The 288,358-nt window shown below is 45.6% G+C and overlaps 4 protein-coding genes across 4 annotated transcripts in view; 3 read left to right on the forward strand and 1 right to left on the reverse strand.

Annotated features, from left to right (window-relative positions):
- The window catches only part of LOC144153309 (uncharacterized), a 10,428-nt gene extending 8,298 nt beyond the window's left edge, over window positions 1–2,130 (forward strand). The window contains exons 5-6 of the mRNA XM_077684959.1: window positions 1,333–1,395; window positions 2,063–2,130. Coding sequence (XP_077541085.1) covers window positions 1,333–1,395; window positions 2,063–2,130 — 131 coding nt within the window. The remainder of the gene's footprint in view (window positions 1–1,332; window positions 1,396–2,062) is intronic.
- A 14,241-nt stretch (window positions 2,131–16,371) lies between these two features.
- Window positions 16,372–228,599, forward strand: LOC144153310 (uncharacterized). Its single transcript, XM_077684961.1, has 84 exons — window positions 16,372–16,471; window positions 17,200–17,311; window positions 20,934–21,062; window positions 23,345–23,443; window positions 23,847–23,988; window positions 29,113–29,169; window positions 33,022–33,084; window positions 34,417–34,455; window positions 34,642–34,671; window positions 37,549–37,599; window positions 42,036–42,092; window positions 43,940–43,999; window positions 47,788–47,826; window positions 47,975–48,004; window positions 51,677–51,736; window positions 57,145–57,183; window positions 57,433–57,570; window positions 61,935–62,155; window positions 68,440–68,540; window positions 69,958–70,069; window positions 71,513–71,641; window positions 74,187–74,285; window positions 77,475–77,619; window positions 79,883–79,939; window positions 90,040–90,099; window positions 96,631–96,669; window positions 96,816–96,854; window positions 101,621–101,680; window positions 105,504–105,560; window positions 117,199–117,246; window positions 118,135–118,158; window positions 120,066–120,125; window positions 120,249–120,344; window positions 125,185–125,310; window positions 131,307–131,521; window positions 133,130–133,236; window positions 137,306–137,411; window positions 138,256–138,396; window positions 138,877–138,984; window positions 142,192–142,333; window positions 144,420–144,452; window positions 144,539–144,580; window positions 145,495–145,620; window positions 149,107–149,324; window positions 152,258–152,361; window positions 152,441–152,546; window positions 153,645–153,779; window positions 156,221–156,337; window positions 157,505–157,658; window positions 158,720–158,806; window positions 161,393–161,518; window positions 161,785–161,999; window positions 163,739–163,842; window positions 166,373–166,478; window positions 166,573–166,710; window positions 167,144–167,251; window positions 168,036–168,180; window positions 168,807–168,863; window positions 169,701–169,787; window positions 169,851–169,976; window positions 172,335–172,561; window positions 180,997–181,100; window positions 181,184–181,289; window positions 183,067–183,204; window positions 187,091–187,198; window positions 189,983–190,127; window positions 190,214–190,249; window positions 190,331–190,357; window positions 191,879–191,998; window positions 194,062–194,285; window positions 195,764–195,867; window positions 198,327–198,435; window positions 200,446–200,586; window positions 201,553–201,666; window positions 203,775–203,925; window positions 205,174–205,200; window positions 205,266–205,295; window positions 205,383–205,511; window positions 208,065–208,288; window positions 210,875–211,087; window positions 214,026–214,163; window positions 215,400–215,525; window positions 228,295–228,433; window positions 228,513–228,599. The coding sequence occupies exons 2-84, from the start codon at window positions 17,213–17,215 to the stop codon at window positions 228,530–228,532; spliced, it is 8,658 nt and encodes a 2,885-aa protein (XP_077541087.1). The 5' UTR covers window positions 16,372–16,471; window positions 17,200–17,212; the 3' UTR covers window positions 228,533–228,599.
- A 23,803-nt stretch (window positions 228,600–252,402) lies between these two features.
- Window positions 252,403–255,805, forward strand: LOC144153997 (uncharacterized). The gene has a single exon (XM_077685800.1). The coding sequence runs from the start codon at window positions 252,438–252,440 to the stop codon at window positions 254,019–254,021; it is 1,584 nt and encodes a 527-aa protein (XP_077541926.1). The 5' UTR covers window positions 252,403–252,437; the 3' UTR covers window positions 254,022–255,805.
- A 14,654-nt stretch (window positions 255,806–270,459) lies between these two features.
- On the reverse strand, window positions 270,460–278,406 carry LOC144151512 (uncharacterized). Its single transcript, XM_077682585.1, has 4 exons — window positions 277,136–278,406; window positions 274,984–275,175; window positions 272,510–272,899; window positions 270,460–270,748 (listed from the first exon to the last, which is right to left on the reverse strand). The coding sequence occupies exons 1-4, from the start codon at window positions 277,235–277,237 to the stop codon at window positions 270,551–270,553; spliced, it is 882 nt and encodes a 293-aa protein (XP_077538711.1). The 5' UTR covers window positions 277,238–278,406; the 3' UTR covers window positions 270,460–270,550.
- Window positions 278,407–288,358: the final 9,952 nt, after the last annotated feature.

Below are 288,358 nucleotides of genomic sequence, written 5' to 3' on the forward strand. Positions count from 1 at the left end.
TATAATGGGGCATATGCACTGAGTATCGGCTATACTCCCATTTGCCAAGCTACACTCTATGGTCAAGTTCACCCGTCGAAAACTCCTGCCTGCATTGTGCCACACGCCGTTCATGCAAATTTATGAATGCCTAACTCCCACCACACAGTTACACCAGCACTGCTTCAACCCCAAGTAGAAATAAAACTCCACGCATCTTTATACAAGGCGCTTCAGAAGCAACCTTTAAAGTATCATATTCTGCTTACTTGGCCCAGTTTAACTGGAACACTGAACACAAAATAGTTTTTAAAAGCGAAGCCCAATGTTATATGTTGGATGTTGAGTATTAAGAACGAAACAATCCGAGGACTCCTGTGCATATTTTCTGTTGTTTACTAGGGAAGTCCGGGGTATTATGTCAGATATTGAGTATTTAGAGCTAAACAACAATCCGAGGGCACGTATGCACATCTTCTTGGGTTTGAATGCCAAAGCTTAAATGTCGGACTGAAAGCCTGAGAAAGCCTGAGCACCGTGTAACGGGGCAGTTAATGACTATGGTGAGTTTCCTGATCTATCTTCCCCTTTATTGATCTGCCGTTTGGACGAGCACCTTTCGGTACTGCTGTATTTAAGCCGCTGCTGTGGTTAAGGGGCACCTTAACCACAGCACAGGGGCCGTTTTTATTTTAGAGACGCCGGCGCCTGGTTGTGGATTTTTAGCTCAATCTCGTGCCGTGGACGCCATCATGTTACGGAACGTCTGCGAAAGACTCCTTGTTTCGTTGGGGACGCCGAGTGGCCGTTTTGTGCTCCTAATGGCTCAGTGATCACTGCTATGTTACCAAAAATATTGAGACTCCAAAATCGCAATCGTTTGTTTATAAGCAATCGGAACGCAGACAGTAAATGGGCTGCAGTCGGAACATCACCCCTCTTGCCTGAGCTTGACCTTCATGCTTGGATGCGCTTATGTTGCGTATTTGTTAGGAGCAATAATCCGTTTAGGTTTCGTAAACGTACCTCTCAATAATGTAAAACGTGAAAATCCAGCACAACGTATATGGCGCTTCTGATATATCGTTGCCTTTCTCCATGACACACCATTATACGTCTTTTATATTTAAAACTAATTGTCTTCTGCGTACAGTCACCATTAATAGTGCACTTGCTCGCTTCATGGCCTCTAAATTCGACCTTTTTGCTTCGGCATTCACAATTCATACAAGTGCTTGGGTTTCTTCGGACGTTAAGCCATTTGAGCTTACCTGCCACGCACATACACACTGGCATCTTTGACTCCTTCTGACATCTTCTTGACGTCTTGACATCTTCTGCTTCTCTTTTCAGCACCTGAAGAGGAAATAACCACTACTGCAAAAGCTACGGATGTGCCAACACTGAAGCCATCAGGTTGGAGATTGTTTTCTGCGTCGGTAGTAAGGGTTCCGTTTCCCGGTTGACTTTAGAGAATAACCTGAACGACGGCGTAATATCTGAGTGTGCGGAACCACGGCAACTCGGAGACTGTATGTAGCATACTGAGGGAAGATGTTTGTGGCGTTCGGACATAGCGCCAACGCATCGGCCACCGAAGGCACCCAGCACAATGGCCTTTTAACTGCTTTTTAACGTGTGATACTACCTACTCTATAATGGCGTTAAAAAACATGCACTCTATGAAGTTCTTGTTATTGAGGACACCTACCATCTTACGTGGTATACACGCCCAGTTTCTTCTGTAGAGGGGAAAGGAGGTTCGCCTAGGCTAGTTATCGCATAACCATAACGTGGGCAGCGTGAAGGTTGAAAGCATGCGTCTGAATGCCAGTGGTGCAAAACTTCCCTCTCGCTCATTATATTTTGAGAGATAAAATGGTCGCCCGAGGTGAAACACCAGTAGCTTACCGATTGTGATTGATTTGCATGACATCTAGCGCTTCTAAAAGCGCCTTTTTTCAAATACATTACACCAGCGTCAATTTTTTGCGCATTCATCAGCTACATTCTTAAAGACACACGTAATGAGGTATCCAGAATGACATGTATAATTGTTCACTCAAAATGTTCTCGATTGCAGGCACGAACACAGCACTGCAGTTCCCGGTTGGTGGACTAGTTTCTATGTCAGTCACAGCCTACCTTTGAAGTCCTAAGAGATAGGAAGCACCCAGGGTTTCCTCTTTGGAAACATTGGAGACGCTACAAGGATTACTGTTAGAGGGATAATTAGTGTAATCGATGACAAAGATAACTAGAATAAACGGTATAAACGACCTATAAGGAAAGCACGGGATCCCCGGGAGTTCAACAGAAAATGCTCGCTAACAGCGTTTTCGGGCTTGCTAGTCTGAACGCTCTTAATTCAGCACTGTGCACCATTTCTTCATTCATTTTGTATCTAACGCTTACGAGCTGCACCAACTGTTACTTCTTCGTGGTTGAATTTTTTTGTAACACCGATACATCACGTATTTATATACGTAACAAACATTTAATTTTTCCATTAATATTTCTTGCTTATTCCTTGAAATCATTGTTCAAACACGTCAACCTTTTGATGTGGCCCATAACCTGTCCGCCTCTTCGCAAGCTGTAAAAGACTGAGTTCGTACAGAGTAAAAAAACAGAATCACGTTAATTCTTGTGCGATTGTCCTGATATAAGTCCCGGATAATGCCACCACTTGTAGTGGCACTGGTACTGTTTTCCGTTGGCAGTGGGGCGAAGATATTGTTTTGGAGTTTTCACCTGTACGTAAAGGATCCTAGTCTAATCCAGAAACGACGTCTTACCGCTTTGCTATGATAGTGTCTGAATCACCCCCCACTGGGCGTCAAAACGCGGTAGGCAATCGCATTAAAATGGACTTCTCCTAGCGGTTCTGATCTGACTATCTGCATTGTGCAATTTTGTGGGAAACGCAGTTTTGGTACTGTTTCTGTTATAAATTGGAAAAACGTTTACCGACGCAAGCGTTTTGCTGGAATTCTTTGATGTAGCCAAAATGAGACGTAGCGTGATATGTAGGCTTTGCAGTGATGCTTCAGCGCCCTTTTGCACACACTGCGGCACGTGGATCCGCCTTCACTGCAGTCCACTTGCAAAAAAAATACGTTTCCATACGCTAGAAGTAAGGTTCAATTTAACATAAGGATCCTAGCTCTCTACAGTGGCCTAAAATGTTCCAATAACGTAACTTGCAAGTTTGGTTCATTTGAACGATATCCTCGTTAGACTAGACCTCAAACCACTTCTCACGCAACTTAATGGAAATTGTGCTTCTAAGCAGAAAACGGAACATGAGCACGCGACTCCCCAGCTCCATTTCGTCCGTAATGGTGGATGAGGCCCGTTCGTGCTATTGACTGAGGCCGGCACAATGAAACGCTAATAAGCAGGGATTCCCACATTGCAAAACGAGATCTTCGTGCTCAATGTTCGTGAGTATTGGTGTAGCGCAGCGAAGGATTTTGTAAACAATACAAGTTTCTAGCGAACAGGAAAATTTACACGTTGCTGCACAGATACACTCCTACCGCTGGTTGACGCCGAGAAAGCACGCTGTTCGTCGTGCGTACAATATTATCTCCCGACACCGGCCTGGAGATTGCGACTGAGCTATGTACGTGAACCTATTTTTCGAGTCATGGTTATGCTTAACAAAACTATTATTATGGACTGCAAAAAGTACAGCACGCACAGGTCTGACCAGTGCATAACTAGGCGATCCCCATGTTGATAGAATGTTGCGCAATCGTAATAAAACCGACGGTGATTTTCAGGGATTTAGCATGCTGTCCTGGTAGACTTTCGGATGCTGTTGGGTTGCAGAATATTGATGTTGCATCTATACAACGTACAGACTCACCTTTGCTAACACTTTCACTAAAGCGATGAAATTTGCGCTCAACGTAATACATTTCTCAGTGAATAAAGCACCATTTGATGCCACTCAGAGCTAAAAGGAACTATAAGCACTGTATCATTTTAATAAATCAATGTTTTATAGTTTACTCGAGGCACCCTTTGGAGACTTGTTATAGACCATGGCCGATTTAATCTACGCGGTCATTTTACTAAGAAGATCACATGTCTTTGCTAACTGTGACCAACTTCGCAGTTCACTAATTATTTACTACCTCCATATCACAAATCACAGGTGCTCAAGAAACCACACCACCTCCAGGGGTACAAACAGGTATGGAGACATGTTTTCTGATCTATTCGCTTCACAAAATGTGACAGAAGCATGATAAAATCACAACAGCTTATTCAGATAGAGCAGATTTGGGGGAGCCAGTGTTTAAGCACCATTTCACAGCCAATTTGATATTAAAAATACGGGCCAACAAGTTAGAAACAACAACTTAAAAATATAGTGAGTAGCGCCAGTCGATCATGTGTCACATGTCCCAGAACAACCTGGTGTTGGAACAAAATAATGGTCATTCTTGCGCAAGATGTAAGTAGCACCGGTTTGCTGAGCATGAATTACGCTGTCGCAGTACAACTGTTGAGAGCTCAGGAAACTCTTGTGGTTGTTGCGACGTTAGACGCATGACAGCCATCCACGCAATTAGCAAACGGCAAATTCGAACACCCATATTCCACTGACAACTGACCACGGTGAACTGAAAATTCGCCACCTGCAAAATATCAGAAAATTAACTAAGACTAATCATTTTGCCTGAACCTGTGGTTTTTAATTCATGGAATCATTACAGCCTCAAAAACGTTGATGCTTATCGAAAGTTCTCACATCAGGAAGTCACATCCGAATGACAAAGGGAAATTCCCGGATAAGACATGGGCCAACATTCAGATGCTGTCGCCTATTTTCAGCTACTTAGTCATGATGATTACCATGTATGATACAGTGGGTCGAAGCTGGTGTTCAGTTGGTCGCAGCTAGTTTCTACCAACGGTCGGTTGGAGCCACCCTGCTATTACTATAATTAAGCTGGGAGACTGACCCAACTAGGACGTAGCGCTCCCAACTTAGCTCGGTTCTGGCATGAAAGGATTCCCGCTGACAACATACGGTCACTCAGGAGGAAGGGTTTGCGTGCGTTGCTTGCTGCAAGGATTATACTTCACAATTCACTTGCTTGCGAACGTAGGCCTATAGCTCATAGTATTTTAAATTATCTCGTCAAGTTCTGTATCAGCCAATTGGTACGTGAAAAAAAGAGGCTAAGAAGCGAGAAATTTGGAGCTGAATCTGGGTGTGCTGGCATTCTTACGCTAGGTAAAACATCCGAGTCTGGTTGCAGCAGTTGTGAAATGCGTTCTATTTTACAACCAACGAAGAAGTTCACATAAACTAATACGGCCTTCTACGTTTACGACTGCCTCCAAAAACACCAAAAATTTTCCATGGCTTCCATTTTTTATACTAGGTCTTCTGTGATGACATCGGAGTAGAACTTTTTTAAATAATTATCCAAGAACAACTCTTGTTTCGTCATTGAGCAGTCAGCACTTTTGCGTTAACTTCGGTGGAAGCAGAATGTTTGATCTGCCAAATTTATGCAATATTAAAAGGTAGGGGAACCTTTAATACTGTACGGCGGTGAAAGTTGTACCTGTACGTTGAGGATTTGCAGTCATTAGCAGACCAGTTTACCTTATTACCGTGCTGCCAAATTAAAGAGCGCATCACAAACTACTATCACTGTTGATTCAAATGTCCGTAAGAAACAGATCTAGTTGATATTTACTGGTGTGTTTAGGAACTGATCACGACCAGATTCCCTACTTGGATAATTTCTACCTAACAGTGGCTGAAATCAGTGACTACGTGGTTAGGCCGATGTGAGCGACGTATGCCCCTTAAATGGCAGTACGAAAGAGACATGGTGCTCTCAAGGTTTCTAATTTTCTAATAAATGTTTCAGGCCAAGCGCTTTCCCTGTTTCTTTACCGAATTCCAAATGTCTTGTAGGCCCTAAAAATGCTTACGTAGTGGCCATTTGCACAAAGCGTTCCATATTTTTTTCGAGCGCCGTCCGGTTGCGAACCATGGCCACAAGTGGCATCTTTTTCTTAAGGCACTGATCGTGTTAGGCACTAATTGCATATAAAGGAACACGTTTTGCCAAGGCTTAGGTTCGCCGCGCTTAATATCTGCTTTCGCAAGCTCCTAGAGATGTTTATTAACAGGCGCCTCATGCATATTACTAATATAATGAAAGCTTGCATTACTCCGGGGCAGTTTTTTTTTAATGGGCCTGCCCGTATTGACAGACTAATGCGCATTCGAACCTTTCGAGTACAAGCAACCCTGCATGTCTGTATTGTTCAACTTCGTAACAACTCATGACACACTATAGCGTCTTGGTATTCAGCTTTGTCTTTACATTTGGTGTCAATAGCAGCATGCTCAACACCATTCAGAACTAACTCTCCATCAGCTCATTCAAAATAAAGTTAGGCAACGTTTTATGCAAAACATACAAAGAGACGGCATATAGCTTACAGAGGTTTAGCTACTGACCGGTCATATTTTCAACGAATGTGAGCTACGCAGTGCTCTGAAGTCATGAATGTACCAAAAAAGACATTCTTTACCATTCATTCTTAAGAATGGCTTAAAAATGTCGTCCTCCTGTATGCTTCAAGACACAGTGCAAACATGAGCTACTACAATTTCGCAACTTCTTTTAATTTTTTGGCACAAAAATAAATTAGTTATGTACTCATGGAACACAAATCAGGGACTCGGAGTGACTTTTAGAAGCGAAGATTTTAATATAAATCCAATCCTACTCGACCCCTGAAAAGTGCGGTTCCGGACACACCACTTCCGCTTGTTGCAGACTTGTTGGTGGCAGCTGCATGCCTTTATGCCGAAGCCTGGTCACCAATCACATATCGCTACTTCCATGTTGAGTCCTAGTTGGTACCAACAGCTAGTATCATTAGTCTGCTACCAGCTTGCTGGCTCCAGCACCACATCAGCAGAGATTTCCTAGGACCAAATGATCCCCAACCTGCGCTCACCACATCCCATTTGGTACAAACTAAAGCTCCGTGGCGAACAAGCAAGAACAAGTACAGACAACCTGAAATATTAAGAGAGTTCTCTTTGAAGTTTGTAAAGCATCTCATGCAATGGACTAGCACGTGTCAGTTATGTGGTGGAACGTAGCTTACCGTACGAGGAAGTTCTAAAGCTCCATGAAAACACTGACACAACCCCATAATTATAATAATCCTACAGCCAGGGTTTAAGAAACCACCATAAAGCCAGAAAGAAGTTTTTTAGCCATAAAACGCATACACTGGGTTCGCTTGATTGCATTCCGGTGCTTCATTGGAACAGTGCCGCACAGACCACCCGGTCATTTATGAAGGCATTACATGAGCTGCCTAAATCATTCGCAGCTCCATACAATAAATTCGGCTAGAAAAATGTTCTTATTTGGTTAGCCCTTCTTCGCCATAATAAAATTAGTAGCGGAAGCTCGCTATAAACTAATCTTAATTCTGCACAAAAACTCACCAACCATACAGAATCGGCCAGATCTTTAACTAGCGTACACGGACGGCGATTTTTGTGTCTCATGACCATGAAGGAAAGAAAAGGTTAGGAGAGGCCCTGACGTCACATTTGTGAAGCCGCGCCCGCAATGTCAGAGTCCACTGAGCCCAGCATTCTTTCCCATTCTTCTTTATTGTTTAACATTTCATAACAGCTTCGCGGTACGGCCGACTTCCGAAAGCCAAAGGAGACGAAGGCAGCAGTGTTTGGATTCGTACAGAATGGTGGTCTTTGTGTGCTACGTCTCATCTGCGATGAATTTCACTCACGTGGATAAGCGGATGGAGTGGTTTCCAAGATTCCTCACTGCTGCGTGCCGGGTTGCCGGGCGCACCCGGAAAAACTTGTTGAAGCTACCAACGCGCACCTCTTCACCTGCGGACGGATAAGACAGAAAACGACTGCGCGGAATCGACGAGATATCGCCTTAAGAGAACGGAAACTAGGCTCACCGATGACGCCAATTAAACATGGGACGTTGCATTTAAAGGAACATTATACAACACAGGTAACGGCAGCAGAAGAAACGCTGCGAAATACGCTGTAGTGCACAGTCTGCAGACGTCGACGACGCCGTAGTGTTTGCGCTGTGTTGCCAGCTTAGCGAGGTAGCCACAGTCAAAGCGCCGTAAAAACTTGACCCAGGCATTTCGCCAGATTAAACCTTGCCAAAAGTAAAAAACACTGTCTATGGGCTTATTAAGAAAGACGTCACTTACTACACTTTTTTCAATGCATTGGCAAACTAGGGGCCTCTCTTGAGTATTCATTCCTCCATACTCATGACACCCTTAAGAAGGAACAGCCAAGCAAACGATGTTCCTAAGCTGTGAGCGGTTTCTGAGCGTGCACCTAATCTCGACATGTTTGCAACTTGGCGTCCGTTATTCGGCGCTGACGCATAAAATGTCGCCGCTCGCGCACGCTAGTGAACGTGCTTTTGAAGGCAAGTTGCGCTTGTAGTGAACACAGAGACAAAACGTACGCTTTCACGAGAAGACGGCGTCATTCCCGAAGCGCCCTTCCCCGTTTATCCGGAATTTGTTGTTGCATTCTGTGCTGTTCTATACATGTTTTTGTCTTGTTCAGAAGAAATCAGTTGTTAGTGTGCCATCTTCTCGTAAAAGCGTACGTTTTTCCCCCTGTCCGTCTGTGTTCACAACAAGCGCAACTTGCCTTCAAAAGCATGTTACACCAACTAGCCCGACATCACGCTTTACTGAGCTAGTGAATGATTTGGCCAACGGTACCCGTACGAATGCCCATCCTGTTAAACCCCCAACATCACATACTGCCTATCCTTTGGGCTTGCCCCTGCCAGCCAAACCCCATTCCTTCCTCCACCTTGGAGCAGTGGGAGTACGAGCTGACCAGCGCCCTTGTAGGGATGCAAGTCAACCTTTGTCTTGTGGAAAAGTGCTGCCATTACTCCCTGCTATCCGGACTAGGAAGGCCATCGGCAACAGCATTTTCCGTTCCAATAAACGTTTCTCCCCTTCTTTTCTACGCGAGAGGGCGTCAGTACGCTCCAATTTCAGATCGTTCACTTGCTTTTTAGAAAATAAATCTACGGTGCGATCCTGACTATCAAAAACAATCTAGTTTAAAAACGGCTAATATTTTCAGCATGAAAAGCTGAACTGTGTCTGTGTCATATTAATTCCAAGGTTTCTTACATTCTTGCTGATGTGTTCAGGCATAAGGCAGCGAACCTCAGTCCATACATCCGCTGAAATTCTTGACTAAGAAAAGCTAAGAGGACCACACTTGAGTCAGCTTGTACCAGCGAAATATTTGCAGCAAATACTTTCTTTGCAGAACTTTTCTGAGATCGAACGAAATACGATGTGTCCAATAATCCAAATACTTCACTGATGTGTGTTTTCCACCCGTCTTCTCGGCGCAGGTGTCTTGGTGTGCGTCGTGGACAGTGTCCTGGTAATCCAAACACTGCCGGAAAATTTGTGCACTCATATGGTGTATTCCAGAGTATCCTTCGGGCTGAGGAGGGGGAACAAGCAGCTTTACTACTCGGCTGAGAATGGTAAGGAACTTGCATCATTGTTTCTTGAAGAACCATATTGCCGATGGTCGCATGGTTTTTAGTAGTGTCCATAGCTTGACCAAGAATGCAACAGACGTCGTTGTCACAAAAAAATAACGTACGAGTAGCGAGCGATACTTGAATCGGGTGATAAGATGCACTACGGTTTGTTGAAAACATTTCCAGTTATCTCACTTGTAAGCAATATCAATGAACACATCTGCAGGTCGTTACTGAATAATGACAAGGCTTGTTTTCCTTCAGGTAGTTTAATCACCTTTCTGAAGTTGCTTCAACTAAAATCACGGAGGGCCTACGTAATGGCCACCTGAAAAGGTATTATTCATTTATTGATTGTTAAAATTGGGTGAGACATTTGTTCTGCTGTTCAGCGGAACAGCACAACACGCGTTTTTTTGCGGCCACTCTGCCCTGCAGCAATGGCACACCGTATTTTACAAAGCGCTAAAACGGGAAGGAAGGGTGACGAGACGTGTTACCCACGCGCGAACGCCGCGTCCTCGTCATGGCGCCGACTTAAATACGGGCATCGGCTCATTTCGTTTTTTCAAGTACTGGAGCACTTCCCTTGGCAACCAAGCTGAGAGAACGCGGTAGTTTTAGCGGATAGGAAATGGCAAGAGGAGACGTGCTTCCAATGGCGTCTCCTGGGCAACGTCGCGCTCTAAGCTTTCCTAGGAAACTTTCCCCGCCCTTTCTCGAATATGGTTTAGGTCTCTGCTCTTGAGCCGCCTGCTGTGGTGACAGGGAGAAAATGAAATTTTGCCGAAACGCTGAATCTATTGCTCACGCAGTATTAATTGCAATATGCAAGTTTCAAATTTTCAAGTTTCAAGTTTCAAGTTTCAAAGTTTCAAATTCAAATGCAGTTGCAACAAAAGTACCCTCCACTGTTTACATAGACGCCGAAAGTCTGCTTCTGCTGCCCAACGGTGGACTGCAGATTGTGACAACATATCTAGAACGAAGGAACTGAACATGCACTCGGATTATGACATCATAAGATTCAACAATTTTTATCACAGTAGAGAGCAAAAACGCTACACTATAAACAATATACATATGTCGGGCTTGTACGCTTTATACTGGATGGCAGTTGGCTGCGCGAAAGTAGATTAGATCCGAGAGAGAAGACAACAAATCGATGTGCGGGCCTTTTGTGACGACGATCGCTCATCAAAAAGCTAAACTAGTTCGCTCATTTGGTCAAAATTTTCTGTCATTTCAGTTTCACTTGCGATCAACTTTCACGGAGTGGAGCGGCTCATAATTTATTAGCACAACATTTAAGTTTATATAACCGCGGATAATCTTTGTTGGTATGCCTGCTACGAAGAGGTGGCCCAGGTTACATTGACACCTTTTTATATGCCTAAGCTGTATGTAAATAACACCCCCCCCCCTCTCTAGGTTAGTCGTCTCTTCCTCGTAGCTCCAAGCGTGGCTGTAATGGTAAGAAACACGTTCCTCCATTTATGTACGCCACTCAGACAATACATGGCTAGCTTAGGGTTTACAGCCGACGGTGGGATGGAGCCTAGTAGGAAACTTTGGAAAATTCAGAAGAGGCTACACTCTGAATGGCTGCAATATGAGCAGTGGGGAAAGTGGTAGGTATAAAATTTACATGCACGATTTTGATGCGGTAATATAGACCAGTTTTTAGAAAAGTGCTGCGCGTAAACTTCTAGAGTATCGCTCACCTAGGTAATTGAAATCCCAATGGGGCAAATCCATTTAATAAAATTTACAAACGCCAAACAGGGTTGGCACTTGGCCAGGCCTAGATTTGTTCACCGAGCTTGAGAAAAAGAATTCAGGCTTGAGGAAGCGAGGCTTTGGGTCTCATGCCACCATCATAATTTCCAAAAGGAAATACGAAATTGTCAACAAAGTACGACGGAAAACGTCTCTTAACAACGTCTCTTAACGGCAAGCCCAGATATCCATTTAATGGTTTGCGGCACTGCTTACGGCAGCTTTGCGCCAAACATCTGCGAAAGGTCGCCCTGAATTGGCCACTTATAGGGTGTATTCTTGACGCCTTTTGGGCCAAGCCACAACAGACTGGGATTCTATATCCTGCCGCATTCACTGTCCGAGCCCTTATTGAGCTTCCCCTAAGTTTATTGTTTATTGTTTATTGGGTGGTGCCCACCAACAGCACTAGGCCTTCTTGGGTGGTGCACACAAAAGGGACAGGGCGGCACACAGATCAACAAACGGTAAAACATGGAGACTGGTTATGAAGTGCAGGGGTCACAAAGTACATAGTACCACCGCACACGCGCGTGATCGCAGGCACGCACACGCACTCACACACACATAAGCACGCACGCATGCGCGCACGCACACACACACACACACACACACACACACACACACACACACACACACACACACACGCACACACACACACACACACACACACACACACTCAATTTATACATTTAAGGAATTAAGATTACAGTCGGGTACATTAGCACGCGCTGAGACAGGGCTTGTGACAGGGTATACTACAAAGTACATTGGCATACACGCAAGTTCAGTACAATCCACCGTCGTAACTTACTGGGGAACATTTGTACTGGAAATAAGTACATATAAAGCAAAATTTATATGTATGCACGGCCTATACGCTCGTGAGTGCAAACAAAACATACATACACGCATGCCCACGCGGGTGCATGTGAAGGTAAACAAGTGCAGGCAAATGCGCACGTGCATGCATGCACACACCGTGCGGACACACATACATAGGTACACGGGAGTATGTGTACGGCAAACGGTGCAAGTGTAGAAAATGGGAAGGGAACGGAAAACACGAACACAAGATAACTTCTATACCATACTGAATGGGCAACAGCGGCTTCAAATACATGCATTCTTCAGGGCGCGTTTAAAAGAGTTAACATTGCCGGAAAAGACGTCCAAAGATGCACGAAAGTCATCATTATACACGCGTTGCACACGGCACACTGGAGACAGCATCTCTGAGGTGGTCACATCAAAGCAAAGGTGGGGGCGGAGAGCTCGAATTGGTGCTCTTAGCTGAACAGAGCTCACTAATTTCGGGGTGTCGAATCTGGAGTGGATACACTTGAACAAAAACACTAAATCGCGGTTTGTGCGTCTAGTTTGAAGTTCTTCGAGGTTCAGCCGCTTGATGACATCCCTGTAAGCGCATTTCTCGTGTAGGGTGTAGCGGCGAGAGAAGATGCGCGTGAACCTTTTCTGAACCCTTTCCAAGCGCAAAGACGACGACGCACTCATGCAGTTCCAGACTGTCCATGCAAACTCCAGCTTTGGGAGTACAAGGGCTTTGTACAGAGCAAGGAAACACGAACCTCCTGAGAAGTCCCTTGTTGCACGAGAGATAGCGCCCAAAGTCCGAAGAGATGAGCGTGCGAGGTAGTTGACATGCGGTGTGAATCGTAGTTTCGAATCCATCAGAACGCCCAAATCACGTGTTTAGCTTACTCTTCTTATCGTCAGAGAGTCGAGGTGGTATGGGAAGGTTAAAGGAGAGGTTTTTCGAGTGTATGTAATTGTAACGGTCTTCAATGGATTCAAATCTAAGTAGTTAGTTTTGCACCAGAGGGAGATTGCTTGTACGTCGCGTTGAAGCTGGGCGCAGTCCGCCTGTGATCCCACTGCGCGATAGAGTTTCATGTCGTCTGCAAACTGCAATAGAGATTAATGCTTTATAATTAACTGCACATCATTCACAAATAAGTTAAACAATAAAGGACCGAGAATAGAGCCCTGGGGAACCCCGGACGGTACAGTGAAGCTGCGAGACTTAGCACCAGCGTACTGAACAAAGTTTGTTCTCTGTTTGAGGTAGGTTGCAAACCACTCGCAGAAAGCAGGAGCCAAGCCATAAGCAGACAGTTTGCGAAGGAGCAAATCATGCTCGTGCTAGAACTCTACTCAGACAGCTTATTCGCATCTCTTGCAGGGGAAGCTTTTGATGCAGCTCTAAATCACACGTCTCAGAGGGGCATACCGTTCCTCAGTGAAATTGAAATGAGCGGGTTCTCTAAACTGGACAAAGAAAATTTTCTTCAAGAGTTCTTTACCGCAACCACGGAGTGGATGATGGAAACTCAACAGGATGGCCTGGCTTACATCCACGTTCCAGAAGTTATTCCGGGCGGCACGTTTCAGCAAATCGTAAAGGCAAGTTGTTTTCCGGATGCACAATGATGATGACAAACGACACTAATGTGCTGAACGTGATTGAAATAATGCAATAGGAAGATTTGTTTTGTTGCCTCGAGCGCTAGTATCGTGTGCTGCTTACGGAAAAAATTTTCCAGGATTGAAAGCAGGATAACCTGACACACATCTATCTCCGTAATAAGCACACTGTGTCACGTTTAGTGGTAAACAAATAATAAAAAAATATCATGTGAAAGAGCAGTATGCCCATACTGTGTCTGTGTTTAAACCGTGAAACCTATCAGCAATCGGAACAGAAATCCAGTTTTTTGAATAGTTGTTCCTGCGCACTTTGCGTTTGCTGGCCTTGCGCCAATAAAGAGTCAATAATGGATCGACCAGACAACCAGTTTTTATCTCGCTCATCAATTACGTAATGCCTACGTAAGTGTTTGGTCTGAAAGTTATTGGCTGGGTTTCTAGTCGTTGTGGTTTCATAGCGAGTAAAATATCAGGTACCATTATGCCTGCGTAAGTGCTTGGTCTCAGTCTTCGGCTGGATTTGGGGTCGTTGTGGTTCATAGGAAAAAAATTCAGTAGGAAGGCTTTTTCGTCTGCCGTCCGAAACTCTGGACCTAACTTGCATTTTCTATGGCAATCTCAAATTAAAAAAAAGTACGTAAGCAGCGGAAGCATGAATGGGACACGCGTTGAAGACAAGCTTCATGCTGCAAAACCGAAATTTGCAAACCGAAAACCGAAAACCCATTGAAGTAGGTCGACGTTATTCCATAGACTGAGAGCACGGTACAGTAGTAATTCAAACACACCAAGCAGCGTGAGGTGTGGAGGGTGGCTTTCTTTCTTCCTTTCTTTAACGTACTGTTCCAATTCGTAGAACAAAATTCAACCAGACACTCACTTTTCCCAGAATTCACGCACACATTTCACTAAACACAACGCTTTCTCAAAAGTGCGTTTCCGACATGATTCCTGGTAGTGGCATTTTGAGGACTGTCGCAGCAGCACTGTTATGCTTGGAAGCTTCCAGAATCCTCGTTGTGATCTGCGATAATGACCGTCACATTGGATCCGTAGCGTTCTTTCTCGGGTATCCCCGCAGGCCCAACTGTGCTTATTGACAGAGTTAACAAATTAATCCCTCATAATAGCATGGAGATAATTCGTCAAAGCGAATTTTAAATAACCGCAAAATACAAAATCAAAATTGTAATAAACTAATAAAATCGACCCACTTTCTTTAGCCGTACATCTCATGCTGCTGAAACCCGCACACCTCCTTTCAGATGACGCTATGTATCCACAGAAACACCTTTCTTAATGTACCATGTTAGCTTATTGCAGACTGATTATCACGCATAGCTGGTTTCCATCTTTTAGTAACGCCGTTATCGTCTATGACGGCCACCGTCCTTTTTACATCAGAAGGACCCCAAGTGTTACAGTGTGCGATACTTTAGTATTTCTTACGTCTCCTCGTCATTTCAATATACAAATGCTGACACATTTTTTGTCAGCCGGTACGATTGAGATGAAGCCTTGCCGCAATAAACGTCTTGCCTAATGGGACGAGTTTTTTGTTGCTTTACCTATTTACCTGGAGTTCGTTAATACCCACGAACCTCTTTTTTTGTAGCCACGTTACCAAATTTTGTTGTTTTGCAGTCATTGTATTTATGTGGTGATATTTGTGACTTGTAAATAAATCAATGGAAGCTGACAATATTACCTGCACAGTACCTCACGGCCCCTGTACAAAAAAAAACCCAACGTATTTAAAATCATTCACCAAACAATTGTGGAGGTCGTCCAGTTCCTTGGAAATATATTTAAAAGAATCGCGTCAATGTTACACCTTATAAAGTCCCAGAATAATGCTCATCTTCGTCTGCCCTGTGTTCCTATCCTTCACTGCCTGCAGGCCTTGTATGCAAAGTCCATCGGCTGTTTTGTGGCATTCCCACCATGCCTCCCAGTGGGCCCGTGACTTCCAATTAGAGTGGATAGCAGAACCGTTCCCTCTTCTTTCAATGCTTCTCCTAATGCAGTTGCTTCGCCCAATGCAACTGCAAACACGCAGTCCCGCATCACGCACGCCACTTAAGCTATCACACGTCAGAACTGGCTGGCATACAGCGACGGTGTTTGAGTCGTATATTGCAAAAACTGTTATCGCGACCTCTACTCTGGTGGTGTCACTTTCTACGGTGAGAAACATTGGCTAAACCGATTGGCGAAACTGTGAATTCTATCAAATTTTCTTCTTTGGCGCTCATATTATGGGAGAAACAAATGCAAAACCTGCGTTGGGGGTCACTTAACATATTGATGCAAGTGTGCAGCCTAAAAAACATATGCACATTATAAAAAAGACTGTCTTTTTCTCTGCAGCTGCAGTATAATAAATTATTCTGTTGCTGTGAATAAGACTACCATCGGTAAAATATACTTGACCTGAAAAGAAGAAACGGTATAACGAAACTCATAGTAGCAATCAAAGAATTAATCTGCAGTGGGCACGGAAAGCACACTCCTTATTTTTGAAAAAAAGGATCAATTTATTTAAAGTATGGTGTTTTTATTTTGCAGGCAACATGGGAGTATCTTTCAAGCCTTGAACTAAAACCAGGGCTTATTGTGGGCTTCAACTACGAAATCGAACAAAGTGCAGAGCTGGTGAAAGAATTGACAGGGTAGGTTGATAAAAGTTGTGGAGCGAACGGAATAACGTTTTTGTTTCCACGAAACATGTTTGTCTCGAACATTGCTGCAGTTACCTCTTGCTTCGTTTTAAACGCGATGATTTTATTATAAACTTTTATATGTTATAATAAAAACGGGCTTGAGATATCAAAAAGCGGAGTTTTACATTGGTAGAAAAAACAACAAAGTAAGTTTTTCTTCAATATTTTTAATTACTCTACTTTCGACGGTGAGGTTGCAATGAGTCTAACCCATTTATATTTTTAAGTTAGAACGTCTAGTTTTATAGAAAACTATACTTCAGCGTACAGGATAGTTTAACTGAGATATCGCCACCTGCAGCGTTCATTATAGCTGTGCAATAAAAGTCTTGCCTAATCTGACGAGTTTTTTCTTGCTTTACCTATTTACCTGGAGTTCATTGATACCCACGAACCCGCTGCTGATTCCTCTTAAACCCCAACTCTTCTGTGCCAATATTTCGGGTTCACAATTTTTATGCACGGCTCTATTCATCTCACGTTTACTAGATATTAAAGGTTGAAATGATTAGGCAGTGCGCTGCAACGTGCTGCCTCCTACTCAATATTTTTGCTGCGTGCGGCCGTGTTTTAACCCTACTCGAACCGAGATCTTTAGGCATGCCTACATAGTGACTGTTACGACAAGCTTACAAGGTGGTGTGGTAATAGGTATTCCGCCAAAACACTCTCTGCAGGAAGTGTTCCCTGATGGTATTTATTACACATCCGAGAAGGTCGTGTTGCCAGCAGCCCTGCCGAGTATTGCCATCTTCAAGACTCATAACCGAAGAAGATGTGGCTCTTATGGTATGATTATTATCTCACATCTCTCTATGCAGTATACTTCGCACGTTTTGGCGGGGATTTTTTCGGCAGCATAATCAGGGCTGTGGACTTAGTAAGGGCAATGTTAGCGTATTTAGGAAATTATTCAGTTGTTGAGGCGTCGTGCATCTTCAAGATCCGAAGTCACTCTAGCGAAGATTGAAGCCCGGCAGAAAGCAGGGGACGACGCAGGTACGCGGCGTTCCCACAATATGCCATGGTTGTCAAGTACTCACACCGAGCATATAGCTGCAAATTTAACGTCAGCACAGCACTATAGGAGTAATATCAGGCTTTGAGTTCTAACGTCGTTACCCATACCGACTGAAAACAGTGCACATTGCACTCACCATACGTCAATAGGCACTCGCCGTACGTTGCACCATACGTCACCATACGTTGCACTCACCATACGTTGTAAGACCTCAAATTGCAATGCCTAATCGCCTAATCTCCTAATGCCTGATTGCCTAATCCCCGGCGCATATCCAAACCTTGCTCCTCTCTCCCCGCGCGTACCGCCCATGCTGTATTGGACAACACTTTCAGGGTAGTGGCGTTTCTAGCTTCACGGAGCATAGCCGCAGACGCCGATGTCGAATGAACATGCGTCGGCGTGCGCTAAGGAACCTCTGAATGAACCACTGACAGTGCACGAACTACGAAGGTCGACCCCAATACTTGTGTGTCTCTACTTTGAAGCGGAGAAGATGTTCCAGAACTGGGCGGCACACACACGCATTGGGGTATTGAACAACACTTTATAAGCGGCAATCTACGATGCTTTCGCGCGATGTTTACTGTTTGGCGCCGACAACCGTCTCCGTATGTTTCTTCATGCGACCTTCGCACAGAATGCTAGCGATGAATGTACGGACGGTGCTCTGCGAAGTTAGCCCATTCGGTAGCCGCCTTCTGCGGGTTTAGCCCCGTTGGTATCTTCAAAAACTGTGAAATTATGTGCACAAGCCTTCAAAGAGCGTGACATCTGGTGATTTGCCTATATATTGCTGTAACAAATTTCCTAATATCTCGCTTGCCCTTTGAGACATCTACCTGGTTTTTCTGATATTTGATCTGTGTTTAAAAAGTAGCTTTGTGGTTTCACGACAGCAAAACTCTATGGGGATAATCTGGGTTTGAGAGTACATTGGGCGTTTTCCGGCTTCTTCGATATCTTTGCCCGTTCAATGTACCACTTTGGCTTTTGGCTGAAAAATATGACTGGCAACAATGGGGAAGAGAAAGCTCAATGATTACGCTCTAAGCGACCGCTAACGAATGGGAGATATTTTAAGGCTGAATTTCTCAGTCCAGCCACACCGCTAAATCCAGAGGCCCATCATTTGCGGATTACATTGCTAGCATGCTTTATAGCTTAACATGGCTGGGTTAAAAGAGTTGAAAGGCGCAAAATGTTTAGCATTTTTTATTATATTTCATCGGTGTTCCAGCCGTTATTGCTGATACTAGTAACCCGCACGAATGCCCGAATGGTGATTGACAGGGTTTTTCCGTAACTACTCCCCGAGGCGTGATTGATTGAGGGTTGTGTAAATTACCTCTTCTTACGGATTTATTATATTTGTACAGCTTGTTGATATATCCGATTGGTTTTTGCTAATTCAAGTCACCTTGCGAATGGCCAAAAATGCTCATAAGTATTTACTCCTGTAGTAGATTTGTCAATTTTGGTTTCGAAATTACACACCCCTAAACAGTAAATATGTGTAAGATGTCACATCAGCGTTAAACCCTGAATAGTGCGCCAGGATTTCCAAATTTTGTAACCGCACTTTTTTGTGATGTAAGACATTAACAACGCCATATTTTTAAATTCACAAAGTGAAAAAATGAGCGCCTGAAATTGAGACATACACAGTATTTGCATAATCGGTGGTTTTGCCACGAAGCACATTGTGGACGCCGTGCTTTTTTGAACTGGAGGGGTATTGGTGCAGTTTCTCTGTAAATGGGCGAAATGTTTTTTTTTTATTTTGGGGGGGGGGGCAGTTTTTGTGTGCAGCCGCTCACATGAAACTAGTATTTGCTCGTCAGTGTAGCGCTTTCAGTTGTCTGCACAGTAATTTCAGAGCTTATCTTATAAGCGTTATGAAATTGGAAGGATCTGAATTGGCGGCAGAATTCAGCGTTTGTTATGGATGGCGCAATATCCGTTGTACCTGCTGTTGTACTGGCCAGCCCGTAACTGCCGTGCAATACCGCTAGATTTCACGTAGTAACTAAACATTCTGCAGAAATGCAAGAGAATTATTTACTAATGCATAGCATTCTTATGCCACTTGTCTTGAATTTGAGTTTGTTCCAGACAAAACTTCTCGTTTTCTAAATCTTGTCCGGCTTACGCGAAATCTACAGTATTGTGGAGATGCAGGGAGTTACGCGGTTCGCATTCTTCCGTAATTTTTTTATATTCAGTTTTTTTAGTATTTCAAAATTTCTTTCTACCAATTCTCATTTCCGCTAATACAACGATTATAGGTGGAACTTCCGCAAAATCTGCAATATTGTGGAAATTCAGGTTTTCCATTTTTCCATTTTCTATTTTTCGTTTTTATATTTTTGTTTATTTTTCAAAATTTTGTTCGACCAATTATCTCCATTTACGTTATTATAACGAATTTATTTGGAACTTTCGCGAAAGCTGCAATATTGTCAAAATGCAGGCCATTGGTTCACCATTTTCCGTAATTATTTTACTTTTCTCATTTTTTTCGTCTTTTAAAATTTCATGCGTGCAGATGTCTCCATTTAAACCATGAGGGCGAGTACAGGTGGAACTTCCGCGGTATATTCATTTTTGTGGAAATGCAGTGCATTACAAGTTACTGGCTGAGCGGATGCTCGCCAAAGAATGCTACGCATTATTAAACATCGTGCTTGTTCGGGCTTAGGTTGCCCTGGTTAAAGATGCGAGCTACACACTTGCTTCTCTTCACCTTGAGGGCTTGCTTATTTTAACTCGTTAAAACTCTTAACCATAAAAAAAGCAATAATAAAAAAACAGTAGTAACTTTTTAGAAGACGGAAGCGCAGTGTCCGCTGGAAACAGGAAGACAATACACTGGCCCGAGTAGAAGTTACCGAGTATTTCGTATGTAGTGCCCTCGGTAAATTTTATGACCTGTAAAATCAAAGAAACGTTCATTTCCCCTATTTATGGCGCGTGAACAGGTAATACACCTCCGTAATTGCAATGGCACTTTTTTTTATTGAGCGCCCCGGTTCAACAAAGGTTAACCGTTTGGCAGCCAGTTAATCTAATCTAATCTAATGTGCTGCTACTAAACCGACACCTTATACGGCAAATATTAGATAACATTGCTAAACATATTGCTTTAAAATATGTACAATGGCCGCAAATAACTCCTAGCAGGAAGCAAAAATGAACACTGGTGGACAAAATGAACAAAAATGAACATTGAACAAGACAAATGAACAAAAATGAACACTGGATCACCATGTTTCATTAGAGGGTTTTGTAGAGGGTGCAAGCGAGATTTTTTCACATTTGACAGCCTGTGCATTTGACAGCCTGCTCGTCCACTGTGCAAGTAAACTTGTGGTGGTCGCGTCCTTTCAGGCGATGGTCGAGATGGACTCCCGAGAAAAAACAATGGCCTGTCTTTCGTTCAGCATGGCTGTGAGAGTCTTCCACGGTGCAGAGCGTGACGGCACTTGCAAGAAAGAAGGTTCATCGATGTACACTGAGGTGATCTCTCAAACAAGAACGGCATTTGTTTTGGCCGCGTTCGCTGATCGGCGGTATGGTGCGCCCAAACACTCTGTGGAATTTTTGATCCCGATCCGGAAACAATTTTCGTCGCCAGTAAGGCAGTGATAGTTTCATGAGTACAGCCCATGTACTAGTTATTCAAGAGGTGTTTAATGCAGTTAGCACTCATGGACTCATTTTTTCACGAAAGTTATTTTGTTGTTATATCTTAACTATGTCATTCATATCGTGCTAAGGAGACAAGCAATCTGGGTCCCAGCACGCGACTTAAGGCATTGCGTATAACTTTTAAGCTCGCGTGGTGCGGTTCTCGAATGGGAGATTAATTGGAGGCCTAATTCACGAATGGGAGAATTGGAGGCCTAATTAATGTTTGTCTCCAGGGCAGCTACAACAAACGAAAGGTCCGGCGGCTACGAACAGCAGTTTCATCTGTGACTTCGTCATACATTGCTGCAGCCACCTTCATCTACGGTTATGACTACCGTCATTGTTTAGATTTGGGCCCTTAATATCCATAGTTTTAGCTGAGCTATACGACTAATAGTACCGTACTCGTACCATACCCGTATTAACCACGAAACCGATACTGATACGCCACTGCATCATACCCAGCTTTCTAGCTCAAAATTACAACCTCTCGGGAACCTAGAAAAACCACTTTAGGAAAATTATATTTGGCATAAAGCTAGAAGTCAACGTGAAGAATAAAATGCTAAACGAACATTTCAGGTTTCTGAATATTTTTTTGTGTAATTCGCTGTCAAATCTAACTCCCCATGCATTTCTATGGGATAGTTGCCATGGCTCAGAAACCCAGTCGCGCAACGTGCGCTACTTGAAACTGTGCACGAAGCAAGTATTCACCCCAAATATTAGCTGTGCAAAAGAACGTTTCATTTCGCTAATAAAATGCAGAGTAACCACTATTGAAAGGACTGCCATGAGCGGGAAAGCTGCACATGTAGAATTTTCCTGCTATTTGGCCTTGGTTGTCTTAGGGTCACAAACGCACGTATATATATATATATATATATATATATAGATAGATATGAATCAGTTTGGGAAATGAGAAACTGGTTGATTTAGGACAGAAATAACGGTTTCCAGTCATTAATGCCAAAGAAAGCAAAGGGGTGAATGCGGTAGGTCATTTATTACCTTTGAAGCAAACGGATCAAGGCAGCGAAAGCTGCTGTCATGGTGCGTTGTCTTAGAGCACGCTGTCGTTCCCAGCCACGCTATACTGATCGTGCTTCTTCTTCTCGCGCCCAGCACCTTGCGCCTACCATCACCCGCCGCATACCAACCACATGGCATCTCATCTTGTCGGTGACTATTAGCTCCAGTACAATATAGTATATATACATAAGGAGATGGCCGACTCCTAGGTAGCCGGTTTAAGACGGGTTTATTAATGGTCAAGGGGTAAACACTCAGGTGCCGAGCACAGGGTAAGCGACCTCACGCACCAAGCATCCTTCTGGCTCTTTAGACACCGATGCACTGCATGTCTGCATGGGCGGATAGCGCTGCGTTATATCTACTTCTTCTGAGGTGACCGCTCGTACTCTTCGCTAAAATCATCCCCCTCACCACTCCCCGTCAAAGAGGAGCCATCCTTTCTTCTCACGGGGACGACACAAGGGCTTCAACGTAGGCTGGGAGACGCTGAATGTGAACGAATTCACGGCCCCGACTGCGCCGGTCGGCAGAAATGTTTACCGGCTCGAGAGCGCAGTTTACCAGAGACGTGTGTTCAACAAAGGTCTATAAAGCAGAACCTTGTGTGCAGCTGCGTTATGGGTGCAGTTATGCAGCGTCAGAAAAGAACTAATCTGGAGCTTGAAAGCGTTCTGTATACTCCACCTGAAAAAGATTACCAGTGGGGAATCATTTTAGTTTGTCTTTCACTTTTATGTTGTAGGCTAGAAAGCACTACTTTCGCACATGTTATGTTAACGAATCTGGGGTCAGCGAAAAAAAATCACAGCTGTACAAGAGGTAACATTCTTCTTTTAGGGCTGGCAGCAAATATCGTTCTGCAGGTTTCCTTTAGCAATGTTGCAAAGAAGGAAAGTGTGCCAATGAAAAGAAATGTTGCATTTTATGCAATCAATCTTCTGCACAAAAAACGAGTTATCACTCAACATAAACTGTCAATTTGTGCGTTTTGTAAACAAAGCAGTTATGCAGTTGAGTTTATATGCATCCTATTCATGTTTTCTGTTTTTGACACTATTCTTTACCCCTGGCAGATCTGTGACTTGATTCAACGAACATATATACAGAAGCCAGGTCATTACGAAGAAGAGGTTCTGTACAAATTTGAAGACAAGACCACCATCCAAAAACGGGTACGTCGTTACATTGTTTCTTCTTGTATTTCATAGATGGATCGTGCTGTTTAGGTACTCTGCGTGTCTCACTCAGGGAATAAGCAGTGCAGAGCTATGTGTGAAAGCATGACTAGCCTCGCTTCCAAAATAATAAAAAAGGAAATATGCGTGCAATAATTATATTTAAAACATATTACACCCATTCATAAAAGTGATATTTGTGGTAGCCCTCATACGGGAATCATGCCGGTTAGCTGAAGCTCATTGGGTCCAAGCACAACATAAAGAAACGGCTGGAGGATCTGCTGCGTGTTGATTTCTTTAAAACCTCTCGCGAGGCTTTGCGCTATAGTTGAATACAGTGTCTGTGATGATTGGTTATTAACCATCACCTTAACTGGCCATGCTGTCTCCCATACAGATATTCCAGCTCTATGGCAAAGTGAAGACACTGTGTGCTGTTGCGTTCGACCTTGACAGGGAGGACTTGTACGGCAACTGTGGATCACAAGGACCATACCCAAGGGTTTGGGCCATTCGGAATGCAATTAATGAACGTTCAGGTGAGAATGATGCTGATTACTAAAACCTACTCTCGCTCTCCAACTGTGCAAATGTGCTGAAGCCGGAGCTGCACATTTTCGTGTCTGTTTACTCGTCCGGCGTAAGAAATGTCGTTTTGTTCTGCTTCCAAGAGCCGTCCCAGCTGGGTGAAGTGTGAGACTTGTCAGGCATTCTTCAAACCCAACGCACATTAAATCGTCTATATACTAGTATTCTGTTTTTTTTTCAGTGGATCAAAGAGGAAGCTGAGGAAAACGGATGCCTCAAATGTCGTATATTTCCCGCAGATGCACATGCTAGTTAATTACAGTTGAACACATAACACAACAACAAGACAACGCTTTGGCAAAAAAAAAAAAACTAGCGGTTGAACCAGTTCATTGAGACGATAATTTCAGCGTATGCTTTAAAACATACCATAGTAGTATGCTGGATGCCTGGACACCGCTGAAGCGCTGGCAACGAACTCGCTCATCAGAGCGCCACTGCGGACACACTCCGCGGAGGAATCAGTGTTCCACAGTTCCCCAATCCTTACTTGAAACCGCTCATTCTAAAGGCACCGCAAAAACGCTGGCAGCAGCAGTGGGATACATAAATCGAACACAAACTTAACACTATAAAACCATAAATAGGCACCTGCTACACAGAAAAACACAACACAACAACCGAAGTATGCACGTCTAGAGTACGGATAGGCCATACAAATGCTACAGATCACGCCTTCTAAATGGAGCACTACCGCCACGATGGGACAATTGTGACCATCACCTTTGAGTCATGCATGTATTAATTTAATGCCGCTGCGTCCACACTGCAAGAAAGAAACACTTAAAGGGAACAGTATACACACATTACACCACTTCACCCTTTGTTGTGCTGAAGTCATGTATCCGTAAACACAAGTAGCGTCTTCTAGCTTACATTGAATACACCGGAGTTTTAAGAAGAATTTCATACAGTACATGAGCTCAGAGACCCTCAGGAAGCAGGGTAGCTTTGAGTGAACTTTCATTCTTTACTTCGCCCATAATCAGTCTCTAACTTTTGCGTTCCTGATTTAAATTAAAGGCCCTCTACAACCCCACACTTCCTAGTTTTAGGCTCACTTCATAACAATTTGTTATTAGAAATACCCCACAGAAATTGCAGCCATTCTCTTCGCGCTGTTTGGCCTTCGTTGCCCTTCGGCCACAAAACAAACCTAATTCATGGGAACACGGTTTTTCTTTATAGTAAGAGAAGTACTATCGCAGCCTACGTTGCCCCTCAGGGGCTGTACCCAACGAAATAAACTTTTTGACACCTTTTTTGGCCAAAAAGGCTGCAAAAATCTTGTACCATGGCATACACCGTCAAAAGGTGTTTTGGCTATAAAAGCGTGTAAGGAAGAGAAATGGGTGTGCTTGTGAACACAATAAATTAACGGTGTAGTGTTGCTCAACACCCTAAATAAGGGTGTGGGTAGCGCAGCTACGCGTTGTAATGGGGATGTGCTGAGTGCGCAGCCCGACATACACATTCACACGCACAAGTCACACTTGGGCCACAAATAAATTAAGAATTCCAACGGGATGCTCGGGCAGAGTGAGTACACACATACTTCCGTTAGAAATACATGTGCCCGTGTTGCTTTTAGAGCCAGAAGAGGAAATTCCTGTGATACATTCGGTGGGCTTGTCGCGGAAGTCAGATATTCTACTGCTAGTTTTTTAATTATTCATTTTATGTCAACATTTACACCTAAGTATGTGGGTTTGCAAATACTTTTTCATCGTGATGTAGTTGTTATAATCAACTAGTCATGAAATCTTATCAATACCAAACACCTATTCCACACCTTTTCAACACCCACAAAGAAGGCCGCTGATTACTTCACCCCCCTTTTTTGACACGTGTGTAAAGCTACACATTAGGGAATTCGAAACTACGAAGGGTGTAAAATAACTCCAACTGGGAAAAAGGGCGTAAAATACCTCCAACCTTGGAGGTAATTTGTACCCCTTTACAGGGGGGGGGGTTAAAACATTTACTGCGAGCGGAGGGTGTTTAAAACAATATTAATTAGCATAATTTAGTACCAGCGGAGCTCTTAAAGCTTGCGCTTGGTTCGGTGGCGTTAACAAAAATTGCCAAAAAGCTGCGCCGCCTGCAAAGGGTGCATCACCGAAGATAGGGTACCATAAGAGCGAAGCCGGTTTTTGCGCCTGTGCGAGTGTGAGCACAAGGGGCGCATGCGTATGCGCATCTCTTACTATACCATTTAAAGGTTGTGGTAGCTTTGGGCTACTAAAACGCTAAAAATGGCGCAGCTTGAACTAGAGGTGCAAGGCTGGAGGAACAGCAAAGCTGGGGGTCTGCCTAGCTTGTTTGCCCCTTGGATCCGCAGTAAGTAGAGATGACACACTAGAACAGTCATGTAAAATCCGCCTGAGCTTATTTTTACCCCCCAGCACTTAGCCTAGCCTAGCAAGAACGTCGCAAGACCAAACGAAGCTTATCATAGCCTAGCAAAACCTAGCAACACTTAGCGACACCGGAAAAAGGTAGGTAGACCACCAGCTTCCCTGTTTTTTTGGAGCTGAACACCTATTTCTCACCCTTTCAATACCCTATAGAAAACCGAGGGTGGTGGACTCGGTCAACACTCTTTTCGCCGCTCAAAAATGGTGTAAAGGTACAAATTACGGTGTTCAAACCTAGGAAAACGGCGTAGTGACTGCCCAACACACCTTTTCAGGCACCTAGGGTGTAAAAACGTTTATTGGGAATGCCTGTGGCATGCCTGTGTGAGCAATTTATGAAAGCGAAGCACCAAGAAAATTTTATACGTACGACGCTGATATGCTTTGGCGCAACTTCCACTGCCTCCTCCAAACCAACGTGTTTTCGACTTTGTGTCGCGTATTAGCTCATAGGATCATATCCCCCATAATTATTTTTACAGTTTTTATCGTCGTTGTCATCTACCATCCCCACCTTCACTTTTGAAAGGGGCTTATACATCCACAAATCCATTTTATGTGCACCACATCCATCTCGTTATATGTAGCAGAATTACCTTCAAATAAAGTTACCTACCCTAATCAAAACGATGCCCTTTGTACTTGTCTTCCTGTGTGGCACACAACATATAACACACACTCATCAGCGTCGCTTGTGATCTGAAAGCAGCTCGTGGTTATATTCGTTAATCACATCTTGATTTATTTCTCTCGCATCCGGTTTCTACACAAATTGTCTGTACTTAAGCGGCGCATGCCTACAATTTCTTCGGGATGGTTTGCGCACACTTCATAATTTGGCTAGACGTTATTTAAACATTCACACCGAGTCTTACCTTCTCGTCTCCATCATAAAGGCGGCTGGCGACGCTGGAAATCGAACCCGCGTTTTTGGGCTCAGCAGCGCTACTCCATAAGGACTGAGCCACCGCGACGGGAAATTTCAACTCTCTTTAAATCGCCCGTCTTTTTCTGTGCTCTTCCCTCTCCGGATGAAAGCCCAAGCTAAGGAACACGAGATCTATTTAAAGGGCAGAATCAAAATTGTATTACACTTTTTAGCCCCGCGAGATTTGTCTCCTATTCCCTGTCACAGACCAACCAATAGTCAAGAACAAAATTCTCCTAGCCCACCTCGTCATAGCCAATATTTGAGTGTCATCTTCGTCTGCACATATCATTAGAATTCGTTAGTATTGAGGCATGTACAGATTGTTATGCACCCATCCCTCTCAATCAGTATGATCATGTTAAGAGCTTTTTTAGTTATGTCATACCAATACCATGCATGTTTTAGCCACTATAATGACACTGAGCAAACACTAAGCACTGGTTTGGCGCTCTTTAGCCTCCGCTACGCTTCCGCAACACAAACGCACAAACACAGATACAGACAGACACGCACACAGACAAACACACACATACACACAAACAGGCACATACACACACAGACGCAGACACAAGCACACGCACACGCACGCACCCGCCGCAACGGCTCAGTGGCTAAAGTGTTGTGCTGCTGAGCACGAAATCGCGGGTGCGATTCCCGGCCGCGGCGGCCGCTTTTCTGATGGAGGCGAAAAACAAAGACCCCCGTGTGTACGAGATTTCGGCGCACGTTAAAGATCCCCAGGTGGTCACAATTAATCCGGAGCCCTCCACTACAGCGCGCCTCATCGCCTGCGTTACGTCGGCGCGTTAAACCCTACAATCAACGCACACACACGCACACACCATTTTCGAAAAACAGTAGCATTTGAAATCGAGGCTTCGACGGATGCCCGTGTCGTCGGTAATCACATTATAATACATAATAAATAAGACGCTGACCACAAGAAAAAACTAAAACAGTAAGTGAAACTTTGGAGTGATTGAGACTTTGGCCCGTGTCCTGCGCACTTATGACGTGCACGTTGCCCACGTACCTACCCAGAAGCTAAAGAACGCTTTTGTGACAGTGAAAGATAGATTTACAAAAGTGCGATTTTCCGGTGTCGTGTATGAAGTGTCATGCGCGAACTGCGATAGAGCACACATGGGAGAATATGGAAATTTCAAAAGACGGTAAAAAGAGCACTGTAATGATGTAAACAAAGGAAAAGTGTCCACTAATGCCTTCACAGTACGTGCACAATAATCTAACCATGAGATAGACTGAGGCAAGGCAAGTGTTGTCGCCACCAAAAAGGACTTCGCCTCTAGGCTGTACAGTGAATCTGTAATGATACAAACGAACAGAAACACTCTGAACCGCACAGACCGCAAACATCCCCCTGCCTCCGCAAGGTGTTTAGGGCAAGTTCTTCGGCCTACTTAAACTTTTAGCTTTCTTTCTTTGCTTTTAGTGTGAACAAGGCTCCCGTTCGGGAGGCCGAAGCGTCATTGTTTTGTTTCTCTTGTGGTTGGCGTCTTCTTTATTATGTATTCCGAGTAGTATTTGCTATAGTGCAGGTACCTAAAATAAAGCATCCCACCATAGAACTAAATTGGCAGAGACTTGGCGCAGGGATCAGAAACAGCTCGTCATTGTTGAGTGTTCTCGTCAATCCTTGGGGTTTGTTTTACAGAATGGGTCCTTATTACTCTTCTGTGCTATAACGCTGTTTGGGTTTTTTTCAGGGCCTTCGGTGGCACCAACTATTACAGAGCCGGAGGCAACAACGAAAATGTCCGAGAGTAAGTAATACCACTCGATGCCAAGTACTCGTGATCCGTGTTAATTTTCACAGTGTTTTGACAAAAGTACGCCAAAGTTATAATACTTTCGCTGATAACACCTACTTTCTATCATTTGGATCAATCATTATTCTCTGGTAACGAATACAATAGAAACAACGAACGCCTTATTAAATCTCAAGGAAACATTCTAATCTGCGGCACTGAATAATGTTCCGCAAAATATTGGTGCTGCATGGGGAATGTTGAGTTGAGGGAATTAGGTGAGGCATTCAACGCCACGTTTTTCAGTAAAAGCGTACGTTAAACTGTGAAATATTGGCGAACACTCAAAAATCGTTTTAAGATAAAAAATACTCAAAGTGTCGCAGTAATATTCCGTTATAAAGAACAAAACCAAGAAATTGAGGAAAATGCATAAAACAAATTGGCGCCGCCGTATGGCACTACTGCAAATGTTTATTGATTAACTTCTGGCAACCCTCCTTTGACGGTTGCGAAACCACGACGCTACTGTTCACAAAAGGTCTGCTCACATTGCTGCGTGTTTTTACCAACTCTATATATAGTGTGCTGGTTTGGCTACGTGAATGTTGTCTTTGAGTCAGTAACTAAAGGCTTCACCCAGGGATCAAACATAACTCCTCGCCTTCCGTCTGATGATTTCTGTACTAGCCCAATCGAAAGCCTACATGCCAGATGTCACCAAATCATGCCTAGAGAGTAAGCATTCGAACGTCGAAGATGTTCCTTGGAAATTACGTCAATGGCAAACCATACGTTTCCTTTTCAAATTAACGACACATCCAGATTAATACTCTGTTAATATCGTCCTTTTTTTGTAATTGTCTTCCCGGAATGAAAGCGCAAGCTAAGAAACGCGAGATTTCTTTAGGTGACCCCTTTAAAATTACTATTACAGACTTTGTTGCTCCTTGAGAGTTGCCTCCTGATGCCTCACGTATCAGCAATGGTCACGAAAAAACGACCCTTAGCCTGCCTTGCTGAAACAAATATTTTGGATCTCATCCACTACCGCATGTAACAGCAGAAATGTTCTGTTAAGAGATGTATAGGGTTATGTTCCAGTGACTGTAAATAATTGTGATGTCTCATACGTTCGATAGGTTAACACCCTTTGCAATTACGTGCGAAGATTTTTAACCAGTCTTATGCATTCCATGCTTATTTTAGCCACTATCATGACCCTGAATGGCCACTGAACAGAGCTTTTGCATTCTTAGCATTCCCTGCCCTTCTGACCAAAATACATGCATACATACATACATACATAAATACATACATACATACATACATACACATACATGCATGCATACATACATACATGCATACATGCATGCATGCATGCATACATGCATACATTCATACATACATACATACATACATACATACATACATACATACATACATACATACATACATACATACATACATACATACATACATACATACATACATACATACATACATACATACGTACATGCATGCATGCATGCACGCATACATACATACATACATGCATACATGCATGCATGCATACATATATGCATACATACATGCATACATACATACATACATACATGCATGCAGGCATACATACATACATACATACATGCATACATACATGCATACATACATACATACATACATACATACATACATACATACATACATACATACATACATACATACATACATACATACATACATACATACATACATACATACGTGCATACAAGCAGAAACACACGCACTCACACACTCACACCCATGCAATGCATTTCTTTTTATACTGAATTGCTGAAATCTGTTCAGACTCCAATTCTCATCATTCCTTTTTCTTTTCCTTGTTTTTCTTCGTCTTTTCCTTCTTGCTGTTTTTCGTTTCTTGGTTTCTTTTTTCTCGCTCGTTTCATTTTTCACCTGACGTAGAATGTCAGGCTCTTTGCTGACAAACCTCGTCAGTATCATTAAACTACATTCTCTCTCTCGCATACATACATGCGTACAAACATGCAGGCATGCACACAAATACATACCTACACACACATCTCGTCTGCGTCGCCAGAGAAGACTGATGCGGTATATTGATCCCGGTGTCAGCCTTTCGACTCCTCTTACTAAGCAGTCGTGCTAGCCCGCCGTACAGAATAAGCACGTGGAACATTTAACTGCCGTAATCCGCCGCGGTATATTTAAGCGTTGCCTCCGAAAGCCGAGAAGCAGTCACTGCAGACGGGCGCCCATTGCGCACCCGAGTTAGGGCCGCATTCCGGACTCAGCTTCGGGGCCAGAGAACACAGATGCAGTATGTTGACGCTGCACCCTTTATACTCTTTTTACTCAGCAGCCGTGCTCACCCACCGCGAAGAATAAGCCCGTAGAACTGGCTTGAACTGCCGTAATCCGCAGCTGTGTATTTAAGTGCGCGCTGTATGTGAGTAGATGATATCCTCTTCTGCGGCTTAATGTTCGTCCTTTTCTCGTATGCGCACTGCTAAGAGAGTGTGTTGTTTCATTCACAGCACCATTGCTGTATACTCTGGGTTCTCAGCCACTATTTCGAACACGTCCAACTCAGGAGCTCAGAATTGCGAGGACTCCTATAACGCATTTGGGGCGGCGGATAGCAGAGTTCTAATAATAGTGTCACGGTACCTGTGCCGTTCTTATAAGCGCTCTCTCCAGCAGCAGGTATGCCACTGCTTACTTTACTCAGCCTCTGTTTGTGTCTATGCAGGGTTATAATTCTGTACGGGATTTTAACATGCTGACTCCCTCTATGTTGCGGCCCTCCTCTCTATTTTTCCGCGTTTGCGCCTTAGTGAAGGCAGCCCCGTCCAAAGTGCGACTGTGGCACTAAGGGTAAGGACGGAATGCTTTGAGAGACCGCGGCTGCCATCCAGTGCAGCTTCCTAGGCGCTTTTTATGCCTGTTCAAGTACAACTGCAAACACTATTTTTTAGAACTCCGTCTGCAATGTTAAACGTTACCAGTAATTCATTATTTTTCTTCAGCCCCGACAACGCGCTCATGCAATATAGGCTTACCAAAGTGCTCCGTCGTGATTATCTAACGCGGAAGGAACACGCCTCGCTGCTTCTATCCCGGATAACAGTCCTGGCCGCTCTTATTTGCTCACTAGCTCAGAGTTTCTTCGTCCCGGCAACCTGTAACACCGTAAAAATTGCAGCGACCAAACAAGTGCAATTTTTTTCTTAGATTGACGCGCAATGTTTCCGTAGCCCCATCGGAGATTTTAACGGGCCGATTAAGAACACATTTATTATGAAAACACACTGCGACGGTTCCCGCTTTTTCTTTTTCCCTTTTTTGTTCTTCTTGCTTTTCCTCTTTTCTCTTTTCTGTTTTCCTTCTTTTCTGTTTTTCTTCTTTTTTTTTGCAAAAATATCCCAGGTATTGGAGTGCTTCCTGATCCTCAAGTAAACACCATATCGGATTCCTTGGAGGCTAAACTAGATAAGTGCAACCATGTTACGAAGGCTGTTTGGCACACAAACAGCACTGCCTTTTGGTCACGACCCAGTGTAGTAGTTAAGTGACCCGACGATTTCCCACCCTACTCTTAGTCTGCAAAGCTGGTGTAGAGATCTCAAGTGCTAAGCTAGTGCAATAATAGGAATTGTAGTCTTCAAACGCTAAGCATTTTTATTCATTCGAATTTTTAAAGCACGTTGTTTCTAGTTCGAAGCGACAAAAGTGGCCACGAGAATCTTAAGAAAACACAAACGAACTATATCACGCCAATGGGCAAACATTTCGTTACATTAAAACTGTCAAGCCACAATGACACTCGCTCAATTTTTTCAGCAACTCCGGGAAAAACAACCCTCTCTAAAACACCAGAGGGCAAGAAAACGACGAAGACCAAAGGTACGTTTTCAGACAATAATTTAACCTTTTATCGTTTTTTTCCTTTTCCCAGACAAATGTCTGACGCATACTGTATACAGTAATGCTTGTAGTATTTTATATCACTAGGAGGTTTACAAGTCTTATAGTTGTTTTCGGGAACCCAATCGCCTTCATTGCTGAATTATACAGTTTCTTTGTTAAAGGATCTCTTGATTTACTCGAACCCACTCAACTGTAAACCATTCCTCATGCTCACGGTCGTAATGGTTGCAAAGTTACCCCTTTCTGAACGACGTATGCAGTTAGAATTTATTTAAAAGTTCGTTTCTAAGAATAAATAAAAGAAATGCTATCCAGCTCGGAAACATCAACCGCCTCCAAGCTTTACTGAGCCCAGGGGTATCTGGATGCAAGTATCTTCCCTTAGTCCACGTTTTGCATAAACTACGTCGAATCCGTCACACTCAGTGCACTATCAGTCAAATTTCGCCAAGAGTACCTGCAAAAATTCTGGTACTAATCGCTAGTGGGTCCATTTTTGCAAAGCGTGGGAAAGCCTGCAATCGCACACGGTAAAAGCACTTCGATGATATCGCATTTAATATGTGAAGGGGTGACGCTCGGTCGGAACCTTCAAAAGTTAGTTATCTCGCATTGATGATGATTGGAGCCATGCTGTGTCAAGGAGGGCTCCCCTTACAAAAGTGAAAGCAAGCGTTTATGTTACCGCCACTACATTGGCCTTGCTTGTTTGCTCCTCCGAACTAAGAAGCTGCAATACTCCGTGGTGCCTCAGCGGCTAATACGTTCTGTTGAGACCAACGACGCGGGTTCACTCCCTGCCGCAGTGGCTGCCTTTCTGATAGAAAGGAAAACAATACGCTCATCTGTCCACATTTTGGCCCGGCGAGATTTGTGGTCGACATTGTTGCGGATCCGTCTACTACTGCAGACCACATAGCCGACGTGCAGCTTCGGTGAATTAAACGCCAGAGTAAATCAATCAAATCAAGTGAGAAGTTGCGGAAATGGGTTGAATCGGCCACGCGAAAAGTAAAACAAAACAAATCAGGGTGTTCAAGAGAAACTTAACCACAGTAACCACCTATCCTAAGATGAGAGAAAACGCGGTATTTCCAGGATAGTGTTAGAACCTATCCAAGAAAATAGGCATGCAGTGAGTCACATTCGGGAGCCGGCACCCTGGCGCATGGTTTTTGCCTTCAACAAAAATAGGAATGGCAAGGAATAGCTCGAAGAGTAGGACTTGTTCCCCGATTCACATTTTCTACTGCTACGCTTACTAGTTTACAAGAATTAAGATGTTTCTTTACAACTGCCCCCTTTCAGGAACATATTGGTATGATGAACCAACAAAATCACATACTGGTAGGTAGCACTCCCATCACCAATTCTATCAGCAGCCCTTAACGGGCATTCGCGCTTATTTCGCTGTGTCGATGTGATTTTACAACAAAAATGTATTGTTTTCAAATAAACACTATCACAAATTGCAGAACGCGCACACTCGACTGCAGGTTAACCAAGTCACTTGTTTCCTTTTTGTTTTATTAGGTGAAAAGCCCTGGCATGAAAGAGAAGATGGTACGTAATACAGCTTCGTGCTGTATAGTGAATGCGCATCGTTATTCTGGCGCGGTGCCTATTCAACCTAGACGGCGGTGGTTTATTTTTATTTCTTTATTTTTTTTTTCAAATTCTCCAGGCAGTACTGCTGCCCAAGCAGTAGAAGGGTTGTCGTATTTTTTTTAGTGGCTATTTTTCAAATTAGGTAACATCATTACAGTGAACAATGCATTCAGGTAGCGCGTTCTATTCTTCAGTTGCTTTTCACAAAAATGGAAAAGCGAAAACACCCGTGCGTTGAGAATTCGGGCCCCATTAGAGACCACGATCTGAAAAAGTCTGGAGCACTGCACAGCGGTGGGCATCATACCTCATATGTACGTTTGGTGTCTTAAACCTTATATTTCGAATTTATTCAGGTATGGCTGGCCGAATGTTAACGGTTAACATTTCATATGGAGTTTGCTATGAAGGCGGTAGTGTTCCTCGTTCCGCGATTATGAAAAAACTTACATTTTATTACGGCGTTGTTTTGTGTGTGTCTGTGGCTGAGGGTACATTCGGCGGCTCACGCGTAGCGCGTACGTGGTCGCCACAGTCAGCTGAATCCATTGGAGAATAAAAATAACAGCAGACAAACTGCCGTCCTGACAAAATATTAAAGCGAAATATATGCGGTACCTTAAAAAAGCACCTGAAAAAAATACTTCGAGCTTTTGTCATTGGGTCGAGAAGTCATGGGGTGAGGTCTCAGGCCCAGTCCCTCGGTATCAGTGTTTACACTGCCCTCACTAAAAATCTATTATAACATTTTTACTTTCTTTATATTCTACGCAAGTGAATATGAAAGTTTTCTTTGCAAAGCAAGAAATGCAGTCATAATACTTTGTGAAGATGAAACTATGGATGTTTGTAGGAGTTCGTTTCATTTTGCAAAGGAAAAAAAGTTCTTTTCAAGCGCACAGAAAAACGCCCATGATGGCGTGGGTGGCTGTATGGCCACATAATTTCGATTGGCTGCGACGCAGCATCACAAGGGTCATCAAGCAGACGCTGCTCGCGGTCAAAGATGACGCACATGAAATAACAATGACATAATAATGAGATGTATACGGTCAAACCCGATTATGGCGAACTTCAATATGCGCCATGATTAGTTCGTATTATCCAATAGTTCGAGATAGCCGAACCCGACTATAACGAAATTATTGTTACGAGTTCGCTATACGCGGGAATATCCTTGCCATCCCCGAATGCAGAAACTACCAAAATTAGGTTTGTCATTGTCATACACAAAGCAATCGACTTATTTCAAATAATAAAGCCACTTTCCGCTTTAAAGCCTTAACTGCCTACTTCCAAAAAAGCGGCGATTTTTCTTTTGTTTTTCGTTTTGGTAGCGTCAACTAGCACAGCATTCTTTACGCGAGGCATTGTTTGCACCAGTTCGAGTCCATGTCCTTCAATCTGAAAGAAATATTGGCGGAGGACATCGACTGCCGAAAGCACTTTATTAAGCGTCGGACGGACTGTACTCGTGACATCCTCTGCATCCTTGCTGCTTTTCATCAACATTACGATGGTGCTGCTGACGGCGCAGCTTCCGAGGGGCTCACAGTGACGGCAACGTCGTCGTCGACACTCAGGAAATCTTCGAAGAACACTCCTTTCGACACAGCATCGGGAAGGTTGGCGAGCTGCTATCTTGGTTCGGACTCACTAACTGTGCGCGTTCAGTCGCGAGTTCCGCGCGTCGGAAACAGTTGCTGAAAGTGTTGGGCGTCATGTCATTCCATACGTGGCGCAATGTCTCAGTCGCGGCCTTTGCTCGGTGGTCGTGGCCAATCATCTCAATCGCCGCTGCCAGACCATGCATTTTGGCGGACATTGTAGGCACGCCGAGTTCGATATATCAGATGTGAAGTTCGTTATAAGGAATATGTTTCGCGTGTGTTTTCGTAACTGATTTATTTTTGTTCGATATATAGCATAATTCGCTCTATCCGGGTTTGTTATAGTCGGGTTTGACTGTAGTATCAAAAACAGCTAAGCCGGAGATAAGCGCCGGCAAGATAGTGGGACACGGTTGTGCGCTGCTTTCAGCCCGTGGTCAAACATTCGGCGGCAAGCCTAGACATAGGGCCACACACTGCACACCCAATGCTCGAACTGCGTTTGGTTCTCTTTCATGGTGGCGCCCAATATACCAGTGTCACGACAGGTTGCTTTCGTGAGGCTAATCTTACCCGAAGGAAAACAAAGGCATGATTGCGGCGCACGAATTATATTTTACAACGCACAAAAAATAATGCAATGATTTCAGATACAGTACACTTCAATACATTTGGCGAAAATTCCAGCAAAGCTGTTAATAGCGTCTGTATGAATGGCGTGGGCTTTGCCTGACGGAAGGTTCACTCGCTTATTGCAGATAGCCGTGAGTTGCCAAAGGGAAGTTAAAACCAGAATTGAAGGACAGTGAAGTAATGTCCTCGGTAATGAGTTCTTTCAAACGTTTGTTCAGCAGCCACCTAGCACCGCGTTGCTGATAGCGCTACCATTGCAACGTCTCTAGGCACTTTCACCTCAGGTTTTCCAACCGCTATACGTTTCTTCCTTTGAGGCCTCCAATGCTCCGTCGTAGCTCTGCGCTTATTCGCTTCTCCTCCACCGTGACAATTTACCTTCTATACCTACAGAGCATCCGTTCACATGCGCATTGTGCGTTCCGAGCCACATCTACCCCAGCTTGTCGAATCTGACATTTTTGCCCTAGTAATCCAAACTCGCCGAATTACGTAGCTGCCCTCCGACATTGTTAAAACGATTTCGGCTGGTATGACATTATGATGCATTGGCGTGCTTTCAAAAGAACGTATTTCGTTTTGTTTTTAGAACCAGAACGACGAACTCGTGGCCAAGGTGACAAGAAGACAACGCCGAAGGGTAGGAGATTGGTTTTCTTTTGTATTACTGAAAGCTGCTTTCTGTCAGTTGACTTTTAGGAAACAGGATTTCACAAGGTCTAGGGTATTAGCGACAGCCATCTACTTGTAATAGAGAGAACGAATACTGTAGAATTCGTCTCGTTGGCTATGTTCAGTACTCGTTTGCCGTGTATGTTCTTATGGGTAACGCATGTGAGGTATTTTTGCTGGGAAGCATACCAGACTATAAAACACATAACTCCGAACTGAATAGAGGCGCATACAGCGCAAGGCCTGAAATAGCACTTGCAAGCAAGAACCCTAAACGGAACGACCATCGTTTTTACCCGCCACCACCAAGGGTGCATTGAGTAACCCTCGTCACGTTAAAGGGCGGCGCGTGGACTCCTACGCCCAAACTATCGCTGTGATCTTCCATGCTAAGAAATTTAATGATGACGGGCCATAAACCACGAACGGTAGCCATCGGAAACTTTATTTTGAACAAGCACTGGGGGTCGGGCTCTGTCTACGCGAAAAGGGGCTTAAGCCTTACTAAGTGGGGGGTAGTCGCAGTGGACTAAATACCTGCTACCGCTGTGTTTGTTGCGTCGCATGTTTTTTTTTTTTTTTTTTTTTGCCACTTCAAACTGATCCGGGCCGGAAAAGACCACGCTCCCAAGGTATTATCAAACAAATATTCGAAATTGCTTTCCCTATCTCTAACTTTCCCCGTTTTTCAAATATGCAACCATTTCATACAAACACCTCTGCCACCTGAAAATCGGTTCTCCTAATTACTTCCCCTATTCGAAACGCTCCGGCAAAAAAACTGCCCAGACAAAATGTTGCCCTAAACAAGCAAACCACATTTACATCTAAATTGCTACTGCACCGTTGAGCCAACGCATTTCCACCGCTATCCTGTGATTCCGTGAAGCAGGCTGCAAGTGCCAACAAAAAAAGAGAAAATGAAGAAAGATTGGTGTTTTACGCTGCCTAATCAAAGTAACCAAGAAAATACAGTATGAGAAGTTATAATAAAAAAGAGGTGAAGCCGGCGGTGCCTTTCACTGCAACAACGCATACACAAGGCATTCTGTTTGGGACCATTGTTTCGGAGCACGGATGGTAGTGGGGGCTTGTTGCAGGGTTTCGAACGTGCTGAACGTGCTGACAGTAGTTGTGGCGTATCACATGACCCTCCACACAGCGTGTAGCGACGGCATCACGCAAGCAAATGAGGAGGTTGCGTTCCGAAATATTTCTGGAGTGTGAGTAGAGTCCTTTGTAGAGTTGGTCATTTCTACAATAACACTCACAGTGAATTGTGTGATAAGACACCCTTGCAAACAATACGCGTATATAACAAAAATGCGGCGGCTCCTGTAATCAGTACTATTTTTTCTAAGTAGTTTAGACAGAGAGCTGTCCTGGGATGGTGTAGAGCCCAAGGTGTTCAGACACGGGGGCTAATACTTTGTTTTCGGTTTCTATGGTGACGCAGTTTTTTTTAAGATAACGATGCTAGATTCTAGCTGCCAGTGTTTTAGGACGAAAAGGCCTAAACTTCACTTTGTAGGTACCCGTGGACGAAAAGATGCAGTTCGTAGATGTCCGCTTGAAGTTTGAGCCTAATCACGCGGGATGGTTGCATTCGCCAAGGGCTGCCAACCGTATGATTATTGTAGGCTCATTAAACATGCCATAATGATTGCATGCTGTGAGTCAGTATTGTTTAAATTTTTTTTCCTTCAGCAGTTGAGGCACGCGGTCCAATGGTTTTGCGTTTGCGGGGGGCTTGTGTCTCTTCCCTCTAAGGCAAAAAGGACTGAAATAGAGACAAAAAAACAGCCGTTAGTCTTCGCGGGCAACCGCTCATCTTCAAGGGGAGGGTGTGCGGTGTGCATTAATGGGGACTAATTGTTCGTCCCCGCCAATCTATAAGGAGTAATGGGAAGACAAAGCGCATGCATTTAGTCTCTTTGCTGCGTCGTTAATCCCCTGTAATGGCGTTGTCGTTGCCATTTCGCGCATATGTATGTGGACAATTTTAGATTTCCAAAACCAAAGTCGTTGCAGTCAATGGGTCCTTTACATGGTGCCACAGGAGAAAATATCGATGTTAATTAAACGAAAAGCGTCGAGGGTTTAGAGCGGCGGGTAATGGCAAGGAGCGGCGAAGCGCGATGGACAAACGTTCCTCGCTGAGGTTATGTTGATACGCTGTGTTGCATGCAATTCGCGCGATGTAATAACAACCAACGAAATATCTCAAGCAGGTCAACAGTAACAAAAATGTTATTGACAATCAATAGAAAACGTTGATCCCCAAGTGTAATGAATATGTATGTTTAACAGACGAGAAAAATGCATTAGTTGCTAATGACAACTGGAAATTATTAATGCTCGCTGCAGCTAAGCGCCACCAAGATATCTTTTACACTCGGTATATAATTGCCTTGTGCACCAAAGCTGCGGGAATGCTGCAACTGCTTTGAAACCTGGTTTCATTTCCCAGTCCCGACCGTCTAGCAACGCTAACTTGAATAATTCAGGCTACGCAACACCGAATTTGGTTTCGCAGATGCAGCAAAACATGGTCTGTCTCCCTATAATGACACTCACACAGTCGACCGCTTTACATACGATACCAAGGGGCGTTAACATATGTAACGAACGCTAAGAATACACTTATTTCGCGGTAATTTGTGTGGAAACAAATGAGCCCTCCTATCACCCAGCCACCTATCGCAACTAAGCAACGATTTGGTTGTCTTTACTCTGAGGCTGTACTTAGAATCGAACTCAGAACAGTCCCTACAGTTACCGAAGCGCTAAACGCTAATCCCAAATCCCAGTCACGTTCGCTTTCACAGATACAAATTCAGACACCAGGTGCAATAAATCTGCCGCGTTGTGCACACCACTACACGCTGTACACTTCAATATTATGTGCAACACTTTCCGTCCGGCGGTGTGGCCTAGTGGTAGCGTGTTGGGTTCCTTGTGTATGGCTGCGGGAGTCGGTGGTTCGATCTATGCTGGTGCCGTTTTTTTTTTTTTTTTTTTTTTGTTCTGCGACTTCCTTTCAGCAGTTAGTCCTTGGAGAGTATCGGAACGGAGCAACGGGGTGGCGGCATAACCGTTCGTCCCCTTACATTTAGTCGCCAAAGGAAGTAATGATTGTGGCAAAGGCCGTTACTCCCCCAGAGGACGAACTTTTAGTCGTTTTCGCCTAAGAATGTTTGAAGTGCTGCGAATTTGGTGTGATAGTCTACTAAACAGCTTAGCGATAAAATGAACGAAGAACGGAAGAAGGCAAGAGCAAAAGGCATTCCAAGGTGTCGGTAATTCTGTATGTACATGTCCTCTCTCAACGACTAAAAAGTGGCAGCGAACACATAAAACCGGCTTTTTCAAGGAAACGCAAAATAGGTAGTTTGTGTTCCGAGATTAAACACAAATTTGAGAGCAAACTTTAGGGTAACCACGACTACGCAGTTAGACACATGTTTACTAGTTTATTGCTAAATAATGTGGTACACAAGATACCGATGGCGTGCGGGCACGTGCGCATCGCAGAAACCAGCAGATGTTTTAGATTAGTTTAAGGGACCATGTGTCTACTTTGAAAGGACGCTCGTTCATGCACTTGGCCATGCAGTGTAACCCGTCTTAGCGCAAACCAATCTTTAAAACCACGGTTTTGTTTACACTTCACAATGATACTTAGGCAGATTCCGTAAGCGTTTAACATCTCCCCGTACTACAACGAGCGTGTTCGACACGCATCCGTGGCTTTGTTTCATAAGGAAATAAATTTCGCGTGTTTTCTGTGTGCTCAGCTTTGTTGGTAATTGGGGTATGTTTAAAACCAATAATATCAGTTATCATGCGCTCTTCCGTACGTTTCTTAGTGTGCTTCAGTTTTCTTGGAGGAATTTTTATGATGTATCTAGCCTAATATAATACAAAAAATCTAGTTCTTACTGAGGTTCACTTACGTATCTTGGCATGAGTAGATATAGAAGAGTGAATAATTAGATTTATATAACGTCAAGGTATTTCGCATTTCTAATAGACTCTCGCATTCAAAGATGATTCCTATATAGTTTCTATCTTTGAACAAGAATGTCGAAAGCCATTAGAAAAAAACTCCGCTTACTTTCGGATCCGGATAAAAGAATTAAAAGTACTTCGCAAGCATACTAACGTATTCTGCATTGTATTGGGCTAGGGGTATTTAAAAATACTCTGGGCAAAAAGAGTGGCGTCATGTTTAGGCTGAAATTTTAAAGCCAAATTATTACCAATGGGACCAATGGGACCGGTAAAATCAACCACCTGTATGTCAACAGGTGGCAAAACAACAACGACCAAACGTACCTGTTCAGCCTAATGTTCTATTTGCCGTTACCAAGCAAAACTATTTCCCCCGCCATCTGTTTTCAGCCACTCCGGAGGAACTAACCACGTCCGAGTCACCAGAAGAAACCACACCGACCAAAGGTGCCTTTTCATCTTGGGTGATAATCATTCCTTTATTCGTAGTTTCAAGCGCACACACCCGTGCTAGTAGCATTCTACATCTATATGGTATAAACTCTACTGTACACGCTGGCGGAACCAGTACGTCTTTGTCGTATATCTTCCGCAGCTCGATAGGAATGAGACAACGAACGGACGGATAACATAAAGCGAGTTCTGCGACACAGGTACGACAGAAGCGACGCGCGAGTTACGTATACGCCTGTCGTCTTATACCTTTGGGACTGAGTGAAAAACTGCATCAGGAGGATTTCCCATATAACCTTGCTCACCGTGAGCTCGTATCTATAGTTTAGACAACCAAGTGAAGACAACTAAATTCGCTCCCTATGGCTTTTGTGTTCCTTATTGTAAATTGCTGGCGTTACCGTACACCCGCTATTCTGTCCAATACGCCCGTACAGTGAAGGATCTAAGCAGAGGGGAATCCGGCAGGGGCAATTGTTCCACCTTCCTAGAAACCTATTTCTCTTTACACTGCCAGGGTGCAGGGTATAGCATACTCCACTATTGGAATACTACCATCTTATCCCTTCTATTCGAACGATCTAGCCCAAAAAGGGCTGTATCTTGGGCCCAGAGCCCGAGGGCTTGCCTCTTTTATGCTGACAATGTGATAACGCTTAACGCGCTCGTATTCATTCTCACATCGTTGAGAGAAAACGAACCACCAGAGGAAAACAATCTAGTTTTCTTTCAAAAACCGCCACTTGGCCCAATTCACCATCCACCTTTAATTTTTTATTTATTCCGCTTTTATATTTCTAATTTGGCACCTTTTGCCTAAGGTAGCCTTCTACTACTAAACGAAATAATCGCCATCGATATTCCAAGTTCTATCTGATAGCATACCACGCAATCCAAACAATAAACACAAATCCGGGAACACTTGAAACACATACAAAATATCCAGAAAAGTACCCACGAGCAGACTTCGATTAGCGCACGCACACGGCACGTGTTCATATCTATTAACCTCTACACTACCTCTTTTGTAGCAGAGCAGGAGAGTGGCGCTATGTCCTACATATATTTTTAAAATGAACAGCGTTGAAACTTTTGATATGGCAAAACTTCCCTGACGTATGCATATTAAGAATTGTACTTCGCTCTTTATTATTTTTAAAACTCCAACCAATGGGCACGAACAAACGCATTCTCGCCTCACTCCCTAAAGCCAGTTTGAAAATCTCAATCACTCATAGCCCGTAACTTGTGGCTCTCCGTGTTGAGAAAGATACGAAGCGATACCTACTCATCACTATCACGTTCATCTACCATAAGATATTCATGATTTAGATTAGGCCTTTACATAGTAAAATCCCTTAGAAATAATATACTTATACCGTGCATGTTTTAGCGGTGCCCGGTTTCGATTCAACGACTCTCTGGCCGCAACGGGAGGTACGCGGCGCTTTTCCCACTACGCTACAAAACCGAACTTTTTTTCAACAAAAACAGGTTTATTTACATAATAAATATGCAATGTACAGGGCATGCTGCTACATTTTGTTACATTGTTGACGACACATTCCAGACTGGCGTGTTACTCTGTTCAAGAGAAATCACACTCAAACAATATAGAGAGCGCATTTACGGGTAGAAAAAAAAGGGGGTTGTGTTCCGTTGCAACCTGGCCCGTTGCTGGCTTCATATCCACTTAAAGCGTTCCAGCTCCTTTGATGTTTTAGCCACTAACATGACACTCAAAAATCAGTGAACAGCTCTGGCTCTCCTTAAAACAAACCTTACTCATGTTTATTCAAAACAACCGAGCGTGTTTATTTGGTGCTCAATTTTTTTTTCAGCCCCTCCAGAAAAGTCAACAACTTCTAGTTCAACAGGAGGCAAAACGAGGAAAAGGAAAGGTACTTTTATATATGTCATATTCACCTTTTTCTTTGTTGTTCCTTTTTTCCAGACACCTTCCTTGCACCGCATACGGTAACGGTGCTAGTATTTCACTTCAAATAATGATGTTACAAAGTTAAGTTTTAGATGCAAAGCATTTCTTACTCGGGGCTATGTCCGGCACCCGTCCGTTGTCCGCACCTCTCCCCCTACACTATAAAAAAATAAAGAAATTGTTAGCGGTGCCCGGTTTCGATTCCACGACTCTCTGGCCGCAACGGGAGGTACGCGGTGCTTTTCCCACTACGCTACAAAACCGAACTTTTTTTCAACAAAAACAGGTTTATTTACATATTAAATATGCAATGTACAGGGCAAGACACACTACTATACATGCTGCTACATTTTGTTACATTGTTGACGACACATTCCAGACTGGCGTGTTACTCTGTTCAAGAGAAATCACACTCAAACAATATAGACAGCGCATTTACGGGTAGAAAAAAAAAGGGTTGTGTTCCGTTGCAACCTGGCCCGTTGCTGGCTTCATATCCACTTAAAGCGTTCCAGCTCCTTTGATTTAAAGGCTACCTTCGCACGGCAGCAGCGCGCAAGGGCCTGTCCTAGTTCTGAGTCTGAGTCGGGTGCCCCGAGCGCACTGATGGTCCACTCCATCTTCTGGACGAAATGCCTCCACACTGGCTTCGGGGTGGGAGTACACTCCACCGCATCCACTCGCGCACGCCATAGCGAGTGTAGGCCCAGTGTAATGACGCATTCGCACAGCTCCGAGTGTTCTGTCGGAACGTCCAGGTAATGGAGACCTGCCCAGTCAATGTCCCAGTGGACGCCCAGAAAACCTTGTACCTCATCCCAGAAATAACGTGCGGTGTTGCATTCTAGGAACACGTGCTCCGCCGTCTCCAGCCTCCCGCACAGGAAGCAGCCCGCACCGCGTTGCAGAAAGAAGCCACGTTCTTCCTGTCGTGATCCCACCGGTAGCACACCGAAGAGGAAACGGCAGAAAAAGTTTTTCGTCCCAGTCGGAATCGGCAGGCACATGATTCGCTTTAGTACGCCCCGCTTAGCGCCTCCACTGGTGGTTGTCGGTACAGGGGTGGGGCAAGGAGCTTTGCGAGAAGGTCGCGGTATAGCCGACGGGGCTTAACTGCTAGAAGATAGTCCCATGAGAATTGCTGTTCCAGTAGGGTGATGGCGCCAACGATTTCTCTAGAGAAAGGGGCAGCTCGCGCGCCATGGTGCAGTTGGACAGTTGTGACCAGCCACTTTGATATGTGGGCAAAGCCGATGGACTGGAGTGCTCCACGGAGAAAAGGGTCGGACTGGTCTCGGAAATATAGAAAACGTTGGACTGTCAGCTTAATCTCCACGTGGACCAGACCCAGGCTACCGGCATCAAGTCCCCAAAAGAGATTTGTGCGTCTCACAGGCTTGTACGAGGAGCGCCAGACGAATACCGCCCACTGTCGGTGCAATTGGTTCACCAATTTCTGGTCGATGGAGGTGACTCGCGCCGAGTATAGGGTAGCGGGGTACACTACGACGTTGCAGATGTGTGCTCTGGCGACCAAGGCGATGTGGCGTGTTCTCCATGGTTGCAACTTGGCCTCCGCTGCCGTTACCCTAGGTCACCATCTGGCTGCGTTGGCTTCCCCTATGGCCATGTTCACGCCCAGGTAGCGGTGTATTGTATCCTTCCAGTGGGCGCCGCAGAAGCTGGGGGGCTTGAGTTCCCATTCACCCAGCCAATAGCCCTCCGACTTTGAGAGGTTTAGCTCCGCTCCAGAGAAGCGGCAGAAGCGACGTGCGAGCTCCACCACCCCGCTCATCTGGGTTCGTGATGTGCAGACGACGGCGATGTCGTCCGCATACGCTAGCACGCGGAGTTGTTCATTCCCGAGGACCAGTCCTCTCATCGAATTAGAAGTAGCGATCATTCGACAGAGCGGTTCCAGATAGAGCGCGAACAAGACAGGTGACATTGGACATCCCTGACGGACCAACCTGCTGACCTCTATGGATGGTCCGAGTGCTCCCCCCAACATCACACTTGTTGTGATGTCTGCGTAACGCGTCTCGAGCCATTCCATCATTGTTTCCCCTGTCCCACAGTGCCGAAGTAGAGTGAAGAGAAATGTGCGATCGACAGGAGCAAGTGCTACGAACGCGCCTTATGTCCTTGATTCATTCAAACTACGTCAAGAAGCTAATGATACAACGAAGGCACGCGAAGCTGAACGTCAATAGAAACGACGAGCTGAAAACTTTAGAGGAGGATGTTAGCGTCTCTTGCTCGGGGGGATGTCCCGCGTCCGTGCCCCGTCCGCAGCGCCTCTGATGATGGCTGTGGCAGGATGCCCCTAGGGACTGGCCAACCACCGTCGTCATCTTCCCGTAGGGGAACCGCTGAAGACGAAGAACGATAAGAAGACAAAGCTGCGAAGAGAAGGGCATGTACGTTGCTCTCGCCCCGTTCGCAGCGCTTCTGGTGATGATTTTGGCAGGATGGCCCTAGGGATTTGCCAACTGAAGAATTCATCACGAGATAGCTTCGCGTTCAACCACCGTCGTCATCTTCCCGTAGGGGAACCGCTGAAGAAGAAGACAAAGCTGCGAAGACGAGAGCGTGTACGTTGCTCTAAGCCGGTGCACCAACGTCAACAACCTTTACCTCACCAACGCTGACGGAGACTACCGATTCTACCACGGAGACAACATCGACAAGAACAGGATGGACGAGTTTCGGCGCCTCGAGCACTACCGCCTATTCACAGTAAAACATCAGTACTTGCGTGCCTTTGCCACCGGTGTGGACCCGGACGTGGAATTCCCTCTGGCGCTACTGAACACCACATCACTCAACCTAACGGCAACACGCCAGCTGCGCGATAAGTGCGCATGCGCGTCTCCTCTCTCATCTCCTCTTCTCCACTCCATCTGCTCTATATAATAAGCCCAGTCCGCGCGCCGCTTCCTCAGTTGCTGCTTCGGTTGAAACACGCTGCACCGTCCGATGAGCTGAATGGACGCCAACAATTCTGCTTTGCATCACCACATAGTTCCCTTCGGGGAGATGGTGTAATTTTTTGATAAACCTGCCATATGGTTGCCGAATCAATCTATTATTAAAACATATCTTGCTTCGCTCCTACACACTCGACTGTTAATCCCTCATTCACACGGCAATATTGTTACAAAGGAGCCAGTTTGTGTACAAAATTTCTAGCTATCTCGAGAAACTGCTTTGCTAGAAATAAAACAAAAGCAATGGTGTCTACTGCGGGAACATCAGACATCTCCAAGTCGTAAAAACACTACAGGTAACTGTATACAGCCGTCTCTTTTCAGAAAATCTTTCACAGAGAATTCTCCTAATCAACCACACTCCACCCACCTTCATCATCGAGTATAAATTCCCCAAAGGTGCCTGGGGAAGGCCTGGTAATGATTGCTAGAACGTATTTCGCATTGCAAGGCAATCGAAAGCCTACAATGCTATCTACGCAGCTTAACAGTTCCTTTGCGCTAGCCTTTCTATTTATGAGGCCATAGCTCTCTACGAAAGCCTCAAAATCGCTGCCGTCCTGCTGCGATGCTAATTGGAAACAAGATAATTGGCGAAAAGGCGCTACCATTCTATGATGGTGGCAGCACAGAATTGCTTACACTGCAGGTCCTGTTCCCCACTTTTACGTGTTCCCATGGAGCGCCTACTGTGTTCACATAACTTTCAATATAAATTTTGGCCAGCCCTCATGTGTTTTTTTGAAACGTTTTCTTATAGGAACACCATGGTATGAGGAGCCAACAAAATCGCTTACTGGTAGGTTGCACCTAACATCACCCACAATTTGTGCATGTATTCGCGCTTCTTGATATTTTTGTGTTATTTGGTACAATTTAATTTGTTTCTCAACGCGCATACGTGACTGCGGAATAAACAAATGAGCCATTTTTTTTGTTCTTTTTAGGAGAAAATCCCTGGTGGGAAAGAGATGATGGTACGTATTACAAGCTCGCCTTTTGTAGTTAATCCGCACTGTTATTCTAGTGCAAATGAAGTTGCTGTGCCGAATGCTGGCGATGACGGCTTTATTTTGGGCTAATAAATTAAGGCTCCAATGCTCTTTGTTCTTGGACATACTTGCATATTACGTAATTACGGATATGTTTCGTACAATGTCAATGTGGCGTACCTTTCTACCTTAGACTACTTTTTTGGAACCATGCTCCAGGTTGACATTTTCTACATGCCTACTACAGGTATTACTAATTTATTAGACAAAAACCTGAAGCAAAAAAGTTATGGTAGCTTAGAAAAGACCCCGGGTGAAAAAAATGCTCCGGGCGTTCGTCACCCCTTACGGAAGCCTGTTTCTCGGTAAACCGACCTTGGGCGATGACTCTTAAAACAACAGTTCCCGGGTATAAATTTTACGCCACGTGTCTTTTCTGGGCAAATAATAACATTCATTCCCAATGTCTCGGTCTGGGGGAATGTTTACTCGCTAGAGCCGACAGCTGTCCGGGAGCGCGCACGTAAGAATGGCTTCTAGTTTATAGTTGCAGTATCAAGACCGTAGAAAAATTGCAGGTTCGTAACAGTTTACAAAACACAGCAGTCGACGGTCAGCTGTGTGGAGAAATGTGGTCACAGAATATTTTGTACAGCTGAAAGTAATTTTTACACTGTGTGTGTGGGAGATCAAAACCCCGTTGCTCAAATTGATTTAAGGCTGGTTTTATACGCTACGGGAATGACAATTTATAAAGTAAGCCGAATCATCACCAGCCCACTCAGGTCCACTGCAGGACCAAGGTCTCTCCCATTGACCTCCCACTGCTCCTGTTTATAATGGGTAATATAAAAGCAGTAAGGCTCTAGGCTTCACTAAATATATAAAATTCTGTTGTGCTGTGTGACAATGCAATTGCAACTAGAAAAAAATCTGACGTAGTCAGTGTGGCTAGTCCTGTAGCTTTTTCAATAAGCATGCCTGTATTTCGGTTGAGAGAACAGTCACGCCTTTGTATTTTTAAAGACGATAGGCTACTTGAACGTGAAAATTTTTGCCTGTCTATGTCCGTCTGTCTTTGTTTTTACCTCGATTCAGCCTCCCCATCCAAAGTTAAACAGGTGCTGCACTATCAGTTTATATACCCACAGCCAAACAAAATGGCTAAGTCCGATGTCAATGTTCATACTTGTCAACATTGTTGAGCTAGAACAAAATAGTATGCTTATTTTGGCAAGACATCAATACATAAGTGGTATTCTCAGTGATATCTTTATTACAAATGCAGGGGTGGTTGATTTAATGCAGGATACGTCGAGAAAAATACAAAAGCTGTTGCCCGCAGCTTTCCTAGAGGCATTTTAAAAATCCAATGGCAACAGTAACGAAAGGTTCCACTAGACAGTTTTAGCGTTCTGCTTTGAACGGACGTGGCGGGAGTAGGTGCTTCGATTCACGCGCGTCTCGAACGTACGGCCGCGCTGGCATCGATCCATTTGGTGAGGAGAGGAGGAGGGGAACGCGGTAACATTAAAACTGATTTTAGCAAACAGCTAGCGTGTTATCTTGGGAGGAGCGACATGGGAGAGAGGGATCATAAGGTGAGAGGGAAAGAGAAGGAAGACATTTACTTCGCAGGGGCGCCGTTCCACTATCGTCTTTCGTCGACATTTGCAACGAAGTGAGCAGATATGCGGCGACGTTTTCTTCATGAATTTCCCAACAGTGACTCGTGCAAGCAAAATCGACTATTTGTTATTATACAAAAGCGGCCGGAGGTATTTCCTCGTTCATACATATCACTCCAATATCCTATTTGATGTACTGTTCTTTAGGTACCAAATCTTACCACAAGAGAGCGTATTTTTCGAAGGGCATTGCGCTTCCTGGGCGCTCGTTATAAATCTTGAGGACAGAAAAATTAGTTCGTGCCATCATCTGCGCAGTCACCATTTTGCCATTCCTTCAGTACCTCAGCCCTTAGTTTATTTCTACTACTCCTTATAGGTGCCTGTGCCATTACTTTGGCCTTCATCCTGACCCTAGCCAAATCGTTCGCCTGCTACTCATCTCTTCACCTTTCTCCACGCCAAGGCCAGGGACCTTTTCGAGATACGCACTTGTTTGATCTCAATAACGGTTTCCTGCCAAAGTACGGTTAAAACTGCACATAAATGCGCTATGAATTGTTGGTAAATTTTTCAGGTATTTTTACGCTTGCACTATAAATTTATATATCGCTGCCTGCTTTAGATTCGATGACTACTATTGATATATAATTTCATGAATGAAATTTATGTGAGATTGAGATCTCTACAAGCGTAGGTCTTTATATGTCCACATCTTTCAGTCAAACAATTGCGAAAATGGCAGTCCAAGAAAGAAAGAAAAGATGGTGGGGTACATGCTGCACCAGTGTAAATTAAAGAGGCAAGGAATGTGAACGGTATCCCTGGAAACAAAAGAACTATAGTTAGACTTGGTCGCATGCACTCGTTAGTAATGTTTACATATTTTTTCTGGAAAATGCAGTAATTCGAGCACAAAAATCCAACAAAGGGTGGTGTGGTACAATGGTGCATCAATATGGCAATGGATATTAAAATTTGACAACGAATATAAAATTTCTCCTTGAGAAGAATGAAACTGGAAAAATAGGGGGTCATCTCGTTCATTTCATCGAAAATATTGAACTGTGCTGTTTTCGCGGCATTGGGGTAACACTATATAAAAAAGTTTCCAAAAACAGTTTTATTTTGAACGCTGCATTGAGGCTTCGTCAGCCTAGACCTTGTTCAGGTTATCGCTACTGTTTACACATTTTCATATAGGTAACGAGTTGAATATCATGTGTATTGTCGACTTACGAATAATTGAAAAGCGTGAAATCTCTAGCCCCTATTCTTACTTACACTAAAAAAAGCCACCAGTTAGCAACAAACCAATCCACCCTCTTTCACTACTTGAGTAATAACTTGCCCATTGAGTGAAACATGCACCCATGCAATCCGTAGACAGCGAAGCTATAGACATGCAGGTGTGGTGTCGTTAATCGTAAGCTGCTTGCTCCTTGGCAAAACGTATGACGCATGGTTTACCAATTTCGAAGTAACGTGCAGCCGGTGTTTGCCATTGTCACAATAATGCTGCTCCATCAGCACCGCCACCGCCCTTGTCCGCCGTTGTAGCTTGAACTGTACTTAACGCAGCACCTCGCTGCGTTCCCTCTCCTGCGAAAGAAACTATATAACGTTATATAAGTTGCGAGAGTGCAGCTGCGTCATCTCAAAATCCAGCCAATCTTTCGTTAAAGCAATTTCCTAACTGCTTTTTCGCTCGTGCGGATAGGATTGCACCGCGGTTTCTTGCGTATACTAAACGGCGAATTTTCCTTTCACCTATCTATGTAACGCTTCACCTTAAAAAGACGCCGCCAGGGTGCGGGTTTGTACAGACTCAGAATTCCAGCTGGCTCCGGTGAGTCCTATGTCCCATCAAGCAGGCGCCGCCCGTGGTAAAAGATGATCACCACTAGCTTGCTCAATGGAAGTTTTGCAGAGGTCATACAAGTGTTCGCGTGCCATTAGTAAACCATTTTTTGCTCATGTGCCAGTATATACCTTATTGCTTTTCAAAGAACGTGTTTTCTGTTTTTAGAACCAGAACGACGAACACGTCCTGGCAAAGGTGGGAAGAGCACAACGTCTAAGCCAACGGGTAAGAGATTCGTTTTTTATAAGTACTAAAAGCAACTTCCGTATGGTTATCAAGGACACCTATAATCTTTTTGTATCAGATTTTGTGGCATTGCGGTAACACCGCAGCATGTACTTACCCCAACGGGAGGAAATGTTCGTGCCGCTGAACGCGGCTTGTATGCTTCGGCACCCAGCTGCACGAACCACAGTGGACTTTGACGAGCTCTGTGGCATGCGACACTAATTCGTACCAGCCTCAGCTATCTATTCGTAATAAAGTGCGCGTATACTAGGTAATTCTTTTCGTTGACTATTTAAGAGACAGCGACAAGTTCTGCAGTGTCAATTCAGACCATGTTCTCACCTTTTTCTGTAGAAAAACCCTAAACCGTAGCCACTCAGCCGTTTTCACAGGAGAAGTATGTGATGTATTTCTTGCTGCGAAACATGCAACAGAACATAAAATACAGAACTGCACGTGGCATCTTGAGTAATCTTGGTGACAATGAGCGGCGACCCGGAAACTCGAAACCCCTGTACCCCAGCTGCTACTTTCTGTAGTGACACGTCGGAATGTTAGAAACCGTGAACGGTTGCCGCAGAGCCTTCTGAAGCTCCGGTGGACGGGCTTTCATTAAGCAGAAAAGAGGCCCCTCAATCCTACTTAGCATATTTGTAAAAAGGTAACGTTACTGTACTTAATACCGCCTACATTCTTTATATTACGCGGCATGGTATTTTTAATCACGCTGCGAAACGATCGCGCCCCGAGGATGGCATGAACCGACGCTATATTCAAACCTGTATTGAACATTGCTTCCTCAACTTTGTCCGTTCCGTGACGAAAGCAAGAGGCCATGGAAGGAAACTTCGTGGTGCTCTTATCATCTGGATACACTAATTAGAGAACAGTCCGCAACCGTCTCAACCTACAAAACTGCATCTGATCTTCTTGAGGGCTCGCGTGAACAAGGAGTGAGTGCCGTAAAACATAAAACAATCTGGCGTGGATAAAAAAAATCAACACCACGCAGCCTATTATGGCACTTCACCGAAGCACACTTCCAAATCAGCAAAAGCAGGCTTCATCCTCGGACACATGAGGTCCTACATCCAAAACACACTTTCTTGTTTTTGGTGTGGTTGAAACTCCTGTCGCGGTAAAGTGACGTCGGTAAAACGCTCAGATGATGCGAATCCTACCACAAACTGTCAGAGCACGCTGTTCAGGTTCTTCAATTGTGATTTTGTTTCATCTGCCCAATCGCGGTCATGCAAGAAAGTCAAAAAGGAAAGAAAACGTAGCTCTATGCTGCACAAAACTGTTTATCTTCTCTGTAACAATATAAAAAATCGAGATAAAATCCACTCAAATAATCCCATTTCACAAAGGGCCTTGGCGACATACGATGCTTCATTACGACGCGCCAAGCATGACGATGAGATGACTAGCTGTCTCACATGCGATGCTATGTAATTTGCACTGACATTATTCTCTATACTATAGAATTCTTGCCATTTATTTGAGACAAACCTTAAAACAATTTGCATTGTATCAGCTACCGTGCAACCAAAATATGCGAGTTCTTGGTGTACATTCCGCAAGGGTAAAACTTCCTTGGACATCACCTACAATTCAAACGACACGGTACTCGGGGGGCCAGGAGCAGGGATGTGATTGTATTAGACACTCAATATATAACTAACCGAAACACAAACTCAGCGCCGTAGTGCTACGTTTATGCCTGAGATTCTTTGTCAGTCACGGCCAGTGTTTTAATATAAGAACACATAGGCCTCCTTTTTGTCGCCACTCGAGACGTCTGCGGGTCTTTGGAAGATAGCCATTTGCAAGAAGAGAACAGATACGTCCCTGCAGTATGACTAGATGCAACGCAGAAGATGAATGATTATACGCTATAAACAAGTTATACAGGAATAGCGTGGCGATCCCTGGGAACTCCAGGCAATAAACTGACAAAGAGCCCGTTCTGGTTCTTTTACGTATAAAGCGGTCTAAACTAAGCACTCAACACTTTTCAGCATTCACGTTGGGTTTAACGCTTTAGATGCCGCTGGTAACTGGTGTGTTACGTGAAACTAGCAGTATGACCTACTGATTTTCTCTAAAATGCTTAGGGCGTATAAAGCTACGGATTATCCCACCCCGTTTACCTTTTACATGCGACTGCATCTCATTCGCTCGCCTTGTCCATGCAGCGTCGTCGGCGTTGTTGTCGTCCGCCCCTCCCCCTACACTATAAAAAAATAATAGTTAGCGGCGCCGGTTTCGATCCCACGACCCTGTGGGAGGAACTCGAGGTACATGGTGCTCTTCCCATTGCGCCACAAAACCGACACAGAATCAAATGCTACGAACGTGCCTTATATCCTCGACTCATTCAAACTACGTCAAGATGCTACTGATACAACACATGATGGGGCAAGGATTAACACTTGCAATAAAAGAAAAGAAGCTCCCACTTACAGCAACAATGATGGAGTAAAGGTCGTTGCTACAGCGAAGCCCCAAGCATATATTAGAGAGATTGACCAAGATTGGCCAATAAAACATAATAATAATCATAAAACATAATAATCATATGCGTTGCTGACACGTTTCACGCGATTTCAGAATCAATCCAACGGAAACACCAAGTGAACCCCTCGATGCGTCGCATCTACACAGGGTTGCCCTCACGGGGAGGTTGGCGCAATTTTTCTTTTGTCTCATTATCCAAGCATCTACGTCTTCGCACGCTTTTACCAGAATGTCTTCATTACAGCGGATAAACAGAATGACGCCAATACTTCTACAATTTCTTGCCAACAAGTCATGCATTTCAACGGCACAGGTTTTTGTATTCGAACATCGCATGACTGGAACGTGGGTCTAAAATATACTCTACAAGCTTTCATCTGTTCGTGAAGCATCATATTCAAATACAGAAAAGATTTTTGCCGCATTGCTATAATCAGACTTCTTTTGCTGTCGTTCGAAACACTTAAATTCAAATAAGCAATTTATCAACACCACGCCAAACAGCGGAAGGCATTTAGAAAACCCAGTGAATTTGTTAATACAGAGCCCTTGACGTACTGTTACCCTGTTTCAGTTACCGTCTACGTTCCTGCAGGAGTCGACTGCGCATACGCGAAAAGTTGTCGCAAGCGCTAACTTATCGGGTCAGGCTTTGCCATGGCCAGCGAACTTCCTGTGCACAAAAAGTGTACCCTCGCGTCTTGATTAGAGTAAATGCAGCCTCGTCGGCGCCTGATGCTTGGTAGAGTTGATAAAAGTCATCTTAGTTAAAGTTGATTACGTTATTCTTGCTAAATGATGCCCAGGAGCATGACAAACGACTATTGTTTCAGATGGATAGGCCGCCCCTACTCGTGCTAAGCCTCGGCCGCCTCAAACATTTGAGATTAGTTTCTGAGTCAGCGAAGTGCTTGTGCGCCTCGAAAACTGCGCTAGGCAAAGTAGTGTAGGTGAGCAAGTACAACAAATTCTATTACTCATTTCTTGTCTAAATATTTAGCGAGGGCATAACTTCTACTTTACCTTGATTCCAACTCTACTCAGGAGATCGTGCCACCGACATGTTATTTTAAAGCTGTACAGGTGATCGCTGCAGTTTTCTCAAAATAACTAATGTTATTGTGAACGCTTCATCCGAAAAGTGAAACATTCAAGCTACTTAAACGAAAGCAAATAGGTGTCAACAAAGTTATTGGTGATTTGCTTTGAGAATATTTCTACAGATGTCGCTACCTGCACGATAGTGGCCGTAATACCCAAACCGGAAACGGTGGGCTATAACGTGTCCTATCGTTTTCAGCACTATTCGGAAACTCCGGCTTCTGGTAACATGGTAAACGGTAACGCAAACGCGGTAACACTATACTACATCTCGCTAATAGAGAGTTATATTAGAGTGCATAACCGGTCCCGGCACGGCAACTGTTCAGCTTCACATGCACACAACCAGTTTTCTGCCTCTGCGAACACGCAGTAGCGCCGGTCGCCTACCGGGCTCGGTAATGGTACCGGTTCCCGCACTAGTATAACTCTCTGTTGTGTGGTAACCCCGAAAAGGCATTTTTTGCGCTTATAAAGATCATGTGTTTTGTGGGAAGCGTAGTTTGTGAGCTCTTATGTGATAAAAAGGGAAAAAAACATCCGGTGCAAATGTATCACGGAAACGTATGGAAAATATACGCAAAATGAGCAAATGTGAGAGGTGTTATCAATCGTAAGCTTTGTAGAGGCCCATGAAGGCCTTTTTGCAGACTGCGGCCATCGAATTTGCCCCCCCGCACTATATGCGTTTCAAGACAAGTAGGTCTTCTAGACTGTTCTTACGGTTCATGAAGCCAAAGTACCAGTGTGGATAATTTCAAAGATTGCCTCGTTAGTCGTACAACACCGGACTTGAAGCATTGGTAAAGACAAAGTACAAGTTTGTTTTATTTAAAAGATTCCCTCGTTGGATTAACTCTACCCCACCTTTACGTAAATCAACAGGGAATAGGGCCTTCAACGAAGAAAAAGGAGCACGGGCATGCGACTCACAAGCAACTTTGTCTCACTAGTCGTGACGCATTTGAGCCGTTTGTGCAATTTACGGCGTCCGACAAAATCAAGTGCAAGTAAATTGGGATTGTATCGTTAAAAACGAGTCATTTGTGCTTGAACTTTATCAAAAAAAGCGCAGAAAACCTCTGGCGTGAACAGGAATTTGACACGCGAAAACGTGTACGCTGCTCTACTCTTCCAGTAACTGACGCTACTAAAGCACGCCGTCCGCCGTGCGCATTATATACTCCCGCACGACCGGCCAAGCGCAAGCCACACAGCCACATCAGAAACCCTCTTCGTTGAGGTGCAGCAAATTTTTTTACGAAATGCTTACTATATTCTTAAACCCCACAAATCGCACAACCATATTCTTAAACCCCACAAATCGCACAGGTGTGATCAGACGATCGCCACGTGGCATCGTTAAGCCTTCTAATAAGACCGACGGTAACCTAGGGGGTTTGGCATGGCCTCGTAGTAGCCTCCAGGTCCCGAAAGAATTGCTGCATGTGTCTTTCCGTGTATTGTACGCAAAAAATCTTCCTTTTATATTCTGGCTCCTACTAAATTATTGCTGACGCACTTAAAGAAGCGATGCAAGAGGGTAAATGAAATTAATTTGTCAGTGAAAAATTCATATTTTCCTCCAACCCAGACAAAAGGCACCACAAAACACGAAACGTTTTAGATAAAACGAAGTTGTATAGTTGCTTCCTTTGTATAGCGCGTGACAAATATGCACACCCTTGTCATGTGACCGATGTGGTCCGGTCTCCGTCATTGCTTCCCGTGCCCGACATCCCAGTGTCCTAGTATATACAGTACCTCTGTGTTTCTCATTACAGATACTCAACAACCAAAGTCAACTCCAGGGGAGGAAACAGGTAGGAACACGTGGCTCTTCGTTAAGTGACCTTCACGAAAATAGGAAGATTAGCATGCCAAATGGACGTCTGGATCAACAGAACAAATGTTTAGAACTGCTGGGGCAGGCTTGTGTGTATACACCACGTCACATTAAAGTAGGGCGCAAAGCAGCCAGTAGGAGTCCTGGATTGCTTCGTTACCAGGAATTGTTGGCGACTATACAATTGTTCAGAAGTGCGGAACTTTAGGCCCGTTTTCTGACGCAGGTGTCCTCGTGTGCGTCGTGGAAAGTGTCCTGGTCGTCAATAGGTTGCCCGAAAAGCTGTGCACCCATCTGGTGTATTCCAGAGTAGCCTACAAGAAGAGTAAGGAGGGAGACACCTCTATGTTCACTGCCGAGAACGGTAAGTGCGTTCACTAGTTTAAAAAAACAGGCCAGTTGAACACGTTTTTTGTCGTTCACGTTTGGTGAATTTAGCTGAGGAAAGCACCAAACAAATGCAGTCTTAGTAAATTTTTATTCCGAGCAGTGTTTTCAATGTTACACATATACAGTGGTAATCTACCCGCCCAACGTCGTACCTTTTTACAACTTTTTGACTTTTCGAAGCTAAGAAAATATTTTACCCGCACTGCGTTAGTGTGAACTCATCGATAGGAACTTCCCAGAGCAGACATTTACACTTGAACACACTTCACTCTGAACGATTTGTTGTCTTCGGGTATACTCGCCCCGCTTCTCAATTTAATGCGGTATGAACTCACTGAGTGTGTAAATAAAAAGATAAATTATGCAACCCCTAAATCGGCGAGACGCACATCTCTACAAGCATTATCATTGAAATCGAACTGTACTCAAAACTTCACCCTCTTGAAAACCAAATTTCTGTATAGTCTGCGTGAAAAGATTGCGAGATACAAAATACGGCATACGAAATACGTGCGTGCGCGGCGCAAACGACCAGCGAAAATCGGCGACTTTTAAACCAAAATTGAAAAGAGCGCAGCCGTTACGACCAGGCTGAAGTGATGTTGAAGCCGGCGAGCGAGCTGTCGGTGCGGCCAGGTGGCCGGCCGGCGGGAACAAATCTGTGTATGTAATTTTTGGGAGAGTGTGGTAACCCCGAAAAGGCATTTTTTGCGCTTATAAAGATCATGTGTTTTGTGGGAAGCGCAGTTCGGAGAAGAGCACCTGCGGCACCCGACCGGTTTTCCTGACCAGCCAGAAAAGAGAGAGAAAAAAACTTTTATTCCTGGCGAGGCTTAGTCCTAGCGAGTGTCCCTTATGTGGGGAAGGCGAGCCAGGTAATCTTGAGCCCTAGTGGTGGTCAGGAGCTGTAGCTCGGGTGAGGAGCTCCCGGTCACCTGCAGCCAGGTAGTGGGAGGGTTGGGTAAGCCGGAGGAGAGAGCAAGCGGCCGGTCGGCATGTCGTTTCCGCTTCATGGCTGGTTCGCGATCTGCCGGCAGGTGCAGTGTCGTCTGCGAAACAGCTATTTTAAACATTTCTGATTAACAATGTATTTCCCGGGGTTACCAGTCATGTCCTTTACGAATTTGGGGTACGCAATGTCTGTTCAAATAAAATTAAGCCGAGGCAAAATTTGACGGCATATGGCCTCAGTTTTCTAAGTGGGCCATAAATTTTCTTTGAACAAATACGCTAATATTGGTCAAGGCTTCTATGAGACGGAATGTGGTAACGCGTTTGCAGCGATGTGGAGAGGCGATGGCCTGATGAGAAGGAGAGCATGTGCCAAGCTCACGTGCAGAAAGTTAGAATAATGCTTGAACGAGACACTTATATTCGCAAAGCTTTCCTAGACTAGTAATGCTTTCACTCGTCCACGTTGTTGAGCACAGAAAACATTAAGCATATTTGAGGCAAGGCATCAATCCAGAATTGTATGTCCATTGTTACTTCAATTAAAATATGGCTGCATGATTTTTGCCTATGAATTGCACATTTTGTGCCTAATGGGGCCTTCTATGGCGGACAAACTCACGACAACGGGTCGCCCAGAAAAACGTCTTAAAAATAATCAACCCAGTGCTACGTACTGCACCTTGCACTTTCCGTACGAACGCCTCCAACCCCGTCTGCAGCTCCTAGTTCGCACTGACCAATAGTGATTGGACCATGGGGCATGTTTACAACGTCACGTTTGCTATAAATATATATTCATACACGAATAGCTCATGTAAGGCCATTAAAAGGAACAGATAGAATATCAATCTGTTTGTGAATGATTGGTATACTTCTGCTCGTTTTTCTTTGTGAAAGCCCGAACGTATGAACTCAGCATATCTTTCAACAAAAACAAACGGAGTATAACCACTCCTAATGAGCTCTAGGATTCATTAGTCGTTTTCTATTGCTCACTACAGGTACGTATAACCATTTTGAAAGCCGAAGCACAGAATTCTGACAACAGTACAACACACTACAGAACCGACCACATGGCAATCAGTATTGTGACCCTCGTTAAGCGCCGCCACAAGCTTGGGTAAAACATTGTCCTGTGCACAATCATGCGAGGATTGATTAGAGCGTATGCCTTAGGGGTGAACACTAACTCTTTTCATGAAGAGCTGGTTAATTTTTTCATAATAAAAAGCAATATTAATTACATAATATAAAGTATTTCTATACTCTGGTTTACGAACTGGGCGTTCTGTTAACTATCTCTTCTTCTGGGTCATATCGAAAAGACAAGTTCGTGCGTAACCCACACCACATGTTCATTTTTTCTCAATGGAGAAAGCTGATGTCCCAGCAAGGTGTCATTGTATTTAGCCTCACCTACGTACATTTAGTATTTGTGGAAACATGCTAAGCGCTCTTCATATTTCGATTTTTTTTGTTCTTTAAAACTAAGGATGTTCATTCCGGGTACGCACAAAAGAAAACGGGTCGTCCTAGGACGAGGTGTTTAGTGTTGCAGACGTTTGAGTGTTAAGATAGAGCGTTAAACACTTTTCAGTGGTAAGGTAAATTCTCTAAAAATTTCGGGCCTCCCTCAAGTTTATGGTTAACGGCGCTGAAATTTATAAAAGCCTCAAGTCGTCTAATTTATCCATTTACGAGGCATATGTTCAACTTGGTGTCAACAGGCTTTCAAATGAGAAGAAACAAAGGTTTTTGTTTCTTCTCATTCCTTCAATAGCCAAAAAGTACTTATATAGGTTTGATCACCCAACAAGGCATTGGACCAGATTCCGACTGCGTAACGCAAGTCCCCGCGTGGAGTCCTGCACATCCTCTACAAGCACTGAAGTCATTCTTATAAAGGAGACTTTGGGAACATGGGCAAAAAAAATGGAACACGCAAACAGCCAACAAACCGCGCAGTAAAAACCACGTAACAGCAGGTACCACTCAAATAAAACACCATTCAAGATTGTTTTAGCCAAGTTATGGATAGGCCAGACACACCCAGCCCACTCGCACCTGCTCACTTCTGTAGCCGGTGTGGGCAGCACCTATCTCTAATAAGCATTCTAATTCAATCTAAGACAATCGACACAACACTACGAAAACACTTCCCAGAAGTCTACAGTCAGATTCCACTCCACCAAATATTTTTGCCGGAAGTATCAGTTTCTTCTTAACCGCATTCGTAAGACTACCGAGGAAACATTATTACACGTCTTTTCAGCATAGTGCCAAGGGGCACCAGCCATCTTGCCTTTTAAATAATTTTAGTTTTGCTCTACAGCCAGACTGTATGTCCCAACATTTTTATTTGTCTTTCAAACAATATTTTATAGCTTCTTGCAATTAAAATATTACTCGCAAAATACTCTAACGATGGCTGCTTCAACGTATCGTTGGCAAACTTTATCAGAGAAACTACAAAAGCTTGGAATTACACAAGCGAGAAGAAAAATTGCCAATCTTTGAACTAAAAAATCGTGATGCAATAGTTATTAATCACAAAGGCATTGCCCATCATTTCAATGGCTACTTTTACAGAGTATACCCCTGTTCCCACACTGTACCACAAGAGCTGCAAATACTCATTTTCTTATCACGGCATCGGTTCTATGCTATTGAACTTGAAAACAAATACGTCGTCAGGTACCGATGACATTCTAGATGTATTCGTCCGCAGATATGACGCGCCTTTACCTACATTTCTTGTAAATTTCATGTTTTTGTTTCACATGTTTTTTCTTTGCGTGTTCTCGTCGTAAAGAACCTGCCCTGCTCAGACCTTTGAAAGGTCTAGGTCTGCAGTACGTACCAAATGAAATCATTAAAAATTAGCTTCCACTACAAGCCATCTCTAAAGGAGGTAATTTCCTTTACCTCTTTTCTTTGGGTAATCTAAAAGGTAATCTTTAACCCTTAAAGTCAATATTCATCGCAAAAACAACATTACAATAGGTAAACAGAGCCAGGTGCATAGTTCCTCAGTGGGGATTTGAGGCCCTGAAGTATAAGAATAAGCACAATAAAGCTATAACGAGAAAGAAGTCTATATAAAGCTTTCCACTCCACGCGCACTCCACTCCTGGCCTTACTGGTGTTTTGCTGGCAGCAAAATTTGCTGGGAAACGTCTCTGTATATGGATCCGAAATAGGGGAGGTATGAATGCATCTGCATGGTGCGGCTTCTGCGTGATGTCGGTTTGAGTGGTGGGAATAGCACCCATAATTTACCGATATTATATTTTCTCCCATTCACTGCGACACGCGTTACCGAGCTTCCCTTAAGCTCACTGTCACCAACGCTTTATCAAAATTGCTGCTTCGCTTCTGTTTCAGGTGATGCGTTTAATGCAGCCTTAACGCGCACGTCTGAGAATAGTATACCACTGCTCAGTGAAATAGAGATGAGCGGCTTCTCTAAAATGGAGAACGAAGAAGACCTTCAGAACTTTCTCACTTCAAGCACGGAATGGACGAGGGAAACTCAGCTCGACGGATTGGCTTTCATACACGTTCCAGAAGTTCTTCCTGATACTATGTTTCAACGAATTGTGGAGGCAAGTCATTCCTGTCTGCACCGAAATAAGGACAACGAGCGAGAATATTGCGCAGAATATCATCTATTTTGATTGTTACGATTGTTTGAAACCTAATAACACTTAACGCATTCATGTTATTCCTATGGGCTGATTACTTTTTCAGCGATTTGCCGACCGGCACTTCGACTTTACCTTTACAAGTTGCACGCGATAGCCTTTCACTCCCTTGCTCACATCGACATCTGCAGCGACATATGCAGCACTTTTGGTCATGTCACTCTCACAACCCATATTTTACCCACAAACAACACACACAGATTGACCAAATAGTATGAACTGGCGCTATTTCGCCCATGCTCCCTCGTGATTAACGACTCAACTCTCCTTTATTTATTCGCGATACATCGCTTCCTGGCATTATTCGCACAAGTGCCCTGTCCTGGCATCTAGTGGTGACCTTGCGGTGGAGCGTGCCTTGCGCTCACCTGAACTATGGCACCATTTTACACGCAGCCGCGCCATTTGTGGCAGACCGTAGCTGATCAAAACATTCCTTTCTAAGAAACGGACGACCTTTATTGCAAAAGAATTGCTCTGCAACTTTCCTGCACACTCGAAGGCTTTGCGGCGCGCTCGTACACCTCAGATTCCTTTCTCAACCAGTGTTGTTAGCGATGTCTGTAAAAACACCAGGAGCCATCACACAACGCGACCAACTGACTCCCATATGTAGTGAACCTATCACTCCATAATATTTGCATCATTACCACCCATGCTATTTCCTCAGCCAAGCGAACTTTTTAGCACAAGTTTCGTAAAAATCAGCAGCACAATACTTTCTATGCAGGAGAGACAGCCTCGCTTCCTTTCATTCAAGATACCGTGTTCTGAAGGCAGTAATTATTTTCAAATAAAGCTGACCATTTAAAACTTCGTGCAATGTTCAACCAAACCATTACTGGCAAAATTTTCCCTCGTGTCACAACAACGACTGAAATTAGGCCGTACGTACGGTACATCTTACGCCATATTAAGAGCACATTTGTCATTTCAAGTCAGTTCAACACGCAGGGCAACAGCTCCTACACGCAACACATAATACCCACATCAAGAGACCCTTAATATAACATAGTCTGCAACAAGATACACGAAACAGAGCATTGTACAATGGCACTGTAGGGGCCTAATAAAAAGCTAGATGTCTACGAAATTTATCATGAAAATTAATGTAGTCCTTTTGTGTACAAGAAACACATCTCAACTTCAAACAAATTTGCTGACCTAATTCTCTGTTTATAGTAGGGACAGAGACAGCTGCACTCACTCCTCCGGTACAGTGGCGATAATCACAAAGAAATGTCTTGCGTGCCAGCCAGTTCGCCTACTCACTGCCATTGAGGCCGTCGCAATAAGGGCAGTCACTTGTAATAAGTTAATAACTTTCTCTTCACCGTACATTCCACCTAACTATCGACTGTCTAGCTCACAATTTCAGTCACCAATAGATCAGCTATCGGAACCCTTTATACCAGTAAGACATTTTAATCCTCACTCTCAACTGTGGGGATCTAAGCGCAGAGACGCCAGAGGCCGTTTAATTGAGATATTTAGTGTCGTCCGGAGCCTGTTTCTTTTATAAAAACAGCCAACCCACTACAATACAGCACACATGACATACTCACATATCGACTTGGTTATTGGCTCTTCAGATCTTTTCCCACTCATTTACTGGGAGGTGGACTCAAACCTATATGGAAGTGACCATTTCCCAGTCGCATTTAAATGTCGGGATGTAGGACCTGATTTCTATATCCCATAAAACGTTTTAACGAAGCCGTTTCAGACTGGACAAAATTCACACAAGAATCGAAGCTTTCACACGCAACAATAACACATCTAGACACTGACGAAACATCAGTCTTTACTGCACATATTTTAAATGCTGCAGAACAGTCATTACCGGAAACCTCTGGTATAATCCGAAATTGTAGAATGCCTTGGTGGAACGAAGAATGTAGGCAGGCAGGGCAAACTCAAAATAAATCTTCGGGCGGTCTTTCTAGATACCCAACTGCCCAAAACCTCATAGTTTTTAAGCGTGCCAAAGCCATGGGAAAGCGTATTCACCTACAGGCAAAAACCAGCAGCTGGACTTCCTCCATATTATCAATTAATTCCTGCACAAGAACAAAGTATGGAATCGAATAAGAAAACGTAACGGATAAAAAACAATCTATCCCTTGTCAGCACCACTTGTGACACGCTTGAGCACCAGGCAAATAAACTTGCAAAACACTTTAAACACATATCAAGTTCGTCAGACTACACAAGTACATTTGTACAGTATGAAAAGTCGGCTGGGCGCAAGCCTATGCGGGGCAACAATCAATCGAACGACTCCTACAACTCCCAATTTTTTCTCCAGGTGCTTCAGACTGCTCTGGCCACACGTAATATTTCAGCCCCTCGCATCGACCACATCTTACACGAAATGTTCCGGCACCTCCGTGCAGACACAGTGGACACTCTACTCTACCTTTTTAACAAAATATGGTCCCTCGGACACTTTCCACGGGCGTGGAGAGAATCGTTTGTCGTTCCAATTATGAAAGATACATGCTCTCCCTGTAGTTACAGCCCCTATGCCCTGAGCAGCTGCCAAAGCAAGGTGCTTGAAAAGAGTGTATTTGAATATTATGGCACCCTTCATAGTTTCCAGGCAGGATTTACGTCGGGAAGATCCATGACTGATCAGATGGGGGCATTGGGGTCATAGGTCAAAGTTGCTTTTTTTCGCAGACAGTACTGCATGTCTATTTTCTTAGATTTCGGAAGGGAGTATGCAACTGCTGAGCGTTACGGTATCTTGCGCGACCTAAAATCTGATGGTATATTAGGAAACACGCCGAACACAGTAGAAAGCTACCTGACTGAACGCACCTGTCGAGTAAGAGTAGCTCTGGCACCTCCCGAATTGCACACACAAAAAAACGGGGTTCCACAGGGTGGCGTACTCAGCTGTACACTTTTTATCACGAAGATGAATCCCCTAAAGATTCACTTTCACCAACAATTTCTTACTCTGTATATGTCGATGATATTCATATCAGTTACAAATCTTCTAACCTCTCCATTTGTGAGCGGCACGTACAACTAAGTGTGAACAAACTTGCCAAGTAGGCTGATGAGACAGGGTTTAAGGTAAATCCTGAAAAGAGCACTTGTGTTCAGTTCTCCAGGCAGGGTGGCATCAGGCCAGATCCTGATATTATTCTGAATGTTGTGGCCGTTCCGGTTAAAATACAGCATGTATTTCTTGGTGTTGTGCTAGATCATAAGCTAACGTTTATTCCACGCATTAAACAACTAAAGAATAAGAGCATTAGGAGAATGAATATATTAACTCTTGACACACCAATCATACTTAGTAGATAAAACATGCCGTCTGTGTCTCTTCAATAACTTCTTGAGGTCGGGCCTGGACTATAGGAGTGTAATATATGGATCTGCCTCTAAAAACATCCTTAAAACTGTTGGATCCAGTTTTGCACTTAGGGCTCCGCCTTACGTCTGGAGCCTTTTAAACGAGGCCCATTTAAATTTTATAGGTTAAATGTGACCAGTGGCGCCTAGAGCACCAGCGTACGCATAAAGCTATAACGTATGCTCTCAAAGTTGCATCATTGACTACTCATCCATGCATTTCTATCAGTACGGAACCGCTGGCCACCAAACTTTCTTAATTTAAGCGTTCATCCATCACTACTTGCGTATGGGCTTCCAGGCACAGGAACTGGTTATCACGATTAAGTATTCATGCAAAGCTGCTCCCACAGACCTAGTTGCTCCTTGTGATATTCCTCCTGCGTCCTGTGATATCTCTTTTAGACGAATCGACAAAATAAACTCATCTAGAGAACTTATTTTACAGCATTTTCTACACTTACTACACATATACCCATACACCACTTTTCACACAGACGCCTCGAAGTTTGTTTCTGCTATCTCATGTGCTGCACATGCTCCCCACTTCACTAGTACAAAGGCGCTCAACACACTAATATTTTTGTAGCAGAAGCACAGAAAATTTTGATTACGGTAGAACACATCATTGAAACGAACATACAACAGTCTATTACCTTTCCAGATTCTCATAATGTCGTGACAGCATTACACGTGGAAAAAACAATTAAAAATCCTGTCATCAACGAACTCATTAAGAAGATAATGTCGGTGTATGCATCAAGTATGACAATAATAACATCCTGGATGCTGGGGCACGGTAGCATTCGAGGAATCGCTGACCAGTATACTGCGGTGGCCGCTGTTCGCACTAGCGTGGATGAACCTCTGGTGCCGTATTTAGATATGGAACCTGCTATACAACGGAGACTCCGTGAACTGAGGCAGCAGGAATCGAGCAAAGAATCGCAAAAGAAGCTGCATACAATAAAACCATACCCAGGTAAATACGTCACAGTTAAACACGATACGTTCACAGAAGAGTTCATTTGTAGATTGCGAATCGGCCGGACTCACGCCACACACGCATATCTTTTGAATTGCACGTGCACGGGTTTGTGACAAGTGTGGGGAACGGCTTTCCGTGTTCCACGTATTGAGGGCACATCCTGCAATGCCGCGAGAAAGCGACGCTTTCCTAAAATCTAGACATACAACATTTCACTACACAAATCACTTTTCCTAGGAGATGAACCAATGTTCACTTAAAAATGTATTGTAACCTACCTTGCCGATATCAACTCCTTGAAACTCATATCGTACTGGGCGTGAGTTAAGATCCTGGTATGCTTGAGAAAGGTCCGGATGATGTTTTGGTGTGCACTGGGAGCCCTGCTACAGCACCACCCTCTGAGGCCCCAGGCGATGTCAAATCTCAATGAGAATCCTCTTCTATCCATCATTAAGGGCATCTTCATGTTTTAGTCCCCGGGCCCTCGACACCCCTATATATACATTTTTTAGGCAGTACCATACTCATGTCATACACATTTGATGCCTGAAACGGACATTGAAAAACCATTTTATAGCGTCTGGCGCTCTTTTGTGTTAGATACCCTTGCGCCAACAAACACATACTACTACTGCTACTTCCTCACCTATTGAGTGTAAAGCATTTTAGGGTGCAGGGTGCCGGTAATTTCCTTACATTTTCGCCTGTGTAGTTGCTCTACACGATCCCTGTCGTTAGCAGACAACACTCTTTCAGGGGACGCCTTTTTAGTTTTCCTTGGCGATGTAGGATTTTTAACTGGAATTTACTTACCGTGCCCAACGTCAGACACCCTGGTAACAATGGTTGCTCATGGTTTCTTGGCGGGCACCAGAACCTGGCGCGTTTAGCAACTTGACATCGTCATTTTCAAGCTTAGTTTTGGCCATGTTTAGGTTTCACATAACGGTTCCTTTACAATTATACCTTGACATCTTTCGCACGTCACGATCATCCCGTGACCATTTTAGCCACATAAGCATGTCGTAAACGTATGCAAGACGAACCTGATAATTTTGAACCTCATACACACTTTTGCCATTATAACACACATATATCAAAACAACATTAACAGAGTTAGGGCATCTCATATGAGTTGGGAGTTGTGCCATCTCTTAAAGATGTCAAGAAGCCGCAAACATTGCGTTCTTTATACCATGCAAACCAGAGGGCTGGGATGCTTCTGTCTACAGCGGACAATGTACGCGATGCTCATATTCGTTCCCCATCCGTTCGTCCTCAATATGTCTCAACTCGTGCACTCCTGTGACCCCATCCTCATTTGCTGGATTGTGAATGTTAAGCTAAACTATGCATATATGCAACGTAGGTGCAGAATAAACTAATAGAAGCTACACTTTTCACGCAAAAAAAGATATCTTCGCTTTAGGAATGGAGACAAAAATTATTGCTAAGTTGAGCTGTGCCGGGCTTATCGCCCACACGTCCGCTGGCTGACGTGGTGCAGACAAATGAAATGAATACCTGTACACACACCCCAAACCGCTGCATAGAGCACCCTTTTAGTACAATATCGTACATTTCATGGCGCAACACGCTGAAGCTTTTTGCCGCAAGGATAGAATTTTCATCCGTAAAATATCCTGTTAACTATGGGAATAATATATCAACTAAAGTACTTTGGAGAGTGCCTCATACATATAAATTTAGGCTTGTATTACAAACGAATGTAAAATTGCGTACCAAGTCGACAGGTTTCTCTCCGCGATATTTTTTGTGTAGCAAGAATGTGTTTGTAGCATTTCTGTACGGTGCTTCTTTTTCGCAGGAAACATGGGCGTACCTTGCAAGTCGTGACACAAAAATGCTTCTGGTGGGCTTGGACTATGAAATTGAACGCAGTGGAGAACTGGTAAAATCATTGACAAGGTAAATCTGTTCTCCGGTGTTATTGGCAAAATTTTCCATTACGTGCGCTTGCTTTTTCATTCAGTTTTTTTTTGTGTTAAAGGTTAGTTTCGATCACAAATTACGTGGTTGAATGCCGGTAGTTTTTAATCGGCAAATATTTTGTGGCATATATTCTCATTGTTCGTTCCTAGTGTATGTTTTAATTATATCGATCTTCTTATGTATGCTTGCATATCTACATTTCTGAAAAAAGCGTATATATTTAAACATACATTACACGCCACCAAATTTACACTAAAAGAAGTCGAAAAAACCTGCATTATTTTATTTATTTTCTAGGCACTCATCTGATCTTTGAAGTAAGGTTTATTGATGTGGATCAGTTTTATTATTTTAGTAAGGTAAAACAGACTGAAGTCATAGAAGTTACTGTCACGAATAAAACTTTTGCGTATTGAATATTCCCATTTCCTCTCACCCGGTGTGGCTTGGCACCTGTTTCCACCTTCCAGGTAATCAAGTCAAATCAAATGTTTTGTTGGAAATGCATACATAAGCCCGCGATTCTGGGCAAACGGAGATCCAAATGTCACCTGGCGGGGCCAATGCCTCGCGTTTACACATAGGAAAGCACTGTACAAAATGGTTTCGAATACACAGATATATAGTAGTTCTTTTGATACATAAAAAATTGCCATTTTGGGGAAGTATACGTAGAACCACACCGTTCATAATAACAATAACGCCCTTGCAGTTTGAATCACCATTGGTTAGAAGCATTATAAGTGAGCAGTTTTTCTATTACATTTCGAAATGCTACGCTATTTTGGTTAAGTGGGCTCATTCAATCACACAGGGATATGCGTAATGAATACGTTTTCTAATTTTTTATCATCTCAATCCATACATTCTTCGAGGTCTCGGTCCCACTGAAATAATAGGTCACCTCTCGGCGCGAGTATTTTTGCGTAAACAGCATAAATACAGATTTAATGTTACTACATTCCATAATTGCCTAGGAAAAGTTGTAGACCTAAGAAAAAGGTAATACATGAATAAATTTCCACATAAATGTGGGCACTGTGTTCGGGGTAGAGCACTGTTCTAAAGCTTTCTTTTAAGTTCAAACTGTGAATAGAAGTTAATCTTCTCTCCTGAATGGTTTCAATATGATGTTTCACTAATTTTGCCTTCGATTTAAAATTATTTGAAAAGATTAATTTATTTCAATTTCCTGATTATTAATAGCCAAATTAATTCTCTTGCAGTCTTTTTAAGGCTCTAACCTGCCCGTGATAGCTTTTTCTGTGTCGGTGTTTCACAACTAAGTGTTTTTGCTTGTAATGGGCCCTACGGTGAAGTAAATAGGCCAAATTTGTAGCAACAATTTAAAGCTATACAATTGTTTTGAACAAGCTGTGTCTCGCTTTTGCAGGAAATGTTCACTTATGGTATTCATAACGCACCCGAGAAGGTCCTGTTGCCAGCCTCCCTGCATAATAATGCCTTCTTCAAGACGCTTAGCCACAGATGATGTGTCTCTTATGGTATATCCCTCTCTCATATATCTCTCTCTCACTATATATATATATATAGGTATATATATATATATATTTATTTATTTATTTATTTATGCCGCAAACGTTTAATTTTTTGCTATGCATCTTCGTAGCCCAATGAAAGCTACAGCGACCCTCACAAGTCAATCCCCTTTGCCTGAGTTTAAGCGTTATAGCACCCGCAAGTGGGGTGCATCATCTATTTCTTGAACAATAATATGGCTGTCAGCGGCACTGATAGTGGTATTTCTAAAGTATAACAAGCTTGCATACTGGCCTACAAGCTATCGTTCTATCGCACCCAAAAGCTAACTCTTCAAGGCTCATGACAAGCTCAGAAAAATGAGGTTCGTATAATTTTTAGAATAACATTTATTTCGGAAGAGCTGACAGGCAGGCCTTTGTGGAGATGTAATGAAGGACTCCTACTTGCTTTAAAATCAAAAACTTTGAAGATGCCTTCAATCATAATCAGTCCTTTATTACAGTATTTTGTGATGTTGAAAAGTCCTATGACACTGCTTGGCACTGCAACGTGTTTAATGGCCTGAAATGTTTTCGCATATCACAGAACACGTTACATGTTAAACACTTGTAAGCTACGTGTTAAACAGAACAGGTATCCTCAAACGTTTTTTCACATCATAGCATCCGCGAGAAAAGGCTGTGCCCCAGGGCGCTGTTTTACTACACGTTGCATTTACTTTATATTTTCTTCCCTCAGTAAAAACAAAACTTCGTCATGGAGTTCCTCATAGAAACAGTAGTGCTGCTCTGTAGTAAAGGGCTAACAATAATCGTGTGTTAGCACAGGGGCCTTTGGGCAACACAATTAGACCAGGAAGCCGCTGTGGTGCCTGTCCGCACTGATATGGATGTGTTGCAAGTCCCGGGTACGGACGCGCAATAGATATTTTACAAAGAGTCGTTCAAACAGACGAAACATTCTGCGTAATAAAGTTGCACTTTGCACAATTCATGACTGATAGTTATGTTATGGATAGGCCAGTTGCATGCAACACGCGCCCCTGCTCACTGAATATTAGGACCCCAACCACACCTGGCGCTTCTTGGCTTCTACGCCTTTATGCCATAAACACCACCACACAAACATACGTTTATTTACGCTACTTTCACCGCTTTTACAACCACTAAACCTCTTAAATGATTGTGTAGGTCTTTTGCTTAAGCTTGTAGTTCTTTGAAGGTTACTTAGACGGACAGCAGATTACCTCATCCAAAGTGTTGCCACTGTCGGCAAATTATTAATACAAGGATCGAAGCTCGTTTGATTTGCGTTTTGATTACGCGTGTACTTTTTGGTTCACTAAATTTTCGAGGCATATTTAGGAGAGAATAGTGGACGCGAAGCAAATGCATGAGACAGCGCGTGCACTTTGGAAAATAAATTAAGCTGGTCCCATTTTTCAGACGACGCTCGAGGCCGACTCTAAGGAGGCAACAGTGCCCTGTCTATCGTTCAGCATGGCTGTGAGGACCTTCTATGGTGCGAAGACTGACAACACATGCAGCAAAGAAGAGTCATCGGAGTACACCAAGGTGATTTATCATACGAACGCGGTATTCTTCAGCGTATTTGAAGCGCACACACGGCGGAGAATTTTGATAACAGGGCCATTTACCAACTTTCGCTGCTGCTATGCCCTCCATACCGCTTCGTATACACAGTCTAAGTAGCATGCTTACTCCCTGTAGACTGCTCATAGGCCATACCCATGCTACACATGCGTACCTATTGAAAGGAACAGAACAGCCACGCTGCTTGAGGTGTGTATGGTCGCTATCAGTCATTCACGTACAAGTAGAATGCAAACTACTTGAACCGCAAAGAAGGCTTCATTTTCCAGAATATTACACACGCATGATCCATCAACACCTATTGCTGTTTTTATCAGACGAGCCATTTTTCTCTGTTCACCGTGTTTTTAAGTACCTCTCAGATGTAGAGTTTTTAAGGTATGTGTCATATCACCCGTGAGCCGAGCCACCATCGCACGCTAGAACCCGGTAGGGTCTCTCATTGCTAGTAAACAAGCTGCCTACCATAGGTTCGACGCATGCGGCAGGACTGATATTAATTTACGCGCAGTAAAATAAGGACTAGAAAAATACAGTACCAAGAAACAAAACGCGTCGATGGAAGTAGCTGCGTCGACCACCAGTTGGGTGCATCCTCCATGCGTCGTCGCCTGTATGTAGAAACCGATCAGTGGCGCTTAGCACCAGCGTACGTACATGCCGTTTTTCTACTGTGGGATGGCGACATCGGTAAAAAATCATCCATTCTTATATCACATCCTCTGAAATCCTGTTTTGAAGCCGTCGGTCGCTTCCGATCTGTTTTTTCTTTCCGAGTGAGGGCGGGTGCACAGGAACTCGGTGCCCCCTAAATAATACCTACCAAACTAACATCACAACACATCTGTCAAGGAAACTGGTTAAAAACACGCACTCAAGAAGCTCACTCTACCACACCTACGAGTACAAGGTACACTCACAATTACAAGTACCCATTCGCTGCTTAAATGCGTTACCACTGCTGTAGCATGCGCGGTGCATGGTCCCCACTTTACCAGCACAAGAACGCTAAATAGGAACACAATTATATATACGGCTTAGGCACATGCTAGTTTAATTACAGAAGAACTCACAACACGAACAACGCTACAACTATATTTGCAGGCTTCTTAAGCGTTGTAACAGCGTTGTGTTCAGCGAAAAATTAAAACGCAACGTTGAACAGGGTAAGGGGATGCTGTTCGCGTATGCTTTAAAACCTATGTTGGGTGCCTGAACAAAGCGGAATTCTTGGCAATAACCTCGCTATCCAGAGCGCCTCTACGGCGGCACTCAGATGTGGCGTCGATGTTCCAGAGCTTCCCTATCTTGGCTTCAAACCGCGCATACAAAAAGAACTACGCAAATGCTGGCAGCAACACTGGTACACCCAGACAACAAACTCCACATTATAAAACCCCAAATATGCTGCTAGTACACACAAAAATATAACAGAACAACAAAAACACATGTGGATTTTACGTATAGGCCACATATATGCTTTGTAAATAGAGCACTACTGCCACGATGCAAAATTTGCGGACGCCTTTGCATGTTCTGGTTAAATGCATGTTCTGGTTAAATGTGGGTTCTTTCACAGCGTGCGACAAAAGCACTTCCGGGAGCTCTACACTCACATGATTCCGCGTCGTCGTTTTTCAGTGATCAACTTTTCATTCCAAGTAAACGTGTTTCGGCTCAACCTGGGGCTTTGGATTTTAAAAATGCATGTCATACCGCACATAACACAGCCCATCAGAGAGGAGGGCAGCTTTGATTGAACCTTCATTCCCTACTCTAACCTATTAATCATTTGTCTAACTTCAACGTCTCTGTTTTAAATTAAGAGCTGTATACACCCTGACTCACCGATCACATGTCTATTTTTACAAAAAATACTATACCAGAAACAACTTAACCATTGTGTGGGCGCCCTTTCGCTTTGGTTTTTCTTGCTCCAGAAAACAAAAACATGAGTGCATACAAAATGTTTGCTTCTAAATGTTCAATGTTTAGTATAAAATTAAGCATCACCCCCGTAACATTTACTTGCATAGCCAAGTGATTTTTGAGTATTGCCGAATTTGTTATAGTATGTTTCTGCCAAATTTCTGCAATAAACCTTCCAAAAAAATTTGTTTTCTTTATTAAACGAAAGGGCTATGCTAAACACACGGCTTTTGTTGGAGGTTTGGCAAAGAGTTCTTAAATAGGGCATTGGAGCTTTATAAAAAGATACCGCAGCTGCCGGTGAGTACGCTTCGTCTGGGGCGGGCGGCAGGCAGCGTCCTCACAGAAGTCTCCTTGATCAAAGTACCAAAATGTATATCAGTGCCAATCAAAGAGGAACATTCCGAGCACGATATAAATCACTTCCCTAAAAAAACCTAACGGTGTCGTGCCCAAAAAACCTTACCCTTAAACAATATGAATGTCGCTTCTAATATGAAACTACTGTTATAAAAAATCTATGCTCTTCACCTCATCCAATATTTGTTTCTAAAATGCTACTCTTTACTCATGGCAGATCTGCGACGGGCTCCAAAGTGCACATCTAAAGCAACCAGGTACTTACGAAGAAACAAATATGTACAAATTTGAAGACAACACCACCATCAAGGAAAGGGTACGTAAGTGCAGTGCATTCGTAATATTTTTGAGAAGGATCTAACCTTTCGAGCATAATGCTGGTGTTCTGCATTGTAATCAGCAGTGCAATCATTTTACGCAACTAGTGAACTGGCTCCCGTTGAACGCTAATTTTTACGGGCAAAAGCAAAGACAATGCACACAGTTTTGGAAGACATATGTCTTTGCTTAATATTTTGCGGTCTGCCATCTCGCTACACCTACTCGATTAGATTCGTGGTGCTTGCGCTGAATTGAACCCACTTTAAGCTCAGCCGGCACGCCATCGATGGCGAGAAAAAGTTTCCGAATGAAGTCAACGCGGCCGTTGAGCCCTCTCCTAATGACAGGTTTCCTTCTGATGAAGCACACTTCCGCTAGATAGCGCCGCGTTGAGCGATCAAACTCAGGCGAAGCAACCATTTTACCGACGCGGCGAGGCTGCGAGCGAGCGAAGCAATAAGAAAGAGTAGAACTTCACCGCCGGCGACTAAAGGTCTTTTGTGATGCGATAGATGACCTTTAAAACGTAGTGGAGTGGAGTGTTCGTTCAAAAAAATTACCATCCACACGGACACCGCGACACACTTTTACTTACCTTAAAATTCAGGAAGGTCTGAGAATATGCTGCCCAGTTTCTTTGGATTCTCAACGTTTGATTTAAATTTTTTACGCTTTCGGCATACTCCCAGGCATTATACAAGCCATGGCAGTCAAGTTACTGACGCCTTAGAACTAAAAGGTGCTTTCGTCCATAGATTGCAGTGTAAATCAGTATTTTTGACACGCAGCTACAGTATTTAGTAAATTTTACCCGATTTGCAGTCTGTGAAACAAGCTACTAGAATAAGATATCTTCCTCGCTGTTCTTTCGGCTCACTAGTGGGCACTGGTTATCTTCCGTAATAACGCAGGAAAACGGTGTCCCTCACAAAGATGCCCTGAGTTGCACGGTTTCTATTGTCAAAAAGCAAACCCGAAAAGATATTTAGCTTCCGTTACTTTTTTTTCGTCCTTTACCTTGTAATTTGTCGACTTATGAGAGACAAGAACTTTAACGTCTAAAATGTTTCAAAATAGGCAAGTGACGATGGTTTTAAATTTACGCTGAAAAGAGCACATAACTTTCATTTTCTAGCCAATGTGGCGTTTGGCCAATTGACCAAACGCTTGCGTTTGGCTTGCTGTAAAGGGTACTGCAGTGAAAACGAAACATAATTTTTTTGCTGCTTCACTAACGACTACATTCTAAAATTGGTATCTGTTTTAATGGCACGAAATTACGCATTTGTAGCATTGCAACTGCATCCTCGCCTTGCGAATTGTCTTGAATACACTTTGAACAAAAAAACGCCCTCAGCCCTCATGCGTTAGTACATTTTGCTGTTCAGGGTTAGTACCAAAGTGCAGAGTTTGCAGATGTTCAGCAGCATCATGCACAGTTTATGTACCTTCATATTTATGCACGACAACCTAAACAAATACCGGCTTGAGTACTGGTTAAACATCAGGTATATTTCTGGCTGTGAAACACGCAACAGAAATCACACACAACGCAGTTTTTATACAAAATTCCTAAGCGTAGTGACTGCATTAGCATCGTGCAAACTTTCCAAAAATGCTGTTTTCGAATATATTTCAAGAACTGCCCGGTCAACCCGCGCATTCGGATTTCACTTTATTTTGTAGATCACTTTGCAGATGTCACCGTGCAGTTGCAAATCCGAATGCCTGTAAACAAGCTGCCCACCGTAGGTCCGACGCATGTGGCAGGACTGATATCAATTTACACGCAGTAAAATAACTAATAGGAAACTACAGCACCAAGAAACAAAACGCGTCGATGGAATTAGCTGCGTCGACCATCAACAGGGTGCGCCCTTGATACTTGCAGGAAACAGCTGTTCGTTTTTTATTGTTGTTATAATGTGCATCTTACGATGCAAAAAGGTCGTGTGCAGAACTGTACACACGCTTGATTCCGCAATGCACCGCACACTATTTATTAGCTTGCCCAGTGTCCACTTTAAACAGTTTTGTATTACCTGTGTAAAGTTGGATTTTTACGGAGAACCTCTCATCGCACTTATTCTAGAATCGTCTTTTAGACCTCACACCGAGTTTGTATGCTTTTATGAAAAACATAAGAGCGTCGCGGCTCTTGCCTCAGCAGGTGCTGTGCTCTGGTGCGTGTGCATTGCATAGTTAGTCCAAAGCAATAAACAAATTGGGTTTTGTGCCCTCGTACACGGGAACAGTTAATGATATGAAGTTCATCATCATCATCATCACCGTCCTATCTACGCCCACTTCAGGGCAAAGGCCTCTCCACCATTCTCCAATAACCCCGGTCCTGTGCCAACTGTGACCAATTTAACCACACAATATGAAGACACATGCCCCTTCTGTCGCCAAGAAAAAGACACCTTGCGACACGTCATTGCAGAGTGTACGTCACTCAAAGCCCCCATCCCACAAATCCCATCCCCAACCAACACCCCCCTACCTCCTTCCCCCAAAGAGCGATGGGAGATCCTCCGGTCCAGCCCCGCTGCAACGACCCATGCGACCCTTGTGCCCCGGGGCCTGGAGGTGCTGGCCGTTTGTGGGCCCTGTGAATAAGAGACCACCCCGTCGGAGGCCGCCTCAACGGTGACCTCAATGGCTCAAATAAAGTTGTATCTATCTATCCATCTATCCCCGCAAACTTCTTGATCTCATCAGTGAACTTAGTACCCGTACCTACATGTTTTATGCCACATGGCATTTTCGAACTTTCTGCCGCCCCCTGCAGCGCTTGCCTTTTCTAGGCATCCACTCTATTACCCTTAATGCCCAACGGTTATCGTGCCTTCGCTTTACATGACCTGCCCACGTTCACTTCTTCTTCCTAATTTCTACTACTATGTCCTTAACACGCGTTTTTTCCCTGAACCACTCCGCTGTCTTCTTGTCCCTTAGTGTTACACCTATCATTTTCCGCTCCATTGCCAGCTGAGTCATTCTCAATTTAAGTTGAACTCTCTTAGTGAGTCTCCAAGTTCACACCCAGAAAAATAAGTGCCGCCCTCTTTGGGCAGGGCCCCCTTGCTCCAGAAAACATCACCATCATGTTGGGAATATCTATCTATTGGAACATTTTCGTAGTAATATCACCCTCAAAAGGACCATGATGTCTCGCGTGCAGGTATCCCAGCTCTACGGCAGAGTAAACACACTCTGCGCTGTCGCCTTCGACCTTGACAAAGAGGACACGGACGGCTCCTGTGCTTCAAAAGAAGGCCCATTCCCAAGGGTCTGGGCCATCCGGAACGCAATCAATGATCGAACAAGTGAGCGGAGAAAGTCTGTTTACGTATACCGGCCCATTATCTGCCTCCGTTTAAGCGTACCTGAGCTAGACCTCTCTTGACGTTATGTATTGCTTCTTCCACAGAAAGTACACTTAACAGGACACTTACCAGACAACCTTCGCTAATGCACTTTCAGTATGCAAACTAAAGCCTATCACCCACTATTTATCGATTTCACCTATCGAAAAGCCGTACTCGGCAAGCCATCGTCATTCAGCATTTTGTGTCTTCCGAACAAGCCCCAACATGTAGAATTGTATGGCGAAGCATCTAACACAAAGGCTGCTGCTTTATGTTCGGCCCATGGGCCTGTATATTTTCTGTACAAAACTCTCAAAGCAAAACCACCACCACCTTTACCGGTGCAGCAGTAACTGAGTAGGCGCAGTGAGCGCATTGGCATTGTCCAAAATTTCTTAACCAAAGTTTTAGTTACCTTTAAAGAGCAATACTGTCAGGCTACGCATTAGTCCTAGGGTGCGGGTTTCCTGGACACTGCGGCATTTCAGTTAACGAAGCTGGATATCAAAATTCTTCCACAGCCCCATTTAAAGATGTGTAGAAGTAAACAAGCTACCATTCGAATGTCTGAAGCCTTTATGACAGTGCACCTACGACCCCAATTGCAAGCTCAGCAGGACGAACAAACCGACTACACATCGTAAAAGTACTTCTAGGGAAGCACAGCACAAAAAGACACGCCAATCGAAGTAACTATCCAAGTTACTGTCCCCGTTCCCGTATGCGATGCATTTTATCCTCTCAGCGGTACAAGAACACCAGCTTTCAGTAGATGCGGGAAGAGTTATTGTTTCTTTTCCCATAAAGAGAGTAATAAATTTGGCTTTGTTCAGGAGGACCTGGCGCAATAAATCATCATCATATAACTTTGTAAATACTCTCAATCAATGCATACAACACATGGAAGAAGATGTCATTAGCATGAGTGTACGGATAGTTAAATCGGTATCACAGTTACGCAAGTGGGATTAGGAACGGTCCCCGTAATTCAGTCAAGCGGAGTTCAGTCAAACAGAATCCATGTATTTTAGACTATCTTTACGCGAAATCATCGGATACACAAAAAAGCCGCGTGTAGCAGCACGATGCATTAAATTTGAGGCCTTGCTGCTACATATCAGCTTCGCTAAATAGATCTGTGCAGTTTATCTGTGGTCTTCCCTTCATAGAACAAATTTGCTAAATTTGGTAATGTTGAGTGGCGACACCATTTACCCCTAGCCTTCATACCTAAGCTGCTACCAGCCATAGCATGAAGCGTAAAGGTTAAAGGTTAGTGGCCACGAATTGTGGCCGTCGTAGCCTTAAGCTCCGGCGAACAGGCTGTATCTACGTCCCGAGCTCCGGGACCTTCCTAGACATGACGGTACCGTCAGTGAACTTAGTACCCGTACCTACATGTTTTATGCCACATGGCATTTTCGAACTCCCGTTGAAGTGATCCACCCCAAACAGGTCCCACCCTGAAGCAATAATTACACACCTATTCTAAATCTGTTTCTTTCCTATTTGGTAGATGTCCAATCAGCATACCTCCTGGCGATATGCTCATTGAATATAAAGAACATTCCGCCAATCTTCTAAAGACATCAAACCTGCGTGACCTCCAAACCACCATCGCACCTCACCGAACCCAAACCAGTTGTCGAGTGGTCGTTTAAAAAAACCGAATTCTTCAAGGAAACTGAATCGTATCTCTTTGAGAGCCCGCTGAATGCAGATAGTAACTGTTTTATTGCGTATAAATATCCGGTGTGACGAGAACGATACAAATGCAGAAGCTCATCCTTCCATTTCACCGTAACACACCTCCTAAGCAGAAACAGCATGCTTCAGACCCTGCCGGGCTAGCTCTACATCCTAAGCCCGCGCCACTGCTTCAAATGTCAGCGGTTTGGGAAAAGTTAACAATCCTGTATAGGTAAACGGACATAATAGCTTCGTTGAAAAGTGCGGTGGAGTAGTATGCTGCCCGCTGCAGTGGCACAGGCCAACTAGAGGTTCCTGTCAAACGTTTCGACCATTGCGTTACAATGCATCAGGTCAAAAGGCGGCAAGCAGTAAGCGAAGGGAACAAGATCACAGGCACATACAGGGCTAATAGCGATAGAACACAGCGCAGCGGTACTAGCCTCGTCAGTGCTACTTAATGTTTACACAGTCACCCACAATGACACTCGTTAAATTTTTTTTGTTTACAATTGTAGCCTTTCTTTTTCAGAGATGCCATGGACATCAACAACAACTGAAGAGGAGACATCACCGAAGCTTCCAGAAAGTAAGCAGCACTGCCGATCTCAACATTTCTGGGGTAATATTACGGGCGTGTGTTGTGGGTAGCATGCCGGAGCATGATAACACCGGCTGATGGGCACCTGAAGAAGAATTTAAAAAGTAGTGGAATATTTTCGTTGTTTTATTGCAGGTTCACAAAGTTCTGTTCAACATTTACATTGTGACAATGGCAAAAACAAATACGGTTACTATGCAATCAATTTTCAGAACCTTGAGTATGGAATAGAATTTACGAAGACGTACGGGTTATGATGGTGGAACGTTGACCGTTGAAGGTTTGGTGAAACCATCTGTGGAATTCAACTTTTCTTAATAGAACAATCTATTACGCTGGTAATTTTGGTAGAAATCCACTCTCAATAAAACTACAATTACGACGATACCCCACTGACGCACGAAACAGACACCCAGAAGTCCCCACAGTCAGGTCACGGACAGCCACACTCATGCAACACACTCGCATCTCCACACGCGCTCTTACTGGTTCAGCTTATGTTATGGCCGCATATCCGTAATCTACATTCTTAATAGATACAAAGCACTCGCACTACACGATGCAAACACTTAAAACGACTCTACAGGCGGGAGATTTCATTTTTAGGGTGAGGGCAGGTCAATAAACACGTGGGCTTACGCAGACTAGATTCATAACTTCACTTTTCTCGTTACACCCATAGTTTTTTTATCCGATAACCCCGTGATTTTTCGTCCGCGCGTTTTTAAGTTTTTAGCTTAGAACCAATTCTTACACCTTATATACCACACCTACTCACAACCTGCCGTTTCAATGCCTTTAATTCATTTTACTGTTATAATTCCTGACACGTCTCAGTATATTGTCCCAAACGCAAAACGCAGAACATAAATAAACAAACCCAATGCATGGTTCGCGGCAATATAGATTCACACCACTCTCGTTAAATAAATTTGTGGCAACACGAGGCAATGAAAACGCCGAGCCACAGCACAAGACATGTATTTAGAACACGTCAGCAGCTGACGGGCCAGCGGCAGCTACCCCTGGCCGAACGCTCGGAGTTCTTCTGCCACTCGCGCCACGAGGCTCGCGCAGTAAGCCTCAGACTCGTGCTTCGTCGTCTTCGTCAATGCTGCTACAGGTGCCCCCCTCTCTAGTGGTGGAGCCGTGAATCCTTTTAAAGGTGGTCTTGTGGGTTTGGTGTGTTGCGACTGGGGCGGATAAGTACTACGTATTCGTCTCGTTGTGCAGAGAGCGGCTCCTCAATGAAGGCTGGCTTGAGGCCATCAGCAGATAGTGTCCTGTCTGCCATCCTAATCTGCAGTTAAATGCTTATCAGTACGATAAATGACGCGGTGTGGTCCGTCGTAAGGGCGTGAAAGTGGTTTCCGCGCGGCTTCACGACGGACAAAACAAAACGAAGGGGGCCGTCGCCAGCTCGATAGTAACGTGGGCAACCTCACGCTGCTCGCAGTGTGGTGCGGGCGCTAGGAGTGAGCGAAACGAACCTCGTTGTTTGGTCACGTAGTAGGTGGGATCAGGGCACCTTGATTCGGAATCAGTGAAAAACTATACCGGCAGGCGTAGCGGCGAACCTAAGACCATCTCTGAAGAGTGCAGTGCAGATCCTGCTTCAAAGTAGCCCGAAGACTCAGCACAACCAACAGAAGGGAGGTGGACCAAAGGGCAGCGTCCGGCTGTGCCCTGAGTGCGGTCTTGAGGGAGCGGTGAAAACGCTCAACAAGCCCGTTGGCGATGAGATGGTACGCTGTGTTGCGGATGCTGGAAGTGCCTAGAAGGGTCAGCATGTTATTGAAGAGTGCGGACTCAAACTGGTGACCTCGGTCGGTGGTGATAGTTGATGGTACACCATAGAGAAGAACCCAGCACGCAACGAATGCGTTGGCGATGGTTTCACTACGGGTGTGGGGAAGAGGAAACGCATCGGGCCAACGCGTGAACCGATCCACGGAAGTCAGTAGGCATGTGTTCCTTTTTGAAGAAGGCCAGGGCCCCCAAATGTCTATGTGCACCTTGTCGAAACAAGTGATACTCTATGGAAGGCATCGAAAAGAATGGGCCGGATATTAGCCGGGACGCGTGGACGTGGGATGGGCGTCGAAACACCGCAAAGCACCGGGACAACACGATATGGAATGGGTACTTAACGAAGGGGCAGCGCACCGGGATTTTCGAGAGGCGCTATTATGCCGGCGTCGTCTTGCTGCGCTAATGCGAGTGCGGTAAAGTTGATGTCGGCCGAGTTGTCGGAACTGTAGATTGAAGCGGCGACACATGAGAGCGCATCAGCGTCAGCGTTATCCTGCCTTTGCACGTGCCGTATGTCCGTTCTGAATTCCGCGACGAAAGACAGATGCTGCGTTTCACGACTTGAAAATTTGGTGGAGCTCGACAGGAAGGCGAAGGTCAGAGATTTGTGGTCCGTTTGGATATGGAACTCTCAACCCGCCAAGAAGTGCCGGAAGTGACGTACAGCTCTGTACGTAGCAAGGCGTTCTCGTCCGAAAGTGCGGTAGCGCGACTCCACGGGTGACACCTTGCTGGAAAAGAAAGCAAGGGATTACCAGACATTGCCCACAAACTGTTGCTGGACAGCTCCGACTGCAACGTCAGATGCATCAGTCATTGGGCAAACTGGAACTCCCGGTCTCGGATGGGCGAGAAGGGTTGCGTGGGACTGCTTGGGAACCACCTTCAAGTTGTAGAGCAATGCCCCGTTACACCGATCTATCACCTCTTTTTATGTACCTCACACTACACCCCAATTGTTAACATGTACACGCAGAAAGACCACGCGACCAACCTGAAAATGTTTGGCCTCAGATGCCCTTGCACATCAACACAGATATGACTACTAACGACAAAATTTATATCTTGGCTTCTAAAAACTCGGTAGCTAGCACATGTCCCGACTTTTACATCCAAAGGAATATTATAAGAGTGGAACGTGAAACAAAGCAAAAATATTCTTTCGGGCCTAAAATTTTGTTTATTGCTCGGTGTCTTGTTGCAATGGACCCACACTCCCCGTTGAAAAACGGATGAAGATCAGTGAGCCTTTACGCTTCACAGTGCAGTGAAAGACAATTACATTGCTTAGAAGCAGCTAGCGCACGTCATGGTGGAGCAACTAAAGAGCATAGCCTCATCTCTAGCGAGGGTAGGCTTTTAGCAGTGTGAATAAAGGCACCTACTAGCACAAAAAAGACAGGAAAAATGCTGCGACACCAATATACAAGAAGGGGGAATTCCTCGTTTATTTGGAAGTGTAATTAAGCGCACCTACTAGACCAAAATGATAGGATAAACGCTACGACATTAAAATACAAGCAGTGGCACTCATCGTTTATTTCTTTTCAACTTGTCCACGCTGTTCTTTGCTTGTGCGAGGGAGGAGTGTAACCGTAGAATAGTTCACAGAACCCTTCCCAGCATAGCTTCGTCAACCGTCACAAATAAACCCCAGCGCTATGTACCATTTTTGTGTCCACTACAGGGCGAATGCCAAAAGACTTACACGCGGATCTGGGTTCATTCTTCGTTTATGAACATTAAAACACGAAAGAGTTTTATTTCAGGATACTCCAAGATCTTATTGGCGTCATATTTGTCACGGAAGTGACATCACAAGGTTCCATTGACGTGGACTCACCAGAATTCGAAACCACAAACACTCGCCGTAACGGGAGGTACCAAGCGCTCTGCAACTGCGCTATTGACTCACGTGAAAATAGGTTTACGAACGCCTCATATCTTTCTGTGGCTCAACAAAACGGCGTTTTATTCGCTGCTCATAAGAATTCGAGCTGCGCGGTTGTCATCTGAATAGAGGGACGATAATCTCAGACCGGGTGACTTCCCACAGATAACGGTGTCGGCGCGCTCAGGCAGGCCGGCGCAAGCTTTTCTCAGCATCGGTCGCCGCTACTACGGTGTCGCGAAGGAAGAAAGATTCAGTTCACAACGGCTCCCACGCTTCCGGCTCCTGGCCGGAACACCAGTGCCGAGGTCACGCTGTATTACTCACATTTTTTTAACATAACACGTATGATGCACACACCTTACTAACAGCAAGCATAAACAGCTTCACAATATAGAATAATTGAAGTTAAAATTGCCGGCTAAGGACGTGACACGCATAGAGAAGATTCTTTGTCCTTAAAAGGTAAGCAAATGAACCTCTACTAGATTATGAATCTGGCTTACCGCTCTCAATAACCTCGCTGAATGCACAAAACAAGCTTCCGACTGGCGCAACCCAATTTCCCGAACTCTATCCACTGCGTACTACTGCATCCACCAAGATTACGTTTAGAGAAACCAGCACTTGCATAAAAAGAGTTTTTAACTATTTATCTCATAATGAATTTTGCACACTCTATTGTAACACCCATAATTGTTCCACAGCTCTTAGTACAACTTAGAGAAATATCGTCCCGTATGGTACCGATTCAATTTTTGCCGGTTCAATGGTTCACAATCGCGAGTCTTGAGCTTCTCAACGTATATGATGTGAGCACAAAATTGCTGAAAGAGCCTAATGTATAGATATAAAGGTCCCTCATCTCAAATATGAATACAGTCGTCAAGCTAGATGGTGAAAAAGATGGGTGCATAACCTACAATGTTACTAAAAGAGCCTTATGTATGGACATAAGTGGCATTAAAATATCGAGAGCCGTACGGCTAGATGGTGACGAAGATGGGTGCATTTCTCTCGGTGCCTCTCTCAATTAATATTGAGAGCCTGAAGTTAGGTGGGTAGCAGAGCAGATTTGACCAATTGGTTTCACTGAGTTAGACTAAAAGACGTCTGCTCGGGACCATTGGTTGTCAGGTAAGTGTCGTTCGCTCGTGTCGTGTAAGGCTGAGCACAGCGTTGCCACTATTTCACCTCAACTGCCCTTCCGCCATGAATACATACATGCATACATCCATCCATCCATCCATCCATACATACATACATACATACATACATACATACATACATACATACATGCATACATACATACATACATACACGCTTACATGCATACATACATACACGCATACATGCATACATGCATGCACGCATACATACACGCATACATACATGCATACATACATGCATTCATGTGTCGGTAACCGCGGGGTCGCAGCGCAGAGCAAGAGAGAGAGTACCAGCCTGGCAGGCTTTCGGAATCGAACTGCCCGTGCTGTGCTGGCGCACCAAGCACGCGCCGCTCGTATCTTTATTCTCGTCTTTCATAGCCGGCGCCAAGGCGCCGGCAAAGGGCGCCAACTAGAGGGCGCTACAGGGCCCGGCGCCCAGACGGAATGTCGAACGTCACGTGACGGTGAGGCAGGCGGGAATTGGTTTTGGGGGCGAGCAGTAGAGTGTTTAGGCCTGCGATGTCTGCGCGGAGTTCGTTGGGTGGCGTCTCGAGGTAGGCCGGTTTGAGGCGGTGCAACGAGACGACTTCTTCGCGGCCAATCAAGAGGATGGTGGCGGACTTCTGGGTCTCGTTAATTACACGGTACGGCCCATCGTAGGAGGGGGTAAGAGGCGCTTTTACAGCGTCCCACCTGAGGAAAACGTGTGTCGAAGACGCCAGGTCGGGATGCAGAAAGATGCGGTGGTCAGAAGACCGAGGTGGGACCGGTCGCAGGTGCTGTATGCAGTCCTGCAGGCATTGGAGGTACGCAAGCGGCTGGGGCGAGGAGGCCGTAGGGAACAAATCGCCAGGAGGCTGCAGGGGTGCGCCGTAGCAAAGTTCAGCAGTTGAACAGCCGACGTCGCGACGAAGGACGGCACGCAGGCCCAGAAGCACTACAGAAAGGTGGTCGACCCAGTGATCTCGATCCAGACGCGCAGTGAGAGCCCTTTTTAGCTGGCGATGGAGCCGGTCAACGATGCCGTTGGCACAGGGATGGTATGCCGTGGTGCGGCAGTGTTTAGTGCCAAGCAAGCGGCTCAGAGAAGTGAACAGAGTACATTCAAACTGCCTGCCTCGATCCGTGGTAACAATGCCGGGGCAGCCGAAACGGCAAACCCATGTCGAAACGAAGGCTTTTGCGACCGTTTCTGCCGTGATGTCCAGAATTGGTACGGCTTCGGGCCAACGCGTGAAGTGGTCAATCATTGTGAGAATGTACCGGCAGTCACGGGAGGGAGGAAATGGTCCGACCAAATCAAGATGCGCGTGGTCAAAGCTACAGCTAGGTGGCAAAAAAGGCTGCGTTGGGGTCTTCGTGTGGCGGGTCACCTTGGCTGTCTGACAAGCGAGGCACGAACGGGCCCACTGGCGGACATCAGTGTTGATGCTCGGCCAGACGTTCCGCTGTGTAATGAGGCGCTGCGTGGCTCGGATGCTGGGGTGGCAGATGTCGTGGAGCGAGTGAAACACAGCACGACGAAAGGCAGCCGGAACGAAGGGTCGAGGCGCCGCCGCTGACATGTCACACCACAGTGAGCCAGGTACGAACGGATGAGGCACAAGTTGTAGACGAAGGGAACCCGGGTGGTCCCGCAGTGCTTGCAGCTCAGGGTCTTCAATCTGCGCCTGACCTAGGCGTTCCCAGTCCACAGCAGATGCAGCGCAAGAGAGAGAGTACCAGCGTGGCAGGCTTTCGGAATCGAACTGCCCGTGCTGTGCTGGCGCACCAAGCACGCGCCGCTCGTATCTTTATTCTCGTCTTTCATAGCCGGCGCCAAGGCGCCGGCTAAGAGCGCCAACTATAGGGCGCTACACATGCATACATACACGCATACATACATGCATACATGCATACATACACACACACATACACACACACACGCACACACACATACATACATACATACATACATACATACATACATACATACATACATACATACATACATACATACATACATACATACATACATACATACATACATACATATATACATACATACATACATACATACATACATACATACATGCATGCATGCATGCATGCATGCATGCATGCATACATACATACATACATACATACATACATACATACATACATACATACATACATACATACATACATACATACATACATACATACATACATACATACATACATACATACATACATACATACATACATACATACATACATACAAACAAACAAACAAAAGCCCCCTCCTTGTTTGTGCAGAACTGCGAATGCCGCGAACTTATAAAAAGAGAATAACGATTCAGATGCTTCCATGAATCAACACGCGGATGTCAGTCTTAACGTTACAGGCCTCCAACACTGCATGTATTTATACCAAAAAATATATTACTCCATGTCTCGCGAGGTAATTCATCGCGTCACAAATATCTTGGGCTGCCATAGCGCGTGGCCAGTGTGACGTCACGCAACGGGATCGCTGTGGAGAAGCGTTGCTGGTTCGCTCGCTTGGAGCCTTGCCACTACGGTTTCGCTACAGTAAGCGAGGGGTTAACGCCTGCTTCGCCGGAGATTTGTCGTTTAGTCTCGCCATAGCTGGCGTAACGGCTAGGCCCTCTCTGTGCACGCTTTAGCGAAAACGACAGACTGAATCCGGTTAGTGTTATGTTCACACCGTGAAGAACTTTCTTTGACGTTGTCGGGCCATGGACGCCCATCCACCCTAAAAAATACACATAGCACTGCAGTTATAGCTTGTGAACCGAACTTTCTTGGAGTTGCCTTTTTAATCATTCTTGCGATATCGGGTTTCAAACTGACGCTTTTTTGAGCTTTTGCCAAGGGTTTAAGAGAGCTGCTATTGCTGATGGAGCTGCTGCTTTCTTCTATTGTGTGCTGTGAGATTTTATCTTGCAGCAGATAACGCTAGCATTTGCGCATCCACCCACGGAGCTCGGAGTCGCGGGTTATGGGAGGACGGTGGCAGAGGAAGCGATTGGGGGAGGTTTAGTTGTTTGCATCAAGTTTTCTTTGGACCACGTGGCGTCTTTGCAAGGGAGATCAAGAATGGAGCGCTTTTCGTTACGTTTTCTCTTCAGGCACTCGCCGCTGCTCACCGTTCGAAAACATTAGCAACGCCAAGCGCTCTGACGCTAAAACTGCCACACGAAGTCATTTCAGCCCAGGTATACCAAGGCGAAAGCTTCGCGTTATGTCGATTCCTACATAAGCATGGGATCCCCTCTTTCTATATTGCGCGCAACACTGACCACCTTGGCAATGAGGGTGTCTCCGGGAGTTTTTTTTTTTTTGGTCCTTGGTATGCGCCCGAACCTACACAACTCTTTCAAGTGCGGGGGATATGCTTTGAAGCTCCTGGCGCACTTTACCACTTAACACCGTCATTGCGATCCTCCTAAAGTTTTATAATAATGGCCCTCCACACATATATTTTCCGTCTTTATACGCCTTCCGCTCGCTCCCTTACATTTTCGTTCAGCGAGTTAGGCAAAACACGTTTGTGCGGGAACACTTCTCTGTGTGCTAAAAACAACAGAACATGTCCTGGAGTTTCGCATATGCACATCTCGGGGACGTGTCTTCGTTCTTGCATAGTAGAAAAACGTGCACTCAAATAACACGACTTTTTCCTTGGTTTTTGGAGTGCTACTGGTTGTGGAGGATTCATGTCCTGATACTATGCTTGTGGGACGCCACGGGGGAACTCTGGTCTGAGGTTTCAAGGGTTCAGATTGTACTGTGACCAGGAACTTTGCATGTCATAGTCTTTAGTGCAGGACAAAACTATTTCTCTGTTGTCATCTGTCTCATGTATCCTCGGACTCTTCCAGTATTCATGGTAGTTCTAAAGGGTTTTCTATATGCTCCAGGAGCCTTCAGTTTCAAGGCGTCTATCAGGTACTAACGCTGTCACCTTCATAATCTCTTATGACCATCTTGATAGGTTGTATAGGAAGCCCTTTTCGATGTATAAGGCCACAAAATTTACCCTATAACACGACGCACCTAAACACTACCCAACACGGTATAATTTACCACTCTTTGGTAGTGAATGGCCGTCCGCCAAAAGCGCAACGCAATGTGTATTCCGCCCGGCCACCGCAGAGGTGCCCTAATTTACACAGATGCACAAGACGCCTTGTAGCGTGCCGAGTGACGGACACGTTCACGTTGTGCGAATTTGAAATAGTGCCAACAGTACGGGGGCTCAGGACTATGTATATATTATTTTTATCTAATACCCATTTTCGACACTGTTATCATTTCACCACTTTCACCTTCTGCAAAGCATGGCGATAATTTGAGTACATTATCAAACGGCATAGGCAGGTTTTTTTTCATTATGCATTGGATATGTCATTAGTTAAGTGACATTGTGCTCAGGAGCTTTAATTGTCCTGCTATCATTTTCTGCCTTACTTAGTGTACAGACAATTTCTCGCAGATGTTTTTAGCCCAGCTCCTGCACAATCTAACAGAAAAAATTTCTTTCTTCGCCTGCCCTCGGTCTGTAAAATATTATCGCAAACATATAGGAAAGTAAAGTGTGCTCCCACAGTAAGCGTTATAAGTTGCACAGATCTTATTGCGCATTCTTTTAAATGTTTTCCTCTCTCCATCTTTCACAGTTTATGTCGATGATATTCATAAAAAGTAAACTTCTTGTAATTTCTCCATCCCATCGGCAAGTTAAGCCTAGCATCGTCAGCTTTCAAGTAAACAGGCGATAAAGGAGGACTTTGTTATATGTTTATGAAGCGCACAGGGATTCGACCATACCCCTGCGTCACTCTACCAGAACGACTTCGCAGTCAAAAAACAATTTTTGTGTACTTTTCAAAAGGAGGCAACCTTCATACAGCACTCAAACATTGAAGCACCACCGAACACAGTTTCCGTGCCCTCTACCTTGGCTGTCCTTGCGCCGAAGACATACACGTACAATTGCTTCAAATACTACTACTACTACTACTGCTGCTACTACTACTACTACTACTACTACAACGTTTGCCTTGCAACAATTATTCACCGAGCGTGCAAAGTTGTTCTTGTTCAAAATCACAACTGCATATACAATGCATACTGTCACCTCCTCTAATTAAGTGCCTCAACGTTTGATTACTTCAACATTTCTGTTCCGTTTATCCAGAGTTTTGACCTTCAATCTTTTTCAGAAACTCCAGAGCCACCTGCAAAAACGTCATCGGAAGGCACAGTAACAAACACAAGCCGAGGTAGCTGCAAGCCCATTTTTATTTCAAACTAGCAGGAGTTTCAATTTGTGGGCATGCTGCTTACATGGAAGGGGAACAAAGTAGTTGCTGCATTACGAGTATCCTCCGAGCCGAATAAGCTTTTTGAGCTTTTTGTGAAACACCACATTCTATAGTCAACTAGGAATTGAATAACAAGGAAGAACGGAACCCCGATAATACGATTTTAAAAGGACCGCGAGAAAGCGTCGTATGACCGCGGTGTTGTGCAACCGATATGCGGGTAAATGCCAGTCTAGTAGATGGTCTCACGCAACAGGTGGGCTAAGAACTTATTTAAACTGCGATGTTTAGCGCGTTCTCGTGTCATTTGAGAACATTTATCTGAAACTCCGAGTAAAAAAAAAGCAATGCCTATGTTGTGCCTTCTCCTCTCCATGGCGTCCAAGCTACCCTGCCACCTAAGCGCCGCGGGCTACGCGTGCCGTATGGGGCAATTTATAGCCCGCCAGCTTTGCGTCTTGCGCGCGCCAGATAAGGCCGACGTGCTCGAGCAAATTGACAGGGGAAAAGCCAGTGTAAAACTGCCAAGGCCAAGCGAAACGAATGATAGTACAAGGTGCAAATAAAGAACTACAGTGCCGTACATGGTGGAGACACCCTTTAACGGCCCTGTGCCGTCACTGTTGGGTCAAGGTGTTCAACACAGCTGTTTTCGTTTCCCACAACCACCGCAAAGTGAAATACATAATACTACTCGAACTTCGCAAGTAAACCGTGCAAGTAAACCGAACTTCGCAAGTAAACAGCAAGTAAACTTATAGCCCGGTCTTCCTACAGTTAATTGCTGCGCCGGCCAGCGAGGGACCCAAAATGGCGGCGCCAAGGTATACGTGTCTCCATCCTTGCGGCTGACGCTTGTGAATTGAGGTATTCAAAGGACGGAGTGGAGTGGCAACGCGGCTTCTAAAGACACGGATAAGCAGAGAGCAGAGATACAGGGAGAGAGAGCGTCGTGAATGGAAGAAACGTGGATCGAGCAGGGGGAAAGCGGGTGTTAGGTCTTAGCCGTGAGGTTGTTTCGTATGTGTTTTCGCGTTCGTCGGCGGTTCAACGGTAGCTTCAAATTTACGGTCCGGCAGCCACCTGAACTACGTCTTCTCGCGGTTGGCGCGTTGGCATACTGCTGCCGCGTGGGACCGTCGCAGGTGAACTCCCGCTCACGAGTACCTGCCTGCTTGCTTGCGTCTGTTCAGCAAGTCGATTGTCCCACCCGCGGACCTCAGCAGATCAAGCCGGATAAAACAGCGGTTAAAAATAAAGAAGGTCGGGACGAGGCGGCGAAACGGGGTAAAATATGGGAAAAACGCCCGTTATGAAGCGGACCGCGTGCACACGAGCGGCATATAATCGGGGTTTTCAATGTATCGTTTCTATGGGGAGTTTGCCAGGACTGCTGGGATCTGTCGTAACAAGCGGGTAGTAGTAAGTCCGGGGGACGCATCAGCGGGGTTCCTCTGTATATATATATATATATATATATATATATATATATATATATATATATATATATATATATATATATATATATATATATATATATTGTCTGGAAACATAAATACTCGCTCAGAGCGCGACAAAATACGGTAAGTAGAGACAGAGACACACGAGAAAAACATTAAAAATAAAAATAAAAGTTTACTGACGCATCAGGAAGAGGACTTCTTTTCTCCAGAGTACTCTCAGGAAATGAAGTCGTCTGCCTGAAACGTCAGTAAACTTTCATTTTTATTTTCAATGTATTTTTGTGTGTCGGTACTTATCTTATATGTACATGGTATATATATATATATATATATATATATATATATATATATATATATATATATATATATAAATGCAGTGAATCAGAATAGGAAATGAGGGGCTCATTGACATAAGACAGAAATAAGGGTTGGAAGTCAAGAAAACCTCAGAAAGCAAAGTGGGGAATGGGGTAGGTCACTCAAACGGATAGATTACGTTGAAATAAAGTGGAAAAATGCCCGCCGTGTGAGATCCGAAACCACGACGTCCAGAATACCGGTCTGGTGCGATGACCACTACGCTGCCGGCGGAGCTATTTTCCCCTCCACTTTCTGGGGTATTTATGTTAAGGTATTTTTGTTCTTAGCACCCTCTGCTGCGTCACAGGTCTGACCGCCGCCGTGGTCAGTTGCTTCGCAGCCGCTGGGGACTGAGGGCCGAGGGTTAGTTGGCGTATTCATGGGAGGTTGTGGCCATTACTACACCAGGGTGGCCAATCCTGCTCTGGTGAGGGAGTGCATTACCGGCAATGGTCGCCGGGGTCAGGCTGCACCCCAAGCCCCTTTGTGTAATTCCATCAATACGCGGATTTTTTTTTTTTTTTTTTTAAATCCGGTGGGAATTGTCCGGCACCGGGATTCGAACCACGGTCCTTCTGCACGCGAGACGGGTGTTCTACCTCTACGCCATCGCTGCTACGCCATCACTGGATCCGGACAGGCCGCCAATGGAATCTGAACCTGGCAACGTTTAACGCGCGAACCTTATCTAGCGAAGCAAGTCTCGAGGTGTTGTTCGAGGAATTAAAGGGCATCAAATGGGATGTAATAGGGCTTAGCGAGGTTAGGAGGGCAGGCGAAGCCCTTACGGTGCTGAAAAATGGACACGTCCTATGTTACCGTGGTCTAGAGGACAGAAGAGAACTGGGAGTGGGATTTCTAGTCAATAAAAGCATAGCTGGCAACATAGACGAATACTATAGCATTAACGAAAGGGCAGCAGGTCTTGTAATTAGGCTAAATAAGAGGTACAAGCTCAAGGTGGTACAGGGCTATGCGCCCACATCCAGCCACGACGACCAAGTAGTGGAACGCTTCTATGAAGATGTGGAATCGGCAATGGCTAAAGTAAAAACACAGTATACCGTAGTTATGGGGGACTTCAATGCTAAAGTAGGCAAGAATCAGGCTGGAGACAAGGCAGTTGGGAACTATGGTCTGGGCTGTAGAAATAGCAGGGGGGACCTACTAGTTGAGTTTGCAGAACGGAATAACCTACGCATAATGAATACCTTCTTCTGTAAACGGGAGAGTCGGAAGTGGACCTGGAGGAGCCCGAATGGGGAGCACAAAAATGAAATAGACTTCATATTATGCGATAACCCTGGCGTCGTGCAGGATGTGGAAGTGCTCGGAAGGGTAAGGTGTAGTGACCACCGTATGGTAAGATCCCGAATTAGGCTAGATTTGAGGAGGGACCGCAACAAGCTAGTACGAAAGAAGCCGATAAATGAGCTAACAGTAAGACGTAAAGTAGAAGAATTCAGGATCGCGCTGCAGAACCGATATTCCGCTCTTAACGAGGAAGCCGAGTTTACGACGCAGGAAGCCAGCGACAACCTTACACGCATTATTACGGAGTGTGCAGTAGAAGTCGGGGGCACTATAGCTAGACAGGATACTGGTAAACTTTCACAGGAGACGAAAGATCTAATCAGGAAACGGCAAACCATGAGAATCTCCACCGCAGCTGACAGAATAGAACTAGCGGAGCTCTCCAAGCTAATCAATAAGCGCAAGACAGCTGACATACGGAAGTATAATATGGAGAGGATCGAATACGCTGTAAAGAACGGAGGTAGCCTGAAAGCAGTGAAGAGACGTCTTGGCGTGGGGAAAAATCAGATGTATGCACTTAAGGATAGGCAAGGCAATGTCATCACAAATAGGGATAAAATAGTCACAGTGGCCGAGGAGTTCTATAGGGATCTGTACAGTAGCCAGGACATACAGGATAATGCCGAACGAGACAGTAGTTCACAGGAGATAGACATCCCACCAGTAACGACCGAAGAAGTAAGGAAGGCTTTGAAAGAAATGAAAGGGGGCAAAGCACCTGGTGAGGATCAGATAACAGCAGACCTCTTGAAGGATGGCGGAGAAATTGTCCTTGAAAAACTGGCAAACCTGTATACGCAATGCCTAATGACCGCAATGGTACCGGAATCTTGGAAGAACGCGAACATCATCCTAATTCATAAGAAAGGCGACATGAAGGACTTGAAAAATTACCGGCCGATCAGCTTACTGTCAGTCGTCTACAAGGTATTTACCAAGGTAATCGCTAACCGAATTTCTGCAACCTTAGATTTCAGTCAACCTAAAGAACAAGCAGGGTTCCGTAAAGGTTATTCAACAATGGACCATATTCACACGATCAATCAGGTGATAGAGAAGTGCGCTGAGTATACTGAACCCCTATATATAGCCTTCATAGATTATGAGAAAGCATTTGACTCGGTCGAAACCCTAGCAGTCATTCAGGCATTACGGAACCAGGGGGTAGATGAGCATTATGTAACAATACTAGAGGATATCTACAATGGGTCTACAGCTACGATCATCCTCCATAGGGAGAGCAGTAAAATACCTATAAGAAAGGGTGTCAGACAAGGAGACACAATCTCTCCAATGCTATTCACAGCATGTTTACAAGAAGTATTCAGAACGTTGGATTGGGAACAGGTGGGTGTAAGGGTTAATGGAGAATACCTCAGTAACCTCAGATTTGCTGATGACGTTGCCTTGCTAAGTAACTCAGGGGACGAATTGCAAAGCATGCTTTCCGCACTGGGCGAACAGAGTAGAACCGTGGGACTGAAAATTAATATGCAGAAAACTAAAGTAATGATCAATAACCTCGGGACAGCACAGCGGTTTGACATAGGTGGCGAGGCAGTGGAAGTGGTAAGCGAATATATCTACTTAGGCCAAGTTGTGACCCCAGATCCAAACCATGAGGCAGAGATAATTAGAAGGATCAGCATGGGGTGGGGTGCATATGGCAGACATTCTCAGATAATGAATAGCAGCCTACCATTGTCGCTGAAGAAGAAAGTGTATGACAGCTGCATCTTACCGGTACTCACCTACGGGGCAGAAACTTGGAGGCTCACTAAGAGGGTTCAACTTAAATTGAGAACAACTCAGCGGGCAATGGAGCGGAAAATGATAGGTGTAACATTAAGGGACAGGAAGAGAGCGGAGTGGGTCAGGGAGCAAACTGGTGTTAAAGACATATTAGTAGAAATTAAGAAGAAGAAATGGACGTGGGCAGGACATGTAATGCGAAGGCAAGATAACCGCTGGTCATTAAGGGTAACAGAGTGGATCCCTAGAGAAGGCAAGCGTTGCAGGGGGCGGCAGAAAGTTAGATGGGCAGATGAGATAAAGAAGTTTGCGGGGATAAATTGGTCACAGTTGGCACAGGACCGAGGCAATTGGAGAATAATGGGAGAGGCCTTTGCCCTGCAGTGGGCGTAGATAGGCTGGTGATGATGATGATGATGATGATTTTTGTTTCCTGCGCTTTGGGGTGGTAGCCAGCGCCACTCGGACTACACGGGGTGAAGGGGACCTTCTTTTTAACCCCGTGAATCGAGCGTCTACGAGATGTCGAGAGTGGTCGACCAGTGCTGAAACCTCTTAGGCTTCCTATGGCACCGAGACTACCAAAACAGAGGCCCTCGCTATGCATGTAACAAATCAGAATAGTAAATGAGGGGCTTGTTGAAATAATACAGAAATAATGGTTGGCAGTTAAGAAAACCTCGGAAAGCAAAGGCGAAGATGTGGTAGGTCACTGAAACAGATAATTTGGAAAGAAAGAAAGTTCGAGTGGCGCTGGCTACCACCCCCAAGCTCAGGAAACAGAAATAACGGAACATAAATAAACCAGAAAGGGAAGGAGAAATTGGCACCGCCGGTAGCGTAGTGGTCATCGCACCAGACCGGTATTCTGGAGGTCGTGGGTTCGGATCCCACCTGGGGAGCATTTTTCTCCACTTTCTTTCTTTCCAAATTCTTCATCGATTTCAGTGACCTATCACATCCTCCCCTTTTCTAGGTTGTCTTGATATATATATATATATGTATATATATATATATATATATATATATATATATATATATATATATATATATATATATATATATAGAATAGGGGAATGAGGGGCTCAGTGAATTAAGACAGAATAAGGGTTGGCACTCAAGAAAACCTCCGAAAGCAAAGAGGGGAATGCGGTAGGTCATAGAAACAGATGAATTTTTTAGTCAGAAAGAAAGTGCGGAAAAAATGGAAATGCCCGCCGGGTTTTTCTTCATCTCTTTCTACGACCTACCGCATTCCCCCCTTTGCTTTCCGAGGTTTCCTTGACTGCCAACCCTTACTCTATACATACATATATATATATATATATATATATATATATATATATATATATATATATATATATATATATATTTACCTTAAATAAATTTGCTCGTTTGCATGACAATCCAACACTCAAGAGCGGTTCGGTTGGCTCTGTCCTATGACAAATAACCGGTACTAAAGTAACCTGACAAGGTATGTACTTACGCACGAGAAGTTAGCACACATCCTGACCGAAACTTGCTTCAACACAAGTAATAAAAGTTTAAAGCACGCACAAATTAAAGAAGTTTTACACAGTTGGTACCTTTTCAGGGACCCCGTGGTTTTGGATGTCAACCACGAACAAAACGGGTTGGTAACAGTCTTTATTCTTTCCATTCGCATGCGTCATAGCAGTAGGTTTGGAATTGCTCCCAACTAAAGACTGCATTAGAGGTTGCCAATTATGCATCCTTTCAGCTGGAATCTAATTGCACATTTTATTTCGCTATTTTTAGGAGAAAGTCCATGGTGGAAGCAGCATAAAACCACACCCGGTAGGTGCTTTTATCGATCAAAGACACAAAAACGAGAAATACTTTTGTGAGTTTTTCTTCTGTTTGCCACAAGGGGCAAGCATTTTCACAGCAGAAGAATTTGCGGTTTAACTGCAGTAACACGTATTACATAAACCTAAACACACGATTCATAATCTATACTGACTCACTAAGTGTGATGGCAGCTTTGCGCTCCGATAACACAAGTAAAAGCTTTGTCTTGATTCATTTTTGAATATAGATTATCGGCATAAAGCACAACCCTAACAACCTGGGTTTGCTGAGTTCCCGGAGTCCACGGAATTTAAGCTGACATCAGGGTCCTGTAAATATAACGCTCCTGTCCTTCTGTCCTGTCCTGTGACGTTCCTGTCCTGTAACGCTGTCCTGTAACGCTCCTGTCCTGTAACGCCCCTGTAACGCTCCAGGGTCCTGTAACGGTCCTGTAACTAAAGTACGCAGTAGATCCTGCGTACGCTTACTTCATTTATAATCAAATCGAGCCATAAGTTCCCATCCCGCAAAGATGACTCGAATGTCAGCGCTACGGACAAGGACCTAACAGACGCTGACATTTTATAAGGCCGTATACTCCCCAGATAACCCTGCACACAGCATTATTTTTTTTAGACGAAGCCATGCTTTCATATAAACGCGTTTTAGACTATTTATACCTCATTGGCTTAGTACAGAGTTTTATATCACCGGAACTCGTTTGTCAGCTGCAACTATTTTCATTATAATTTTCTATGACCACCTTTTCTTTTCCAGCAGGACCCTTATAGACCCATGTTTGTGTTTTTAGCATCCTTATTGTCGTTTGCAATAACCACCTTCACTTTTTAATTAGCGGCTATATGCACCACTGAGTCGTATACAAACGCATTACATCGATCCGACTATTTTAGCCATGAAACTTTCATCAAACTTCACCTAACACATCCAAATGGCGCTTTTTAGCCTTTTTCGTATTGCGCCACAAAACAACACGCCTTTATAATACGCCACGTCTCGACGCAAACGGAAATAAACATGGGAGAAACTAAATTCCGCACAGTAAAACCCTGACGAGAAATAATTCGCGACGAAACAGATCGCTGTAATTACCTGTAGATGATGAATCGGGCACCCCCTATCATGATCACAAAAAGACTGGCGCGGCAGCTGCGGGTAACAACTATACGTTCTTTGTTAGAAAAATGTCCCTCTTACGACCCAGAAACAAGGAAACACTTTAAACACGTGGCATAACATAGCACCGGGTAGGGTTGTATTTTTAGGCGAAATCATTTATTGTCCACAATCTCGGCCTGTTCTTTACACAAAAGGCCAGCGTTGCGTGCGTTTGCATAATGTAGTATAGCATCAGTCAAGTGGCGTTTAGACATTGCTTTAAGCTACCTTTTATGATTCTTTTTATTCTCATCGGCCATATAGTATTTAGCGCTTTCTGGCTAAAACAGCCTTGGCAATAAAGCATCACCATCACCATTACATAGACATCAAGGTGGTTGAGAGGCTTCCACTGCATGCCCAGGCAGTCTCAGTGCTCAGCAAATGTGAAAGGCGTTTCTACGGTTTTGTAGCGCCTTTATGCAACAGCGTCATAGTTACCATACAGCATCATCATCATTTTAAGACTATAGATTCTGGGCCATACACTCACACAATGTAATTTTGAAGACATTTCCGTATACTAAATATTTATCATGTTACCATAAATACACCAAAAATGTTTATTGCTTTTTCGGCATCGGTGGTCTTCCACGAAGACAATAAATCATGGGACTAAAACAATCTGCGGATCATAAATGTTTACTGCCATTCGTGTCTTCCCTCAAGTACGCAGGCATCAATCAGGCCCAAATCCTTGCATTAGGACGGAACCGCCGCGTGGGTGTTGTTTTATGCGTCTTTCTTAATAGTTAGATACCTTTAAGTCAAATTTTCAACCTTGAAGTTCTATTCTATACTTCCCAGTTAGGTGGAGAAGGTTCTGAGATAGGGGAATAATAATTGTTTTGGAAAACAAGAAATACTAAATGAGTATTTTGCCTCAGTAGTTGCGCTTACCAGTTTGTCTTGCAAACCTAGGCTTTCTTACTTTTTGACGCAGACCTTGTGAGGTATTTTTAAGTGGGCCACCATGTCCCGCAGCAGCCGTGAAGTAACCCTTCCCAGTCTATTATATATAACCCAGATCCAACAGCAGATAGGGCGCACAAAAGCCAAAGTGTACCAGATGTGGAGGCATGCTTATCGTTCTCCACTTCCTGTTCGAATGCAAAGATGGTGGTGGCAGACAGACCTAGACATATTCAGAGCTGAATATTCGGAACGTGCCACTGCAACCACCACGCTTACTTCCATATGAACGCAATGCTTTCATATAGACGCATTTTCTCTATTTATGGGATATCGGCTTTTTACTCAGTTTTGTATCACCCATAACTGGTTGTCAGCTTTTAGTGCCCATATTAACTGCCATGACCACCTTCACCTACCAGTTAGGGTCCTTATAACCCGTACAAGTTTTTTTCCGCCTTCTTTTTTTATTAAGGTCCCTATACACCATGAGTCACTTTTATCCACATTGTATTCATCAGACTATATTTCCAAAAGTCTTCGGCCTTTTCTGCCCTAGCGCCACAAAACAACACACACAGAACACATGCTCATTGATCCCTGTTTGAATCGTGTCAAATTGTTATAGTCATTATGGTTTCCCTTGCGTCATTTACTTGGCTCTGTTACGATGGCTTGGCCATTGCCTCTAGTGGCTTACGAATACGACCTACTGCGCGCACTCATTTGTAAAGTCGACTAAACATATATAACAAAACCAACGTCTTCCCTGAATGTGCGGAAGGTTACCTGCCTAATGCTGATATCCGCGGGTGCGAATGACACAAGTCCACCCGTGGAAATAATTTGTCATTTTGAACGGACCACTTTAATTATTACCTTACAAAGACTGCTTAAATAATAGTCAGTAAGACATAACTGTACATTATTCATGGGCCTCAACACATTTTCTGGAACATTTGAGGGACGGCTGGTAAGTTTTCTCGTACCCCTGCTACGCCGCAGTGTAATAGGCTGAAGTTTTTGAAATACATTTAGATGCAAGACAGTGCCTGACAGCAACTGTTCCCGCCATCGCCCTCCGCATTTTTCAAACATCGAAAACGCTTTTCTAGGAAGCATATTTTTACAACGTGCTAAACTCAAACGGTCCGAGTTCTGTTGCGCTGTAGCCATCACCTTCGGTAAAAGACATGTTGGGACAGGATCACTTTATAATAAACAAATGTGGTTGCTTTTCGACTTACCAACACTTAAATAAACCTACCTCAAGTTTTTTTTTCAACCCCTCTTCGATGATTTCTTGTAGCCACGACAAAACATGAAATGCTCTTTTGACAACTTTTATAATAAACCGAAGTGATTAGACTTCAACTAACCTATGCTTGCTTAACCTACTTAAGCATTAGTTCTTTCAACCAACCTCCGGCGATTTTTCAGGAAGTTGTAAGACTGCCGGGAAAACGACTCCAATAGACGAAGAACAACACGAACAAGAAATACACCTCCAGTTTGTACCGCAAGGCTGCCAGGCAGTCCCCTCGTATAGTTTGCGTGGGACTTTCTCATGTTGTAAAAGGTGTATAATTACGTTAAACCGCCCATACACTTCACATCAATACAATTGACCTTACTCCGGGTGTTTGAAAGTTGAACAAAATCTAGCCGTTTCTTGCCGTAATGCCAGAAATATTTCAATGGCTTTGCGCTGGTAAAACACGACATAACACGCGCATTAATTTTGAAAATCACTAAACACAAATGGCAAAGCCAATGGTTTCTTATAAAGTCAGGACGGTATTGTGCCTCAGGCCAATATCAACTTCCGCATAGCGTGTAACACTTGCTAAACGGTTGGTAATTTTTGTGCCAGTGTTTATCAGCACTCTAATGGAGCGCGCTTCCTCAATAAAATTTAAATTGACGGCAGTGCCCGTGCACTATTTGCTAGCTCCGTCGCACTTGACGCTGTTGTGTCAAACACTGACACGACTCTATCGGTAGTAAACTCTATGGGTGCGGGTTTTGATAGGCTGTGACCACATCGTAAAGTGAAAAGCTTGCTTGGCAACTTCGCTGTATAAGAAGCAGAAGTGGTAAGTCTCTAGATCGTGTATACTTGCTTAACCTACCGCACAATGAGTTCTTTCGACCATTCTTTGGCTATCTTCATCAGGAATTTCAACGACGACGAAGAGCAAAAAGACCACAAAAGGGGAAGAAACTTTAGAAACTACAGGTGATATTTCAGAGACCGCCGTAATACTGCCATGAAGTCACTAATTTCATTGCATGGGGCCTACACGTTGAATAATGGCTTTTAAATTGCATTAACCAATTAGGTTTGCATTCTTCAGATCAATAAATTCAACTTTGCTTCGGGCGTTGAAACGTTGTTCAAAATCTAGCCGTCTTTTGCCCTGATTCCATCAAGATAATTTTATCTCTCTGCTCTGGTAAGACGAAGTTCACGTGCCTAAAGGGGCTGTGCTCATTCCCCTCACCTTTTGGTTTAGTGTGGAGTGAATCAACGTATTGGCCGCATTTTCGTCAATCCGGTTGATTGACCACTTGAGAATTTGCTTTTTTTTAATGTACGGTGATCACTTTTGCTTCATAATCAACAAATGTTGCTAGTACAAGATATTTGTTTTAATCTTACTCCGCGCATTTTTTTTCAGTAACCCATGGGCCCTCAGCAAGCAAAACAAGTCCAGAAGGCAAAGTAACATCAACAGAAAGTAATTTTTCTCTTTCTAGACTAATCCTATCACAAAAATAAATATTTTTTGCTCTCCAAAACACAGATTGGCGGAATAGAAGCATCTTTATGCGACAACGACAGCTATGGAACCCAAGATGTCGCTCATCGCGCAACTAATAGATTTTCTTCAGAAAGCAGTTAATTCAGTAACACCTGACTAATTAAACGTCGTAAAATGCGCTAAAAATATCGAGATAGCTGATTTTATAGTTAAGCTAAAGGCCGAACCCTTGTGCCCATGTTACTGGCATAAGAGCTAGTACTGGTACCAACCTTCACTTTTGAAGCAACGGTCAGAACAACTGCCTTCGTGCACTTGCAAGGGCTGGGTCCTGCCGTGGTCGTACTTACCGATAAAAAACCCGTGGTCACCCGCGCAAGAGTGGCGCCACCTATGAGGGCCACGGTGACTTACATTATTACTCCCACAGTGGTGTAACACGTTGGATGGGAAACCACCTTGTGTATTAGGTAAGGTTTGAGCCCTTTTTCTTGGTGGCGCCCACCATTCGGCAAACACGAAAGTTGAGTGTGACCAGTGGTGTTGAGAACACCAGCGTTCTGATACAGCAATCATGTATCCTCCCAAAGCGGATTCATTGACTAATCATACATGTAATTCTATCATCACGAACACGCCGGCCAGCAATATCTTCCATGACCATCTATCCATCACGATGCCACTCGCCTTAAAGGAGTACTGACACGAAATTTTCGTGTTACGTTTTTTTCGCTGCTATGCGTGCCTACCAGCCCACTAATCATAGAATGACAGATTAGACGGTCGAGTGCAGCGTAACCATTCATTTACGGCGTCGTTTATTCGTGCCAGTTTCGGTTTCGACTGAAAAACGCTGAGTGGCCGCCATAACAGAATGTATCACATGACGTCACCATTCTTGCCGCATCGCTGCCTCTCTGGAAGCGCGTGCGAGCGAGCGCACGCGCGCGCCCAGACCGGCCGAGGTCTTCGCCGTCCCCACAGGCCCGGGCAGCATGACGTCAGTCACAAAACCATGACGTGTACACACGCCCGAGCAGCGCGCGCCAAGCACAGCCAGCGCGTCGGCTTTGTCACGGGAGCCCCGACGTCCGCAGTTTGGTGCAAGTAGCACATGATACCATGTCGGCCCGCTCTGGGCTTTCTCGTTCGGGCGAAGATTAAAATGGATTTTAAATATGTTTCGCTGAACTGTTGCTCTTGAAACTTGCTGGGAGATATCTCCTGATAAAAAGGAAGCGTTTTACGTAGTTATCACAGCTTTGAAATTTCGTGTCAGTACTCCTTTAAGAATGGGCCCGCAGGCCCAGGAACTGGGCATCACGATGAACGACCTATACAAAACTGCTCCCACTGACCGTTTTGCCCTTTGGCGTGCACGTCCAGTACCGTGTAATGTATCTCTTAAACTGACTGACAAAATACACGGACCGAAAGAGCTTATTTCACAGCATTTTCTACAGTTAAAACGCACATATTCATATGCCTACTTATAGACAGCTCTTCAAAATTTGTTTCTGCTGTCTCTTGCGCTGCACATGGCTCCAAATTCACTAGTACCAAGACACTGAACAGAAACTGCAGTATTTTCACCGCAGAAACGCATGAGGTTTTAATTGCGGTAGAACACATCATGGAAACAAACATACAACGGTGTGTTATTTTTACATATTATCTCAGTGTCTTGAGCGCATTACGCCTAGTAAAACCAAGTAAAAATCGTGGCTTAAACGAACTCCTTAGAAATATAACGTCGGCTAATGCTTCGGATTTTACCATAGTGCTGTGCTGGGTGCCGGGGCACAGCAGCATTTCTACAAACGAAAGTGTTGACCAATGTTCTGTAGTTCCAGCTCTTCGCGCTGGTGCGGATGAGCCTCTGGTGCAATATTTAAACATAACTATGACAGAAATGTAACAGGAGAAATTGAACACAGAATCGCATAACAATCTACGCACAATAAAACCATACATAGGTAAATACGTCACTGATAAACACGATACGTTAACAGAAGTGTCCATTTGCAAATTCCGAATAGGTTAGACTCACGCCACACACGCGTATCTTTTGAATGGCACACTCCTAGCAATTTGTGACAATTGTGGGGAACGGCTTTTTGAATGCAACGGCTTTTCCAAGGGAACGGCTTTTCCAAGTATTGAATGCATATCCGGCAATCCAGTGAGAAAACGACACTTTCCTAAAATCTACACATACAACAATTCACTACACCGTTCACTTTTCCTAGGAGATGAACCAATGTTCACTTACAAATGTGTTCTACCCTACCTTGCGGATATCAACTTCTTGAAACTCAACTTTGAGGGAGGTCCTCATGATTCTTTCGAGTGAATAGGGAGCACCGCCAGTACATCAGCTTCTGAGACTAGAGGCGATGTCATGTCTCAATCGCAATCCTCTTTATACCATAGGGCGTATTTATGTTAGTCTACGGGTCTCTACACCAAAGATACATTTTTAGGGATACCATACTCGTCTCATACATACTTTATGCCTGAACCTGACATCCAAAGACCACGTAATAGAGTCTGGGGCTCGTTGGTCATAGGTACCCTCGCACCAATAAACAAACACACTTATACTACCACCTATCTCAAGCCGCTGTGCTCTCCCGGTGCTATTGTGCGTTAGTTTATTTTTTTCCATTCCAATTTTCAGGCGCACGATTCTACACTGCTTGTCCTGTACGGTAATCGTGCTTTGCGATTCACCCCCTGAGTTTCCTAGCAAGGTTTACTGTACTGTATTTTATTTTTACAAGTGCACAGTTCGCAGGGTTTAAAAAGCTGTTTTCCTCATTTTTCACCTCTGATTTGGTTTTAGTGCTAAGTGACTGCACATTAACCCGCATTCTCGTCTGTCATGCTGACCCCCTGAGAATTGGCTTTTTCATAAAGCACGTTTGCCACTTTTGGTTGATAATAAACGCAATGTGCATGGAGGACAACAGGTGGGCCATGCGTTTAACAGAGTGGCGCCAAGTAAACCGTAAACGCAGTAGGGGTCGGCCGAGGACACGATGGAGAGATTCCAAATTCGGTTGGAAAGCATGGACTCAACTATGTTTGAGATCTTTGGGCAAGGCTTTCGTCTTGCAGTGGACACAACCAGATTGATGATGATGATGAAGAGGCTGATGATGAAACAAGTGTTTCATTCAAGTCTAAACTGAGCGATTTGTTATAACCCTGCATCGGCCATTTTTATCAGTCACTCCAGAGGCTTCAACAAGCAACAAGGCTCCAGAAGGCGAAGTAACAACAACTAAAACTTTTTTTATACCGTAAACCTGTTAAAAAATCACATCTTTGCTGTTTTGCGGAACACTGTTTAGTGGAATACAAGTGATAAAAACACAGGATTGGGGACAAGGGACGGTTCGAAACCCAAGACAACACCGTACGCGCAACTAAATTTCCTTCAGAAGGTGGTTTTTTATAGGTTATAAGTGGGACACATCACAGGCCTAAAAGACCTGTGGCCACTCTTTTGAGCTCTGACTAGCCTATGTGGCTCTACGCATTCACCCTCATTTTCACCGGCATTGTACACCCATATACCCAGCTTTTTGGGCAGTACCATTTTAAGCCTGAACCTGACAGTGATACACCTACCAAAATAGTCTTGGCGCTCTTTGGCTGTAGATACTCTTCCGCCAATAAACACAAACGTAACACTACTGCTACTACTACTACATCTTCTTGACCCGCTGAGAATATCTGATTTTCAAATTTTGTAAAGCTATTTGTTTTGACCCTAATCCTGCCTTCTTTTCAGCCATTCCTGAGACCTCAACAAGCAAAAAGACCCCAGAAGGCGAACTAACAACTGAAGGTAATTCTTCTCTTTCTACCCTAATGCTATTACAAAATCGCATCTTTGTTGCCCTGAGGACACTGTTCAGCAGAATACAACGATCTTCATGATAAAAGACGGCATTGGCGACAACAAATGCTATAAAACACGACAGTGCCCTACGCGCAGCTAATAATTTCTTAAGAAAGCAGTAATTTATACTTCACCATATCCCTCTCAGCAATGTATCAAATAATTTCCAAAATTTTTATGTTCCTGAGACGACGCCTGCAGTGAAGCTTCACGCTTTAATTATTTCTATCAACCATCCTAAGTTATTCGGATCAAGTTTAGTATACTCTCATACATACATATTTAGCCACTAAAATTTCGATGGCCGACCATTGAATACAGATTTGGCGCTTGGCATACATACATCCATAAATACATACATACATACATACGTACATGCATACATACAGGCATCATACCTGCATACATACATGCATACATACATACGTACATACATACATACATACATACATACATACATACATACATACATACATACATACATACATACATACATACATACATACATACATACATACATACATACATACATATATACATGCATACATGCATACATGCATACATACATACATACATACATACATACATACATACATACATACATACATACATACATACATACATACATACATACATACATACATACATACATACATCATCGTCATCGTCATCATCATAAGCCTGCTTGTGTACACTGCAGGACGAAAGCTTCTCCTAGGATATTTTCACATAGTATATAGGATATTTTCATATCAGATGTGCAAATGCCACTTTTGTGAGACCTTTGATTTCCTTGATTTGTTTTTTTGTTGTTGTTTTGAACAGTGAACTATTTATAAACCTGACCTTCGCGAGTGCCTGGTTCAGTGGTGTCATGCACTGCAGATGTCAGTTGCCCTCCTATTCTCTTTTTCTCTCGATTTTTCTGTAAATTGAACCTTTTACACGGATGTGTGTCTGACTGCCGTTAGTAGTTTGTCTTCATATATGTTTAGTTACCTTGTTTGAATTGCATCCCCCCCTATGTAATGCCCTTCCGGACCTTTAGTGTATTCAAAATAAAAATATAGATTTCCAGCCAGGCCTATCTACTGTCACCTTTTAGACCGTGGTTTTCCCCAAAATTTTCGTAGTTCATCTCGCAATCAAATTCTCGGCCGACCCTTAGTGCGTTTGCGACCTATTTGCAGCCAGTCTGTCAAACGGATGGTCCACATTCTGTCCCTCATTCGCATTAAGTGACCAGCCCATGCCTAATTTCTTCGCTTAGTTTTAAATTGAATATCCTTCACCTTGGTCTGTGCCCTAATCCATGCGGCTGTTTTCCTGTCCCTCAACGTGATCCCTATTCCATTCGGTATTCCATGGCCCGTTGTGCCAATCTAAATTTGATTTCAAGCCGTTTGCTGAGGCCCCAGGTTTCTGCCCCATAATTCATTCCTGGTAGAACGGATTGATTAAATACAAGCTCTTTGAGTGACAGGGGAAGCTTACCAGTGAGTGTCGGAAATCTTAACGCAGCGCATTCTATGCTTATTCTCCCGGTAATTTCCCGTTCATGGTTTGGGTTGGGAAGCTAGGTTCCCTAAGATAAACTTATTCCGTGACTGTTTCCAAGACCGCATTGCCTACCCGGAAGTGATGTACATGCATACATACATACATACACGCATACATACATACATACATACATACAAACATCACACGTACGTACGTACGTACATACGTGCATACATACATACATGCATACATACATACATACATACATGCACGCATACATACATACATACATACAAACATACATACGTACATACAAACATACATACGTGCATACATACATACATACATACATACATACATACATACATACAGATTGGCAGTCAAGAAAACCCAGAAAGCAAAGGGGGCAATGTGGTAGGTCATTGAAACAGATAAAGAATTTGGAAAGACAGAAAAACAGTGGAGAAAAAAATGGCCGCTGGGCGGGATTCGAACCCAGGACCTCCAGAATAAGAGTCCGGGGCGATGACCACTACGCTACCGGCGGGGATTTTTTCCCCTCCAATTTCTGGGGTATTTATGATAAGCTATTTTGTTTTCTGGGCTTGGGGGTGGTAGCCAGCGCCACTCCGAGTACTCGGGTTGAAGGGAATCTTCCTTTGAACCCCTTGGCCATGATTCGAGTGTCGTAAGACATGACGAGAGTAATGGATCAGCGCTAGGCCCGCTTAAGCTTTCTAGGCCACCAAGACTGCCAGATCCGAGGCCCTAGGTTAATAGGGTTCAACGGGATCAAGAGGGTTCAACGCTGGTCGACCACTATCGACATGTCATAGAAACTCGAGTCACGGCCCGAAAGTTAAAAAGGTCTCCTTCACTCTAAGTAGTCGGAGTGGCGTGGGCTATCACCCTCAAGAGCAGGAAAACAAAATACCGAGGAAGTGGAGGGGAAGCGCCGGTAGCATAGTGGTCATCGCACCAGACACGTATTCTGGAGGTCGTGAATTCCGTTCTTACCTGGCGAGCATTTTTTTCCACTTTCTGTTTTTCCAAAATCTTTATCTGTTTCAATAACCCACCACATTATCCCCTTCGGTTTCCGAGGTTTTCTTGACTGCCATCCCTTATTTCTGTCACAATTCAATGAGCCCCTCATTTCCCATTCTGATTCGGTACATACATACATACATACATACATACATACATACATACATACATACATACATACATACATACATACATACATACATACATACATACATACATACATACATACATACATAAATACATACATACGAACAAACGTGTATTATCAAATCTCGCTGAAGCCGATTTTTTAAATCTCATCTCGTACCAAATGTAACTTTCGGATCTCTCACCATTAAGAGAGCTACCGAGGGTTATGCACCCATCATAGTCACCCTCATCCACAATTATGACCATCTTCATATTTTTTTAATATCAGGGCCCCTTACACCCATATATTAAGCTCTTTTATATATTAGGATCATACTCATACCATACACATTTTAGACACTAAAATGACAGCTAAGGACCGCTAAATATTATCTTGGCGCTCTTTCGCCTTGGCTGCCCTTGTGCCATAAACACCCACATACTACTACTACTACTACTACTACTACTACTACTACTACTACTACTACATACATACACATACATACATACATACATACATACATACATACATACATACATACATACATACATACATACATACATACATACATACATACATACATGTGCAGCTTTCCCACTCATGGCAGTCCTTTCAACAGCGATTACTCCGTAGTTCTTCAGCGAAATGTAATATTATTTTGCTCAGCTACCATTGGGGGAGAAAACTTGCTTTTTGCGCAGTTTCAAGTCTCACACATTGCGCGAATAGGTTCCGGAGCCATGGAAACTGTCCCATAGAAATGCATGGGGAGTAAGATTTGACATAGAATTACATACAAAATATTCAGAATCCTGGAATATTCTTTTAGTACTTTGGTGTTCACGTTGACTCCTTGAGTTACGCCAAATATTACTTTCGTGAAGTGGTTTTGATAGGTTCCTGAGAGGTCGGGATTTTGAGCGAGAAAGCTGGTTATGCATACATACATACATACATACATACATACATACATACATACATACATACATACATACATACATACATACATACATACATACATACATACATACATACATACATACATACATACATACATACATACATACACATACATACATACATACGTACATACATACGTACATACATACATACATACATACATACATACATCTTCATAGTCATCTTGCGCAGTTGTGTTTTCCTTTTTAGTTGATTTTAAAGATCGTAACCTACCGTGCGTATCTTCAGAATAGCATAGGACAGGACGTTTGTATTTTTTCATAATGCGCGGGTCATGTATTGGGTCTTTGAACTCTTTACTCTCTTATGACATCATTTTGTCGTCATCATTGAAAATGATCATGACAAATCATCACGACGTTTTACACTGAGGGCCTTTCACGCCCCAATACCAGATATTTATTTGTAGCTTCCTCACGTTCATTCCAATTTTATTTTGATTACTGAAAGACCCCACACCTTGACCTGGCGCTCCTTCGCATTGGCGCCCTCGCGTCACAACCACATTGAACTAAACTTTTTATTTGTAAATGTTCTTCCGTATTTCTGTAGGTGTGTTAAATAGTCTGTTAGGACAGAATGAAGCCTCCATGTCAATGGGCGTCTACAGGATTTTGTTTTGAGGGTGGCACACCTGTTGCATTCCGGGGGGGGGGGGGGGAGTACAAATGTTATCAGCAATATTCCGAAGAATTCAATGTATATAACGAAAAAAGCCACTCTTTTAAGGGTAACCATTAGTTCTATAATTCTCATATATTACAAAAAGCAACCTCTGCGTTACATAGAGACAACATTTTATTAAAGCGAACGAAAGAGGGCACACGTTTTTGAAGCAATTGCCTTGCACTCCTCAGATAACCATGTAAAGCTAGATGATGTGTGGAGGCGATATTGCGAAAAATGGTATTTGCTTTGTGCGAATTCAATTTTTACAATTCCTCATCTATAAATATAAGCGGCATGCGTGTACAGGCACGTGCATCGCAAACTAATTGCATTTGTGAACACTCTTGGCTCTCCTTTTGAACTTCTTTGGCGATTCAGCTGAAGCATGGTGAGTCCATACAAACGGTTGTCTGACACTGTTGATTGAAGCCACGTTTTCACACGGCGAGTCACGCTAAAGCAAGACCCTATCTTGGCATGTCGTCGCGGCAAATGTGATCACCGTTTGCAAAGCGTGACTGTTATTACGATGTAACCTTTAGCGAATGCCAAAATGTCCACCTGGTTAGTTCACTATTGACGCCAAAGTCAAGCTTGACAGTTGTAGTTGTCGAAATGGCAGTATTGCTTGTGTGGCTCGCAGAGCCTAGTTTCGCAACATTGCTTGTTTTGTCGACGCCCCTAGGCGATGCTACAAAAGTAAAGCAAATGAAGCGGTATCTCCAATTTTTTTTCTTGCTGGTAGCAGAGAGTCCAAGTAAGGAATGAGGATGGTAACAGTATTCTTTCAGAATGGCTGGTCACCCTATATTAGGTTTGCATTGATTCGCAGCACACTCGTGCCAAGCTTTCCTTCTAATGTTGCGCCGTGAAGAGTTCTTTCGTTTTTATATTGCGCTCCGTTATTGTTTCCGTCAGAAGACATGTGGTGCTGCACCTCTAAACTGTACATCTGTCCGTTTATAATGCCTATTTTCACAAAGTGCACAGAACAGAATAAACTAAGAAAGTGCATACTGCATTTCCCCACTGACTCATTCTTCGCATGTAAAACATTTGGCTTTCGCTCGGCCAAAATTACCTCACTCATTACTAATGGTGTTCTCTCTCTCTTCCGATGTGAACTTGATGGGCGCCCATCCATTACGCAAGATAAAACCAGAAAAAGCGGGATTCGATGATGCTAACCTATCATTAACGAGTAAAGGGTTAGAGTTAACGCAAGCTAGCCGGACAGGTTCATGGGCCACGTTAAAGCCAAGATTAGGCCTAACAAGGACGTTTGTCCTCAAATAATACTCGATAAAAACAAAAACATTTGCGCAGCTTGCACTCGCGGTGAAAGGCTGGAGAAACAGTAGATCTGGCGGCCCCTCTCCTTAAATCGTAGTCCCGGCTGTTGTATCATCATCAGCAGCAGCAGCCCACTAGGTCTACTGATAGACGAAGGCCTCTCCCATCGACCTGCAATCGCTCCTGTCACGTGACGCTAGCCAGTTGTTTGCCCCCGAATTTTTATTTCGTCACTCCATCGAGTAATTTGCCTTCCGCTTTTTCTAGAAGCATCTCTCCGTGTACACTGTGCCACCCTGATAGTCCACTGATTGTCGTTTCGCCTAATTACGAAGCCATTCCAAGTCAATTTGTTCTTCTTTATTTGAACTACGATATCTACGCTAGTTTGTTCTCTGATCTAGGAAGCTCGTTTCCTGTCTCCAAGCATTACTCCAACCGTCGTTCGTTCGGTAACCCGCTGAGGCGCCCCAAATTTGCTTTTAAGATGTTATAGTAAGGCGCCAAATGTCCGCTCCATATGTCATCACTTCATATTTATTTCCGAATTTGCTGTGAACGTTCTCCATTAGTGGCATTCCCCCATCGTTCAGTCCGCAGGCTTTCACATCCCTCCCAAAGTGGACTGCGTTAGCATGGGCTAGAACGCGCGGCCAAGCCAGCCCAAAGCCAACGCCCATTTTACAAACACAAAGGAAATGCTGTACCCCCGGAATGCGATGATATCTCAATCGCATAGACGCCTTTTTCGTAACGCGGGGAACTCAGGTTCGATTCCGACAACAGCAATTGTTTTTTTGTTTTTTTTTACAATTGGCTGCACATGTTACTGTTCTCCGCGGCTGCTAACCTGTATCCCTCGAGCCTTTGTGATATCCCAGTGGTTAGATTGTCGATTTCATGGCGTACAAGTGCCGGGTTCGATTCCCCGGACTCGCTAACCACGTGTTTTTCTTGAAGATAGCGGTTTTTTTTTTGGTGCTGCGGACAGGTTTGTTTTGGCCTAAACAGCTCTGCTGTTAAAATGCATCCGCAATGGATCTCCTTTTACTAGTTTGGTGTCCAAAAAGGAGCTGCACACAGATGTTCTGAACGCGAAAGGCTGTGGCCAGAGTATTGGGTTCGATTGAGTTTACCTGTGAGTTATGATTTCAGGGCGAAGCCATGTGGAGATTTTCCCGCAATGGTGGAGGCTGGGTAGGTTCGACAATGCTTGCAGGAATACCTTCTTATTCGAGATATTCGACCAGCTTGAATTTTTTACCATTCATTAACAAGCGAGGTTTTCCGTTGAAGGAAGCTTCAGAAGTATATTTTAATTTTCTGAAAAGCCCAATTGGACCGGCTTCGCGCTTGTTTGCAACAGTACCACGACGGTAACATACGCAACCTCACTTTGACGCACGCAGGCTGCAACGCACCTTAGCCGTATTTTTACCCTTTCTGTCTACCTACGAGGTGCACACTGTGTTCACCACTGACTCAGGCGAGAAGTATTGAGTGTTCTACGCCACCCCGATTTCACCTGCCGCTACCACCTAGCAGCAGAGCAAAAAAAATTACACCATCTTCCCGTGGGGAACCCTGATGAGGATGCGAAGCATCGTGGCGGTTCCGTGTGGTTCCATTGTGTTGCCGTTATGTTGAGTGATGTGGTTTTTACTAGCGCCAGAGGGAACTCCGCGTCCGGGTCCACACCGGTGGCAAAGGCACGCAAGTTCTGTTGTGTTACGGTGAGTAGGCGGTGGTTCTCGAGGCGCCAAACTCGTCCATCATGTTCTTGTCGATGTTGTCTCTGTGGTAGAATCGGTAGTCTCCGTCAGCTTTGGTGAGGTAAAGGTTGTTGACATTGGTGCACCGGCTGAGAGCAATGTACACGCCCTCCTCTTCGCAGCTTTGTCTTCTCGTTCTTCTTCTTCTTCGGCGGTTCCCCTACGGGAAGATGACGACGGTGGTTGAACGCGAACCTATCTCGTGATGGATTCTTTGGTTGGCCAATCCCTAGGGGCATCCTGCCACAATCAGCATCAGAGGCGCTGCGGACGGGGCTGGTTGAGCTGCAAGGCGCGTAGCGCTTCCCGCCACAGCTTTCCCACGGGAAATTCAGCATCCACCTCTAAAGTTTTCAGTTCGTCGTTTCCCTTGACGTTCAGCTTCGCGTGCCTTCGTTGTATCAGTAGCTTCTTGATGTAGTTTGAATGAGTCAAGGACATAAGGCGCGTTAGTAGCACTTGCTCCTGTCCCGGATTTGTAGCGTAGTGGGAAGAGCACCGCGTACCTCCCGTTGCGGCCAGAGAGTCGTGGGATCGAAACCGGGCGCCGCTAACTATTTATTTTTTTTATAGTGTAGTATCGCGGAGCTGTGGGTGTAAGGAGAAGAGTTGCGCATCCGCAGTGAGCGTGTGGACGGCGCCGCCATCAACGACGGAGGACCAGGTGAGCCTAAGAAATGCTCCGCATTTACAATAAAAGGGCCCGGCGAATAAATTTTTGGCTTTTCGAGCAAGAGCCGCACGTACTTTAACGAAGCAGCGAACTCGCCAGTCTACTTAAGGACGAAAAGTGGTAGCGTGAGGTGGGAAGCTGGGCCAAAAGTTGAGCATTATGGCAGTAAGCAAATGCTTTTGAGCACCCACTCGAAAGCTCTTGCCCGAGTTGCAAAATGAAGAGCGTGCATCTGAGCACCGCGCAATTGACGGATGCATTTATTTCATTGACGGTGAGGCTCCCTGTGGCTTTTAAATGCGGAGCATTTCTTAGGCTCGCGATGTCACTCGTCGATGTTATCGGCGCCGTCCACAAGCTCACTGCGCATGCGCGTCGCGTCGAGGCGCAAGTGCGCGTCTCTCCCCCGTACCCTCCTCGCTCTCAACAACAGGTGCGGCGGTACGGGAGGAGCGCGTGTACCCCGTGCGCTCCGTCGCTCTCAACAACAGCTGCGGCGGTGCGGGGAGAGCGCGTCTCTGCGCGCATGCGTCGTAGCTACCCGTGCGCTGCGTCGCGCTCAACAGTAACGGCGGCAAGGCGTGTACACGTGATAACGGCGTGGTGGGTGCGTGGAAAGTTCCCGCGCTTGTGTACGGAAGTGTCCGCATGCGCGTCTCTCCCCCGTACTCCTCTCCCTCGAACGCGGGCGGTGTGTATATAAGCGGCGGAGCACGCGTTCGGAATTCAGTCAAGGGCGTCTTTGCTTGGCTTTCGCTTGACTTGACGCTTTGCTTGACGGCACCAAGCAATAAAGACAGACTTTAACTTTACACTCCTTGCCTTCGCTTCTTCTTCATTCAACAATTAAGCACTCCCAAACCATACCAAATTACCCAACATTCACGCGATACCCCCACCACTCTGCGACGCATTTACTCCAGTTCCCCCCGTGGGAAGATGCGGGAGGGTTTTTTGAGTCGGATGGATTATCCTATTCACCGGAACTTAGCTCCTTGCAGTCACGACTTTGCATCTATAGGAAAGCGGGAAGGAAAAGGTAGATGTACGTTCACAGTACAAGCAGCAGCTTCCGACGAAAATGTCTCGCAGGAGCAAACGCATAGAACCCACCCTCTCGAACACATCTTACATGGCCCTTGAGTGGTTCAGAACCTGCATTAGACGAGGGGGTTGTTAGCAAACAACCCAGAAATAGCTAAGTCGGGGAGAGACAACGTACGTCTCGAATTTGCCCAAAGTGAAAACTTCGTTTGTTTTTTTTTTCATGAAAAGCGATGGGGATAGAATTTGCACGGTAAAGGCTTACGGGGGATGGCTTCCTTAGATTTTTGTCTGCGGTGTCTACTTGCGTTCCTCCTGAAGAAACCCCAAAGAAACAGCCCGCATCCTTTTTCGACGGCAAGGCTGAAATGAATATTCCGGAAAGATTATGAGCACGAATTTCAGCGAAAAAATGAGCAAGCGCGAATGGAACTGCGGGGCTTAGAAGAGTCAGCAGGATGGGGGGTGTGACATGTGCCTTTTTTAACAACCCCCTCCCCCTCCTACCACCCCCCCCCCCCCCCCCCCCCCCGCAGACGCCCATGTATATATATCGGCAAAGCATTGTGGAAAACCTTCAATGGCGTTCAAAAAGATAGCTCAACCGTAAATACCTTATAATACATTTCAATCTGAAGAAAAATGGAGAGACGAGCTAGTTGGTGCACAATTTCCATGAGTGAAACTTAAGCGCAAAAATTTTACAGGGACGAGAAAGGGAACGACACAGGCGCTTACTATGAACTGAAAGTTTTATTGAAAACGAATACACATTTATACCACCCCCATATCGAACAACCCAGCCCGTGTGCCCTTCGCACATGCGTACGGCTGTACAAGAGAACAACCGCCCCATTCCCTTCTCGTTTCTCTTCTCCTTTCCCTCATCCTCTACCCCCTCTCCTTGAGAAGTTTCACTTCTTTATCTAAAATACTCAGCGACGGGTGACTTATACAATCGGAACCCTTAATCCGGATATGGAAGGCTTCTGCAATTTCCCTGGTGGCGCGGTCTCTGTGCTTAAAAACAACTTCCGTGTCTGTGAAACGTGGCTGACAACCGCATTTAGAACAGTGCAGCGCCAGGTGTCTGTAGGGCTTTCCTTTCAAAGAGGAATGATGCTCCCTCAGGCGTACATTAAGACAGCGGCCGGTCTGGCCGACGTACACCCGGCCACAGGACATGGGAATGCAGTACACAACATTTGTCATGCAACGAACAAATTGGAGTCTGTCTTTTATCAAACAGCCTCGTGGGGGGGAATTGCCTCGGGAATCGACCCTGTTGCTCACCATGCCGCATAATCTGCCTAGCTTGTTCATGGCCGAGAACACCACCTTGACGCCGAATTTGTCAGCTGTCTTCTTGAGGCGATGCGACAGCGCATGTACATAGGGAATGACTGCCACTTTTTTACTCTGGTCGGTATCTGTTATGTGATGCGCGAATCCTTTCAACTGTTTCCACAAGACGCTGACAGATTGCCTGGAGGACGGAGAGGGGAAACCCAGCGTTCTCCAGCCGAACTACTTGTGCATTAAAGCTTTGTTGCGCCAAATGATAACACGACTTGCTGACTGCGGATTTTAGACACGTGTGGGCTATCCCGTTCTTAACCAGCTTGGAATGAAATCTTAACCAGATTGAAATCTGGGGGTGGTATAAATGTGGAAAATACATTTCAATGTTGACTATATAATTTATTGTGTGGGTATTTAGTATGCACATTTTACTGAGAACGCACTGAATGGCTACCTAACAGATTATTGCAACCTGGCCCTATGCACAGCCATCCTGACCACATTAATTTATTTCGCTTCAATTCTTATTCACCAAATTTATGACTTGCCTATACACCCTTATTATTTCTGCCCTTCACCCTAAACTGGCAGCGCACTATTACCAATTATAATCGTCATCAGTTTTGGAGCTCCTTGTTCACAAGTACCCTAGTACCATTACCGTGTCCCTAGTACTACTACTACTACTACTACTACTATTGATTTCAATCTTTGAAAACTATTTGGTTAATTTTAGTAGCTGATACGCAAGATCTTCATCTGTTCGCATTTGCTTGTGAAAACTAGCCTCCAATTTTTTTCTACTTCGTATTTTTAAGGCCGTACAACCGAAAAACACATTTTTGACCTTTTTGGGATAGTAGAAACAATGTAATATTTCTATAAAACGCAGCCTCCATCTTTCTGCAGCAATCGTTTTGAAAAGAATAATATGTGCGTAATCTACCTTAACGGAATGGTGTTTAGTTCTTTGCAAGCTCCATTCATGGTCGAAAAGTGTTTTCGGATCCAGGATGCTTGAAATGTTCTACATGCTTTTCCGCCATCCTAGTAGCTGATGTAAACCCTTCACTTCGTTCTGATATTTCATTGATATTTCATTCTTTCGTACGATGCTCTACTGCATTGCTGCCTCAATCGGCCTTTCTTCTCGTCTTCTCTTGTGTCTAACAGAAAAAGAAAGCACGGAAACTCCCTGGTGGCTCAACACAGGTGACACAGGTGTGTATTTTTGAAACCCCTTTCTAACGTATTTGTAGTTAAAAGCAGTCGCATTTGGTTCGAAGCACTTTGCATCTGTTTTCATCCCGGACATTACCCACAAAATCTAAGCGGCACACTGTTTTGAAACAGCCGCCTTTTTTTGTCGCACTCTTTCAACCACGTTCTTCCTTGGATTTGTTTCACAAGGAATGTTTATTCATAAAAATTTTGGATCGTAAGGTCACTAGAGCCAACCATGTCTATAAGTGACCAATAAGCAAGCACTGGGCTGTTTTCTTCGTTTGTCATCGTTTTGAGGTTTGGAGATAGCCAACGAGAAACCATCTCACTAAACTTTTTCACTGGCTAACACCTATAAGGTTTACCGTGAACAGAAGAAACGTAGAAAACAAACTTAATTATTGTTTACGTAATGCCACGGGGGAATGATGTATTGATTTCGCTTTTTCACAAGAACCGTTTGCAATTTTATTGCATAAGCGTATGTTTTATCATCCCGTGCTGAATCACTTTTTTTTAATTATATACACAGTAGTCCAACCTGAAGAATCAACTGCAGAAATGATCCTAAAGAAGAAGCTCTGAAAATGAAGTAGTAGTCGCCTCTACGTGGTCCCGACGTTTCGATAAATGGGCTTGTGTTTATTAGTGAAGTTCACTTGTCGATATATCGTAATTGCGGCGTTCCGAACTAGCTTCTCGTCGTTATATTTTTGGTCGTAGCAGTTGCGTATTATTTTTTTACGTTAGTAGGTAGAATATTTTGCAAAAGTTAACAACTGTTTTCTGTCAGTGTGCAAGATGTGACTGTTCTTAATTATAATCAAAGAATGCCTTAAATTCTGTAATGCCTCGACTAACATTTTTGTTTTACACATTCAACAGAAGAACCAGAGCTGGACACATCTGGTGCGTATCTTTTTTATTTTTACTTGTATTTGCTGTTGAAAAATGTTGTTGAGGAATGGTTCGCATCTGTATCTTCCCTTAGCTTAATCTCCTCTCAAAATGAAGAACCCGCACTTCGTATTGCCTAATAAAAAACCTCTGAATCAAGTTGGGAACACCTGTAGTGAGGTATTTTCTGGATTTTTCACAGAAAATATAGCTTACAATAGCAAATGTTGATGCATTGATTTAGAAAGTACAGTTTCTAAAAGTTACTACCCCGACCTGAGCCACACTTTCATTTCGCAGAACGAAATCACTGACCAGAAAGCTGTTGTGGAAGCCATTCGTAGTACGGTACATGTACCGGAGGTCTCTTACCCCGACATGAAAGCACTAATCCTATGTGGGTTCCGTCAAATGGTGGCAGGAAACTTGCCACGGAATAAATCTTGAACTACTCATTCGCAGGCTTATAATAAACTTCAAACACTCAACACACCCACACACACACAGGTGGGCCCGGCGTGCGCGCCATGTAAACAGCGCAAAACACCCAACATATACAAAGTGCGTAAACTACTTTCAGTTTTTCATATTTGAATTTTCTGTACTCTTTTAAACCTTGAAAAGGATAGCGCTTTCAAATGCCCTTCATCATTAAAATACACACTTCCATACCTACCATCACATTCATTAAATTCTATTACACCCCTAGCTGTAGTAGAGGAAGATCCAATGCATTTATACGAATACATTTGATCGCACATTCCCAACATAGAATAACCACACGCCTCTAACAAAGCGTAACTTGCGAACCCCCGGAAACGAGGGTGCCCCACTGCCCTCATTTAAGCAAGGAACCTGTACGAAAACTTCTGCTGCTCTTCGCATTGCAATACTCCTATTTTAATGCATTATGACCATCTTCTCGTTTTAAAACGGTGCGTTAAACCCCCACATACACAGCACTTTTGTAGCGCCATGTTCATTCCATGCATATTCTATCCACGAATAGACTGAGTGACCAGCCAAAACAGATGCGCTTGCGCCACTAACATTTGTATACTACTACTACTTACACTACTACCGATGTTTTTGTGGCCTTTTACTTCCAAAATGCACTTCAAAGGGGCGTTTGAAAATACTCTTTCCGTTTTCTTTCGCCCCTCAAAATTAAAAGGCTTTTACAATTGTGTGCAGAATAATTTTGCCTAATTTATTTAGCGGTAGTTTCAACTCGAGCTTTCACAAACTTTGTTGTGCCATTGTCTTAAGGCACTCTACACCTGTCATTTTAAATATTTTGGGGTTACACCTAGCATAATAGATTTGGCGCTTTTTGGCCTGGATGCCGTTCTTACAAAACACAAATAGGACGTCCTTCGCCTGTTGCTTTGGCACCCTTTTTTTCTGTACCTATCCGTGTCATGAATTTAGAATTCTAAATTGGCTGCTTATGTCATTAACTGCCTCTTTTAGCAGTCTTACCCATGCGTAATTCTTACTCATTTGTTCTCTCCCCCTTAATAAGAATATTTGTATTAAGCCCTTCATGGAGTCTTTTTTTCCCTGGCATGTATAGACGTCAATCATCCACAAATCATTGAATGTGACCATTTCTTACTTACGTAGTAGTAGTAGCCATGCTACAATGAGCAACAGTTTGGTAAAACCAGTATATTATATTGAATTTACATTGCAGAATTCACAAACCAAAGAGGAAGGTGATAGCATATCAATGAAGTACATACTCTCTTCAAAACATGCCACACTGTGGATTCCTTTGAATTTACCTGAGTGGTTTTCCTTGCAGTTTTTTATTTACAGATACCGCGAGTGCTACAAAATACAAAATACTTTGGCTTTCTTGCCTTCCAATACATGTTTTAAACAAATTCGTTCTATTTTCGTTCTCGTGAATGCAGAGCCGGCAACGATCTCTGAATCCATCCATAAATCCAGCCCTACCACGTCACCATCCGAAGGTAAATGTGCAATTGGTGCGACATTCCCGTGACAGTTAGTGTTTGCGGAGTTGAACTGGCATGGCAGAAAAGCTCTCATCCCAGTTGTTTGCCTGTATTGTCAACAAGCTCATGCCCATGCAGGCTCAACAAAGGACACAGGACCGACGACGTCTAGTACACCTACAAGCACCACAGGACTGACGTCGTCTAGTAAACCTCCAGAAGGCCAATTAAAGCGTAAGTTCTGCAACCAGTATAAAACCACCACGAAACCTCCCTCTTTCAATACGCCTATGTTTTGCGATTTCTTGGAAATTATACAGTTATTACCGGCCAATGGGATTAACGTCGCAAGGCGTTCAACCCTTGTCTTAGAAGGGAATTGTCATTCACTAGCAGTCTTGTGGTATGTTGCCGCCATCACCAGGCACATGACCCATTTTATTCATATAGCGTTTGGGTCAAATGCGTCATGGCCCTTTCTGGTCATTATTGGGTCCCTAAATATATCGTTAGATCTCTTAGCGCATTGTACGAGATGTCCCAAGCTTCACTTTTAGTGCTTTCATGAGCACTTGTTACACAGGCTCGTGGACAGAAATCTATTTTCTAGTTGGTTACAACGTCTTTCCCAAAATAACTGTCAATCCTAAACAACTCGCTCTTGCCTCGGCATGACACTATGGTGAATTTTACGTAATGAATATGCACTGTTTTGCGGTTACTTAGTGTCAGCCTATAAAAAATTGGCTGATTAACTACTCCAAAACGCCAAATTTGAGTGCAGTGCGAAGTCCAGTCTTTTTGGCGGCAGCTCAAAGCTGCTGTATCTAAGGAAGTGGTGGTGTCTTCGGCGAACTCATGATGGCACCCGCTATATTCCAGCGCCCTCTGGTAGCACGTCGCCGCCGAACAGCATTTTTCGCGCGGCCTCGGCAAATCGCCCTCACCCTCACAATTTTGCCATGCTTTCGTCCTGCGCTTTTTCCTCGCCTTTTCTTCGGTCGGCAGCCTCTTCATTCTCTCTCATCTCCTAGCGCGGCGCCCTCTGGGAGCATGTCTAGCGCGTCCTCAGCGTACAGCCATCCGCCTCACACTTGCGCCATGCTTTCATTCCTCGCATTCCAGCTTTCTTTATAACATTTATCTTCGGCGTCCATTTTGTTCGCTAGGCCACGCATAAGGCCAATGGCTACGCGAAACGACAGGAACGAACGCTTAAAAGGTTGGCTCTAAAACTTTGCATCACGTTCCATTTGTGGCCCTATGCGCCAGTACATTTTAATTGTATTTCATATTTCTAAAAATGCCAAGTGTACGCATTAAGTATATGTGGCTATCGTCCCAATGCCTCGGTCCTCGGTCGCCTACCGGTGCACGTGCCCTCGGTGATGACACCGCGTACCCACTCCCCCTGTATCCATTTACTTACGGGGCGACCCATATCCTGCAACATGCACCCACCCACAACCCGGCGCGCCAGGACCACCGCGGCCGCATGCTCACTGAGCGCTACCCCATAAGCGCCGCTACTGTATACGTAGGGGAGGCACATCACGCATCATGCTGGCACCGCGTATGCGCGGGTGCCACTTACTATAAAAGCAGGCGCACTATGACGGCTACGCATATGCGGTCAACCGGGCCGCTACTCTCGCCCACCACTCTACCCTCACCCTATTCTATACCTCCCCGACGACCTGCGGAAAATACGTCCGTAGTTTTCTTATCTCGCCTCCGGCAGTCAAAATTTTACAAAATCCTACTTCTTTAAAAATGCTGCTCTGGGCCCCAGGCCCTACCGTCTTTGGAGGCAACAAGGTCGCTCACCTGGTCACTCAAGAGCTCCCGCCCGAGTTGGCCCGGACCTCGTTTTCACAGTGGGGCCCACTCATCCCGCGACCGGCTCCTCTCTTTCCCACTACTAATTCCAACGCTGCCGTCTACGCCCTGCAGCATCAGTCTTCTCCGGGGTTAAAGAGCGCCTCGGGTGCCTCGTTGAGACGCAAACGCTTCTGTTCGGGCACCGTTTTCACCTCTTCTATCCTTCTTCATATCCCTTCCCTCTGTTATGCCTGCAGCGTCGTAGACACCCAGGACCACTGCGTGTGGCAATGCCCCCTGCACCCACTTCCCCTTTACATGGACTGAAAGTTTCAGGCTGGCGCGTTGGGCTGCTTACACGTGCAGCCCGGGAAACCATCATTAAAAGCTGCCATGGCCGGTTACGATGTCTGGTCGCCCCCTCCACAAATAGTTAACCTTCCTGGATACAAAGAAAGTTAAAAGTTAATACTAACCTACTTACGACTAATACTACTTCACGTCTGATGTCAGCACTGTCATGGCCCTCTCCTCTGTATCGGCCTCGCGCCACAAAACCTTGAATCACCATTGTCAACGGTCTGTGAAGAGATGCGGTACGTCTTTTGACCAAGGGAAGCGCGAGTGTCTGGCTGCGAAACCCTCAGGGGTATATGTAGTAAGCCGAGGCTCCCAAGAACATGAAGAGCAATATTACCTACTTCTTGTAACTCCCGCTAAAAAAAACATCTCACTCGACTGTTTATGTGAACCTTTGAAATGATTGCACACGTAGAGTTGTAAAAACCTGAGATGAAACAAGACAAATTTCTGTCTCCGGTGGGGCGTTTGGTTTGACATCTTCACGACAGCCAAACGGGTCATTCTGAAAAGCTTATTGCCTGTTACTATAGCCCTCACCGTGTCCCATGCCACGTGACTGGCGTGAATTATGAAATTACCCCTGTCATTCCGACTGACTCACCTCACCCTCAAAAAAAGGGCATCGTCCATGTCGTCAATCTGCAGCCATACCGTTTACAGGCTATAGTTCTACGCTGACTAGCAGTGAGTTTTCTCGCGGGCGGGGAACGCTGACACTAGATGCGCTGTGCGGAAGTGGGATCATCATCAAGTATGGAGGATGAAGAGGGCGCTGATGCGGATGCGTGTGTAGTTCATTATCTTCCTTGCACGGCGTCTCTTCTACCGGTAATCTTTTGTAAATACCAACCTCAACGTAATGACCGCAAATGGCGCGGCCAGGGGTTGGGATAACCGTTGCAGATGAATTCGGCTACCCTTATGCAACAATGTTTCCTGCCGTAGAACTTCTTCTCGCTGCCTCCCTTTAGCAATAGGCATAGGTCGCCAGGTTCACTCAGCAGTGCACTCACACACCGCCCAGTCACCACTCATGAATGGTGAGTGAGCCTCGCCATCGTTTTGGACTGGCGAGTGTGAGCGCGAGTGATCGCCACTCGCGGCGAGCCCTACTTACCACTCCTCGCGGCGAGCCCCACTCACCACTCGCGAGTGCGAGTGCCACTCATCGTGAGCCCCGCTCACCGCTCGCGAGTGCACTCGCGCTGCTCGAGCCATTTGCGGGCTTACCGAGGGGAGCGGCCCTATTGCGCTTGTAATCGCTGTTGGCTATTCGTCGCTGGAGCCACTCGCAGTAATAGTTGTGAATGGCGGGATTGCTTTGAGGTTCTGAAATATGTCATCACTGAGCACCTTCGATGGGGCACCGTAGGATTAATTCTCTTATGGCATGTTGATTCAGGAATATGATTTGGATGACCTTCTGACGCCGTAATACACTAATACTATTCGGTTTCATGAATCATGGAGGGTGTGCTGCATACACTCACGTGCGAGGGGAGCGACAAGTGGTGAGCGCGAGCGCGTGTGAGTGCGAGTGGCAGCGGTTACTATTGAGCGTGAGTGAGTGCGAGTGGAGATGGCGAGTGGTGAGCGTGAGTGCGAGTGAGTGCGAGTGGTCTCGGCGATTAGTGATACTGGGCGCGAGTGGGCGCGAGTGGTGAAGGCCACGTAGCGGGCGTGAGTGCGAGTGCGAGTGGTGAGGGTGACTGGTGAGCGTGAGTGTGCGAGAGTGCGTGAGAAAAAAAGATTTTTCTTTGTGAGTGTGAGTGAGTGGCACCCAATTTTGCCGAGGTATGGGCAAGGGTTTCGGCTTCAGCCCCCTGTAAGAGTGCCAGTAGACCAACGCGGTGCGAAAAAATGGAAGTCCAAATAATAACTACGTCATCTTCCGTAGTAAGACTTGACGTGAACCACGCCGCTCCATCGGCGCAAGCCTCTTTATTGGTATATGCAGGGCGCAGCCGAGGTGTAAATTGGCAATAATGTGCCGAAGGTATCAACGAAGAACGCCCGCCACTACAACTATTACTAAGAGGTGCAGCGCGCCTTCAGACACTACAAACTCCTGCTTCAGAAAGTCGTATTGGCTGATAGAGGCCGAATTGAATAACTTTGCCTCTCATGCGTTTCACAAATAGAATTTACTTAATTCGATATTAATTTTTGTACAACACATATAACTGCGCCATTGGCCTGGGGGTTTTAGAGGTGAGTCATAAAAATGTACAACACCTAAATAATGAAAAACCTAAGGGCAAAACTATTAGTATATTGCCGATCAAAGTAAAAACACTAAAACTTGCCAACAACACTTCTACAAATCACGTGTCGCTAGTTCTGAAGGCCCTTAAGGATAATTACAATAAAAAATTTCCCTGCCTCTAACTTATACTACTAACGCCTAATCAGGACGGCCATAGTACAACCAAGTTCAACAAAAAGCTAGGCAGTGGTAGTGCGGAAGAAATATACGCAGAACGGCAACATATACGAGCTTCTGATGGGGGCATTATGCGTAATGCAGGTACATTTCAGAAAATACATTCGAAAACATCTGTCTGACCGCTACCAACGCTGTCTAGCTGAAACTTACGTGACTTTTTTTAATGATCCTCAAAGCTAAACCATGCCCGACACCCACGCCTTCACACAATTATAGAGAATTTGCCATCTTCAGAGCTTTACATAATTTTCGTGTTATAAACGGCCTCTAGAAATCAGAACGTCATCGGTTCGTGTACGATCTGATCACGAAAGAAATAATACCCTACTACACCAGAGTTTTGCAGAATCTAAAGGCCTAAATATTATGCATTTGTTATCAGGTTGACTTCAGGGATTTGCTGTATACCGGTTCCCGTAATTCACCTTTTTTTGCGCATTACAGATGCTCTGCTGTGTGCCACCTCTTCATCGAAGATTGGAAACTTGTTGAGCAAGGGTCTATGTACGGTGCTGATATATTCCACCGTCACTTACGACCTGGATATGCAAAAATTTACTTTCATAGACGGTAAGTGTCTTTCTGCTTCTTTTGTAGCAAATTTCTACAAGTCTTGTAGCGAAAGGGAACGAGGAGACCAGACGTTCGGTTGTCCGATACGGTCGATTAGCGAGGCATTGAGCGCCTTCGATCCTCCTCTTCCTCTTCTCCTACGCCCCCTACTGTCTCCCCCTGCCTACGGATCTTTAATTTTTGACATACTCGCGCCGCCGCCAAGTTGGTTGGGAGCTAGCTGGCAGCTGCACGGGAAGTGGCGAAGTCCAGGACTCACTACGACCAGTTGTTCGACTCCCGGCGGCGCATAATTCCAAAGTAACGATGCCTGTAGGCTGGCTGGGGGATTCAGTGGAGCATTTGGATGGGTGTCTCGGTGACATCGATTTCGGTACATGTCTATAGCCAGCGTCACAGGCAACGAGAGCTTGCTGGGTTGCTGGATCAAAGTGACTTAGGGGCTGAAAGTGAAGATCGGGAATTTTGATATGGTCACACGGGAAGAGAAACCATGCTCCAGGTTTTCGACCAGAATGCAGCCGCCGGGATCGAATGGAAACAGCTGATGCGGACGATCAAATTTGCAGAGATCATGCGGTTAGCGTAGTGGTATTGTCCTTGCGTCCATGTCTGAGGCTTATTCTGTGAAGCAATCGGTTGTTCCAGCAGCACATCTGGTTTCTCTGCGAACCATGGGACTTCCCTCTCGTCGGACCAATAAGCAGTGTAGAAAGGCGCGTACAGCGTCGTCTTGTGCTGGCTGCAGAAGAGGTCGTCACCCTCGAAGGATTTGTTCTGCTTCGCCACGTGGATGCCTCCCCACCAGGCTTGGACAAGCGTGGCCGAAGCTCGCTTCCGGCGTCAAAGCTCGCTCACGGAGCGGCGGAGGAGCAGGCGCTTCGTTATCCCCGGAAGCGAGTCCACCTCATGCACGAATCGCATTTTTGTTGCCGGATGCAACAAAACTTTCTTCCAGTCGTAGCAGGGCTGCTGAAATCTTGCAGAAACGAGAGCTGCATCGCCAACGAAACGGTCGCAACAGGACCGTAGGGACGCCTCCAAAGCGGGAGTCGAATCGGTGATTCCACGTTCATGGCAGAGCCGGTCAGACCTGTCCAGAGCGGAAGTCGAGGGTTATGGAAGAGCTGTATTGACGTCTTAGAGTGGAGAATTGTGTCTGTGACACCGTCGTCCGTCTGGGGCCGCTGAGACGTCTCCAAAGCAGAAGACTGAAGCTTGTCGGCAAAGCTAGAGTCAAGGCAGGGTCGCTGAGCTGTCTCCGAGACTGTACCGGGAGTGTTCTTGAGAATTCTTCAAAACGGTGATCACGGAAACACCATGCTTCGGCGGTCGCTGGAGCCGCTCTCCTGGGCCGAGCCCCTCGGGGTCTTGCATGGCGTCCTGAAAGGCCGCAGCGCCTGCGTAGTCATTGTCCTCTTCCTTACTAAATCTGCAACACACTCCCAACCCCGACGGTGAAACTAGTGGGGAAGGGCAGAACATGCTAGTCTAGATTTTCTGTAGGTGGTGGTCCGATGTCATTTTTTTGAAAGCGAGAGGTGGCAGATGCCTTCTGCTTTATCCTCAATCGATGCTTCGAGGCGCGATGTCTTCTTCTTGCTAGTTCCTTGTCTAGGACGTGGCACGCTGGTTTGCTTGAATCGGACTGTCTTCCGAATGAGGCAATCAAATTATTCCTCGAGGGAGCATGTATGCTTGGTATTCGGGATACAGCCTCAATCTTCTGGTCAGTGGTCCCTTTTTCTTTTCCTATTCGCCTTCGATGTTTCTTTATGCATGCTGGCTTAGTGTTTCCTCCTTGCGTCCGTGTCACCAGCGGGGATCTAGTGTGGCTTTCTTGTGATTGAACGGACGCTTTACATTCATGAGCGTGCCCTTGCATGTTCCGAGATTTCTACTGAGCCACTCGTTTGGAAACGACGGCGCAAGGTTAAATATATTGCTGTCGTTTCACGCACGATCACTTCTAGGTTGTTCATGCGTTCTCTTTAACTGAGTGTTGCCCATGCGGGATGGCTTCTTGGGTTTGGCGCCGAGAGCATGCGAGTCTGGGATGGTATTTTCCTGACTTGGGCGGAATGGCACGGCGCCGGCTGTTTCCTCGAACTCGGTATTGCTGCTACGTCCCTAGGCCTGGTTCACCGACGGCGTTGCAAATATAGGGGCGCTGTGCTGCTCCGTCTTCTCTTCTCTTATGCTGAAAACGACGAATCAACGGTTTCGAAGGCAGCCCTTGTTGCGAATGGGAAGTCGGCCGCGTACTTTCTCTGAATGGGAGATCCCTGCTTGTGTAGACGTGGCGACGAAGCCCTCGTCGTGGTGAACGACGTTCTCAAAGTTGCCTGAGAAATTCATTTTTTTAGCAAAATCTTCGTGCGACTGATCATACATGAATACTCTTCGCCTTCTTCTAAGTCTGTTACAAAGCTGTCAAAGTCCAGAAGGTTCTGGATCTGTCCGTCAAGCTTTCGATATTGATCCTGGTTTTGTTCTGCCTTACGGCACAAATCAATAAGCGTACTAATGTTCGATGGTGACGATTGCGAGACCCGAACAGTGGTGTTGGCTAGTTCCCTTATGTCTGCCCGGAGGATGAGCCGCGAACTGATACGTCGCTCCACGACCTGCCTGTCATTAAAACCAGGGAGCGCAGCGAAGCAAGGGTAGGGACTGTCCGATGGGTGGGGCTCATCTCCGGGTTGAGGCGGGGGGTCTGCGTCCAGCACGCAGCCATGGCAGGCAGCGTTCAAGAGTGAGGCCTCTGAATTGAGAAGATCGGACGTACCCGAGGCCATGCAATAACTTGAAGGCGATGCGCCGGGTAGTCCGCTGGTCCGTTGTTCCCGCGTTTCACGGCACCAGAAATGTTATGGAGCTAGACGCGGACGCGAGCCCATGGCTGTGTCGAACCGAGTTTATTCGCTTCTTTCTCCTCTATCCCCAATGACGATGATTGTAGGCGGTTAGCCGTCTTTGCCCACTTCCTTACTAAATCTGCAACAAGTATGTCAAGTGTCCCCAACCAGTATTGGAAAAATAACTCGAAATATGATAACTTTATTCTGAAATCTTAACTCAAGGTGTGTAATGATTTTCACAAGTTATTCCGATATACTATGACTAAAAATACTGGGCGCGGGGTCATGGCTTTAGGTGAGTTTCGATGGAGATGGGAGCAAAGCCAAAGTTTTTTTCAGTATCTTTGAAGTTTTAAACTTCAGAAATTGCGCGCTGTCCGAAAAAAGCCACCTAAATCTAGGGCGGCCAAATTTCGTGCAACGGTAGATTTTTTGTTTGTCGTAACGGAGAACTTGTTTGTCCTTTTGATCCTGCGTTTTTGCTAGGGGAAGTGGAGACAATAGTCAAAAGTGGAGACAAAAGTGGAGACAATAGTGGAGACAATAGACAATAGGAGACACAACAAAGTGGAGGGGTTCTAAACCTAACAAGCCATTGCAAGGGCCTAAGAAGTATTGATGGTACTATTTTTTTTGTTTGTAGCCATCTCCATCTTGAATGAGTTTTTCAACAAAGGGCATACACGCATATTCATTAGCAAAACAACTTATTCTAGTTTCTTGGACATATTACAGTATTTTGTTAACTAAATTTACTTTACTGATAAATTTGTAAGCGTCGTTGGCTTTTGAAAGTTCAGCGCCATCTGACAAATAAAGCTAATCACACTTCCACAGAAAAGCTTCGAGAAATACGTGTTATACGCGAAACTGAAATACGGCCTCTCTTTCCGTGCTGCAATTTTTTTAATAACTTCTGATCAATTCCGCTATAGAGCCACACCTAGGTCGGCGTCGGCCTAGCGTGTTATGGCCGCGGACACTTCGCCGACACGCTTTGCCGACCAGATCGGCCAATGGTGCGGCTAATGTGACCGCGGCTTCACTCATTATTTTTTTTACGGAGAGATGAATAAACGTTTAGGATTTCCTGAAGGCTTCGCTACAAAGTCATCACTAAAATTTTGTTTTTAAAGGCCAAAAGAGGGGCGAGCTGTTTTTCAACAAAAATTGACCAGGGTGCGCTACGTAAAATTTATCTATTTATATACCTGCGTGGTAACGCTAGGACACAGAAAGAAGCACTGCTGGCCCGCCCCCTCCCTGAAACTGCGCCACCGGGAGTTTGTTCTGTTTGGTACTTGCTTTAATTTCGTAAACTGGCAGCTGTTTTGCGTATTTTCGAACGCGTAATTTTTTTTTCTTGCCCAGATGGAGCTTTTCTGCGTAATTTAGAACGCGCCATTTTTTTCTTGCGCGGCCACTTTTTTTTCGTAAAACCAACCCAATGAGCGTTCCTAACTACATGAACGCGGGCGCTGCCGGTTAATTACGTATATTTTGCCTCCAATGTACCTATAGGTTTTTATGTGCTAAACAACGGGGAGATGTAGGACAAGCGTCAGTGGTTCACCAGTTTCGAACGCTTATGGCTGTACAAACTGCTTGGCTTTCGAAGTCTCTGGGGTACGACGCGAACGCCCTGTTGCTCTACTTGGGTCCAACGAGCGAGCTAAGACAAGGCGAGCGCCTAAAGATCTCTGCACTGCTCTACACAGCTCTCGTGCTTCGACACGGGAGGAACCCCTTCGTTTATCATGTACCCCCCACCCCCCTGGCTTCACCAAAATCAAGTGCTATCTCGTTCTCCTGAAGGGCAATGGACGGATGGCTCACACACTTGTCCTGGTTTTTGTAAATGTAAAAGGGTTCCATGATCTTCGTCCACAAAAGGTTTTTGTTTCTAAACAGCACGGTTGTCCAGCCGAGCAGTGGGCCACATGCGGTGTGCTTGCAATCCTTGCAATGCGCCGCCAAGTGCGAGTGGAGAGCGACTCCTTTCAGACTGTACTGGTGTTCGCTCAGCCTTTTGTTTTAACACCTCCCGGACGAAGCCGAAGTACGACAACTTTCGAAGCAGGACAGATGCGTTCAGCATAACATTTTAATCTCTTTTTGATCTGAAGGTACGACGGGGTGAGCGTGCACACTCGCGAAGATTTGGCTATTTTATAAATTACTTGTTTCCTGAATAAAAATAAGTTTTTCGCCAGCGCCGCGTCCTATGTTATATGTGACTCTTTCTGTGTCCTTTTGTTACTCGGCAGTTATAATATGAATTAGTACCAGCTCGCCCAATTCACTGTACTCCAAAATTTATATCTATACTTCGCCTGTGTGGGAGCACACTACTATTCTAATGCGAATTTTGTCGAGGTATGCAAATTATTTACATGGAACACAATGGAGTCAATACAGCGACAGGAAAGATTTTATACGCTCCCATGTTCATATGTCTAACTTAGCTGTAACTTGCAGCCTCCACTACAAATTCATTTGGCTTAATAGAATCGTAGTTACTACCCTACCTCCGAGCTTTTGTTAAGAGCTATTGTTATGAAAACGAGGATAGAAACGCTACTTAGCGCTGTGGTCTACTCCATTGAAGAAGAAAATGTGCTTCACGCGTGCCCTAGAACGAGCTCGCTGAAGGCCGAAGTTTAAATAATGTAAATGCATCGTTTATTGTTCTTCACAATATTTTGTGGCACCTGTCGTGCTGCCACGTAGCAATATACCAAATTGTAGCCCCACTTCCTCATTTTTGCTGTTTCTAGCTCATGCAGAAATTTCTTTAAAAGTTCAGTAGAAGGCACAACAGTTGACGGCGCTCGTCAGTGGGGACGAAATATCAGATGTAAATTTGCCGTGTATTCCGTTCTCTCTGCTAGGCCATTTTATTCCTTAGTACAAATGTTTTACAGTTACGTTTTTCCAGCAATCTTCGTATGTTGAACTTTCGCTGGTTTTTCCTCGTTTCACGGCTCTCCGTGCACGAATTGTTACATTAGGACACACATGGGCCTCCAATAGTAATATTGGCGGCACAATAATTCAATTTTATTGCAGAGATTTGTGCCAAATTGAAACAAGGCACATCCTTTGACCTTATCGGTACGGCTACTTTTTCAGAGGACGATTTTCGAAAGCTACAAAAGTTGCGGCAAGGGACGACTCCTTCACTTGTAGTAGAAGTTGACACGTACCCGGTCATAGCGACCAATGTCCGAAGGAACGTCATTGATTTCTTCGGAAGAACAGAAGAGTTCCTTTCAACGAGCAACGTTGACGGCCTCGCCTTTTTTGTATCTCACGAAGACGCCATCAAAGCCGAGCCTTTCGCTGCGGTAAGTAATAGCACTTCTTGCAAAGCAGTGGCCGGCAGACGGGAAATCGCATGCTTATATCTTACCTAGTTTTAGCATGCAGGGACAACTGCAGGTTCGCTTTATATAGTCGTAGTTATAGAATTATAACCAATTTCTATTCTTGTGTGGTGCGTCACTTTCCCCATAACGGATTGCAGGAAACGTTTCTTAGCTACAAAGGCAATGGAATTCTTAAGACGCATTCATGTGCGATGGTTTGTTCTCGTGCTCCATCGTTCCAGTTTTTAAATCCTCCAAAACGACAGCTTTATGAAAAATTGAAAAATCGCTATTTCATCCTCGCAGATACGTAGATATGTAGATAACTTTGAGCTTCAGTTTAGCTTACCTTGCGTTGCGGAACTTCCGTATGCTATGCTACAAATAGGCAACCATATCAAAGCGCCTTTAGTACGCGTACTTTCTAGTTGGTCAAACTTGTTCTTGTTTCTTCACCAAACGAGCGAAGAATTAAAACATGTGCTATGTTTTCTTACACTCTACTGCCTGCATCAACCATGCCAAATTGGTGCAATATATACCTTCCGAATATTCTTCTGTTGTTTCAGTGGCATCTGTGCACGAAGCGGGATACGCAGCGATGAGAACAGCACTCTGACCGAGAGCTCAAATGTAGAACGTAGCGCAGCATCTTATACCGCGCGGAGGAAGAATACATTTACGCTGTGGCACTGTCGCTTTTATGACTGCAGTTCGAAACTACCATAGCGATGTATGGCTCCGCGCATTACGCATTTGCACCTGGAAAAGGGCATATCAATTACACGACACTGTATCCACTGGTTTAGAGTAACGCAAAATGCTACTATAAAATGCGAGGAGTGACACTAAGCAGTAAAGCTGCATTCTCGTGCCTGGCTGCTAAGATTTACAAAAAATTGCAACACTAGACTTGATTACACCGCGAAACCAGAGCTGTGCAATTATTATTTGGAAAAACGTTCACATCATTTTATTGTGATTTTGAAGTATCTGTAATTTGCTTTGTCTTAACTACAATGCTGCGATGAAAATAGACAAGAAAACGATTCAGAAATTGTTTCGAGCTTTTTAATTTTTTAAGAGCAAATAATCACACAAAGCGTGTGCTTTGAAATGTGCAGGCGGGCTCAGTATGGCTTAGTATGAATAAGTATTCATACTTAGCAAGAAATTAGTGTTCATTGCTTTACAAAATCATAGTGCGCTACCCGGTTGTAAAAATCAAGTACCTATAAGGTACTCGGTGTTATAGTGCAACCAACATTTAATAACGTTGAGGCGCACTTTCATTATTTTGGCAGTGACTGTACATCAGCCTATGCATGCTTCACAGTGTATTATTACAAGTGTCACCGCTAAGTAAGCAAATTCGCTGTCCTGTTCTGTTTGATACTCCTAGATTATGGTATGGCGCATTTTATATCGCTACTTCTCTTCCGTACGCATGAAGGCACATGCTTTACGAAACCATTACCCATGGAGCAACATCAAACGCGTAGCTTTCAGCGTCGAAATAAACACATTAGGAAGCTTTATAAAAACTTCGAGGCATGGGCTACCTTGACGTGCTGGCTTGACTTGCAGGAATTGTGGAGTCGATCCAGAAAATTCAAGAACCGTCCTCTGGTGATTGTCATGCTCGAATACGGAAAGGGTGGCTCCTCCCAAGAGCTGGCGTATTCTATAACAGGGTAAGTCATCCTAATCCCTGAAATATTCCGGTTCATTCGTTCGAACTTGCGTTTAAAGTGTGCCCTATAACAAATCATGCACCCCTCCGTTTAACGACGACAATGTTTGAACGCGATGGTTTCTCGTGATGGATTCTTTGGTTGGCCAAACCTAATTGCGAGCATGCGCTAATCTAGAGGAGCTCACCAGTTTTCTGGAATACCCACAGCAACTGTAGGGTGTGCACTTTGTAGGCCTAACGTCTGGGTTCATTGGTGTACGGCGCGAATCGGTACCTGCTGTTTGGCTTCGCTTCGAACATATCGAAATAGCAATCCCATATATGCCGGCTTCATAGCGCGACAGAACCAGGTTCTCTTCCGGCAACTGGAAGCCCTTTTTCTTTTCTCACTTTCCTCACCATCACTCATCATCATCGTCAGACATATTTGGCTTTCCTTCAGGGCGTATTGGCGTACAACGGAATCAGTGAGGACACTGAAGCTTCGCTTTAAAAATACTAACGTTGGGTAAATGTAACAAAATATGACCACTGCGAGGAAGCCTATGCACGTTAAAGCCTACGTTCAAACCACTAGTTTATACCTATATATAAGCATATGTTTGTGTGTGCTTCTGTATACATTCTACAACATAATCAACCCAACGACACGTACAGCCTCCCACATTTTTAATAATATAGCGGGAGCGACGACCGATCGGCATGTCAGCGCCTTGAGGCGGTGTTCAGCAGCGAAATAGGTGAGAGCACGCGCACGCGCATAGCGCTATCTGCTGTATGAGCGTTGTCTGCTACGCTGTTTCCCTAAAGGTAGTACACCCCCTGCCAATGCATCTGAATGACTTTATTCACGAGAAACCGTGGTTATTTGAAGTGCATGCGCATATTAAATACGCGTTTGATTTTTCTTCCGGATAACTTGTCTCGCACAGCATGAGCAATGCCACTGGAAAGATAAATAAAAGTAGAACAGGGCGGGTTTTTTTTTTTGCCGGAATGGCTTCAGGCCACTGCGCGATATAATGCGTTAAATAAAAAATGTGATAAAAATAAAATCTTATGCACCACGCTGTTTCGCTACCTTTGCCGCTAGCGAAACGGCCTTACAAGATAAGAAACGCAGGGAGTAAGGGGGGGGGGGGGTGTTGCCCTGAGAACAGCGGAGCAGACAACGCTGCACACCGCAGATAGTTCTATGCGCGTGCGCGTACTCTCGCCTTTTTGGCCGGTGAACACCCTGATAAGGCGCTGACATGTCTGTCGGTCGTCGATCCCGCTATATTATGGAAAATTTGGGAGGCTGTACATTTCTGACCTTCACCACCATTCCATGCCAATTCTGAGCAGTCCAAAAAATATGCGCATCAGGGACAAATTTGCTTGATCGATTGCTTCAAATTCAAAACAAGAAATAGTTTCCTTGCTCAAGATCTCCTTAAAATGTGTAAAAAATGCTAAATCAACTTTGGTTGATACGGATCGTTTTTTTAGATATGTAAGCGCGCGGGCTTGTCAGAACTTCGCGACTATTTACGCAGCCCCGCAGCGTTTATTTTAATCGCCGAGTTAACTACAGTGAACGTACTGCAACTTCACAAATATATTAAAATATGTCGTTGCAAATATTATAACAACCATTACCGGACGCACGAGAATTTCGATTTCGGCGGAATTGACACAGCAGGCTTCGGAGCAAGCGTTGTAATTGATCTACCGGCACATCCACCACGAAAAGGCCAGGAGGAATTATCATCTGTCTGGCAAAGCGTACAAAACTAGTACTGTCAAGCTATCTCCAAATGGACAACGCATAGGCACCTTGCTAGTCCTCTGTACCCCTACTGTGGCAGCAACAATACACCGAACCTTTTCCACCTCATCTGGGCTTGTTCAGCTTACTCGACTGACCGCGACCAGTTCCTTACAACGCACGTACGCCCGACGACTTCTGAAGAACATGTCCAACACGTCAGAAACAACCCCCAAATTTTACAGAAAATTACAGAATTCGGTCTCAAAACAGGTCTCTATAAAGTAGTATGATGGCGGATCGTTCACCCTCTCTCTAGATGTACCCCCAAACACACCCCTTGTGGCTCCTGAACGGCTCCTTTTGGATACCCCAATCATGGTCGTATTAGAGTGCCCTCGTCACAACTTCATCTGTGCATATCGTGCTAAGTGAACGCTCACAGTGCAGTGAAGACTTTATATGAACAATCTTCCCCTCCTCTTTTCCCCGGGTCCCACACCAGGGCCTATTAGCCTCCTCCTGTAATAAAGTCATCCATTCCATTCCTTATCACCAACCCCACGTCACACCACCTGCAACCCCTCCTTACTTTGTCGCCTGTGGCTAGGTGTTGCCTTCACCGGTGCTTACTCCTACACCATTGGAATGGCCAACAGCCCTGCTTGTGATGCGGGCGCCACCGACGAGACGATTGAACACCTTCGGTGCCATTGTGACCGCTTCATAACGCCGAGGCAACAGCTCTCCACCACGCTTCGGCGACTCAAAGACGACCCCTTTACAGCGCAGATAATTTTGTGTCATAGGCGTTGTCCGTCACCGGCCGAAAAGGCTATAAAAGCCTTACTGCTCTTTTTGAAGGACACGAGCCTGTCTGAACGATTGTAGCGACATTACTATAGTTCAGTGCCCTTAGTTCGCCAATTTTATCAGTGGACCGTATTAGTTTTGTGCATTTTCTGGTTGTGTGCGTTGTTTGTACCGCCTTTCTAGTTGCCTGGTCACGCCTTGTGATTTTTCTACTTTTCTTTCTCTCTCTCTCTCATTTTCTCCTTTAATATGTACCGCTGTCCTTTCTTTCCCTTTCATTTCCCGTATCCCCTCCCCCCTAATTAGGGTAGCCAACCGGACAGTATTCTGGTTAACCTCCCTGCCTTTCCTGTACTATTCCTTTTTTCCTTCCTCCCCCTCTGGTTAGAGTTCTTAAAAAGTCAGGCTCAATTTCATCCCCACTTAAACCTTCCCTTTAAACGACATTACAAAAAATGTGAACTAGAAAGTATTTCACTGTCTAATAGTTGCATTTAGCAACAACGCAAGTGATCACAAAAAGCGAAACAAACAACCTTGAAATACCTAGCCAATGAATTACACCCCATTCCAGCGAAAAGAGGCGTATATACAACAGTATACGGTATCAGCCTGACCTTAAACACATTAAAGAGCGATATAACTGCATTATATTTAACCAAGCCTCACCAAAATCTACTTTTAAACTTCCTCCTCCACTACATTTTGTCCACATACACCTTTAGTTTGACTTGGTTTCTCGTCATCGTGCTTAGGGGAGAAAAAAAAGGCGACAGGAACGTTGTATCTGCTGCCCTACGAATTTTTTTAGACGTAACCTACGTACTCCATTGTGTTCCGGCCGCTAATCAAAAAGCTTCATGAGCACGGGCCGAAAGAATTCCACGCGCAAGTTAAAAAGAAGCTTCACAGAGAAACTTCACAGAAATACAAAATGGGGCAGATACGCAATTAAAAAAACAAAATAAGTTCGTATAAGACACCCAGACGCCAGGCACACACTTCTTAAACGTCTCACAGCGAACAATTTGCGTGAGATGTAGTGTATGGTTTTTCATCCCTCACGTTTAAATGAATGCTGAGTGCCCTATGCAGGCTGAGGCTTACAGTTCGCCGTATTTTAATGACACCATGCAACCAGTCCTCTTTCTTTCAGTTGAACTCATGTGTGCTTCAACGCATTTTTCTTTTATCTCGTCTTGGCTTTTTTATACATTGGTTCATATCACCCATATGTTTTACAGTATTAGTGCCTCATTAAATCCGCCCTTACACTGCAAATTTTTAATCACGGGCCTTGTACCTACACAGAAACCTTTCTAGCATTACATCCGTCGCATCGTTTGTCAGATATGTTTCTAATAGGTTTACCTAATGGCACCCACACCCGTATACGCACGCACTATGCGGAAGGCTACTTTTAACTGCGTAACCTATCATGTTTTTGAATTTAACAACTGAAAATGGATCCTTATTTTGTTTCTTTTTCCTTGTGTGTTTACAGAAAGTGTGACTATTTAGTCCTTGTAAAACACCGCCGCAAACCAAGGAGTGACTGCATTGCCTCATTCCCTGATACACCTCTGCAGAAGCATGAACAAGTAGATATGGTATGTAAGCGTTCTTATTAAATTTAATGTGTTGGTAGCTGTCTAATTTGAGCACTCAGCCGTGCAAATCTGTACTGTTTTGAAAGATGGCGGGAACTTTAAACAATTTTTTCGCTATGTGGACACTGATATAAAGATAAATTTACGCGATGTTTACACTCCTATTTTGGCGTGTCCTGATTTTCTGTTCGACAATCTCCTGTACATTGTTATCTAGCTGTGGTGGCTTTACCTACCGTACATTTTGCATGAACGGGCAGTGGAGGCGATATTCTGAACTTCACTAAGCTTTTCCGCAATTTTTTGACGTGTGTAATGACGAATCAAAATGCTCGCGGTGCTGTTTCTTGCGTCAAAAATAATATTGGCAAGTTGTTCAAAACCTTTAATGAGGTTCCAATATTGCACATACAGGAATTTTGCGAAGCCTGCAGAAATAACTTAAAGTGGCAGGCTATGAGCAAACAGCATTCGCGATTGACGCCCTACTTGAACTCTCTCAAACATACATCTGTCATGTTCATGTTGTAAACAACAAGTAGAGTTGCAGCTCAGAATGTGCGAGAACTACTATTCGAAAAAATTTCGAAAAGCATTTCTTGCCCTTCTACAAAAACCCATTGCTCGCCAGGAGTCTGTTTATTTTTATCGTTCGCACTTGCGTGAGAACCAGTGTCTGTTCCGTCGTTAAAAAGCAAGTGAAAGTTTAACCTCAGTAGCATGCACGGCAGCTCTACTGACATGACCTTTATCGTAACTGCAGTCCCTGAAAAGAGTGCAGGTAATTTAGACGATGAAACACTGGCGTGGAAGCTATAACTCTGGCTCTGCTGACTTCTTTCAGAGAAACCTTGAGCGGCGCTCACGCTACGAGACTACCGTTTGCCTGTCATTCACTCTAGCTGTGTTCGAGTTCCACGGCATCAAAACGATATCTCCCACACAGAAAGGCTGTGAAGAAGAGCGCTGGGTCCGCTACGACCAAGTGAGTGCCAAGAAACATCTGACTTCGCATACAACCTCACCTGTGCACCTGTATTCTTCAAACGTTGCTTCAAAATTTAAAACGTTGCAAAATTTAAATTCCCTGAAAAAAAGGACTGCATTGAAGCAATTAATTAGTGGGTTTAAGGTAGGTTCGCCTTTTGACATAAGGCCGAGAAAGATGTTTTGAGTCTGTGTTCAGCCCTCGTTCTTATCCTGCTGCACAGCGTACTCATTATCCAGCTGCGTATCTTGACTACACAATGTTCTAATGGTTAACGAAAAAGAATCATTGACATCACATTTGGAAAACATGAATGACTACCCGAACAAAAATCTGTTCGCACGGAAACAAAGATGGAATTGTTAATTCTGCTTTGCAAGAAACCAGCGAGTTGAAGGAACGAAAACAATGCAACATTGCAGATGTTAGTAGCAGATAAAAAACACTGAAAACCCAACTTTTATTGGCTTAATGCAGGTGTGCGACTCAGATCGAGTGAATACAGCGTCTGTTTACGAGATGCGGTCTAAAGAAAATGGAACTGAACTGCTCACCTATGAAGGAGAACGAGCCATAAAGTCAAAGGTAAGTATGTCGGTCATGTGTCGTTATCACTAAAACCTCTATTAAACCGGCATTTTTAGTAGCAGTTTATTGTTTTTCATAACAACAATCACATTTTGTGGTGATATTCGCAGAAAATATTAATATTGATTCAATTAACCAAATAGTCCCCCAAAATCACTACTACCACAGAAAGCATGCTGCGGTCATTTCAGAAAATATACTATATGTTAGTGCAACTTAGATAAACGGCGAGGGGGCTGATAACACCGCCTTGTCTACCACTTCGCTGTTCACAATAATAAATTTTTTTACTAACAACGAAAACCCAGTTAGAGACTTTAAAGATAACATTCCTTTTTTGCTCGATTAGTGCACCATTTGATTTTTGGCGGTACAAGAAACCAAAATTACCCTTACGCGTATGTACGCGCCACGGCAACCCGAAACTGGTTTCTTAAATACATTCTGAACTTTTTTTGCTACTGATTCAGACCCTATGCAGTACGCTGTATTCCTTACACATAAGGTATTGCTTGATGCACTGATACCTGAAACGTCAGTTCACTACACGCGCTGATGCCTAAATGATGGCTCGTGCGGATATGGTGATAGGCAGTAGGCAGCCATTGCTTGAATACGGGAAAAGGAGGAACGTGGGAGAATGCAATTAGCAATTTTATCTTCACTCTTAAGCACAGTTCCTGAAGCTGCGTTAAAGTATTCTGAGTGCAGGAGTACACAAGCTTGGTTTCGATCAATTTTTACGGAATCTAGCTCGCTGACTTGGAAATGTAGGCGCAGATGCATTGATGTTGTCGTGCCGAGAGGGGTTTAGCTGCGGAAGGAGCGCCTTGTGACCATCACAAAAAATTAACTGCAATCTAAAAATGTCCGGCGCAATGGTGTGACGCAAGTCAGCGCATGTGCACGCCTAATTTGCCTAATTTGCGTTGGCGGCACCTGCCACAGTATCTTCATGTTGTAGCACCATTTGGTAAAAAATGCTACTACCAAGTACGACAGTTTACGGAGTACTTTAGTACCGCTACGCGGAGTAATGCGAACTGAATCGACACCTGGATGAATCGGCACCTTACGCACCCTCGTGCTTATTTATAAATTAAGTTTTTTTTTCTTTTCGATTCACTTGCCTCCACCTTACCTCTCAAGGCAACTCACGTTTTGACGTAGTTTTTTTTGTTAACCTCTGCAGAAATTTGCTGCGATGCAGTCGCTGCTTAAGCAGCTTGACAAAGGGGCAGGAAGCCGTTACAAGGCACAGCAGACATTACACATAATACAACACATTACACATAACAAGATTCATAAATACAACTGAAATAATACCCTCTCTCACTTAAAAACAAAATACGTGATAAAGCAGCACTGCGGTTATTAAAATGGGGTCTTAAAACACAATGGTAAGTTTTGGTTTATTCTCACATCGAAAATCCATATACACTACTCATAACCACCAAGAGAAATACGGAAGCAAGAACAAACATCATGTACAGCACACGGTAGCTATTTACAATAATGACTGAACACTCTGCATCTTTTGTAGAGTTGCATGTGCACTTCACGAAAATACAGCCACCCCTTTTCTGTTAGGAATTGTCATTGGGTGAGCGAGCATATAATTCGCGGTCTTCATTTGCATGTGGCAGTAGCGGTGCCCTAGTCTGGGTACTGACTTTATCTTAATTGTCCCACGCGACTATTTCAGCGGCTATGTGCGCCCTTTTTGATGGGCACGCCATGCATACGTGCGCATAAATTTCGGCTCCTGAGCACAACCTGGCAATCCGTAATGAAGGCTCTGAGGGTGGCTCATTTGCCCTCGGGGTGTCTCGTTTTCCTGGATAGAATATCAATCTTATTGAAAAGAATTACCTTTATGTACAAAAGGTCTTAATTCTTTTCTCAGTAATCATCACAAGCTGTTAGGGAAATGGTTGTATACACCAAGTGGACGTAAGACTGCGCCTCGCGAGCAGTGCCCGACATCGGCCAGCGCGACCTTCGAGAACACTATGCCCACCGTTCGTGGCGTGATCTCTCACGTGCCATTCCCCTTCCCAGTTCTGGTGCGTTCGCACCTAAAGTTTGGCGCACAGACACTCAGTTTGCACTACAGACGTCTAGTTCGCGAAACTGTTTGCCGAGGGTTCTAGTGCGTGCAAACGCGGTATACTTTGGAAGAGATGTGGAAGCCCTCTGGGAAAACAAACCGGGCATGGCAATGATGGAGGATTTTCAGCGGATAGTTTGAAAATCCATGTGATGTGCGACAACCGCGTTGCCGGCGAAGAGGGTGGGGCCCCCAGCTCGGCTGTTTCTGCAGCCTTGCAGTGCTAGTGCAAGCCGCACCACTTTTTGTTCACCCTTTTTGGAGCTATTTGGCCAGCAAGACCTGCGCCAGTAAACAATGCACAATTACAACCCTGGGAAAAGGAAAGCCTTCCTTCTTCCTGAGTTCTAAAATGGGCTACAAGTAAGCAATCGGGCGGCTGTGGGGGCTATACAGAAAATACTGGACATTAAGGTGGCTGCACAAAAGGCCCAATGTTTTAAGAAAATGTTTTTAGGAACGGACGCTTGCTCTAGCATAAAATACGAAACAAGAATTTTGAAGACCGTCGTGCTCTTTTTACTTCACAACAAGTACGAGGGCTTTGCGCTTTGACAGTTATGTTGTACACCTTGTTACTTTTATCAAGAAAATACCCACCAAAATACGCAGTGACTCCCTCTAACCTCATTAAATGGAAACACCCGTATTGTTTTTAAGGTCACACGTGAAAATTCCGAAAATGGGTGTCACTTTGCACATTAGTCCTAAAATAGGTTCAATATCTTCAGGAGAACAGCCTAAAATGTGTCTAAAGCATAGATTGCTGCTATTATTTCCAGTGATTTGGCCCTAGCTCGGTTCACACAATTAGAAAAAGTAGATACATGAAGGTGGTGTTTGTTGTGTTCTCGGCACCAAACCAAGAAACTGCGAAATGAACGACGGCTAATGCTGTTAGAACTGTATCAAGTTACGACGGTCAATTGACGGGTTCATATTGTGGTGGTGCCTACAACAACTACAGTCCATAAGTTCACTTTTCGCATTGGTGGGGGATTTAAATTGAATATCCAGAATACGTCACTTTATTTTTATGGTTATAGCAGGACAACAACCCGGTACTAACATCATCTTTTTGGCGCCCACGGCAGGTTTTAAAGGTACACGGCGGCCACCTTCGCACGCTGTGTGCTGCAGCGTTCGATGTCGAGCTGGAAGACGTGGAAGGAAAGTGCCCTGCAATGGGAGAACCCTTCGCAAGGCTCCAGACGCTCAAAAAATTGATCAGTGAAGGCAAGTGACATACTGGCTTCCAAATTTATCTCAGCCGGTATTCATGTTTACTAGCTACTTTCAACTAAAATATGATGTGGTATTTAGTGTTAGAATTTATGCTTCGGAGCTGAACATTCACAATACCTTGAATATCTTACTGTGGCGTTTTTGTGCCATATATGTGTATTGTAAATTCTTGTCGATATGTGCTATTTGATCAGCGAAAATACCTATTCAGAATTCCATTCGTCTGTTCTACCAAATCCGTCATTTGTCAATAGATACCTATTGGAAAAAACAAATGTTGTGATGGAAGCTGCCGTACCCAGAATTTCATTTTTTTTGTCACCGAGTAAAAAAAGTTTACATTTGCGGCATAATATCTGGTGGTCCGAAAAACGTGAAAGAAACTTACACGCTTCTCGCGCAGCTTTCCACTAAAACTGGAATTCAGTCAAGATGCCAGCAATAGTTTCAAACAAGACGCCGGCGATCGCTTCGTATATTTTATGCTTAGTCAAGTTACGTAGTGCAAGCGCAACTGCCCCACCATGCAAACACGTTTCGACCACATTTCAGCTTTTATCATCTCGAGAATTGCTATTGCTTCAGCTCACATCCAACAGAAGAAAGCGCATCCGTAACTTTCTTACATATGCGCTCTTTTTAGGCTGTATGCTAACTTAAATATAATTCAGAGCGCAAAGACTGAAGGAACCGAACGTTTTCTCACCTTTTCTCTCCACACATTCTCCCGACGCGAAGAAATTATGAAAAACGTTTCTCACCAAAATATCGCATATTCATAATTTGCTAAGTTGTAGTATTGTTATTTGCTCCATAATATTAACAAGAGATGATTTATCGGAACAATAAAAAGCCATAATCAGCAAGGTAGCCGGGCTTGAGCCGCATCAGAAAGCCACAAACCCTGCCCGCACTTCAACTTGTGTGCTTTGGAAACTTTCAATGGTATATTTGTACATAATTTTTAAAGACAATTAACTTACACTCGAGGCTACATCCAGTGAATCAAAAAGAAGACCGGAGACCAACACGGCTATATTCGTTTAGAGAACCTTCTGCAGGGTGTGTCCCAGTTGAGCGGTGATCAAAATACACAGTCACCACAAAACATCGGTTAAGAGAATCGGTCGAAAATTATCCAAATTTCTAGTATAACAAATACTTTGCGGCGGATTATCAACCAGAATTATCAATTTATTCACTGGGAATACCAAGGTAGTGTGTCAAGCAGTTGTTTGTGCATGCGGGTCAACCGCAGTAAGTGTAGGGCTACGTAGGGCAAGTGTAGAGAAACCGCAGTAAGTGTTAGGTAAGTGAGGGTCCCATCACAGTCCGTGGACTTTGGAACCGCTGTCTCCAAAACATTATTACTGTACTTTTTGTCGTTAAAATAATAAATTTGATTTGATTTGATTTCAATTAATATTTCATTTGAAGGTGTCAGGCACCAACGTGAAGGAATTTGTGTCCCCGCAGTACACTTTCTAGGCTAGACTTCTGCACAATCTCTGTTTATAAGCCATGTAGCATACTCCTAAAGAAACAAAATGCATCATAAGTTTACGCCTAATAGCGCGATATTGCGGCACTCCATTTATGCTTGCGCCATAGGTTGACAACTTGCTGTCTGGAAACTTATTGCGGAACGTTGGCCCTGGCACCATCGAACATTTTCATTGGTTTTTGCTTACTCAATCACATGTGTTCTTTTGTTGTGGTGACATCAAGGAATGGCTCAAAACTAGTTCGTGACTGCAGCTGCATCCAACGCTAGCAGTACTGACCGCATGTGTGTCATGTTCCTGATCAAGTCCCAGACATTGTTTGTCTAGGACATGCCATTTAAGTTTTCTTTAGAAATAGGAAGTAACTCAATCAGTAATGGCTTCTTCTTTCCTGAGATTCCTATTCATAAAGACGTGCTTTCAGAGCATTTTACGTCAAGAAATCCAACAAATTATTCGACCGTAATCACAAGGGAACGGAACATATCACACTTCGCAAATTGCTTTATTTTATGGCCTCGACACCAGCTAGCTCTTTGTAACATCCTTCATGTTTTTTTTTTCACATGCAGATCAGCCGACTTCAACGTCCGGGTCTACCACTGGTAATGTGTTTACTTGCGATTGCTAAGGACCACAAAAGCAAACGTTTTATTTCCGATCTATTTACTACACTTTCACGCTTTTTCAGGCATGACTACTCCACCGACGCTGCACGTCCGCCAAGCTACCCGTAAGAACGCTGTGGTTCTTAAGGCTCTGTAGATCTGTTTGCTCATTGCCTCTCAATGTTATTTGCAACTGCACATGATATTTCAGTGAACATCATCAGTCGTTTTCTTCGTAGATTTCCTGCCCACGTATTTTCTTATAATGCGCCTCTCTAGTTACGAATGCCATAAGCCGACATCTCTTGACCTATTGGACTGCATGCTACCACGTACTGTAGTTGTTGCTACAGTACAGTCACTACAAGAATTCGTACTACCAACAGCACTTTTATTATTTTGTACTATATAGCACAAAGCACAACGCTCTGTAACTACGTTCTTGTGCGATTTCAGCTTCAATTCACATGCTTACTGTATCTCGCAAATGATATGCAGGACGGTATCGTTGCAAGCCTTTATGCATGCTGGCACTTACTTTAAGTGAATCTCTGAATTGTGCAGACACCGCTCTTTCTTTTATTTAAACGACTCACGGAATATGCTCGGCTTTTAGATATGAATCTCTACTTAAGTCTGCCAGCAGCCGTACTGTATATTTGGGTGCATTTCAGTGAGCTTATTCAAAGATCTTGGCCCACAAATGTCTCACAAGAATGTTTATAATTTTCGGTTGAAATGTTGGCTGAAATGGTTACTAAGGACTAGAGGTGAGTAAAGATTGGCTTCGTCGCGTTTGTATGCGTTCTGCTCAAGCGTTCACCTTGGAGAGTGATGCGCCTCTAAAAACTACATTTTTCTGGTTTCTTGTGAGGGGACCTTGAAACTTTTTTTTTATGCTCAGAGTTATCATATTAAAATAATGTATACTTCGGCTCAGCCATTGCCGCAGTGATATCTGGTGTGGATGAAGGGTGGCTAAGCATTGACTAGACATCCAAGGTATTGTTTTGTAACATATTGACTTTCGGCCTTTCAGGCACTGTCCTTTGCCATACTGAGACAGTTGCCCCGGTGAAGCACTTGAGTAGAAAGCAGTGCGACTACATTATCTACAGCCGTGCAACCTATAACGAGAAGTCCCATGAGTTCATGCCCAAAAACGGTAAGTGAATTTCCATGCACTGATTGATTCGCGCTTAGAATCTTAACTCTGCCTTGCTGAGGGGAAAAATGAACATGGGCCTGACACATTTTCCAAACATCTCTTGAAACGGCAATGGGCAATAGGAACCTTAAGAGTTTAATTCCTTGTCTGCTTAAACTACTCCCTAACCCCCCGGTTCATTCTGACATCTATCAGTATTCTAAATAATCTTGACTTTCATTCCGTATACCTCACTAACGAAGGCTTTTTGTGTCTGATGACCTGCGTTCATTGCAGATCGTTGGAACCCCAACCGCTCATTAGCCTGAGTGATCAATGGGCGGTTTTCTTCTCCTTCCCATTTGCCTCGGGTCTGTTGGTTCTGTAAAAAATTGCCAACCCGCCCAACAAGTTCTTTTTTACCCCTTCTAGTGCCTTTCTGCTCACATTCGACGCCCACTTTGTCAGAACCACAACCAGCATTTTTGCGCTGGATGCACCAGCTCTTTCTTGTTACACGACCGACGCTGTGGTTTCGTGCCCTCGTAGTGACACCACGTAATTTGGATTTTTTTTATTGTGGGAGGCTCGGAATTCAATGCATTGAAAATCAGTTCAACATAACTATCTTCAACCTTGTTTAACCTGGGAACTGTGTGCGGATATGAATTATCTGATGAGGGGGGGGGGCGCCACTAAAAAACATGGAGACAACGGCATTGAACTGCATGTAGCCTAAAGACTGGGGGTACTCGTGCTCGTAGATAAGCTTTCCCGATGGTGGTGAGAGAAAGTAGGTCGGCACAGAAGCGGAAAATTGGGTATCGCTCTGCTCAAGTTAGCTACCAAAAGCCAGGGAAGAACTTCTTTAATTTTGTTCGCTCCTTCGCATACAAGTGCTTAGTTTGAGCGTCGCTTCTCCCACCAAATAATTGGATATCGAAGTTCGCACACGGTCATGCGTGGAGTAATGCAGTCGCTGTATTATTTTGCCCCTGTCAGACTATCGAAAAAGCAAGCGGAAAAACACAAGAAGCTTGTTCCAACGTGTATGTAAACAACTTCTGGAAACGGTCACGAGGAACACGGAAAGCGCAGCGCGTGAATTGGCGAAGAAAGCAGGGTCTTATAACAGCGTCACGGTTCGTTCATGGGTTGTCTTAAACCTTTAGAAACTAGGTACCAAACGCGGCGTTGTGGCGGTGTCTCCCCATGGAAACAGGCTTATGCCATGCGCCAAAGGTCAGCACTGACAGGTCACCGCATTTTACCACAAAAGTGTTTTATTCCGGGGTACACAAACATTTGAATGACGTCATATCCGTCATGGAAGTGGCGCAGTACAACGAAGCAAGCGGCCTGTAAAGGGTGCACCCCTGCACATAGGGTCTTCCTGCGGGGAAGCAACCTTTAGAACCAAAAAGTACGTTATATTGACGGTTGTTAGTTTTCTGCTTTTATGTTTGACAAGAAAGTGTTTTGCCCCTGGATACACCAAGATTTCACTGACGTCATATCCGTGACAGAAATGACGCCAGTACACCTTTGCCGAAGTAACCCGCGAGCAGGACGTCACTCATCAAGCGCACTCATAAGACAGTCGCCGACCCCCAAATCATGCTCAGATGCAGATTTCGCTGCACATTTCACTTTCGTGTTTTACCGATTCTTATGACAGAGGAATCAACCACAATTTTTTGACAATATTTCGCACCCAGCTAGCTTTCGCAAGCAAGAACGTGGTCTACCACCTACCGCATCCTGATAACGTTCTGGAACGTTAACAAAGAGATCCTGACAATTCGTTCCAACAACTGAAGACGAGACCCACCGCTTTCTTTAAATAAACCCCCACCTGCCGCCTCTAATACACAAGCGTTGCAGAAATTCCGAACCTAGCAGTCGTGTTATAACGGCAGGGGGGCTGGTGGGACACCAATCAGGCCATTGCTATCAACGAAGCTGGAGATTTCTTAGTGCCCTTTTAAAAGTGGAGGCATTTGTGATTCCAGAGCCTCCTCTACCCACGAGAAGACAAAAAAAATTTAGTGACTGCCAGAAGGCAACGGGTTGAAGTAGACATAGAGTCGTTGTTTTACTTTTAAAATAACGTTAATCTCAAGATTCGCTGAGAGATCTCAATAGTCCTCCTTCCCGCATCAGATGAGTGAGGGTATGTGAACAAGTTGGCCTATCACTCGCGAATTCACTTTGTAATATCCATCGCCTCCTGTATGTTTGTAATGTCAAATGTATCGCCGCTGTTACAATGGCGGTGACGGTACGCCTGTTTCCGCCATACGCCATAAGATTGGGCTGCAAGAGTAACTGCGCCACAACGCTAAACGACCGTCCGGAATACCAGCTGCTGGTGCGCGGTCGCGAAAGCAACGAATGCTCGAGAACACCAAAATAGCAAAGCTCTGGTCAGCGATAGACAACTAGGAACCGCGGTGAAGCACCTTATACCTGCGCTGCCTCTTTCCACCACGCGTCGTTCCAAGAGTAACCGCTCACGTGACTAAATCAGTGGGAAGGATAACGATTGGGAGAGAGCGACAGGAAAAGCAGAAAAGATTTTGGTTGGCACTCGCGAATGATGGGTTAGGCAATATTGTAGCCGATACTACGCTCTTTTGACGATCAACTTCAATCCCACAAAATACGACCCAAGAATATTTAGGGCTCATTCCACGCCTTCTGTGCATCTTTGCAACCGCGCTGTCAAGAGCAACGCCTGACGCCCAAGCGCCGCTTTCTGGACACGTCATTGGTCACAGGCCTCACAAGTGCAACTACGCCACGATTGAAATGGACGCTAAAGGGATATTTTTTAAGTGGAAACAACTCAATTATAACCCGCCACAAATCAACATGGCGTTTGACTCGCGGAAAGCCGCTCGTTCCCTGTGTTCAGGCAACGCCTAATGTAAAATGTGTTAAGGCAACTTCCACTGAAATAAATCTCACCTTCCCGCCTCGATGGAGGGAGGGTGTGTGAACAAGTTGGCCTATCACTCGCGAATTCGCTTTGTTAAAACCATCGCCTCCTGTAATTTTGCAATGCCAAAAGCATCGCCCACTTCAAAGTGGTAGTGACAGGGACGCCTGTTTCGGCCAAACTCCATAAGGTGGAGGCGCAGAGTAACCGCGCCACCACGAAAAACCGACCGTCAATTTTTCTCTCGAACAGGCTGATTTACAAAAAGGCCCACTTAAAACAAGCCCTATTAGGTTTACGGTATTTTTAAAATGCGTTAGGGAGCTAAAATTGTGAGAAATGTTTGTACATGGAAACTACTGGCCCTATTTATACCTCTAAGATAATACGAAACCACCAGTTTTAATCCCTCTGGTCACAACGTTACTATAAAAGGGTTGCATCCCGCCCCCCCCCCTTCCGGCTGAGATGAATGTGTTAAACAAGGAGTTATATTTCAAGTACTGTTGGAAGGCACTTATGGCTCATTTACATTTAAGCAATTTTCTCCTTATTTCCTGCAGATGCCGAATTCAAAAAGTTAATCGACATGAATACCGACTCGTCGCCTTCTTTAGTTGTCGAAGTGGACTCTAAGTGCATTGAAACTCTGCTTGATACCGATGTCGATGAGTTTATCAAGAACCTCGATGAGTGGATCGACGTAAACAGATTGAAAGGAATCGCAATATTTACTGGCCTTCGACAGGTTGATCCGAAAAATGTAATAAATAATGCCAAGGTGAGTGTTTTTCTTTCTGGTGGCAGCGTACATAGGTCATTTCGTGCTACACCATTAAGGCCGAACCTTGCACGAAGCGACACGGACACAAGAGATTTCCTTGTTCTCACAGCTTGGAATATTGCAACGTGCGAACAGACAAGTTGTACGCCATAAATTAGTGGAGTTCACTGCTCTCTACTACAGCAGTCTCTTACGTGTCCTTGAATGGCTGATATTCTCGGTGTATTTTTCTCTCGTAAAAGATGCTTGCCGACCTGTTTAACTATCCTTAGTTGTTTATGCTGAAACAACTTGCACTTAACAGTGTTTAATGCGTTGATTTGCTGATTTGGCTTCACTCGCACGAACTAACTAAATGGGCAGAACCAGACGCAGACCAGCGCGAGTTCCAGAACTTTACACACAGGACATACCCCTTCTTCAAGCCCATTTTTATTCACACGAACCCGTGTTCGCATATTCGGCGCACGTTAAAGATCCCCAGGAAATCAAAAGCAATCCCAAGCCCTCCACTACGGCGCGCCACATCGCCTGCGTAGCGCCGGCTCTTTAAACCTCATAATCAATAAAATAATCAATCTTTGCGTATAATATCGTTTTTTCTACTTTTTATCTCGTACTGAGTTTTTACGGACTCATCACGCGTAATTGTTTTGCAGTTTGTAGTATTGTCATGAGCATCTGCCATCGTCATCACCACTTTTATTTCGCGGGCCTTCTACACCCACGAATCACCCAATTTTATCACATTCCTCCCAGAATTTTAACCACAAAACCTTCCACAACGTTTTACCTGCAATCATCAAGATGGTGCTCTTTGGCCTTTCCTGCCGTTTCGCGGCATAACAAAGCATACACATACTTAGCTGCTACCGACGCATTTACTCCACTAAAAGCGTACCCAAAGCCATGCTAGACTGGCACCACTGATGACATAGAAACAAATTATTATACATTGTCAGAAACATTTCTCCAGGAGCCACAAGGGGCGAGTTTACCCTTTTGCGCAATGAATACAGGGTCCAAAGTACATTAGCCAGACAAATTGCCATAATATGCGTTATTCACCACAGAACTGCTTAGTAAAGGGCCACTAAAGCTGTTTTCCAATTCGATTTAAACCTATCCAGCTCTATGAAAACCCACCAACTCCACCTTGCGTTTTGCGTCTTCTGATGACAGTTCAACCTGCGGCTGCATTTTGCGGGCGCCAGAACTGAGCAGCTCAACAAGGAATCTGTGCGTGTACTCTGAAACCTCACACAGCGGTACATGGCCACTGAGCAGTGCATACCCTTAGAGGTATTTCGGAAAAAAACTTTAGCGAATGGCTAATGAACTTAATTTTAGTTAAGAAGTTTTATGGTTCATAAATCTATAGGCCAACAGAAAATCCAGTAGCCACTAGGCTAGTCGACCACAAGAAATGTCTGCGCATTCCGAAACATCGCGCACATATTACGTGCCTGTGTGTCCAGTACCAGTTTGATCCGGTGCATTGGATAACGCTTTTTAAGCTGACAGTCATGCCGAGTTTGAAGTTATAACCTAATGACACAAATCAACATAATCACCCTTATTTGTGCACTTAGACCAAAGCTGCATTACACTATTTCTTGAATTATTAAAATAAACTTGGACAAACTTCCTCCGTCCGAACCCTGCCTTGCCTCCCACTGCGGCATTCGGGAAGTAAGCCCCCTATTTTGGAAAAAATATATATATATGCATATATATATATATATATATATACATATATTTGTGTGAAGCCATTTATCACTTGTTAGCAAAAAGCATGATTGTTTTACGATGTCATTTTTATACTTTGCATGGTTTACACAGTCTGAAATGTCTAACCTTTGAAATCTTAGCATTCTATGCCTTCTGGCTTTTCTGTAAGCTGTAACCGATTGAAGTACGAGATCCCTAGCAAGGGTTGCGGGTAGCCCCGACACATACCAGACACCGACACCTCCTCACAGGATCACGAAAACCCCTGCGGAGAACATCCTCCGTAATCCCCGTACTAATATAATGCAAAGCTCTCAACACAACGCGGCCTAAACTCTTCGTGGTACTCTACAGACAACACATTCCACCGCACCCATCAAACGTTATAGCCGAAGACCATCGGTTTGGTATTAAGCGTGTCTTTAAGTATCTATCCGAGATAAAAATCTGTACGGCTTTTTCTCATCATACATGATCACATCCTGGTCCTATACACTAGACATGTTCGTTGTTCTCATTTCGCATTTATTCCTATTGACCGATTTTAGCACTTGCCTTTGTATTATTTATTTTTTTCAGCAGTATTTTCCCTAGGCTGTCCTTGCGCAATTAAAATAAGTTATCATCATCACCGCCAGACAAGAATTGTAAAATTGTTTCTCCAGCGAACAGACAGCTTCCCCTTTCATAGCAGTCATGCCCCTCCTCCAAGTTATATATTTCAGTGCACATTTATGAAAACACCAAGAATGTAGTCGTTTACTTTTGCAGCTAATGCTTCTTCCGGCTAGACGCAACTATGCGAGGAAGTATTTGCTAATCTAGAGCACGTATATCCACAAAAAACGTTTCTAGTAGCTTTTGTAGGGATGACAAACTCCCAACTCTCAGAACCTACTTCCTGCACTAAGAGAATCGGCCCCCCCTCTCCGTGCACGAATCTGAATGCTCGAAAGGTGTCGTATTCCACTTGCATAGCAACGGTGTTATTGTTAGAGAGAGCAGGCACAGTTCATGACGTCATACTGTCATTTCATTCTGTATGCCGGGAGATTGTTGTGGCAGTAAACCCCTTGTCGCTTGCCCAAGTTGCCGTAAAACTTTATTCTTTAGCGCATACAAGAGGTACATAAGTTTCGGAGGTCCAGTTGTTGCACGTGAGTCCTTGTACGTGACGTCACTTACCCTTCTCCATGCAGGACATATACGCGCACTTTCAGAATGCTGACAATGAACTTAAACTCATCGTCAGCGTCGACCGCATTAACCCATTTGACAAGCGCCTGGCTCACGAGTTTACAGGGTGAGATTTTACAGGGAGACAACGAGCGGGAGGGCATGATCCAGCATTTCGTTAAACAATAAAACCACTTCTGTTGCAGATTCTGCGACTTCCTTATCCTGAGGGTACATCCAATGAGGCGTCCCGAGCACTGCGCTGTCGATTTCCCTTCCCGCGCATACGACGAGGCGGACTTCATGCTTGCTGTGAGTTTTCTCTTTTCCCATGGGCCAGTTGTCCTATTTGCCAAGTTGAGTCCCCTGAGGATGCATTCAAGCCGTACGCAGTGTTGACAGAACTGTGAAATAGCAATAGGTCTTTCAATAGGGTGCTTAAAGCCACAGGAACAAAATGATCCTCAGTCCCCTTTTTATTTATTTATTTATTTATTTATTTATTTATTTATTTATTTATTTATTTATTTATTTATTTATTTATTTATTTATTTATTTATTTATTTATTTATTTATTTGTTTGTTTGTTTATTTATTTATTTATTTATTTATTTATTTATTTATTTATTTATTCATTGCAAGTGCTCACCAAACGCGGTGGGCATTCTAGGTTAATGCACTGTGTATATGAGGAATATAAGGCGGACAAATCGATGACAACCATGGAATGGTAGTATATCGAACATGGTTAAATTTAACTGTGCAAAGATGCAAAGATTACAAAAGCGGAGAGTGCGCAAGGAAGGTCGGAAACAAAAATTAAGTTTTTTGAACAACGGGGCCTCGGAGGTCGAGTGCGTAGTATGCATCCGGCCGTTAACATAGACAAGATAAAACGTGTACGTGCAATCATTCCATAGCAGGTGTACTAGAAATGCTATCTCTCAAAGAGTGCCCTGATGAAACCGCGTTATCACAAAGCCTTCCGACTGCATGTGAAAAAAGGCTGTTAAGCGCATGTTGCCACGCACTTGTGTATTCTATACCACCACGCACAACTACAGAAGGCAATCGCCGTAGCGGATGGGTGTTTGTCGCCTCGCAATCATAGGCCATGTGAAATATTTATCAAACTCGCAGTCACAGCGGTTCACTTGATATGCATACTGCCTTTTAGCTGCCATGATATAACCCCGCGTACCAGGTCAACTGTTTCTACAAACTGAAAGTGATCGTCGGGATAATGCTGATAGAACTGTTTTCGCACTTATAAGCAAATTTAGCTGTGGGCTATCACGGTAAATTCTTCAGGCATGGATTCCTCAACGAAGCAGATTTTGGCCAATGTTCTTGTTTCGATCTCTTTTCAGAATCACTGTGTTTATCTTTTTGTCGTTGTGTGCGTTGCAGAGACAACTAATGTGGGAAGCAAGAGGCCAGACAACAACTTGCTTCTCCATCAACTTAGCTGTGAGGGCCTTCGAAGTGGTCAAGAGGAGGGAGAGGGAAGTCTGCAAAAAGGAGACGACGATGAAATACGCAGAGGTAAGATCGTCCTCTCTGCTTAACTTGTAATGTTTTAGCCCTACTTTTGTACAGTAAAATTGATGTGTCTCGGACTTTCGTGATTCCGTGATTGTGCGATTGCGTGACTGCGCGATTTTGCGGAAAAACCGCTGTTAGTGCTATCAACGCCTAATGCTATCAAAGCCGCAGTGCTATTAAAAACCTATTAAATACAGCCGCTGCTGTGAGTAGTAAATAAAAATAAACAATAAGGTTCATATTATATTTCAACCCGGGTCTTAAGAGTACGAGTCAAGTGCGCCATCACAGCGCTACCCCCGCACGTAGCCTGGCGCGGGCGCCTCCGACGTCATATCGAGTTACGTGTGAACATGATGTCACGTGAGTAGAACTTGTACGCGCCAGCCACAGAGAACTGTGCTTCTATGTTGGCCTAGCGTGCGACGCCAGGGTCATAACGCGGGAGTTTCCGTGACCGCTCGTGAGGCGAGCAGGTTACCCCCTGCTACAGAAAACACTCGCTCTGGGAAAATGTGCGTAATGTAATGCAACGGGTCCAAAACGGAAGCCATAGCCCTTTTTTAGTACGCTTGCGCTGTATGTAAGGTATTCTCAAAATATCTTCAGAGGAAGGATCAAAGAGCGAGATAACTGAGCTCTTTAATCTGTATGTAAGGTGTTCTCAAAACATCTTCAGAGAAACGATCAAAGAGCGAGATAACGCAACTCTTTTGTACGAGGAGAGAAAAATTATATGCTATGAGTTAGTAGCAAAACCGCTTATCTCTGTTTAACAAACGACTGGAGATATTACGTAATCTCGCTCCTAGTGAACGAGTGTTTAATGATCTGGGTGATCTCGCTCTTCAATCCTTCCTCTGATGAGATCATGAGAACAAATTACATACTGCGCAAGCGGAGTAAACAAGGGCTCTTCCGTGTATATCAGTCAAGGACTCTGCTAGGGCTACCGGATGTTGTACTCGTCGGGTGCTGTGTCAATTATCATGACGAGGGTAGCCTTTGGGCGGCTTGCGGGTCTCTGAAAACTGGGTGCAGAGTGCGTCAACTCTCCGCTAGCATTCAAGCGGCGCAAAAAAAAAAGGAGAGCATCCACTGTAATCGCGATATTATGTTTTCTAGCGGATGGTTTTGTCTTCCGCTGCCATATGAAAGTAGTCTGGGTATCTAAGCATCAGCGAAACCCTGATGGCTAGACTACACTTTTCTTCATTGAGATGAATTATTTCAAGTTCGCGTTGGGAATGGCATGCGATTTTCGTCATTACTGAACCAAATTTGCATTTTGTCTTCATGGTCTCTCAAGCAGATGGTATCGCAGTTCTGTCACTGGCAAAACCCTGTTTTAGTGAAAACTCTACTAAACTACTTAATAAAGCAATGTCAATGTCAGCGTCATTGCATATAGTCCGTCTTACGGAGGACGACGATAATTCACTTAGGGACGACGTTGACACTTCTTTGAACCAATCTGTTTTCCTAATCCCATGGCCATTGATGTTTAAAGTGTACGACTTAAACTCAAACATTGTTACGTCACTTTTTAAGTGGAATTTATTGATTTAAACAAGCTCACATTGTGTTTGAAGTGTGTACGCTTTCCTAGAGGGATAACTAAGAATTTTATGAAAGGGGTAGGGGAGGGGGGGGGGAGAGATAATTTTTAAATTTTGAGGCGCCACTCTGGCCAACCATATTAGCAAGACATCCAACCCCTTGATGCAATTTTAGGTGCCACTAGTTTTGTGCGACTATTCAAATCGCCGAAATGAAAGGTATAAACATAAAGACAAGCTTTTCCTATCATATAACTACAGCACATACAAGAGCACAAGTTGGGCGAAACTTACAAAAAGATTGACGTTCATCTCACCAAAGTCATGAATACTTTGAATTACTGTTTTTGAATTACTGTTTATTTTTGAATTACTGTTTATGGCCTCCAACTGATTTATTTCAACACCTTGCCAACTCCACCGGTTGCGTCATAATAGCACTGTGAGGGCCATCTTAAGAGCGGTTCTAAGGCTGCCTGAAAACTACCTCACAGCAAACCTTAAAGAGAAAATAAAGGGTTCGTACAGCGCCTCTCGAGCTCATGCGCAAAATGAGCCCATCATTTCCTAGCAATACGACGGGTGAGAATGAGGCCGCTGAAGCCTACGTGGGAACATAACCTGCGCTGGCTTTCTCAACGAAACAAGTGCACACTAAATAACCATCGATAACGTCCACGTGCAAGGAACAAATACAGCTATAAAATATTTTCTCACGCACTCCGCAAATAGTATAAATAGTGTTAACGAAAACTGTTCCTCTGTTTTAGCAACATTGTGAAACTTGTTTATTTACGACGACATTTTCATTATTTAGAAATAACGCCACTGTACGTAATGAAGCCTAATGAAGTTGCTTCCTTTTTCCTTTATTTCACATAGGCCTGCAACGCTGATATCCCACACCCATTGAAGAACAATACCCTAACGGAAATTAGGTACATGCCAGGGGAGAAAGTTGTGGTTTCTTTCGAAGGAGAGACGTCCATAAATCACACCGTGAGTACTTTTTCTTGTTACTTGAATTAAATACTCGCGCGCTGCCTTAAGTGCGTTTGCATAAGCAATGAATTTCATTGAAAATTATCTGCAATACATACGAATGAACCGTTGTTAGTGATTGGCTGGAAACAGTGGCTGCCTATTTCTTTTCATGGGTGCTGGTTTTAGGCGGCGAGAAGCAAGAAGTTTGGCTTAAAATGCAGGTTGCATAATTTAAAGCAATCGGTGCAAGTGGTTTTGTGGCGAAAACCCGCAGTTTCCTACTCTCCAAAACAAGTCTCTCTTGTTGTCCGTTACACAAATAGGCAGACGCTGTAAACAGCCAGAAAACGATTTGAGTTTGTATAGCTTTACATTGGAGTGTTCAAATTAGGAACATTGTGTATTACCACCCCGCTAGGCCCCATTTCGGCAGCGGTGAAAAAAAAGTTAGAATAATGCATGCCGTGTGACATGTGAAACTTACCACACCCCAACCTCAAAAAAGTCTGATTATGGGGATGGTGTGGTGCGCCTTAGCAGACTACTTGTTGAATTATTTTGCGCTAATGACCAACAAAGAAACCGAAGTAATACACGCAAACACAGAGTAGAAGCAAAAAAGCCTGTAATCCGCTCCAAGTAATTCGCGCCATGCACGAAGAAAATAGTGAAGAGATGCAAATACGATGTAGCATTAAAGAAGTCTTGTCTGCATGTCGCCAGACAATAATTCCCTGAGATTTTGTTTCATTTTGTTTTTGTTTTTTTATCTTTTGCACTTCTCTCGGGTACAAATAGGGTGAAGCATGTGAATTTAGACCTGTACGTTTGTAATCTGAGTTGTGCCAGAAACTGTTTTACCTGGCGAAAAGTACAGGTGGAAACTTGTTGAACTGTCTCAATCAATAAGAAGCCTGTTATATTTTTGTGAGGCTGATATGCCGACGCTTCCACTTTTTACTCTATTGGCATGGCTGGTTGAGTCTAAAGAAAAGGTTCTTCTGTGGAACTGTGCAGAAAATACCGAGCCCATGTAAGGTTCTAATTAGTTCGAGCACCTGCACTACAAAACACCGCATAGTGCGAAGGGACTGCTTTGTATTAACATTTTTGAAGTTGAAGTCCTACCAAATTCAGGTGGTACGAGAAAAAGATGACCTACCACTTTCTTCTAATTTACAGATGTTGATGCTGTACGATGCAATGGATGATCTGTGCATATCAGCTTTCCGTGTTGACCTAGACGACTCTGAGAAAGAGTGCCCATCATCGCATGAGCCCTTTCCTCGACTTTCCCAGATTAAAAAATTGATGCGCCCTAAGAAAATCACGCAAGGTATTCATTATCACATCATCCTTTCTTCCTAGTGTGTTACCGCATTGATACCGCAACAACTGTCGCGCTCGCGCGTACATGCAGTTGTCCCAACAGTTTACTGCTTCTAGATTTGACGTGATAATCCTAGTGCTACCCTGTGAGCAGAATAAATTCTTCCGGTGCACTTTTAAATGACTGTTGTGCCGGTGGTAGGTGGATTAATCGTCTTCGTCATAAATAGCAGTAGTAGGTGAGTGATTGAGACGCCATTGGGCGAGGGCGACCAGCCTTCTGTTCATTACGAGTGTTAACGAGAGATTTGTAGAAGACCGAGCAATGGCTAAGCACCAAGGTTGTCCTTTTGTGGCAGTCGTACGTTGTCTAACTGGCAAGGAAATACAGATCTACAAATCAAGATCTGCATACTTGTGTTTGGCGGTGTGGGTGTGTGCGTCTGCGTGCATGCGTGGGGCGTGTTTCTGTATGCTCATGTGAGTTCACGCGTGGGTGTGTGTGCGTCCGTGTGGGCGTGCATACGTGGACACGTCTGTGTGTGCGCACGTGTGTGCATGTGAGTGTGTTTCCGCATGTGTGTGTGCGTGCGTGCGTAGAAATGAGCTTAGCAAGCTTGTATGAGTTCAGTCAATGCCCATTTGGTTTCGGCGTAGTGTGGCCATTCTGTTAGCTTTATTCAGATGCCTTTGTATCATCCATGGTTGAAAGCTAAAGGTTTTTCCTGGACTTTCAACGGTCCATTTATTTATAAGCTCTATAGCCTATCAATCCCAGGAAACTGGAAATTTGTGTGGCTGGTGAGTACAAAATTTGGCCCTTTGATGAAAAGAAAACGCAACCTAACACAATCTAAATTCTCGTAACTTATTTCTCACGCACCCTCACTTAGCAATATTGATCCGCCATCTTTCGTATCGCACCCATGAAAGCTAGGAAACAGTTAACGTCGAGTTCTAGTTTCAGCTACATACAATGCTGCCAGCGTACGAAGGCTTTCCACTGTAGAACAGGAGGGGAGCTAGCAGTTTGAATAAAGTTAACATGCCTCTTTCTATCCTACCTAGTTCACTCAGTGGAAGGAGCGACAGCTCCACCTGACCAATCCTCAAGCACGACGCGCGTACCTCATCGACCGCACAAAGTGCAGAAATGTAAGTGGCAAAAGCTTTAACGATGCCTCGGGTTAAACTTTAAATTCCTGATATATTGAGACTGCTGCTGTAGTGCTTGGTCTTTAAGAAACAACGTTTTCCCGAAACTAACTCCGCCGATTTCATATATGCGATGATTACTCTATGGTTGACACAATTTATTACCGAGCCATTCAACAAGGCTTAGCTGAGTAACTTGCCAACGAGTATTTCGAAAACATTTTGTCTACCTGTCCATTTTTAGTCTTGGTTACTCTAGTCGTGAAAAGTTCTTCTTGAGGAAAGGGCATGCTGTTTCTACTGCGACCACAGTGGGCTGCGCCCTCTTGTCATCATCACAAGATCACGAGTTTTGCAGAGTTGTGAGCCAAATGCCCGTTTCTGTGCATTTCCAGCTCAATCACCAAAACTTTCCTACTTTACTGACACGCAAAAATTTACCCGCCCTTACAAGATCGCTTATCAGTAGTTGAGGCGATCCATTCTTCGGCTGGTAGCTCACTTTTTTTTTAGATTAGACAAAGTTTCATCAGCGCCGTGCAACGCCTTTCTTACTAGAGCATGAAGTGAGACTATCCAAAGTCGAAACATTAGCACTGCCACAGCTGGCACGGTTTTTACATGACACCGGGGTTCAGTGCACGAGTAGCCTCGTGCAGATTTATAAAAAAATACATATCTTTGCAGAACAAAGTCGTTGAAATGAAGACAGATAAAATTCGACAAAAACAGCGCATAAAGGCGGCCCCGCGCTTTTTCTAACAGTGCAACACAAAAAACGCAAAACAAATGTAGAGCCCTTTACCACTGTGAAGATGGAAAAACAGCGAAGCTGAGTTTGTTCGTAATTACATCGAGGTATGCATGTGACTTCCGAAAAAGAGACACGTATAACTGTCTTAGAATAATTCCTGAATTTTCATTTTATTTGTTTCGGTATAGTATAAACGAAACATTCACGGCAGCCGGGAATTTTTTTTTACAACTTCGCTTTGAACAAATTATGACAAGTGAATGAAACGGTGTAATGGTAGTGCCCTCTTACCGCTCAATTGCAGCATACTTTTTCCTAATATAGATGTAATATATTGAGGCCGCAGAGAATTTTACGTTAGGTCTGGAGCGAGCGCGTTTGTTGAGAACCTAACACAAAACAGCTTCACTGAAAAAGACGCCGTCTGAGCTAAAATCGGTACTGTAGAGGCAAAGAGAAACACGGCATTATGATAGATGCTTATCCTAGCACTGTACCAATCGCTGCCAAACACAAGAACAAAGGCTGTTTTTGCGTTCGGCTCCTCTAAGCCACCGCAGTAGGCAAACTTTCAGCCGAAAGTATTCTTAATTATTTATTTGTTCTTTTTAGATTTATTGTGATTTATATCCTCGCCCAACTTTTATTCACAGCATTCCAGGCGGAATCCTTAGATATTCTGAGGATCAGAAAATCGGTGGGACAAATGAGTTGGAGGTAGTCCGGGAAATCAAAAGCGCAGTGTAAGGAGTAGGGTTGGAAAGGGCTTTAAGGGCAACGCAGCGCGCGCTGCGACAGAAATACAGCCCTGCCAAATGAGGGTAGGCTGCTACCCCACGTGCAATACGAACTGCCTTGTGAGGTGGTCGAACAATCGGGGCCGCACAGGAGGCTCCTGGATATGGCGACTGAACGGAACAATCTTCAAAGGATGCTGTTCAGTGAGGTGATTCAGTGTGACATGCGCGGACGCAAATTTAACTTTAACTTCCTACAGCAGATCAACGGAGTCTCCAACTATTCTCGCATTCTTAAAAAGTTCTAAGCATGCCCCGTAACTTATTGTTCGTGTTACATCCGGAAACAAAATATCCACATATTCTTGATGTGTTTTTTACTGGCTTCTTGTCTACAAACGAGCCGCCACTCGGAGTAATTATTCCATGAGAGTGGCCTACTCAGGGTCATAGCTGTTGACGTTGATGTTGAGGGTTTTCAACAGAGAAGCTTTGCACAAGGCCAGTCCCAAGCCGAATAATTGGGAATGCAATGTACTCGTGGAAGTGGAACCACAATCATCACAGTTCGCTTTCTTTGAGTTTCTGAGTGGGGGGAAATTTCAGGCCCCTATGTTTTGCGGAGTAGTGTGGATGAAAGCCTGGTCCGAATGCAACTATGTGCTGAGTAATTCCAAGAACACGCCAACAAACTAAATTCGAGATTTTCGAAAGCTGGCACGTGGCACGTGTTTTGCCGCCATTATGTACTATGCGGATTTTAACCTCCAACCTTGGCATATGTATAACCCTCTTGTTTTCACAAATCGGCAAGTAAAACACACATGGGTTGGCTTGAAGGTAGGATTCGGTCAACGACATTCTTATAACCGGCATTTTTTTTTCAAAAATAATGCAAAAGTATTTTTGTACGGTGATCATAACTGCTTGTAAACGAATGACTGTTTTACGAGAAATACTTTATTGAACAAGGGGACGTTTGCTCTCTCAGTGAAACGCATTTGGTATGATGCGCTGCAGTGCTTAAAGATATACATAAACCTGACTTCAGTCATGAATATAAGCTAAGCGTCGTTCTATCATTGCTGGTTTCAGATGCCCTGTTGTGCGTGACCAAATCTGCGGACACCCTAGCTTATCTTATTGATCCTGTATGCACGCACGTCATCTACTCCTCCGTGTCACGCGAACCGCAGCTTGGCAAGTTTACACCAGCGAATGGTAAGGCCTCTCACACTTACCGCAAGTGTTGCCTTTTAGGGCAAAAGACCTAAACATCTATGTTTTAATCCCGCGCGTTGTAAGCTTCGCAATATAGGTGGTTCAAAAAGTTGCCGGGCGGGATGAGCCCGACATCCCGCGCCAGCAAAGGGAAACAGCAATGCACTTTGCACTGTAACTAACTCAGGGGTCACATTTGCTAGCTTAAGCGCCGATATTGCCTACATTCCTAATACAGCTGCACTTTTGGCGAATTTTGTCTTCAGAAAAGGCGTTCCAGGACTTCATGGCCCTAAAGAAGGACGAAAGTCCGCTACTTCTCGCCGAAATGGAAGTGTGCCAAGTCGATCCAGATGGCAAATTTCATGAGTCAACTCCCGGAGAAGTTGCCGACTGGCTGATATCAAGAAACCTAGACGGAATGGCAATCTTCTTGAAGTCGCCGCTCAAACACACGGATAAGTGGGTCGCGATCGTGGAGGTAACAAAATAACCCTCTCCTCTTTCCTTCGAGGGACGTAATGGACGCCAAATGTTTTTTTTTTCTCCTCAGCATGTTGTTCCGTAGCACCGCTGAAGCAAATGAGTATTAAAACTCAGGCTTACGGCAGGTTCACAAGTTGGGCGTTACTCACCCTTTGCACCTTGCTCACGTGGCAGGAGAGTGATGTATTCAAATTTTCTTGCGCAGAACCTGTCAACAAAACTATAATCTATTGTACGTAGACAGACCTGCGCCATCGGACTCCTATTAGTTGCGTATACCCGGAAAACTTTCAGTGAAATCGCTCATTGGCTGCAAATTGGGTATGCGCTTGACGGTCGCTCCGTGTCTGCGAACGCCGTATGAGGCTGCCGTGGCTGGACGTCCATATTGGGCATGCACCGACTCTAACGTTCCCCTTCGACTTCGACGTCTAACGTCGTTGATCGGCATCTGAAGTGCTACGCAAAATGGGTTTGTCATTAAGGACACCTAATGTTAGGGCTTGACATGTGCCTTACCTACCTGCTCAGGAGGATTGGCCACTGATTATGGCACGAGCCATCAGAAGTGTAGTTCCCCTGAACTTTTTGGCATGTTATTTCTCAAACTCCGAGACTTACTTCTAGAATGGAAAATACCTGTTTTTAAGTAAAATTGATTCAACGCGTTTCAGCCAATGACAACAAATTTGCTCTTTTTATGTAAGAAATTCGTTCCATGTATTCATTGGACTTGTTAGTCTAATTGTCTTGTTAGAAATGCCACAGCTAGAGATGGAGACATTTCTAACTGTCTGCCTTTTAACCGCGTAGCATGCCACATGTGACCTTACGGAAGCTTTGAGCGTACCTCATCCTTTACACTTTGCCACCCCGTCACCATTTGCCTAATTTCTAAGTTTGAGTTTTAAATGAAGGGTTCTATACACCTCTACCCTAACCAGCCCTAAACCTATCGCATGTAAACCACTACAGTCAAACCCAGTTATAACGAACAGCGTGATTCAACGAGATTCGTTCGGTATAGGAAGTAGTCCGATATATCCGATCCCGCTTATAACAAACTTCAGTTCAAATTCGTTATAAACAATGTGAACAGTTGATTGAAAACGCAGTAATTGAAGAAGGGCCATGCCACTCACCATGAGAAGCTTTGAGTGTTCGATATAAAGCTTAATTCGCTGTATCCGAGTTCATTATATTCGGGTTTGACTGTACTTGCGTAGGCGCTTTTTGGCCTTCGTTGCACTTGCCCACCGAGACGAACACATACAACAAAAAATGCTCGTTTAAGGTTCAGGTACTGTTTGCACCTTAACATAGCTATTTTCACTGCTCATTAAAACCATTCTACACTTTTGTATTCAGGCTTTTTACACGATACAAAGTTTTCTGCACCTCACGCTCATTCCGCCAGCATTTTGGACACATGAACACCCAAACACCATCTACAGGGCGCTCTTGGGCCTCAGACGCACTTGCGCTTTTAAAACGCACAAATATCCACTGTACTACACAAACAGTAGCGCAACCGCACGCATGAAACCCGCTGCAAAGAAACCATTTTGTAAAAGCAGCTGTTGCTTCTCAATCAGCAGTCCTATGTACTAAAAATGTAGGAGTCAAAAACCTTTTGAATACTAAAAAACACTAGAAAACTGATTTATTTCCGAGCTATGTCGAATTAGAAAATTAACGTTTCTGTGTCTCTGTATGCCTATTCATATTTTTTAGAAAATATGGGAAGAATTTCAATCCAACAAGATGAGACCTCTGCTTGTACTTGGCATGGATTTTAATACAGAAGAGGACTTCGCTTTGAGTGAACGATTTAACAGGTGAGACACGCTCCCCTTGCATTGACGCTCGTTACGCGCAAAGCTGTGTAAACTAATGTATCTTCAACAAAAAGACGCATTCCATTAGTAAAATGGATGCAGCCTTCAAAAGAGTAAACGTCTACTCCAGCTCTGTCAAGCATTTCGCTGCTATCGACGCCTGTGCCCGTGTGCCCACTTGTGGAGAGTTAATAGGCAGAATATGCGCACCGTGCTCTGTAATAAAACGACGGCATCACGCTACTTAAGGCTTAGGTGTTCTGGAAGCACCTGTCCTTATTCGGTCTTATCTACTGCTTAAGAAATTCAGGACACCTAAACTCTCCTTATGATCTAGTGCATGTGAAGGCGTTAGTGTGTGACTAGGCCTCATCACCGCGTTTCACTCCTGCGGCTTGTTCTTGGCGAGAAATTCATCACAATAAAATCACTGAAAAATAATATGATTGAGATTATGATGATTAAATGATAAAGCATGGGCGATCACGCTTCACAGCTGCTATTGATGCATACGGTACATTGTACATCGCCGTATACACCGCACCGATGAAATTGTAAGCGCAAGCTTCGCGTGGAACGTAACGCGCTCAGTGTATAAACACTCACTCACTCGCTATGCGCTTTAACGGAAAGCGTCCAATTTCCAAATGTGTTATGTCGTCATTGTTTCTCTTTTGCGCCTTTTTCTTCTCTCCGTAGCTATGACTCCGAGGTTTGCCCGACCATTCTTGTTAGCGCTGTGCAAACGCCATCAGCCTAAGTCTGCTTTCCAACTTTCGTAATCGCTGCCTGTGTAGTTAGCACGCTCACATTGTTCCTCTAGGCTTCACTACATGTCTGTATCACAAGTTTCTAAGCCAAAGGCAATACGCGCTTACTAATCCACCTATTCGGAGTTAACACATAGTCCGAGAATCACCTTGGTGTAAGCCCTGCGGGCTCTTCTCGTCTTTTGGAGGCCCTGGGTTTCACTCCGAGACACATTTACCCATTGTTTTTAACGCCAGCTACTTTATTTGTTCAGAGGAACACCCCGGCCATGTGTTTCTTTGTGTTTTTTATTGTGTGAGCGTTCTGTCGATTTAGAGGACATCTGTTGGCCATAGCGCCAGATTTTCGACCTACTGAGTTAATTATTCTTGTCCTTGATATTAATACAAATATTTTTCGGACACAAAAAATTATAAAATACACAAATATGGGCACCGAATTTATGAGTGTTTAATTCTTTAAATACCGAGATAAAGAAATGATAAATGGGCTTTTACGCCAATCCCTTGCATTATTCATACTAAAGTAAATTTTTCGGAGTTGCAGGGCAAGCACGATATAGTGTGACTATCATTCACGAACCTTTCACGAAATAGCGGGTTTTGGCTCGAGAGATAAAAGCATGCCGCACCCTTTCCTGGTGCATCATGAAGTACCTCCATCACTTAGTTGTGGCCATGAATGCGGCTGTGTACTAGTGACCTTGTAAAAATGTGAGCACTCCTAATCGGTTCGATTCCGTTCGCTCTAATAGAGTCTCTCGTCATTATCAAGGCCAATACATTCCAATATTCTAAGATAGTTGAAAGAAACCGCCACTTCGCAGAAATGTAATAAAGTCGGAACGAAAGCTGCACGAAGTCAAAATAGTAAACTTCTGCCAAAGTGTTTCGAACTCTTTAACGTGTGTTCTTAACCTCCAGTGTCTTCTTTTGATTTACCAGCTTAGTTTACAACCACAGAAATGCTTAGAAACGTTCTTTGGAATATTTAGGTTCACCGATTTGCCATTAACGCAATTTTGTTTAAGCCTCAAGGCCAAAGAAAATGGCGTTGTAGGTACAAATTTATTTTGAAATAATATGGCCATTTATAATATTTTGCGTGGAATAATGTAGGTGTTTATTGACATTTTTCTTGCGTACACAGGTAATAAGGCTTCTATAATGACATCAAATCAGCTGTATACTGTGTTATTGTAATCTTGGTATTTAATTCTCGATGAGTGAACCCACGTCGAGGTCGAGTAACCTTAAGTGTACGTTTCCGAAAACTTATGCGTATATTGCTGTCACAATAACAAGAGTAAATGAAACGTTATTTCTTTATTTAATAATGCCTTGTTATTTATTTAGGGACCGTACACACCCACGAATCACTTTGAATTGCATCAAACCATCCCACAACCTCTCATCATTGACTTTTTTAGACACTTCCAGGAAACTTTTAGTGAAGCAAACACCATATCATTTAATGCACAGGGTTGAAAACGGTGGCGGCAAAGTAGGCGAAGGTGCCTTCGTTATCGACCAAAAAGCGTACACTATTTTTTATGGGCTGTGCTTCCACAGGCGTAGGTAAATCTGTCAGCGGAATAAAAAAAGCACTAGGCATATTCCGACTCCCTCCAGCGTAAAAATTTCGCCCACTTGCTACGTACACAGTGTTGTGTTGGGTCGCTGAAAGGGCACAAAACGGGAGGTGGCATGTAAGCTTATTTCACATAATCTTTGCTTCACAACGACCCGTTGTCTCGCAGGAAAACAGATTACTTGGTTCTCATAACGCACCTAAGGCAACCTGAAACCCCGTGCAAAATCGGCTTTCCATCCAGGCCAACTACTGAGGCAGACACAGATCAATTGGTGAGACCAATATCTTACGTTATCTTGCACAAACATTTGCATGTGACCGGCTGAGACATCTGGGGTTGAGCACCAATTGCACCTCTCATTTCAGACAAAACTTTCGGGTATGTCTAACGAGGCAACCATTCCGTGTGTCACCTTTAACCTTGCGGTTCGAAGCTTCCACCTGCTGAAGGCCGGACAACCCAATGACTCGTGCGATGAAGAAACCTGGACAGACTATGCTGAGGTGACTAATGCTTCTCAAGCCACATAAGACAGTAATTTATGTTAGGGCTACACTTATTTTCACTCGATTTCCAGCCAGGATTTCTTTTCTTCCTAAACAACTGTTCACTGTCTCAGCTAAGCACTTCTTCACTCCTTTTGCAAATGGCAGCGTTATGGCATTTCTGGATGACGGGTTCTAGATAAAAAAACTGGCTTTAATTATGGAGCATTTCCGTCATCATAAGGTCAATTCGTAAGGTACCCTCACTGCACCGCACAGTCCTGAACAGTTCGTATAAAAAGCAAGTAACGTTGACTGAGCCTGATGTAAATACTGTTGCTTTGGAATGACTTTCCCTAAAAATGTGAATCGAAATGGCCTGTGTGCTTTGGTTGCTGACATTTACACCGATTTTAAAGTAAACGATCATATACCACTGATTTTCTTCAAGGTCTGTTATACAACAAAAAAATCGGATAGAAGCCTGTATGAGATGCGCTACACTGCTGATGAAGCGCAGCTGCTGACATACGAAGGGAAAGTCTTCATACAGAACAAGGTAAGAGGATTTATTGTTTGCTCCGCGACATGTATGTTGCTTGGCCTGTGGTATTATCTGACTGCTTGAAAATTATTTACCTTGTGCAAGCATATTGAAACTAATCATTAGCATCAGACACCGCCTTGTTTGCCGGCATTGATGTGCAAGCTCATAGTCGAAATCCTACAACTTCTAACTTTAGGATAATCAAGTTGTTCCTTGGAAACACAGCAAGAACCTTTCACTATGTCATGTAATACAGGCCTAGTTTAGGGTAAATTTGTACACTTTCTGTCTGCGTATCTGCTATTCTCCAGAGCTCTCGCAAATATTTCTGACTGACCTAAAATACAAGAACACCCGTAGACAAAATTCGGCGTCTTTTAGCGGATCCTAATGTAAACTACTTTTTTGGTGTCTCGAGCCTATGATAAAAACCTATTATTTTGGCGCATCACATTTTAAATTTTGTAGCAACCTAGGGCAAACCTGAGCTCTCACACATGCTGAAATACATTATGTGGTCCGGAAGGTATTAAGCTGTGCTTTTTAGTGGCCCCAATTATTATCTACGAAAAATGAGGAACCAATCTAACCCCAGACTTGTGCCGTATTGAAAACAAAATTTACGGTTATCTTGTGTAGTTTTATTAATTGTGAATGCAATAGACCTTAAAATTGCCTGCTGAACATGCAATTCACACATTTTGAATAATAAGGTGGCCATAGCCTTAGACATTTACAGTTCACGGTGCAAAGTTCGGTATCAGGGGAGTACTGATGTTTGGCTGTCCGCTTGCAGATGTCACAGCTGTCCAGCCTAAAGCACGGCTATTGTGCAGCTGCATTTGAAGTAGACCGTGAAAATCCACGGGACAACTGCCCAACCGAAGGGAAACCTTTCTCTCGGCTGCGCCTCATCGGTGAACTGCTTTCGGACAGCAGACGTGTGTATATTTTACTTGCGTTATCTCACGGTGTTCTTCCGCATTGATTGCTGCAATGATAGCTCCGTGCCAAGCTCGAAGACCTTATGTGACTAAGTACTCAAAATTAATGAGGCACTTATCAATTCCCTTGATCAAGGTATGAGAAAGTGCAAAATAAATTAGTCAAAGCTATACACCATAACTAATGTTAGTCAAATTTTTGCAAAGGTACTTATACAATCTAACGTTCGAACGTAAAAAATAAAACATTTTTCTGTTGTCATAAAATTAAGCGCATTATCGGCATGTTCTAGAATTTTCGTCTTAATAGCGTGTGAGGAATTGTGTATTGTTTAGTGTTTTTGTTGCAAGGTCATGTTGCAGCAGGCCCATAGGCTTCTGTGATCTCTAAATAAAATTTGAGCTTTAAAACGCCTATTGACGAGCATCGAGTGAGTCTACGTGCATCCCTTGGGCCCATTAATTCATTTTGCCATTTCTGCGAACTTATTATAAAGAAGTATTTTTATACATATAAAAACCTGAGATGTGTGATATAAAATCGGTGTTATGTTGGCACGGCAAATGCAAGAGTTGCCGCACATTACGTTGCTGTTATGCTCGCTACTTTTTTTTGTTTACAGCGGAGGAGCCAGTCTCTGAACCAGTGCCTGAAATTGAAGAGACGGTTGGACCATCATGTGAGAACTCAGTTGTTACGAAAATCTTTGAACATAACTAGTTACGCATTATCAGTACGCCTCGCGGCAGAGGAACACCCTTGCTTTTTGCTCACGCATCACTAAGCACGGCGTTACACATAGCTCGCAAAAAATAATTTTAGGCAGACGGTTCTTCAGTGCATACATTTATTCGCGCCAGCACCGCAGCCGCATAACGTCAATAATATCGCGCACCATGCCAAAGCAGGCCATAGAGGCAACATGCAACATTGCTACAGTGACCGAATTCCATGGTGGTACAACAAATATACCAGGTTTTTAGCAACATTTTAAATAACACCGAAGTGAATTTCGTCTGTCTTTTTTGTGGTTTTATTCTACAGTTTACAGTTGCAATTTATGCTTTTATTAACAGGACTATAGACCCGTAGAGATTCACTGGCGGCTGTCAAAGCAAACGTGCGCTATGTTCGACTGCCACACAAACTATCGATACGTCGTCACAGTTGGTCGAAATGTTTGATGCCCTAAAAACTTCAAACTTTTGGTTGTCACTAATATTGTTGGTAATTTTGACTTAATATTGGCTCACATAATGGGTTGCGCGGCTTAAACGGGTAATTTTAACCTTCGGGTATTCGAGCGCGTGCGGCTTTAGCGACTCTAGGCGTTGAATGGAAAAGACTGGCAGCACCTAGAAAACATTAGGACTAAAATTTCTGTATAACATTTAAGATTGAGAAAAATCATCATCTGAATGTTCATAAGCTAACTACTGCTATAAATTAAAAAAAACTAATATGAACACGAAAATGCCTGAAATAAATCTCGTCACAACTTCTGTCCGTTTTCTAGACACGCAGCCGATAAACAAACCGAAATCTGTGAGCACGACCCCTCGCGGGCGAAGCGGAGAGCGCCCGAAGGAGGCTTTTCGGAAATGTAAGTAGCCTGCAAGTCCAGCAGTCGGACTGTGATTGTCTGACATGATTTCTGACATTCCAGTTGGACTCGTCTGCGTAGCAGCTGTGACAGACACTCTGCACTACCTTTTGGAGAAGGTGTGCGACTCTGTTGTATACACCAGTGTCGCTTACCGCGAAGAAGAACCGCATTTCGCTCCTGCAAATGGTAAGTTAGCCAGCTACATCTGAGACACCAATCCTGCTTACAGTTAGCGTTTAGAAGATTCTTTACATTTGGTTTTCATTTATCTTTTGGGTTATTCTGGGAAGTATCCATTTTCGAGTTTCTCTCGAGTTCTTGCCGTCATTCCTGTTTCCGCAGCCGTCCCTATAAATGATGCGGGCAAAGCAAAGTTTATGTTTCTGTTAAACGGTAGACTGTACAGCAACCCATTCGTACTGGGTTGCTTTCATTACCTTGAATGTACTGGCACAAAACTGGAAAGTCAGCGCACAACAACTTAAGTCAAGCTGAACTTAGGCATATCTCCAATACGCCGAATAATTTCTTATTTCTATCGTAATTCCAGACATTTTTTTACACCGTTAAGCTCTCGTTTGGTTCAGCCCGCCGATCTCATCAAATATCGATAATTTACTATTTCAAAGACGATTGTTTCTACTGCTACTTTAACCTAAGTTAGTAGGAATATTCGAGACAAAACATCAATGAATAACTGTTATTGGCGTCTGGCGTCCTGTTTTAATTAAAAATAATTTGCCGTTGGTTATTTGCGACAGCAAACCAAGTATACGCGTTGAAAACAGTTTGGAAGTAAACATACGAAAACGCTCACGCCCGAGCTAAGACCTCGAGCCAGCATTCCAAGAAACTCAGCTGTAATAAAGGTTCTAGTCGACGGCGCGCGAGCAGTGGAACGCGGGACAATTGAATGAAGGGAACGCGGGAACTGAAGAGACGGGAAGGCAAGAGAATGAAGCGAAAAAATTGAATCCGTGTTTATTGTGAGAGGAGCGATGCGGGAGGGGAAGAGCGTCGGAAGCGGGCGCGAAATGGGAGGGATGGCACAGGACCATCGTTTTTTAAGGCGTTAGCAGCAAAGCGAACAGATACGCTTTATATAACAAAGTCGCTTTTATAACAAAGTCGCTTGTGGGCCTGAATGGCTAACATTCTAGAGATTCTTCGTGGCGTTATTTGGTCTTGGATGACCTTGCATCGTAAATAAACATACGTGCTACGTACAAAAAATACATCTGATGCAGAGGGCAACAACATGCCCATTGAGCTTGGCTTCGGCCCTTAAGCAAGCTACAGCAACTTGTTCAACGAAGCATCGATGAATCTAAAATATTCACTTTATCTTAAAACGTATAACTTATTCAAGGAACATGATACTCAAGAGCATGACACTCGTGAAAACATGCTCTTACAGTTGTTCTCAACAAGGCAAGTTTCTTTCATTTACATTTGTTTTGTTTCCTTGAACACTTTATTATTGTCGCTTACTTCACACAAACTCCAGCTATAAGAAGGGTCCCGGTGATTCCTTTCTGTGCGCAGGGAGTACCAATCGCATAGTTCCCTCCGATTCTCCGTCCGCCGTAACACCTTCAGCATGATCACCTTCGTCCTCCATAATGAGCGTTAGGAAGGTTTAGTATAAGGGCCTCCTACACACTTGTATAGAGCATTTTAAGGAGGTACCACACTCGTCTGACACATTTTAACCACAAACGCAGGACATTGAAGGATCACCACTGCTAGCCGGCCTACGTGGAACTGATTCATTTTAAAGTTTTAGCGCGCAGAAACTGGGACAAAGAAAGGAACACACGGACAAGCGCCTTCCTTCTATCAACTGAGTGATTTCATCGAAAAGGACGCCCGTGTACGCATTTAGCCTTACATTGCAACACGTGTAGATGTACACCCTGGTTCGACAACACTGTCCTTTTGTTCAAGCACCACAATAAAACATCAAGAGAAATCGTTGAGGCATTCCATATTTCTCATCTAAACGAACATTGTGTAAGCCAACCCTCGGTAACATCGTTAGATAAGGAACTTTCGCTCCTATCCTTGTTGGTGTGAATTTTTTGCTATGTGCGCCGTCGATGGGTCCCTGTACTGGTGTGTGCAGTGTTGTAGGGTAGAAAAGTTTGTTTTTTGATTAAATCACTCAGTTGATAGAAGGCGCTTGCCGATGTGTTTCTTTCTTTGTCCCCGTTTATGTGCGGTAAACCTTCAAAATGAAGGATCACATAACGTGGCGCCGTTTGCTCGTAGATCCTATCGCGCCATAAATGACATCCTACTTCTGGTATTTCTAACTTCTGCAAATATTATTTTTAGGTCAGCGGAAAAAATACGTATTGGTTTTGATTTCAGCTTAGCGTAATGCTGTTTTCAAAGTCAGGTTTTCATAGCCTCACGCTTCCCACAGCGTAGTTTAGCATGTTGCCCCTGTGTTGCAAGAGTACCCGCACGAAAACTCCACCCACACTCAGGTGATTGATGCACTGTTTCACAAACTGTTTTGTGCACTGTATCGCTTTGCAGACCGCGCCTTCCACACCTTCGCCTCCTTGAAAAAAGCCCAATCTAAACCAAAGTTTTTGGTTGAAGTGGATGCATTGCAACGGTCGGAAGCCCTGGAGAAGAAGGAGAAAGTCGACGATTTCGTGCGCGCCCTTCTTCTTTGGCTGCGGGAGAAGAACTTGGACGGCGCTCTCCTCTCCTACGACACTTTCGCTGAGGATCCGGAAACCTTCAAGGATGTAGCTCAGGTGATCATACATTGCTGGCAAGAGGCTAAAGCTTTGGGCTGAACAATGTCGGGGTGAAATAATTAACACAAGACGGAACACCGTCAATGAACAGTTTTTTCCCGTGTGACAAGTCGTATCGTCGCTCCTCTACCGCTAACTGGCGCTCCAAACACTAAATCTACTGATAAGATTGCACACGGGCGTCAGTTGGCATCGGTAGGCTGCGATAACGTTAAAATTATTTTGATTGTCGCTATTTTGTTTGTTTAGCCTAAACTGTTGTGGGCGTAAGTTGCAATCGGTAGAATGCGAGAACGTTAAAATTATTTTGATTGTGCCTATTTTGTTTGTGTTTAGCCTAAACTGTTGTGGGCGTAAGTTGCAATCGGTAGGCGGCGAGAACGTTAAAATTATTTTGATTGTGCCTATTTTGTTTGTGTTTAGCCTAAACTGGTTTTCTTCAGCTACTATATACAGTAAAATATCGTTAATTCGAACTCGGTCGAAAATTCCGGTTTATTCAAACTCGCGCCCGGTCCCGCCACAGCCCTGTATATTTCAATGGGCGAAACCTCCCGATCATTCAAACGCGTCGGTATCCAGAACGGTTAATTCGAACTATGATCCCCTGGTTTCAATGGCTCCTGGCAGAAGAAGTTGACCCAGAGCGATTACAATGTGTTGCAAATCCATACCAAACCAAATTTACTAAAGATGCAAAACAACGAAACAGAAAAAAAATCACGCCATATCCACGGAATGAATGATGATAAGTGGGGCGAAGCTCGAGAGGGGGAGATGATCGGTAACCGTAACTCTCCCGTGAAAGTTCGCCCATTACATCATTAAGAAAGACGTAAGACTGTGTGCGTACATTGTACAAATCAACTTTTATTTTCGGAGTCAATGCTCCCAGGCCCAAACCTGGTGAAAGACCCCGCGACATCGAGGACTACCCCGCACCTCTACCACAATTTGTCACGTAGGATGGGACACAACGGTAAAGAAAGAACTTTTATTTAGGGCGACCTTGTGCCCGAACAAGACGAGAGGAAACGAGCAAAGGTCCTTGCGTCTCGTTCGATCTCCGAGAACGACTGCCTGCGTTCGTGGCGTGATCTCTTGCGTGATCTCCCCTTCGCAGTGCACGTGCGCTCGCGTCTCCGTTGGCGAACACAGACAAGCTCGCGCTCCCGGTGCCGAGTTTGCGCTGCCGGTTGCAGCCGGTTCTTGCGCGTGCAACGAGGCCCACTTTGCGACATCTCCGAGAGAGAGAGAACCACTTTATTTTACGGCTGGGTCAGGGGGAGGAGGTGGCGGTGGCCCAGAGGGTTTCCGCGACCTGTTGGGCCCTGGAGACGAGGGTGGTCTGGGTCTCCAGGGTCGAGCTCCGCAGGGCCTGCTCCCAGTGGGTGGGTGTGGGGAAAGGGGGAAAAGGGGAGCGCGAGCAGTCACAGAGAGAGTGTAGTTGAGAGTCCCGGGCGCCGCAGAGTGGGCAGAGTGAGGAGGGGAACAGGGAGGGGTGTGAGTGGGAGAGGGAGGCTCTGCAGGGGAAGGAGTGCGTTTGGAGGAGGCGCCAGGTTCTGGCCTCCTCCTGTGTGAGGCTGGGGTGCGGGGGGGGATAGTGGCGACGGAGGAGGCGGTAATGTTGTGTGATTTCCCTGTACGAGATGAGAATGTCCCGGGAGCTGGGAAGGCCGTGGTTGGTCTCCAACGAAGGGCCTGCTCGGGTGGTCATAGCTCGAGCTTCTCGGTTGGCCGCCTCGTTGGCAGCTATTCCTGTATGGGCGGGGACCCACAACAAGACCACGGGGTGAGGAGGGGGTTTTCGGGGTAGAATTTGGAGGGCAATTTTGGATATCCGGCCAGCTTGGAAATTTCTGATTGCGGATTGTGAATCTGACAGGATGGTGTCTGGACAGGGGTCTTGGGCTAGGGCGAGGGATATGGCCGCCTCCTCCGCCGCTGTGGCTGAACTCGTGAGGACAGTGAGGGAGTCCTGAGGTGTGCTATCCTCGGAGAGCGCTACTATGGAGAATGCAGCTCGGGAGGGGTAGCTAGCAGCGTCTACGTAGATGGTATGAGGTGAGGGGGGGTGCAGGCGTTGCAGGTTCGCTGCGCGTGCAGCACGTCTGGCCGCATGTAATGTGGGGTGAGAGTTGCGAGGTAGTGGCTTAATTCTTATGAGTTGGCGAAATTCTCTAGGGATGGGGACGGAGGATGGGGGGAGGATAGGGGTTGAGATGGAAAGTCGAGCGAGTATGGAACGCCCAGTGTTGGTGCGGGCCAGTCGGTGAATTTGGGCCGTGCGGTGGGCTTCGATGAGTTCAGACGTGGTGTTATGTACACCAAGCGACATCTCCGAAAGCATGCGGTGGTCACGTACCACGAGACACAAGGGATGGACAGACCCATGACTTAAGGTGCTTCGCCCCTAAAACAGAAAGGGGCGCGCGCTATGCTCCCGCAACAACTTATTTCGCGCCTACAGCGGGTGCCGCGCCACCGGCGCGAGTGCTCGGACGCATGCCATTTATATTTACGAAGCATTATTAACAAAATCACCTGCCACAAACGCGTAGTAGCGCCTAATTCACGATAACGAGTCCAGAGATGGCTTCTTTATGTTCGGCCCGCGCAGTGTGGCGCGATTATCATTCATTTTAGCGCCGGCCTGCTAGTTGGAACTCTGCTTAACTCGAACAATTCTATGGTCCCCTTGGAGTTCGAACTAACGATCTTTTACTGTATTGATTTCTATGGTGGGTTTCGCCTCTACTGCCAGCGCAGGGCATTACAGTCCCAGATCTGCCTTAACACTAAGCGCGCTACACACAAACAGACGCTCTGGTACACTCACCCCACGCACAATAGAAATAAAATATAGATAAACGTGAGGTAATGTTAAACAAAAAAATTATTATAACCTTAAAAACACATTCAAAATTTATACAGATATGAAGGCAATTGGGAACATTTTTAATTGAAAATAATCTAACAAAATTGCAAACACCGCGAAATTTAGAACCCTCTGGAAAATAAATCAAATAAGGAAATGACATTTAATAAAACTCTGCCTGGATTAATAATGGTGCCGAGAGACTTGTGAGAGGAAAGCAGACCACAAACAACATAAACGAAAAGTCTGAATTTTAAGCAGCATATGACAATTGTCCAGGCTTCACACAATAAAACCAAAACTAGGCAGATACACAACAAAAACAAGCACTGACGATTATCCCCAATGCGAAATTTGTTAGCAGCGCGAACTGCAGTCTTCTCGGTCACGGTGCATATCTGCTACACTCGGGAAGTGATCGCGTGATCAGCGGACGCACGGCGGCGCGCGCTACTGTGCGTTGTTGCCTCCCTGTTCGTCGCCGCCGCCGGCGACCATGCTGTTGCAAATCACCCGCCGCGGTGGTTCAGTGGCTAAGGCGTTGCACTGCAGAGCACGAGGTCGCGGTTCGATTCCCGGCCGCGGCATCCGCTTTTCTGATGGAGGCGAAAAGCAAAAACTCCCGTGCGTACGAGATTTCGGCGCACGTTACAGATCCCCAGGTGGTAAAAATTAATCCGGAGCCCTCCACTATGGCGCGCCTCATCACCTGCGTTGCGTCGGCGCGTTAAACCCCACAATCAATCAATCAATTGTTGCAAATCCTGTTTGAACCTCGCGCACAAATTTCACGTGGTTCGGACGGGCCGCGCACGGAGTAGCAGCGTTTGCGGAAAGTGTAAGGAGGAGGCACTGAGAGATGGCGCCACAGCAGCGCGTGCCGCCCTCCCCCTGACAATTTCTCCAGACACTCTGACGAGCGTATCCTGCGGGCTCTGAACACTGCCCGCCCCCACGCACTTTCGCCACACTTTCCTCCGTCTTTTGTAGCGGAAGCTGCATTGACCGAAGTTGAGCAGTTTCGCGTGGACCCTGGAGGGCCGTGCTGCGCAAGCGCTAAGTGCATTGAATTGGATTGGATTGGATTGGATTGGATTGGATCGGATTGAATTGGATTGGTCCTATCCAATTGGAGTACGAGTGTGTAGAGAATTGGGTCTGCACATTCGCCGGTCTGCGCATTCCAGAGGTGTGACGTCATAGCCGGGGCAGACGCACTGGCGCCGGCGCGTGCCTAGCTGTGCGACTTCCGTTGCGCAGTAGCGAAGTCGGACGCTGCACCGGAGCCGCTTGATAGCCGTTTCGCGTGGCTCCTGGAGAGCCGTGCTGCGCATGCGCGAGGAGCAGTGACTGACTGGACTGAACCGGACCGGACTGCACTGGATTGGATTGGATTGGATTGGATCGGATTGCTAAATATTAGCTCACGCTACCTATATCCTGGCATAGCCGAGCTAAGCCACGGCCGCCAAACCACAATAGCAGCCGCCAAAGTGCTGCGCACTAAAGCACAATAGGCTCATATAACGTATATTCCGCAGACCGCGAATAGGACACACACGCTAAGCACTTGTACCTCCTGAAGAGCACAGAGTAGCCAATCTCCGCATGACGTGGAGGCTGAATTTCTGTCGTGTACGTCCTGCACAAATGCACAAAACGGGATGCAGACAGAAGCCAACACTTCTCAGACCCATAAATACCAATCCCGTACCACTGCACCAGCAAACTTTCTTTCTTGTTCATATCCCCCATAATTGTTCTGCTGTTTTAGTACTGTAATTTCCACCTACTATGAACATACTTCATACCAAATTGCGCTAAGTAAACCTACAGACAAACGCTAACAAGACTGGTACGAGACGCAAACTTGCAATTGTTTATTTAAAAAGACGACAGAAACGGAGGACACCTAAATATACGCACAAGAGCGACACTCTGCGCTTCGCATTAAAGGGGCCCTGAAAGGGATTTTGAGCACACTAAATGAACTAGCGCAATCGTTAGATTGGGTCGTCAACGTCAGCTGTGCCAAGTATTACTCTTTTATGCGCAGCGGAAAGCTCACACTTTTTTTGCAAAGTTTGTCGCTTTTTTCTCACCCTTCCCTTCGTGTTTTTGGACGCCGCCATCTTCACATGTCTACATCATCGATTCCCATATGTTCGTCATGAGCTAGACATCCTGCTATTGGGCGGCTTTTTCACGCACTTCCGGCAGAGATGAGTCGTCTGCTCAGCGTCGGCTCGCCGGCTGATCTGCCAGCGGAGTGGAGTGCTTGGACATTTTACGACAAACGAAACAAGTGTAAACAAACGCTTAACCGTTCGTATTGAATGCAACACAGCCATAACACGACATGGATATTCTCTTACCTGAGTACCTTCCATAAAGAAAGCGTTGAAGCCCGTGGCACTTCTTTCGTGCAATCGCAGAGAACGCCCTGAGCCGAATGCCCGGGTTTGACGGATACATTTTATTCAACTTCAAAACAAACCAGAGATGCGTTTCGAACGAACACAATGTCACAATATGCGTTGCAAGTCTGAACCGCGATTGACAGATGATCGGTTGCTTCCTCCTGCCCGTCGTAAATTCGGCACTCACCTCGCGCTTTGTTTGCGGGGACGAACAGCAAGTCACTGAACTCTGGCACGCAAGCGAGAAGGCTTTTAGCCAGGCACACTACACATACCCCATGCGAGGTTGAGTCGTTCGTCGTTCGAGAAAGATAATCGAGACCATGGGAAGCACTATCCACCCGCAGAACTACAACGTCGCATTTCATCGCGAATCGAACGCTACACACAGGAGGCGATGCACACACACACACAGCTTCGGTCGCTGCATTGGCTTGCAAGCTTCGTTCGAACAGTCAGCGATGATACGACGATACAGAGCTGCGTGAGGGCGACGTGCAAACCACTTCACGTATTTAAAAACACAGGGGCAAAAAACTTGGTTCATCGGAAGCAAAAGATCTTTCCTCCATTATTGTGCCTGAAATATACTGGCTAGTGTTGCTAGTGTGCCGAGGGCGGGCCCCCAGGCGTGCGCCGGGAGCGATGTACGCGGCCGGCTGCCGCTTGGGGCGCTGCCGTGCGGGAGTGTGCGCGTTCGTCCGGCCCGAGCAGATCGCGCGGTTGCCTCCGGGCTGCGTAGCAGACGGCAGGGGCAGAACTTTCCAATCCCGCTTGCGACGAAAGCGAGCGAGAGCGACGGGAATTCTGTCGCGCGACGAAAATTTCTCCCGACAATTCGACAAACACGATCGTCGCGCGACAAAGCGACGAAATTCCCATCGCTTTCGCTCGCTTTCGTCGCAAGTGCGAACGGGCCTTTATGCGCAATCTCCGTCCCACATTAAATAAGGTCTTGCTTGTCGCCTGAGCATACGGTTGATATGTGACTACGTTACACTGTGCTTGCGAGTGTATTTAAACGATGTCACTAGGTTTGAAACGTAAGCGCTCGGCGTGCAGCTTTGTAAACGCAAGCAGCCTCACGTACGCACGCTATTTTGCTGCTAATAGATAGTTTTAGTACAGCGTTTGTGCCTTTGCATACGCTAAACGCTAAATTTTTGCGTCCCGCTACGTAAACATCGCGAGGGGAGTTTTAGTATAACGTCTCATCAGTTTTGCGTTGCGACATGCTAATGCATACGGCGCCATCTGTTAAATGTTTTCCGAAATGACTCGGCGGCTGATCTGCTAGCGGAGTGCCGGAGTGCCTGAACATTTTACGACTATCAAAACAAGTTCAAACAACGCTTTCTCATCAGTATTGAATGAAACACACGGGTGCAGCTTGGCAGAACACGGATGCTCGCTGCTCGAGTGCGGCGTTGGTTTGCTCTGCGCCTTCCCGTTCATCGCCACTGATAAAGCAATCCGATCCGGCGCGTTTTGTGCACGGGTTCTGTGTCGGTTTAAAATGTCTTTTTTTCACATGCCGCCGGTAGTAGGAATTACAACCGCCGCAAAATAAGACCAGGCACCAGCGGGCCCACATCTGAGACCGCGCTTTTTGGATAAACAGTGCGCGGTGCACCAAAGGGAACGAGCGCACGATTCTTTCTGCGCGGCTGCGAGTTCGCCGCCGATACCAACTGCAGCTACGTACAGCGCGAAAGGGCAAGGCCAGGCCGCACACATGCGGCCAGGTCTTTCGTTCGCTTTTCCAGCCTTTAGAGGAGTGTCCATGGTGTCAACAAAGATGAAAAAGCCGAAAGAGCTGGCCCGTAGCAGACGGCAGTCTGTGGGAGCGCAATAGCGGAAATACGTCACCGCTGAGGAGCGAAGCATCATGGGAGGGGAGGCCAACAGAGAAGAAACAGTTGAAAGGAGGAGGAAATACGGCGCGACGATAATGCGCGGTTTTCGATTTACGATTTCTCAGCTAATACTCATCGCTTTAACAAAATTCTTGCAGGAGGAGATTGCTAATACATTGCTTTATTTGGTTACATGTACATCCATGCATCGGCGGAAGGCATTTCAGGACCCCTTTAAAACATATAAAACATAACACCAAAACATGAATGTGCAGAAACAGATCTGCTCAGACAACCACGAAGCACGAGAACACTGCCCGGAAAATGTTAGAGTATCTGGTTGCAATATGTTATCTTTCTTATCATGGTGGCTCTCTCTCTGAATGAATTTTCGTTCCTCACCTGTAAGCAGGATTGACGAAGTGCTAACGCACCCTTCCTCTTATGTGATTATGTGATATGCTTCAAAGATCTCGCCCGTTATCCTATCCTGTGGGTCCTATTCGTCTGTATGCTTAGCGCAATTCATTACGAAGCATCACCAACTAGCCCCATTCTACGTCCTTTTGAGCTTTAATGATTGATTGATTGATTGATTGATTGATTGATTGATTGATTGATTGATTGATTGATTGATTGATTGATTGATTGATTGATTGATTGATTGATTGATTGATTGATTGATTGATTGTAGGGTTTAACGCGCCGACGCAACGCAGGCGATGAGGCATGCCGTAGTGGAGGGCTGCGGATTAATTTTGACCACCTGGGGATCTTTAACGTGCGCCGAAATTTCGTACACACGGGCGTTTTTGCTTTTCGCCTCCATTAGAGAAGCGGCCGCCGCGGCCGGGAATTGAACCCACGACCTCGTGCTCAGCAGCGCAACGCCTTTGAGCTTTAATGAACACATCTACTTCTTAAGTGCAGTTATTATGCGCCAACGAAAAGCATTAGACGCATCCCTTTCATCTATTTTGACTGCATAACTTTCCACTAAGTTAGACCTGTCGTCATCGAAATTACGTAGCTCGCCCTTTGGTGTCCTCGCAACACAAAACACGTACACAATACGAAATTTTCGCGCGATTTCTCGGTCATGCAACTTCTGAAGCACTTTTTACAGTAGGGGCAACTCGTTGTCGCCTATAATTAGGAGACACGCGACCTAACTTTTTTAATGTTCTTGATATTGGTGACGAAACAGGTAAACCTGTTTCAGTTCCAGTTAAGCGTAAAGGTACTGAACTTTTGCGGCCTGGATTCTTTTTTTCGCAGAAATTGTGGGAGCACATCCGAAAACTGCCCTCTAGACCATTACTTTTCCTCGGAGTGAATTACATGGACCCACGTGAAACTAACCAGGCTGACGAACTTAATGGGTACGCAATTGTTTGCTTTCAGTGTGCAACTATGTTTTGCTCCTAGTCGTCTGTGTGAGCTGCGATAATATTAACTGTTTCAGAAAATGTGACCTGCTCGTGCTGATAACGCATCTACGCAAACCACGTGACCTGTGTAAGGTCGGTCCTCCAGCAAGAATACACACATTGCAAGACAGCGATTATATGGTAAGATCAATTTATGGGGGTCTAATGGATTCTTTCCTGCTAGTGAAGGCCGGTGCTATCCTACTATTGCAAATGTACAGTCATAGACAAAGGAAACGCGAACATAAAAATATGAACCAGACCACACAAATAGCGCGATTTCTTACCATGCAAGTCAAAATAACACTTGTCTTAGTAAAAAAACACAAAGTTCAAAATGTTACTTTTCAAATACACCAATAGCGCGCAATTACTGAACCTCAACGAACAGTATTTTTCAATTTCGCCTGTTCTGGTTTATATTTTTCTGTTCGCATTTCTCTACTCCGTGACTGTACTCCGGCAAGCATGTATTGAGCTGAGGAATTTGGAGCCAGGAAATATGTTCGGGGCTCAATGATGTTCTTGTTTCGGTACGTTTTGTGCAGCTTTTTTCACCACAATGGATTGCCATCATCTGAAGAATCCAAAAAGACAAAATAATTGAGCTATTGGCGGTAAACTGTGCTGTCTACAATGCCCAGGTGGTTAGACAAAAGTACATAGGACAAAGGGTTTTGCAGTGGAGGGGTTATTGCAAGCAAAGATTTTGACTCAACGGCAGCAATGAAGCTGTCGCTCGGAGCTCGGAGCAGCACCGCAGCTTCAGTTACTGCACTTGCGCTCTACAGGCACTGGTTTGTTGCGCCCGGCTCTCCAGGAGAAGGACACACCTTTGTCCCTTATGCATGTAATAAAAGATGTGTGCACCTCTTGCAGGGCATCTTTGTTCCGCGCCATGGTTCGATAGCGCATCCCAAAAAACCCTGACTCCTTCCCAGCCTAGGATTCCTGTGTGTTCAAACACGTCTACCACCTTACCGATAGCACATACCGTAAAAACCCGGTCTTCTTCCCTACCTAGGATCCCTGTGTGTTATCTCAGTCAGACACATCCACCACCTTACCGATAGCACATCCCGTAAAAACCCGTAATCCTTCCCAACCTAGGATCCCTGAGTGTTGTCTCAGTTAGACACGTCTACCAGCTTACCGAGAGTGCGGGTTTCGAGGCGAATACATCCACCACATACGCACGTTATCTACAACTCCCGCTTGACAACTGTCGCTAAATAGAGCCACAATATTACCATTGGGAGAAACTGCCCGCACACAACACCAGATGAATAGAAAAGGATGGCTAATTCTCTTCTTCTGGTGTTATTAAGCGCACCGTTTTCAGCAACGAACCTACGGCACCTTGTTATTCGTCTAAACCACGACACTACCGCCTTTTTTTAAATGTAAAGCACTTTAGCGGCCCGGCTTATCGTCGCAGCTCGTACGGGGCCACAGTATCTAGCCACCGCAGTCACGTGGCGTCAGGTACCCGAGCAGAGTCTCCGAAAAGATCACCGCTTCCTCTGGTCGGGATCGAACAGGGGTGCCTCGCATTAAGAAGCCGATGTCGATCCCACCGCGCCAAACAGGCACTCGCTCCTCATATGCAAAGATGAGGGGGGGGGGTGATCTTTGCGTTGCGCCGTTACACCAGAGGCTTCCTCCGTTGCTGGGAGCAAATAAGTACACAACAACAAAAAATAACACAAAATCATTAATTAATGCATTCATTACCCAAAATTAATGAAAACTCAATTTTGTGCCTCTGTAAATGCCTGCGGCGCCTTGTCTTGATACCAACGCTAGGCTGATACTGAAACTAGTCAAGAGAAGCTGTAACAGCTCGTTAGGCGAATCACTTTTCCGCACTTGACAGATTTCACGATGAGTGCAACTGCTATCATCTTTTTCTTTGTAGGCTCGACTGTTGGAAGCCTCCAGAAATACGACTGTTCCCTGTGTTTCTACAAACCTGGCGGTTCGCAGTTTCAACCTTGGAAGTAGATCTAGATCTGGAGGCCATTGTGTCAAAGAAACCTGGCACCGGTACAACGTGGTGCGTATATATTTTTACATATGTCGGTAGAGACAGGCAGCACCATCCTTATGTCACACACAGTTTAAGCATAAACCTGACATTGAAGGACCACCTAATAGAGTCTTGGCGCTCTTTGCTCGTAGACACCCTTGCTCCAATAAGCACGAGCATACAGCTTAAAGTTTTTTCAGAAAATTTTGAGTCTGTGACATGTGTGCCTTGTCGGGAAGAGTGGATTTTCCACTTTAAGGCTTCCTTTCAAGACATATAGCACCTCAGAAACAAAGAACAAATCCAAAATTTATAGAAAAGGAAATCAAAGTGCCAGAGCCGGTAATCATCCTTAAACACCATGCTTCATTTGCACCTTTGTTTACACAGCACGCGGTATTTACCCCAGTGACTTCTGTAGCAACGCTAATACTCCATTATTACAAGATTGCAAAGCAATAAGGCGGTGCCGTGAGCTGTGTTTTCGAGAATCGTTTTTTTTTTATATTTTCACCTCTCGATCTTGGGCCTTACCGCTTAGATATAAACTTTCCTTATTGCGTTGTGTCGCCTCTTTGCGCGACGCCTCCGAGGTTAAGTGATAGACAACGTGGTTTCACCTCCATTGCAGGTGCGTGCCACCGCGCGTCCTCTTATTGTCATAGCGGAATAGCCTTGAGTTCCACCGGCCTCTACGTCGCGTCTCACCCTCATGCTGCTCCATGATGCCATTCGGCTGCCACTTTATCAACAGCGGTGTCGTTACTCTTGAGCCGCATGACGTATTCCACACAATGTGGGTGGCAGGCCGGCACACACCCGCGTTCGCAGCCAATGAGCATGTCAGAGCGCCGCATACGCTCTTCCGACTTCTTGGCACCCGATGTGATTCTGTAGCGGCGTGAGATATGAATGCTTTCGCATAAAAATCTTTTTTGGCCTAAGACTAATAGCATCCTCTTCTCACAGCCCAAGCCTCGCAACACCTTAAAGCGAGTCACACTAAAACGCACACCGGATAGCCGAAAGAAACACCTAAAGTTTACTGCGTCAAAACATTGAACTTCAGAAACTGTACGCTTTTTTTTCTTTTTTTCGCTTTCTTTTCTATTAGCCGCTTCTGCGACCGTTATGTGCTCTCGAAAACTTTCTTGAGAGGAAACCCGCGTAACGAACGACGGCGTTCATAATTCGGGGTGGTACAACCTCACAGCACTGCACTAGTGCGCGCGGCATATCGCACCTGTGGCTTCCGCGGGCGAAGCGCGAGTTTGAGTTTTTTTGTAGTGCAAACTACACAACGCTACCTCAGGCACTTTTCCCGGGATGACCTGATTTGACCTTGAGAGCTAGAAGTCAAAGCACACCCCTTCCGCAAGAGCCCGAAACGAAGCAGCGGTCCGATGGCGGTGAGAGATAGGTGGCAGGAGAGAGATCAGCGAGGAAGGAACGGAGACGTGCGCGGGACCCGTGTCGTCACCTGGCGGAGGAAGGCCAGGAGTCCTTCCTCCGACAACCGCGCGCCACAAAGTAAAGCGTGGCGGCCACGTGCGGCGCAGAGCTGTGTGCGACGTAGGAAGGCGAACATCCAGCTGTGGTCGTTCGTACAGCGGCTACGATTAAACAATGCCGTGAAGCAAAAAGAGGAAACAACTAAGTGGAGATAAGTGGTGGAGCACGCTACTGTTGCGTACAGCTGCGCTACCTTCAAGACTTACGCGCTACTGTGAGCTTACTTCATTCTTTTTGTCTTGCATTATGCTTTTAACAAAGTAAGCGCTGCAAACATTTGAAGCCGAGAGGCAAAGACACATCTTGCGGAACCAATACATGACAGCCAAATTATGCTCGTCAGTTGCTTCGCTCCCTCAAAGCAGCAACACTACGCGGTGTTGAGAAGGAAAACGTAGAGCCATGTGTGCTGGAGTCAGAGGGCCCATGCAGACAAAATACAAGTTTGTTTTATTCCGAAGATTTAGTTTTATAGTGCCCCAGGGCTTGTCTGGTAGCAAACTGATTTATTCATTCAGAAAAAATTTTAAGTTAATAGTTTGATTCTCCCGTCAAATCGTGTTTTGTGACGTCTGCGATGACGTAACAAGGACAGGCCTTCAAGTGAACCTTAGTGCAGTGTATTGTCTGCAGAACACTGGCGAACACCTTGTTTACCGTCCGTCCTTCTAGACAAGCAGGCAGTCTGCCTAGGAGTACTGACGGTAAACAAGGCATTCGCGCCACCCTACTGCGCAGGACCACTGTGTGCTGTTGCTTTATTCCCGACCGTATTTACACCTGGCTTGTTTTCGTTACGGTAGGTAATAATCCTTTCGTGAAGCATACGGTATGCTGAACAAACAGGTTCACGTAAGACAATGTCGCTTAAACCCATCGGCCAGAGCCGTGTGAGACAATCCCGAAGAGCCGGGCTGCTGTGCCGCTATAGTAAGCGCAGTGCGCGCAGTACCAACAGCAGTAAGCAAAGGTAGGTCTGTTTACGTGTACTTTCATAACTTCCATTGTTTACCCCACCATTCTTACTGCTACAAAAGACATATGCTTTATATTTAAGCGAAAATAACTCGTTCTGCATGCTTAAATCCCTGCCTAACTTGTTTTTGCTGGATTCAGCCAATCCCACAGCTCTGCATATTACTCCACAGGTTCTGTTGCGGCAAATGAGCTAGTGAGTCGCATAACCAGTGCCTTTTTGCCTAATTATACAGCTTATTTAAGCGATTTTTGCGTTAAAAGTGGTGTCAGTGTGATCCTAACGATGCAATCTTTCGGATTAAACAAACTTGTGTTCTGTCCACATGGCCCCTTTCACCCAAACGACTCTTGCAAGGGACCTTTTCGTTCCCGAATGACCGATTACAAACGAGTGTATGAGCACCCTGCACCAAACAGAGGCCGCTGTGAGCACAGCATTTTTCGTAATAAAGCTTCCTGTAGAGCCCTAGGGCATCAATAAAACAGTAACAATGTTACCACAAATTATCACCCACTTTCTGCAGCCTGTCGTGCCATGGGTCTAGGGGGCTGGCACTGAGACAAGGCCTAAAAAAACAGCCAAGATGAATTCATCGGTTCCCCTAGCTTTTTTTACCATATACAACCTGATTGGTCGGCTACAATATCAGCGACTAACGACTTTTCGTCTGCACCGCTTATGCTCTTCATTGGTCTCGGCTTTTGTTGTCATGACTCGTGATAATCATATCTGTTGGTATCTCGAGCAGGGCGTCGCAAATATAATTGAATATTACGAGCAGGGGTTGTAATGAGCGACTCCCCGAACCACAACAACAGAAAATGGCGCCGCAGCATCATACTTCAGCCCACTATCCCAAGTTTCTTATTGTTTTTTTTAAGTATTTATCAGAGTAAATTTTGAAAGCTCAATTGGTATAACACGTATTCACCTAATGGCCCTTTACACGGCTATCCTTATAAAATCACGCGACTTATCATTATGTGACCGATTGTCAATTTTTGCACCACTTGTATTTTTCTTAGTAATTTTTGGCGTTCTTTGCCTTCTGTTAATCTTACGGCACTAAACGACAAACATCGTCAGCATCATCATCTTATGCAGCAAAATTAAACACAGCATGCCGATCCACGGGCCTGAGGTTCACGCCCATTGGTACACGAGCTTGGTAGGTATTGCGCGAGCTGTAGCATGCTTCGGGAGCATGTGATACATTCGTTTGCTTATATCAACACAATGATCAGCAGACCGGACCTTGGGCATTTTATATTTAGACCCACTCACGCAGTCCCGATGATTTAGGATGCGTGTGCTCCAGTTGCGACCGTGCTGTTCACTCTGTAATAGATAGCAGATGATATCAAAAGTTTGTAGTTGTACGTTATCGAATCCCACTAATGCCAGCACACCTGTTTGTTTCAGGCTTGTGGCAGAGAAACCACGAAGCCCGACGGCACGTTCGAAGTTGCGCGCACGCCCAACGAGACAACTCTTCTGACATTTGAAAGCAAGGTGTCCATACAACAGAGGGTAAGTTAAATCTATCATTTGCCGACTGCGGTGCGTGCCAAGCATGCCAAAATGGTCGCATTTTTTGTAGCGGGTCCTCTGCCCTAAATACGTTTAGCAACCTTAGGGGCACAGAGTAAGCCCTATACTTCCCATGCATTTTTGGCCGTTTTGAGGTACATTTTTTCTCGGCATTTAATAAAGATATCTACATAATGCACACACTGTACCAAAAATATACTCATTATACTAATATTAAACGTTTTCTTTTTTCCGCGAGGTACCTCAATTTTGGCTAATTTGCGTATCGAAATTTCTGTAATAAAAACTGTTACGTGCATATTTTGTGGCTCAGTAGATGTGGTAACTTATGTTGACGACAGGAAAAAGAATTAGCCGGTTATCCTAGAAGATATGAGAAATATGGTACCTATGTAATAAAAACATCGTTTTGAGATATTTGAGTTTAAAGTCAAAAAAGAGGTGCAAGCAATATTTTTTGCCACAAACACCACTCGTCATTTTTTTAGTAAGCACCAGCTTCGTAATCACTGCCGAAGTCATTTTTTTTTTTTTGCTTTTCAGCCTGCCGTCTGTCCTGCCTTGACTATTTTGTGAACTCTCTGAGCTCTGCTCACAAAGTATCTTTGCTTGTGGTCAACCTCTTTTGGTGGTGTTGCGACCAGGGTCCAATCTAATTTTTTTCGAAATGCTGGCTCATGCGACGCCACCATCATTCAATGAAAGAACGGCATCCAATTTTGCCATATTGAGAGGGTGAAGCGCAACAAAGACATTTTTAGCGCGCGGCTCCAAACCAAAAATGTGCAAAAAACGTGCACAGCGTTTTCAGATTCTCTTAGCTGAAAAATAAGCTATGCAGTGGTTGCGAAACAATTTCTTGAAACAGCTGGTCCCAGGCTAGCGTTTTGACCTGTAGCTGGGAGCTTCTTGATGGAAAAAAAATGGCAGCATCTCCTCTCCGTGGATGATGGCTAGGGTGCGGAGTACGGGGACTCGAAATGACACGCAAGTTGCGCCCCGAGTGACATCCGATTTGCGCCCCGACCGTCATTCGATTTTAGTCGCTTTGCCTCCGCTTGCCGCGACTTCGTATTCGGGGAAGCTCGTTGTATTCGTAGACATTGAGCAGCAGCGTGACGTTTCTTAAGTTCTTTTGCGTCCATGGCGGGAAGAGGGTATGTGATTTCCAGAACCCGCTTATATAGGCGGTGCACCACGGTGCCATCTTGCGTTGACGCGTAGCGCCATCTAGTCACTCTAGTCACTAGTCATTCGATACAGTAACTGTGTATTGCAACTTGATCACAACCTAACTACACAAGTATTTTTTCGCATTTTCTCGTTGCTACGTTACGTTTGTGCCTGTTTTCGAAAATTCTGGAGTGTTATTGTACCCTTTTAGGTAGTCTCCACACATATTTTCTCGTGATGGTTGTGTGCGCACGGATGGACGCGGACGGACATTGGGAGGTCCTAATGTACTCCGCACCGTTACAGGCGAGGGATTAAACCGTTTGACTCTCAGGTGCCAAGTCACGGTCGTAGCCCAGTGGGTAAAACGACTGATACTAACTCTGTCTGGTCCACCAGACACAGGCTCAAATCCTGTCGGTGCCTGTGTGATTTTTGGCAATTGTAAATGCTATGCGCAGGGACGCGGACGGACATTGTGAGGTCCTAAGGTGCTCCGCAGCTAAAAGACAAACACGGAGCACATTCTAAAATGGGACGTGGTCGCTTACTACTTGCCTACGGAAAAACTGTTTTTGAGTTTGAATTCTCGTAAGATAAGTTTGATAATGTGCATAAGGAGGTGAGCTTCCCTAAAAACAAAAAAAAACCTTTTTTTTTCAAATTTCGCCTCACCCTGTGCCCTTATAACAGGTGCAACTGAATGGTAAAATTTATAGTAATGGCAGTGTTGACATTGCTTGACAATATGTTCCAAACTCCGCCTGCCGTGCGTGCGAAGTCTACGGCATAGGCGCATTCTTCTTTTTTTTGGGGGGGGGGGGGGGGGGGAGGCGGTGAGAGTACATTGCCCTCAATCGACCAGATTTAGGGGAAATCCCCAAGGTGGTGTAAGTTTCTGCGAAGGAAAGTTTGACATCCACCTGAATGTAGCCAAACGGCTACAAAGGAAAGCTATACAGCCTCCTCACAAACTTGGCAGCTGAAGAAAAACTCGTCCTGGTCCAGGATGGCTACATTCATGTGGATGTCAAACTTTCCTTCGCATTGCCCTCAATGATTTGCAAAATGACCTTGACAGGTGCAAGTTAAGTGGTAAAATTCAACATAATTCAACGTGGTAAAATTCAACGTAATTCCTTGCTTGAGTGCATTGTTCCGTACACCACCGTTCGGAATGCGCATGGTGCATGTCTCTGAAACAGGGTTCTGAGACTACGCAAAGTGGAAGCGAAGCACTGTTTTTTTTTAAGCGTGATAAAGAAAAGCACTTTGAGCTCAGTGGAGCAGATTAAACTTTTCCTTTCTCTTAAATCTTCAGCGTCTTTTTCTTGCCAAAAAGAGAGAATCAGGATGAGAATGGGGGAAGAAAAGGATGAGGGGAGAGAGAGGGTGGACGTGGGGTGATGAAGAGAAAGCACTGATTACGAAAAGGGCGCAACCTCGCATCTTGCATTCTGTGCTTCGTGACGAGCTTCTATATCGGTAACTTAAATTGACGTGATTGGCGGCTAATAAATATTCACAGGGCTAGCGTAAGAGTCGCACTGCAAGCTGGGCCTTGAAGAAGCTGTCCTCCGATCTTTGCAGATGTCGCAGCTGCTTGGGGAGGTGCCTAACTTTTGCGTGGCTGCCTTCGGGGTGGAAATGGAGGATGCGCAGAACGACTGCCCACGTCTGGGGAAGCCGTTCTCAAGGCTGTTGAAGATCAAGAATCTTCTCGGAATGGCTGGAGGTTCGTTTCGCTTCTTACACGCTGTTCTTGTTTTGTCCTCAATAAGTGCGATGTTTATTATTCTTTTTACTCATTGTTTTCCCTAGAGGCCACATATGACTTAAAAAAGCGTGCGGCTTTTGGTAAGTTAGGGTACCTTTTTACGGTGTATTTCGTTTTCGTGGTGCTGTGAAGCTAATACTCATGATATCTGCCTAATTTAGGGCGAGGAAGAAAATGGAAAACTAACCGTAAGTACTTTTCCCACCTTTCAGACCCAAGTGACTTATCTGAAGGTCTATATTGAGTGCCACGCACTGGAGCATGTAATCGCATCCTTTCGTGCCCTTTAATGTACCGCTGATGACCCTTGAAACTTAAAAAACAAATACCTTAAACCCCCGAAAAAATGTACACGTTTAATACAAACAGAGCGCACAGCTTCCGACACATGCAGTAACTGCAGACATTTCACTGCCAGTTTTGAGAGCTCTGAGCATGCGCTGGTACTGTTTACTTTATGGACTGCAATTGCATTAAAGGCCTCAATGAAATGACGGTACACCTTTTAGTTGCGCATGTAAACCCAGCCACGCAGTTCATACAGACAACGCGCTGTTCGACTGCAGCTTAGCATTCGCAGGAGTAGGTGTACTGATTTGACTGTTACACAAATAATTGCTGTCTTTAGTGTCTGTTTACTAGCTGCCCTCATTGCATTGGTGAAATAATACTGCCTAGAAGGTTTGTCACCTAACATTAGCTCTGTGAAGAAACAAATGCTCTGAACGCAGTCCGGCATTCAAGTGTGAAGGCGTTTGACCATTGGGTACTGTAAAATTTCGCTTTATGCATTTTTCACATCACCTGTTCATACGTCCGTTATCGAAAAATCCTATTTTGCACTCAGGAAATACCATCGACAAGCCTGAATGACAAACAGTTGCAAAACGTTTGCGTTTTGTTTGAAATTGTTTGCCGCGTACAAAGTCTTCGCAGTGTGTGCAGTTCTTTTTACAAGTTTTTTTCTTCGTTATATATTGCTCTCTAATACTCATTTGTGGCGGAATTGTCCAGAGATTTTTCCTTAACACCTGGTATTCGCAAAGGCTTCATTAAAATTGAATTATGACTTTCAAGCACGTACACAATGCCAACACTGTCCTGCCAAACCACGGGGGCGCCTTTTCTGATAAAGGCTAGCAATAAAGACGCCTGTGTGTTGAGATTCAAGAGCATATTTCAGGGCCCCAGGGGGTCAAACAAAATAGCCTAAATGAAATAGGAATTTTATGTACCAATGTGTAGCTTCGGCACGTAAAACCCCCATACTTCGAATTTGTTCAGAGAGTTAGTTATTGCAGGGATCCTGTAAGTAACTGCGAAACGTGTAGTGAAGTAGTAATAAAAATATGCAATACCTCTTCAAAAGAGTAACCAGTAATGCTCGTAACTTATACAGAGTATGAGTGAAGACGTGATGTGTATTGTTCTATACTGACGCCGCAACGCCTACGTCCAGAAACAAAACACATCGGTTAGATTGCTTTATTGTAGATGCAGTGCCTAAAGTTAAACATTGAAAAAAAAATAATTTGAGTGTAGGGGTGCTGCAAAAAAAATCGATGGTTACTTCGGTGAGAGAAGGCTTTCTAATATCTTTGACTCACATATTAGCTCAAATATTGGTGCCACCTTTTCCAAAGTTTCAGGTTATAGCGGAAAACATTTTAAGTTATACGTGGGTAAACGTCGGTTTTATTTCATTACAGGAAGCGTAATCTGCATCCACTATGCATCTGGACCTGCTCCGGAGAGCTCAGCGACAGCCCTCTGCGATTACGTTGTGTTCGCATTTTTGACACTTGATGCCAACGGCTCGCCTGTTGCAGGTATTTCGACTTTCCTTATATCCCCCAAGGCCAGACGTATTTTGACATCTTATTGAGCCCTGTGTGCTCGTATTTTCTCGGAAACACAGTAAATTATGGAACACGCGAAAGTAGTCCCATGCACCGGGGCTGTCCATGGCCTTTGTGCGTGGTAACTGCACTGTTGCTCTCCCGGCATGCTGTAGCTGGCCGAATTTATCTCGTTGTACATTTTTTAAAGTTTTCGCAGTGCAGTAATACACAGCACAACGCTGTAAAAAATTCCGCCACCTTCGCAACTGAGGCGCGAAGATTTTGGAAACGCCGGAGCCGGCGATCTTCACTACCAGTAACTTGGCTTTCCTTAGGTCCGCGCCTCTTATCGGTAGATTGGACACTGATGCACCGAATGCACGCCACCTCCCTCAACTACGATAAAACCTGCACATACGAGCTTATGTGATTAGTGGGCGCCGCCGATCCGCGACGCCCTCCTCCCCAGCCGAACATCCGCATCACGACAAGCACGCCCAACACCTGCTCATTAACCCCTTTCCGCGTATGTATACATAAACTGAAAAAAAAAATAACTCACAAAGCGCGTGTAGCAACAGTATAAGTAAAACGTCCCATGCAGGGAAAGAACAATAACAAAAGTTTTACTCACGTAGCGGCAATGGGACTTGCCTTCATCAGAGTAAAGTTACCTAATGTTGCTGCCACAAACATTTCGAACACGTTTCTTATATGCTTTTGCGGAAGTTCCGCGATGAAGGCAAGTCCCATTGCCGCTAGTTATTCTTCTTCCGTGTTTTGTTCCTATGGACAGAGTCCATCAGAAAACCAACTAGAACATCGCCTTTAAAGCGCTTCATAATTACGCCACACTGACGCAACTGACCGAGCACGCAGTTAGGCCAAATCTCAATAACTGACTAAAATTTGAGAGGACTTCAAAGAAGCGTATGGTAACACCAAGCGCAATCTTTTAAAATAATTTGATACCATCCCCTGTTTACGCCAGGAAAGAAAGTTTTTGTTGCATTTCCATATCGTTTACATCATACAGATAATTGCAATAGTTTCTTAAATGCATTATCAGCGACCACCAGCAGTGTTGAGTAAAACAGTTGTATACACATTATTTTAATAAATGACCCTACATAACATACTCTGCCCAGTCTTTATTCCAGACGTATTATACATCGTTTTTAGGCAATACCCAACTATCTAGTACATTAAATGAAGTAATTAACACGAAGTCCTCACTAGAACCCACATTTTTAGCACTCTTTGGCAAGTAATCGCACCAATAAGCAAGACATAACAGCTTTGTGGCATAAATTGAAATGTCAGACGTGTATCATAATGGTCAGTGGTGTTCGTTTTTAAAAAGACGCAATGGCCGGTGCGCAAACATTTCCCAAAACTTTACTCTCTTCCATACGACTGCAACCAGCACAGTTTCCTTCAGAGAAATCCATGTTTTCACTTAAACCTGCCATCCATTTTTTTTAAATCCTATGCCTGTTTCACGCCTCTTTGCCACCAGCAGGTGTTTTTCAGTTTCTTGTATCCTCGTTATTATCTGCCATTATCACCCATCATCACCTTTACCTTTTAATTAGGGTCCCCACACACCCACTAATTGCCTTTATTAGCATCACATCCGGCTCACTGTGTTTTGGTGACATAATCCTGCACTAAGGTAGGGCTAACGTTAATAAAATGGCGCTCTTTGACCTTTCCGGCCTTTACGACACAAAATACAGGCGTTTTTTTTTCATCCTGGCTACTGGCTACACCGCTTAAACGGGAATAAGATAGTAAAGGCTAATATTTTGCCACAAAATTTCTTATGCTGAGCCTTCAAGAACTGCGAGAAGGAGTGAATTTTTGCCATGTCCGAGCACGAAATTAGGCAAAATCCTAATAAATGGCTAAAATTCGATAGGGCTTCAAAGAAGCGTACGGCAACCACAAGTACAATGTTCCAATTCTTTGTTTCTATTACTTTTTATTAAGTGTGTGGGCCACTTTGTCTGATTATTCCTGGAATTCTTTTATGGTTCTTCCTTAACCAGGCGGTAAGGTGGAAGAATTCCTTGACTTCAGTGTCAAGCACAGAAACAGACCAGTCGCGGCTCTCGATCCATCATTTATTGACGCCGTGAATGCGTGGGATGCCGAGTTCCTTCGTAAATTCTCAACCTCACTCCGACGTTGGACAACCACGAAGAAATGGGCTGGCTTGGCGCTGCTTCCCGTACTTTCAACAGACCTTCGAGCAGTTGCTGATCTTTCAAGTGTGAGTTTCCTGCTGAAAGTGTATTCGTATAGAAGCGGCATTTGAAAACTGCAGCAGTTCACGTTACCACATTGATGAACGAATAAGACAAAATTCCGAAGTCACACTGCTCCATGTAGGTCTATCTAAGATGAGCGAGATCTAACTTTTCCAGGCCGCTGTCATGCGTAACTAATTCGCGCTTCCACCTGCAAGTCCCCACTACAAACCGCAGCAACGCGTTAGAAGCGTAAACTTCTTCATGTCACAGCTCTTGCTACGAATGGGCGGTTTAGTGTCTTAGTTTACACCACATCGCATCTTCTAAGTGAGAGCCACTGCTGTTCCTCAGTGCGTTCGTACTCCCGAGCACGAGGTCACAAATGTCATTTCCCCAGCCAGCACCTGTTTTTCTTTATGAGGGCTCGGAAAATAAAGCAGCGCTGCTTCCATTTTTGTGCGTCTTATAAATGTGAATGCCAATAGCGCAATGTACATTTTATTCTATAACACGAGTTCTGCTTCACCTGCAGAAAGGTTTGAAGAAAAGCTTTTCAAACAAATTATCGGAGCTGGAGTACTCTTTTACTTCCCAGAGGCGAGTGAGGTATTTTTTAACTACTTTAGCTAACTTCAACGCAGTAGAAAACCGACAATACCAAAACATGTTTAGACACGTTTTTTTTTCTGTATTCGCAGCGCCTTCCTACTGCCATTCTACAAATAATGGGGTCGTTATTCGTGCCCTGGGAAACCGCAGTTGGTTGTCCTACGTGAAATTCTGGTACATAAAGTCCGTCTAAACTCTCAACGTAAATCTTAGGCGTTTGTGGCTTCTTACAAGCGGAAGCAGCCCCAACAACTTTTACTGCCCTCTATGAAATTCGTTCAACACCTAAGCTTCTGCACGAGTTATTTGCACAGCGTATACAAACTGCCTTAAATAACCAAGTGCCACAATATTGTGTTGGCGAGTCTTCCCTGACACCGTGTCATATGTATGTTGTCTTTAAACCTAGCAACACAGCCCAGGCATATGGACAGAAATTCGGTGCTTTTTTACCAATTCCGTTGCCTCAGTACGTGCTCTTGCATTTGGTCAGAGCAAGCACACCATTTTATTGTAATCATTTCACAACAAATATTCTTCTGTCAAGCTGTCTCCTGTTTTAAGGGTTGTCCTTTTTGTACTTGAAAAATAACCATCGCAGTAACATTTTTTGCAGATCATAAAAATGTTAGTACCAGCGCATAAGGCATTTTTAGAAACGTTCTTAAAATCTGGAGATAATTGGAGCAAATTTTGTACCAAGTTCAATGATTGAGCAGATGATAGCTGAAGCTTCTGTATCGCAGGCAAATAAAAACTACACAATAGCTCCAGGCACTTGCGAGTCATGCGTTCGAGGGATTCATAAATTTGCATTAGTTTCCTGCTGTCTTCCAGCATACTGAATTTTGAAAACACGAATAGGCAGTGGATTTTTTCTGCATTGCAGGCAATATGGACCGCCTTTAAACAATACATGAAAGACCCGAATGTGATAATAGTTGGAGTTCATGCCTTCGAAGCCGATCAGCAAGTTTTGGAGCGCCTCAGCCGGTATGTGCTTGCTCCTAAATCATTGCATTGGGATATGCGCGGACATAGAAAACAATGCTTAAAAGCAGTTTAACTTGCTTGTAGAATGGTTGATGCAGAGTAGCGGGAGGGGTCGGGTATGAAAAGACCCAAGGTCGGGTCTAACATCACACTTTGAGGCCGAACGTCATTTTAATTAGCTATAAATCTTGTAATCCCTCAATAATTTGGTACTAACAAACGTACAAAGTAAGCCGATGACTATGGTTTCAAAGTGAGTCTTGAGAAGAGCACTTGTGTTTTCCACGCAGAGTGGCATAAGGCCAGATCCTGGTATTATTCTGAATGGTGGGACCATTCCGGTTAAAAAAGAGCATACATTTCATGATTTTGTGCTATATGAGTAGCTAACGTTTATTCCACACGTTAAACAACCGAAGACTAAGTCCATCAGGGCAATGATATACCGAAAGTATTGACCCACCAGTCATATGGAGCAGGTAAAATGTGCCTTCTGCATCTCAACAGCTTCGTGAGGTCACGCCATGACCACGGCAGTGTTGTATATGGATCCACACTAAAACAGCATTAAAATTGCTGGATCAAGTTCTCCACTTGGGGCTCCACCATGCGTCCGGAGCCTTTCGGACAAGCACCATCAAAAGCTTATGCGTTGTGTGTGACCAGTGGTGTATGGAGCACCAGTGCTGGTATACAGCAATAATGTATGCTCTGCAGGTGGCATCATTGAATAATCATCCATGTAACTGTACGATCATGGACACGTCGGTGAGCAATCTTTCTTAACCGTCGATTCATCACCATGCCATTCCCCTTGCCACTGCGCGCACAGGCACAGGAACTCGGTGTCACGATGAACGACCTCTACAAAACTGTTCCCGCTGACCTCGTTGCTTCTTGGGCTATATATCCAGTGTCGTGTGATGTATGTTTTAAACGTACTGACAACAAAACGCACCAATAGAACTTATTTCACAGCATTTTCTACATATTCAACACACATACCCATGCGCCACCTTTTACACATTTGCCTCAAAGTCTATTTGTGGTGTCTCATGCGCTGCACATGGCCCCAGCCTCACTGGAACAAAGGCACTGAACAGAAATTGCAGTATTTTACATCAGAAGCACACGGAAGTTTAATTACTGTAACACCCTATGGAAACGATCGTACAACCGTCTATTATCTTCATAGATTGTCTCAGTATCGTGAGGACGTTACGCCTAAGAAAACCAAGTAAATCTCCTGCCCTAAATCGACTCATCAGGGAGATAACTTCACCTTATGCTTTAAATATAGCGATAACAGATAATACTGTACTTGGTGCCGGGGCACAGCGGCATTTGGGGAAACGAGATTGCCGACGAGTATGCTCCTGGGGCCGCTCTTCGCACTGGCGAGGATGAACCTCCGGTGCCACATTTAGACATGAAACCTTCTTTAACACATCGACTCCGGGAGCGATGGCAGCAGGAATAGAGGAAATAATCACATAACAAATTACACAAAATAAAATCACACATAGGTAAACAGCTGACTGAGAAACAATAGAGTTTATATGGAAGTATTCATTTCCGGATTGCGAATCGACCACACTCCCGCTACACACCCATATCTTATGAATGGCGCCCCCTCACAAATTTGTGACCATGTGAGAAATGGCTCACCGTGCTCCACGTGTTAAATGACTGCACAACCCGCAATGCCGGCAGAAAACGACGCTTCCCTAAAATCTACACATACTACATTCCACTACACTCTTCACTTTTGTCAGGAGATGAACCAATGTTCACCTACAAATGTGTTGTAACTTATCTTGAAAATCCCAACTTTCTAAAACAAGTATCGTACAGGGCGTGACTTGACACTTTCTCATCCTTGAGGGAGGTCCAGATGATTCTTGTGTGTACAGGGAGTCCCCGCTAGCGCATCTCCATCTGAGGCTCCAGGCGATGCCACGTCTCAACCATAATCCCCTTTATCTGCCATAATGAGCATCTTCATGATTTAGTTTACGGGCCCGCTACACCCACATATACAGCTTTTTTCAGGTACATTTTTTTCAGGTACATCTCATACATTTCATGTACATCTCATACATTTTTTTAGCACAAACCCCACATTGAAGGAACACCTAATGGAGTCTTGGCGATCTTTGGCCGTAGGTACCCTTGCGCCAATAAGCACATACTACTACTACATACTACCAATCGGCACCTGTACCTCGACATAAAGTCCGCATGGCCTTGCCTAAAGGCTCAGGTTAAAGAGGGCTCAAATTTAGGCAATCGTATGATGTCTAGGACTGAAAGCTGAAAACATAGGCACCCGGCAGATTTAACGGTGTCCAGTAACCTGCACTGGGGTATTGGCCAGCCTTATTTAAGCAGTAATCTATTCTGGTTTAGCTTCAGTTTTTGTGATTGCCACCGCTCAACTGTCTGTCATTTTCTTCTAGCACATCTGACTTCCTTATATTCATCAACCAAGAAATTAAACCACCAGGAGTGTGCCGCATGCATTATCCAGCCTTGCGGAGACTTGTCTACAATGACTTTGTTCGTATGGTGAGTGTGGTGGCTTTACCAGTGCATGCCTTTAAGCCGCTAAGGGTTAGATCAAGAATCTGCTACCAGGCAACGCAGGTATATATTACGTATATCGTCCCAAATTAGTGGGCTACAATGCAGTAATACTGCTACTAAACTGTTGGGGATAAAACTGCGTGTGCTTGAAATCTTTTAATGCAGAGCATCGCATCCTTTCAAATCTGAAACTGTGGCTGGTTGCTGCCTTCTTTAAATACCAATCATTAAATGTCATTCCGACAGTGACTAAGGTGCATGGCGCCCGCCAAAAACTCTATAGCTGTCATGTTTCCATTACTACGGTGGGATAAATTTCGAATCACGGCTTCCCACTGTTTTTATTAAACATACTTGTTTCACGATTCCCACTTTTATTTCCTTCTATTTTTATGGTATTTCAATAAGCCGAACCTGGTAGATCAGCAAATCTTTTTCAAGCCAATTTTAAAAGAATTACAATGAATGAAAATTTTATTACGGGCGTTTAATTTACGGACTGCTTGATTTATCGTAATATTTCAGAGTTGAACGGTCCTTATACAAATCAAGAGACACCGCTGTTTTTGTTTGCTTCAGCGAATTTTGACAGGATTTCGGAGCCTAAGAGTTCAAGACTACGCGCTTTATATGGTGATGTTAGCTTTAAGTATGGAATTTCTTGAGTTCATACTTTAATACTACGAGCTTTATATGGGGATATTATATTTAAGTATGGACTTTCTGCATATGAAGCATGTATGGAAATTTCTCGCAGAAAATCATCTGACGCAACCTTCAAGGAGAAACCAGATAGGAGGGCACTAAATAAATTCCGCATTCCCCTTTTGCTACGAACCTCCATGATTTTATCTACATGCCCTGACAAAACGATAAGAAAGAAGCGTGCAACATGTTTTTCATGACACTCGTAGTACTCGAATAGTGAAGAAAATGCGAACCTAACCTCCTGATAACTGCCACTTTCATGAGCTCATGTATTTACTTCTTTCTGTCGAGCTGCTGTGCAGGTTCATGCTTTCGCATTAAAATAGACATTACAACAAATTCATGCAGTTCAGGTGAGATTTTTCAAACAATCCCTGCAAATGCTTCGAGAAATTGCAAAAAATGGCATTGCTACGTGATAATATACTCCGCAGCACAGTACGACGGGCGGGCAAGATGCAAAGTCAGGAAACAGTGCGTTGCAAGCTGACAGAGTGGCACTAACTAGCATTATGGGCAGGAGCTAAAGGAAATCTTTATTCTTTTCCGCGTGGGCCAAGAACCCTACATTGCCCGTGCTGTAAATTCAGCAATGCTTCTGGCACACTTCAGTTAGCCAAAGCAATAATGATTTTTTCTCACCCACCCAAGCTTACAAAAAAGAATCAAAGCAAATATAGCATTTCTGCGCTCGGGTCACCTGGCACCACAACCACATTCTTTCATACTTACCTTGCGCACAACGCGACAAGAGGAGGCGACCCTGGGAGCTTTGACTTATCAGGAATAATAAAACATTAGCATTAGTGTAATCTAGTATCATTTGCCCCACTGTCCATTGAAAAAGATTATTCTCGCAGGCACTCAATTCTTGTTGATCATAATTAGCATGATCTTAAAAATCGGGCAAAATAAATCCTCGTGGTCTCTTAGTGCGCGCAAAAACCCTTGCTGGCGTAGCACGCTCTGAGGCTCCAGGAAACGTAACGTCGCAATCATAAGCCCCTTCGCCCGCCATTAAGAGCATTTTAAATTTTATTCTAAGGACCCACTACAACTATATATGCAGCATTTAAAGGAAGTACCATACTTGTACCATACAAATCTTAAGCACAAACCTGGCTCATTGAATGAGTACCTAACATAGTATTGGCACTTTTTGGTCACAGATGCCTTTCCACCAGTTGACGCGAACATAACTACTGCTAAACTTGTTCACGTTACCTTTTTAAGGAGTCTTTGGTACTGTTGCAATTGCACATACTCTTGGGTCTCTTCCTACAGAGTAACATCTCTGGAGCAACTGCCACGGGTTGCCTGTCAATCAACTTGGCAGTGCTGGGATTCCGCATGGCCGGATCATCTGATAGACAGGCTCGTGTTGGTGACCGCTGCATCGAGCACAACTGGTCGAGCTTTGCAGAGGTAGGAACCTCTTGGATTTGATAATGAACTATGACACACGAATTGTTTTAGCAGGCGTTTGCCGAACTGCCCAAACAGCACGTACCCTTCATCACGTCTGTGACACGATAAAGCCGGGCTGACATTTTATTAGCATATTTAAATGAAGTGTATAGTTCTAAAATGAGCAGCAGCGAAAATAAACACAGGAACAGCAAAATTTGTATTAGTTTATTTTGATGCCGAATTTGGGGAATTTCGCAATTGTGCTTGTTTGCGTACCTAGGTTTTCGATTATTTATATGCTTTACTGTGATATATTTCAATGAATTCAATTGCACTTGATAAAAAACTTTGATTATAGAGGTTTCTCTAGACCCCACTGCAGTAGCTCCAACAGTGAAAATTCCTTCATCCAGATTCTGTGCCCTCATTTCCTGCCTACTCTGGATCTAGCCCTCGAGCCACTTGCCACTCTTGTAACAACATAATGACCCGTTATTTCGATCCACGCTAAAGGTACATCCAAGCAGCGTACGTGCATCTGGGACTACATTCTAGAGCATCTACAATAGTTGACTATTTGGCCCAGTGTTTGCGTACGCCAAGGGCTGTTTTCTACGCCCTAATAGTTGTGCCGGAGTTGTGCCACAACTTCTTAGCCAGACGTGTTTCTTATATGCCATGAAAGAACGTTGACAAGCATGCAACATTATTTGCATTAAAACTGTAGTACTGCACTGGCTGAAAACCCTAAGTATGATATTTATAACTGGAGATAAGAAGCGGTGGAGGAATTGTTGCATTGTTAAAAGCGAGAGGCAGTTTAGGTACCTTGGCAGCGTGCTATTTTTTCGTGGAGGCATATTTTGTGAAGTAGTCTGGGGCTGAGTATTATCAACTTCTAAAGCAACACGTTTTCAAAAGCTATGAAACGGATCATGTTATTCAGTTTGCCTTTCCAATGCCCCTATCACTCTGCTAAAGGTGTGCCCAAGTGGAGATGAAGAAGAAACCGTTGAGCCAGGATTGGAGGGCTTGGTTAAAGGCAACAAAACCTACGTCGTGACGTTCGAATCCAGGGGGACAACGTACGACAAGGTAAGCAGCGGTAACTGGTGGTGTCAACTATCCCGAAGGTGCCCTTAATTCACAATAAATCGACCGCACTCTCGCAAGAATATAGAGATGACGGATTAACCTTTCATTTCTGGTGGGAAATCTCCATTTCCTTATCATGTGTTCAAGAGGAAGCAGTGTTTTAGGAACAGGTCTGTTCCAGCATCTTTGGCAATTAGACCTCACGTAGGAAGGCCGAAGACGATGCAAGTTTACGGTTCGACTGCGCAATGTTTAGGACTGCTCTTCTAACTAGGTAGACGAAGCAACAGAAGAAAACACGTGCGCTTTGGTCCATGCAACCCATCTTGAGGCATCATTAGCGCGGATGCCAAAACCAACCCCAAAGCTTGCATAAATGTGCTTGCTGGTTCGTTGATTTATTGCATAGAAATATTATGCTTATAAATTCCTAGGCCTTACAATTGACCATTCGCTGTCCTGGGATCCCTATATCAGGCGACTAAAAGAGCGACTCATTTCGCTCGTTCACATTTTCCGCGTAATGACAGGAAGCACCTGACGCTGCTCAGTGTCAGCAATCTTGCGTCTCTACAGAGCGCTCTTTGTAGGCCTCTTGTAGGCTATTCCGGCTTTGCATGCTGTGTCCAGCACAAACTCGACGTTTCTGGAAAGCTTGAGCTCGAGCGCTTCCAATATGCCCGGGCCTTCCAAAATGCACCTCCATGTAAAGGAAGAACCCTATGTAAAAACCCTAAGTAAACAAAGTATCTTTCTGCGCCCAATCTCCGTTCATAAGAATTGCTCCGTTCCAGCCCCCGCCATGTTTCTCTATCCTTCGCTCATCTACTGGCTGCTGCTTCCTCATCTCGCAAGGAGCAGGTTGCTACTCCACCGTAGTTGTACGCAGCATGGGCTCTGTGCACCACTGTACCCGGATTAGGCAAATACTCGTCTGTGTCCGCACGGCCTTGACATATTTTGTCCTGGAGCATATCCACACCCGGCCACATCTAAGTATACACGGATGGATCTGTGACTTCGGCCACTCTGGCAATCGGCGTATGGCTACTGTCAGCGGGATGGTCCAATAAAGAGAAGCTCAGCCACAAAACATCTTCCACCGCCAGTGAGCTATCAGCCCTCGGAGCAGCACTCCTTTAAATAGGCGGAAGTCTTTTCCGCGGTAGTCGTTACGATTTCCAGCCAGCCTTGCAAGTTCTAAATAAGGCACCGTGATTGCCGCATACTTGTCTGGGATTTGAATGAGATATAAGTGCGGTGCGCGAAGGACATATTTACCTTCATTGGCTACCAGGTTATTCTGATATAATGGGCAACATCTTTGCCGAAGCGGCCGCCAGAGAAGCCCACGACATAAACTACACCATTGGAATTCCATTCTCCAACGAGGATAGCAAAGCAGGTGCATTTCACCTAGGATGAAAACTCCAGCTGCCGGCTTGGAAGTATATGCGCCTTTCCATGTGATAGACCCGAAGTGCGCTTTCTGGCAACCGCGAGGTCCACCGAAGCGCTCTGAAGGCGTGCTACATCGGCTGCGACTTAGCGCTGCCTACACCCGATGATTCTCGTTTACGCTAGGCTGGGTATAGTTGCCCTTTTGTCCGGTGTGCTCTACAACTGAAAACATTATGGCTGCCCGTTATATGCTAGTCAACGGGAAACAGCGTCGGAAGCACTTGAGCGACTCCGACGTGGAAGTGCTCTAGAACTTTCACACTTCCTTGAACCCTGCCAAAATCATGGTGAGCTTGAGAAAGCATGGCTGGAACAGGTCCTGGGAAACCTCTGAACATATAAATTTTATATATGTGTACATCATTTCCCTTTCCCCAGTTTTTTATTTGTTCTCTCTCTCTCTCTCTATTCGCTCTTTCATTTCACTGTATTCACTCCGATCTGGAGTAGCAAGCCCTACCGTTAGTGTGACCGACCTCTTCCGCTTTTATGAAAGGTTCTCTCTCTCTCTCTCTCTCCTCTCTGCCTATGCAAAAACAAGTACACACACTTGAGCGAAGCTTCCGTGTCACTTGTCATAATCAGGCAGTTACCTTATTGTAAGGTACTACTACTACACAGACATCTGACTATTGTTTTTTCGGCAGGTGGCGAAGTTCCTACAGGCGTACCCTGATGGCTGCATTGCTGCATTTGGATTCAACTTCGATGACCTTGACGGCCGCTGCACCAACAACCCACCCTTCCCCCGTGTTCGCATCATTGCCGATGTGCTCTCTAAGAAGAAGGCTTCATTACGTAAGACTTCTTTCTCTGTTTATTGAACAAATGCCAACGGTTTCACATGAGGTGTACGCTAAAACTCTTTTTTTACTACGGATAGTACCTTTTTATGGTAGCTAACTAGTTAGAACCCCAAACGTTTGGTTTAACATTTGCGGCTGCAAACTGCGCTATGCGAAAACATAAATTTCAGCCTGAAAACCTACTTGGCAATCTTTCCGATGCCCGCAAAGAGGACTTTCTAAGCGGGCTAGTAGCAGTTCTCATGCTTACGGATGGTCGACCCAATTATGACTGTTGAAGAATAGATCTAGAACTCCAGTGAGACTTCCAGAATGCACTTCATGTAGCTTTTCTTTGCGGTTGCTATTTTGCTTATTTCTTTTGAAATGCTTTACATCTGTGTAGGATCCAATTTCGTGTGTGCCCGAATCGGCCTCGACATAATTTTTTTGGATTGTTTGTCATCTCCGTGCTACCGTCTCTGGTTGTTGAACGTTGCATAGGTTTTGGCATTGTTTCTTAACGTACTTTTTTGCAGCTGGCAGTCCGTATCTATTGAGTGTGCATTAAAATCACACTCACGGTAACAATAGCGCGAAGCTCTAAATGAACTGGAAAAACGGCTGCGGCTTAGCTCCGCTACACTTGGATATGCAAAGCAAAAGCTTGACTTAGTCTGGTTGAGTCTTGCTTTCGCTTGGTTGACCTGCGATTTAGCTGTATTGCCGACCACGTCTCAAAGCCGTTCGGTTCCGTGCAACGCTCACAGAAGGAGGGTGGGCGAACGCGGCATTCGCGGGGCGAACGTGGCGTTCATTCATGGTGAACGCCCCGTTCTTCTTCGCCGGGCGCCAGACGAATCATGTTCCCCGAAACTACCCAGCGCCGCATGCATGGAAGGCTGCGGGGTGGTCGGCTGTCTCGGCCGCAGCGACAGTGGCGACCGCTGTGGACGCCCGCAGGCGCCAACAGCGGGCCCGGCGAATCACGCGATGCGCTTCGAGAGGTGTGTCGCTGGAAGTGTTTCTCCGGTCAAAAGGTCATTTGCGTATCCTCCACGAAATCGGTAGACAAAAGTAATAAAGCATTTCTTTAAAAATTCAAAAAGACTTGGGACTCCCATAAGAGCAACAGGTACCTGTCTCTAACAAGTTACATATCCTTCCGTACTGTTCAATTAACGCTCTAGATTGTTCACAACGAACTATGATCCCGGTATTTATTCACCTAACCTAGCTCCATTTTTTTTCTTTTTTTCAGTCTCTACTGGAGTGAAGTACGAAGATGGTAAGGCATCTAATCTCACTTCGCATAATTTCAGATACTTTATTCCGCACTCATATCCATTTCAGAACTCCGGAAACACGCGGATCGCACACGCAGTAAGTAAAGTACCTATTTCGGAGCGTAGTAAGCACTAAAGAATGTTAATCGATGACACCATTGACGTTTTCGTGTCTCTTCTCCAGTCCCCCTGCTGTGCGTGATTTCCGACTCTTCTGACTTGACGGACAACTTCCCCGGGGAGCTTTGCAGCTATCTGGTGTACTCCTCCATCGTGTATTCTGTGCAGCGGGACAAGGTGGTCGTTCCGGATGGTAAGAACTATCAGACAACTTCCTGAAACATGGCAATCGCAATGGAGTCAACCGACAGACAACAAGCTACACGTAATAAAACCACACTTGGGATGATTTCACAACTGACCCACACAACAGCTTCATCGAAGTTGCTCTATGTATATACGGATACGCCCCAAACATGTGAAAAACTTCCACCTGCCCAGTGGATTTTCAAGGCCCTTGTAGAGCAGGTGTAGAGGAACACAATCCGTAGCTGGCATTCTAATTACATGTTCGCCACTGGGGCCAACACGACGCAATAACTTCCCAGCAGTCTACGGACACAATATCCCCCAACACTCATCATTGGGTTGAGCTGACTATCCGAACCCTTTATGGACACAATATCCCCCTACACTCATCATTAGGTTCAGCTGACTACCGAACCCTTAATTAGCATTAAGCGTCTTTTAGCGTACCTTAGAGACATCAAATTTTAAATGTCATTTCTTACCCTAAATGACCTCAAAGCCCCAGAGAGGAGGGTAGCTTTGTGTGAACTCTCATTCTTTACTCTAACTGTAATCATTCTTCTAACTTTCAGGTTTGCTTTTTTTAATTACGGGCCCTATAAACCCCCACACTAACCAGTTTTAAAGGCATGTCATCCATAACAATTTTTTCCTACAAGTACGCAACTGACAGCCTTTGTGTTGGAGCTCTTTGGCCTTCGTTTCCCTTGCACCACAAAACAAACATATAATAGATAGCTGATGATCCTGTCAGTCTTTTTAAGCGTCTCTTCAGATATTTAGAGGAGATTAAACATTCTTACTGCCCATTTCTTACCGCACATAATCACAGCCTGGCCCTTCCAGCAGCCATCTTTTCTTTTGCTATCTCACTTCCAATTTAGCTGTCTGATTTCAATTGAGTTGTACCTCCCCCAGTTTTAATAGTAACTTTTTCTCCGCGCTGTTTGCCTTTACTTGGCCTTGCGCCCATAACCCAACCAGTCATCATAAAAAAAATGCATAGACATAGCCGAAACGAATATCCGTCTCATTTTACACGGTATGTCGCTGGACATTAAAAACAACACTGAACAATGGAATCTACGTATCTTATCAAACTGTCAAATAGAAAATACATTGCTGTTGCTTAAACAATTTCAGGACGCTGACGTTATGGACAGTTTTGTCTATTTCGAAAATTCCAATTAAACTGTCTCGATTTTCCACCATTCTAGCTTAGACTGAGGACTAATTCATTTCCGTCTACAAAAACTTCTAAGCAAATCAGTAAAGGGCCTATGCAAATGGCTAATTAGGACTACGAGTTTACCGTCTTGGTTTATATTCTATGATTCGTGCAGCACTCCGTCCTCTGTTCTTTTTCCAAGTTAACTTTGCGCTTTACCCATCATGCAAATGGCTAATTGTAGCAAATATATTTAAAATTCAACCGTCCGTATCTTTTGTTCAGATGGTACTCATTTGATTACAACAATTTTTATTTCGGCTCTTTATACGCCGAAAAAAATCAGGGAGCATTAACTGTGCATGCCTTTGTGCGTAGTCTCGGCTATTAGTGATGCATTTGCACCTTGGTGTGTTTAAAGCACTGTCTCTGAACACAAAGTTTCGACCAACTGGTATGGCTCTTTGCAAGCAGTTCCTAACAGTTCTCCTAACAGCAGCAGCAGTTCCTAACAGCAGCTATAATTTCTTCAGACGGAACACTGGTATTCTGGTCATTTTCATTTTTAACTGTGCGTAATAAATTGTCACATTAAGGGCATTTTACCATAGGCCGCACAGACATCCAAGCAGGTTTTCTCATCTAGAATCATGTTGGAAGTCAGGCAATATGCTTTACCATTTCTTACTTGCAAATTTTTCAGGGTCAGTGGTAGGTTCTTCGAATATATCCCAGCTCTTTCTGATTAGAGAAACCAGTGGGTGTAATAAATAGCAAATTATTTGTTAATGTTTTCAAGCGATACATTCATTTATGGGTGCAAACTTCTACCTTATGCTAAAAATTTAAATGTAATTTTTTCTCCTCTATTTTACTAGCCGATTTCAAATTGAAACTCACGAAACATTCTGCGAATATGACTGGTGCATGCTACATGCTTCGGTTGACAATTCATCCGTGATGTAAAAAATTACTAGCTGAGAAATAAAACACGGCATAAAGTTTAAAAATATCGGCCATCGGTATAAAAGTATTGTTGATATAATTGTACAACGCAATATGCCGTAACTGTACGATGGGGATAAAATACACATATTTAACCCATGGGATATCTATACGGCATCCGGAACTTTTTACGCCCTTTTGTTGACATCATTGTATCCTGACCATTTTTGCGTTCTACACTGAAGGTCTTTTACACCCCATACCAATTATTTATTTTTTAGCTCTTTGGCCTCCATGCTCTTGATTACATGCATCTCGAACTTCGGTTGCCAAAGCTAGTTTACTTTGCCGTCCATTATTAGTAGGCGTAATACTAATGCCACTAGTAGTAACATTACAAGGCGGAATAAGCAGGTTCAATAACCCCCTTACCTTCTATTTCAGCGGCCAGCTTTAAGAAGTTCAAACACCTCCCGAGAAACTCTCGCACCTGGATGCTCGCCGCCATGACCGACTTCCCCTGGTTGGAGAAGGCGGCCACGCGATCTGTCTTCACAAACTTTTTCATTAAAGCCACGAAGCGTTGGATCGTGGAGGAACAAGTCCAAGGAATTGCACTCCTTCCGGAGGACCTCATCCCGCCAACCATATTCCTGGAATTTACCAAGGCAAGCCATAGTGAAGCTGGCGTACCTGTGATAAGCTACGGAATGAAGCCCTGTTTAGCAGCAAGAAATCCAGATGAAGAGCACAATTCCTTACCTTACTAGCTGATTTTTCAAGTTTCAAGTTTATTTATAACATTAGAGAGTTGGGGCTCCACCATGAGAAAAAGCGGTCAGCGACCACTTGAAGGGTGCCTGGCAGCCCGTAAACACAGCAGCTATTTGGCAACGGCAAAAAGCATACACACGCTATAGTATATACGTGAAATTAGATGTATACACATATAAAAACACACCTATATACGAACAATGTATGAGTGTACACACTCTTACGCATGTTCCTAGATAATATTAATCATGACATACATTAGGTAAGAATAGAAAAAATGCAGACACAATAAACACAATTCTGAAATGTAACAGAACCCGCCATACCTTATCCAAGGCATGTGACACTTGCACTCAAGGCTCAAGCTTCTTGCACTACAATAGCTATATTACTCATTCCGTATTTGTTCAGTAAAGTCCTTTTCAATGCACATCTAGAGGGTTTTGCAGCTTTTGTTACTAATTACTAACCCCCCGCGGTGGCTCAGTGGCTTTTGTGCCGCCTAGCCCGTTGTCGCGGGTTCGATCTCAGCTTTGGTGGTTGCTTTTCAGTGAATGCGAAAAGTCGTTCAAGACTTCGACGCTCGTAAAGATCCCCAGGTGGCCGAATTATCCGGAACCCTCCGCTATTTCGCGCTTCCTAGCCCAGGTTGTAGCTCTGCCGCGTTGAACTCCACAATCACTCAAATCCCATTTTACTTTCCCCCAATACTGAGTTCTCCCCGGAAGTAGCACGGGAGCCATCGCCTCTGCTAAGTGAGCGCTTGTGGCCATTTTTGCCCTCCGCTTCACCTCGCCGTCATAAAACCACGCAGCAGAACACCAAAATGCAGAGAATAATGCCTACCTTTATTCGAATCGTAGCAATGTGATCAACGCCTTCAATTTCGGTATTCTGCGCTGCTGAGCACGAGGTCGCGGGTTCGATTCCCGGCCGCGGCGGTAGCTTTTCTGATGGAGGCGAAAAGCAAAAACGCCCGTGTGTACGAGATTTCGGCGCACGTTAAAGATCCCCAGGTGGTCAAAATTAATCCGGAGCCCTCCACTACGGCGCGCCTCATTACCTGCGTTGCGTCGGCGCGTTAAACCCTACAATCAATCAATTTCGGTATTCTGCTGGCTTTGAACCACGTCCTTTAAATAAAATGGACAACTGATTTATACGCACAGGCACCCTGAGTGTTGTTGCAAAGCTTTCGTCTCTTAAGGCTACAAGGAAGTTAACGTTCTTTGATGTCTTAACGGCTCCCTGCTTGAATTATAACCTGAAGCCTGCTGTCATAGTGTTCTGAGTTCCTGGCCACTGTGGCATTGGTGGAAGGCAAGCTGCTGACGGCAGTTGCGCAGGTTCCGCCCATGCAGTATAAACATATACAAGAGCAATATCAAGATTCGGAACGTAATGTGAAGAAGCTGCGGGACCACTGTCACAACGTATGAAGCAACGTAATACATTACAGAATACAGTTGAATAAAACAAAATTAGCAAAGCCTTCTACTGAGAAGCTTGCGAGCTTTGTGGAGGTAGGCCTGGACACACTTCTTCGAATTGGGCACACTTCTTAAAACACGCGTTATAACGCCCACAACTATCTCATTTCGTCTCAAGATCTGTCGCAAAACATGGACAGCGGGGTGAGCCTTTTCCACCTTGCATGATTCTTCGCATTTATGGCCCCATACTCAAACCTGTGTGGTAAAATTTCAATCCATTGCATTTCATCACCGACCATAGGTATCAACGAATCTCATTACTGTCACGGCGCTCGTTGCCTTTGTCGACGCTGCGCCATAAAAACTGGAATCCCAAACCCGTGATTCATTCACGCTATCAGTGTGCCTCCTATTTTTGTTCTTTGCACTTTGCAACGCAATGCTTGTAGAAATAATCAAACTGCCTGATATATAATGTCACGCAGTGAAGATAGATGATAGGATCTTCTAGAAATGAGCGAACCTGTGCTACGCCGCCGTAAGCTTTAAAAATTCTCAAACTTCGAAGCAGCAGCCAACAAAGTGGCGTGCACAGACGAAGTTCAGCGAATTGAAAGCCGCGGCATTTTGCTTTCTATGCCTTTATCACTTGTTCCCTGGCTTCTAGTGACATTGATTTAAATCGATAGCATTTTCAAATTTTCAAATAAGTGAGGAGGAGGAGGAGGAGGAGGAAGTGGTTGTTGGGGGTGGGGGAAGGGGAGATGGAGGCCGGTAACTGTCTGGCGTTTCGCCGACACCTCAACCGGAAATAAGTGAGCGTAAAGCAGTAGCCTTTATCAAAACTAGATTACCTGGGGAACCAAAAAAAGGGGAACCAACGTACGCTTCGCTATAAGCACAAGATCAAAAAGCCGGGGGCGGCCAGGCGCTAAAAGCAAAACATAAGTAATCAAAAGAAGGTAAAGTTTGTAGCTACATACCCGTCTTAAAACTTGGTCAGTCAACTTTTAACGCGCTTCATGTCCTACTGACGCAACTTTGCAGAGGACTTATCTCGCCTTTAAGAACAAGAAGCCATCGGCCATGGCTCTTGTGGTTGGCGTTCCTGCTAAGGAACGCTACCTGGCTTCGTGGAAGAAGCTCAGTCGCTTCTGTGACGTCATGGTGTTCAACATGCACCGTTCCGGCCCGGATGAAAATTGCCAGGTCCGCTTCCCCTCTGTGGAGCCTTTCAGCAGCAGACACCTTGAGGAGATGGTGAGTTTTATCGTACCTTTGGTAGAATAATGGCTTGAGCACAATAGTATTTCGTTTTCATTTATAGATCACGTTTAAAATTCCCCCAAGTGTTAACTCGGAACGTTGGATTGCCTGGGGGCTCTCTTACCAACTACGTGAATTTTTAAGGCTGAAATTTGTAACCTCTCCTCAGTTGTACTGACCCCACCGTTATTCTTCGTAGCTGTGGTTATGCTGAAGCATTTGGCAAGTCAGTGATCTGGTTCCTGCATTTGTGCTGTGTGCTACAAGTATTCATGTTTTCTTACAAAGTTCTGCACGGTGCAACAGCCGACCAGATATTAAGCCATGCGCTGCGCCTATGCCTTCCTTTTATGGAAAGGGCCCTCGAAGGTGACTTCACGCAACATATACCACCCAATAGGCGAAATTCGCCGTCAATGCCATTTCAGCCAAATACCATTTATTTTCTTGACTGGGAAAATCTCATAGCCTTACCTTAGGGCTCCAGCCGATTTCGTGATCTTGATTTTAACCACAGAACATATATTCATGAATGTGGTATCAACGTCAAATTTCACGCCACAGCACACAGATCACCCTTCTTGTTGTCATTTTATTTAGCGGGCACAGAACAAACGTTATTTTGTACCGTGCAGTAGTTAATGCTGCTGCGCAGAGCTGGTAAAAAGACGCGAGGCTAACACTTCAGCTCTAATCAAAGCTTTTTCCAGCTTCAGTGAGAATTAGCATGCCGCTGACCAACAGCTGTGGCTTTTCACAGACCCGGGGCATTAGTTACTGCCGCAGGCTATGGTGATTGACGCGGTGGAATCAGTAACCGCGGATTTTAATTCATTTAATGGCGCCTATCCTTACAACCCTCTCAGCAACAGCGGTTCCTTTGTATGGGCCGGAAGACTCCCTCGCAAAACTATAGTTGAAGTTCCCCGGCACCTTCAGGTCTCTAGATCTTCATGAGCCATTATGACCATACTTCTCATTTCGAATAAAAGACTCTACGTTTACATATATAGGCCTTTTAGTTATACTACAAATATGCCATGCACAATTTTAACCCCCAACGCGACACACTGAGTGGTCTTGCAATATAGTTTTGACCCTGCTTGACCTAGAAGCCATCTCGCTATAAGCACACACACACGCACATACTATAATAATCAAATCTCGTTTCTACGAACCCCATTATAGCGAATTTCTCAAATTTACAAATATTTTAAGAATTTTTTTAATGTAAAAATATTTCCCAGCTACAAGTTTCATTAAAGCGCATATTTCTGAATAACGCACGCAAGTTTTTTTCGCCATTATAATCGAGAAACATCAGCGTTACGAATTCGGCTAAAAGTAACAGTGCCGCAACTCTCGCACGAAACAGAAACCGCCGTTTTTGTATATTCCCTGAGTACAGTATCTATCATCACCATGTCGAGGGCCAACAGCTAGCGCCACCGCAAAGCTGTTATTTAATGTGCAGTTGCAGGCCTAGCCACGTTTGCCTCTTTTTCTCTTGGGTCAAGGGACGGTGGGTGGTCGGTCGTTCACGCTAATCACATGTGCGGTCGGTATTTCTTTGTTGTGGGTGATTTTGCTGCGAAGTTCGCGTGAGATCAAAATATTATTGCAGCTAGGCACAAAGCAAAGAAGAAACGAGAGCAGTCATCCTCTTCAGCTGCTGAGCACGAGGTCGCGGGTTCGATTCCCGGCCGCGGCGGCCGCTTTTCTGATGGAGGCGAAAAGCAAAAACGCCCGTGTGTACGACATTTCGGCGCACGTTAAAGATCCCCAGGTGGTCAAAATTAATCCGGAGCCCTCCACTACGGCGCGCCTCATCGCCTGCGTTGCGTCGGCGCGTTAAACCCTACAATCAATCAATCAGTCATCCTCTTCAGTGACGATGACAACGCGAAGGAAGACGACTGTAGTTCACCGAACGCAGAAGATGAGACCTTGTCGAACATTGATGTTTTAGTTCACATGAACGAATTCCGCACTTTAATGAATCAGTGCAATGACGTACCCGATGGGGTATTGTGCAACGTGGAATATGTAGAGGCACTCCTGATCCGTCGTGCGGGCTGCAGGCTCTAGAAGAATATAACTTATTTATTCAAATAAAGCAGTTTTGAAGTTATGTCAACATTTTTTTTAGTTTTCCCTTCTGCATACGCGTGCTCTGCTAACGTACGCCATTTTCATTCCTAGGTTTGAGCACCGGCTTATAGCCACCAGTTTTTCATGACAAAAATATTTCAATATAACGAATTATTTTCGGCGGTCCCGCGTGATTCGTTATATCGAGATTTGACTGCACCACTACTTCTACTAACTACTCTCCTCGTCCTTTTGCCATAGTTTCACACCCACCGCACAACGGGCAATGCGCGAATGTATACTGAGACACTCTTGAAGGCTGCTACATTGGGCGCACATGCAACATTAAGCATATGAGGCACACTGTTACAACCATCCACTAACGGCGCCTTTAAGTTCGAATAATGTGCATTGTAAGTTCGCAAAAGCATCTCTAGTATTAGACTGTCGTTTTTACGCAAGCTTCCCGATTTTTTTATCCGGCTGCTCTGCGCATGTGTTATGAATATGACAATAGTGAACCTAGTGGCACGGTTATTCAAGGATTCCGATGCATGTGGCACGTGACACACACCGCACAAATAGTATTGTATGGGCAAGCAATTCGCACCGCAGAAATAGTATTGTATGGGCAAGCATTTTGTGAGAATTAAGGAAAACGGTCATCCTGTTCCGGCATCAAATATCTCAAAAGGGGCGCTAAAACCGGTTCTTGCAAACGTATAAGCCCCAGTTGGGCTCTTTTCAAGATTTGCATGTTTGCATAGGCTTGTTCCTCTCTGCCCGATGCGCGAACTTCCCTTCGTGCTATAATCACGGAGGGACCTTGCGGCTTCTGCAGGCGGACATTTCTCGAGACGGAAGAAACAACGCACTCGTTTGCATGTCGGTGAACCTCGCGGTACAGCGTTTCCACACCAACAAGCGGGCTGGCCTTGGAGACCTTTGCACACGAGAGGAGTGGGAGGACTACTCTCAAGTAAGTTATAGGACCAATGAAGTATACGAAAGCAGTATCTCAAGTTTTGAGAGTTGACTAGACTTCATCCTTATCTAAGGCAGTGCCGAACGACGACGGGTAGAGAAGTGCGTAGGAGAGGCAAAGTCTCAGAACTGGAACACAATATATAAAATTATTGATGCACAAGCCCTTGTGTTCCTCGTCGTTCTGAGCTATTCCATACCACGACATGAGGTGGGGAGCACAGAACACATCGCGCTTTAGACGCCGAGTACGCGAAGCCAGCTGCCACCGGTTCTAGCAGCACACGGAGTGCGCAAAATAAAAACATTCCGCCACCTTCCCACGAGGGGAACCCTGGGGGCATGCAAGGCATCTCACGGGGTTCAATTCGCGTTTCCGTTATGTTGGTTACCCAAATATGGTTGAAGTGTAGTGAACCTTAAATGATTCTCAATCAAACGTAGAGTTCGAAGTACGTAAAGACCGTCTTCGAGTCGTCGTCGTCAAGCGAAGCACGAGCAAAGTCAAGCGGAGTCCAGCAACTGTGTCAAGCGAAAGCGCGCGCTTAACTGAACGGGCGCCGAGCGCTCACCGCTTTATATGCGCGCTTGAAGGAGAGGAGACAGCGGAGGAAAGTTGCGCATGCGCACACATGCACGCACAAGCGCGCCGGAGCACATGCGAACGTAGGCGAAGCGCGCCAGCTGTTATGATAATGAGCCGGAGAGAGCGCATAACGCACAGCTGTCGGAGAGAAGAGCGGAGGAGGGTTTGCGCATGCGTAAGGAGGAGTGCGGACTACGCCGGTCAACGCGGGACAGGCCGAGTGTAAGAGATGCCTTGCATCTAACATAATCAGAGAAAGAGCACGGTCTTCATCAGCCAATGTCAACAGCAGAAACTTCTTTTACCTTGCGCTACCAGAATCCAATCTCTGTAGCAAATTTCCTTTTCTTTATATAAGACCGCGAGAGTGTATAGGGTGCGGATATAATTGTTAGTGATTTCCGCACCACCAGAAATTACGCCCTCATTCCACATAAATCGCCTCACACTCACTGCTATTTTGCTAGATTTAAGGCTGTTTACACCAGTATTACAAACGAAGCCTCGTGTAGCTTATTCCCAGCCACATGCCACTTTTTCCGCAGTATCCGCTCGCCCTTTAGCCAATAATATCACACAATTCCAAATGACAATCATAGTGCGTGTCATCCGAAACCCGAATGCTTACCATCTGCTTTCACTCAGGTGTGCAACACGAAAGACCAGCAAAAATGGATCGCACCAACGGTCAACTGGGAGTGGGTATCGGCGATCTCTTCCAACGCCACGGTCACGAAAACCTTCGAAATACGAAAAACACTTGCGATGAAGGTGAGTTCCTTCATTCCGTGTGGAAACTGTTTTAGTTCTTGTTCAGCGTCTCATATCATTATTGCTTGCAGTGTGCCTCTGGCAATATACAATTCCAAGTTCCGCTTCCTTTCCGCGTATTGATTAAAGTCGACCAATTCGTGCGAACCTTTGCGGCTCAGCAAAAGTGACTCGCGTAAATGGGCTGACTCTACAGTTTTTTGTTAACAGCAGAGCTGTTAAAGCTTGAGCCTGGTTCGTTGGCGTTCACAAAAAACTATACCACGAAAAAAAATTGGCCGCGTATCTGCTTATTTCGTTGCAAATGTCGTCAAAAGACGATAGTCTTTATCGACTTTTGCCAAGTAAATACCTCCCTTCGCTTTCCCGCTCACCTCTCATGTTGTTCCCCTTACGTCACGCTCCTCCCAAGGTAAAGACGCCAAAGGTTTGCTTAAATCATTTCAAATTTACCGCGTTCCACTGCTCCAGGCCGGGTGTCTCGATGCCAACGCTGCCGTACGGCGGAGACGCGCGTGAATCGAGGCACCCTACTTCAAAGTTCATAGAACCACGTTTCCCTACTCCACGTGCGTTCTAAGCAGAACGGGGAACGTATCTAGTGGAACCTTTCGTAATTGTTGCTGGTTGATTTCTTAAAATGGCACCAAAGCTATAGTGGCGCGGGCGACAGAAGGCAACAACGGAGTGAACTTTTTTTCTGTAGTTGATGAAGTACTTCATTTCGCAAAAGTCAAGAATGTAATTTTTTTATAAAAGAACTGCAAATATCACTTCTGTACAATTTCTTGTCTTATATTTGCGTAATGTCTTGTTCTTCTTTAGCTGTGACTGTATAAGACCTTGCAGGCCTTGCTTTACTTTGACCGGGTGGCGGAATCGTGTCACAAACAGACAGACAGCCAGACAGCCAGACTAAAATTTCTGGGTTTAAGTAGCCCAAAAAAGACTATCGTCTTTAAAAAACTCCTTCGGCGCGAGGCGCCCCGCACGACCTTCGCCCAGCCGCGTAGGCGCAGCCAGCCTCGCCTAGCCATGACGTCTTTGCGCGCGCCGCACCGCTTGCCCTAGAGAACACTCTACCCAGTGTTGGGACGTGATTTCTCGTGTGCTTCCTCGCCAGTTCACGCACGCTGGCGCATGAGGCGGCGAGCACAGAACACCTCGCGCTGCAGGCTCCAAGTTCGCAGAGCCAGCTACAGCCGATTCTAGCGCGTGTTGACGTGGTTTAAAGCCTGCGGAAAAAATTCAGGGGAGCGTGCACTCACGAGCAAGACTTGAATGGCGAGGCTGTAGTATCAAATCCGTGACGGACGCATAGTTACGTTTTAGTATCATTGTTTATTTGCATAATTGCGGTGGCAGTAATCGTCGTCATATGCATCGAATAGGTCGTCGCCTTCTTTGCTTCGAGTGGCAAATTTATCCTCAGCATGTAAAACGCTCACCAGCTCTTCGTCATCGACTCGAGGCAGCGGTGGCGGAATCTGCAAGTCATTCCGGCAAGGAGTGGCACACTTGTAGCCATGTCCCCAATTATCAATAGTGGCTTCTAGCGAATGCGGTGTGCGCGGTGGCCTCTCCCAAACAGGGTACTCGTTTAGACGCTGCCACGCGCAAAAACTTTGCTGACATGAGGATGAATGAACAAGGGGCGTACGCTATGACGTGTCTTTCTCATTCCCAGCAAGTGTTGCCACAATCACAGCGAACGCTTAAGTACTTTTTTGGCTAAGCCACTGTGCGTGCCGGGGACGCTCGGCGGTCGCCGCGAGGCACGCACTCACGAGCGCTCAACATTTTTGTGGTATTTTGTTCCTGCAACACCCGACTTACGACCGGGAGCAACAGTTCTGCTGTTAAAACGATCCGGGCGTGCCAGTTAGGAAGAAATTTAAATGTAAGGTGCAACAGCCGGGGCTCTGACGAAGGGACAGTGCTGCCAGCTGTGCTGCTTCCCCAGCGTTGCACCGCTAATTTAAGCCGCGCCAATTTTTTTAGGGGCGAAGCAACTTAGGGGGTCGGGTTGTCGGGTACTAAAACACCGGGACACTCGTTTTCCAACGCCTTGTGCTACAACGTAACTCGTACTAGAATAACACACCAGGACACTCGTTTTCCAACGCCTTGTGCTACAACGTAACTCGTACTAGAAGAACACACCAGGACACTCGTTTTCCAACGCCTTGTGCTACAACGTAACTCGTACTAGAAGAACACACCAGGACACTCGTTTTCCAACGCCTTGTGCTACAACGTAACTCGTACTAGAAGAACACACCAGGACACTCGTTTTCCAACGCCTTGTGCTACAACGTAACTCGTACTAGAAGAACACACCAGGACACTCGTTTTCCAACGCCTCGCGCTAGAGTGTTTCATCTCCGCGGACAAAAACGCGTACTAAAAGAGCACACCGTGATACGCGTTTTCCGACGCCTCGCGTTAGAACACATGCTGTGGCCTGTTACACGCACAAATCTGTCTTTTAATTGCTTAAATCCGGGTCAACGCAAGAGAGGGCGCCCCCGCCTGAGGAAGCGAGCGATTGCTCCTCCACCGGCGTCTCTCCGGCGCCCAATCAGCGTGCACCGTGTGACAAGAGAGCCTTACAACCAATGAATACACTTACACACTGCATGTTTCTCCCCTCCCCAGGTTTCACGTTAGTGGAGATGGCCCGGGATTTTTCATTTCTACAAAACCGTCTTTTGCTACGTCTGTTTTGCCTAAGGCGAGCGTAGTCGGTGTCCTGCCGTCCCTTCGCAGAATAATTTTTGTTAAATGATGAACAGTTTTGTTGTCTTCCTCAGATTTACGGTGGGTTTGTTAGGCAAGATATTGGTGCCCAGCAACCCGAGAAACAATGCGGCAATCGATTGCGGTTTCTTATGAATCCTAAGTCGCCTGTGTCTGACCACCGAAGAATAGTCCAGTATTCGGTTATATTTATTCAGAGGTTCCCGACTACATTCGCGATATCTGCGAAATAACCATGGTCGACGCTTGTAACATCGAAGCTTGTGAGTGAGTGAGTGAGTGAAAAGACTTTATTCGATCATCCGGCGGACGACTATCCTAGCCCCACGTGGGCATGTTAATCGCGATGCGGCCACAAATCATCTCGGCGTGGTGTCCTTTACTCAGCGAGCAGCCCTCACTACTCCCGCCTTCTGGCACCCGCGCCTGCCCCTGTGCTGGGGTGGTAGCGAGCACCTGGCGCTTTCGCTCGGGCGCTGCTTTCCGAGGGCAGCCGAAATCCACTGGACGGCCCGTGTCTGTTGTTCCCGTTGGTCGCTTCCCGCAGCGGCCGCAAGCCACGGCGGGATCGTCGTCACTGTCCGTGCTTCCCTCGGATTTTGTGCACAGTCCCACAAAATGTGGGCCGCAGTAGCCCTTTCCGATTCACACACGCGACACAAGTCACTCACATATACGCTAGAGCACACGTGTTTCATGAGCACCGGCGTGGGTAGTGACCCAGTCTGCAATTGCCGGAACGTCACCGCCTCGCTTCGGGTCATGCACGGGTGAGGCGGGGGCATAGTCCTGCGCCCTAGTCTATGCCAGTTCAACACTTCACTATACTCCGTCATCCTGTCTTTGGCTTCGCACCACCACTCCTTCGTCGAGTCGGCCGGTTGGGCGGGGCGGTATGTGAGACCTCGCGCCGCCTCGTTGGCCGTCTCGTTGTGGTTTGCGTTGCCTCGGGCTGACACGTCCCTTCCCATGTGGGCCGGGAACCACTTGATAGTCACCGCTCTTTTCGTTGGGTTCACCGCGCGCAACCCCCGCACTGCTGCCACACACACACTGCCTCTGGCGTAGTTCCGCACCGCGGTCCTGGAATCGCTCAGCACGGTCGTGCATCCGGGGTGGGCGAGGGCCAGGGCGATGGCTACCTCCTCGGCCTGATGCGCCGACCGTGTCCACACGCTCGCCGCCGCCTTCGTCTCGCCGGTGACCGCACTGACCACCGCCGCGGCGAAAGCTCCCCTCCTGTCCTGATATTCCGCCGCGTCCACATATACGGCACCGCTGTCTCTGGCGTGGAGGTCGAGCAAGGCCCTGGCCCTTGCCGCCCTCCGCTCCCTGTTGTACTGAGGATTTACGTTCTTCGGTATCGGGCACACGAGCCGTCCCAGCTGAGCCGTTCTCTGGGCTTCTGCAATCTCCTCGAGAGTGTTGTGCACCCCCAGTGACAGGAGCTTCTCCGTGTTTGCACAGTCGAAAAGCCCGAGTGCGGCCTTGTAGGCCCTTCGTATGAGCGCGTTGATCTTGTTGCGCTCGTGTACCTTCCAATTGTGGAAGGCCGCCACATAGGCAATATGGCTCACGGCAAAGGACTGGACCAGCCGCGTTAGGCTGGCCTCCTTCATGCCTTCGGCCCTTCTGCCCGATACCCTCTTTATGAGGCGTATGGCCGTGTTGACTTTGGCCGTTAGGCGGTTTATTTTTTCCCCATTGCCTCTGCCTCGCTCTAGGAGCATGCCCAGCACCCGGATCTTTTCGACGTGCGGGATCACCTGGCCGCCGCTCGTTCGTATCATGATTTTCTCGCTGTCCCTTCTCGGGTCTCGCTTCTTCTTTCTCACTCCCTTCGGTGGCACCACTAGCAACTCCGACTTGCTCGGTGAACACACCAGCCCCGAGCCGTCCAGTTGCTCCTCGATGGCGTCCACCGCCGCCTGTAGCGTGTCTTCAATGTGGGTGTCGCTGCCTCCCTTTACCCAGAGCGTGATATCGTCGGCGTAGATGGTGTGCCTGACCCCGCTGACGCGCAAGAGCCGTTCAGCCACTCCGATCATCACTAGATTAAACAGCAGCGGCGAAATGACCGACCCTTGCGGGGTCCCCACGCTGCCAAGCTTCTTCTCCGGTAGCTCAAGGTCGCCAGCGTGTATTTCAACTGTGCGACCCGACAGAAAATCTCTGATGTATCTGTATGATCGCTCGCCCATGTTCAGCCTCGACACCTGCGCCAGGATCGCAGAGTGCGTCACCTTATCAAAGGCGCTCTGCAGGTCCAGGCCGAGCACGGCACGGTTGTCCCTCGTCCTGGTGTTGTCGTCCAAAATTTCGCTCTTGAGCTGGATCATAGCGTCCTGGGTGCCTAGCTTGCTCCTGAAGCCGATGACCGTGTCCGGGTAGAGCCCCGACTCCTCCATGTACCGCTGCCACCTGTTCATCAGGACGTGCTCCAGCACCTTGCCCACGCAGGATGTGAGCGAGATGGGCCGGAGGTTTCCAATGTCTGGCGGCTTGCCCGGCTTGGGGATCAGGATGGTTTTGGCCGCTTTCCACTGCCGGGGAAGAGTCCCAGCCCGCCAGCAACGGTTGTAGTAGTCCGTCAGGCTCGCGATCACTGACTCGCCGAGATTCTTCAGCACCTTGTTCGTCACTCGATCTGGTCCTGCCGCCGATCTGGTATTGAGGTCATGCAGGGCCGCTCGGACCTCCCATACCTCAATGTCTCTGTCCAGGTTCGAGTTGGCCGCACCCTGGTAGTCCGGGTGATGCACTGTCGGGGTGGCCGGCAGGTACTTGGCGTCCAGGCGCCTTCTCACCTCGTCCTCCCCGCATTCCGTGACCGCTGCGTGCATGATCCTGGTTAGCCGCTCTCGCTGGTGCGACTTGGTCCTGGTTTCGTCCAGGAGGTGCCGCAGCAGGGTCCACGTCCTGCCGCAGTGCATCTGCCCGTCCGCCGCGCTGCAGATCTCGTGCCATCGCTGGGCGCACAGTGTTGTGCAGTGGGCCTCGATTACTCGGTTTAGCTCCGCGATCTTCTTGCGGAGCTTCCTGTTGGTGCGTTGCGCTTTCCACCTCGTCAGGAGGGCTTTCTTGGCCTCGATGAGGTGGGCCAGTCGGTTGTCCACTCGCTCGATACTGGCATCCGTCTCAATCTCTCTGGTCGCTGCCGCGGCCCGCTCCATGAGCCCCGCCGTCCACTCCTCGATGTCCTCGATCACCACCGTCTCGCCCGGTAGGGACCCTCGGAAGCCGTTCCAGTCGGTGACTTTGTGCGCCCTGACGCACTTTCTGGAGTTGGTGGCCGTGTCGCCGCTGCTGAGCGGGACAGCGATCTCCACGATGTAGTGATCGCTGCCCAGCTCGTGCCCCGTGTTCCGCCAGCCAAAGTCCCCCGTTTCCGCATTGTCGCTACCGCCGCTCCGAACGAACGCGAGGTCCGGCGTCGTGTCTCGGGTGACCGAGTTGCCGATCCGCGTGGGGTCCGCCGGGTCGGTGATCAGGGTCAGCCCAAGGTCGGTCGCGTCCTGCAGGAGGTCCCGGCCCTTGACCGGTGTCCTGCTATAACCCCAGGCCTAGTTCGGCGCGTTAAAGTCTCCGCACACGACCAGTCTGTTGCTCGGGCCGGCGATGCGGTTAGCCTTGTGGAGCAGAGCCTTGAATTTCTGTTTCCTGTGTGCCGGGCTGCTATAGACGTTTAGTATGAATGTGCTCTCCTTCCTACTCTTCTTCCCGGTTACCACCTCTACGAAAGTGTGCTCAATCAGGCTGTTGACGCCGAGTACCTCGTGCTCTAGAAAAGTGATGCCCTTTCTCACCAGGGTGCAGGCCCCTCTGCCGGTGCTGCCGGTAATGCCCCGCAGGCTCGGAGGGCTGACGCTCGCCTTGTAGCCTGGGAGCTTGACCTCCTCGGTAAGGGTCCCCTGCAGTAAGATGACGTCGGGCCTCACGGTTGCCAGTTCCAGGTGTTGCTGCAGGACTGCCTTCTTTCTGACGAAGCCGTTACAATTCCACTGCCAGACTAGGAGGCCTCGCGTGGTCCCTACTGCTGTAGCTGATGTTGTTGCTGCTCTATCCATGCTTGTGGTGGGTGGTGTTGCTGGCTTGGTACTTGTACTCCTGACGCCTGCAGCACCGCCATGATTTGTTGTACAGCGGTGTCAATGTTCGCAAAGTGTTCGTTGAATGCACTGATTGTCAAGTTGTGTTGCTCTTCCATTCTGTTGAGCCTCTCGTTGATTCTCCGCTCTTTGAGGCTTTCGGTGGCTCTCTTCTTGAGCACCGGTCCCGCCGCCACGGTCGTCGTCTCGTCTTCCACAGTCTCCTCTTCCATAGCCTGAGGGGCTGCGGCAGCCGGGGTTTGCGCCCGCTCTGCCTGTTGATGCGGCGGCTGCTGTTGTCGCCGCTCGCATTGCCGCTCCTCCGCCAACTGTTGTGTCGGCGTGCGTCCCGGTAGACCCAGCTTGAGCGCCATCACTTCCTTGTTGGACTTGTCCAGCGCTGCCACGAGCTCCGCGACTTTTCTGTTGAGTAACTCGTTTGCTCTGGTAAGCATGACTACGTTCTTCTTGAGTAGCTCCATCTCCTCGTCCCTCTTGTCGCCTTTCTTGTCCCTGCTGTTACCTCCACCGCTCGGCCCTGGGCTCTGCTGCAGCGATGGACCCCTCTTCCTAATTCCTGCTTTGGTGGCGTCCGCCCAGCTTACGCGCTCTCCTGACTTGGATCTGCCGCGCTGGCGACTCGCGCTTCGGCCCCTGCTGTTCTTCCTGGAACGTGACGTGCTCCGCTCGGTAGCAGCTGTTGTTGCTCCCTCCACTGGCGTCCTGAGTTCCGGGAACTCGTCTGGGTTCGGCAGCTGCCGTCTTGCACGCTGCTCCTCCATCTTCCTTTCCCACTGCCGCCTGGTCACCACGTAAGGTACCTTGTACCGATGCTTGCAGTCGCGATCGCCTGTTGGGTGTGGCTCCCCGCAGATCCTGCAGTTGACCTTACAGTCGTGCCCCTCGGTCGGGTTGTTAACGCCGCAGTCGAAGCACACTTTAGCACTGGGATTGGGGCATACGTCCCTCCTGTGTCCGAGCCTACCACACTGTCTGAACACGTCAATGTGCTTGCGGTACAGGCTGCACCGGAGGAGTACCGTTTCATAGCACACATAATTGGGCACCTTCAGCCCCTCAAAGGCCACGATCACCGTTGTCGTATTGCCAGTGCGTTGCGCTCCGCGAGCCAGCGGGTTGCGCGGGTGGACGATGTTCCGGTGGATTTCTGCCGGCGTGTCCTCCACTGGAACTCCTCGTATTATTCCCTTCACCGTGCCGTCTGGCGTAGTTTGGTATGCTTCTACCTCATGTACGCGATCTCTAATGCGGATGGACTGAGTTCTGGCGTAGGCCCGGGCTCGTCCCTCGTCTGGGGTGCTCACCACCACGATGTTCTGGTGTACATTCGGGCAAAACGTGTCTGCCGCGCCGTCTTCCCTTGAAACCCCCGCTGCCGCGCGAATGGCCGTCACCACGATCGCCTGCAGCTTGGCAATGTTTAGGCCTCCCCGAGGTCTGACGACGATTTTGATGTCCTCGCTTGGTAACACATTCGGCATTTTAGACGCCCTTGCCGTGGAGGCGATGACTCTCTTGGCGTACTGGTTCCTTTCTGAGGCCGAGATTGCCGCTCTGGTGACGCCGGCCGCGCAGCCTCCTTGCCTTGGATCTTAGGTTTTCGGACCACTTGCGTCCAGCCGGAGCATTCTTGAAAATCCTCGGTTGTAATTTCTTCTCCCTCCACTTCTACTTGCATCTGACTAATGCCGGGGCCAGAAGCCGCAAAATCCTCCACCGGAGACGCCGTCTCCCTCGTAGAAGAGGAAGCCATTACGTAACCGCCGCTGGCCGGCTAACCCTTGATTTAGGGTTACCGTGGCGGCCGCCGCTTCCGAACTTCCCGGGGTCGTAAAATGAGAATCAATGGCTTGCCTGGGGAAAATCTGGTCTCCCGGTGATCGCGTGGAGAATCTCTGTCGATTGGTACCAGTTTCGTGGCCTTGAATGCACTTGGCGCGTCAGAGGACCGGTATTTGCTGGAGCCGACGTGAAGCAGGGGGCCAACCGATGCAGTCGTCGTCGTCATCGAAGCTTGTAATGCTTTTGTTTGAGCGAATCCCTGCATGTGCCGGTGGACCATTAAGGGTGGATAATTCCAGCAGCCCCAATACGAAAAGCGCTTTTGTTTATTGCCATACGTTCCAGCTGTTTCTTCTTCTTGCCCTCGGATTCCGTTCCGAAACTAGCATTATTTCCCGTGGCCATGTTTCTGTTTTTCCGCTTCAGCCAGTTGCTATAGTCACCTATGACATCTCAAGTTGCTTTTACCCGGTGTGATACGGGTTGTTGTGTGGATGAGGAGGTCAAGTTTCACTGGCGAAGAAGCGAGGCACGTGACGTCAGACAAGGACAACGTATATTAACGGGACAGAATTAAAAAAAATACACAATTAACTATGACCTAATCTAATCAAAGGACTAGATGTCCGACAAGACACTGTTAACTCAATAGAGTTCCCGCTCACGTCTTGCAGTCTTGCAGTACGCGGCGGTAGGAAGCTGTGGCGGTACACTTGATCGGTGCGATGGCTGCAGGCGCTGTCTCCTTGACGCTGGCGCTGGCCGCCGCAAAGTCGGGTCCCGTGCGCTAGGCTCGGGGCGCTGGCGCGGTGGCCTTGTCGATACCGGTGCTGCGACGCTTGAGTGCTTCGGCCCGGGTGCTCCGTGGCCAGTCTCGGCTGAGCTGCTTGATGTCCGCGGGGAAGATGCGGCTCGCAACGTAGGTTCCCCGAACGTTCTCGGGCTCGTAACGGAGGTTCCCCGAACGTTCTCGTCCGGCAGGTCGCTCCTCGAACCTCGTTCCTTCCGCTCTCGTGCCACGATCCTCTGGCTTCCTCCTCCTCTTTCTCTCCCGCGCCCTTCTTCGGCCTCCGCACACCTCGTCTTCCTCGCTTCCACCTGCCGACCCCTGTCCGGTGAGCAGCGCCTCCTCACAATTGCCCCCATCGAAAGAAGTGTTTTCGGGAAGAAACACTTCCGGTGAAAAGTCTGTCGATGGTCACAGTGGAAAGTCCAGTCAGCTTACACGCAAGGCACCACGTATCACCACTACCACCAGAACACTTTCACGTCATATAGTAACACTTCCAAAACACTGCATAACAATGAATTCAAACAGCACACAATCAAACTCAAATACAAATACTTATAATACAACAAACTGCATCTCCTAAGTCATGACTTACACAAACCATCCAAAATAAGTAGTGACTAATAGTACCACAATTATTCCAACCAAACGAAGGAGTCACAGACATTTTAAACAATACCAAACAATAATTAAACTACCACCGCGCAAAACGGTCCAGCGCTGTATACGGGCGGCCGACATTCAAGGTGGCTCGAGTAGCCCGCACACAGTTCAGAGTACAACCTATGAACCTAACATACATGCTACAAGTTTTCTTTCCTAAAAGATTGTTTAGAACAGTTTATTTCCTCTAGGCATCCCATTTCAAGCCAAGTCAAATACATGTCTTCAATCTGGTTTGTTTCCATGTACCTTCATCTTCACTTTCTTCCGACGCGTCCATTGGACGCCTTTCGCTGCATGGTCGGGTTGGCTTCTCCAAAGGATTCTTTCATTCGCAAGGGTGCCGCATGATGACTTCCGCAAACGTATCTTGAAAGACCGGTCTCCTTTAACTGCACCCCCAGCTTTGCGTATGCACGTGCTCCTCGGACCAGTTACTTGAGCTCTCACTGAGTGCGGCGCAACTTTAATCCCTTCGTGTGTGGGAACTTTCTTGAAAAAACGTGCTCGCTTCTCCTGGAAGCAATGTGTCACAGCTTGGTCATTCTCGGCTAGCAACAGCTTTTCGCCCGGGACCAAGAACTTTTGCAGGACATCCCTGCCCGATTCATTACTTCGTGCCTGCCGTCCGACAGCGAAGCGTTCCGAGAGAGAGCGCGTTCCAAACTGCTCGGATAGCTTGTCGCATGGCTGTGCACCGCTAACCTCACTCGGCGCATTCACGGTAGGCGTTCCAGCACGCGGCTGGTCTGCCTGCGTTCCATACTCAGCCCGTGCAACTTCTTGTGCCTGGAGCAAGTCTTTCACCTGTACATGTGGCAGTTCGGAATCTGTTCTTTTTTCTTCCTTTCCGCACGCGGCCTCATCAGTGCCACTGACCCGCATGCCCTCCGTCCCATGTGCGTGGAGTTCCAAACTCTTTTTCCATCCTTTTTCGGAGACGCGGAGCTCTCTGTCTGTAATTTCGAGATCTAAAGATTGAGTCGCGCGCTTCTTCTCTTGTAGCTGTATTTCACGATCTAGCTCGTCGCGTTCGAGCTAAAGCCTACGAATTTCGGCTTTTCTCGCGAGCGCTCTTTCTTGTCTCGCATCCTGTCTTTCCTGTCTTTTCTTTTCCATTTCTCTCTCGACCCATTCCTTCAGCTCACTGCCCACCAGGCCTAACTCTTTTCCCACTGCAAGCAATTTGTCCATGTCCATTCCGGCGCCAAGTGCTCACCTCTCCGCCGCAAAAATTCCCTCCTCGACTCTCTGGAGGTTACGCAGAGAGTCCTGCCGTGGACGCCATTTTTGTGATGCGGGTTGTTTTTACGATAAGGAGGTGTTAATCTGATCAGGCGGAGAAGGACGAGGCTGTTGGCTGCGGACAAGGACAACGTGTATTTACGGGACAAATAACTGGAAAAATAGATAAATGAGCATTAACATAATCAAGTCACGAGAGTTAATGTCCTATGCAACAAAGTTCGCGCCCCAAAATATTTCGCGCTCACGTGTGGAAGTCGTTGACATCTGTGAGCTGGGTAGGTGCACTTGGCTCGGTGCGCTGGTCGGTATGCTTGAGCGGTGTGCTGACGCGAGGCCCTAGTCGGTAGCGCTGCTGCTGGTCGATGAAAAGAGCTGCTTGCTTGAAGGATTCCAGAGCCTTTCTAACGCTGCTACTCGGTGGCTCGAAGAGACCTGGTGTAGCTCGGCGCGGAGATCTCCTGGGCGTTCACACCCAGCAGAGAGTTTCCAGGAGAAAGGCGCGGCTCGGAGCGGAGGTTCCCCGAACGTTACCGTCCGGCAGGTCACTCCCCGAACCTCGTTCTTCCTGCTTCTCCGTGCCACCACCGTCTTCTTCCTCCTCCTCCTTCTCCCCCGCGCCCTTCTTGCGCCTCCGCACACCTCGTCTTCCTCGCTTCCACCTGCCGACCCCTGTCCGGTGAGCAGCGCCTCCTCACACCCGGTTTTCTACACTTCGGTCGTTCCTTTTTTTCCTCTCGGGGTAAAGCTCTCCACAACCCGCCCAACAGCTATTGCTACCATTCTCACCCCGTCATACGTTCCAGGAATGCTTATGAACCCCTATCAGAATCTCATCGGTAATTCTTTTCTGTCCGAGTTTGTGTCCAGAAGCTACGAATTTATTACGGCGTCTTCATGGAACAAGCATTGCACACACGATATAGAGTTAATGTTTCGCCAGGACAAGTAATAGTGCTTTGTCATCCTTACCAGGACAAGCCATAATGCCTCATCTTTCAAAGCACGTAAGCAGACTATTGAAGTTCGAAATCGTGTTGTCGGCATTGGCGTCCCTTGGAATTGACATTCAATTAGTCCGTAGACATTCGGACCTCCACACTGAGTTGCTTGGAGTATGTTATGGTTCCTTCATGCAGCCAGTACGACACACATGCGATGTAGCAATTATGTATGGCCAAGGCACTTACGTTGACTCAAGTGGCCTCGAAATCCATGTATCATGTGGCGTAAGTCTAAAGTTGCGGGTGGTTGCTCGTCACTGGTCATTTCTGGGTACGAATGCGTATTAGTTTCACTTACAATGTCGGCGAGTGCGCGAACTTCCACCGGAATACCACACTACAAGTGACATTAGCCGAGTAAGGTGGAAAGTTCATCTGCAAAGCTGTTTATTATTTGGTTCTCTTTCTGATCGTAGGCCACTCAATACTTGCGACTGAATCCGAATGGGTGCTTGGCTGTGTTCAACGTGGACTATGACGACCCGTACGGCGCATGCACGGAAAAGGAACCATTCCCGCGGCTTACAGCATTAGCAAACTTAAAACACACATCCGGTAAGAAATAGCTCCCGTTTGTGTTCGTGTTTCCTTCTTGTGCGTTAATTTTGCTCAGTTCTCTCTGCTTTTTTTTCAGGCCTGCATCAGCATGACTGAAGAGCATGGCAACGGTGTTTCGTATCGAAATAAATGTATTTTTTGGCTGTGATTTTTTCTGTTTTTGCTGTAAAACACAGAAATAAATGGTGTCGAATTCCGGCACTTTCATGGCAAAATGCACCCACTTCTCTAATGTTCAAAAAATCTTTTTATTCAGACTTTATTTCTGCAGTGCTAACCTCTATTCTATAACGAACAACGATAAACTTCCTACAATAATAAATAACAGGCTTTTTCCTTCTCTAGAAAAGCTAGCTTAAAAACACGTCTGCATGCACTGTGCGATTTTGAAATTAGGATTCTATGCTCTTTTTTTCAGCAAGTAGCGACACCAGAGCATACAGTAGTCATATTTCCCAAGGATCGTGTGGTCAGAAAAAAATAATAACGATATTTTAATTGGTTTGAGTGTCAGGTGATGTAGGCAGGTGTGAAGAAAAATAGACAAACCTTACTTTACAACGCTATTTAATAACGTCCTTGATAAAAAGGATTGAAGTTTGGTCAGCATATAGCGAAGGAAGTAGAATATTTTAGCCCTGAACATGCCAAATGCCATCTGATCCGTCCTGCATTCAGCAAAAGAGTACAGGAACTGCGAGTACAACAGAGGCGCCGGAAGACTGCTTTGGTGGCAAATGCTCGAATGATCTTACGCACACTCAACGCTGTAGACGAGCCAGGCCGCATGTGAACAATGGACGATAGGTAAGCAACGAAAAAATTCGTTAGTGTAGCGTGAGAAAAATTAATCTATCAGCAGGAACACCTGTGGGGGAATGCACTTATCTATGCTCCGGCAGCAGATTAAGGGCGCAAAATAAAAATAATCAGAGAAAGGGCACAGTCTTCACCAGCCATTGTCAACTGCAGGAACTTCTGCTTTTATCTTTCTTGCGCTACCAGAATCCAATCTCTGTAGAAAAATTAATTTTCAGTGGATAAGAAAAGGCACGCGAGAGTGTATAGGGTTCGCATATAAATGTTAGTAGCTTCCGCAGCAATATTCCTCTTTTGTGCTATATCCAGCTGCACATGCAGGACCATCCCGCAATAGCCAACACGGAACACCCATTTCACAAAAACTTTGCATGGGAAAGAGTTAACAGACGGCTTAATACAGACTATAGTCTAGTCTCGTGAAAGGTTCCGGGAACTAGGATATTTGCAAACGAATCTTCAAGCGTATGTAGTGATTAATAGCGGGCACCGATCAGTCGTGTGAGGCGCAGCCACATACATGGATGTAGGTGCATTTCAGGGATATGCAAGCTGAGCATCTATATGCTATCGCGGACCACGCGTTCCTCTGCCCCGTTATTCAGCCTATAGAATTCCGGTCCAGGAAAGGTGAGCTGTACCGAAACTCTGGCAAAATGAGGAGACGAGTTATGCAACTGCACAGCGAAAGAAAGACAGCGAGCCCGTGCCGATTCCAGTGCTCGCTAAAGATGAAGGCAAAAATTAAAAAAAAGAAAGCAAGCCCTGGTGGCTACTCTACGAATGACAAGTAAAACATTTTGGCAGAATGGAACAACTGGTCTCTCTTGTAAGGAATATACAAGCAGAGCATGAAATAGACAAATAATTGTTCCGAACATGCGGACATATTTCAGAAAAGGTGTGCCCTCATGCGATTACCTTTCTGCTTTAGCACAGTGCACGTATTCCCTGCCGCGGCGGCCGCTTTTCTGGTGGAGGCGAAAAGCAAAAACGCCCGTGTGTATGAGATTTCGGCGCACGTTAAAGATCCCCTGCTGGTCAAAATTAATCCGGAGCCCTCCACTACGACGTGCCTCATCGCCTGCGGTGCGTCAGCGCTTTAATCAATTAGCACAGCGCACGTGACGTTGAATGACTCAGCCTCAGGCAAGAATTGCTTAGGGTAAGAATTGAAAGTGTTGCATAACAAACTTGGAGTACTGGATAATACAGTTCACCATGGGAACATATTGAAACAACATGGCGCACTAAATATGGCAAGGACCAAAATTAACGAACCTGATTAACGTATACATACAAGCATAAAACATAGATACCTTTTTTCAAATTCCGAATACTATCCCAAACTTCAACATTGTTCATTTGACTTGGTCAGTGACCGCAACTTTGTTTTAAAGGATGCCCTTTCAATCCACTGCTGTTCACAAGGCAGGGCCATGGTAAAAGCAGATAGTTGCACCTAATGAACAGCCCGCAAGGTGAAGTAGTGGAACGTCGTATTGTTAGAATTGAATTTTTTTGCCCAGATGAGTTTTTCCTGAAAGCAAGGGAGTGACAAAACCGGTAATAAAATATGTGGCCACAAGCCAGAGATGTTAACTATTTCAGTATGAAAATAAGATAATCATAGTTATCAGTGGCAGTACCATTTAAAGCAGTAACGTCTTGTAAACCATGCTGCTTGCCCGTAAAGACGCCACCGCACTTTTTGTCGATAGCTGTCAGCTTCGTCAGCGCTGCTCGAGACAGCTGCAGATTTCCACTGTGCAACCAACGCACGTACACGGCAATAAAGGGACGTCAGTGCAAGCCATCACGCCTCCGAAAAACGCGCCTGCAAACTTTGTTTTCGAGTTCACAAAGCACGGGAGAGCAGTTGGACAGGGCTGTAATGGCTGCCAAACACCGGCAGCAACTGGGTGCACTGCGGCCCTCGACTGCGAGCGTACCCGCTCCACGCCCCCCCCCCTCCCACCCTCAAAAAAACAAACAAACGCACGCACGCACGCACGCACGCACGCACACTGTTGGGACTGGGCCATCCCAGCTCAGTCACCACTGTTGCGACGTTACCCTGCTCAATCCGTCATCGACGCGGCGCAGAGCCGACGGTGATTTGAAGCTGTATTTATATACAATATATACAAAGGTAGCGAAAGCGTTACATGGCTCGGACAAAGGCGATAGCACTTCTCAACTCAGTGCCTCCGATGAGATGACTACGCAACACCGCTGCTTCCGGGCTGGTGTTATACCCCCGGGGTTCCATTGCAGCCGCGTACAGTTCGAATCCTTCCAGTCGGGACTATCACTGGCCGCAGTTTGAATCCGGCGAATGGAGGCGAAGCGATTGCGTCAGCCGAGCCGCCCCGAAAGAGAAAGGGAAGGCCACTCAGCGGCGACGTCTCCAGGCGCTACTCGCTGCGTGTCTGTCGGGGGTCGTTTTCCCACGCATGACTTGGTCCAGCCGTCGCGATAGGAAAGGGAGAGCAGACTTGGCGGCGCCTTTCCCGCCAAGTTGCGGCACGTCTGCCGCAGGCGGTTTGACCTAGGCGCGAATCAACTCCGCCGTCGGCACATCGCCGGGTGGAGCGAATTTGTGTCGGGCGCGCTGGCACAGCACACACACGCATACAAAAATTAGTGGTTAAAGTCAGACCCGTGTGGGTTTTGCCCGGGCTTTTAACGGAAATAAACATAAAGGTGCGTAGTGCCCCTGTCCTGTCCCTTTCTCGCGGTGGGACTTCCCTCTTGGGCTTCTCGCGCGCCAGCCGGTTTTAGATGCGAAGCATCCCAGGTCGCTGCTATGTCCCTCCCTTGTTGTTGTTGCGCCGTCCACACCCCCACTGCGCATGCTTGGCTTGCTGAACGCCCGGTGGTGTCTTACCCTTTAATGGCTCCTGGAGCGACAGTGTTGCCGGTGTCTTCCTGGGCCGGCACGAGACGAGCACGCTTCACGCGCCTTCGACGTTTCATCGTCGTCGGCAGCGGCGTGCGTCGGCGAGTCTCGGCGGGCCGTGATTACAAGCAGCCCACAACCATCCGGGGAACGTGCATCGACCTCATCTTCGGCAACTTTAGGGTTCATCCACTACAACACCCCTTAACCTTACATTTCGCAGACCACAAGGCGGTCATAATCAAAGCGGAACGCCAACCATAGCTCGACGTCACCTACGTCGAACATGATGGTCATGCCTAAATAAAGACAAATTCATACCACGTACAACGTCTCTCTCTCTCTCTCTCTCTCTTTCTCTCTCTCTCTCTCTCTCTCTCTCTCTCTCTCTCTCTCTCTTTAATGCCTCTCCACTCTAATATCCGCCCCCCTCCAATAAAATTACACCATCTTCCCGTAGGAGAACCCTGAGTAGTATGCGAAACAGGCATGGGGTCAACGCAATTTCCAATTTTGTAGTACCGGTAGGTGACAAGCGTGGTAGTAACCATGGAAAGCAAACGGTAAATATAACGGTAGCTACGTACCTCAACCTAACGGAAACTACGAACTGAAAACTAATGGGCACTTGAATCGACCCCATGGCTGCTTCGCATAGTACTGAGGGTTCCCCTACGGGAAGATGGTGTAATTTTTTTCGTTTTTGTGTTTATCTCTTATTTTGCAGGCTGGTGGCGCCGGCGAAGGGTACGGCTGCGCAATGCTCCCAACACACGGAACAGTGGCGGCAACGTCTCTTTGTCGCTAATTTTAAAGGAGGTTGTCTTTCTTTGGCTACTCGAGCGCGACAATGTTGGCCTGTCTGTCTGTCTGTCTGTCTGTCTGTCTGTCTGTCTGTCTGTCTGTCTGTCTGTCTGTCTGTCTGTCTGTCTGTCTGTCTGTCTGTGTCGGTCTTAAAGATAATTCATTATTGCAACTTATATCCCACCCCGCTGTATACATGGGAGCTTCCTGCCCCGTCCGTTTTTTTGCAGTACTTGCAGCGATAGGTCACGTTACAAAAATCCTTGCTAGTGCCGATGTAATCATAGCGGTCCTTCAAACTCTCTGACATACTAAAACCTTGCGCTATCAAGAGGTCGTCCGCTGAGTTCGTGTTGCAGGCATCCATAGCTGGGCTTACAAACAATCGTCAGAGCAACATCTTTTCGCTGACCTCCACGGTCCGTATCCGCATACTGCGCATACCTCGAATTTTGGGCCTTTTATATAAACCGTGGTGACCACTCTTTTCTTGTTTTTGTTACAACTGCTCCTCCGGAAATTTGTTCCGTATCCTCCACCCGCGCAAAAGAACAACGCGAAATAGAACACAAGACCACGTTAACCGTACAATGATCACTTATAGGTTTTCGGCTTCAATAATGCCATTGAATGGCAGTGGTCATGTTCTACAGGGTATCAGAGGAGTAATTTTGAAGTAGCAAGAAGAGTGCTCACCAGTCAGTCACTCGGAAGGACTACTTGCCTAGCAGGTGTTGCGAAGAGCTACCGAGATGACGCAACATTGCATGATGCAACATTGCGTCAGCTGTACCACTACGTATGATGCAGCGTTACGTTAACAGTAACTGAGGATATTTTTTAGATGTAGCCGATACGGCTCGACGGAACATCGGGTCCTACTATAGTTATTCCCTGCAGCGTGCATCCAGGCTTGGTTTAACCTCGCAAGACCGATGAAAACTTATTCTCACTAAGAAAGGAATTTTCTACACGATATTAAAATCAAATGCAAACAATGACAATCGCAGAAAGAAGCACATGCTGACGAAAGTTGAGCGACACGGTGTGCCTCGAGAGCGCTAAAATATTTGGCAAATTTGGTTCCCTGTTCAAGGCTACCGTTGTCTCATTGGTGGAGTTTATTTGCACTGTACCAACCTGTAACGATGATTATTGTAACAATGATATTTAACGGTGATAACTATGACATCTGTGTAACTATGATATTTACCACATTGCATAATTCACCAAATTAGTAGAAACATTGTTGAATACTATCAAATCTTAGTGCATATTATGTACAACGAAATACAGGTGAGTACAGATTGAGTAGAAGTGAGTACTTTCAGTAGGCTCCGATGATTCGGAGAATTTCAGCGCACCGAGAAATAAAAACGGACGAGAAAACCGGCCGCCAGAAGACACGCAGAAAACCGAAATTTACGGCCACGGCAGCGCCGAGAAGCCCCGAATTCCACAAGAGCACGAAGCGCCACAGACTCCGGTGCTTTATTCCTGAGAAAACGAGGAGACGCCAGACGCAACGCCAGTGTTAACGTTCCGTTTCGCTCCCTCCCGTGTAGGCGCCTTCGCGTAGTGCGTCGCCCTACGACAGTGCACACTGCAAGACGTTTTCTTCCCGTGCTCCTTTGTCCTGATGTATATGTAACCTCAGTATTTCTAATTAGTTGAACATTAAAAAAAATTAGCAGTGACTTAGCTCGGCTATGCCAGGATATACGTAGCGTCAGCTAAGGTTCAGCTGGTTATTCTTAGGTTTCCGGGTTGTCTAAGATTATCTGATTATCATGCTTACTGCTGCTAAAATGATGTCTAATCTAGTCTGATCCAATCCAGTCGAATCCAATCCAATCCAATTCAGTCCAGTCCAGTCCAGTCCAGTCCAGTCCAGTCACTGCTCCTCGCACATGCGCAGCACGGCTCTCCAGGAGCCACGCGAAACTGCTATCAAGCGGCTCCGGCGCAGCGTCAGACTTGGCTACTGCGCAACAGAGGCGCACGGATAGGCACGCGCCGGCGCCAGTGCGCCTGCCGCGGCTATGACGTCAGTCCTCTGGAATGCGCAGACCGGCGAATATGCATACCCAATTCTCTACACACCCGTACTTCAATTGAATTGGATTTCAATCCAACACAATCCAATTTAATCCAAACCAAGTCAATCCAATCCAATCCAGTCCGATCCGATCCAAACCAATCCAATGCTCCTCGCGCTTGCGCAGAACGGCCCTTCACGGCCCACGCGAAACTGCTCAACATCGGGCAGTGTAGCTTACGCTACAAAATTTCCTCTTTATTTATTTATTTATTTTATTTATGCCAGGGTGTCGAACCGGAACCGAACCGAACCGAAAACCGGAACTGAACCGGTATTTTTGCCGGAACTGAACCTGAACCCAAACCGTTATTTTTTTGAGCAGGCTGAACCCGAACCGGAACTGAACCGAAAAAAGAAATAACGGTTACCGGTTTATGCCGAAACGGTTCGACCCTCCGCGGTTGATATTGCACAGTCAATGCGATTCAGGCTTTTTTTTTTTTTTTTTCTTTCACGTACCATCAACTTCTTACCCGCTCGCGGACTTTCCCCTCCAGACAATTGAACACTAGAGAGTTTTAGCTGACCGTTTCTGACGGTCCGCTCCACTCCGATAGCAAGGGGGAGCGCCATTGCGCATGCGTGGTACGCTAGCGCGCTACCGGCGATAACAGAGCGGGGCCCCGCTCCACTAACCGGGGCCTCTTAGCGGACCGTCGCGGCAGCTTACGCTACCGGGCGGAATTTTAACATGGCTGCCCCCGCAATGCAAGCGCGCTCCGGCGAACTTCGTTTCTTGAGTTGAAACACGACCGACGAAGCCGCGAAAGCGCTTCCGAATAGGCAGTGGTGCCACACACCTCAAAGATCTTTAGAACGGAAGCGAAAAACGTCGACCGAAGTGCGGGGCTGCTTCTATGCAGCGCCGAGAAAGACAGCCTTGGCTTGGCTATTCCAAAGTTTATCGGCTTGTTTATTGATATTTAGAAAAATTATACCATGTCAGTGACTACATAATACAAAAAAAGGTTACATGAGGGCAAGAAACGCGTTATTTGGCTTTGTTTGGGTGAACAAATACAAATTCTTATGTTTCCTTTAGGTTGCAGTTTTGGTTTACAGGCGCACGCGAAACGACCAGTCACGCGAATCATTCCCCGTCGAGGGAGATACGGTTATCGCTTAGCTAAAAGCCTTTCGGCTGCTGACGCTCCGGTTGTGCTGAGCGGGACGTCGGGAGCATAGCGGAGCGTCAAAAACGGTCAGCTAAAACTCTCTATTGGGGCAGAGTACGCTTTTCCGCAAGGTAAAACTTCGCCGAATTTTAACACTTGGTCATTGTCGTTTATGCGGGCATCAGAAAGCGGCCGCGGTCACATCGGCGTCTTTTTAATACAGTGCAAATACAAATATTCGTCAGTCACAAAAGCTGTTTAGCGCTGCTTCTCTCTCGGTAACCATCGTGCACGATGGCTTTCATCGAAATGCAGCGATCCTGTTTTGGGGTTGCTGTTCCGCGGTAATCCACCGCTGCAGTCAAAGTTTTCCCAAACTCGGGCCAAGAAACGTCTGTCCATTTGTTCGTCCCGGGAGGATGATGGCAACGCCAGCGATACCACGACGTGGTGAAGTTGCGTTTTCTGCACGACGCCGGCGCTAGTGCGCCGCCCACCGCCCAAAGACGCCTCGTCACGTTTGTCTAGACAGCCCGTTTGCTTCACTCGCACACGACGCTTCAGCTGCAGTGCCTCTGGGACGCTCGTTTTACACTCGTTCGCGTGCTTGGGTCGAGCCGTTTTACGTAGTTTCCTTCGTGGAAGCGTCGTGTAAATTGTTGGACATACCTTCCTCGATGGGTGCGCGAGGTGTGCCGATGTGTGTAGCGGTGACTGTACGTGGTTCAGGCCGTTCCCTGTGTACTACGCGATGACTGACATCCGTCGGTAGCACAGCGCTGTTTCCGTCGGTATTCGCTGCCCTCGGAAACTGCGGTGAAAACAACTTTCCTGCTGTTTGAAGCCTTCAAAAGGTGAGCACTGGTTACGTTCACCATCTTCAAACGACATGTCGGTGGGAAAATTGGCCAGAAGAAGCATTTTCCACGTCGGTGGATGCAGTAGGCGTGAGGTCTGTTTGTGTCAGTCACAGTGGTGATGGAGGAGACTGACTGCAGGTGAGGGGCAACTTAGCTGTTATGTTCTGGGACTTGTGCGTTGATTAATAACGATGACGATACAAGGAGTTTGCTGCGGAAGATATGTGCAGTCGCATGGCTCGAAGGATGGATCAGCATGAAACCAAGATTCTTGGTAAGCTTACAATTTGAACCGTCATTTTTCCTCGAATTGAAATAGTGTATAATCCGCTCACTGGAAATCAACAGCCACAATAGCTGCGGCAGAAGGTTAGGGAAATAACAAGATTTTTCTCGCTGCATTTTGTGCACCTTGTTACGCTTCGTGTTTCGTTACTGCATTTGTGAATTGACCTAATATCTTTATATCAGAAAATGGCAGTCCTCCATTCGTAAGTTTTTGTAACGACAGTAGAGCCCTCTGTATCTTTTACGATTCAAAAATCGGTTACAACAGCCGAAAATGGCTCTCACAAACGGTTACAACAGTCGAAAATGGCTGTTGTAACTTCTACCCCAAAACTTCTACATATACGAATATATGGAGCACATAGACCTCGTGAACTGCTAACGGCAACGCAGGTGACGACAGGACAAGGCGAAGTTGGACTTCTAGTGCAACGTCCCGCCAGGTTACGTGCTTCCTGAGCGGCGCGCAAACACTTACTCCCGTATTCTGAGTCCCTCCTCCACTAGAGCCTCCGCTCGAGAGGACCCTTGAAAGCGAGTTTCGGTTTCATAAACAAACCTCCACTCGAGTGTCTCCTCCAACGGAGGAGCCGCTCGGCGATTTGGAGGAGCCGCTCACGATTTGGAGGAGCAACTCCAAGGTGTCGTCTGTGCTACCTTGAAGCAGCCCTCCAGTACTATTTTCAAGATGGCCGCCTACGCTCCTCTCGGTTCGAGCCGGCTGTGCTCGCTCGCCTCTTTTCCGGAGCATGTATCCCGCATTGACGAGGCATATAATGAAGGTTCAGGGGATTTCCGCACCGTGAATTTGCCATGTCAGCGCATAAGGTACTGACTGAATACGCTTGAGTACTTCAGCAAGGGCGAATTCGTGTCGCGGTGCCTCTTTACCAAATCGGTCACTGCTGGAGCTGCCGAGGTGGCTGCCGAGCCAAACGCCAGCAACCGCGGCCACCCACTGCTCCCTGCGCTCCGGCTGCTGGTTACGTTGCGATGTTATGGCGCCGGGACATTTCAAGTTGTGATGGGTGCCTTCGTCAACGTTTCGCCGCCGACAAGCCGCGTCGTCAGGCGTTGGTTGGAACTCGTAATTCGAAGCGTCGTGATGTTTTCTGCGACGGCGGGCGAGCTCCGAGATATCTGTGCGGACTTGTCTTTATCCTCGCAATGACAAGGTTGTCGCTGTCATGTACCGAAAGTCATCGCTCTGTAATGAAGGTGTCACACTAACCTATGACACGGCTACCGTAAGCTGCTTACAGTGCGTATGAAGCAGACGATCGCCGTAGGGAAGCGAGCGAGCGTGTCGTCTGCTCCAAAGCCCAGTTTTCTTTTTTTTCTTTTTTCGAGCCGCGTGCGCTGCGAGGCTCCGCCCTCTCCAAGTGCCCGTCGCTTTGTGCTCGCCTGCTACCTCGCGCTTGCGTGCTGTCGAAGGGGGACATTTCTACCGGGTTCACCGTGGTTCCTGTAAAATTACACGCGCACTACTTTGTAATTTGAACATTATGTCGGCTTTAAGCTGCCGATAGTGGCGTGAACCGAAAAGAACAAATAATTAGGCGCTCACTGTGTCTGCAATTCCGGTCTATGATATGCGCTCGTCACGCGTGGAAGCAAACCGCCCTATACGCCTCGAGCTTCGCGATCGCTGCGCCGCCTGCCGCCGCTTCTCCGCGGCGTTGACGGGATGTGCGCTGCGTGGCTGATAGGGGCTCGTGCAGTGTTTTGGTTCTGTTTCACTTCTTTTCGCCTTTCCGCGCCCTAAAGAAAACTTGTTAATGTGACTTATATAAGCACAGAGTACGTTTAGGTCACTTAAAAGGCAGCTGCGTCTTCGTAGAGCACGCGATCGCCTGCAAGAGCTACCCGGGGACGCGGTTCTGCGCGCATCGTCGCCGCTATTCCGGGTGTCGGCGATGGTAGCAGCATATCACCCCTGTCACCTCCAAATACGTCAGGCACAAATGAATTCTACTGTCCCCTCGTTTAGACCTGATACTGGCACAGTGAGAGGTTGGCTTCATTTTACAGCGTGGAAAACGAATGCGGCTTTGTTCCGAATATATATACATCCCAGAAAAATATGTTTCGGGGATGTGATTAGCCAACCCCGGACAATAACTGATGCATTTTATAAGAATATAAGCCATGCCAAAATGTTAAGTATATTTCAAGCCTGTACGTCGTTAAATATGTGCCCACACATGCGTTATAGCAAGAACCAAGGCAATCTAATATGAAACCACGGGAAAATACATGCTGTGCAAGTGCGGAAGAAAAATAATAGCTCTAACAGAAATGAAAAAAAAAAAAATACAGTGCAGCTTCTCACATGCCAAAGACGTTCGCCAAAACTTAAGCCAGGCAGGGCTTACCGGACCAACTATACGCGAAATGCACCGCTATTTCGCGAGACATTTGGGGGGGAGGGGGGGAGGGGAGGAGGACGCTGTGTACAAATGCGGAGCGGAATCAAGCAAAGAACGTTTTGGTAATCACACACGCAAATCTCGCGTTCACTGTCGTTTTGGTTTTCGTCTTCAACGAACACCTGATCGTTGGGCGGACGCATTTTTGGAAGTATACAGGGTAGGCAGTTCGCAAGCGATGAAAGTGTGGGGTATCTGATACGGCCCTCTGATTTCAGTTTCTACTTTATTCTGCAGGCTCCCTGTGCCATGTGATGATATTTCGGAGAAGCGTTTAGTAGCGGACGCTGATTATATACTACGATCGTCTGCGCGCTGCTCGCAGAGGATATATGTAGCAGACGAATGTTTGCGGGCGCTCACCTCACAAGACGATTCTTAGTCGTGCGCTGATCCCCGAGTATAATTCTGCATTATCCGTCGTACTTACGTTGAATATTCCCGAAATTAACACACACTGGCTTTTAAATGGTGGTGACCAATATCTGAGGTATATTATTGGCAAAAGTAACTGGCGTGCTGTCAGGTATGAGTTCCGCTGAATATGTAAGAGCACAAAACTGATTTACATCGTAGTCGTATACCCGTAGCATGAACATCAGAGGAACCGGTAGTTATGGAGACATTGCTAGTAAATTCAGGGCAGTGTAACTACGATCAGGTCCATGTATACGCCGGTTCCGCGACGCTGGGCTGTGACACACACCTGGCGCTTATACAGACCGAGTATACCACACTAAGATCGCGTCAGAAACATTTACACTCTCGTAAACACATCCCATTTGCGAACAGAGTGACTGCTCCACATAAACATGGATTTCCAACGCCCGCAAACGCTAAATCTCAGTCGTGAACATGCCGCAAAAGCAGCGGCGACAGTGGGGAGCGGGACGGAGACTCCCGCGCCTGCTTTCGAAACGGGCCGCTAGGGGGATTTCAGTGGCGCCCCTACAGGCCGCGCTCGAGGCGTATACCTCCAGCCCTTCCGCTGACATATCGTTATCTTGGCTGTCATCCGGAGGGGCGGCCCTGAAACTTATATAGTAATCGATAGGATCAGAAAGAACAGGAGACACAACGGGATACGTGAAGACATGGAGCAGCGTGCACAAAAACAGAACAGATTTATCGGCTGCTACCGAAGTGTGTGTGCAGTGTGGCCAGACCAGAAAACAGTTATTTCTAGTTGTGTCCACCTGGTTCATGTTATTTCCGTGCTCCTCTCAACCATAGAAACTATTATTTCTTAAAATACCGGTATAATTACTTAACAAAAAATCAAAACATTAAAAAGATATTTCTTAGGCGTACTTTCATGTCTTGAATAAAAAAAATTGCCATAACCTCGCCCCCAGATGCCTTTCGCTGCTCCTCCGAAACTGCGATCTCGATCGAGGCGATCGAGGGTCCCTCCAAACGCATGCGGCTAAAAGGAGGAAATTATTCCATGCCGCCATTGGTTCCTTAAAAGTGACGTCGGTTAGGGACACATAGGGAGAACACGGCTTTAACAAACGGGGAATTTTTCGCTTTCCTAGGGAACTTCCTGGGGAACGCCTGTACTCGCGCCCATCGCGCCTCACCTTACCCTTTCCCTCTGCTGCAGCCAAGCACCACAGCCAGCCACAGCTGGCGCTGGCCGTAGCAGACGATGTCGCTTGCGGATGAAGTATGAACATGCAATGCGCGGGGGCTCCTTACTCTAAAATTTTAAAATTCGTAACGATTATGTTTCGGGGTGCTTTCAGCGAAAAACTTTTCCTTGAGCCACACGCCAAACTTCCTTTTTCTGGGGGAAAGGGCTGACGCTGCCGATGAATGCGCCAGCCTCGCATCGCCGGCTCAAGTAGCTCAGGCGCGTTGTTTTCTCGTCGCGCGTTTCTTTTGTTTTTCGGGCACCCCTTTTCATTACTTTATGTTGGCCCTCTCGCTGTTATTGTTCGTGCCGTTGTCGCGCGCTTATGTCCAAATAAAACAGATTCAGTTTCAGCTGAATAAAATAAGTTTATTATCAGAGTAACTCCTGGAGGATACAACCAGCAGCTTTACGAGCCCCACGAACACCCTCCATGACAGTAAGCACACGACGTTCGTACCGTTACATAAAAACAGGCAAACAAATAGAAAGCTAAAGAACGGCACGTTACGCAATAATAATTTCTCAGATGAAGACAACAGCAACTAATCGCATTTCCTAGCGTAAGTAGTGCTACATTCTGAACGAGTTCACCCTACGCTTATACTTAGATATTGACATTTACAGTAATTTAGAACAATCGGCAACCGATGTGGTACTATTTTATAATGGTGTACTCGTTTCCAATAGAGAAAGAAAAACTTTATATAGTATTATTTACACGTAGATCAAAGAAAACAGGCCGGGCGCTTCTGCGCGCGCGAGGTTGACCCCGGTGGCGCAATCTCCCACTGTCGAAGCCCTTTGGACCGCTGATGTGGAAGCGTCGGAAGGACTTCTGGGATCCCCTAGTAGTGCGACGTTGGGCGGATCGCTTGAAGTACCGGCGTCGTCCGACACACCGCAATGCGATGCGCGGCACGTCTCGGAAAAAGCCTGCCGCTGAAAGAAAGACGCCGCACGAAGCTTTTGTCACTGCCTCTGCTACACAGTTCAGGCCATCAAGGCGGCGTTGTCCGGTAGGCACCTGGGGGGGCCGTGAAGTAATCGAAAGCTGCTTATGCGCAGCCAGCGACACCGGAAAAGGGGGGGGGGGGGGGCGAAGCGAGAATGTATTTGTAATTTTTTTATGCATTTCAAAATTTTGGAGCAATTAAAATTCGAGTTTCGCTCGAGAGGAGAAAAGAAATTTTTTTTCTGTAACCAGGTTTTTTCACCTGGTTACAGAAAAAAAATTTCTTGCGAAAATTATTCTTGTGACGCCCTGCTTCTTTATAGTACTTTTGTTCACAAACCGCGCCAATTAACGGACCCAGTACGTTGTAGTTTACCGTATATGAGTGACGAATTTTATATTTCCAGAAGATGAAGAAACAGGCGTGCCTAGAACGGTACATACCGTAGCGAGCGCTTTCTGCCGGTCAGGTATACGGGCAGGTCGCTATCGTGCCTTCTGAGCGGAATAACTAGTGAAACTTCGCACAAGCTGAATTTGCTTATTTATAACGTGTTTACCATTCAGGGTGAGAATCAAGTTGAGAACACACTCGGCGAGCCGCAGCATGTCCTTTCTATCTACCCGTCGTTTTATGGATCCCTACCTCAGGAAGTGTCCACAAACGATGCTGTCCAATCGGAAAAGCACCCCCAGAAGGGGGACTCGCTGTGGGCGCACGGCAAGATTTCTTTAAAACTGAAAGCCCTGGCCCACGTACAAACCCTTCTTGCCGCCACATTACGCATGCCGCTGGATACTCTGATCTCAAGCAACCCCCCGTGCCTTTTACGTTGACCCATCCCGCCTTGTGCGAAAGTCAGGACTGCACACCTACAACATACTACACGCAACACTCTTACGGGTTCGACAAAAACAGGGAAGGGAGGGGAGAAAGGGGTAACACAGTGCTAAGTGTTGTTGCACGGCGGTGCGGCGTCCTTTGCTGTCAGCTACATTCTCTAAGGCCCAAGGCCCTTTGCCCGCGGATATCTTGCGGCCACGCATGCCAGTGGGCGCGCTTACCTAAAGCCCCTCCATGTGGTTTTTTGCTCATGGCATTCCTTGTCACCATCGAGAGCTCATTCGTCACGCATTGGAGGCATGCTCGTCTATCTGGCGCCGCCGCTTCTGGGGGGTAGCATTGCCCGCTCTGTCACCCTTTTCGGCGTCAGCGCACACACAAAATAATGGTCAGAAATGTCAAAGCAAGCCGGTCCTCTTTCAGCACTCTTCATCTCGTTTGCTGATGACAATCGCTTGCTTCAACCGCCAAACCGTGACAAGTAAATATCCTTTGCTGACCAGGAGCCGCGCTACCTCGACTGTTTTGTCCTGCGGGGATTATCTACTGCGTCGCGACAATACTTACAGTAACTCCGCACAAGAAAGCCTGAGACTGCACAGGGACATTGAGAAAAGTTGCCGCCAAGCAGGCAGGCGTCAGCGTGTCGGTTGGCCGCCGCGTCATTGTGTACACCCGTCGATGAGGGAGCTGGGGCACCCGGCCGACGGCAGCCTTGGGTGGTAGATCCGAGAGTAAATGATGGTTCGTTGTTGTTGCTGTTGAAGATGATGATCTGCGTTGGTGCCTGATGGTTGCGGCACTGATTACACGACGACTATGGTTGATGGAGGGTTTTTCAAAACTATATTTACACGGAAGGCATATACAGGATATTTACAGACTAAAGTAGACAGAGTAAGAAATAAAATGGGGTTGTAGGTCAGCTAAGACTTTGTGCACGCGGCACCCCCGTCAGCGACGGACCCTGGCCTAAAACTACCCAAGTGGTGAGATCCTCCCTAGCCGAACCTGGCTAGACCGGCAATACGCCAGCCGTGCGTAGCACATTAAACCTTGAGGATTCGACCCCGAGACCTCGTGTCTCGTTGCTTTGATGGGTTACTTAGGCTCCACCGCCGATACACAGGTCAATCGGTATCACCTGGCGCCCTGATTAAACGGATGACCAAATCCGGGCCCAAACCGTGGTGGGCGACGCCCCTCCGTAACCCTCAAACGCTGGTCACTCTCTTCCACCAGAAAAACAAGGAAGAGATCAAAAGTAAACCAAACAAATACGACAAACGCTCAGACACCCGGGGAAACACGTGCAAGCGCCCGGGGCAAGCTTTTACGCACGTGGCTTGCGTTGCCCGTTCCCACGGCTGCACTTTACGCGTATAACGCCTTGTCCAAAGCTGGACCGCCACCACGTATGCGGGGTGACCCGTATCCGTTAGCGCGCCCTCGAGGCTCCCCGCCATTGACAGGCGATCCTCGGCAGAAACCATATGGGACGCGCGGACCCCGCGGCGTCGCATTCCCAACGAGACATCTTCGCACTTCCTTACTGTGCGCTCGGGCCAACAAAGGCAGAACCACCGCCCCAAATCGGCCGCCGTTCAAGCACAGTTGACAGCCCCTTGCTCCCCTTATCAGTAGCGCGTTGGGCCACTTTGTTTTACAACCGTCCCTCGGGTTAAACGCGCGCGCAGACGGCCCCCGAAGCGACCGCCGCGACGTCTACGGAAAGCGTATTGAGCATCCGACCCACGCTTTCCCACGCTCGTACTGTGCTTTGCAACACGCCGTTCAAAAAAACATTACAGCCCAGCTGAGGGTCAAGACAATTCGTCTCCGCGCAGGCGGCATGATCCAAAGGCCGCCTGCTGTTGACAGGCTGGCTGCCATAAAGCCCTTCAGGGAACCTCCGCTTTCCACGCGTTCGACTTAGCAGCGTCGCTGGCGCCTGCAACCCTTCCACCGAGGATGGCACTGGTACCAGCTCTCCGTCCTCTCCTGTGGGCAGTGGCGCAGTGATTTAGAGACGGCCTTACTGCCGCTATGGACGGCTGCGCAAGCAGTTCTTCCACGCCGCCGGAATCGCTTACCGGCGACGACATAGCCAAGTTTTCATGCATTTTTTGCGGAAAAAGTTTTTCAACTGGCTCTAACCTAAGAAAACATGCAAGGAACATTCATGGCGAAAAGGCCACCGAAAAAGTAGTCGAGGCATCAGCAATTAATGCCAGATCACAAAGATCTTTCGCGTGCGATGGGTGCCCCTCGGTTTCGTTTTCCAACCTCACTGACCTGCGACTACACCACGTCCGAAACCACGGCTTCCAGGAAGAGGTAGAACACCTGACCTTCGACTCGTACGCCGGTAAGCATGCTCTGCTTTGTTCTCTACATGCGATTCATTATATACAAAGAGGAGAAAGCTTTGCGATTCGAGTCAAATTACAGAATTATCATCTCGATCGCTAGAATCTGTGCTGCTAGCTCGCCGTCAGCACCCCCGTCCAGTGCCCCCCCCCCCCCTTCCTCAAAGGAAAAAAAAAACGTCGTGCCGAGAAACCAATATATGTGCAACTTCCTCATGGTCGTCTTGCTGCCACCAGAAATCCTTCAGAGCCTTGTGCAGACGTCACTTGCGAAATAGAAATTCAAGCAGAAATTATGCAGCTTTCACGGATCATGCATACGGAAAATGCGTTTTTGTAACTCGCACAAGGTAAGAACTGCGTTATGTATCACTGCATGTTAGTCTAAATGCCAGTGATGTGCCATTCTCCCCGGCGCCTGAAGTCATGTTATATACCACTTTTCGCAGTGTTAAGATGTATAAATTTACCCTGTCTCTTCAATGCAGCCGCATTGGTGCGCATATCTAGTAAAAGATGGAGTTCGGGACATTAAGACAATCAAGTAATGGGAGAATCGGACCTCTATTTCATTCTCTTTAATGCATGGATGTGCCATTAACTCGGCCACCTCGCATGGTAGGACGAAGAGTAAACAGGAAGGGGGAAGGCGATGAGCAAACAAAATCGCGAGCTGTCGACACTAAACTCGTTAGTCGTTCTTGTCTGCTGCTTTACTGGATGGGCTACTCGAGACGAAGGCGTTAACCACGTTTTAAGGTAGGTGAGGATATAATCTGGAAAAAAAAAACGGAACTGTTAACGTCGGGAATCAAACGAACCGTAACTTACCCCCACAAGTGTCGGACGTGTTTTATGCTGCACCGACTGGGCAACAAGCAATGGATGCAGCAAAGTGTAGACGAGAAAATAGTTAGCCTATACGAAACCAAAAAGAAAAATGCGAGGTGAACATATTTGGCAAAGTGACCCCGAAGCAGTGTGCATACAACGTCCTCAAAACAACTGAGGTAAGGAAACCAAAAAAACAGGCAACTTCAAATACGCAACAATTACCGTAATTTCTATCGCGTAATTTATTCCAATTTATAGAGGTGTGAGAATGTTCAAAGCTTTCGAATATCGAATCGAGTAGCACGAGTCGAAATTTTTCCAAGTATTCCCGAAGCATTTTGATGTTGGAAAACGCAAATGGGCAGCTTCCGCTAGCGAAAACGGGCTTTTCCGCAATGCACCGGTGACGGGCGGCTAAACAGCAATACGAAAGTTTTGGGGGAGCGCCCCCGTGTATAATTCCAACAGCATCGGGCCAACCATGCTCTCTTGCTTCTCTTTTCCCATTCGCGCAAACTGCACCGATCGACACTCTCTAGACACAAAAGTTCAGCTACGCACTGCAGATTTAGCCCCCAATTTTCTAATAGAATGATGCGCAGTTTTTTTTTTTTTTTCTCATCTCGAACGTTACTTTTTCCCATCTCTGTAGACTGTTGGAAAGATGGTTATATTGTGTCGCCTCGCTCTCCTAGAAACCACAATAAAGCTTTCATTATGAAAATGCATTGACACTGCGCAATTGTGATGCTATAGTTTGCCAACAAGACCTGCCTATTATCAAGGACCGAACTCAATTTTGATATCAATTCTATCCGTTTACATTAGGCATAAGATGCCTGCCCTTCGCAAAACTCATATAAGTCTGATGCCTGGGGCGCAAGTGTGTTTTAAAAGTAAAATTAGTACACTGTTTATACCAAGACAGGGATCCGCGAGCAAATGCATCAAAAGAGGGGATGTACTGTCATGCCTAAGGGTGTTTATTGATACCTGGCTAATTTCTCATGCTTAGTGTTGCCCTATACACTGTTTTTATTTCAGCTAACATTTAAGGCTACAAAACTGCATTTACATTTATTCCTCCTAAAATAATTATGCCAATCATATAACTTTCCAGAACATTTATACCATAATTGCACCAATATAATGAAGCACTTGTGTTTGGGTTCACCACGTGAGACAAAAATTGTCCCATATAATATATAATATCAAATGTCATCAATAAAGCTAGACGAGAACAGGCTAGCTTCTTTTTTTTCATGATGCAGGAAAATTTTGCATACCCTCTAGCTTATACGAGCCTTTTATGTACTGTAACATGCCTGAGAAATTTCCCATTCCAGGTTTTCCTAGTAGAAACCTCTACAATTCACTTCGATTCGCAATTATTCAATCAAGCAGAATGCTCATTTGCTTTGTATCCACTAAGAAAGAAAAATGACAAATTGCATACCGTCTCGAATTTAACACCCCAGCCAGCTGAAGCTGTCTAGCTAACCAAAGCCAACTGCATTAAGAAAAATAAAAACTGAGAATAACCTTAAAGCACAAAATCAAAGCCAAATCAGAGCATAATACGGTTACAACAGAAGACATTTTGTGTCCAAATATTCTTATACGAAAACACAAAGTTAAAATAACTAAAACCGCTGCACAGACTGTCGATGAAATGCGGTCATTCGTTGTGCGATACCAACGCTTTTTCTCACCCTTTTATGTTCATTTTTGTTTCCTTTTCTTTTATTTTTTATTTGCAGTTTTTATTTTTTTATTTATTTATTTTACTCAGTTCTTGCCTACAGCATGCCAGCACTTCCTGTATCCATACATTAATAAAATAGCCCATTGACCAACTGATGCCAAAACACAATTAGTTTGCTCTTGAATGCTCATTAATTCAGCAAATTAGTCAGCATCAGTACTCAGTCCACCAAAAACTGCATCCATGGACCACTGATGTGGTGTATGTACTGATTTTCCAGAGTTAAGTGTATCTGATAAGCAGCTCAGGAGTGCACTGAGATGGGTTATTTCCTAGTTTAGCCATTTTTACAGCGCAATACTCACTAGAATTTTGAGCTGTTTACTGGCACTTAGAGTTTCTCTGTCAACATCAAATTTCTACCTAAAAAAGTAAAAGCGTATCCACTAAGTGCAAATTTCTCTGGATACTTCAAAAACACCACTTTCCGTAGTCTACACAATGCATTGTGTGTGCATCCTTATGGTACTGCGCAAAATTTTCCACACACTGATCACATTTTGATCCCAATAAACTTCTTTTGAACTTCAGTTTATAACCAATGTGCTTGGATGCTTTGAGCAGACTTTTTTCAAGTGGTAAATTCAAAATTATGTGGAATGTGCAGTTTCCCCAAGACAAGAACAAAATGACATTCCATTCCAATGCAGGCAAAGCCTGGCATGACGCTGAATGTAAATTAAACGTAGTGATCAGCTGCAACGCACAGTTAGCCAGCCTAAAAGATACCAAATCAGACTTACTTATGAAAATGCTTCGAATTGATCTAAAAAAAATCTTTAATATTAAAAAAAAAGCAGGAAATTGTAATTACTGTTGGGTCTAAAATCCAAGCCAATCAAATCAAAAACAGAGACTCTACTTAGAGGAAACAAAGACTGAACAGCGGGTTCCTTGTAGCAGTTGCTTAAGAGAATAGTGGGAGTGTCCGAAGCAAACCAGGAGATGGCACTAGGTTAGAAAAGCAGTGCCTGGAATGTATACCCACGCAACAGGGAGCAGAATGTCATGAACAAAACACCCCCAATAGCATGTTGACAAGGGACAACAGAATCTGCCGGAAACACCCGAACGTGATGCCACACAAGTAAAAGTAAATGTAAGTGCAACAGGAGAACGCTAATTTCAAGTCTCACTGATACAAATAATCTGCCATGGAGCAACAAGACACATGCACCTGCAAGATTCAACATAATAAGACCTATAGAGAATAGTTCAAGATATAGATGACTATCCAAATCATCAGAATCCTTCTCTTTTCAAGGAATGGGGTACAACACTGGACAGGAACGTAGAGACGTTTAAGGGTCCAACCATCATTACCATACTTGTTAAAAAATTTTACATGCAAATCTGTATGTAGACCATAGTTTTTACAAAGAAAGATCACAATTGAACCATTTTTTTTACAAATGAGTGACTCCCTTGTGCCACATGCTAGGACTAGAATTTTGATTGTACATTTAGCTTATAATCCCCAAGCTTCTGCTTCAGAATATCACAGAAAGCAGTATCGCTGTTTTTTTTTTCAAAAGCAGGACCATGACGAGGCTTTTAATTCTGCTTCTAAGTCATGACAATAACGATGCATCAAGGCTGGTGTTATGGAAAACCAGAAGACGAAGGGTTAGGACTTGCAGAGGGAACCATGTTTTGGCATGCTTTGCAATCGGGGGGCTTCTTTCACAACATCAGGTTTAAAGGCACCTGGCAACCGTGCCGATAAATGCTTTCACCTTTTCCATTATGCATGGAAGCACTGTAAAAGCTATGGTTATCGCCAGCACAGGGTGGCAGTGTACAACTTACTCATTGCAGCAGATATGTCCTCCAATTCAGTCTTTGCTGTTGTTTTTGAGACTTTCTGTAAAGTGGGATTTACATGCGCTTATTGCTGGAATAGATGGGAAGTCAGTCAATAGCCGTGACATCACTCGAATGATGTGGAAACGCCTAAACCGGGAAAGAGAAAAGAACCCTTTACCTTTTGAGCAGGTTTTTTTGTTATCTGATGGGCATAGAAGAGTATTTTTGGCTGAGGTACCTTGTGAGCCCAGATTCTAAGTACTATCTATGCCTGCTGACTACAATTCGAGAGCACTTCAGATTCAGAAAGATGTTGCAAGTGTTGCAGTGGCCTTTTAATAGCAAGTTTTTGCTTAGAGTTATGCACACGTTACACTGTACAATTATATACTTTTGGAACCAATTTAAGGAATCTGAATTGAACTCTGTTTTCTGAAAATCTGTTGCAGTGCCACATGAACCTAAAGAAAATTATACAGAACCTTGCATCGTAGTTCATCTATGTGAATTGTGTAGCGGTTTCCTTAGCCCTTGTACAGAATTCATTAAAGTGGGCCACATACTTAGATTGCTTAAATATTTATCAAGTTGAACATTTTCAAACAGAAGTTTTGCTTTCTCAGTGACCGTTCTTTCACAAGATGCGAGTATAACCCTTTTCATTTCAGCATTCTCCATCTGGAAAGAGGCTCTGGAGAACGAGACTTCCAGCCACTTCGTTGCATCTACAGGCAGGAAGCAATGCCGGCCAGGAACCTTCAGGCGCTACTTGCACTGCCACCGTTCTGGAGTATTTGAGAGCATTTCGACAGGCCAGCGCCAGCTCAAAAGCAAGGGAAGCTGCAAGACCGGCAAGCACTGCTTTGCCATGCTTGAAGTAACTGAGGAAAAGGACAGGGTGCTTGTGGCATTCCAAAAGCGGCACTATGGACACACTGCCGAACTGGGTCATCAGAGGCTCTCCAAGACTCTCTCACAAGGCATTGCAGGTAAAGCACTTGTTTTACTTAGACAGCAACATACTGCCCCACTTTCATTGGCTCTTATTTGCTTGTTACACATCTCAATGAAAGAGAAAGCTTGCAGCTACTGCCACTGTGACACCAAACTCTAAATCAAAATACATTTCACTAGTGACATACTAGTTGAAATTTGTTGTATATGTGTGTAGACTTGTGCATAACCTCGCCTAATGAGAAAACTGATCCCTAAATAGTAGTAGACACTAAACTATAACAAATTCCTTCATTTTTCTGTGAAAAGTGGTATCGCACAATTTTTGCACCAAGTTTTGTTTATACAAATCAGGTTTAACCTAATATATCCAAGAGCCGTGACTATAAATTTTTCCAATTATAAAAGGGGCTGTAGCATGACATGAAATTCTTTTTTCAACCCAAGACGTGCTGAATACACAAAGCACAGGATTTATACTGAACCAAACAAAGGTGTCATCACACAACCGCTTGACGATTAGAAAAATCACTCAATCTCCCTAATTGCAATGGAGAAAACAAAAGCATTGGAGGAGAGATTCCGATGCCATGTCTACTAAAGCTGAAAACACCATTTTAACAGGTCCTGTCTTCTCAAATTTTGTGCACAATCATTACCTCCTCTGCCTTCACTCGCTCCTCCTGTCGTCTGAACCTGTCAACCATTAAATACAACTTGGGCTATGCCGTGACCTCTCCTAAGCTTTGTCCCCTCCATGTTGATGTCCTAGGAAAACCTGCAAGAAACGCATTTCCACTAGACACTTGCCATAACCGAGAGCTAATCAGAAAGAACGTTAACATTAGCCTGCAGAAAATGACACACATGCATTTTATTAATTGCAAATTGAAGTGGTCCTCAGCCATAGCGTAATTATGGCAGCAACTTCTCTGTAACACATCATGGCACAAGTTTCAATTCCTTCTTTTTTTCGCTATTACTACTTATGTGGTGAACCTTTCAAGTGGGCACGTGTGTGCATGCTTTCACATATTGCTTTTTTCTACTGCAATTTCTGATTGACAGTAATGAAGACCATATTTCTTTCTCACTTGCAAATTTAAAATTAGTCCTGAAAATTTATTGCTCAAATTCAGAAAAAATAAAACCCAGATAACATGTAGTTAACACATCCAGATGCTTGACAGTGCCATACATGCTGTGGATTTTACACTTCTTGTATACTTTCAGGTCAGCTGGAGATAGGGGTGCCAAAAACAACTATTCTGCAGCGACTGCGGTCGGGTGTCGATGCTTCCAGTGGAGAACTGTCACGGGTCAGCATTTTGTCAAGAAAGGACATCTCAAACATTCGTGACAGGTACAACATAGACAAAAAAGAACAGCGTGATAGCAATGACTTCAGAAGTGTTGAGATGTGGGTTGAGGAAATGGAAGCAAAAAGAAAGTCTCCGCTTCTGTACTTCAAAAAGTGTGCAGACCCTTCAGAGTATACAAAGAAGTTTGAGCTTGCACTGATGACATTTCCACAGCAGGAATGTCTCCAAAAGCTAGGATCAAATAAGCTTTGCATTGATTCCACCCATGGCACTAATGGGTATGGCCTGCAGCTGACTACATTGATGACAATTGCCGAAGATGGTTCTGGCATACCATGTGCCTACCTCATTTCAAAAAGCATAGATACCAATACAATGGTGAAATTTTTTGAGGCCATCAGAGAAAGAGTGGGCAAAATAGAATGCGAAGCTTTCATGTCAGATGATGCCCAACAATATGGAAACGCATGGGAGCAGGTAATGGGCACCCCTAAAAGACGACTTCTCTGTTCGTGGCATGTGCTCCGCAACTGGAACACACGGCTCACAAAAATTACTAGTGTGAGGCTAAAAAATGAAATACGAAAAACACTACGCACACTGATGGATTGTGCAGAAATTGAGAAGTTTGAGGAAATGTTTTCACAATTTCTGAAACGGCTTGAGGATGCCTGCAAGCAGCCAGGACCAGAGGAGGACTCCGAGCAAGAAGGGAGGTTGACACCGGAGCAGAAATGTGCTTTGGAAGAATTCCGCTCCTATTTCGTAAAAACATACTCTACCAGGGTACGTCAGTGGGCTTTTTGTTACCGAAAAGAGGTCAACTTAAGCACCAACAACCACATAGAATCGATGCACAGGACTTTAAAGTGTACCCACATGCATGGTAAGCAAAATTACCGGCTTGACAAACTAATCTGGCTTCTCTTCACAATGACCAGTGATGTCTTCATCAAGCGGGTAATCAGACTGGTCAAAGGCAAAACAGACCACCGCAGGACTGCGCTGGCTAAGAAGCACAGGGCTGGACTAAATTTTCCCGAGTCCGACATCACTAAGGTGGGCGAGGGGCAGTGGCTCATAAGGGCCCAGACTCTGTCTCAGTATAATTACAAACTAGAAAGAACGAGTGAAACATGTGCTGGATGCCACCTGCACTGCACCTCTTGCCAGGCCTGCCACATAATGTACAGGTGCTCATGCCTTGACCATGTAATGCACAATCATATGTGCAAGCATATACATGCTGTTGCATCAAGGGAACTGCAATCACACAAGTTGCCAGTAAATGAGGACAGCCAGGCCAACCATTCAAATTGTGGCAGCATAACTAATTCGATGGTCGATGACCCTGGCTCCTTATTTGCAAGTGTTCAAGAGGGCATCTTTGGTGCAATGCAAGGAGTTCAGCCAGTTACGTCAGCGAAGCTGCGCGATTCATTGAAGATTGAGTTCGAGGCAGTTTTCCGGACACTGGTCAAAAAGCTGCCTGACACACCTGATGATGAGTGCCAAACTATGCTGACCGACCTCAGAAAATATGCTGCAAAGCATAAGCTAGCTGTGTCAGACAAGCCAGGGAAAAAAATACCTCGTTTGGAGCCTCCAAATAAAAAAATGCAGAAACAACCACGCTATGGAGCTCCAAAGAGGTCCGCCAAAGCGGCATTTGGCCAGCCCCCCACTATATTAGAGAAGGAAGCTATAGAGCAGCAGCTTCTGTCCCAGGAACCACAAGCAGGCATTCAATTTATTCACACTGGGTTTGACCATAACTACTAACAAAAGCTAAAGAAATGCCAATGAGCTACTCTTAAAATTTTAGTCACGCACTTTTGTTGGCCCACATCGCACTTAAAAGATAAATTAAGGTATAATAAGTCGCCTCGCAAAAACAAGTCATAAAGGGGCCATGATAACAAAATACTCAAATTCAAAAGATTTGGTTTTATTGTACCTTCAGTGTTTGTCCTGCAGCAAACAATGCTTTATTTACTTTGCAATTAAACAATTTAAGTTGAAATTTCAATTCTCTTATCGCATCATACATCTCATGACATCAGCAATGACGTATTCAGGGCATATACCTAAAATGAAAAGTAATATGTTGACAGGGGTTGCTGCTATGCGACAGGTGCCCTTTGTTATCGTACACCTTCCTAGATGGCGCAGGAATATAGCTCAAAGACTCCTGTTCCAAATGGGTTTGCTTTTGAGTGGAATGTATGTGCACAATTTTTCTTATGATTGATAGCAATCATTTCGTGAAACCTGTAATATTAATCCGCAAACACTGTCACAGAAGTTGCCGTGCTGCTAATGTCATGTGGCCAGTGTAGTTTCAGTCAAGCCCAACGGCCGTGTTAGGCAGCGTCAGTTCGCAAAGTGCTGTACTAACTGCTCCTAAGTTTCCCTGTTTGCTCATAACTTTTATTGTTTACCCCACGACTACTACTGCCACAAAATTTTATGCCCTAAAATCAAGCACAAACAGCTCGTTGAACAAAATCTGTTTAATTACCCTTGGATTTGCCAACCTCAGCCAATTGAAAACCACGTTCCCATAATACGTCACAAGGTCAGTGCAGAAAAGTGAACCACATGCCTATTTATTGGTTTCCTTGTTATGCTTCTTATTTGAGTAAAGTTTACATTAAAAGCTGTGTCAACGTTATTCCAAAGAGGCAATCTTTCGAACAAACCAAAGATGCATGTTGTTTTCATGGACCCTTTAAGTTCAATTCTAAAAAGTACAAGTTGAGCAAGCATACACTAATGAGCAAACAATTGTCAGCTTTCTATCGTGCCAATCGGAAAGTTTAATTTGGTTATGGGTATTCTCTATCCCAGGTAGCTACCGTTGATAACACTGTCTTGTGTTGGCAAAGAATTGATAATGTGCGTGTTAAAATTGGTGCATGTGAATCCCTTTTAATGCTTATTTTATCTCTGGTATTGTGTTGTATGCTTGTATAATTCTAGACATGTGTAAGTGTAAAAACACTGCAGCGTCCTCTAATGTCTGCAGGTGCTGTCTCCTGATTTATGTACAGCCCCATTGATTGGTGTGAAGTCCGCTAAGCTGCATTCCTCGTTGCTCAACTAGGTACAGTAGAAGAATGCGTCATTACTATGTCCCTTTCTACTTTAACAGATTGCCGCCCAGTATTTTTTCTATAAAAATGAAACGCTCATTGAACAAGGTATTACGTTGTGTAAACATATAATTTGTATTTTGAGGGTCTAGTCTTGCCGAAATTGTGTTTATGTGTTTCAAGCACCTTCAGCCTTGAAAGCAATGCTATATACTTTTCTGTCCAGTTACTATTGACCTTTTACAATTCCATGCTTTTTTTTTAATCACCACTTCAAGTTCTGTCAAACCATATCGGGTGGTGTGTGCTAAACGCGGTTTGTGAGTTGTATGACGTTCGAGCTGTTGTAGACTAATTTCTGATAAGCTGTGACCCGCTTAGGAAACAAGCTGATATTTTAAATCTCAAGTGATGTTATTCTGTCGGGTGTAATCTGTGTCGTAAGTCATCTTGGTCTCACTTTTTTTCTTTTATGTATACTTAAGCGTTCTGCTATACTATGCTTTGTACTTGTGTCAGTGTTTATTTAATATTTGCGGTTTCCGTTGCCTGCCAGGCACTGCCGTTCAAGCCCAACGCGGCTTTGGCAGGCCTGCCTCCTTGTATTTTTTCAGTATTTTGCGCAATAAATATATATTTGTATACACAACCTTGTGCTGGACTGTGTGGCAACAACCAGAATAGTGCATATGCATTAAGGCACAAGAGAAGATGTGCTAACCAAAGGCATGTGTATTGCCATTTTGTAGATTGTAAAATAAAAATACCACCTGGGTTACAAGCACACACACTTAAAAATGTGTTTGTATCTCCATCGCAAGATATCTTTGTGGTGTGTCAAATACACTCTGGCGAATACGGGCGTCTTGTGGCATCGCCCACTTCGTTCTTCTTGCTCCCGAATGCCCACTTTCTCCTTTCCTAACCCTCCCCATTTTTACAGCACCTGGCTTGCATTCTGCAGGCTCTAGCTTTACATTAACCTAAAACCGACAAGCTTATTATTTAACTCTCACTGTAAGACACATGTGTGCACTGGGTTCAGCCAGTTACATGAAGGGAAGTGAGAATGCACTGACGTACAAATTATGCACGAGTATCCACTGGCAGTAAGAACGGGCAAGGCCATGTCGAACCAATGGCTTTGCACAAACACCATACAAACACCATGTGTCTTACGTTCGTTCATACCTGCCCACTGAAGCAGTATTGATGGTCACGTCTACAGTGCTGAAACTAGCACAGCTCTGCAAAGACACATGCCCAGTCAAATAGAAGAAACTGGCTGCTGTGCTCAGCACCACACTACGTAAAGTTGGAATCAATTTGAAAGTTATCACAGGGACCAATTTGAATCAATTTGAAAGTCAAGTCAATGACACTTTGCAATAATCAGCATGAAACCGAGGTGGCTACACTCAACCCCTGGCTGTTGTGTAAATGGCACACCCATAAGCAACAACGGTGCACATTTTTTTTTTTTTTTTGCTGTGCATACTTTCTTTGCAGACACGCGTGCGTGCGCGTGAGCCCATAACTGAATGGTGGCATGTTTTCTTTTTTTTTTTTCGTACTCATTTTTTTTTCATTCGGTATAGCTATGGACCGGCTGGCCGGCATTTATAGCTGCTGCAGTACGAATAAGCACTATTAAAAATTGGTGAAAAGCTATTGCCGTAGCTTATGGTAATACTGGTCATTTATAGGACAGCCGCTCGGTAAGTGAAGCCATGATACTTTCACTGCCGCGGCTGACAAAATGTGCCGGGCAAAGGCACTGTGGTCTACCTTCGTCGTGTTTCCGCGACAGCTTTCAAATATATTGACTGACTGCGAGTGACAGCTGAGTGCTGTACAGCGTTCCCTCTGCTACCGTAAAAGTGTATTTGTGGAACGCGTCCTGGTTCATTAACTTGTGGATACGCGAGTACCACAGTAACGCGCAAAAAGGTAATGTCGGGCATTTCTCCGATCACTGCAGTGAATGCGGGTGCTCGCCGTACTGACAATTGTGCTTTATGGTTCCGGGATCCAGATAAGCCTACGAACGAGTTGGTAATTGTGGCGGAGGTGAAAATAGGAGGTCTTGATTGTATCGATACATATCCTACAGCTTTTTCTTTTTGAAGGGGGGGGGGATGCGGCAGCGTTTAGGAAAAATAAGAGGCTTTGGTAGCAACTGACTGCAGCTCGTCCGACCTTGCCTATTCGTGCATTTGGGCCTTGTTAATCTTATATTTCCCTCTGTACAATAAAATTTTACTAAAACAGCACCTGTGCCCGCCTGTATCCATCTGCGTTTTTTTATTTTCCATGTGTTGAAACACGCAATCAAAACTGAACATCCGCTGCGCCGTACCCTCGGCTTTGCTGGTTGACAAACACCCATTTTGACGGTCCCATGTCATATGATTTTAGCACTTATTATATACATGGTTTGTTTATTCGATAACATAAGTCAAAAGTAGCCACTCACCCCGTAATGTAGTGCTGGGACCGCAAAAGAATAGCGTAGGTACACCGAGCAAACTTTTACTTATTAACTATATGCTTTTACTGGAAGCCGCCATCTTAAAAACGCCTATGAGCACCCTTGCGGCCGATAAATGAACTAGGTTTTGAGGAAAATCTAAAACTGTTTCAGAAATGCATGTAAAGAGTTCACTTCAAAAATATTTTCTTACCTCATCATCATTAGAAATAAAAAAATTAAAAGATTTTACTCCACAAATGAAATGTTAGATGGGGCATAAACTTCTGTTTCAATGTATGCAAAAGCGCGCGTAGGTAGCGCATATTTGAGTTTTCTTCATAAATGAGAAGTGGGGATACTATCCAAACTAAGAGCGCGTACACACGGTAATGACCAAAGGCAAGCATCGCGAGGAAGCAGTATGAGAAAAAACAATGCCCTTTGTCACTTTCCCAGATATTGACCAGCATTTTCGCTCAAGACATTTACATCCTCCTCATCACAAACTTCCCAAAAAATCATGCACCCCTCCCTCAAACAACAAAAATATTTGAATACGAAAGCTTTCTCGTGATGAATTCTTTGGTTGTCGTCTAAGTTTTCCAAACCACTTTGATCATGTCGAAACGGAGCAATCAGATAAACATCGGCTTTATAATGTGAGGGGCTCAGGTTCGATTCTGGCCACCGGTGGTGGTGAAAAAAAAACAGTTTTTTTTTCTTTTACTTCGGCTTTTGCGCGTTACAGATGCAATCAGTGAGAACATTAAAGCTTCACTTTAAAAAGTAAGTAGTAGTCATGCTCGGGACACTCCAAACCGATACCTTTCCTCCACGACGTGGCCATCCCTGCCAAATATGAACTCGGGGTGTGCATTTAGTACAGCCCTTCCACCTTAAGCGACCCTCTTCCCCTTTCCAGGCTGTGGAAGGATCTGTGGACCTGACGATCAGTGAACACTGTGCCACTCCTGGTCTCAAAGGCTGATGCTGCACAATCGCAGCATGGCATAGAAAGAGAGAGAAGCTCTTTATTGAAAGACATAGTTTAGCCGGCGTTTACGCTCTTCTGCATGCTTCTCTGCTAAGGGATGGGGATGTAGGTAAAAAAAGCCTAGAATGAGGTGGGCAGGAGGGAAAAAATAACTGGTGTGGGCTTGACGTGCAATGAATGTTTTTTTAGCATGCGTTCATGTGTCGTGAACCAACTAGCCAGCAACCAAGTCCTATTAAGATATGTATTTATGAATGTATGTATTTATTGCTCATTAGAAATACAGGAAGTTCCATCAGCAGGCGTAAATTGTCTCACCTAGGAGCAGACACTGGAACGCCTGCTGGTGTGTGGGGTATGGGTAGGGAGGAAAGAGTACATGGTGATAGGAATAGGGGATAAGAGAGAAAGTTAAAATGGTACATATATAAAACACATAGGGAAGGGAAGGAACACTTGTGCTAAGCAGAGATACATATAAACACTAAGCATACACGGTAAACATGAAGGTGCAGAATACAATGGTGTAACAGACATGTAACAAAAAAAAAGGCGCGCACACACACACACACACACACAAGCCGCATCATCAGCAACACTCCCCCACATTCTGGGCAGTTATTTCGCGTGGTAGTAGAGTGCACTGTGCACCCCTAGGTGCCCAGGTATGCCCTTAGGGCCTCGAGCACTTGGACCCGCTCCCTGGCATTGCCCAGGGAACAAAGCAGTTCATCAAGTAGCCGCACTCCTGCTGCATTCCTGCCACCTGGCCTTCCGCAAACTTGGGGCACCCGCACAGTACGTGGAGCAGGGACTGGATGGGCGCTCGGCAGTGAGTGCAGGTGGGGCTGGCCACCCGCCCAAGTAGGTGTTTATGCTCGGCCGTCCACGCGTCCTCCGCACGGACACACAGGACGCCCGAGCACAGTTGAAATGGCAAGCATGAGGCCCGCACAGGTGGTGGGCCATCTCCAGCAGCCAGCCGTAAGTCTGGATGCTTGGTCCACAGGCGTTGCCAAATGAGCAGGCGGTTGTCGTCCGCAGCCGCCTAGGCCACCGTGCCTGAGGGAGGCATCGCGCGGGCCCCGGTGGCGAGATCACCTGCCCACTCATTGCCGTCCAGCCTGATGTGGGCGGGGGACCCACTGCAGGCTCAGCCAAGTGCCCCAGTCTGCCAGCTGCTCCCACAGTTCGGTCATTCGGTCACAGCTCCCATGTTCCAATTACTTGTGACAGCACCTGTACATAGGCATAGAGAGAGAGGGTAAATGTGTTTATCGCAAAAAGCAATGGGGAAGAGTCCTCAGTCCAAGACCCCTTGAGCTTTCCCAGCCTCAACACTAGCAGGTGCTGATCACTGAAGCCACAGCTGGTTAGAGCTCTCTCTTAAAGCTTGTAAAAAGAAAGGGAGGGATTGCGCAAACGTACTGGGGCGTGGGCGCAGCCCCCTACCATATGAAAGATCGCCCCGGGGAATTCGCAGAATTGGCATTGTGGGAAATATAAGGTGGGGTGCAATATATGGCATTTGGTGGGATGGGGAAAGGTATTAGTCTGGAGTGCACGGAGCTTCCGTTCCTCCTCTGTCATTAGGTGATTATGCAGTACTGGATAGATGACGCGTTCTAACCTATAGTGTTGAGTTATGTTGTGATATGTGATCAACAGGGTTGGTCTATCCTGCTCGCTTCACAGGGCCCTGCGAGACAACTCTTGGGCCAGCAGGTGGGCGGTTTGGCTGCCCGGGACAGCAGAATGGGCAGCTGCCCACATGATCATGATGGATCTATCCGGTGGACGCTGGCAGATGATTTGGTGGGTTGTCTGGTGAATTCGCCCACACGAGAAGTTACAGCACGCTTGCTGTGATCTGTGATGATTACTTTGGCTTTAGTTTGCACCATGGTAAGAGTGATGGCTGCTTCTTCCGCTTGTTAGGGGTCGTTCCAGGTAAAGTTAGGCTGTAGTTATCTTCGATGTTCTTTTCCCCGGGGCTTCTCCTCCAAGCCGCAGCAGCCCTGAGGGCAGGTGCGGCCTTTCTCGGAATGCGCGGCGTTCAAAAGTGCCGCACAACACGTTCTTTCCATTTCCGCGCTGCTCTTCCCAGGGCCCGCGCCAGTTAGTGCGTCGAAACGCCCGACAGCTGGTGATGTGCTTATTGTGCTGGACAACCACGGCTGCCATTGCTGTTATGCCGGGATAGGAACATGCGTCCGTATATGTTGTGGTTGGTTCCCTCCAGTGGTATGTGTGGATGGCTTTGGCTCTTACTTCCCTGTACCCAGAGTGGTGCACGGGGTGCATGTTTCTAGGAAGCGGTACAATGTACAGCTGTTTGGTGGTGCAGATTTCTCATCTGAGGTGTCCGACGCTGCAGAGGGGATGTCAGCCCCAGACGAGAGAGAAGAATCCTCTTAGTGCCTGTATCTCCCAGCTTCAACCTTTGGCTTGAAAGACGGGCTTTGCCTAGCAGTTACTAGGTACGGTAGGCCCTCGCATTATTTGCATGTACCTTTAAACAATTCAATAAAAAAACAAATCAAACAAAGCCTACCACCTGGTCTGAGTCATCGTCTTATGTAACTTTTACTAGCCAAGCTATGTGTACTTTAAAAAGCAAGCACTCTCCAGAAGCTCCTGCAGACATTTATTTTGCACTTACATGTCCCTGCAACAGTTCTTGTTTCAGAAGATCGCTCAGGCAAGCAACTGTTGCTGCGGCAAGTGCTAACTTCAAAACACTAATCTACCAATAAAGGCCAGGTCACTTTTGCACTTTTAATGCCTCTTTAGTGGAATCATGAAAATGAAATACAACACGTTCCTCAAAAAGACTAATTTTAAAGCAAACTTTGAACAATTGACCAAGATTTCGAAAGAAACAAATGAACATTTACCTACACCCACATTAAACTTGCGTTAGTACCGAATGGGACGCAGCTCCTGCTGCTCAAGAAGTGCATGTGCAGTCCATGCGGGCCTTGAGCGATGGTCTTGGCGGTTGCACAAGTGAACAAAAAAGAAACGTTTAGCTGACACATAAATGCTGCGAGATTTGCGACCAAAGTAGCACCTCCGCCATAGAAGATACGTCAACACGAACACAAACACGCATGGATGTCAGAAGGCCAATACTGCCACCATACCCTGAAAATGGATCCTTTTTGTGCTTTGTTGTCAGCGCAAGGCCGCGTACCAGCAATCCTCGCAATGTTTCAGGAGCACGGGCGCCTGTTCGTTCCTTCAGTGGTTATGACACACCGGCAATATTGTTTGACAGGGAAAAGTGTAACCCGCTTTTGCTCACTAGAATATTTTTGTTTGATAGACAATGTTCCTGATCTACTGGCATGTTTCTGGAATGAAGTGCCTTCGTTATACCCGACAGGTTAAAATAAGCACTGACCTTGCTGACGGAATCTGGCTCTTCCGTTCATTCGTGTCACCACATTCATTGCCTCCTGTATAACCGAATGCCGTTATATAGGAGGATATGCTATGCTACAGTGAACTAGAGGATAGTCACGCAGCCCTGTTACAGTGAACTGTAGCCCTGCCCCTGCAGCGTGGAGCTAGTGACGAACCCAGTACCCAGGGAACTGTTGTGCTGTTGTCCCCAGTCTCCCTATTAGAGAAACATACATTAATGTCCGTGGGGCCATAAGGGTATCGTGAATAAATAAACATTCTGCCGCTGTCATTTGGTCTATCCTTTCTCTCTCCCTCTTCCGTGTTTTTTGGCTCACACACCTTCAATGTACACTTTACTGACAGTTGCTCCTGGTGCCTCCTCATAAAGGGCCCAAAATGCCGCGTTACCTTCACAGCCCCTCGGACGATGTGATTCTGCCGCCGTCATTTGGTCTATCCTTTATCTCTCCCTCTTCCGTCTTTTTTGGCTCACGATTTCACGCTTTTTTTTTTCATTTGGCCTCAATATCCTTACGTTCTCTGCACAGAAGCGACGTTTCCAATTCCTCTCCCGCAACGCAACTTAACTGCCCGAAGAGCTACAACTCTGATGCGTGCACACGACATACTGGCGAGATTAATGCTATCAAACACATGCATACTTACTTTCGAGGCACTGCACCTCACAGATCCGGGACTGCGCTTCGGGGAGTACACGCCACTAGAGTCACTAAATAAGAGTCACTAAATAAGGTACACGCCACCAGTTCGACCAAACTTGAGCAATGTTATGGGCTCCTACACAAAAGGAACAACAGTGAAACGCTTGAAACGGCGGCCGGAGTGTGTGGGGACATAGCATCGTAAATTGAATTTAGCGTGTGCTGCATACTTGGACGAGAAACAGGGACTGGGAAAAGACAAAACACAGGCCCGTTGGCTATATGAAGCAGGTGTTGGTTTGCGCGACGTCTGGTTTGTCTCTTTCCACTGTCTGTACCTCGTCCAAGTATACAGCGCACGCTAAATTTGAACTCAAGATTAAGCATAAATTGTTAACGTCACAATACAATCGGGAACGAGAATGACAGCTAGGAGGCCGAGGCGGCCATGCAAACAAGAATTCACGCAGCTTCAGGTACACAGTACAGTACAGTGGTATAAACACAAAAACTACAACAAACATAAAACAACGACGTTACTGACCTTGCTGGGAAAATGACCGCATAGATGCCCTCTTTTCCGCTCTTCCGCGGCGTCTGTGACAGCAAACGCCAGAGACCGCCATGGTTGATCTACGCTGAGCTTAGGCTGCAAGTCTCTCTTGAAATGTGGCAGTAGTATGTAGGTAAGAAAGACACCTGATCGGATAGGAATATCGCACCATTACTAGATTTCACGGTATATTCACGCATCTGCAGCTCCACTTGGTAGCAATCAACACAAACTGACAAGCTGGGTGCTGACACCTCAAATCGTTCCCTCGGGGGGTGCCAGGGAATTGCTGCGCCTACTTCGGCGTTGTCCCTAGGCGGCCAAAAACAAGTCAAGTGACGTCACGTTTTGATCACGTGACCCAAGGATTTCTTTCCTCCTTTTAGCCGCTTCGCCTCCAAACGAAGGATTTCCTCGGAGGGTCGGCGTCACCACGTTTATGAAACGCCTGGAGACATCGAGTGGAGGTGTTGCCCTATCCTCCACTCAACGGAGTGGAGGAAGCACTTTGAATGGAGGAGGGATTCAGAATACGGGGGTTAGTCACTAATGCCCACACACCTGGTCGCTTTGCCTGCCTTCGTTTGGACACGGCACCTTTCTTAGCAGCTCCGCTACGCGAACGCGAGGACGCGAGCGCTTCTGCACGAGCGCATTTAAACACGATAGTCTTTTTTTCACTACTTTACGATAGTATTTTCTTCACTACTTTTGCACTGCAAAAACCTTCTACAATGTTACTGTAGAAGGTTTGTCAAATGTGTTTTGTTATTAGAAAATTGAACCTCCAGAAAGATTAAATTGTCAGTGATTATGTAGAAGCTTCATGCACGATGAACAAGAAAAAATGTCTGTCTGTCTGCCTGCGTGAGGGCGAGGAGTGAGCGAGAGCGCGATTGAGTGCCTGGAAACAATATGTTTTTAGTGAGTGCGGGTGAGTGGCGTGCAGTTTTCCTGGGGCATACCGGCGTAAGCTACCTCTACATCTGCTGCTAAGAACTTGTGTAACATAAAGCCCCATGACATTCCGCTCACGGGGGCCCTTAGGGGTATTGTGAATGAATGAATAAATAAATAAATAAATAAATAAATAAATAAATAAATAAATAAATAAATATACAAACAAACAAAAAACAAGCAAACAAACAAACAAACCCCGCGGCTTAAAGCACCGGCTTGATGCTCGTGACGGCGAAGTTCGGGGGAAGGGCGTGGTACAGGCTTAAAGCGGCCATAAAAACAAAGTACAACTTCGTTTTTTTTTTTTTTTTTTAGCGTATGTTACACTGGCCGAGGTTGAGCAGTTCCGCGTGGACCTTGAAGGGCCTTGCTGCGCAAGCGCGAAGAGCGTCGGATTGGATTGCATTGGATTAGATTTGGGGTGGATTAAATTGGATTGTATTGGATTGGATTGGAAATCGAATCCAACTTGAGTACAGGTGTGTAGAGAATTGGGTCTGCACCATAGAGTTTCATCCTAATATACACTAGAGGGAAATTTGGCACCACTGTCTACGGGAACCGCGCTTCGGCGAGCGTTCCGTCATGTACCGGGCAGGCACGTTCCACTTGTCCTTGGCATGGCTCATGAACAGGCTGAAAAGTTGGCTCTGGCTGCAAAAAGCAACAATATTACTGTAGAGGGTTTGTCAAGTTTGTTTTGTTATTAGAACATTGAACCTCCAGAAAGATTAAATTGTCAGTGATTATGTAGAAACTTCATGCACGATGAACAAGAAAAAAATGTTCCTTTTTTGTTGATTTTGGCTTCGCGACAAAAAATAAGCCAAATGGCTATCTAAGCTAAGTGGGCGAAGAACATCGCTAGCGGCAATGGCGCCGCCCACGGCGGCTTGTGACTGCAGCGACAGATTTCCCGCTAGTATACATTAGTATGAAACTCTATGGTCTGCACATTCGCCGGTCTGCGCATTCCAGTGGACTGACGTTGTAGCCGCGGCAGACGTACTGGCGCCGGCGCGTGCCCAGCTGCGCGCCTCCGTTGCGCAGTAACCAAGTCTGACGCTGCGCCGGAGCCGCTTGATAGCCGTTTCGCGTGGCTCCTGGAGAGCCTTGCTGCGCATGCGCGAGGAGCAGTGACAGAGCGCGGTTCGCCCAGGAAAAATTTTTTAAAGTGTTACAATTATTGTCGCCCCACCCTGTATGGGGCGCATCAAATGTAGGTTCAGTTCCAAGTAACCTACTGTGTGTAAAGGTTGGCGCTGGTTTTATACGAGGTTTCTAACAAGTCTGAAGGTTTATTGAGCAAAACGTTACCGATTGAGCACGACAGCAATAACGTGGTCACTTCAAGCTCGTAGGTTGTGCTCGTATACAGGACACGGCTCCATAACCGCTTCGGCTTGGCGTTATGGGATTCTTACTGACCTGAAGTCATTCGGTGTTTCTGGTAATATGTTTAACACCCTTGCTAGCTATTTGTCGGAGAGAACCTTTCGCGTCAGAGTTGGTTCTGCACTGTCAAAGGTACACGTGCAAGAAAATGGCGTGCCGCAAGGCGGAGTTCTAAGCTGCACTCTCTTCATAGTAAAAATGAACTCCCTTGGGAAGGCACTGCCGCCTACAATTTCTTACTCCATGTATGTAGATGATGTGCAGATATCTTTTAAATCATGTAATATGTCCATCTGCGAACGTCAAGTCCAGCTCGGCGTCAAGAAGCTTGCCGGCTGGGCAGACAAGAATGGTTTTAAAATTAATCCCGGAAAGAGCTCGTGTGTTGTATTCTCCAGGAAGCGTGGGGTCCACCCGGACCCAGACATCACTCTTGCGAATGTGCCAATTCCTGTGAACAAGGAGCACAAGTTTTTAGGCATTTTATTCGATGAAAAACTTACATTCATTCCTCATGTCAAACAGCTCAAATGTAAATGCCTAAAGGCAATGAATATTCTTAAGGTTCTCTCGCATCAATCTTATGGGGCCGACAAACAACTCCTGCTGCGCCTGTACACAGCGTTGGTGGGGTCCCGGCTCGACTACGGCAGTGTCGTGTATGGGTCGGCGACAAAGACCGCACTGAGAATGCTCGACCCAGTGCTGCATCTTGGCCTTCGCCTCTCATGCGGCGCTTTCCGCACTAGCCCTGTCGAAAGCCTTTATGTCGAGTGCGACAAGTGGTGTCTAGGGCATCAGCGGGAGTATGTTGACCTGCTGTATGCATCTAAGATTGTGTCCCTTACCAACCATCCTTTTAATCCCATCATGAACAATACATCAAACTTGCAACTCTTTTTAAACAGGCCATCCGTTTCCTTACCTTTCTCTCTCAGAGTTAGGGAGGAGGCTTCTGCACTCACGGTCCCTCTTTCAGACACGCACAAGACACCCATTCAAAATTTCATCGCACCATGGCATCTTCGTCCTGTATCATGCGACCTGTCATTCACTCTTGTAGAAAAAAATAGGGTACCCAAGAATGCAATTCTGCAGCACTTCCTCTTCCTGCAGGACAAGTACAGGTGCGCAGAATTCTATAGCGACGCGTCGAAAACTGGTTCTACGGTATCTTGTGCAGCGCACGGACCAAATTTTAGAGTAAGCAAAACAATGAATTTTCATAACAGTATTTACACGGCAGAAGCATATGGCATTTTACTCGTTACAAACCACATCATCAAACATAAAATTCTCAAGTCCATTGTGTACACAGACTCTCGAAGCGTTGTACAGGCACTGTCATTAGGAAGGTCATCTAAAAACTATGTCATAAATGCTCTTTTCAAGGTACTAATGTCTGCATATGCCTCAAATCTTGAAATAACTATATGCTGGGTACCAGGGCATTGTGGAATCCCTGGCAATGAGGCCGCCGACCAAATGGCTGGTGATGCTGCTCTCATGACTACAGTTGACGTTACAACAGTACCTTACACCGACCTAAAGACACACATCAGACGACAGCTTCGTAACACATGGCAATTACACTGGAGTCAACAAACAGACAACAAACTACACATAATAAAACCACAACTTGGACGCTACATAACTGACTCACACAACAGATACACTGAAGTCGCCCTGGCTAGGCTGCGGATGGGCCACACACATGCGACGCACTCCCACCTGCTCACTGGTACTTCGGGACCCACGTGTAGCAGGTGTGGAAAGGGCCTATCCGTAGTCCACATACTAATCACATGCAAGGCACTTGACACAACACGACACAAACATTTCCCTGAATTATACAGACAACACATTCCTTTGCACCCATCATACTTTTTAGCCGACGAACCAATGTTTTCTAGTCAACGTGTTTTTAAGTTTTTAGCTGAGGTAAACTTTCTGCAGCTCTTGTCATATCATGTGTAATCACCCTGGCCCTATACACCAGCCATCTCCATTGTCTTTTGTTTTGCATCACCTTTACTTTTAGTTACATGTTTTAGTACTTACGGTGTGATGAAAACTCAATAACTTCTTCTTTGGCGCTCTTTGCCCTCGTTGGCCTTGCGCCATAAAACACCAACCATCATCATCATCATCATAACCGCTTCGTCCCCAAAGCAATCATGGTTTCCACCTTGTGTGATATTTGTGGATGTAAACCAAATCATATATATAGATTTAGGAATGACACCCCATTTATCACTCCTGCGTTTCTCTCCTTATAAAAAGTCAGTACGGAGAGTAACTAGTGCTAGTAGGTTTCCTTCATTTCTGCAGGTTCGCTGCTATAGCATGTTTGCCCCACAGCACGCACGCACACGCACGCACACGCACGCACACACACACGCACACACACACGCACACGCACAGCACACGCCCGCGCACGCATGCACGCACACACGCCCGCATGCACGCACACACACATACAAACACACACGCGCGCGCGCACACGCGCGCGCACATGTATACGATAAAACAACAGCAACACTACGTTTGCCATACCTGGAGGGATACTTATGGCACAGTTCCCACCGCCATAACTTTCCCATATTAAGATACGCGTTATACCAAAACTGCGCTCAAGAGAGCACAAGTAATTTGCTTCAATTCATGGAACGTCATCCCGAGTAGGCTAGGATTTGTTCTTTACGCCTGAAGGGGTTGGAAAACAATAAGGAGCAGATTGGACAGGCTCATCGGTTTCGATTCTTGTTATACTGGAATCCGGTGTGTATACTGTTTATACCGTTCATTACCGAGTATGTCAAGCCTTGAACACCGTAATCATGTCATAACCGTTCGAGTTGAGAGCCAATTTGTTATGATAACGGTGGTTACGATACAAATTCGGGGCACGAAAGCCGCCTTCGAATACTCTGGAAAACGTTGTCTGCGCCGTTTCGTGGTGGCGTAGCACCAACATTTTCATTGTATTTGGATCTGAATAAAACACGCACGCTGCGGATGTGCACCTCTTGCAAGAAGCCATAACGAAAGCCAATTTGTGAAGAAGAGAATGTATGCCATACAGCCTGAAGAAAATATCCACACGAAATTTGGAACCTCCCAAACATTCCCAATCCTCTTAATAAGTCGTTTGTGGCGCTGAAGAAAAATTGAAGCCATGGGCAGAGAGAAAAAAACATTAATCTGATACAAGACAACAACAACGAAAGAAACAGAAGGAGCCGTTTTATTTTCTGCTGTGCCATGCGCGTGTAGGGGCCCGCTGTTGGGAGCTTAGGATTACAGACAGTTGAGCCTGCGTAAGAGCACCTCAAAAATACTTGAGGGAAGCGTCGCTTTATGAATACTTATCGTGGAGCTCTAAGCACTGAACCTCGCTAATAAGTTATAAAGGACAAGTTACACACGATCTTCAGGCCGATTTTCTTCAGATACAGTCGAACCCGCATATATCGAACCCAGATATATCGGATTATTGTATTTATCGAACAGTCCAAACATCCCCTTGGAACTCCTACGCAAAAAGAAAATATTTTATACATCGAATTATCGATATATCGAACTATTTTGTGATCCCCTTAGAGTTCGATATAGCCGGAATCGACTGTAGTTGTTCTCTGTCTCCTCATGGGTTGCCAACTTGTGCGGGATACAGCTTGAAATTATTCAGAGGTGTCAGCAGCTGGTAAAATAACTTAATTACTGGATGTACTATTTTTAATGCACTAAAGCATCAAAAGAGGCGATTTATAGCACAAGAACTGCTTACCTTCACAAGCGGAGTGTAGCATACGACAGCAGCGCATGTCCCACAGCTGATCTCAGGAGTCAGGGGGCGACACTCAAACATCTCACCGCCAATAGCACAAAATCGGGAACAAAATATTGACCGTGTATCTTCTCATCATCATCATCATCATCATCATCAGCCCATCAACGCCCACTGCAGGGCTAAGGCCTCTCCCATGGATCTTCATTTATCCCTGTCCTTTTCTAACTGCGACCAATTTATACATCTAACTTTCTGCCGCCCCCAGCCACGTTTGCCTTCTCTAGGAATCTACTCTCTTATCCTTAATGACCAACGGTTCTGTTCCCTTCCTTTTGTAGAAGGGTAAGCCCCCTCCCTTTTTAAATGCAGAGCATTTCTTTAACTCACGATGTCACCCGGCGTTGTCGGCGTCCCTCGGCGTCCGCAACAGCCGTTCCAGGTGCGCCCTCTCCGCCACTCCTCCTCGCCTGCTCTCCGCTGTTCCTCGCGTGTTCTCTGCGTGCTCGGATCGCGTTCAGCAACAGGTGGGGCGCGCATGCGTCGTAGTTTGGCGCGGGAGCAACAACAGTTGTGGCGTGATCGTGACGTAGTCGTGACGTGGTCGTGGCGCGGTCGTGCCGTGATGGAGCGGTTCTCGGCGTTCGCTCTCGCTGTCAATTTCTTTCGAACCAGATGAAATCGGGTATGTGCGCCCCCCGAAAATGCTCTGCATTTGGCCGTGCCCCTCGCGAGGGGGATGTTTCCTTAACTTTTTTGAAAATGAAATCCTCCGTACGCCACAGGGTGGAATCATCTCTACTGCCACTAGTTGCGCTTAGTTAACACCAGGGCTCGCGAGGTGAGATTGGCTCTTGAGCAGTAAGACGGGTGTGCAAGCAGTGTCGTTTATTTTGCTCGATATACAGCGTAATACATTGCCGAGGAAAGCGGCCACCGTCTCCTGTTTAGTGGAGTGTACCTCCGCCGCGGTGGATGCTAGTGGGGTGCTTCCCAGAAGGAGCATGTCTTCTCTGGGCGCATAGGATCCCCGGGGCGGCAACCGAAAGCACGGTGGAAGGTCGGGTCGTTGGAAAGCGCCTCGTTTGCACGTTCCCCGGGCCACACCTGGTGCGCAGGGCGCCGTTGCCAATCCGGGCCCTCACACATTGAGCGTGCGTACGCCAGGTAGAATACCTGCGGTATGAAAAACAATATGGGGTCTGTTACCGTCTAGAAAGCTTGGCTGTCGTTCTTTAATTACACTGCTTTCTCTCCTTAACGCTTCCTCCACACTCGATGTGCGTTGGTTGAGTGGCTCAGCTGTCTTGTAGGGATTCCGTCGTATAGAACGGCCGACTCGACTTTGTTCTTTCATTCTTGCCCACAGAATGTCTCGTGTACGACATGTAAAAACGCGTACGGCACGTACGACATGTAGAGATTTCTCGTGTAGGTGCTAGCAATTTACTTTGCATTGTTGGTGTCGTGTCTTTAAACGAAGGTCGGACCACTGGCGAACGCACAAACTCCTCCCGCGAGAAAAATCTCTAGTTGGCAGCTGCAACACACGAAGCCATAACCTCCCATTAGGCTTGCTGTGCGTCAACTGCCGCATCACTTTACATCGACCTCAACTACAGTACTGTAACGAACGTCCTTCCGAGTGTCACGCCACATGGGCTTGCCAGGAGCTGTGGGGCTGGAGCTGTGGCAGTGTAAGTAGTAATCTGCAGAAGTGCTGTAGTTGAACCAGTCCATTTGCGACAGCAAAAAGAATATTTCTGGCAGAAATCAAACTCAGGCGGTTTTATTGACATGACGCCGCAGAGATTGTTTTTTCCGGTCCGTGTTTTACTCTCCCAAACGTACGAGGAGGTAAAGCAGAGATCAATGCGTTCCCTAGCGACGCTATGACAGTGCAGATCTGTGCCATCGCCATTTCTCCTCTTTTTATCCTTGTCTGATTTCATTATGAGGTGTAACGCGCCGACGCTACACAGGCGATGAGGCGCGCCGTAGTGGAGGGCTCCGAATTAATTTTGATTATCTGGGGATCCGTAACATGCGCCGAAATATCCAACACACGGGCGTTTTCGGTTTTCGCCTCCCTCAGATAAGCGGCGAGCCGTGCCCGGAAATTTCCTTGTCGGTCTTCGGCTGTTTTCCACATCGTGAATCTACACAGACTAGCCCAACATGCCATTCTTCTGAAGCCATGAGAGCTTTGCAGCGAGTTAAAAACAAATAAATCGCAGTAACCACCCAAATGTAGTGGGTAAATTAAGGAGGGTGGAAGAGAAGGGCTTCACGGTATTGCCGCGACAACCGGCAGAACTGGGATGATCGTGCCTTCTCACAAAAAGACGTACGCTACAGAAAATAGAAATATACCTGTAGCTCATCGTACTATTCGTCTGGTTTTCGAGCGAACGGTATTGAAACAATCGTTTAAAATAATATTTAGATTACGAAGTCTTACGGACCGCCGAAACCGTATACAAATAACGGGGTGAGTCAACTCTTTCCCACATACATTTCTTCCCACTTTTAGTGATCTTATTAGTTAAGGCAGGGGTAATCTTGGCTTAGTTGTCCCATATACATTAGCAATCACGTATAAATATGTCTAAAAAATTAAAAATGTCAACACGTTACCCTTTTCCCGGACTTAAGAGGTATTCCTGTACAAATAATGCGGAACAATCCTGTATTGAAAATACCCCTCAAATTTACTGGAGATTTCGGCTTCAAGGAAGAAACCACGAACGGTAGAGAAGAAAATGTGTCCGACGCTCTCCAACCACAGCATTAATTGTGTCCGCGGTTTATTTTGTACCATCCGTAGTTTCTACTTTCAAGCTGAAATTTCTAATCAATATGAACCAACTCGCCCAATTTCAAGCACCCCTCAAATTAGCGTCGAGGAAACAAACAGAGCAACACGAAACTTCTCACCTTGTCCCAGCCGTACAGCTTCGTGGTTCCGGACGCCATACCTGGCAGGCGCGCCAAGTACTCATCAAAGACGTCCCGTACGGGACCGAGCGCACCGTTGTCGGCTACGGTGAGCGTTTCACGCTGACGACTTGAAGGTGGCCCGACCTCTACCATGTCGCGGGCTCGCTGCTCCCACAGGCAGGTGCGAAGCGCGTCCAGCCGGGTGAGCGCGGCGGTGGACCACCGCACACTCTCGCGCTTACGATAGCCGGCCGACGCTGCCGCCGGAAGCAGGGCCCCGAGCAGGCATCGGGACAAGTGCGGTCCCAGCCGCGTCACTTGCAGCAGGGGCCACAGCGGGCTTTCCGGCTCACGCACGTCCACTGCGCTCAGCCGGACATAGACGACCTGCACGAGCAAGAGTTAAATGTGTCGCCCGTGGCTGAGCCAGAGCTGTTGCGGTAATCCCCAACGAACGACTTATGATGGAGCGCGGCTAATAATACAATAGGCACTCTCATCCCCTTTCAGTGCTTCACGTCGGTGCTTGACTACCACTCTTCCCAAGTAATCGATCTAAGTCTATCTTTCTATACTACTTGCACGCACATGGTGTTCGGCATTTAAGGCAACATCTTCGGTTTGAATGGCTTAAAAAGCCATTTCTAAAACTTCACGTTTCCCAAGTTATAAGCTATCACTTAACAGGCTTACTTCGAGAGAGAAACGTAGCGCATTCGAGAGGATTTCTTCAATTATTCTTTGAAACCTACTGACTGCCACACGAGCGCCAAGTACTTTCAATAGCTGAAGGCGTCGTAGCAACCACCTTCAATCCCGTTCCTACTCAACGGGATGAAGTCCTCTCGCAGCATTCACAAGCCACCTTCTTGTTACAAAGGTTATCGCCTATCTTATTACTTCGCGCTTGTTTTGTCTAGTTCCCAATCGCTCTGTATCCTTCATCTCGTGTCTGGGCCGTGCACCCATGGTCTTATAAACCTTTTCATCCGTTAATCTTTCATACGATCAGGACATGTCTTGGGCAGTGTTGCGCATGCGCAGTGACATATTCCTGTCGACTGCGCCAATTTTAGGGCCGCTATAGTACAGCCCATTGATAAAATGGCAGTTTCCAGGACGAAGAAGTTGAAAAGGTCTATACGAACTGCCGCCTTCCGCACGCCCCAAATCATCACACGGCAAGACCGACGCGCTCTTTCCCTCTTTATTGGGGCTATAAATGTTTTTTTTTTTCAGTACATTCACCCCTCGCTGTTACGCCTACCACGCAGCTGGCAGTTCTTCACGCCAAATCTGGGTTAGGAACGAACGCCTTCCACCAAGTCACCCCCTCCCTCTGGAAACTATCACCGGCCTATAGAAATTTGTCAAATGGTTAACAGTTTGCATGTTTAGCAGCAAACTTTGGACGCCCAGAATAAATCGTCAGGAGTGCGGTGCCTCACTCATTCCACATAACGGCCGGCCATGTCTTGCTCATAGCTAGTGCTAGCGTATATAGAAGTAGATGGTGGAGTTCCCCACCTTATTCGGCACCAACACATCCTTTCTCCGGGCGCCTCGCGTTCTTTAGCTGTGGGACCGAATGCCAAGCGCGGATAGTGCTCGTAATTTCATAATACGAATATGCAAAGCTACTCAAATTATGTACACCACTCAGCAATGCGTAACTGCTTCTCGTATGATCATATTTACTACCCTAACTATTTTATTCCCGTCAAAACCCACCCGCTGAAGCTACAGCTGGGACATCGCATTGCAGGCTCGTGCAGTAAATAAAAGACTGCGTAAGAGGCAAATACGCATTAACGCATAGCCGCCAGTTACCAGAGCAGAGCAAGGAATTGCGGAATGGTTAATATGGCTCTCGTAAATTTAAATGCGTAAATAGTTTTGTTATTGTTGTGGTAGAGGAAGCAACGCCTGTTCGTATCTTGCTTTCTGACTAATTCCTTTAACTGTCCGCTTGTTTGATGTACTAAAATTGTTTGACATGAACACTGTTGGCTGCAAGAGAAATGTTGCAAGCCGCTATATGTATTAGAAGACTGAGAACGCAATGAAGAGCGATATGAGTATACACACAGGTTAGGAGTGAAAGCGCAGTTCTTTTTACTTGAGCAGTGCGAAAAGTGAATGGTAGGCAAAATGTCTACGGAGAGAGAATTAAATGAAGCTACCCAAGATGCATAGCTTAAAAACAGGAAGCGAAGTTTAATGAAGACTATGGTTATAAGGATCCAACCGTTATTTACAACCAATGACGGTATGAGTACGATTACGTTTTTGCGAATACAGCGGGACCAAGAACGAGGAATGGTCTAGCGTGAGGAACCGGACATTGTTGAGAACGATTGCGGCACAAGAAAGTTCTAGCGACAGATTTGTTCTATCACTCACGCGCAATTATGAAGTGGTGTGGTTAGTGCTGTTTAAGCTCTCTCAGAAACCAAATTCCACGTTCGTACCTCGGTATCGGCGTCGTAAGTGCAGTGCTGGTCACCAAAGTCGTCTTCGACGGTGCCATGGACAAGACGACTTCGAAAGCGCGCTTCACGAAACCGCTGGAACATTGTCAGGCCGCTCGTTGCTACCGTTGCTGTCGACCATATCCGGGAGCTCTCGTCGGCGTTTTCGAAACGATCGAATAGGAACCGTATCTGCACAAGGATGCACCCTTTACCGTTGGGACCCGTTTTAAAATTGAACCTACCGATTAAGATAAAACCCTCCGCAGCTCCTGTTAATTTATTTTGACTGATTACGAACGTACTCGTTAGAAGTTACGTCTCTGGCATCGTTAAGAGCTCTAACCCTGCCATGCCGCAATTTCATTTATCGCTCCTAAACAAACGGCCTAAACACCGTATTCTATATCTGAACATGGCAGAGCAGTATCTGTGAGCGAAAAAAACTCTTTTTAGAGCAAAGTTTTCTCTGGCTCACAGATGACGTCATTCATTGCGCAAAAACGCGCTGCAGGAAAGCCAACTTTACACAATCGGTTTCCCAAAACGATAGTGATGATGACAAGCGAAGGCACGTCGAATGTCTGAAGAAAAAAACGCTTCCAGTGGTCGGATTCGAACCTCGGTCCCTCTCGTTATGAAGCAGACGTCTATCCGATTGCACCACTCCGACATCGTCGAACCACTCCGGTTGCATGAGAAAGCTCCGTCGTTTAACCATAATTCTCTTAAAGGCGCGGACCACCGATTTTTTGTCGCGCACATCTTCTCTACCTCACATGAAATCCAGCGTTTTATATAGTCCAGTAACCACAGACAATTTATAAACAAATTGGCGGGAATAATTTTAGTTTGCTACTGAACTTACCGAAATCGGGAGGGTGGCTGTTCGTAGTGTAGAAACTTGCCACTACAATATGTGCCCCGGTCACAGAACGCCTCGAAGATCTCTCTTTCTTGTTGCGTCCTGATTTTCAGGGAACACGCTTCCTCCGAAGCTTTAGGACGCAACAGATCATCGAGGCGTTTTGTATTTGCAAGAAAAATGACGATTGCGTGAGCACACCACCTCTGGCTTTGCACACAATGGAAAAAAACACGATCCACAGCTTCAATCACATTCTCTGTGAACGCTGCGCCTTCCGTATCTTTTCAGCGTTTCTGCGCATTTATATATATGTTGCCTTCCTCGTCAATAAGGCCCCAGTTGATGTCTAGCGCTCGTCCCGTGTTACTGTCTCTTCTTATGTCCCCGTGTTCTCGAACCTTTTACCATGTCGAACACGGGGTCCAGGCTCCGGCTCTAGTACTTTTTGGTGTTTGGGTTCAAAATGTTTTCGAAGCGTATACTTTTGTTTCCTGTTAAAAGAACACTGTCGGTACAATTTATGTATGGATGTTTTGCATCAAATATACTTAATGTTTTCTTTTTGCTCAACAAAGTTGACAAGCATCTACTATAGCACTAGATTTAGTGGTTTGGAACGGTCTTGCGTATATAAATATCTGGTTTCAGAATTTTACAACTTCTGACAGAAGCGTTGGCGAGCAGGAAAGTTGGTTACGCAACGGGAACGACTGCTGAGTCCTAGGCGCTGACAGCTTCGTTGTAATCGGTCAAGAGCTTAGGCGGTCGAAACGATCTCGTTTTCTTTTACTCCTACCTGGGCCTTCCGATCGCCAAGAAATGCCCACCGTATCATTTCTGATACATTCTAAGCGTTTCTCGAAAAACCATAGTTCGATAACGGGCAGCATGGAGTCCCAAATACAGTTTGCAAGATGGAATCCTCCATCATAAGCGCGCCCGGCGGGTCTACACCTACTTTCAATGGGTATATGATACACTTGTTTTAGGGATACATAATACATTATATAACTACTTTATATGTAGGCATACATATACCTACTATAAATGGGAATAAGATACATTATTCACCTACATTCTATATGTAGGTATATATATACTTACTTTTTATGCGTTTATGATTAAGTATGTGAATTTGTTATGTCGTAAGAAATAAATAATAAAAATAGTAAAAAATAAAAAATAAATAATTAATTAAATAAAGCATCAGACTTTTAATAATTTTCCTGGTTTGGGCATCGCAGGGTTAATTACACGTAATTCTAACTTCGTAGGCACGCCAACCTTGATGTTTCGGAGTCGCTGCTGGATGTTGGTAAGTGTGACGTAGTCGAGCCAGCGCTGTTTCCGAAACCTAGCGCCCAGTGCGTCTTTCAACTGCACCATCAGTGAGCGGAGCACCTCGATGTCGACTTGGGTCTGCAGCAAGGAGTGGCGCACGTATTCGGCCGCGTCGCTCGTAAGGGCATCCTCGAGGACCGCACGCAGGCACCGGAACTCCCTGTTAGTGCAGACACGTAAAGACCACCGTAATTCGTGATATCATTTATTCCCAAACATATGTAAATATATTAATTCGCTGTCCACTGCGTCAAGTGTATGACTTTTGTACAATATTTTGTGTGACTCAATTTGGTTGCCACCATAATTTGGCTTACCTGTTCAAAAGCGCGCTCGTGTTGAGATCAGTCTTAATCATTCGTGGCGTGAAGATGGTGACACGGTGGACAAGACGGTAGCCCAGGAAGTTGAGCACGGTCACGGGTGTGCTCTCGCGAATGATGTCCACGCACGACTTCAGCAGACTGGGTGACTTCGTCCGCACCAGTGTGCCTTCAACGCTTCTTAGCCCCCGCAACGCCTCTTCTAAGAAAGACCTCGGCAATATGCCAGCGCCTGAATACTCCTCGTCAGAGCCAGCTCTTGGCTTACGCGTCTGAAGGTCGCTCAATCGGAGATCCAAGTCGGCCACATCAGCGGCCAACTCCTGCAGTCGAGAATCGTTGTGACGCAGCTCTAGCATGGCGTCTAACACGAGGCTGGAAGTCGTCGATCCAACAAGGTCACCCTCGGTCAACCAAACGGTTCCATTGACAAGCGCGCCAATTTTTACGAGAGGACCTATCGCCATTAGTCGCTGGAGCTTTCCCGCAACCTCCCAGACATCAGGCAACACAGCGGGTGTATATTGGTGCACTCCGTACGGCCATCCATCCAAACCCGCAAGGCTGAGCAGTTCCTGTAGCGGGTGGTCGCCCAGTTGCAACTGTGTGGATAGGTCGACACAGCTTCTCCACAGGGTTTTAGCGGCTGTCACCACTGGTACGTCCGCTGTGGCGCTGCCTACATCTTTGAAGAAAGCGAGAATACTAGATTCCTCCTGCTGTTCTAGCGGTTTACCCACCGTTCTGTTGATTTTCCGAAGAGCGCACACGTTCCCATAAAGGTTCTGGCAAGGCCGGACCCCCAAGCGGAGCGAACGAATGAGTTGTTCAAAGTTCTTGCTGCAGGACGGCTTATAGCATGATGGCCCCTCAACACCTTGCTCACCGCCACCGTTAAACGATAGTTCAGGCGACATCCATGAATTTACGCCAATGTCTACGTCGCCTTCGCCTTCAGTGGTGACTGAATCCTCATGACTCCTGCCGTAAATAAGTACGCCTGCTGTTAGGCCAGCAATGAGGCCTACAATCAACAAGATGTGAAGTTTGGAGAAACTACGCATTTTCTCCGCGGCAGTACCGTACAAGGAGCCCTTGGAGGGCCAGATACTGTCTGTTGACCTGTCCCCGGCGGACTCCCTCTCACAGCCGAACTCTTTGAGAAAACGATCACGCCATTCGCAAGTCGCCGCACTGTTTGGGTTTGACGAGCTACTTCCTTCCAAGAAGGTTGAAGATTGGGTTTCTTCGGCGCCTTCTGAAAAACCGGTGGATTTGACTGCAGTGGAGATTGTCACTAGTGATTTGCCCCGTTCAGGCGCGGATTGTGACTCTGCTGAATGGAATTCACGAGCAGTGGAGGGAACGCAGACTACGGCTTTGGCCGGAGAATGAACGACTACAGTTGCCTCTGGAGCAACTGTCACGGCGGTGCTAGGACGTTGAGATAAGGTCTTGGCCATGTTGGATGTGCCTGGGACGTTCTGAGATATTTGCGGAGACCGCTCAATTCCGGAGACTTCAACAGGTTCCACAAAAGGGCCACCGTAAGGCACTGTAGTTACTCGGCTGGGTCCTACATGCATGTAGAGCGGCTCTCGTGATTGTGGGCCGCACTGTTGGGGCATTACCACATCGGTATTTCCTCCCCTACGAGGACACTCCATCGAATTCAGCACGGCCGTGCGCCTAAAACGTGGTGGTAGTATTTTTTGCTGCAAGTTAGAGGTTCTTTGAGCATCGAAGTATGCATTTCGCTCCACGCACGCACGTGGCTTCGTCATGGGCGTGTGCAGCGACGGCTGGGTCGAAGCCAGTACGCCCGGCTGCCGGAGCTGGGGCACGGCCTGTGTCATACGCTGGGGTACGAAGAAACTGCGAGGCGGCTCATTTCCTGAGGAAGGAGGCAGAGGTGGCCTATGTCTCGGCCGGTTCCATGGCCACCTGCTGGTCTTCTGGATCCTCCGTTCCGGTGACGTCGTATTGCGACCGTGAAACTGAAGTGGTCCTCGCTCAGAGATCCTTGCGGAGTTGTTATCAAAAGAGCGCTCTAGTGGCAGCCTGAGCTCGACGGAAACCGATCGACTCATCCTTTTTGGTACAGCCGGTCTCTCTGGCACCGATAGCCGAGACAACTCGTCTTTAAATCGGTCCTCCGCCAGAAGGGCGACACTCTTTCCATTGCTAAGGTTGTGCACTTCTCCAATCGCCGGTGCTAATAATTGAATGGACGAGGCGTTGCTTCTACGCCTAATTCGTGCCCTCAGCAAGTGCACAGCCTCGCCATCTTTAGTCGGCTCGTGCGGCAAAATGCTCGAGCGACGACCGATGCGTGCGTGGATCAGTGGTTTTTCAATAACTTCTCGCTCGTACGCGATGCGCTGACGCGGTAGGTCCAGTGATGAGCGCCTTTTCGTTTCCATTTTTCCCCAGCCTTCTGAGCAGTCCTCGTACATTGTTGATGTGTCTTTACTGCTGCTGGCTGTCTCGCCGTCTTCCCGCTCGACTATATGTGCCGTGGTTTTCTCGCTGGATCCACAGGGCTGGCCCCGGCACTGAGAATGGTTAACGTTTTCTAGGGAACTCCCTTCAACTCCAAAAGAAATTCCGTGCGATTGCAGTATCTTTAATGCCGGGTCAATGCCTCGCCCAGAATGTCCGCGTTTCGTCCGGCCTTTCTTTGGTTTAGTTTCTATCGTTACCTTCACCTCACGTGAAGGTCGCCTATTCGTTCCCGCGTGCATAGAGCTGCGAATTCTTTCTTCCTCGCCGTCATAGTCATCTTGATCACACTCTCCAATTGTGCCTCCTGGATTAGCGTCTTCTTCCTCAAGGCTGTCATCGACGTCCTCAGTCATTATTCGTCCAGGAAATCTCTTTGCCAACGCCTTGCGCTCGCTCCGCACTTTCTTCTTCGTCAAATTATGATTGATTGCGTTCTCACTAGATTGGTTTGATTTCAGATCTTGTGGCTTTCTAGTCCGCAGGGTAACATTCGAAATTAACCGGAGTTTTCGCCGGTTTGAGTCTTCTGCTTCACGCCCTTCAGTCACGGCTTCTACTGAGTTTTCGGCATACTCTGAGGCGCTTGTTATAATCTCTGTGGCACTGCTTGCTGTCACGTCTAAGGAAGGGTTATCTTTTTCAACTGAATATCGCCCATTCCGTATGCTTTTATCGTGGCGCCGCTGTGGAGGGCTTAACTTGTTCACCATTGCAAGCTTCTGACGCTTGGACACGTTTCCTTGCTCCCGCATATCTGGAGACTTGCTACTCTTTCTCACAGACTTCCGTGCTCCTTTTTTCGATTCGAATTTTTCTTTCCGCTCAACTTTGAACTTTTTGCGGCTTCTTGGTGTTCTTGTAGTGCTCACAGAACTCCGCACAAAGCTGTGCCTAGACTGGTCACCGTGCTTGAAAGCTACGTATTCACCCATTGCATCAGTAACCATGGTAGTGCTGTCTGATTTGTAATTATCCTTCGAGGGTGGAGGCCCCAGTTGTGGTTGATAGAATCGGTGCACTTCTGCTGCGAGTTCTCCTGTGGTAGACTCCAAAAGAGAGCTGGCATTATATACGCGGTCTAGGACTGGCGTTTCGTCGCTGAAACTTTCCGCCGATTCGTTGTTGCCGAGCGCAGCAAAATCATCCCCTTCGTCATATTCGCACTCCTTTTTTGCTGAGCCTGCCACTCGTAGACCCCTCTTGTTCTCGGCTGAAGACGCCTTCCTCCGCGCCGATGAGGATCGGTAAGGACGTGGTGAGTTCAGTGAGTATTCAGACGACATCGGTGCAGCCTCCCATTTTTCGATCAGGTTATCCACGATATTGTGGACGTGAGCTATTTCGAGGCTGCTAAGCCCAATGTGTGGCTTTTGTGGTTTGAAGACGTTACCGCCACAAGAATTGTGCACCTGGGATTCTGTTGTTCCGTGAGGCCATTTGTTGGGTTCACTTTCTTTGTTTTGTTTGCACACATCGTGCACGTCGCCTCTGGGCTCGTCATTCTTATCACAGGGGAGTTCGCTCGGGCGGCGTACTCCCCTATCCGGAGCATTTGATTCATCTCGTAGCTGCGCGCGCTCACGCCCCGGTTCAATCCTCCGGGAACTGCGCATTGAGAAGTCAGCTCGGTGGCCCCGCTCATGGCCATCAATTTCGACCTCCTCTGAGATATCACCGTCATGTTCTGCTCTCATGCGTTGCCCATATCTGAACTTGTACACTGGAAAAGCTTGAACAATGCTTTCACCAGTATTAGTACCACCGTCCCCTAAAGGCACCCCGTGAATGCCTCCTTTCGAAATAGTGTGCGTAGATTCCGATCCCACAGCTGACTTCTCTTGGTCTCCTCTTTCATCGAATAACTCGCCTTGTTTAGAAAGACGCGTCTTTTCGTCAGTTTGCCTCCACGTGAAGTCCCCAGTGGTTAACCCCGAAGTATGCGACGGCTCCTTACGCCAGAAGATGGCTTGCTCTGACCTCGCAAGGGAAGGCGGCGCTCCGGTGCTCGTATCTCGATTTTCATGGTGCAGAATAGTTGGATGTTGTAGTGTCCCCATCGGCTGTGCGATTTGTCCGCTGTTGCCGCATTGCGCTACAGCGACCGTCTCCAACGATGTTACCCGTTTTGCTGAGATAGCTTGACTCAAATTCGCTGGACTTCCATTCGGCAAAGTCGACTTCAGGGACCTTACGTTTGAGCGGATGCACCCTTCGTCACTGCGAGTCTCCAGCTGCCCGCCAGTCGAGAAGCACAGGTCGCTGCAGAAGCGCCTGTGCGTGATAGAACACAGCGTACCTTCAGACTCGCCTTGTGCAACCTTGGAGGCGCTCTCCGTGGATTTACGCGGTGAAGCCGCCGAATTGTCGTCCATAGTGCACAACCTGAAGGCTGGTCTCTACCGCAAGCCTACAGGACCGCTGCGTAGAATGAGAACGCAATTTTGGCCCCTTGGTTGATGATGATGATAATGATGACAATTATGATGATGATGATGATGATGATTACGCGGTTAGCATATGTATGCACAAAGGGGGACACGGCCCAGCTAAAACGTCTGCATTGGTTGCGTTCTACTTTATACGTACAGTTTAAGGTGAACGTCAGTAAAGAAAATTGGAAAATATAATAAAAGTGGGTGGGAATAAACAATGACCACCCTAATTATGCAATAGTCGTGGCAGCCTTAGCGATTCATCTGGCCTGCCGTAGCAAGATTGCCAAGAATATGCTGATCACCTTATATAGACACCCAAGATCTGTGGCCTCAAAAGAGAGTGAGAGGCATAGAAAAGGTCAAACCAATATGGTTAACTAGTTCCTTCACGATCAACTACCCAGGTTCGGAGAAACGGCTTGAATGTAGAAATACAAACATTGATCAAATTAATGCTGCGAATCGGTTTAAACAGCGAAGCTATACAAGTTGCCTAAACGATGGAGCAGTGTTGCTTGAACTTACAATATACCAGATGATTGAAGAAGAAATGTTCAAATTTGTCATACCAGGAACCTGTTTGAGAACGGTAATCACAACAACCTTGTGATCACTGCGGTACAGACCGGTGTGTTGCGTTGTTACATCGTTGAACTCTTAGAAAAAGACGATAATAAATTACAATATATGTACGCCCGCTGAGACCTAAGATCGAACTTGCGCGCGAGTCCGCCGCTGCCCGTACTTGTTCTCCCCTCCCTCTACCAGCGCCATTTCTCAGATGCTTGTCTATACTATTAGCAGGGACAGCCCCATCACAAAAAATTTCCCCGCATTTCCCCGAGGGGAAGAATGTGAAAGTGCGAATGCATGAGTTGAATTTGCGCGGTTCGGTAATGTTCGCGAAAGAGAGATCACACACACACACACACAACTACAAAGAAAGAAAGATGCATTTATTCACAGACACCTATTTGTGTTGTCGTTGTACTTGATTGCTAGAGCGGATCTCAGCTTTGAAATTTCGTGTCAGTACTCCTTAAGCGGGTGCATTAGCCCTTCTCACGCCCGATTCCTGGCCAATCCCCCACGTGGGTATGTGCCATGCACAGACACCTATTTGTGTTGTCCCCGCAGGGGCACCTTGTTCGTTCAAGGTGACGGTAGTGGCGACACCGCGGACCCCGAGCCCATGTGGGTTGGACCCACCCACGCTTTAGGCTGTGCGTGGCTTAGCCGTGTCCAGGGAAAAGGGGATCCTGGTGGCTGAGCCGACACCGAGGTTGTTGTGGACCTTAGGGCCCCTTGGTGGAGGCAACACGCCACTTTGGCCCTCGCTTCTTGTAGACGGCACCCCCGGACTGACCCGGCCGAGGGGGAATCAGCCAGTCGCCCTTTCCTGTCCCCCTCTCCACTCTTTCGCTTTCCTGTCTTCTTTCTCCATCTTTCCTGTCCTCTATTTTTTTCTGCTTTCCGATCTCCTCTTCCAGGCGGCAAGGGTTAACCCTGTGTGAATGGCCACCCTAGGTTTCTTTATGCAGGGTTATAGTGGCCACGTATGGCTAACGCAAGTTTGCGTTCCCGTGTTGGGCTCCGAGGTGGGTGGCCAGCATGGCTGCTGAATGTTTATTTGCTAGTTTATGGCTACGACAAAACCTCCTCATGATCGGGCTCGGAAACGAGTTCGCACCGCAGTAAGCTACCCTGTATCAAGGGTCCCATTCCAACTAAAAGAACAAAGCTTTCCAAGATTTCTTGTTATCGAATCGACCGACAGCCAGTGCCCCCTACGAAAGGCCTCGCCATTCGTAGTCGCTAAAGAACTGGAAGCTGTCCTCGGCGGTAAATGCAAAGCTATAAAGATGTCCTCTGGAGGTATCCTCATTGAATGCGAAAACAAAGCCCAGGCTGATGCAGTGTTTGCAATGCAAAGGTTAGCAAACCTAACTATAAAAGTATCGGCTCACCGAAGCCTAAACTCGTGCCAAGGAGTGATTTCAGATCCTGACCTCGCAGACCTCACGGAGGATGAAATCTTAGAGGGCCTGCAAGAGGAAAATGTTACTGCTGTCAGGCGTATCATGATCCGACGTAACGACATTGACATCCCCACTAATCACCTTGTATTGACTTTCAACTCCACCAAGCTTCCTGAATCCCTGAAACTTGGCTATGTAGTCCATCGAGTCCGTCCATACATCCCAAACCCACGCCGGTGCTTTAAGTGCCAGAGGTTTGGTCACACACTGCAGAGCTGTCGGGGCAAAGAGACGTGCGCCAAGTGCGCGAGTACTGATCATCACGCGAACTCCTGCGCAGCGCAGGAAGTAAAGTGTGTCAATTGTGCAGGGCCACACCCTGCGTACTCACGAAAATGCCAGAAATTCCAAAATGAAAAAGAAATAATGGCTATCAAGGTAAAAGAAGGTCTGTCAATTCAAGAAGCGCGAAGACGCTTCTCGTTTGTGCAAAAAGGCACTTTCGCCGAGGTGGCGCGCCGGGGAGCCGGGCCGCCTCGGGCATCGGTAGGGACGCAGTTTAGCTCTGCTGACCTGGCCCTTGCCCAGTCTCCCCCCGTGCAGCAGCCAGCACAGCCACAGCCGACTGCACGCGCTCCGGCCCCCGAGGCTGTGCAACCACCGGCCCTCTCTGCTCCGGCTGAGGAGGCCATGGACGTTGTTCCCTCCACCTCGTCCCTTTCAAGGCCGCAAAGGGGCACTGGAAGACACTCTACATCTCTCCTACCCGTGCCTTCTAAAGGTACTGGGAAGAATGCATCCAAGATCCCTGCAAGGAGTGAACCTTCTGCAAGGAAACCACCTGACAAAAAGTAAAAAAAAAAAAAAGTAATTGTACCTCATCCAAAAAACTAAAATGCCGGTTCCCTTCATACACTGGAACTGTAGAGGTTTAATTCATAACATTGATGATATACATAAGTTGATAGACGAATATGAGCCCCAAGTGGTGGCGCTGCAGGAGACAAATTTAACAAAAAACATGATAAAATTCTCCGCAGTTATCACCTCCTCAGAAAGGACAGAGAAGAGAGCACCCGTGCTTCAGGGGGTGTGGCTTTGGTTGTGGCACAGGGCACAATTCTAAAGTCAATACAACTTGACACTACACTGGAGGCCGTTGCAGCACAAGTTTATGTCAACAAACTGATCACTGTTGTCTCACTTTATCTGCCACCTTCTGATAATGTGTCATTACAGGAACTGAATGACCTTGTTGAGCAACTGCCTGCACCATTTGTTATTATGGGGGACTTTAATGCCCATCACTGCCTATGGGGAGGTGACAAAATCGACAGTCGGGGAAAACAAATCGAACAATGGTTGATGAATAACAGCCTCTTTGTGTTCAATAATGGAGACAAGACATATTTTTCTGCGGGTACGGGAAACTTTTCTGCGCTAGACCTTTGTGTTGGGTCGCCAGAGCTCGAGATGGACTTTGAGTGGAGTGTAGTGAACGATCCACACGGAAGTGACCACTTTCCCGCCTTGTTGCGAGACGTGCAGCCACTTCCAGCCCTCAAAAACTGTCCACCCCGATGGAGGCTCGAGAGAGCAGACTGGGGAAAGTTTAAGGATCTGGTCAGTTTTGAGGGATTTGACATGAGCAGTATGTCCATAGACGAAGCAAACGCCTACATTTGCGAGGAACTTGTCAAAGCTGCTAAAGTAGCCGTCCCACAATCATCTGGCCGAATCCCTAAGCGGCCAAAGCCGTGGTGGAATGATGCCTGTCGCGAAGCCCGGAAAAAGCAAAACAAGGCCTGGGGTGTGTTCAGACGGTACCCTACCATGGACAACTGCCTGAGCTTTAAGGCTGCCCGAGCTGCTGCCAGAAAAATCAGAAAAGAAGCAAAAAGAAACTCGTGGCAAAACTTTGTAAGCACAATAAACACTACCACTCCCGCAAAAAAAGTCTGGGACCATGTACGCAAAGTCAAAGGCATTTACAGACGGTTTACGGTACCACTTTTTTCTACCGACGGTGGGAACGATTTGTTGCAAACGCAAGCGGATGTTTTAGGTGCCCACTTTTCAGATGTTTCTAGCGATAAAAATTACACACAAGAGTTCATGAGACATAAAGCTAGTGCTGAAAAGCTCAGAATTAAAAATACTAGCAACAACACTGAAGACTATAACCAAGAATTTACATTGTACGAACTTAAAAGAGCGCTAGCTCAGTGCAAGGCTACTTCTGTTGGCCCTGACCTTATTCACTACGCCTTTCTACAACACCTAAATGATAGCTGCTTAGAAGTGCTTCTGAAGTTCTTTAATGAAATCTGGAAAACGGGTAGGCTGCCCAAAGCATGGAAAAAGGCTGTCGTAATTCCGTTACTGAAAGATGGCAAGCCACCCGACTGTCCATCAAGCTACCGACCCATAACGTTGACCAGTTGTCTGTGCAAGACATTTGAGCGGATAGTCAATTTTAGATTGGTCTTTGTTCTCGAACGTTCAGGTTACTTAGATAGGTTTCAATGTGGTTTTCGGCAGTTTCGGTCTACAACTGACCACCTTGTTCGGCTTGAAACAATGATACGAGATGCTTTCGTTAACAACCAGTTTTGCCTTGCTGTCTTTTTTGATATGGCTAAGGCTTATGATACCACTTGGCGGTATGGAATTCTGCAGGATATGGCAGCAATGGGAATCAGAGGGCGAATGTTTTCATGTGTACAAGATTTTCTTCAAGAACGAACCTTTACTGTGAGACTGGGCAATGCAGTCTCCCGTTCTTTCAGCCAGGAAAATGGAGTACCTCAGGGCAGTGTGCTAAGTGTGACACTCTTCGCCATTAAAATAAATTCCTTGGCAAAGGTTATTCCTCGACCGGTTATGTACTCCCTTTACGTCGATGACCTGCAGATTGCCTTTTCGTCATGTAACCAATCAGTCTGTGAAAGACAAATCCAGACTACGGTCAATCGGTTGCAACGATGGGCAGATGAAAACGGTTTTCGCTTTTCTCCTGAGAAGTGTGCATGTGTGTGTTTCACGCGGAAACGAGGTATTCATGCCAAACCTACAATAAAAATCAGGGATATGCTCGTTCCAGTACACAGTGAGCACAAATTCTTGGGCATCATTTATGACTCCAAATTAACGTTTGGGGCTCACATAAAGACACTCAAAATGACCTGCATGAGGACACTTAACATATTGAAAATTTTGTCGCACAAGTCATGGGGGGCCGACCGTGCATGTTTGCTCCGAATTTACGGCTCACTTGTACGGTCTCGTCTTGATTATGGCTGTATTGTTTATGGGTCAGCTCGCCAATCTGTTCTCACCTCACTCGATCCAGTGCACAACTTGGGCCTCAGACTTGCGTCAGGTGCATATCGTACCTCCCCGGTTGATAGTCTTTACGTTGAGTGCAATGAGTGGCCTCTGCAGTACCGTCGAGCGTACCTAAGTGGAGTATATGCAGCCAGAATAGCATGCATAAATGACCATCCTTGTGCCAGAGAATTGTTTGAAAATAAGTACAAGAAGCTCTATGAGAACAAACCAAGAGTGGTCCGCCCTCTTGCCCTCCGTTTGGAGGAGCACATGACTCTGTACTCTTTCAAGATATGCCCGACAACTCTTCTGAGTTTCTCGGACGCTTTAGCCCCTTGGGACTATAGTGCTGTCAAATGTGACCTGTCGCTGTTAAAATACGACAAGAAAGCTTTTCCACACCAGCTTTTGCGCCAAGAATTTCTTGCACTTAAGGATAAATACAGTAGCTATTGCCACTACTTTACTGATGGTTCAAAAACTGCTGGTCACACCGGTTATGCTTTTGTAAACTCGTCGGCAGTTACTGTAGCTGAGAGGATAGTTGATGAGGGCAGTGTCTTCACTGCAGAGGTTTTTGGTATAACCTCAGCT

This window comes from Haemaphysalis longicornis, unplaced genomic scaffold (assembly GCF_048455015.1).
Source record: "Haemaphysalis longicornis isolate Haplotype H1 unplaced genomic scaffold, Haemaphysalis longicornis Haplotype H1 scaffold_9, whole genome shotgun sequence".
NCBI lineage: Eukaryota > Metazoa > Arthropoda > Arachnida > Ixodida > Ixodidae > Haemaphysalis > Haemaphysalis longicornis.

What these genes read in the sequence shown, in the direction of transcription:
- LOC144153310 (XM_077684961.1), top strand. Translation starts at nt 17,213, where the DNA reads ATGGTATTTATTACACATCCGAGAAGGTCGTGTTGCCAGCAGCCCTGC. An exon ending in CAAAACGAGGAAAAGGAAAG is followed by an intron (nt 44,000 to 47,787) that starts GTACTTTTATAT and finishes GTTTTCTTATAG; the next exon opens with GAACACCATGGTATGAGGAG. An exon ending in GCACGTCCGCCAAGCTACCC is followed by an intron (nt 144,581 to 145,494) that starts GTAAGAACGCTG and finishes TCGGCCTTTCAG; the next exon opens with GCACTGTCCTTTGCCATACT.
- LOC144153997 (XM_077685800.1), top strand. Translation starts at nt 252,438, where the DNA reads ATGACATTTCCACAGCAGGAATGTCTCCAAAAGCTAGGATCAAATAAG.
- LOC144151512 (XM_077682585.1), bottom strand. Translation starts at nt 277,237, where the DNA reads ATGGTGCAGTTGAAAGACGCACTGGGCGCTAGGTTTCGGAAACAGCGC. An exon ending in AGCGACTCCGAAACATCAAG is followed by an intron (nt 275,176 to 277,135) that starts GTTGGCGTGCCT and finishes ATCCTTGTGCAG; the next exon opens with ATACGGTTCCTATTCGATCG. An exon ending in CTTACGACGCCGATACCGAG is followed by an intron (nt 272,900 to 274,983) that starts GTACGAACGTGG and finishes TTGCTCGTGCAG; the next exon opens with GTCGTCTATGTCCGGCTGAG.